At 46.3% G+C, this 288,358-nt stretch overlaps 1 protein-coding gene across 1 annotated transcript; it reads right to left on the bottom strand.

Moving 5' to 3' along the window:
* Positions 1–17,276: 17,276 nt before the first annotated feature.
* Positions 17,277–134,044, bottom strand: LOC146798184 (uncharacterized). The gene is made up of 6 exons (XM_085625456.1): positions 132,332–134,044; positions 130,907–130,932; positions 70,670–70,861; positions 44,154–44,220; positions 27,783–27,890; positions 17,277–23,070 (listed from the first exon to the last, which is right to left on the bottom strand). Exons 1-6 carry the CDS (start codon positions 133,985–133,987, stop codon positions 21,544–21,546), a joined length of 3,576 nt encoding a protein of 1,191 aa, XP_085481582.1. The 5' UTR covers positions 133,988–134,044; the 3' UTR covers positions 17,277–21,543.
* Between the last annotated feature and the right edge of the window lie 154,314 nt (positions 134,045–288,358).

Consider the following 288,358-nt stretch of genomic DNA (forward strand, 5'->3'; position numbering starts at 1 on the left):
ACCAGGAGGCGAGCTGTCCCACGAAGGCTCTTGCTGTCGGCGGCGTCGAAGTTGGACTAGGACTCACCAAGCCTTGGCAAGCGGAATCCACGAAGAACGGAGGACTTGCTTCTGGTGCAGACCAGGAAGGTCTGGGGTGCTTCTTCTTTGCAGAGAAGCGGGAGCCAGTCTGGAGGAGCCAAACCAGCGCAGAAGATTTCAGGGTGCGTCGTCACAAAGGCCACTAGCCAGCGGGCAAGCAACCGGACAGACGCGGCAAGCAGGAAAATGCAGAAGGGCCCCACGCAGGACTCGTGGAGTGTGGGGGGCTGGTCTTCGGTGCAGATGGTGCTTGGGGTTGGGGCTTCTCAATCCCCGGTGCACAACTTCGAGGGTACCTCAGAAGCTGCGCTTTAAGTTACTAGCCACTTTTTCCAGGTAGCCGGTCCCACGTCGCTCGTCGCCTCCACGGATCTCAGCTTTGCTGTCGATGTGGATCAGGGTCGGAGAAGTCTGGAAGTCAAGGCTCTGGTCAGGCTCTGCAGTCGGTTCCTCGTAGAACGTGGGCAAAGCAAAGGGTAGTCTCTTGATGGTGCCTGTTTGCACAGGGTAGCCACTCCTTGGCTACAAGGGAGATTCTTCAGTCTTCTTCTTTCGTCGAATGTCGAAGGTCCAGAGTTTCTGTTCAGTTTTGCAGGTTCAGGATAATCTAAAGTCTTGAGGCCCAACTCCCACACTTATACTAATCTGGGGGGCTGGGATACCTGCTAGGTCACGCCTTATGGGTGGGACCTGGGAGGGGGTGGTTACACCCACTTCCCTTTGTCCAGTTTCGCGCCAGAGCTGGGGCTGGAGTGCCCCAGCGCCGGTTTGAACTGGACTATGCAAGGAACACCTTGTGTGCCCCAGGCATGTCTCATTCCTTTCAGCCCACCCTGCCCCAATACACTAAAGGCTGTCTGGGGAGGTGCTAGCACCTCCCCAAGCAGGAAACCTATTGTCCAGGCCTCCCTGGCTGGGATCATTCCCAGCAGCAGGAGGTCAGACTTGTGTCTGTGGCAGCAGCATCCATTTTGTGATGCTGAGGCTTTGGTTAGAGTTAAACAGCAAAGTAGGATTTTAACATGTCTCTCCCTCTAGAAGGGAGGGATAATATCCTCATCACCAGAAATGGTATGGGGGTATTATTCCAAAGTGTTAGACACCTTACACGACATGTTTTGATAAAGCCAAACCATAGTTACCATAACCGTTTAAGATTATAAGGCACTTTAAGAGTATATGGTAGGCTATATCATAGAACAGCTATAAGGACTTGGTTCCGAAAGCTGCAGACAGGCTCAGCTCATGCTAGAGCACCATCTCACATGTTACCAAGCACTCTGCCTCCAGTATTGTTAAGGCCTGCCATAGGAGTGACTGATAGGTACACATGTGTCTATATATAAGGGTAGATATAGGCATACTATACCTAAGCAAGGGGTGATTACACGACCTTGCCCCAGCTGAGTGATCAGCCAGTTGTGTCTGATTGGAAGGCCAGACCAGGGGTGGCATAATACATGCTGCAGCCCCTGGGAGGCCTAGGGTACACCTATGCCCTGGGTACCTAGGGTACACTGTACAGGGTCCAATAAGGTGATCCTTACCAATTGTGTATGTACCTAGGGTACATGGAGTCCATTTTACAGAGAGAGCAGACAGCCTGAGACCCTGAATGGCAGGATCTCAGGCCAACTAAGTCGAAAAACCAGCTAGACACTAGGCAAAAAGTTGGGGGTAACCATAGTCAGATATCCACCTTCCTACAACCACCATCCCCTCGGTTTTGTCTGTGTTTAATTTCAGACAGCTAGCCTGCATCCAGGCCGCAAGATTAACCAAGCAGGAGGTAAAATTTGCTGCCACATTGGCATACTCTTGCACCAGCGTGATAATACGCTGAGTGTCATCAGCATATGACATCAATTTCAGATCATGGCGTTCAACTACTTCCGCCAAAGGCCGGATGTACAGATTAAAAAGGCTGAGTCCCATGGCACTCCCTGCTGCAAAGGCATAAATTAGGCTTTCCTGTTTTCAGTTTCTATTTTTGGTAAATTCTGGTGGGGTTTTTTCAGTTTTTTCAATAACTTAAAAAACAGTGGTTATCAGTGGTTACACATTTTTGCGCCATTAAAAACAACAGAAACAGTGTTTTTCCGGTGTTAATGGAATTTTAATTTAATTTTAATTATTGCTTGCTTTCTGGACTGATAGTGCATGTGGATAGGTAGTGTGTGCACAGGGTATATGAAGACCAAATACATTTTTACTGCACCAGAATGGACCACTAAGTCAATAGCATTCTTTATTAACTCTGAAGATTGTAAAGATGCTTTCAGCATGCTATCTAGCGAGTGACTAGGATCTCTTACAGGGAAGCACTTCTGCTCAGGTATCGATTTTGACAGGCCATCATACAACTTGTTCATATACGTAGCTCAATTACTGCAAATACAAACAATATCACTCCAATCTTAATTGAACTTGGTAGGAACGGTTTTCAGCCGCATTCCAAGTGACACAGTGTTCCACGTTTACCAAACGCCTGGTGTCATGTTTTCACCACTATCTCAGATGCTTGGTGACAACATTCTTTTCACACATACCTGTCACTACATCTTGCATTGAATGTTTGAAAACTGGGGTATTCGGCAAATCACTTACAATCAATACTGACTCACTAGAAAGGGGGGCAGATATATCAAAGGATTTTACCCATTCTCGGTCTGTGGGTAAATGTGATGCTACATATTAGGAAAGATTCTAATTAAATCAGCCTTTTTACCTATCAGTGAAGTCAAATATAGCCAAAATTTTAAATATGATTTTTATATTTCCCGATTCTCTACAGTTTATAAAATAACTAAATAAGATCTAAAAACTGCATCTTTAAACCAAAGACCAAAAACCTAAAAAAAGCAGAAGGAAGAAGAGACAATGTTTCAGTGACATCCCTAAACAACAAAATTCAAGCAGAATAATGTTAGCCCAGTCTCTCTTGATACTACCTTGTATAACAAAGTTACATTGTATTGGCACCTTAAGGACGAAATAAAAATGACTCTTTCACTCATCTTTTCCTTTCTTTGAATGGCACTTAGTTTGTGGTTGCAAAGGTGTTTTTTCAGTGTTTATATGATTATACCAGTGATGGCTATTTTCCTTTCTGTGGGGTTTTATCAGTTATTATAGGTTTAAACCTAAAACCAAATAGCCTAGGCATAATGTTCGAGGTATAGGACTTGTGAACACCTGAAAAGAGCGATTGTGGAGAAAATCTTCAGAATAATGGGTTCCAGCATCTGGGTATGTGAATTAAGTAAGGGGAAACTAGTCCTCTGACCCCTACCTGAGGGTGAGCTTGCAAAATAATTCCCTTTGGTCTTGCTAGTGATCCATAAAGACCCGTCTAGCACATTTACAGTCTTTGGAAACCAGCACCTACCCTTAATTGGTTTGGCAAGAAGGGGAGAACCATTTTTGTTGTTACATTCTTCTCAACAACAAGGGACGAGCTGTGTAGACGAGGCAGTCATGTTGGAAAGGGGTGAAGGACCATATGCCCTGCAATCAAAAACACATATTTAAAAAGAAATACCAGCAACCCACAATCAGGCAAAAGCAGAATCAGCTAAATACATGAAAGGCTTATTCCAGGAGACTTGATACCCTGGAACAAATGAAGGGCACATAGAGTAGTAAATGGGGTTGGAGCCCAGGCTCGCAGAGGACTGGTGATTTTGGTTGGCTGCTTTAAGAAATAATATTGGCACTCGCCTATTGCACCACGTGTTGGTGAAACCCTCACCATGCCAGAATTGCACTGACCAAAAAGAGGCCTCCAAATATGACTACATTTTCTATTCCAAAGTATTAACTAAATGATTACTTTTATTACATAGTCGTGTTTTATTCCTAATCAGTGGAATACTACTTATGCTGTTTATAGGGCTTCAAAGATTTCAAATTGTATTGTTTTTGATATTCATACAACAACTATTTTGTATATGTGCCCTTACGGCCTCTAAGACACAAAGGTGACTTGGCAGTCTTTATCATGCCTGTTTTGTTATAACTTATTGGAAAGACCACTGGGACTCGGTAGACCTGTCCTTAATTTCTATCCAACAGTACCTTTGGGGCTGATATTAATTAAATGATAAAAGCAAATGTCCAAGTCTACGCTTCTAACACATTGTTGGCTAAAAAGAACTGGCTAAAGGTGTCACTCTGACGTGGGCCCACTGGGTAGCTATATAAAATAGCCGTGAAAATGTATGATTCCAATGTCATAAATTGCAACGTTTTGCTCACAACCAGTAAGGTTCATATGGTACTCAATTTCTAACCAACTTGAACTTTCCAGGAGTGGTTCTAGGGAGGATGGTCCAAGAATCAGACAGGGAATCATGTGTTACCTCTGAGCACTTGCAGTTGGTTGCAATGGTCAGTTTGATCCATCACCTCTACATGCACTACGTTGCCTTGGCCTCAGCATAGCACTAGAACCTAGAAAGAGGCACGCCACCTGCAGTAGGGTATTCTATGGTATGTGGGCATAAAAGAGTAGTGTACTTTGGAAGTTTTGGATCTCTGTTTCAGAGATTTGTGTGCATTCTCCAGAATATAATATCCAATACGAGTGATACTACTGGATATGTTAAATCTGTAGCTACAGAGGTCTTGATATACGGTGCTAGCTTGAAATTCACAGGTTCCAATACCAGAGAACTCAATGGGTCGAGCGTCTGCTTCAAAGGTATATATGCTACATATAGAAATCCAAGGTATTTTTTGGGGACAAAAATAATGTTCCAATCCTGCAACTGAGGGTGCAGTGAGCACTATGTAATGTCAACGTTTAGCTTGTATGTGATGTTTCCTTAATTAACCCCTTGCCTGCTCATGACGGAACCACTCCGTCCTGAGCCACGGGCGCCGTGTGCTCATGACGGAGTTGTTCCGTCATGCTGCGGCCGTTGGTGGCCGCTCCGCCCACGCGGCACTGATTCCCCGCCTGTGCGCGCGAACCATGCAAGTGGGCGGAGTCGTGACGGAACCACTCCATTATGAGCACAGCGCGCCCGTGGCTCATGACGGAGTGGTTCCATCACGAGCATGGCGGCGCCGCAAACACCCCAAACCCCCCCAGCGCCGCGGCAAAATTCGTGCCGCGGCGAAGGGGTTAAGCACAGTCTTCCTGACTACCCATGTAATGCGGGTCTTTTAATTCTACTTCCTCATGTACTTAAATTAATAAATTAATAATAGTTTTTATAATAAATCCTTGTGTAATTTTTAGGGATTGTATTGTAAAGATGTCTTTAAATTTTGCAAAGCTCTGACCAATAATACTGGTCTAATATACATATAAATGCCCTTTTGTGACTAAGGGCCTGGTTGGGCCACTGAAGGTTTCTACTTTGCCTGTCCGGTGGTGGAGGACATTACATCCGATACCCTGATGGATAGAAGACTGCGATATTTAGAGATCAGCACCAGCCCAGCAGTGAAATCTGTGCCTTCAGAGGATCTGAGCTGTCACAGTGGGTCAACTGAAGCCCCGGCAGGTTTGCTGCACAGCTGACTTTCAGGCGGCTAAGCACAAAACCCTTTTGTTTTTTGCAAAAACAAACCCCTAAAGCTGAGTGTGCTACTGAAAAGAAACATAAACAAAATGACCCCCACACCCTGGCATTCTTTCCAAGGGTGGGTGGGGTCATTTTTCTTTTTTTCTGCTTGACACCACCAGGTTTTTGCTTGTGGTGATGGACAGAAAAATACATCAGACCGTCTGCTGTAAACAGGGCTGGCTGGTCTGATGTCCTTACTCAGACAGCCCCTACTCCGTCTGGAAAGTGATGTAGGCTTTCCGACAGCAGAAGCAGCAGGGGCACCACCATCAGACAGATGAGAGTCCCTCTAACCCATAACAGAGTGGGAGGACCGTGGGTTGGTGGCACATTTGTGTCAGAGTACCCTGTCAACCAAACTCTTAATTGGGACCTAAGTTCCTTCCCAAATTTCTGCCAGAAGGACCCAATTACTTAGTCAACAACTCTCTCACTGAAATATAGATTCACTCTCTCAGGTCTGCCTCTTGCAGAGTATTTCTGGCTGTGTGCCAGTTACAGCATGACAGCCGAGCAGAGCAGCAATATATGCTTAATTATTTTACGTCAGTTCAGAAGGGAACTGCTTGCTCTGTTACATTAGAAGTGTGGCCGCCCGAATGAAAATCACTTGAAATGAAGCTGCAGCGCAATCTAGTTGCATGAGCGCATTACAAAAATATAGAGATAAATGAATAAATATTGGTACAAAATCGTTTCTGAGAAGCGCTGGTGGTGATCAACTAAAAGTAGAAGAACCCTGCTGAGAACTGATGTATTTTTATTACAGTATGAAGCACTGGTTGAGGCGGAACAAAATACTGTTCGATATTCTGACCTCCAAATTAGTTTTGGCAGCATCCATTTTGTGGAGCTGAGGCTATGTCTGATTTTACCCGGGTTTCAGGTACTGTATATGTCGTGTCCCTCTAGAAGGGTGGAATGCTAACCCCGTCGCCAGAATTGGCGAGGGGTTAGTATTCCAATTCGTATGACACCTTACTCGACATGTTTTGATAAAGCCAAACCAAAGATAGCATTTAACCGCGAGGTTCATAATGCACTTAAGAGTATATGGTATGACGATATCTGGAAACAGTAGAAGGAAGTTGTTCCGACCACTGCAGACAGGCTCAGCTCATGCCAGAGCACCATCTCACATGGAACCAAGCACTCTGCCTTCAGGATTGTTAAGGCCTGCCATAGGAGTGACTTATAGGTTAACATGTGTCCCATTTAAGGTTAGGTATAGGTATACTACACCTAAGTAAGAGGTGGTTACACCAACTTACCCCAGCTGAGTGATCAGCCAGTTGTGTCAAATTTGTTAGGCCAAGCCTGGGGTGGCATAATACATGCTTCAGCCCCTGGCAGGCCTTAGATACACCAATGCCCTGGGTACCTAGTGTACACTGGTACAGGGGCTCACAGGGTGATCCACTTCCAATTGGTTATGCACCTATGGTGCATAGTGTGAATTTAGTAGAGAGAACAGCAGGCTGGGGGTCTGATTGGCAGGCCCACAGCCTCAATATGTCAAAAACCAGTGAAGCAAAAAGCAAAAATTTGGGGTGACCATAGGATAGCAGACCCTACTCTCCTACAGCAGAGCTGCTGTACAGCCAGAGAACAAGGTCAGCAGAGCTGCTCTCGAGCCAGAGAACAAGGTCAGCAGAGCTGCTCTCGAGCCAGAGAACTGGGTCAGCAGAGCCGTTGTACAGCCTGAGAACCGGGTCAGCAAAGCTGCTCTAAAGCCAGAGAACCAGGTCAGCAGAGCTGCTTTAGAGGCACAGAACCAGGTCAAGAGAGTTGCTCTAGAGCCAGAGAACCAGGTCAGCAGAGCTGCTCTAGAGCCAGAGAACCAGGTCAGCAGAGCTGCTGTAGAGCCAGAGAACCAGGTCAGCAGAGCCGCTCTAGAGCCTGAGAACCAGGTCAGGAGAGCCGCTCTAGAGCCAGAGAACCAGGTCAGCAGAGCTGCTTTAGAGCCAGAGAACAAGGTCAGCAGAGCCGTTGTAGAGCCAGAGAACCAGGTCAGCGAAGCTGCTTTAGAGCCAGAGAACCAGGTCAGCAGAGCCTCTGTTGAGCCAGAGAACCAATGAAGCAGAGCTGCTTTAGAGCCGGAGAACCAGGTCAGCAGAGCTGCTCTAGAGCCTGAGAACCAAGCCAGCAGAGCCAGTGCACAGCCAGAGAACCAGGTCAGCAGAGCCATTGTAGAGCCAGAGAACCAGGTCAGCAGAGCTGCTGTAGAGCCAGAGAACCAGGTCAGCGGAGCTGCTCTAGAGCCAAAGAACTAGGTCAGCAGAGCTGCTGTAGAGCCATAGAAACAGGTCAGCAGAGCTGCTCTAGAGCCAGAGAACCAGGTCAGCAGAGCCGCTGTAGAACCAGAGAACCAGGTCAGCAGAGCTGTTTTAGAGCCAGAGAACCAGGTCAGCAGAGCTGCTCTAGAGACTGAGAACCAGGTCGGCAGGGCCGTTGTAGAGCCACAGAACCAGGTCAGCAGAGCCGTTGTAGAGTCAGAGAACCAGGTCAGCAGAGCTGCTGTAGACCCCGAGAACCAGGTCAGCAGAGCTGCTGTACAGCCAGAGAACCAGGTCAGTAGAGCTGCTTTAGAGCCATAGAACCAGGACAGCAGAGCTGCTGTAGAGCCAGAGGACAAGGTCAGCAGAGCTGCTGTAGAGACAGAGAACCAGGTCAGCGGAGCTGCTATAGAGCCAGAGAACAAGGTCAGCAGAGCTGCTCTCGAACCAGAGAACCAGGTCAGCAGAGCCGTTGTACAGCCTGTGAACCAGGTCAGCAAAGCTGCTCTAAAGCCAGAGAACCAGGTCAGCAGAGCTGCTTTAGAGCCAGAGAACCAGGTCAAGAGAGCTGCTCTAGAGCCAGAGAACCAGGTCAGCAGAGCTGCTTTAGAGCCAGAGAACCAGGTCAGCAGAGCTGCTGTAGAGCCAGAGAACCAGGTCAGCAGATCCGTTGTAGAGCCAGAGAACCAGCTCAGCAGAGCTGCTCTAGAGCCAGAGAACTAGGTCAGCAGAGCTGCTGTAGAGCCAGAGAACCAGGTCAGAAGAGTCGCTCTAGAGCTAGAGAACCAGGTCAGCAGAGCTGCTTTAGAGCCAGAGAACCAGGTCAACAGAGCCGCTGTAGAGCCAGAGAACCAGGTCAGCAGAGCTGCTGTAGAGCCAGAGAACCAGGTCAGAAGAGTCGCTCTAGAGCTAGAGAACCAGGGCAGCAGAGCTGTTTTAGAGCCAGAGAACCAGGTCAGCAGAGCTGCTCTAGAGACTGAGAACCAGGTCGGCAGGGCCGTTGTAGAGCCACAGAACCAGGTTAGCAGAGCCGTTGGAGAGTCAGAGAACCAGGTCAGCAGAGCTGCTGTAGACCCCGAGAACCAGGTCAGCAGAGCTGCTGTACAGCCAGAGAACCAGGTCAGTAGAGCTGCTTTAGAGCCATAGAACCAGGGCAGCAGAGCTGCTGTAGAGCCAGAGGACAAGGTCAGCAGAGCTGCTGTAGAGACAGAGAACCAGGTCAGCAGAGCTGCTTAGAGCCAGAGAACAAGGTCAGCAGAGCTGCTCTCGAGCCAGAGAACCAGGTCAGCAGAGCCGTTGTACAGCCTGAGAACCAGGTCAGCAAAGCTGCTCTAAAGCCAGAGAACCAGGTCAGCAGAGCTGCTTTAGAGCCAGAGAACCAGGTCAAGAGAGCTGCTCTAGAGCCAGAGAACCAGGTCAGCAGAGCTGCTTTAGAGCCAGAGAACCAGGTCAGCAGAGCTGCTGTAGAGCCAGAGAACCAGGTCAGCAGATCCGTTGTAGAGCCAGAGAACCAGCTCAGCAGAGCTGCTCTAGAGCCAGAGAACTAGGTCAGCAGAGCTGCTGTAGAGCCAGAGAACCAGGTCAGAAGAGTCGCTCTAGAGCTAGAGAACCAGGTCAGCAGAGCTGCTTTAGAGCCAGAGAACCAGGTCAACAGAGCCGCTGTAGAGCCAGAGAACCAGGTCAGCAGAGCTGCTTTAGAGCCAGAGAACCAGGTCAGAAGAGTCGCTCTAGAGCTAGAGAACCAGGGCAGCAGAGCTGCTGTAGAGCCAGAGAACAAGGTCAGCAGAGCTGCTCTCGAGCCAGAGAACCAGGTCAACAGAGCCGCTGTAGAGCCAGAGAACTAGGTTAGCAGAGCTGCTGTAGAGCCAGAGAACCAGGTCAGAAGAGTCGCTCTAGAGCTAGAGAACCAGGTCAGCAGAGCTGCTTTAGAGCCAGAGAACCAGGTCAACAGAGCCGCTGTAGAGCCAGAGAACCAGGTCAGTAGAGCTGCTTTAGAGCCAGAGAACAAGGTCAGCAGAGCCGTTTTAGAGCCAGAGAACCAGGTTAGCGAAGCTGCTTTAGAGCCAGAGAACCAGGTCAGCAGAGCTGCTGTAGAGCCAGAGAACCAGGTAAGCAGAGCTGCTTTAGAGCCAGACAACCAGGTCAGCAGAGCTGCTCTAGAGCCTGAGAACCAGGTCAGCAGAGCCGTTGCAGAGCCCGAGAACCAAGTCAGCAGAGCCGTTGCAGAGCCAGAGAACCAAGTCAGCAGAGCTGCTTTAGAGCCAGAGAGCAAGGTCAGCAGAGCCGTTGTAGAGCCAGAGAACCAGGTTTGCGAAGCTGCTTTAGAGCCAGAGAACCAGGTCAGCAGAGCTGCTGTAGAGCCAGAGAACCAGGTAAGCAGAGCTGCTTTAGAGCCAGAGAACCAGGTCAGCAGAGCTGCTCTAGAGCCAGAGAACCAAGTCAGCAGAGCCGTTGTAGAGCCAGAGAACCAGGTCAGCAGAGCTGCTGTAGAACCAGAGAACCAAGTCAGCAGAGCTGCTGTAGAGACAGAGAACCAGGTCAGCTGAGCTGCTGTAGAGCCAGAGAACCATGTCAGCAGAGGTGTTGTAGAGCCAGAGAACCCTGGTTGTAATTAAGTACTAGATGCCATATATAAATTCACACTAGGATATTTCTCTTTTGTTTTGTTCTCTTTCTTTTTTTTCTTTTTTCTCAACCTTTCATAAACTTAGATGCCGTATCACTGGCAGTTAGCTTGAATTTAATTGAATTTATGCGGCATTGTGGTGCGGTCTGGATGTTTAAGATCACTTTTTCCAACTGTGTATATGTCTTGATTGTGCTGCTTTTTGGCTACATTCTGATGAGGCTCTGAGGGTTATTTATACACCTTGGCTTTAAACAGTTTGCCAACAACGTATGTGCCCTGACTGAGGGATTTCCACTGCCACAGGACATTAAGGCCCAGGGTGATTTTTTAAATGATGTATTAAATTCCTTGCTAATACCAGATGTTTCTGGCTGTAGGTCCAGGTGTCTCGCGGATTCAGCTGCTCCTGGTTTCACAACCGTTTTTCAGTTGGAAGTATTCAAGCTTCACTGGACACCAAAAGGTGGCAACACTGCTTAAGAGCAGGATTTTCTCTGGGGTATATGTGTGCGCATAGAGTGAGCGGCGATTGACTGGCATCTTTAAAGCATTCTGCCAATGACATTGGGGCTTATTTAGAAGCCCCTTGCGCCGCTGCTGCGTCACATTTTCCCACACAAAAAGTGAAGCACCGGCGGTGCAACAGACTTGTAAATAAGCCCCATTGTGCCCATTTGAACGCAATAAAACAGTTACGTTACTTCACACCACGGAAAAGGTGAAATAAAGCACCAGTTTCTAAAGTTATTGCTCTTTCCACAGTTACTGGTAACTCTAGTCTCCTGCCTGAGGTCTACTACATTTACTGTAATTTAAAACTTCAGGTATCAAAATGCAAAGTTGTGTGAGCTATTAGCCTTACACTGGCTGAACAACTGCCTCCTACCATAGGACTGTTACGAGTGTCTACAAATCTAAGATTTTATTTTGGGAAGTAGATGATGCACCTCATGCCTGCAACATAAAACAAGGATTTGCGATGCAATAGGGCTGGCATTACTAAAAGTTTGAGCTATTGGTGTTGCAAATGATAATGTTTGTTAGTTTTTGTTACAAAATATTCCAGCAGTAGCATAAGTAATAAAATAAAATCGATGTAGACCACCAGTACCACCACCACTAACACCACCAGTACCAATACCACCACCACTGCTACAACCACCAGAAGTACCATAATCACCACTACAATTATTACTATTACTACTCTGTGGACCAAATTTGCTAATCCATGCCGCAATATCCTGGGGAGTCTATCCCCAGGATATTGCGGCATGGATTAGCAAATTTAGCGGCACAAATGTGGAAATTTAGCGGCACAGATATGGGAATTTTGCTGCATTTGTGCAGCACTTTATTTTGCATTTTTTTCAAAGCCAAACGCAGAGACCTATTTTTTATGAGGTATTTCACAGCATGAAAGTTTACACCAAAGCACTGTGTACAGTATTTATGCTGCCAGGTTTATCTACTGTGTGTATCATGCAGTATTTATGTTCATATTACTTTCAGCTTGAGTACTGTGCCATCGTTACATAAATTGATTTGTATCTTCTTAGTACGCAGTGCTTAATTTGTAAAACAAATAAGTGCCAGGGCTCTCATCAGAAGACCACTATAGCTTGCACCACACATTGCTTGTGCCATGCTGCCAATGACAGTACCAACACAACAAGTATCCATCACACTCCTACTAGTGTGGCAATTCCGACTATTTCAGGCCCCCAAAGCATTAAGACAGGCTTGGGAGGCAGGTAATAGTAATTTTTAATGTGTATTGAATTAATAATCAACTGCTGGTCTGGTCACCTCTACATTAGCCAGATAGCACCACCTTGTGGCAGACTGTCACTCACGCTGGTGCTAACAATTAAGTATCAGTGCCAAGCACTGGAAACCACTGCCTCAAATTAAGCACTGTTAGTATGTCAGATTATATCAGTGCGTTGACATTCATTCTTCCCCCACCCTGACAACAATGCCAATATTGAACTGAGAGTTTAGTCGGTTGTTATGAGCATCCTCTAGGTGGCCTGGGTTCGTATTATACAGAAACAACATTATAATTTATCAAATCAAACACAGGAGAAGATATTGTAGTCCTCTTATATGTGATCATGAAGAAAAAGGAGGGGAAGTGAAAACAATTGCCTAGGATCGCACAATTTGGTAAAGATGGGAGCCCATGATTAATACCAGGTTTTCTAGTTTCACATTGTGCAGTTCAGTCACTAGATATATATGCTTCGCTTCCCCTAAACCCACTGTACCGCAAACTTCGCTCTGCCAACCCTCCTACCCTGACCACCTCCCTGCTAGCATCAATGTGGCCCTCTGTCACATCCCAGACCAAAAATGTTGGCCCTTGGGAAGATGTTTGTGAGTATCCATGGTCTAAAGGCTGGCCAGTCACAGTTCTGTTTCAGCAATCTAACTGGCAAGTCTTCCAATAAATCAAGATATGTTTGGGAGTTAGGCTCATTCAAATTGTCTGCTGTCAGGCAGTCAGAAGAGCCCTGGAACAACTTCAAACTAGCCCCATGCAAGCTGATAATTTTGCAGCACTCTCTCGACTGCTGAGGGATTCCGCATGCTTTTTAAGTCTCGCCTGACCCAGCGCATGCGCTGGTCTGGCGAGACTTATTGAGAGGGCTCCAAAAAGTGCTACCAGGCCAGCCTAGAGCTACAGTGCATGTGTGCGGACGCGCGCACCGCGCTTTACCGCACTTGACCGCGATTACTTTCACTTTCGCGGCCGCACGGCCACTTGGCATAGCCAATAGGTCTGGCTTTTGGGACCTTATAAGTATTTAGTTATGCAACTGTTGCATTGCTAAACACTTATTAGGTCCCAAAGGCGAGACCTATTGGCTATGCCAATGCTTGTTGTGTTTTGTTTGCTGGTCTGTGGAAGGGTTTACTCCACGGGGAAAAATGTTTTATCCGGGAAGAAGACATTTTTTATTACTTCCCGCTGCACCGGGAGAACTGACACTGTGTGCTGTGCCTGTGCCGGTGACGCGGTGTTTGCGCTGTGAGTGTCATCACACCAGGGGTTATGTCTAAATAGCAAAGTGTAATGTCTGCTAAAGTTAGATCCTTCCAAGCAAGCAGTCTCGGCTCTGCTGCTTTTCCAAAATGTTTGATCTTGGGGAAAGCATTCTCTATCCTTAATCTGACAAAACGGATGTAGGTGGAATCAGGCTAATTGAAACAAATAAACAGCAAGGGCACATTAATTCACACATGCATGAGGGCTCTTTACCTGAAGGTGCCCCCACCCCCCTCACTGGCATCTTTATATGGCTGGTGAGAGGGCGGTACACCAGTGAGGTGAGGTGAACACCACCACCAGGCGGTGGCAAAGAGTGGTGAACTTTGGAGTGGAGGACAGAGAGAGCTCATCATAGATGAATAGGCATTGCCAGGATTCCTTCAATTTTGCGGGCACTTTTGTAAAAAGCACAGCCTTTTTACAAAAGTGCTGAATTTGCGGCAAATCGCGAAATCCTGGAGGGTCTGACTAATGCACGAGTGTTTTACTCCCACTTCCTTCCTTCTAATATGGCTTTGATGCTCACCTGGAAAAGAAGCTGCTTTGGACTTCTAACCGGTGCCCTGAAAAGAAATGGCCTCTCTAGTCTTTACTCTGGGTGGTTTTTTGGCTCGCATCGCTTGCAATCTTCTGGGCAAGAGAAAAAACAAAGCGAGAAGAAACCCCCCCCACACCCGGAATACTAACCATCCAAGTCTCTCGTCTGTCCATGCTGACCCCTTAAGTTTCACTCATTACAAGTGATACACACACATTTGGAGGTTGAGTTGAGCTCTCATTCACAACGGGCCTATTGCCAAAACGGATAAGAAGGGCTCGGACTAGACTTATAAATGCACCTTCAACATTCAGCAACATGCAAAACAGCTTCTGGAAGTTGCCTTCCCATAACATGGGACCCTCACCGAAAGATCCCGCTGTCCATGGGAGAAGCCATACACATCCGAGGTTCTCCAACAAATGGAGAAAATATATGGGCAACATTTGCTCTGGCCACCAGAATATAGCACTCATTCTGTGCAAGTGTAATGCAAAAATCTGCTATAGTAAGAGTATGCTATTTTATACATTTCACATTTTCTATATACTTTCTTATGTATATTCTCCAAAGTGGGTGCGACTGAGTGGTTTTGAAGAGCGATCCAATTTTAAACAATAGCATTTTTGGAGGCTTAGGAGGTTTTTTAAAGTGGGTGATTTAACTGACGTTACTGAGAAGTACTCATCAATATGGAGGGCGAAGGTGAAACCAAGAAGCGTGACACCCTTCAAATGATGGAGAGCTGAGAGGTTTGAAAATATTCAAGGAGAGGATATAGTGTGAAGTTAAGTATATATACAAAAGTAGAGATGTACTCTCAACGCCATATACATGACCCTAGATAATATGTACATTTTTATGGCACGCTGATGTGGACTTTAGAAGAGTAAATCTACACTTACTATACATATTTGCCTTCACAATATTGCGGTAGTCGATATTCTGGCTATAGTAATTTTATAGGATGATATATTTGGACTTAACATTTTTATATAAAATCATGCAGCAAAATGTGAAATGCTGTGGCAGGAACACACAGGGAGTATCGGGTGCACAGTACGTAGGGGAAACAGCGGTTACAATGCAGACAGAACTACGCAGTGCCATTACAACACATGCACTACAACGAACGCTTCGTTACCACGCGTTCTCTTACATCGCAAGTTGTTACAACAACTTGCTCTAGGGAACGCATTGTTGGATTTAAATCCAACACCTTCCCTACTGTTGCACAGGCTGGAGTTGGAATAGTAAAATATACTATTCCAAAGTCCAGCGCTTTCCTAAGGCAAGTCGTTGTAATGACTTGCGTTGTAATGGAACGCGTGGTTAAGACGTGTTCATTATATTGCCAGCGTTGTAAAAGCATGCGTTGTAAAAGCATGCGTGAATCCGTCATACATTCGTACGTAGAGATACCCTTTAAGCTAATGCGTGGCTGTTAGCAACTGCATCCAATGTTACTAGGAACACAGAGTACATATTTGAGGGGCTAGGAGTCAAAGGGGGATGCAATCACACATGGCTGGAATGCCCTAAAGCATCTGATGCATCCCTGCCAAGTACCACGCATCAGGTATTAGACTAACGTATTTCAGTGCAGTGGTCCGCATCACCGCACTGAAATAGAAAGTCACACATTATAGCGCCTTATAGCGCCTCTCAAAGCTGTCAAGCAGAGCACCTATAAAGTATGCACCATGCTGAAAGTGAGTGTGCACGATAATCCTGGTATGCTTAAGGGCTGGCTGGACTCGTCTGAGCTTGTGTTGGTAACTGTGCTACAATGTAACACAACCCGCCCGACACTACTGAGCTGCACCATAACTGTGACGTCAGGAGTCAATGTCAGTGCGCCCAATGGCTACTGTGGAAACAGCATGAAAGTCTCTTAGAGTTGAGAGACTCGTTTTAATAGGTGCGTCATGCTGCCGCGTGAGCGGCTTTTACAAGTTAAACATGCTGCTCCAGCAGTTTGCGCTTGCTGCTCCTTGGCCGGAACATTTGTCATAAGCCTATGAAATAGCTTTTAAAAACTTACTTGCACCACCGCAAAGTGATAACCCTTTACACCCATGAGTCACTCTCCTCAGTGTCATGAGGACCGCAAGGTAGAGAGAGAAAAGAGAATCTGCGCAGGCTGTGGTCTTGATAGGCCTGCTTGGTGAGTGCACCGGGAGGAAGAATGTAGAGAAGCCCCGGCCACGACTGCCAGGCCTTGGGTACCCCGGAGACTCACTATAGCCAGCAACATGAAAAGAGAGGCAGGAGACTAGTGATCAGCTCTCGTCCTGAAGTATGTAGGACGTGCACAGGCAAGAGCTGACACCACGCTGCAACATATGCCCTGCATAATGGCAGCGCAGCTCAGCTTAGCGGGTCACTCTCACCACCGCTGTGGTGCCAGTCTTTCACTGAGCTGGACTTGACCCTGGCCCCACCACTGCCGGCAGCGGCTGACTCGCAGTCGTGAGCCAGAACCACCCGGACCAGGCAGATGGCATTGGTGACCCCGCCGGAGTCCAATTCTATTACAGGACCGGAGGCTTCGTATTATGCTTCTCTTTCTATTTATTGCTACTCACAGCAGCCAATGAAACCTTTTCTTTATGCAAAACAAACTACATTTCCCATGATGCATACCCCACATTCGTTGTGACCTGGATACGCAGGGGGCCCGCCTGTAGTCATGACGCGGCTCGCCTGAGAGCTTCAACCAAAGAAGTAAGTGCACTTTTATGGACAACTGTCAAAATATTCAAGGAAATAGGTGTCTCTCCCCATCAGAAATATGTTAACGATACTCTTGGCCTGTTGTTGGTGGCAGGTCTGCTTCTTTCAGTTTATTATTGTGCTACGTGTATCTCTGCAGAGAAAAATGTGAAAGTTAAGTATAGCAAAACTTTGGAGTTGTTCTGGAGTAAAAATATTATACTTATATTATCTGTCATATGAACCTCCAATTTGCGTCTGGTCCTTCCTCAAAGACTATCAAGATAGGTGTTTTTCTGAAAATGAATCAAACCTTAATTTAAAAAAAACAAATAAACTGCTTTTGGTTCAGCATTATTTTTTGTACTTTTTGTTCACTTCATGAACGGTGAGGATGTTGGTAGGCACAATCATTTTACAAACTAAAGCATATATGATGATCATCTCGTTTACAATATTCTGCCAAATTCATTACACAAGCTGAGCTTCGGTACAACAAGGTTCAAGCAATTCATCACATTTTTGTTGTCTTAAAATATGTACTAAAGTTAACAAAAGCTTCATGGGCAAAGTATATTTTTAAATGTGCCCTTTACTACACTATTACAGCTTTTACCTTGTACTGATATATACACCTTTTCTGTCTCACTATTTTCATCTAGTAATTTGTATTTTATTCTTGTTCTGCCACGACCAGACACAATACAGAGCATGAACCTCTCTTGTAATGGGCATGTGCTCAAATCTTAAACCAATTGCAGCGCCCAAGACAGTCTCATCCCTGACCAACAATTAACGAAATACAACATGAGACTAAACCATTCTTCGTTTCATGAATGGATACCTAAACTCAACAACAGTACAGACCTAAATATACTCTCGTTTTCATGGGCATTCAACAAAAAACAAAGAGACAAAGCACAACCTGAATTGTTCTGTCCTTTAGAGTGGCAAACAATGACCAAACAAAAAGGCAGCGCAAAGACCACTCTTATGCTTATGGACAACCACAAATCCAGGGCAGGGCGCAATCCACTCTCCTTATCATGAAAAACTACAAAAACACAAGGTACGGACCTGATCATCTTCATATCACAGAGAGAGGACTAAGATCAAAACACAATGCTCACTTTGATCCACTCTCAGCGTTATGAATAGCTACTTTTCATTTTCACTTTGAATCATGGAATGCGAAGTGAAAGTTAAAACAAAGTAACTCCCAAACCATTTATTTTTCTATCATGGACATCTTGTGTAAACGAACTAGCAGCCGCTCCTGATCCACTTATGGTACAAGGGACATCCAGCCAAGCTTGGGAGGAAAACCATAAAAACTCACCATTACCAAAGGCTGCATATTCTTCTTATAAAATCAACACTTACAATAGCACACAGTCCCAACTCCAAGTTAACTTCTTTTGCGTATGGGATACAGATCTATTTGTAATAAAGCAATTAATCACAAACTTTAAATTCTCCTCTCTGCACTTATTACATAAACAAAAATGTGGAGAAAGGCAAATCATTTGTGCATCAGCCTCCATGCCCCACGGCTTTAATGACCATCATCTACCATAACTGTTACTACTGGTAATTTCAAAAGTTCGACTTAGTTTTTTACACCATGCTGGCTTCCACCCTGTCCTAGTGGGAGGTGAACTTAAGCTCTGCTATAAGCTCAAACTCATCCACCTGCCTTTTTATCACGCTCACACCAACGCCTGCAGATCAACAGCAACCATTTGACCACATCTTCTTCTACAGCTCCCTCCTCGATGCCCCAAACTGTTACCTGTTCGCCCACTGACTACTTGCTCGTCCACATGTCCATCACTCTCCCCATTTACTGTTCCCTCAATCCACCCCACGGTATACACATGTGTGCCCGAGTTGCCCCTTTACAACCACATTCCTTGGATACTTTTACAAGGCTCAATATGAATTTTGCCTTTTGTGCTTCTCTGGATTGACCACTAACTGGCTCTGTGAAATCATTCGATAAGACCCTCATTTACATTCGAAATTCCATCTCCTGTTCATTTTCAAAACCACAAACCTGATCCGTAGCCTTGAATAACCCCTAAAGTTAGGGCTATTTATACTAAATAATCTACAACCTGTCCCTTGGCACCATCTCATCTACGAAGTCATCTCAATTCCTGCACTTATCTTCTCTGTGGTCTCTAAGCCCCACCAATGTTCCAGGGTCATCCATTTTCTCACCGCACTCTCACAATTAATGCTCTTACAACCCAAGCATTTGAACAATAATTTTGCTTCCTTCTCCTCTTTCAAAATCACCTACCTCATTCTCTTTCCCCGTACATGGTGACCCTCTCCACCCCACCCTAAAGCCCTCCTCCACAACACCACAATCCAATATCTTCTGCTCATTTCAGCTATATCCCTACCCCTCTAAAAGTTCAGATGCTCATCAAACTCCTAATCCAACAGGAAGGTGCTCCTCAAGATTGAACAGGACCCTCCGATTCTTATTATACACCAACCCTGTATGACGTCAGTTTCTCGTGTGGTTTACTACCAAATATTTCATGGGCAGCCATATTTTCATGTTTTTCACCTGCCCGTCCTGTACAATTGACTGGCTGTTTTGCCATATTCAGCATTGACTGGCCCTGGAATTCCATGATCTCGACATATTCACAACAGCAATGATCTATTTTTCTCTGTGCACAGCTCAGTGTATGCAGTGAATGTGTCCAAATTCATTCATTATTCATTATGACACCATAAACCCCTTGCCATCACCTAGGAAGACCATGGTCGATTTCTACAGCCACATGCGCCTGTGTCTCATTATCTCATCTTTCCACTTTCATGTGCATAGGATACGGGCCCACCACTTATTCTATTTTGCAAGAATCCAGATCAGTTTTTTAATACTGAGCAAACTAGATTATTGCAATAACCGCCACATCAGCTTCCTCCTGCACGCAGTTAAGAAAGTTCTCAACTTTGCCACCTGCATTCTGTTCAACCTTCAATATTCCACCTGCTTCCTTTATTCTTGATCATGCCTCTAAGATCCACATTCCCAATAGGATCCTCTCCAGACTTTTCACCATGAACTTGTAAACGGTGCATAACCTATTTCTTCATTCCACAGTTAAACCATCTGCACCTACAATCCAAACTTCCCAATCTGGAAACAAATCTACCAGACCACCTTATCTCCGTTGAACTCTGCAGGGTTACTATCCTCAAGATTACAGTTTTATCTTTCCTAACACTCATTTACTAGAATGTCTTGCCTCTGAACTTTAAGTCAGCCACCTCCAAGCCTGCTTTCAGAAGCATTAACAAGATCAGGCTAAACAAAACATGATCCTGTCCTGCTTAGCAGTACAAGCCGTGCTAATGTCACAAACTCACTAGACGAAATAAAAATATAGATTTTGGCTCAGGGTTCATTGTTTTCTAAAAATGCACAATCGACTTATGGCCTCCTCATGCTCCTGACTATACACTAAATATGTACAAGCGTGTTTGTTTTAACTCCCCATCTATATCATCTGTGAGTATGGCCAGTTGTCTGTTAAGAGATATCTGTGTCTACTCTCCAAAGTCTCACCTCAATTTACTACCCAAAATTCAAGATGTATGTATTATTCCACCAATTTTAGCATCACATGTACTGCTTGTTAATCTTTACATAGCATTTCCTATAGAGTTGCTATAAAATAGGAACATTGTAGATGGTAGATTCGTCTTATTGTGAGAACAGCAGCTACCATCTGATAAAAGTATGGTATTTGGCACGGGAAACGTCCATTACAATGCAGCCATTACATTGCAATGCCTTTACAAATCAACTTGTACAATACAAGTGTCTTTACATCGCATGCCATTGCAACACATGCCATTACAACACTTGCCATTACAACGCATGTCATTACAACGCATGCCACTGCAACGCATGCCATTGCAACGCATGCCATTACAACGCATGCCATCACAACCCATTATAAGTTTAGTAATGGAGATTTTAAAGTTTTAGGGTGGGTATAGGTTTTGGGGTAGTTGGGAATAGTAATTTCTACCCCTATGTTATCCAACACTTCCCCTACTGTTGCACTCACTGGAGTGGGAATAGTAATTTTTACCCCTACACTATCCAACACTTACCCTACTGTTGCACTCAGTGGAGGGGGAATAGTACATTTTAACCCTACACTATCCAACACTTACCCTACTGTTGCACTCACTGGAGGGGGAATAGTACATTTTACCCCTACGCTATCCAACACTTTCCCTACTGTTGCACTAAAAGTATTATGCGTTGTAATGGTATGCGTTGTAATGGTATGCGTTGTAAAATCATGCGATGTAATGGTAGTTGTGTTGTAAAAACTACAATGTAAAATCATGTGCTGTAATTGTTTGCATTGTAACATCATATATTCATTTGGCAGCAATACTTTAGAATACCTACAGCATGGCAAAGAGATGGCATACTGTACTATGTTTGCGCCAGGTTCAGAATACAGTATTTACACTACTTATCGCATTCAGATAGAAGTCAAGCAGCATTGACAAATTCGAGCAATGTACAAGGTGAATATTTTTGCCTTGAGCCTCACAATGTTTGACTGCCAGCTGGCTTTTCTAGTTAAGCGTTCTCTAGCCAAGCTCTGGAAATGTCAGTATAACCAGCATCAGAGAAGAGTGGAGTCTGCAAGATGTCCACTTCCACATTCTGGATTCTTGCCCGAAATAGTGGCTTCCTTCACCTGCAGCAAAGAGCTGTAGCAATGGGTATCATTCCTTCCAAGACCTGGACCATTACATAGAGGCTGGAGGCCACTTTCTCGACCCTCACAGGGCCTGGTTCTCTTCTGGTGGGTCTTTGGTCTTCCTGGATGATGTACGTGATCTGGAGAGCCGCTGGATGTGAACTCCCGCTCTACACTTCCAGTTTGACAGCTCATGACTTTGGGTCTTGCTTCTTGATATAGTGGTATGGATGCATTTTTAAGCTTGTGGGGAGTAACAAATGAATCTTTGTGTTGATGTTGAGCATCGGATGGGCTTTTGGCATGATGCACTGAATCTGACAGCCCACTAGATGGATAGCCAGATTTATACGCACTTCTGAATGGGTATGAAACACTATGATCACATTCTGTTTTACCATCTGTGGTAACACTGTGCTTATAGTTTACTTCTGAAACTTTACAGGCTTGATAGACAGCATCTAGCAAAGGTCTAGAGTAAAGGGAAGACTTGTGTTCCTGATGTTCAATATCTGTGCCAATACTGGGTTCATATTCACTTCCTAGAATCTTATATGGCTCGTCTTCCTCAACAGACTCAACTCTGGGCAGCCGAATGCCTGAACCAGGGGCCTCAGGTGTTTGATAAGGACCCTTCTCTGCGAGTGGGCTGCTAACAAGACTATTTAGGATCTTCTGGGCAGACTGGTAGTCAATTGGTGACTTTCTTTCCTTTTTGTTTGGCCGCTTCTCCATGAAGAACTTCAGCCAATCTTCTTGAAGTTCATCTCCAGAGCTATCTGTGCTGCTAATACCTGCCGACATCTTAATAGGGGTCTTCAAGAAAGAGAGTTGTGAGTGTGAAGTGGCCCTAGAGTCTGTAAAATAGGGATATGTCACTCCACTATCATGTGACCTTTGGTCCCCAACACTTCCAGGAGGACTGCTCCCTTCCTGAGAAGGAACAGGCCTCCTTGCATGTTCGTCCAGTACTTCAGCCCTGCCATCCATTAGCTGAGGGATCTGGAGGGTCTCTGCTTGAGACATACCCTCTGGAAAGCTTTCACTTTCCATTGAGATGTTAAATTGCTCCAGTGATGGAGAGTGCAGACCTGCTCGCTGTTTCCATGGAGTGAATGCAGTGCTTCGGCTGCTAGCTTTAGGTGAGCCTTTCAATACTTCTAGATTTTTCTCCCTTTCCAACAACATAAATGGGTCATGCTCTTGTATATCCAACCAGTCTGTTCTCACTGTTGTTGAAACACCACTAGAAACTGCACTTGCAGTACAATCAAATGTGTTCACATTGTGTGAGGACTCCATATCCAAGGGCCTTGAAGTTTCCACAGCTATATCCATGAATGGAAGAGGTGGTGCCACATGATGCAAATCAGAGGAGCTTGCCTGGCTCATTGTGTCCTTGTTTTCAAGAGAGAGGTGCTGCTTAAAGGAAGCCAGTGAGCCTGAAGTCTGAAAGGGAGAGAGGAACGTATAATTATAAAGAACACAGCCATTTCATAAGTCTAAACTACAGATGTGGGGACAAAGAAGAATGATGTTGCCAAATGTGAAAGATTGTAGACCAGGGACTTCAAACTGGGGAGCAAGCCCCCTTAGGGAGGCCTCAAGAGCTCTCGGGGGGTGCCCGGTCCCTGGCAAAAAGAAGCAATATGGTGATAACAGTGCTTTGTTTTAAGTGGAAAACATGAGCGGCAATAAGCTGCTCTATAATGGGCCATCACTAACATCTTTTCTCATTTAAATCCTAGCTTGGAGTATGGGTCAAAAGGTAAAGGACTCCAAATATTCTTCAAATCCCCATCTCCATTTCTAATAATCACACTTTGGATACTTTTACACGTTAGTAAGGCCTGCCTGACCAGAATAGTAAGTTTGGCAATCATGTATTTGATTGCATTTTTAAAACGGTAACATAACTTATTTGACATTTTTAAATGGGTCTAGACATATTTAAACATTGCCTATTTATTAGAATAATAGAATAATGTATAAAAAATTCTAAGAGGGCCCCTGGTGATTTTTATTTCACGGGGGGAGGTGCAGTATTAAAAAGTTTGAAGACCACTGTTAAAGATTCATGCTTTTCTGTTTCTATGGTACTGGAGTTGCCAGTAGAAACGGGTGCCTTCAAACACCCAAACATAAAAAAGTGTGTGTATTGATGTGGTCAATTTCATGAGTAGTGAAAGTGTCAAAGAGGCAGTCTATGGCACTTCTCCCCTGCACTTCTGTCTGAGTGCAAGTCACCAGTGTGAGTTCTGCTGCCTTAGATCTTCATGATGTGGTGTTCAGCTGGCTTCTGAAAGTAAGAAAGAAGAGGCATACTGCTGGTGCGTGTGCGGTGGGAGCCTGTTAGGCCAAACCCAACCTTCAGCAGGAGGATGGGTTAGGCCGCGGATGGTGAATGGTTGAAGTGTTTACATTTCAGTCCCCTGTATGGGCACAGTAGTATATCCTGGCTTTTGCTTTGTACGTAGTCAAAGGTGTCCCTAAAATGCTGCTCTCCAGGTTAATGCTGGATTTGGTGTCTTCCGCATGCTACATGTATGTGAAAGAGGTTGCTCCCTAATCTTGTTTTCATATTTACATAGCTACCCACACTGAACCCACTGTCTTGTATCAGTGACCCAAGTGTTTTATCATGTTCATCGGCCTTACTACACCTAGTGCACTATGACAAAATGCAGTGATCAAGAGTAGTGTAGCACAGTGTGGCCAAGCAGAACCCACAAAGCTTAAATGTGGGGAAAATGCCAGGGAGCATAAATGAGTCACATCGTTTAGGCAGATGTGAGGCAAAGAAAAAGGCAAAAGCACCTTGCAAATCAAAATGTAGTGTTCAGTGGACAAATTGGTGAAGCAAGGGGGGATGACATTGGAGCAGTGGAGTAACGCAAAATAATGAGTCAACTGCAAAATGTGATATGGGGCACCTGAGTCTCCCATATGCCACAGATATTCGATGGACATGGGCGGATTGTGGGCTCAGTAAAGGGCTGTCGCACCCCTGAAGAGTTGAGGCCCCCTTTTCACTGTAGGGGCAGCAGGGGCATGCGTTACACCCCTGCAATGGAGCAAGAGGTGACAACGGAGAAGCCAAGATAGGCAAAAATGGTGCGTCTGTGGACCCCAACTTGGCCTTGGAGTACTATTCATTGTGCCCATTCTTATCCCAGGCTTCCTGGCCGGTGCCATTCCCACTGTCGTAATCACATCCACGCCACAGAGTGTACTCTTGGCGCTCATTCATTGAGGGGGGAAAGAGAAAGAAAGAGAGAGGCAAAATCAAGTGAAAAAAGGCAAGGCAACGTCAAAAAGTGGTCAAATGCTATACACATTCCCCTGCGAAAGAAAGTTCAAGAAGCAAGACGGTATGTCTCTTGTTTAAACATGAAGTCTGAAAAATAATGGGTAAGCCATGTCACAGATAGGAGCGGGAGCACAGAAACCATCGAAAAACTGTCTAGGAGTAAATATGCCATTTTTGCATTCAGATTGTAGTAATGCCATCCATCTCTCCTCACTTTATGAATTTGTGCTTGGTATTAAAATTGACCAAATCTGGACAATAATTCGATTCACCAATTTCCCTCTCTGTTTCCTCCTTCTGGTATTATGGAGCAATGCCTGCACAAGAGAGTTGACATTATCCATGACACCCCTTAATTTGGACAATCTCACTTAAACCTATATTTTACTTCATCTAAATTATTGCCTCTGGTTAAACGAAGAAATACCCCGGTAAAAATTCCCCTGCCGAAGACACGCAGACTGGCTCTTGGCTAACATTCTGCACCAAGGGCCCAGTGGAAAAGTGACCGATACTGTTGTGTCCGAACCAAGCCTTTGCATTTACTGCTCTCTGCCTGACTTTGTTCCATTTCCCTTTCTACTTTGTGCACCTTCAATCCCGCCAGAGAGTAAGCTAAACTGGCTTCATGATACCTTAATTCTGACACCTTGAATGAACTTGCCCGATGTTTCACAGTTCCTTTCTGCAACACCTTATATGTTTTAGACAGCTGGAAACAAAATTGTGATGAGGTTATGAATCGTGTTGTATCAAAATTATATTGAAGCACACAATATAACACGTTGGAACCTAAACAATTAGGAATCCACAACGAGGATTTATCATTGCGGATGTTCCCTGACGTTTACAACAATGTAAGGTCGGAATAAAAGAAGTTGCGTTTTGCTGTAGAATATGCAACATATGACAGGGCGCAGGTTCGGAGAAAAATGTAGGTTTCAGCAGACCTATCATGGCATTGTGTCATAGCGGACCTGGCATCCTAAATTAGGTGCTGGAAAAGTACCCACAAATCTGGAATCTATTTCCAGATGTACATGAAAAATATCCTTGATTTTACTTCCCTACCATCAGTGACATTTCAAAAGTATTCTATGTATTTATCAGTCTTACAGCGATGCCATTCGGAATGGGTTAAAAAAACAAGAAAAGTCATGTGTGGGATGCTTGAATTAATCTCAACCAATATTAATTACATTGGCCTGTATTTGAGTCCACCATTCCTTTTGCTTACTGTGATACACTAGAGCGGGACAGACTTTACGCAACTCAACCATGTGTCATCTGCAATCATAGCAATAGCCAAACTGCCAGGCCACAACCCCTCTGAATGGAAACAAAAGCTTGCCCAGACCATTTCGTTAATAGACTCACCATTCCTTCCTGCGGCATCAAGGCCACCATTGATTGTTGAGATATTCAAAGCTAGAACTCTATCTTTAACCCGCTGTGCTGTAATCCTGAAAAGACTTAATCTTGGCACTTGTCAGCAGTGCAAACACAAGAAGTTATCTGATGCTGAGTGGTTTCGCCAAGCCACTCGAACCCTGGCTGGATGAACTTTGTATAGATCATGTGATGAACTTTATGCTGTAAGATTTAGTACAAATAATGCAGCAGATATTAAAAGCTTACTTCTATATCTTTCTGCTCCGGAGAGCAGGCTGGAGGGTTTGTGGCACGCTCAAGGATAAGCAATACCCATATCTGATGATTAATGTGAAACAGTTTCCTTGCTTTCCGTATATATCTTGAACGTTTTACGAAGATCTTTTAGGAGCAGTGAGGAACTGGCTCAGGAATCAGGTAGTATGCCCATGCAACACACTACCTGGAATGCTTAATACAGAATAAGCAAGCAGGTAAGCTTCGGAAAAGAATGATTATTCCCTAGCTTTTCACTGTGAGCAGCTGAAATCGATAGCTTTTATGACAAATATTTGTTAGGCAAAAAATGGCACACAAGATAAATCTTTACAGATATAGCTTACACTTTTTTGTATTGCACCACGGCTCGGTAAAACGTGGTGATTTCTTTCTAATGGTGCAAAATGATTCTGAAGATAGAGAAGGCCCTGTTTGTACGATCCTGTACTATCTTGTACTACAATTACACATTCCATGGACTCTACTTCATACTTTGAAAGTAAAAACTAAACACATGACCAAGCGGGAATAGTAAATATAATTAAATTTAACATGTAGAAATAATGCAAAAAAGTGCCTCCTCTCCCTGTTCTTTCTAAAATACGGTTTAGAAAATGTGAGACCAGTTTGAGCAGACATGACATCAAGACTCTCCTCAAGGAGACTAAGATAAGAGTAAAATCAAGTTTCAATAAAGAAGGGGGTTTCTGCCACGTAATGGAATTGATGATGAGTGCACCATTGATGGCTCAATACAACTATTTGAACATACATTTCGTGATCTTTAAAAGTACACTTAATACTTTTATTTTTGTTAATTATATGCGTCCTATGATTTTCTTAATTATTATTGACAATTTTCTTGTATTGTACTTTATTCAAATTCAAAAGTGAGCTGTTCAATACCTCTAAGAAAACGTATCTTGCCACTGATTGTTGTCCATTCCATCTGGCCTCCTTCTATTTAGGGGTTGGGACTGAAAAGCTGGTTCTAAACTGTTTTGACTTTTTATACCTTTATGTGTTTTTACTCTTCGGTTTTTACACTTCCAGAGTTGAGTATCTCTTAAATTTTAGAACTCTACTAATGACGGAGAATGGAGAAGAGACATATTTCTCCAAGGACAAGTTTAGGAACCCTGGTCCTCATCTTTAAAGGGTCTGTATGACAGCTGGGCAATTGACTATCTTTGGTCCTTACATTAGGGGTCCCAAGGCCAGAGGCAGTGTTCTGAGACGCGATGAGCCTCTCCAAAAGCTCAGCGATCCTTTGGTTCCGAGACAGCCTCTCGTTGGCCATGGTTTGAGCCTGGAGAGGGCAAGAGGGAAAAGAAGAAAGATGGAGTGATGGACGAGAGAGCACAGTAGAAATGAAGGAAAAAGAGAGGGGCGAGAGAGAGAATAAAAAAAGTCACAACACATTTCCTTTCACGTAACAGTAACAAGTAATGGATAACTCATTTTCCTAATCAGCATTGAGTAATGAGTTACCTTTATGGCCCTGAAATGCAAGACTTTTTCAAAGATAAGCTACTAACCCTGTGGCAGATCATTAAACGAAAAAAATACACAAAAGATCTAACAAACATCTTAAATGCCAACTAGGTATAGTAGATGATAACACTGGTTTGCGCTTTGGTGCCCCAGCAATGTCCGAACTGCCCTTAGCATCGGATGGCACAGGGGTCCAGATCCTCCTATTTCTTAGTACCGTGCAATGCAGGTACTAAGCTAAAAGCTAATTAAGTGGACTATCAATTAGTGGACTAGACTGTTGCTTTTGGAGCAGGGCTAAGGTTAATTTTCATTTGGTTGGTCCTTGTGTGCAAGTATGTATTATTTAGCATTTATACAATTTGGAATAGATTGTTTTTTGCAGTTTTATAAAGTGCGAACTCAACGAAAGGTATTGGAGCACCTGTTACATTACACAAGGACACTTTTTTTTTTTTAAGCATGACGAGATAAAGAAATTTGGCCAGATTCCTAAGATGTTGAGCCGACGCCGAGACACGAACATGGTTCCCACGATGCAAAGACTGCAGCTGTGGGCGTTACCTCACATGCTGTTTCCTCAGCAGTACACAGACAAGAAGGTATCTGAAGATGATCGGTTTCCCCGCGGCACTCGAACCCTGACTGGATGAACTTTGAATAGATCATGTGGTGAACTTTGTATGGATATGCTGTACAAAAGGAGAGTTTCGGTAACTAGCACAATTGCAGATGCCATGGCTAACATACTCCCAAGGTATTGGGGTAAGGTTGGTAAGGTGCTGTTGAGTGAGCATTGACGCCTAGACAGTTCACTTAGTACACAAGTTGAACTGAATGTGGCCCAAAGTACACACCAGTGGCTGAGACTATATCAAACATTCCAGCCATCACTTTGTTGTATTTCTAAACTGAGACAGTTCAATAAGTTATCATAAGTTACAGCGTGGTTTCAACAAACAGCTGAAAAATGCAGGTCGCTGTTTTTTAAGCTTTCTCTACACATGACAACCACCGGTTACCATAGAGCACTGCTCCGGCTTTTAATTAATCAATTTGCTAAGAAAGGGAAACACTTTCAGCAGTAATGTAGTGAGCTGCGAGAACACAACCGTTTACTTTGGCTTCGCCTCTCTTTATTGTGTTTAGCTACAAATGGGAAAGTTAGTTGCAGGTGGTGTCAGGCTTGTGACCTTGAAGAAACGAAGCCGCAACATCAGCGTGTCGAAATAACTAACCCTTGAGGAAAGTGCATCTGTCAGAACTCGAGTGCACGCTGCTAATGCAGCCTTACGTCTAAAACAAGTCTTGTGAATGGGGCTCTCCTGGTTGATGTATCTGATCTCCATCTCAGATGTATTCTCCACTCACTCGGGCACTCAGCAATCCTCATTTCCCAACCCCTTTTTGACCCCCATCCCAAAAAGAACATGCGGTGCTATAGAAATAAAGGCTGCAGTTCATTCACATTCCCTGACATACAACACACCATAAACGACACAAAGAGTCTTTTTTCATAATCACACCAGCATGATTCTTGATTTTGGCGGAGAAGCCCTTCCTCGGGTTTTTGGCTTAATCTTGCTACCGACTCTGTTAGAAAACGATTGAACCCATGCCGGGCGGCAAGTGCCGTGCATGCCAATAGTCTTCTCCTCTTAATTGTTTACTCCCTCACTGGGGCCCTAGTCGTATGGCCTTCGGAGGCCCACTGGGTCATAAGGCACTCCTTGTTTTACTGTAGTGAGATCACTTGCTCCTGCCAAACTACTTGCCCACACTGCATTTCACGTTCCTCTAAATTCAGGATTATTGGATTTATGCGGCAGGGGAGGTCTAAATTACGTGGCAGGGTTGACTAAAATCATGTGGCAAGAAAATGCAAATTATGTGGCATAATGCGGCATATTTTGCCATAGTATTAATTATTTTGTCATTTTTATACATGCTAACACTGTCTTGACAAATATTTCACCTTATTAGTACCAGTTTAAGAGCCAAGTACAACAATAAGCAGTTGAAAGATGCCCCCTATGCAGAGACATCTGCTGCCACGTTTTTAGTAACTTTTGATCCGTTTGAGCCAGACACAATTTTATTTGTTAAAATATACAGATTATGCAGCGGATGATCGATTACGTGGCCAAAGCGGTAAATCCATAACTATGCAGAAAAAATGCAGCAGCAGCAGGATCGCATAATTCCAGTGGCTCTGCCTATATTACCCTTGCAAATACAACTTCAACCTTCTGCCACTGACATACCAGCAGCCTTTTCCTTAGCTGGAAGGGGCCACCCTTCTCATCACTGCATCTTTGCGGCATCTGTTTTTATCGGCCACTTTCTTTGATCTTCCACATTTTCTGCTTGGGTGACCTCCCCTGGAAGTGGCATACACATGCCTGAATATACATACTGCTCCCGATTTGCATTCGCCTTTTTGAAATGTCCAGCAGAGTGCTGTTGCCCCTTAGTAGCCTCTGCTCCACACACAAGCACTGATGTTCTGCCCTCCTGACTAGCTGTCTTGCCCACCCTTGACGGGTGTAGCAAAAGGACTGCTGTTTTTTCTCCTATTTACACTATCCCTGACTGCCACCATCTTGTGTGTGTAGCCCTCTAAGTCCTCATGATCCCATTCCATGTTAGGCCTCATCTGCATGTTTAGCCTAAATCCCTGGCCGGACTGCAGCCAAGCAACCCTTTGGAACACCCTGTTCGCTTAATATATTCCAGATTCGTAAAGCTACAGCACCACCACCTTTTGTGAGAATTTCTCTATTTATTTGCATGCCATTATCCTGAATACTTTCAACCGGTTCTCTATGCTCCTATCTTTCTTGAACCTATACCTCTCTTTCTTGTCATCTTTTGGTTGTCTTGAAACGAATGAGGCCCATCTTGCTGCACTTCCAGTACTGTAAAGATATAAATCTACTCTTTGCACCACATTCTCTCTTTTATGGATAGTAGCATTATGCTAGCTAACCCAGTCGCCTTTGACACCATCAGTCTCTAGGAGGAGGGCTTAAGTATGATGTAGCCCATTGCCCAGACAATTTTGAGTTTGCGTGCTCTCCTAACCATGCTGCTGTCGGTCTCTCCCAGTGCACACGGGTACATAACCCAGTACCCCTGCAGTCCTTAGAATGACCCCACCTCGGGGAGGGGGGTGGGGCGGTAGGTCAGGCAGGACTGAGCTCTGCTGACCCGAAGTTTTGCCCATAACTCCTGCATGGAATTAACCCTGCTTGCTTCAGGCTACTACTGAACACCGTTGGTAGTAGCATTCCCTGAAGGTATAGACCGCACAACAAAACGAAGAAAAAGGCAATGTAGCAGATAACAAGTACAGGCGTGAGTAAAAAATCCAATTGTAAGTATATCGGGGTGCTAAGATAACATCAAACACCTACTACCAAACGGTGCTATCTGAAAGTTCCAAAGAACATGCACCTTAACATTTATGAAAGCGCTGTTACAGCACAACCTTATTGGTTATAATAGATCCAAGATACATGTATTGGATATTAATATATCATAACCCCAACTGATCAAATCCTAAAGTCCAAAGGTGAGTATAGTATAATCAACTCCCATACAGGTTTTCAGAGGTACTCCACCGTCATCATCCATAGAAAATTCTTTTTATTGAAGTAAACAACGTTCCCAGCAATTATTGAAGCCAACACGTGTTTCGTCTGTACATATCAGTATTCAGACTTTCTCATGGCAAGGTAGTTCTGTAATAAGCCAAAGGTACAAGGCAAAGACGGGTCATCCGTACCAATAATCCTGTGGTATGCACTGTAAGTTCCTAGGACAAGTCGCAAGTCCCAAGTATCGGACAATACTTTAATGAAGACTAGTGGGGACCGGTCGTGATGACGTCCAAAGTAAAATTCACAAGTGATAACCCTTATTCAAGAGTCCATTCCTAAATTGGCAAAGTAACATCAAAGGGCCCGACCTTAATAAGTCAGTACCTAAAAGAACAAAGTAGTCGACACCACGCTGCTCGTGCGTTGCGGTCTGTAAAGCATGTACAGACGAAACACGTGTTGGCTTCAATAAAAATATTTTTCTATGGATGATGTTCGTGGAGTACCTCTGAAAACCTGTATGGGAGTGGATTATACTATACTCGCCATTGGACTTTAGGATTTGATCAGTTGGGGTTATGATATATTAATATCCAATACATGTATTCTGGATTTATTGTAACCAATAAGGGTGTGCTGTAACAGTGCTTTCATAAACACTACTGAACACCACCCTGCAGCGGGTTGGGCCGTGCTAGCAGCACCCCTTGGTATACCTGTGCCATGTGCATGGTGCCTCTGCTCCCTATCTAGTCCAAAAGACTGTTGCGAGTATCCATGGGATCACCTTGAGGGATGGTAGGCCATGTGCAGTGAGACCCTTAGTGGAGTTGTGCCATCTAGGGGAGAAGATGTGGCTTAGTGGCTGCAGCTGTTGACTTTAGATCATGGACACCCACATTTGAATCCTTAATCTTGGTTTCGGTGCTTTGCTCAGCATTGCGAGAAGCACAGTAAATCACTAAATCATCCTCTGCCTTAAACTTGAAATCTGCACATGACGTACACTATCTCGTAGATCGTAGAACCAGGCCTCTACATAATATGCAGCACTCCGTTACTTTCTAGCTAGTTTTACACCATCTAAAAATGAATACATAAATCTATGTCAGGCACCCATGCCCGACAGGCATGACCATTGCATTCCTAGATTGTGTCAGTAAAGCAAGGCCACCTTAAATAGTGCTTGGCCGCCTGCTCCAGCTTGTCCTGTTAGAGATGTGCTTAACTGACCACTGAATTGCCCAAAATTACTGCCTCCTATGCCTTGTTAGGTTCTTGCGCACTGCACTTGCTGCGTCTGCTTGCCAACAGCATTCTGTGTCTGACCTATTACACTGACACCAGAAATGACTTGGTACTGTCCCAGTAACTAGTCCACAAAATAGCCAGTTGGTTGCCGTGCTGGCCCTATATTTGCAGATAAACTGTGTCCCTTGCTTGCATGCAATACGCTGTTGCACACTGCTTTGCCTGCCTGCTGAAGCAGCTGCAACTGTGTCTGCGCTTACTGTTGCCAAACCCCTTGTTCCCGCAGGTCTGCCCCAAGGACCCTTGATTTATCTGTAGCTGTTGCTCCTTGTCCCGTCCTAGGCATCCTAGAAACAGTCAGTGCACAGCACCCCCCAATGCTACAACCAGGAACAACAGATGACGCCCTGCCAGGCGGCACCCACACTCATGAGGCCTGCAGCGGGAAGCGCCTACTCTCACTTAGTGCCATCACGACTGAACCATTTGGTGCTGCCACTCACTGGCACCTCACTCCTGCAAGGGTGGCCCACGCCATCATCATCCATTGTGGTACCTGCAAAGGACATCGTGCAACCCCTGACGCAGCCTCGCCTGCCAATGCTGCATACCAAGTACCACAACACCGGTGCTCCAGCTTTTGTCACAACCACACCTCATCATGGGCATTAACCAACAAGAGGATGTGCACGCTGTGCCAGACACACAAGGACCACTTCTGACTAGCAGTGCCTCTACTTTAACACATCATTCCAGTCCATGCCATCGGGGTGCATCTAAAGGGTTTCCGCCCTTCAGTGAACTCAGCGGCCCTGCGATCGTGGCCCCACACTGGCACGTGTGGTTTGTGCGTCTGAACAACTACTTCAGAGCAACAAAAGAGACCAAACATTCCCTGCTACAAAACAATCTGGGTAGGAAGTCTTTAAGCTGTTTCGCAATCTCCACGACACGGTTGCCAAAAATTATTAAGACAAGGCCATCACTGCTGTCATATATACTTCGATCTCCAGATGAATCCTGATTTTGAGAGGTTCAAGCTCTACCAAGCCCGACAATTCAAAAGGGTATTCGTTGACCTCTTCTATACCCACCAACGTGAACTCGCCAGCACCTGTACTGACGACGATCCACAGAAAGAAGTAAGGGGTCAAATCATCTAAGGTTGCCAGTCCTTTGGTCTGAGGCGCCACATACTCTGCCGGTTTCAACAGGCTACTGGATGAGATCTTGACACTTGCCCATTCCCAGAAACTATCCAACGGCCGGAAGAACCAGATTGAAATGGTATGCCACCCCTAAACCCACATCACAGACTATTAAGACAGTAATGGCTAAGGCAATTTCCAAAGGCCCCCTCACCGAAGCACACTCAAACCTGTCCAAGACAAAAACCTCTACGGCTACTGTGGGTTTCCATGCACCTGCTCCATGAATACCCAGCCAGAGGCAAAACCTGCTGGATATGCCAAAGCTCAACCACATCCTGAAGTCTGACGTAGTGGACACTGGCCACAAGCAGTCCATGGGCGTTGCACACCCAAGCCCTAAGAAGTGGGAGTGATCACACAAAAGCAAACAACGGCCCCAGAAGGAGCTGCCACCACCTCCACTCCCAGCTATCCTGCAACCGAAGATGAAGACGACAAGATATTCCTGATCTCATGGACCCAAGAACCAAGGCAACCATCATGATGAGCCCTTCCCACTTGTCAAATACACATTGGACATATACCGGTAACGCCCTTACTTGACAGGGGCGTCAGTCAATGTCACCAGCCTGGAGCAGTTCCAAGCCCTTGACCCCTGCCCCATTCTACTTCCCACCACACCCAGAATATTTGCCTATGGTAGTTTGTCATCTATCCCGCTAGCTGGAGTATTCACTTAATCCATCTCCCATGGCGCCCATGCCTGCTCGACAAAATTCTTTATCACCTCCTTGGACTCAGAAACTCTCCTCAGTTGTGACACTGCTGAGGGCCTACAGCTCTTCCATTTCACTGCAGCCATTGCGGACCTCTCCAATGATGTCATCCCCCTGCTCCTTGACTTTCGACGCATCTTCAAAGGCCTGGGCTATTTGAAGTGTCCTCCAGTATCTCTCCACATTGACCCCACAGTTCGCCCCATTGTACTAAGGCACAGCAGAGTCCCATTCCACCTCCGCACTGCTGTACAGGCGGAACAGCAAAAACTTGAGGATGCCGAAATCATCAAAAAAGTGTAAGGTCTCACCCCGTAGGTATCTCTCATGGTAGTCATGAACAAGCCTAAACAGTCAAGGAGCATCCGTATTGGCATAGACATGTGTCTTTACAACAGGGCCATATGAAAAGAATGCCACATTTCTCACACAATCTATGACCCGATCGCCAACATCAACAGCTCCAACTGATTCTTGAAACTTGACTTGAACTCGGGGTACCATTAACTCGAACCGCAAGAAGACAGCAAATATATCACAACTTTCTCCACTCACGATGGCCTCCACAGCTAACTGAGGATCAACCTCGATATATCATCAGTGGTGCAAGTTTTCCAGAATGCCATTCAAGAAGTCCTTGCGGGGTTTGAGGGGGGAATCAGTATCAGCGATGACTTCCTTATCCACACCTCTACCCTCGCAAGCCATGTCCCCCACCTGTACACAGAACTTAAGCAAATTGACTCAGCCTCCTCACATTCTATTGTAGAAAATGCCAGTTCTTTTGCCAAGAAATGGAATTCTATGGCTACATATTTTCCAACACTGGCATCAAGAGTGACCTTGCCACATGCATTGATATCAAAGTAGCAGCGACACCATCCACCGCAGTAGAAGTCTGAAGTTTCCTTGGCCATGCAACATACTGTGGGAGATACATACCCTACCTGGCGACCCTGGATGGCCCGTTGAGAAACCTCACCAAAACATTGACTCCCTGGTCATGGGGAAAGGGGAACAGGACACGTTTCAAGCCATCAAGGCTCTTCCCCAAGATACGGTGATGGTCTACTTCGATCAAGCAAAGGAATCAGTAATAGTGGTGGATGGCAGCACCATCAGCCTCAAAGCTGTCTTAATGCAGCATGCTGGTGATGACTGCCGGACACCTGTTGCATTCACCAGCAAAGCCCTTACAGAGAAGTGCTATGCCCACATCGAAAATTGAAGCAGTTTTCATCAAGTGGGACTGCCACCGTTTTCCCCTCTACCTCTACAGCCATAACAGACCACAAACCACTGATATCACTCTTCACGGGTACCTTACACACCTCGCATCAAGAAATGGTCCCTGCGGGTCCAAAAGTGCCAGCTAACAGTAGGTTACAAGCCAGGATGTGACAATCCCCCTGACTACTTTGGCAGGCACCCATGAGAATCAGCTTGCAGTTCCCATGGCTCCCTGTCCGATCGTTGGTTGCCCCAGAATTATCAGTCTGCAAGGCATTGCTAATGCTACCACCTCAAATTGATGCATTCTGAAGACTTGGGAGGTTGTCAAGTCAGGAAAGTGGAAACACCTACTCCGGGACATGGAAGGCACAATGACACCACCCAGAACGACCTGTCCGCACTGTGAAATATCCACAATTAATTCAGTGCCACCGAACCAGGCCTCCTCCTGAGTGGCCACTGAATCGTCATCTCTCATTCGCTGAGGCCAACCATAATGGCCCTTGCACACATGGGATACCAAGGATGCACAAAAACAAAGGCACACCTGTAGCAAAAGGTCTGTTCACAGCTCTGGATGCCAAAGTTAAGGATATGATTGCCATATGTCTTTGGTGCCAAGTGAGCAAGTCTCCGGACCAACCTCCTCCAATCACAACCGCCCTAGCACCGGCCGTTGGTGCAACATAACTAGTAGTTTTTAGGCCTCGCTGAGCCCAGCGCATGTGTTGGCTCGGAGAGACATTTTGTATGTGGGCTTTTCAAAGTGCTGCTGGCTGGCCTAACGCTTGCGTTCACGCGATCGTGCACGCGCGCAGCCGGCCCGCCAGCAGCACTTTGAAAACTCGTGCGTCATCGCGATCACTTTCGCTTTCAGAGCGATCACGATGACGCACGCGCACACACAACTCCCGCTTCTCCCCCTCTCCCACCACATATTGCGTCTCCGGCCGCTCGCGCGCGGCCAACGCTTGTTATTCATTCACTTTGAAACTAGCCCTTCTCTCTTTAGAACAGCTCTGTACAGCACTGCCAACGAAAGAAAAAAACGGTATAATTTTATAAGTATATTTTAATTTCTTCATTTAATGTAATCTTCATGTAATGTCTTCAAGTGAGTGAATTCATCTGCAGAGCGCCACATCATTTTGTCCTCTTATCGCTTCAATAAGGATGTAAGCTCTATAATCGTGCCTCACACATTCTGATTATTGCAGTAGAACTGCCCCGCCAAACTAACTTCCCCCACATCCAACCCCCTCCCCGATTTAGTGTTTACTTAAGTTCGGCAGGTAAGGACAGACTTCTTTCTGCTCGACCTTAACTATAGTGTCTTCCCACTTCTTAATTACATTAGAGACAGTCGGGTAATGCTCTAGCTGGCGATGCATCTGTAGAACTTGCAATAGCCGGTATTAAATAGCTAAGATGGGTGGGGCAGACTCCGCCTTTCATCTTCAGGCGGACTTTTGAGATGGCGATAGCAGCGCCAGTTCTTTAAAATAATTCATCTGGGTGTGCCTCACAAACGGCCCATTTTGTTTTTGCTCAGGTTGGGGAATGGCTTGTTGTTTAATTACACTGTTATCGAACCCAACAGAGGCACCCAAGCTCAGTGTAAAAGCATCATTGTTTTTTGCTTTTGTTTGCATATTTATATAGCGCGAACTCGACCCGAAGGTATTGGAGCGCTTTACACAAGCACAGTTTTTACATTACACGTTCAAGAACGGGGAGATTAAGTGATTTGCTCAGAATCACAGGATGTGGACGCAACCTCGAGCCTCGAATCTGGTTTCCAGCACCAAAGTCGGCAGGCTAGCCGACGGACCACATCCCCTCCCCAGTTATATCCATCACAATTGTTATTGTGATGGATATAATCACAATGTATTCTACATGTCCCACGCCCCCGGGGTCTAACACAACCGGTTATTCAAAAACGCATTCATGTGGTGAGAAACACTGGTGAAGGGCACAAGATTTGTGATTAAATGTATGGAGTTTTCTGTATATAGAAGAAGAAAAACGTTTCCATATGGGAAAAGAACCGCCTAATACTTTCCTTACTCCTCCAAAAAGTTACTACACACGTAACGTTTGTAGTTTCTGTTCTGTCAGCTCCCTCACCACTGATCCCTCCGAAGGTTTAGAGCAAACTTTGCTTATTTTGTGTTGGTGATCTGGTGGTCCCTGCAGGATCTGGCACCATGCCTGATTGAGAGAGTGGGTACTTCACCCTACTAACCTCTTGAAACCTACCGCACAACAATGGGCTGTCTGCAGTGGCCTCTAATCTCTCACGAAAGCAGACTCCTTACAATAAACTGATGCCACATGCTCCCAGCTGCCTGGGTCACTAGTGCCCATGTCAGTGGTGCTCATGATGCCACTCTTTGAATGAAGGAAGTCAGTGTGCCACTTCCGGGGTGTATAAGATGTCATATTACCCTAAGCATTGAGGCCTTTTTAGGTGTGGTCTATTGACAGCTTTTAGCAGTCTGCTGAGGAAGGCCTAGGTTGGATGATACCAATACTTACAGGGCGCATTGGGCCAGCCCGTTGCTTACCATTGGTTGGCTTTCTTGTCAATATAATTTTCTGGCTTCTTATTTAAAGGATTTCTTTCCGCCTCTTGTATTTATATCTCTCCTGAAGCATACCTTCCTTATATTCCTTTTGAATGGTTGGCTTCTATCCCTCCACTGCTCACACTATGGGAACTATTTTTCCTTTTTCTTTAGCACTCCACGGAAGTGCATCTGTTTTCTTGTTCTCTGAGGTGGGCTGCTTCCATCCATGGTCCATCTCCCCAGCTTGTCCTTTGCTTCCACATCCCCATCTTTTTTTGCTTTATAATTTTATTTTTCTCCTTCCTGTCTCATACTTCGCCACAGCTCCCTTGCCAACCATATCCCCATTGACCCCCTACCGTTGACCTCTCCTCACCTGCTTATCATTTTTTTTGCCACTCCTTTTGTAAAGGTTCTTCCCTGCACCTCTAGTTACGGACGTCTTTCAAAGAAGAAAACAAAATATGCGTTTTAAAATTTTTGTGGGAGGGCTCGCCAACTACAATTTGCTACTGGACTGTTCATTTTCCAAAGCACTCTTTCATGCACATTCATGTGATTATTATTTTTTTTTTAATTGGCGGCTCTAAGATTGTTTGCCATCTTGGAACGGTAAATTAAAAAAAAACTGGCTGCTGTATCCAGCTGTAGTTGACGTTTACACATGTATACTTCATCACAATAGGTCGCCATCACATTGTTGCAGTAAGGATATTGTGCTGCATAACTAAATACTTATAAGGTCCCAAAGGCGAGACCTATTGGCAATGCCAATGCCAATGCTTGTTTATTATATAGCGCAAACTTATATCAGGTATCAGGTACCAGAGCGCTTTACATGAGCACCAGTTGCGTTACACAAGGACACATTCATTTTTTGTAAGGACGGGGAAAGTAAGTGATTTGCCCAGAATTACAGGATGTTGAGCGTCATTGTTGAGACTTGAACCCGGTTCCCCAGATTACAGATTGACCGCCCTAGCCGTTAGGCTACATCCTCTCCCCAAGTGTGGACTTTGGTGCTCTGCCTGATAGACATCACATGCTGGTCGTGGTGGATGCTTTCTCCAAGTTTCTGATAGTGGAGGTACTCGAAAACAACACATTTGAACACACCAAGAAAAGCCGCGACAAAATATTTGCACTCTTTGGAATCCCAAAAAATCCTTAAGATGGACAATGCTCCCCCCCCCTTTCAAAGCCAAGACTTCAAGGAATACCTCCAATTCCTTGTTGTCACTCACAAGATCACCACTGGTGACCCCAAGCCAGGGGCGAGGTGGAAAGGCTAATGCGCGCGCTCAACAAAATCATCTGCATAGCATCTGAACAACAAATCGATGTGGAGTACACTATCCCAAAGAAAATTGGCACATACTGGAGCACTCCACATAGCACCACTCAAAGAGCACCAGCAGATGTCCTATTTGGAAGGGATGCATGTTTGAGACAACATCCCACACGCTGACGGGTCGACCGCAGAGCCTCTAATTATGGCAGCCACCGATTGGAGGAGAACACTAACCTGGCCCGCAGAGCCCGAAAATCAAGCATCAACACAGAAGACTACGGTCTGGTGCATCATTGGCACCCCAGAGGGAAGTTCTGACTCCTGTTTGAGACCTGTTCAGCAAAGTCACGATGGTGACAGCCTGGAACTACTCTGATAGGGTCACAAGGAATGTGTCTGCATTTACCAAGTGGCACCAGCAAACTCTCAGAGGGCTTGGAACTCATCCACCAGAGGGAGTGGGAGGAGGATCGAAAGATGGAGCAATAAAGGAGCAAAGTACCACCCTGCCCTTCAATCCCATTAGCGCCACCCAGCCCAGAGGCGGCCAAATAGCCGCAAGCACGCTTAAAGCAATCCAAGGAGACCCGTACCAACTGAGACCCACCATCACAAAACCAAAGAAGTTAGAGGATTATGTTTGCCAATGATTTTTGGGTACTAAAAACCCCAGCATCTGTGGAGCAGTGACTGTTGATAAACACTTAAATACAAAGAGAAGAACAGTGGACCATCTAAGCAACCAATCAGGCACCAATCCAATACAGTCACCAGTACAAATTTATCGGATGAAGACATAGTTTCATGTGTGCACATTCTCCAAAAGTGCTCACTGTCCAGGAGCACTCCCCTGTTACCAGAGGTAACCAAAATGTGTTTGGCGGTAGGAAAACGCCATTTACGATATTGTGCCGGACTAGCGAATAAGAAAGTATTTGACTACATTTTTTATATGACCTAGGGGACAATATCCACATTTGAATTGAATGGTTGTGGCTATCATACCACGTAAGCCATATGCCCGACTATATAGCAATATCAACAAATGAGTCTAATATCACGGAAGGACAACAAACTATTTTTGGATTTGATTAATTGGACTACGCACCGGCACAGATGGATAAGCGCAACACATTTGTTAGTGGAATTTAATGGTCCGAATACCATCCCAGTTGCAATACAAACAAAATTCTAAACATACTTTTGGGACAAGGTTATCACGCCAAACCCGCCGTCTATCTGCCTACATTGCCCTGAAGAAGTCCTGGTTTATGGACGAAACGTGTTGGCTGTTTGCGTTTTAAAGAATGAAATAAAGAAAAACTTGACCAGTGTACAACGACTGCATGGATCCTTAGTGAATTATTATTCAAAGGACTTTTCTAAATATTGCTGCAAAGTGGTGCATCTCTAAGTTTGTTTTCATGTTGATAAACACTTGCTTGCTGTGGGCTGGAGGTGGGTGGGGTGCTGCTCACTCCTTGACTCATACCCAGCCCCTTCTTGCTGGCAGTCCTCTTCTTTCCTGCACTACCAATGTCTTTGATGGCTACTGCTCCTTAGGGTCCCTACTCCTCCTGCTCCTGGCTCAAACTCTGAACCTTGATCGATGCTCCCCTCTTGCACGGCTGCTGTCCTCTACTGCTGCTGGTCTTGTTGGGGCTCCTGTCATTCTGCAATCCTTCGTAAACCATGACCAGTATTCCACAGCAGTGGTTCAACGTCTTCTTCACATTGATTTCAGAAGAGGCTGGGTGCTCCCTTTTTGTAGCTTAGCACCCTGACCGGGTTGGCCAGTTCAAAGAGTTCAGCCTAATCACTGCGTAGCATTTTCTGCACCCCCGGTTCCATATTACATCCGTGGTAGGCCAGTTACCTCCATCTGCCCTGTTGGCACCTCACCTCACCACACCTCACTGCAATCACCCAAAAACTGCATGCAAGCAAGAAACAAACACCCTTAACATGAAACGGGCAGTCGACATGACAATGAAAGTAACTGCACAAGGAACACAGTAGCGGTTATTCTTAAGAAGAGTTGTTTCATTACATATACCTTTACTGTTTACTGATATTGTTTCTGGCCTTGAAGCTTTTCAACATGAACCTGGGGTTCAGAGTGCTTTCTATCGAAGTGGAAGCCAGGCAGGCCCTGTAAGATATTTGTGCCCAAGTGCCGGTATAAGTACTCATATTGCTGCTGTCCATGCTGTATATGTTCTGTGACAATGGAGGAAGCTTGCACACCTCCTGACCATGATCTACCAGTTCAGTGTAAGTGTGCCACACACCTATAATGGTAGAGTCTGTGCATTTTGAGCTGTGTCTTTGCATTTGGATCTGCATTTGATACTTTAAATGACATATGAAATTGACTTGCAGATATGATGACTGTATAGAGCCTATGATGTTTTATGTACCCCTAGCACGTAATTGCAGACTAGTTAGTATATTGGTGGTAACCGAAAAATACTTTTATCTGATTTACAAATCGTTTAATTTTATTTGTCGTGGCCTTATTATATGCTTATTAAACTAAAAACAACTTCAAGTATTAAGGTGTGCTACTTCCTGGAATCCTAAACCTTTGGTAAATCAATATTCTTGTGCAAGGATTTACATGCTTTACTGTTCTTACATCCTTGCCATGATTCTAGTCAGATAGATCAAGGCTGGGGCTCGTAGTTTCTAACAAATCTCTCATGGGTGGATTCACCTTCTTATAAATTACAACTGGGTTTTTGGGAAGTAAGCTACCATTAACCTGCTATTTTTTTAGCACAGTCCAATGTTTCTCTAAGATCTTTAAAAAAAATGAAGCTACGCTAAGAACGATCAGCCTGTCTAGAATCATGGCAAGGTTTTAGTGGTTGTAAGACATATCAAGGTGAATACTGTTTGGATATTAAAGCTGTAAATACCTGCTCACAAATATATAGCAGGAAAATGAACATAGCTTTAAAATGCAAAACTGATCATGCTGTGTATATAATACTGTCCCCTTGTCCTAAACCATATGTAGGGAGTATGACTCTCCCAGTACATAAAAAGGATTTTGCAACATCTCAGAATGATTAAAAAAACAGAAATTACTTACCCTGAGGCAAAATATTTTGAAAGAGTACATTGTCCCAAAATCTCCAAGAGGACAGAAAAGGAGATGACACTGAGAAGATTCGAGTGCAAGTACATTTTGAACCTACTTACTAAAGAACTATTTGATCTTAATTGTGATGAGGAACTGTTCACACATTTGTAAATTTAGGTATCCCCTCTTGTGAACCCGTTTTGCATGTTTTTAATCCAAACTTTTTAAATATTTCAAGGTGATGGCTGACACTTTATCCTAATTGGGTGAATTGATATTCATAGCTGTAACTACAGAAACTGAATTGTGACCCCAGTTTATGTTAAAAAATGAATTCATAAAAATATTTATGATATGACGAATCATGCCCACTTGGGTGGAACCTTTGAAAGTAGACTGTATTATTGGTATAAATCTGAAAAAAGTATGAGGAAATGTGATTATACATGATAAGATTACATCAAATACATTTAACTGTAGTAAGCCCACCGAGGCATGACATTTTTGTTGAGACTGTCTTTGATTCAGTCACAGGTGTGATCAATATCATAGATATTATTGACTCACTGTCATATTGGGAATATATCCAGATTGAGTATGTTATCACACCAAATTATGTGCACTTTAAAAGTACATGAATGCACTATTGTAATTTCTCTTAAAATGCTTAAAACGTGACTGAGGACGCCTCTGCAATGAGATGAGAGCATTATTTTTTCCATGTTCATGAGATGACAAATAATTCAGAACCATTAAATTATTATTTATGAGGAGTAATATGAAGCACGGTTGATTATTTAACTGTGAAACATGAATGTTTTTCTTATATTTAAGAAAAATTGTGTCTGCAGTTTAAGCATTATCTCCGTATCTATGATGGTCATATTATTTTCGGGGTTATTTAAAGGTTGTGTTTTCAATATGGTGGTTCATCGTGAGCATTGTTCAAAAGGTGTGGATGGTTAATGGGTGCACTTTGGAATAAATCAATTTACACTGGCCTTCTACTGAAAGCAAGGATTTGCAAAATATATGTGTGTGTGTGCATGTGTGTGTGTGCGTGTGAGTGTATATAAATGCAAATAAATGATGTTTAGACATGACTCCACTCACAATTATCTCCAGTTTCTCCTCCAGGAAGTGGTTAGTGAGCTGCGTGCTGGAGTACTCCTCTAGCAGCCTGCAAGAAAGAGAAAATGACACCAGTGACTGTGAGTTCCTCAATAAGGTGCATATCTTGAAGGTGGCTTATCTCTTGCGTATAGCATCACAGCTAGACCACTATAATGTTAAAACGCTATTGCGTTGGATGGTAGTCATTGCCAGATCATGGAAAAGTCCACTTGGCGAACTCTGAGGTTGCACTAGCATTAGTACAAAGCTGCATTATTAGCACTGAAAGATGACACTAGCTGGTGAGGTTCAGCTTTTTTCCAGTACCCATTGTTTGGTAATTTTCTAAATCAACATAAAGGAAGGCACAATAAACAATGATCTCAGTTTAATAAATCTTACTCCAAAGGTGGGAGATAAAAACATTCCTTTTCATTTCTCGTTTATCTGGATCACAACAATCAGAAAAGCATCCTTTACTCATAGTTTAACTAAATTGTAGTAACACCACTACCATGCCTCTCTAAGAGCCCATCCAATCTAGGTTTCAAAACCTGGAAGGAGGCTTCAAAGACCAATGCTATTCGACAGTGGTTTCAATGTCAACTTTCAAAATGACCCACCTACACATGTAAACTCGGTAAATAAATCCCCTCCAGGTAAATTTCTATAAGTGCTTCCTGTCCATAAGTTTGAGTCTTTCATCAAAAGTTAGAGCTTACAATCCTTTCAGCAAATCCTTTCAACTAGCCTTTGAACTAACTTGATCAGCACAATGTGGGGCAGATATTAAGACATTTTTCCTGGGCTACTTTTTGCTCCAGTTTATTTGACCATTGTCTAAAAAGGGGTTGAATAATTCAAAAGACACTGTATATTAAATTACATGCCTATATCAAATATTGTGATATAAGTTAATCATTTACTCTAAAAACTTTAAACACCTACAAAGTGACTGCTTTCAGGGCAGGGGTGAAATGTTGCATGAGATCAGTGCTTCTTTTTTTTTTAAACAATAAATAAATACACAGGCCAAAGATTTTCTCAGGAGCCACTCCCAGTCCTGCAAGCCTCTTTTTTCACCATTCTCACTTCCTGTCTCTCTATCTCTATCTCTTTTGCAAGTTCCTATTCATCCCTACTTGCTCCTTTTTAGGCCTCGGTTGGAGAGCAGCAGCGCGTATGCACTGCTCTTGGCATCCGAGAGCTTCTTGGAATCAATACAGATTCCGAAGCCCTCGGAGGCGGAATTGAAGCCCCGCCCATCTTTTCAATTGGCTAGCATCAGCTTCCATGCAAAACGCTGGCTTTTGATTGTAAAGGAGGCTTCTTAGTCCCTCCTTGTTGCTGCCTTGTCTCCTTTTGGGCACGCTCACCGGGATTTGATCTTTTACCGGCGGCGTGACACTCTCCCCTTCATTACTCCCTACGCACTTTTTTCTTAGCCTTCGGCTGTGGCAAAGTCAGCCGCGTGTTTACTTTCATATCGCGCTTTAACTTACAGTGAAAGCGCGATGCAAAAATAAACACGCGGCTGCCTTTGTGGTACCGCACTTGTTAGAAAAGAGTTCACTGTTGCACGAGGATATCGCCTTGGTCCCCTTGAGACATGCTTCGCCTTCGTTCACAATACACATTACCCAAGTATACGTAGAGAGAACCAAAAAGCTGTTTGAAGGGCTGAAACATTCCACTGTTGTCTTGGCTAAGCCATGTCCCACGCTCGCCTGGGCGCTGCTGATAATGCTTCGACTGTGGGTTGTCTCAAACGAGCCACTTCAGGCTGAAACCAAGGCAGCGGCGGTGGCAGGCTCCGTGCTGTAGCACTCCTGGTGCCTGGGGTGGCGCAGCGCGCATGTCCCCCTTCCTTCCCTGCTGCTGTTCTGCTCCCTCGCCTTCCTCCCAGCGCTGCAAGAGCTGCTCGCCGGATTTCTCTCTTCGCTCCAGTGCTGTTTCCTGCTCCCAGAACTCAAATTTCCAAGCCCTTCTTGAGCCACTTGGCGAAGTCCCCCTGTAAAGCTGCCTATGATTGGTATGAGCTGCAGGCACTGCATGCCTCCTCATGATTAGCCGGGCTCAGGCATGTCTGTCTCCACAGCCTGCTCGGATGTTTGTAAATTAAGGTGGACCAGCTCTCTAATTAGCCAGGTGTAGCGTGCTTGTTTCTCATTCCCTTCACCCCTGTTTCGTTTCCTTTTTTCCACCAAAGTGAAGTGGTTTATTGTCAACACTGCAGTTTCAGGGTCTGCCCTGGACAAGACCTCACTTCTATTTTGTCTGTACTGTGACAGGCGCTGCTGTCCCACGGGAGCCTGAAGCAGGCGTTTCCAACATCAGTGCAAATGCTTGTTTTTTATAGCTACTTGCTACATTTGAACTGCAATCCTTTCCCAGCAAGAATTCATCAGGAAGTGTGGCTTGAGAGCAGAAAGGCGGGCCGTGTCTGGGGGAAGGCGGGGGCGGTTGAAAGAGCTGGCCCGGGATCTGGTAAAGCCGCGTCTGTTGGGTGGGGCACCGTTTGTTGGTGGATGGAATTACTGTAAGAAGGCCCCGGGATATCCTTTTCTGCCCGTGAATCAGCCACCCGAGGGGCGTGAAGTGGACTTGAGGTTAAGTGACACCAGCTATCTGATCCTGGTGTACGTGGAGACAATGCAGGGTTGGGGTAGGGCACAGCCCTCCCTGCTGCAGACAGCCTAAGACTAGGCAGGAGGGTGTGATGACACAGGAGCCACTCCTCGGAGTAGCCTCAGCGAAACATCTTCACTGTCAACGCACCTCAGCCGTGCCTTGCCCCCCCCCCCCCCCCCGCCACTCCAGTAGAGGGAACCACACACCTCTGTACCGTGAGTGCAGTTATCCACACACAGCTCTGCCAGAGCATCTCTAGCCTGCCTTGCACCCCTTGCTGCTCCTGCATAGGGTTCCATGGCCTAGGGTGACACGAATTTCAAAGCCAAAAACCGGGACCTTTTACAACAAGCAGTGGCATAGCCAATTGGTCTCGCCTTTGGGACCTTATAAGTGTTTAGCCATGCAACAGTTGATGTTGCACCAAGGACATTGTGCTGCATAATTAAACACTTATAAGGCCCCAAAGGCGACACCTATTGGCAATGCCAATGCTGGCTATTGTTAAGAGCCGCATGCACTCAGACTTACGTCCCACTTCTCTTTGATCAGGAGGTACCTTCCTCTGTGGTCAAACTTTGTATAGACATTTTCTCTTATCCTTCGTACTGCTCTGGTATTCAGGATTTTAATCTTAATATGCTGCTTTCAATTAGAAATATGCTGGGTTTTTTATTAGACATTGCACCTTTAATTGTATTCTGGTATACCATGTTGAGTTTTTTATGAACACCATTCTGGGACAATAAGGACAACTGTTTCAAGTAGTTTCATGCTGCAGTTTTGCCAAGTGAAAATACCGTTCTTCCAAATCGGTCAGCATGTTAATTTCCACCCAACCAGGTTGCCACTCGTGTGTATTTTCAGTAGCTTACCCTCTCTGTTCAACCACGCTTCCTGGCACATGCACTGCAAGTGTAAAGCAACGGATTATGAAGCATTGTGGCAAGGAGTATGGGAGTAACGGAAAACAAAAGGCAGCGCCTCTAGGCACTGCACCGCACCAGCTTAGTGTGGGATCTCGCAGTGGTTTAATCTTTAATAGCCCGGATATAAAAAAGACATGACCCAATAACTAGTCAACTGTGAAATAAACACTGCTTCTTATCCTTACTGCCAAGTTTCGCCATGCCATGTGATCCTGGGTGCATCGAATAATGCACGTATGCAAAAGTTGCTTTACCTACCGAAAAATGACAACATTTACAAACTGCTATAAAGGGCTATAAGTGGAGATGGAGATTTCCACTCAATCGTCTGCAAACTCAGGCAACACTCGTGCTCTACTATGCCAGTGTACGTCACAAATACGTAAACGTGACCCTGCCCATTTTACACTTTTCGCAGCACGTGGCTGAACCTCCAGTGATCACACCTCTATAAACTGTCCAAATACAGCACACACACACACACACCTCTCTCTGGTGGCACTCGTCATTTACCTCACTTCAGTAATAACTCTCTTTTTCTCAACACTACACAGCCAAGGAAATACACTATATAGACTAGTTTCCTTTAAAAAAGGCTGTGCTCTGCCCATTATTCACATTAATTTGTACTACCTCGATGCTGCAAAAGCCATGGAATGCGCTTGCTCAAGTGTTTTGCAAAACGCTGCACTGGCTGCTTCTGTGTGCTATAGATGTTCTGGCAATACTTGGAAGTCTGGCTGCATCACACCACTTAAAACAAGCATTAAAAATACAATAGGTCTCGCCTTTCATTAAGTTAAAGCCATTTGCTTTGCTATACAATACCATTATCAAAGCAAATTGCTTTAACTTAATCAAAGGCGAGACCTATTGCAGTTTCAATGCTTTTTATCACTGTTTTCCTATCTTTATCTTACACGTTTTTCTCCCTGTTCTCACTCTTGAGGAAAAATAAGGATTAGTTACTTACCTGTAATCCTAGTTCTCTTCCAGGGGTATCCTCATCAAATTCATAAGCATTAGAATATTCCCGCCCATGCGCGGGACCCCGGAAACACTATATTATATGTGCCCCACATATGTATATCCATATATATATATACATATATATATATATATATAAAAATAAGCAATTGCAGCCTAATAAACACCAGAGCTGAATCATGTTGTAAGGAATTTCCACCATACATGAAAAACATGCATTAGAAACAGGAGAAACAACAACAAAATGGGTTTAGAAACTGTTTTAATGCTCAGCAAACAGTAGAAATTCTCATAAATCACTGAAAGCATAGGAAGCTCCCAGGCTGCATTGCAAATACCCAGTCTAAAAAGACTGAAAAGCTAACCTGTAGCTGCATAGCAATAAACTGACACCGTGCCTTTAAGGCACTCCTGACCCCCAGCTTCCCATCATGCCTCAGGGGTGACAGTTAGGTCAGTTGTTCTTTGCGGAGACTGAAAAAGCCATGGTACAAAGAGTTAACAATATCTTCAAAATATAACAATCCTTTGCCCGGGGAGGCGGGAGGATTGCTTATGACTTTGATGAGGATACCCCTGGAAGAGAACTAGGATTACAGGTAAGTAACTAATCCTTCTCTTCCAGGGAATCCTCATCAATAGTCATAAGCATTAGAATAGAATAGCTAGCCTCACCTCATCTCCCTGCGGGCAAAGGAGAACACAGAAATGTGATCAGTAAGCTTGGAAAACCAAGCTCGGATAGAGCAAAAAAAGAAAAACTATCCAAACAGATTCCTCAAGGAAGCTTGGCCTACTTGAGCATCAGTCCTGGAATCAGATTCTAGACAGTAGTGCCTCATAAAGGTATGAACCGATTTCCAGGTTGCAGCCTTGCAAATCTCTGACAATGGGACGTCATGTAAGAAAGCAACTGTGGCCGCTTTCCCCCTAGTGGAATGCGCCTTAGGAGGCAACGGTAAGGGTCTTTTCGCCAGCTGGTAAGCTAAGGTAATGCAGGATACAATCCATCTCGAAATGGATCTCTTAGCGGCTGGGAAGCCTGTTCTCATGGCGCCATAATTGACAAATAACTGATCTGTCTTCCTTATGCCCTTGGTACTTTCTAAGTAGAACTTAAGCACCATCTTGAGGTCTAAGGAATGAAGCGACCGCTCAGCCGGGGTCGCTGGATTTGGGAAAAAAAAATGGAAGGGAAATGGACTGATTGATATGAAAATCAGACACCACCTTAAGGAGAAAAGATGGATGCGCCCTTAAAACTACTCTGTTATGGTGGAAAACAGTGTAAGGCTCATTGGTACACAGCGCTTGGATCTCGCTTACTCTGCGCGCTGATGTAATGGCTATCAGAAAAGCGGCCTTCCAAGACAAATGCTGCAAGGAAGCTCTGTGGATTGGCTCAAAAGGTGGGCCCATCAATTTAGATAACACCAGGTTCAACTCCCACGGAGGAGAAGGGTTTCGAACAGGGGGATACACTTTCTTCAACCCCTGTAAGAAGTCCTTGACCACCTGCATTTGGAAAAAGGAGGGCTGATTAGGTGATCTCCTGTACGCCGTAATGGCAGATAAATGCACCCTGATAGAACCATACTTTAAACCCGATTTTGCTAAGTACAGAAGTTAAGGGAGAATGACATCCTCCTGCCCCTTCGTAGGATCAAGGTGATGTTCTCTACACCAAAGAAAAAACTCTTCCACTTAAACGCATATGACGCTCTTGTGGAGGGTCTTTTCGCTTCTTTCAAAATATGCATGCAATTAGGAGGCAGTTTCAAATGTCCGTATTGCAGGACCTCAGGAGCCATGCTGTCAAGTTCAGTGAGGGAAGGTTGGGATGAAGAATCCTCCCGCCCATCTTGGTCAGCAGGTCCGGCCTGCAAGGTAGTCTCCTGTCTGGAAGTACCGACAGATGAAGAAGGTCCGGGTACCACCACTGCCGTGGCCAGTCTGGAGCTATCAGAATCATCGTCATGCTGGATCTGAGTAGCTTGGACACCACCTTCGGGATCAGGGGCAGAGGAGGAAAGGCGTAGGCAACTGTCCCTGACCAGTCCATCAAAAGCGCATTCCCCCTTGTCCCTATTGGAATCTGGACGCAAAGGCGTGGCATTTTGTGTTTTCGACGTCTGCAAATAGACCTATTTCCGGACGACCCCAATGATGGAAAAGGTCCGCCACTACCTCGTCGTGTAGCACCCAATCTGGCTGATCTTCGCAGTGCCTGCTGAGTGCGTCTGCCTTGACATTTAGCTCTCCTGGAAGGTGTACTGCCACCACCGAGAGGTTCCGGGCGAGAAGTCAGTGCCAGATCGCCTGTGACTCCAGGGAAAGAGGACGCGACCGAGTTCCACCCTGTTTGTTTAGGTAGAACATGGTCGTCGTGTTGTCGGTCTGGACCAGGACTGAATCGGACTCGATTGCCGGTAGGAAAGCTTTCAGAGCAAGGTGGACTGCTCGTAGCTCCAGCATGTTGATGTGGTAGGTCTGTTCCTTCGCCGACCACCGTCCTTGCATCTGAAGGCACTCCATATGTGCCCCCAGCCTTGCAGAGACGCGTCTGTCACCACCGATTGCACTGAAAGTGGCTGGTGAAAAGGGACTCCCACCATCAGATTCCGCTGCTGAGTCCACCATGTGAGGGAGGATCTCGCCGCCTGGGAGAGACATATCTGATCTTCCCAGCGACCTGTTGACTGATCCCACTGGTCCTCCAGAGTCTGCCGCAAAGGCCACATCCTCAGCCTGGTGTTGGGAATGAGAAAGATGCAGGACGCCATGGATCCTAGCAGGGATGCCACCTGCCGGACTGTCGGATTCTGCACCTGGAGCAGAAGCCTGCACTTCTGTCTCATCGAAGACAGTCTCTCCTCCGAAGGATACGCTCTTCCAACGCTTGTGTCTAGAACGTAGCCGAGGTAGTGGATGGTCTGGGTCGGCTGCTGCACTGACTTCTCCATGTTGACATGAAGGCTGAGATTGTGCAACTGTTGTTGACAGATCTGGAAGTCGTGCCTCACCTGCAGCTGGGATGGACCTTTCAGCAGCCAGTCGTCTAAGTATGGATAGACGAAGAGACCTTTTCTGTGAAGAAAAGCTGCCACCACTGCCATGCATTTGGTGAAGACTCGCGGAGCCGACTTGAGTCCAAAGGGCAGGACCTTGTATTGATAATGTTTGTGGCCGACCACAAACCGTAGGTACTTGCGATGACGTTTTGCAATGGAAATGTGGAAGTACGTATCTTGGAGGTCCACCGAACACATCCAATCCCCTACTTGCAGATGTGGACATATTTGGTGAAGGGCCAACATGCAAAACTTCACCTTCACTATGACCTTGTTCAGAAGTCGAAGGTCCAGGATCGGTCGAAACTTGTGCTCCTGATCTTTTTTGGGGACAAGAAAGTACCTGGAGTAAACTCCTTTTCCTCTTTGAGAGGGCGGAACCTCTTCTATTGCCTGCTTTTGAAGAAGAGCCCTCACCTCCTTTCGAAGCAGCTTTAACTGGTGAGGACGAGACTTTTTCGGTGGTATGTCCTTTGGAAGCGCACGGAAACGTAGTGCGTATCCATTGTGCAGTATATTCAGCACCCAGCGATCTTTTGTGATGCTGTCCCACTCTGCCAGATGTTGTGAAGCACTTCCTCCAACTGGAGTGGGCAACGGTGGCAGAGGAAGCCACTGCTCATGACTTCCCTCCCGCTCTCGCCGTGGTAGAGGACTGCTGCTGGTGACCCCCTCTATCTCTGTTGGACTGTCCTCCCCAAAACTGGGACTTCCCCTGGTTCTTGTTCTGGGACCACTGAGGGGTTTGAACCCTCTGTTGAGGCCCCTTGCGCTGGTTGGATCTGTAGCGGCGTTTAAATTCCTTCTTTTTCTCCAACCCAACCGCCTTGAGGGTGTCCAACTCGGTCTTCATTCTATTCATCTCTTCATCTGCGTGTGTGCCGAAGAGAGAAGAGCCAGAGAATGGGAGGTTCAAGATCCTCTGCTGCGCATCTGGTTTTAGTTCTGTCAATCTTAACCAGGACGATCTCCTGGCACATATTCCATGCGCGTAAGAGTGCGCTGATTGCACCGCACCATCTGCCGCTGTGCTAATCATTTGATTTGCCACCAAAGATCCCTCAGTGACTATCTCGTCAAAATCCTTTTAGACTTCCTTTGGGAGCTTGGTTTTGAACCGCTCCAAAGAGTCCCAGAGAGCTCTGTCATAACGGGCTAGCAACGCAGCCACGCTGGAGACCTTAAGGGATGCAGCCGCAGAAGTGCAGGCTCTGCGACCCCACGAGTCCTGAGACCTGCTCTCTTTATCCGGTGGAACAGAAGAAGTGGCCATTACAGCATGCGTCTTCTTTGCTGCCGCCACGATGACTGAGTCTGCAGGAGGGTACGTCTTGATGAAGACCGGATCCGAAGTAGCCGGCTTATATTTCTTTAGGATGCGAGCCGGCACCGCTTTGATGGTTGCTGGAGTTAAAAAAGTGTCCATGACCGGGTCAAGGATCCCAGGAACCAATGGAAGCAATGGCCGGGATGCAGTCTTCTGATGAAGAGTCTTGAAAATCACTGTTGTCGTTACTTGTGGGACAGACATCTCAATTTTGAGCTTCTGAGCACCCCTCTGCAGAACCTCATGGTATGTATTAATGTCATCTATGGGAGAGACCCTAGGAACCGGGCTGTCCAATAGTGTGGGGGAATAATCCCTCTTGGAGGACTGGGTAGAGGAAGTCGAGGAAGTAGATGGTGTTCTTCTACTTCGCCGATGAGCACGGTGCCTCCTTTCTCGTGATCTGACTGCGCGTTCTTCTCGCCTGGGGAAACGCGATCTATAGTGCCGTCTCTCAGGGGACCTCTCGTGCCTATGCCTGGGAGAACTCACTCTGTCCACTTCATCCACCAATCTCTGAAGAGGAGATCTATGAACCAGACCGGCATACTCCTGCATTCGCCTTGTCGCCCCTGAGTCATGCCAGTGACGTAAGGGCAGCTGCCATCTTGGGGACACCCGAACAGCAGAAGGGGCCTCCTTTTGTCTTGAAAGAGACTTGCGGACATGGCTAGCAGCTTCCGGAGTGGCTGACCTTGAAGAAGCCCTCCTGGAAGAGTGAGAGGGCGAATGGCACGAGTCTGACTCCGTCACCAGGACCACCGATCCATCCCCAGACCTCACCGAGGCCTGTCTCGACATCGAGCGTGCTCTTGACGTCGAACCTACACGCATTCCAGAAGCCGATCTTGGCTCCTGACTTCTCTCTAGTTGGACCTCCCGTCTGCTCGACGTCGAACGCCGTCTCGACGGCGACCGGTGCCGATGAGAAGCAGGTGAAGAATGCTGTGTCGACATCGAACGGCGATGTGAAGCCGACGACGGAGGGACTCTCTCTCTCGACGCCGAGTGTCGTCTATACGACAGCGGAGCTGTGTCCAATCTCAACGTCAAAGGTCTGCGAGACGACGGCGGAGGGGTATTTTTCGCCCTCAATGCCGAACGCCGTCGAGACGACGACAGAGACCTCATCCTCGACGCCGATCGTTGCCGAGTTGACGACGGTGGAGGGTCTCTGCTCCTCGACGCCGATCGTCGGAGGGTTGACGACGGCGGAGGATCCTGAATCTTCGACGTCGACGACGTACTTTTTCTCGACGGCGAGCCCGCTGTCGAAGGTCTTGGACCGAGCCCGACGCTGAAGCAGAAGGACGTGAGGACTTGGTTCTAGAAGGCGTTCTAGACCTCTTGGAGCCCTCCCTTACCAGAGACCTTCCTCTAGATGATTTCTCTGCCAGGCCATACAGGCGAATTCTTTCCATGTCCTTTAAGGGTCTTCTGGACAGGTTCTGGCAGTGAGGGCAGGTCTTAGGATCATGATCCTCAGGTAGACAAAGAATACAGACCTCATGAGAGTCTGTTTTGGCCTTCTTTTTACCACAAGAAGGGCAAGCGTCAAAAAGAGATGGCATTTTAAGTTCTTAAAAAATGCCCAAACCTGTCAGAAAAAGACAGCTTCTTACTTCAAAAGATGAAAAACGTCGAAGCAAGGAATAAAAGTTGTGAAAAGTGAAAAGATTTTCTGACAAAAAGCAGAAAAGAGTGGAGCTGTGTTGCCAGGATCCTTCCTGAAGGAGCCGGAATGAACAACTGACCTAACTGTGACCCCTGAGGCATGAGACACGAATTGCTGAATCAACAGAAAAGCAGAACTGGGAGCTGAAGGGACAAGTGAAAGACGCCAGACAGGATAATGATGAAAGAGAGGTGTGAAGATCAGGGATCAATGGCACACGACCGGAGGATGGAATGAAGGCTGGAGCGCTGCAAGGAGAGTATCATCAGCCCTCCCCTCCAAGGGACTGAGGCCGGAGCCGGGGAAGGCATCAGCACAGACTAGAGTGAGCAGAGAAGAGTAAGTGGCAAGGAGAAGCACTGGACCCTGGAAGGGATGTGTGCAGACTGGCTCCGAATGACACACCCATGGCAGAAAGCGTACAGGAACAGAGTGCAGGAGATCCAAAGGAGCCCCACAGATGAGTGAGAGGTGCGGTCAGAGGAATACCACCATTACCCACCTACCCTTACCCACTAAGACAAGACTAAGGCCTGCCACAAAACGTGAGAGCAATGATGGCAAGCTCCTCGATAATGGGAACCCAGAACATCGGAGGGGGAGAGAAACAGAAGGGCAGCACAGAAAGGTGGAACCTCCAGACGGGGAGAAACCCCAGAAAACTGTGAACTCCCGACAATCCTGCAAAACAACAATTGATAAGGCAAGAAATCCATTCACATGGATAGTTACATTTGGGAGAGTTCTGGTGACCACATGCTTAGGAAAGCAGACAGCTCCTGCCGGTTCCTAAACATAGCGAGCATTTCAAAACCTATGATGCAGGCGCCGGCACCGGCACCTTCAGGCATGGCCTAAAGCACTAGAAAACCTGTAAAGGGCCGCATCATTAAAATAGGGTGGCCACCCATCACCAAGGCACATCAGAACATCCTCTGCACAAATCGAGAGCACCACTGGAAGGACAGAAGGACAAGTAATTATGTCACACTGCATTTAATGGCGCAGGCCCTTTGCGAGAGACCAAAAGGATAGGAGACATTGCAAATACATGGTAACACCAAATCTTTGTGAAACTGTATCATAAAACATCCCAGGATTGGATGAGATGGTATGACAAGGGGTAATGGAGTAAGCACTCTTGGAACACAGATGGCACAAGCTTCTAGCCCAGTTCTCGCTGACTGTAACCAGGAGCTGCTGATGTGCTGGACTTTTCACCATATTATAGAGAAGAAAAATTGAAAAGCATTCCTTTCTACTTCTGAATAAGCCTTTCAAGAACTGCATCCAAACAAGTGATCCAGGGACACTACTTTCATCTTCAACAATAGGAAATTGAAAACCTGAATGAACAGAAAAACTGCACTCTGAAGTACGAAGCAGGACCTGCACTCCGTATATGATTTGTCCTACGTCGTAAGTGAGAGACAGAGAGCGAAGAAGGGAAGACAACAGGCAGAAAAAACCTTGTGCGCCACTAAATTAATTCAGTACTTGTGGAAATGTTACCAGTGACTTATCCATGTTTGGTAACATATCATATTGTCAGCAGTGAAGCTAGTGGAATTGAGTCCCTGGAAGCTAGCAGGCACGTTGGCCTGGTCAATGCATGCATGTTGTGTGGCTTTACATTTTTATTTGGAAATTCTTAGCTTTGTGCATGAGTGCTCTCTTCCCAACCTCTACCGTGAACGATGCTGGAGGGAAGTTGGGAACAGATCTATAACACAGATTTACAGTTCAAAAACAGTGCTCGCGTGGAGTTGATTTTATGGCGTCAGAAAAGGTGTATGTATGTATGTATATATATATATATTATCTACTGGCGGTCGCCAGTAGATAGTTATAGTTACAACCTAGTTTCCATAGGAAATCCGCAACATTCTATTTGGAATAACTTTGGCGCCGGTTGACGAATCCTCGCAAAATTTTCAAAATAGGTGGGGCGCTCCGCTCCGCTCCTACCCTGAAAGACTTGGGGTGATTCATCAAGCGGGGGCTGAGAAAAAGGGGGGTCCCAAAACGCGTTTTCCCCGTGCATTTTTCCATAGGACCTTTAGTCGAAGGTACAGCCCGAACGGCTGAACAGAATTAAGTGAAATTTGGCAGAGAGGTAGCCATAAGGTCAAGGAAGTGCCTTTTGAAGGTCTCATGTAAATCTGTTCAGTATTTCCTGAGAAAATAGCATTTAAAAGCATATAAATATCTATATGCGCGCACCGTGCACGCACAGTGCGCGCACCCTGCCGTGCGCGACCGCAATTCTGATTGGTTGTTAGATGTCGTAAACATTCGAATCGGTCGAAACCAGGAAGTGTCGGCCGCCATTTTGTCTCTCGCAGTCTGAGGGAGTGAAAAACAAAGGTGGAGAACGTGAAAAGGGGGCAGGGTGGACAGTTCCTGACCCCCTAGTCTTTGTCAGGGGGTCCCAGAAGGACCCCCAAGGGCAAAAAAAAGATTTTATTTCTTTTTCGAAAAATCGCGGAGTGCGCACACTGTGCGCGCACGCTGAAAAAACACACGTAAATTAAAAAAAAAAAATTTTAACGGAAAATTAAGCGAGGTTCGCGCACGCTGAAAATCCCATAAAAAAATAAAAAATACATGCATAAATTAGCATTTAAAAAACCTTTGAAATTCACTGAAAGAACCATAGGTTTCACACACGTTATAGTTACGAATTAGCATTTAAAAAACCTTGCAAATTCACTTAAAAAACCATAGGTTTCACATATGTTATAGTTAGCTGGACATTTCACTCGTAAAAAACCAATGAAATTCCAACGTTATAGTTAGTGCAGGCAACTATAACTCACGCGACCGCAATCCTCTGCTGATGCCGTCAGATATTACATCACTGATGACATATGTGTCTTTCTGAAAAATAAATATTTGTAATATATGTATAGCTAAAGATTAATGTAAGAAGACATGGGTAAATAAGTGTCTAAATACAGTGATGTAATATCTGACGTCATCAGCAGAGGATTGCAGTCGCGTGAGTTATAGTTGCCTGCACTAACTATAATGTTGGAATTTCATTGTTTTTTTACGAGTGAAATGTCCAGCTAACTATAACATGTGTGAAACCTATGGTTTTTTTAAGTGAATTTGCGAGGTTTTTTAAATGCTAATTCGTAACTATAACGTGTGTGAAACCTATGGTTTTTTCAGTGAATATATATATATATATATATATATATATATATATATATATATATATATATATATATATATATATGTTTCCATATGTTGCCCTGCAGCAAGGACGCACTCCGCAGAAAGTGATTTTCTAAATCATTTATTCTCCTGAAACCGGCATTCCCTCCCGGTTATTTCTCTTGCCAACGCGTTTCGGAGTTCCTTACTCCTTTTTCATAGGCAAACACTGAATCAACAGCATAATTCAATCCCAGCATGCACACTTTCAAATTTGAATGCCTCCGGTGTGCCAATTCTTTCAGGCATGCTGGGACTTGTGGTCTTTTTTCACGCCGATTTTTACCTTCCAGTAGGTTGTGTTTAAGTTTCAGTGCACAGTTCAATTAATATTTAAAAGCCCTCCAGTGGGCCCCAGGTGGGGAATATCGAGTTTCCAATGTTTGTTATTCTTCGCCGCTTTCCGAGTTTAGACAATTCCAAACCCTCTGGACCCATCATTCTTCGGGCGGTGCGATCCTCCACGGCTGGACGTGCCGTGCGTTTATGTTTCCATATGTTGCCCTGCAGCAAGGACGCACTCCGCAGAAAGTGATTTTCTAAATCATTTATTCTCCTGAAACCGGCATTCCCTCCCGGTTATTTCTCTTGCCAACGCGTTTCGGAGTTCCTTACTCCTTTTTCATAGGCAAACACTGAATCAACAGCATAATTAAATCCCAGCATGCACACTTTCAAATTTGAATGCCTCCGGTGTGCCAATTCTTTCAGGCATGCTGGGACTTGTGGTCTTTTTTCACGCCGATTTTTACCTTCCAGTAGGTTGTGTTTAACTTTCAGTGCACAGTTCAATTAATATTTAAAAGCCCTCCAGTGGACGGGAGGAGCCTAGCGCGCAACCAAGATGGACGCGTAGGCACAGGGCTCCCGGGACCCTCGCGGCCTCCCACGTCTATCCTGGCTATAATCCTGTTATTCTGAAGGAATATTACTGGTGAACCGAAGCGGAGGTGATTCCCGTTTGCGGGACTTAAATCGGACTTTGGGAACTCGACTTATCCTCTGCTCCAGAAAGAGGCCTACTCCGTGGCGCCACCCCGGACTTGGGTTGGCACTGTGCCCGAGCTCCAATTGAACAACAACGGCACTAGGGTCTTGGGCTGGCATCCCTCCCCTGGTTTCACTTTCGTTTTCGACTTTCCTCTACGAGTCTGGTGGCAGGCGCTCACAGTCGCCCGGAGTTTGGACCGAAATGTAGCGGTCGAGTGGCATTGACACGGGGGCTGCCCACCAGTCAGGTGGACTCCCCAGGGTGAGTGCTGCGTCTACCAAGTGTACTGGATCTGCCCTCCCTGCTGAGTGATGACGACCCGGCTGGACGGCGACAAGCACAAGCCTAGAGCTCCCCGGAGGGGTAGCTACGTGCAAGCGAACAACATGGACCGCTATGCCCAGCAGAAGGGATCTCCCGGATCGAGTGGACCTTCAGACACAGCCAAGGAGGGCCCGTCACTCTCGACGGAATTGACACTACAAGACGTCATGGGTGCCATCGACGCCATGAAAGCCTCGGTCGGCCAGCAATTCGACTCGCTGGCCCACAAGCTGGACACCGTGTTGATCGATATCAACTTACTTAAGGCTGATCTGTCGAAAACTAGTGAGAAGGTCAAGTCACTCGATCTTACGTCATCTGGCTTCAAGACGGATATCTCGGATCTGCAGACGGAGATCCGTAGTTTGCGGGCCCTCAGCGACCTCTCTGCCAAGAGACTGGAGGATTTTGAAAGCAGGGCCCGGCGGAATAACGTACGCATTATCGGTGTGCCGGAGCGGTCTGAGGATGGGCCGGTCGATCTCTTTGTGGAAGATCTGATCCTGACCAAATTAGCGCCGAAAGGCCTCAGCAAATTCTTCACGGTGGAGCGGGCACACAGAGTCCCCGGGGGCCGGCCGAGGCCTGGGGCCCCACCGCGACCTATCATTGCCAGGATATTCAACTTCAGGGACCGTGACGCAATCCTGCAGGCCTCCCGTGTGCATGGCCCGACGAAATATGACAATGCGGATATCAGTTTCTATCCTGACTTTACTCAATCGGTGCAAAAACAGCGAATAGGCTTCATGACTGTCAAGCGGCGGCTGAGGGACATGGGCTTGAAGTACTCTATGCTTTTCCCGGCCAAGTTACGCATTGAATTGGAAGAACGGACTCATTTTTTCGACCGGCCCGAGGCGGTTGAGGACTGGCTTGACACCTTGCACCGTCGGCACGGCGGGGAGGAACGAGCTGCGGACGTGGATGGTGGATCAGCAGACCAAGGGTGAACGAATGACTTGTGGTTCCTTGACAATTTTGGGCTCACCCCCGCCTTGGGTTTGATGTACTGGTTTTTCTTTTCTAGGACTTCATTACCCTTCCTTCATCATTGGGAGGCTGCGGTACCCCGCAGCCTCCCAACTTGGCCGGGAAAAGCATAGAGTACTTCAAGCCCATGTCCCTCAGCCGCCGCTTGACAGTCATGAAGCCTATTCGCTGTTTTTGCACCGATTGAGTAAAGTCAGGATAGAAACTGATATCCGCATTGTCATATTTCGTCGGGCCATGCACACGGGAGGCCTGCAGGATTGCGTCACGGTCCCTGAAGTTGAATATCCTGGCAATGATAGGTCGCGGTGGGGCCCCAGGCCTCGGCCGGCCCCCGGGGACTCTGTGTGCCCGCTCCACCGTGAAGAATTTGCTGAGGCCTTTCGGCGCTAATTTGGTCAGGATCAGATCTTCCACAAAGAGATCGACCGGCCCATCCTCAGACCGCTCCGGCACACCGATAATGCGTACGTTATTCCGCCGGGCCCTGCTTTCAAAATCCTCCAGTCTCTGGTGAGACTCTTCCTCCTCGGGACGGGTTTTCTTCTTTCTTTCTGTAGAGTAGGTTCATGGGGGGGCGACAGGCACACTGCGAGTTGGGGTGGCTTAATGGTCTTGTGCAGGGGTGCAGGGTGGGGGGGTTTGTAGCGGGAGTTGGGGGGGTGGTGGTAGGGGTGTTGTTTTTATGTGGTGTTCGTTTTGTACCGGGCAATCAGTGTGCTGATTTTAGCTCTCATCGTGGGTGGGGTGTCCGTTGCTGTGGGGATGGGGGGTAGGGGATTGCGCATTTTAACATGGAATGTAAATGGTTTGGGGGACCGATTGAAGCGAGGGGTGGTGCTACAATATTTGAAACGTCACTCTCCTGATGTGGTTCTGTTGCAGGAGACGCATTTTGTGGGACACTCATGCCATGCTATGAATAGAAAGGGCTACCGTTTGGTGGCCCACTCTGGTTTTACAACCGGCTCCAGAGGGGTGGGCATTCTGGTTCGATCCTCTCTCCCGCTGGAAATTGATGAGGTAATACATGATGACCTGGGGCGCTACGTGGTGTTGGTGGGCCGGTGGGAAGGACAGCCTTGGTGTTTGGTTTCAGTTTATGTTCCCCCGGGGTTGCAAACCACTACCTTTGCGGACTTGGGAGGGTTGCTGCTTGGGCTCCCGGAGGGCCTCTTGCTGGTGGGTGGTGACTTCAATTCTGTGGTGTCGGGTAGAGAGGATCGGCACCCTCCCAGAGACCTCCCCGGGGCGCACTCTTGGCTGGGTGGCTTTATCGACACTATGGGGCTTGTGGACTGTTGGAGATCAATGCATCCGGGGCTCGCCCAATTTACATTTCACTCTGGCGTCCACGGCTCCTTATCTAGATTGGACTATGTGCTGATGCCGGCCGCCCAAGCCCAAATGATCGGGGAGGTCAGACATCGGGCCCGGGGCATCTCTGACCATTCCCCGGTCCTGCTCCACTTAGATGTGGCCATGGGGGCAGAGGGGAGGGTGGCCCCGATTAATCCCTGGTATTTGCATGACCCCACGACTCGTGCCCTTTTGGTTAAGTCTCTGGACCGCTATTTCGAGGAAAATCAGGGTTCGGTCTCCTCGGCCGTAACGTTGTGGGAGGCTTTCAAGGTGGTCATCCGTGGGCAGGCCCTATCTTTGATCTCCCATGCTAAGAGGCGTAAAACTGAGGAGGTGGTGCGCCTGGAATCGGACATAACTGACTTGGAAGAAGATCTCGGGCGGGGGGTCACACGGGACAAACTCCATGCCCTTGGCCTGAAGCAAGCGGATTAGAAGGCGTTGGTTACGGATGCCGCTAAGCTCGCTAGTAGGGAGCAACAGGGGCGCTTGTATGATGTTGGTGATAAGGCTGGAAGGTTGATTGCATGGTTGGAGAGGAAAGAACGAGCGAGTCGTGTGGTCCCAGTGATTGTGCGTGCTGATGGTGTGAGTGTTACGGATCCGAGGGAGATTGTGGGCTGCTTTGCGGACCATTTGCGGGACGTCTACTCTCCGGTCTCGGAGAGGCCAGAAGAAGACTCTTGCCAATTGTTGCGAGATATTGCTTTGCCGTGCCTTTCGGTCAATGATAAAAAACTGCTGGACGCGGCGCTCACAAACGATGAGATAGCGTCGGCGATTCGCTCGGTCCGTTCAGGAAAGGCTCTTGGCCCGAATGGCCTTCCGATCGAGCTTTACAAGCTACGTCCGGATAAGTTGGCGCCCCATCTCCGCGAGATGTTTTTTGCATCCCGAGAGGCCGGCGCCCTGCCGCGTGATCAGCGTCTAGCGACCATTGTGGTGCTCCATAAAGAGGGCAAACCGCGTGATTGCTGTGCATCTTATAGGCCCATCTCACTTCTAAACGCTGAACCTAAGATTCTCGCTAAAGTGCTCGCTAATCGTCTGATTAAAGTCATCGGTGACCTGGTACATCCGGACCAGTCTGGTTTTATTCCGCATCGCAACACCGCGCTGAACCTGCGGCGCCTCCATGGAGTCCTCGCGAGAGTTGACTCTATTCGGGAGCCTGGCATTTTGGCGTCACTGGACGCCACAATGGCGTTTGACACGCTGGAATGGCCGTATCTCTGGGCGGCACTGGCTAGGTTTGGTTTTGGACCTGGGTTCATTGGATGGGTGAAGTTGTTATACGTGGAACCACTGGCGCAGGTGGTGGTGAATGGCAGAGTCTCTGCCCCCTTTTTGCTTGGCAGGGGCACGCGGCAGGGTTGCCCCCTGTCCCCGCTTCTCTTTGCTCTTGCGTTGGAGCCCCTGGCGGCGTGGCTACGGTGGGAGCCCTCCATCACGGGTATTCGGTGGACACCGACGTTTGAGGATCGCGTATCACTCTACGCAGATGATATTTTGCTCTATCTCACATCCCCGCGGAAATCGTTGATAGTGCTATTTGATGTACTGAACTCCTTCGGTCGCAATTCGGGGCTTGTCATTAATTGGGTGAAATCCTGTGTTTATGTGCTGGTTGGCGACCCCCCTCTTCTCCCGCGTGGCTGTCCGATTCAGATTTCACACTCTGGATTTAAATATCTGGGTATCCACGTGTCCCCCGATCCGGCGGTCCGTTATGCTCTGAATCTGTTGCCCCCGCTCCAGCGACTGCGGGCCGATGTAGCTCGCTGGCGTAGGCTCCCGCTATCGCCGCTTGGCCGGGCAGCCTTATTCAAAATGATGTCTCTTCCACGCTTTTTGTATGCATTGCAGAATACGCTGGACGTGGTGCCCGCCCGATACTTTAGTGAGGTAGAGAGCTTACAGAGGCAGCTAGTTTGGGATGGGAGGCCGCGCATTGCTCTCGCTAAACTGACCCTACCGTGGTATGATGGTGGCATAGCCCTCCCTGATATTAGACGATATCATTGGGCATCCCAGTTGGTGGCGGTGAATCATGGGACGTACGGCCCGGCGGTGAACCCTGCGTACGAGATGGATAAGCTACTGTTGCCGGGCAGAGACTTCAATAGGGCGCTTTACTCTACGAAGGGAAGTGCTAAATTGACCGGTCCTACGAAAATCGCGGTGCGCGCCTGGCATTGCGCCACCGCTGCTACGGGATGGACGGGCCGTCTGTCTCGTGCGACTCCACTGTATGCGTCGGATGCCTTGGGTGGTCTATGGCGTTCGAAAGGCTTTGAGAGGTGGGATTTGATCGGAATTAGTCGTGTGGGGGATCTTTGGACGAAGGGCACTTTTAAATTGTTTGAAGCTCTTCAGACGGAATATAAGCTGAGCGATAGGGAATTCTTTCGTTATGCGCAGATGCGCCATGCGCTACTTTCCGCTTTCCCGGATCCTGCAGCTGTCCCCGAAGCCTCCCCGTTGGAAGATCGTTTGCTTGATGGTTACTTGCCAGATAGTACTATCTCCCTGATCTATAAAAAACTGATTAACACTCGAGCGGACCTCCTCACGCATTTGCGAGAGGTCTGGGTCGCTGATGGCCTAGAGTTGGATGATGAGGATTGGGTCGCGGCCATAGCTTCACCGAGGGAGGTGGCTATACCGGCTCGCCTTCGATTTGTGCAGCTGAAGATACTACATAGGGTCTATGTCACCGGTCCCCGCTTGCTTCACATGGGTTACACAGATGATGGTCTATGTCGGCGTGGTTGTGGCTTGCTTGGTACTTTTCTTCATATTCTGTGGGAGTGCCCGAAGGTGATGTGTTTCTGGACTGGTGTACATGCAGTGATGGAGGAGATTACGGGTGTGGCGGTGCTCCCTGAGGCTCGGCGATGTGTGTTGAATGTATGGGAACCGACTGACTGCGATGTGGCACAAGAACGTTGGGTGACTTTGGGCAACATGATCGCTAAAAGGGACATTGCGCAGCTCTGGGGGTCCGGCCGGCCCCCCACAGTTGCGAAATGGAAAGAAAACATGGATTGGTGCATGTTCCGTGAGAAGACGGTGTACGTGGCCAGGGGCAAGCCTAGGGCGTAGAGTAAGGTGTGGGTACCCTGGAATTCCTATCGGGGGAATATCTGCGCCCCCCCCTTGGTGGTCGCACCGGACGTAACGATGTCCCCTTGACTTTGAGGTTCCTGGTCGCTTTGCGGGATTGATGCCCGCCCCTCTCCTGGCTCCCCCTACCCCCTTTATCACACGAACATCTGTGTAATTGGCTGAACTGCCGCTGTTGTCCCCCGCCCATGAGAGAGCAAGTCCCTATTCATGGAGTTCTTTCGCCTGGTATACGTTTCTTTTTGTTGTTTTCTTTAATAAAATAGTTAATAAGAAACCTTTCTGCAGTACTATGTCCAGTTGTGGGCGGCTGTAGCCGTTATGTGTGCAGCTTGCTCCGACTCTTGTGACTACTGTATTATTGTCTTACATTAGCGGCCGGCCCATGCGGTTGTAGGCCCATGACTGTGAATATTCGATGTGTAAATAAAGGTTTTAAAAAAAAAAAAAAAATCTACTGGAAGGTAAAAATCGGCGTGAAAAAAGACCACAAGTCCCAGCATGCCTGAAAGAATTGGCACACCGGAGGCATTCAAATTTGAAAGTGTGCATGCTGGGATTGAATTATGCTGTTGATTCAGTGTTTGCCTATGAAAAAGGAGTAAGGAACTCCGAAACGCGTTGGCAAGAGAAATAACCGGGAGGGAATGCCGGTTTCAGGAGAATAAATGATTTAGAAAATCACTTTCTGCGGGGTGCGTCCTTGCTGCAGGGCAACATATGGAAACATAAACGCACGGCAGGTCCAGCCGTGGAGGATCGCACCGCCCGAAGAATGATGGGTCCAGAGGGTTTGGAATTGTCTAAACTCGGAAAGCGGCGCAGAATAACAAACATTGGAAACTCGATATTCCCTACTTGGGGCCCACTGGAGGGCTTTTAAATATTAATTGAACTGTGCACTGAAAGTTAAACACAACCTACTGGAAGGTAAAAATCGGCGTGAAAAAAGACCACAAGTCCCAGCATGCCTGAAAGAATTGGCACACCGGAGGCATTCAAATTTGAAAGTGTGCATGCTGGGATTGAATTATGCTGTTGATTCAGTGTTTGCCTATGAAAAAGGAGTAAGGAACTCCGAAACGCGTTGGCAAGAGAAATCACCGGGAGGGAATGCCGGTTTCAGGAGAATAAATGATTTAGAAAATCACTTTCTGCGGAGTGCGTCCTTGCTGCAGGGCAACATATGGAAACATAAACGCACGGCAGGTCCAGCTGTGGAGGATCGCACCGCCCGAAGAATGATGGGTCCAGAGGGTTTGGAATTGTCTAAACTCGGAAAGCGGCGCAGAATAACAAACATTGGAAACTCGATATTCCCTACCTGGGGCCCACTGGAGGGCTTTTAAATATTAATTGAACTGTGCACTGAAAGTTAAACACAACCTACTGGAAGGTAAAAATCGGCGAGAAAAAAGACCACAAGTCCCAGCATGCCTGAAAGAATTGGCACACCGGAGGCATTCAAATTTGAAAGTGTGCATGCTGGGATTGAATTATGCTGTTGATTCAGTGTTTGCCTATGAAAAAGGAGTAAGGAACTCCGAAACGCGTTGGCAGGAGAAATAACCGGGAGGGAATGCCGGTTTCAGGAGAATAAATGATTTAGAAAATCCCTTTCTGCGGAGTGCGTCCTTGCTGCAGGGCAACATATGGAAACATAAACGCACTGCAGGTCCAGCCGTGGAGGCTCGCACCGCCCGAAGAATGATGGGTCCAGAGGGTTTGGAATTGTCTAAACTCGGAAAGCGGCGCAGAATAACAAACATTGGAAACTCGATATTCCCTACCTGGGGCACACTGGAGGGCTTTTAAATATTAATTGAACTGTGCACTGAAAGTTAAACACAACCTACTGGAAGGTAAAAATCGGCGTGAAAAAAGACCACAAGTCCCAGCATGCCTGAAAGAATTGGCACACCGGAGGCATTCAAATTTGAAAGTGTGCATGCTGGGATTGAATTATGCTGTTGATTCAGTGTTTGCCTCTGAAAAAGGAGTAAGGAACTCCGAAACGCGTTGGCAAGAGAAATAACCCGGAGGGAATGCCGGTTTCAGGAGAATAAATGATTTAGAAAATCCCTTTCTGCGGAGTGCGTCCTTGCTGCAGGGCAACATATGGAAACATAAACGCACTGCAGGTCCAGCCGTGGAGGCTCGCACCGCCCGAAGAATGATGGGTCCAGAGGGTTTGGAATTGTCTAAACTCGGAAAGCGGCGCAGAATAACAAACATTGGAAACTCGATATTCCCTACCTGGGGCACACTGGAGGGCTTTTAAATATTAATTGAACTGTGCACTGAAAGTTAAACACAACCTACTGGAAGGTAAAAATCGGCGTGAAAAAAGACCACAAGTCCCAGCATGCCTGAAAGAATTGGCACACCGGAGGCATTCAAATTTGAAAGTGTGCATGCTGGGATTGAATTATGCTGTTGATTCAGTGTTTGCCTATGAAAAAGGAGTAAGGAACTCCGAAACGCGTTGGCAAGAGAAATCACCGGGAGGGAATGCCGGTTTCAGGAGAATAAATGATTTATAAAATCACTTTCTGCGGAGTGCGTCCTTGCTGCAGGGCAACATATGGAAACATAAACGCACGGCAGGTCCAGCTGTGGAGGATCGCACCGCCCGAAGAATGATGGGTCCAGAGGGTTTGGAATTGTCTAAACTCGGAAAGCGGCGCAGAATAACAAACATTGGAAACTCGATATTTCCTACCTGGGGCCCACTGGAGGTCTTTTAAATATTAATTGAACTGTGCACTGAAAGTTAAACACAACCTACTGGAAGGTAAAAATCGGCGTGAAAAAAGACCACAAGTCCCAGCATGCCTGAAAGAATTGGCACACCGGAGGCATTCAAATTTGAAAGTGTGCATGCTGGGATTGAATTATGCTGTTGATTCAGTGTTTGCCTATGAAAAAGGAGTAAGGAACTCCGAAACGCGTTGGCAGGAGAAATAACCGGGAGGGAATGCCGGTTTCAGGAGAATAAATGGTTTAGAAAATCACTTTCTGCGGAGTGCGCCCTTGCTGCAGGGCAACATATGGAAACATATATATATATATATATATATATATATTATCTACTGGCGGTCGCCAGTAGATAGTTATAGTTAGGACCGTGTTTCCATAGGAAATCTCAAAATTCTATTTTGAACAATTTTGGCGCCGGTTGACGAATCCTCGCGAAATTTTTTAAACTAATGGGGCGCTCCGTTCAGCTCCTACCCTGAAAGTCTCGGGGTGATTCGTCAAGCGGGGGCCGAGAAAAAAGGGGGGTCCCAAAACGCGTTTTCCCCATGCATAGATGATTGTAATAGTCACCTAGTTGATTTATCAGTCACATATTAACACAAGGATTTCTCATGAAATACATAATGTCGACCATTTAAGTTCATATTAATTGAAATTTATTCATAATTCATGACTGTTTAGAATGCTGTGTAATTATTTGGCTATTTTAGCCATAATGGAATCGAGAATTTTGCTATCGATGTAATTATTCAATGAAGCTGATTATGTCGTTGTATCATTTTTCTAGTGAAGGGTAACTCTGATGCAGCCTAAACCTTGCAATGGTGCTGGGATTTGCGGTTATAATAGATATACCTACTGCGTGGGGTTCACAGGCTATTTTAGCCTTGATTTATGATATACAAAATTTATTGTAATCCTGCGCGACTGTTATCTATGAAGACTACAAATGTTACCGCTCTATATATCCCTGTAGCACCGCATGCGTAGTATGGCTGTAAACACCAGTGAGATTGAATACTCACACATAGTGACATATCATGCAATCGCAATCACAACCAATGCTGCACTCATAACAGACACGGCATATTCCCAGAACGCAATTTACATTTTGTCGATTTATATATTTTTTTATCTGTTTATTTCAAACTTTATTGTTCCCTCTTGAAATTTGCCAACAAGGTCCGAGTGTTCGAGTAATGACATGTACCTGAATCCACTATTTCCTTTAATACAATTGCAAGTAATATTGTGCATTTAGATGCTTTCCACATGTAATATATATATATTTTTCTATATTCATAGCAATTTATTGTAAGTGATTCGGGTCATATCCATGAAATTTATTTTCAAATGTTCGAAGTATTTTGTTTATGTCCATGAACCTCGGAAAGGTATTTCTATGTTTCGTAGGCTTGCAGGAAGTAACTTGACAAAGGCATAACGCCGAAACGCGTCGTCCTTTAACTGCTAGCGCACAATAAAGTCTTTGTGCCGTTTCCTGGTGTGCCGTCTCCTTAGTGTGGAAGCTTCTACCCGGAATAAGGATTGTGGAATATAGATGGTGGCTGCTGCTGCCACCGACGGCACCAACGTCGCAGGCTGGGGACTGCTTTGGCAGCGAATCACGAAGATATATATATATATATATTATCTACTGGCGGTCGCCAGTAGATAGTTATAGTTAGGACCGTGTTTCCATAGGAAATCTCAAAATTCTATTTTGAACAATTTTGGCGCCGGTTGACGAATCCTCGCGAAATTTTTTAAACTAATGGGGCGCTCCGTTCAGCTCCTACCCTGAAAGTCTCGGGGTGATTCGTCAAGCGGGGGCCGAGAAAAAAGGGGGGTCCCAAAACGCGTTTTCCCCATGCATTTTTCCATAGGACCTTTAGACACAGCTACAGCCCGAACGGCTGAACAGAATGACTTGAAATTTGGCAGAGAGGTAGCCATAAGGTCAAGGAAGTGCCTTTTGCAGGTCTGGTGTAAATCTGTTCAGTATTTCCTGAGAAAATAGCATTTAAAAGCATATCAATATCTATACGCGCGCAGGGTGCGCGCACCGTGCGAGCACCGTGCGAGCACCCTATCGTGCGCGAGCGTAATTCTGATTGGTGGTTACATGTTAGTCAACGTTCGAATCGGTCGAAATCAGGAAGTGTCGGCCGCCATTTTGTTTGTTTTCAGTGCGAGAGTGAAAAAGGAAGGTGGCGAACGTGAAAAGGGGGCAGGGTAGAGAGTTCCTGACCCCCTAGCCTTTGTCAGGGGGTCCTTGAAGGACCCCGAAGGCAGATTTTTATTTTTTTTAAATCGCGGGGGTGCGGTGAAAAACCAAAAAAATTTTAATACGTAGTTTATTGTAAAATAAATATATAAAAAAAAATAATACATAAATAAATTAGCATTTAAAAAACCGTACAAGTTCACTGAAAAAACCATAGGTTTCACACACGTTATAGTTAGGAATTAGCATTTAAAAAACCTTGCAAATTCACTTAAAAAACCATAGGTTTCACACATGTTATAGTTAGGTGGATATTTCACTCGTAAAAAAACAATGAAATTCCCCCGTTATAGTTAGTTCAGATAACTATAACTCGCACGACCGCCACTCTATCACAAGGATGATGTCATCAGTGATGTCATGAGTGATGCCACTGACCATGTCATGAGTGATGTAATATGTGACGTCATGAGCAGTGGATTGCGGGCGCGCGAGTTATAGTTATCTGAACCAACTATAACGGGGGAATTTCATTGGTTTTTTACGAGTGAAATATCCACCTAACTATAACATATGGGAAACCTATGGTTTTTTAAGTGAATATATATATATATATATATATGTGTGTGTATATATATATATATATATATATATATATATATTTATTTTCTGTAGTGACAACATGCTGATTTTATTGGCCAGTATTGAAATTTCTAGGTTTGTCTAAACTGAAAATGGCATAGTTGCCTCAAACTGGAACCTGCCAGTATACTCAGAACCTAGGTAGATCACAGTAAGATGTACATGTTTTGTTCACAGTGGATCTCCCTAACTCACAGTTGGATACCAAAGTAGGGCAAACATACCATGCTCGTGGTTTCCACCGCTTACCTGCTGAATCGCTCCTTGAGAAAGTCCAGCTCGCCCCGGAGCTCTATCTGCCCAGGAGGAAAATGGCCATGGCTGGGTGAGGAGCCAGAGTCCGCTGCTTCCAATGCGTCTAGTGCACATGAAACCTGGTCATGAGTTGTCTCCAGCAAGTTCATCTGCTGATCTCTGGCTTGCTCCGGATCTTTTGCTGACCTAGGATATGTATGTTTCACAAAAGGAGAACAATCATTTCATGGCCTTCCATTTTCAAAATTAAAATGTTCTGCTGCTATAAAGAAGGTTACTGTGGATCACACGCTGAAGGCATGCAAGAGTCACCAGATTTAATCTAACCACGAAGGTGTTATTTTGCCAATAGCTTCGCCTCTCTAAGAATGACACCCATCTGTCTTCTACAGGCCATTGTAGAATGAGTATATACAAAAACAAAGGAGGGAGTGAAGAGGTTGAGAAAAACTAGAAGTGGGCTCGTCCTCCTCAATAGATCATAAAGAAAACGAAAGGAATCCACCTTGAATGGAGTAAAATGAAGATATCCTCCCAGAGTGTTTTAACACTGCATGTGAGTTGTGTGTCACTCCTGACGTCTAGGGAAGCACACAGCTTTGTTAAAATTACCCTCACCCACCAAAAGGACCCTTGGTGGCATGCTTCATCATCGGGTTCAAAATATACGAAATATACATGCAGGCAAACATACACAAAAGTGCCGATCCGACTGAGAAATAAAGGCAAGCAAATAGATGGACGAGTGCTGAATTAGGACTGAGGAGATTCCTGCTCAATGTTCACTTACATTTAAACCATCTGCAAGATAAGTAATATTTGAGGTGGAAAATGTAGTGAAGAGTCGACACACACTAAATCCGTAGTCTCTCCTTGGATAAATCACTGCTACTGGGCGATGTAAGACTTTCGTTTCCATGCCCAGCCAATCCTTGCCATCATTGCAAGGCACACCTATATATAACAATGCCGTGCCATCTGCCACTTTATCATTGGGGTCTTTGTATATAGTCATATAAATACAGCAGTATATTTCAGTACGTCTCTCTCTCTAGGACAAACATATGTCATAGTTTAAGTTGCCAGACACATGTATCCAGCCCTAGCTTTTTGGTTGGCAAATTATTGCATTCTAGAGTGTTTTTCCATTAGGTCAAATGGAGCCAACAAAGCATACAGCGCCCAGACTGTGTAAACAGGAAGGACAGGTCGTTCTCTCGAATTCCTGAAGTCAAACAGAAGATGACTAAAGTTAATGCATTTAAATTGGACCTCAAACAGGGGTTTTCTAATTTTTTTAATGTGAGCTAAGGACAAGTCAGTGTTTCGCTCTGCCCATTAAACTATTTCACGGCAATGCTTCTAGTATTTTTAAAATTAATGTAGTCTACGAATCTAAATATAAAGTTACAGTGTAATCCCTGGATTCTATTTGGGGTCTGTGGTCCATAAGTAAAACAGTCTCAGTCAGCGAAGCCTCCACATGAGTTATCACTTACAAATATGAATTTACTGGGTATGAGGGACACTTCCAGTGAAGTCTACAGCACCTCCAACTACATCACAGACATCGCCTAAACTAACATAAGGCACTTGTAGCTAGAACACCGACCGCCGAACTACCTCTGAGTTTGTTCTGTTATGTGAATTTGCAGAGCGCGGCTAATCATCCTAGAGGGTATCCAGGCGCTGAGTGGTGCAGGCATGAGAAGGGAGGGGTAGATCATGCCTGTTTCGTATGGAACAGCCATGTCTTAAGGTTCCTTCAGAAATCGATCAGGTAGGGGGAGGTTCTGAGGTGTTTCAGGAGGTTGATCTATGCCTTGGATGCAAGGTATGAGAAGGAGCGTCCTCAGCTTCTGGTCTTCTTGATGAGAGGGAGGAGTGCTCTTGTGTGGAACGCTTGGTGTGCTCTTGCCTGGTGGGTTGGTAGAAGTTGAGGCAGTGGTTGAGGTAACCTGGACAATTATTGTGGAGAGCTTTGTAGGCATAAGTGAGTATCTTAAACTCATAGATTTCCTTGACTGGGAGCCAGTGGAACTTGTTGAGGTGTGGAGAGATGTGGTTTTTTCTCATTATGTTCAGGATGAATCTGGCGGTGGCGTTCTGAGTGGTTTGGAGTTGGCATAGGACATTGGCTGGGGTTCCGATGTAGAAGACATTTCCTTAATCAAGTCTACTTGTGATAAACCTTCTTCAACCCCTGAAGGAAATCATTGACCATCTGAAGCTGAAAGAAAGAAGGTTGGTTAGGTGATTTTCTATAGGCTGTAATGGCCGCCAAATGAACTTTTATGGAAGTGTACTTCAAACTAGATTTGGCCAAGCAAAGCAGACACGTCAAGATTACCTCTTCTTGCCCGCTAGTCAGACTCCAACCATTACGCATACACCACAAGAAAAATCTTTTCTATTTAAAAGAGTAAGAGCTCCTTGTGGATGGTCTCTTTGACTCCCTCAAAATGTCCATGCAGTCCTGAGGGAGATTCAAGTGTCCATACTGCAGGACCTCAGGAGCCATGCTGCCAAGCTCAGTGAGGGAAGGCTGGGGTGCAGAATCTTTCCGCCCATTTTGGTCAGAAGGTCCGGCCTGCATAGGAGTCTCCTGTGCGGACAGATCGAGAGCTGTAATAGGTCCAGATACACCCATTAGCGAGGCCAGTCCGGAGCAATCAGGATCATCTTCATCCTGGATCTCATGAGCTTGGTCAACACCTTCGGGATTAGAGGAAGGGGCGGAAAGGCGTATGCAAACGTTCCGGACCAGTCTATCAAAAGAGCATTCTCTCTCCTTCCTGGTCGGTAAAATCTGGATGCGAAGGTGTGGCATTTTCTGTTTAGATCGTCTGCAAAGCGGTCGATGGATGGACGACACCATTGATGAAAAATGTCTGCCACCACCTCGTCGTTAAGCACCCAGTCTTCTTGTTCTTCGAAGTGTCGACTGTGAGCGTCTGCTCGCACGTTCTGTTCTCCTGGCAGATGCCTTGCAGTGATCGAGAGGTTCCTGGCCAGCAGCCAGTGCCAGATTGCTTGCGATTCCAGAGACAGAGGGCGAGAGTGTGTTCCACCTTGTTTGTTCAAGTAATACATGGTGGTTGTATTGTCTGTTTGTATCAGTATCGACTCGGACTGAATGGAATGCCTTGAGGGCCAAGTGAACCGCCCGCAGTTCTAACATGTTTATATGATGGGTCTGCTCCTTGTTGGTATATCTGCCCTGAGTCTGCAGTTGACCCAGATGCGCTCCCCATCCCTGAAGAGACGCATCTGTGATCAGGGATTGTTTTGGAAGAGGTTGATGGAATGGGACTCCCACTAGAAGATTCTTTGGCTGAGTCCACCAGAGAATGGACTTCTTTGCTGCTTGCGAGAGGAGAATTCGGTCTTCACAATGACCCGAGGATTGGTCCCATTTGTCCTCCAGATCCTGCTGCAACGGTCTTATTCTCAATCTGGAGTTGGGTATGAGAAATGTGCAAGAGGCCATCGACCCCAGTAGAGACGCCACTTGCCTTACTGATGTTTGATGTGCTTGAAGGATGATATTGCATTTGTTTCTCATTGATAACAGTCTCTCCTCCGAAGGAAACACTTTTCCTAGGCCGGATTGTGGAAGTACGCATCTTGGAGATCCACCGAACACATCCAATCCCCTTTCCTCAGATGTGGAAATATTTGATGGAGCGCCAACATACGAAACTTCTCCTTTCAAATGATCTTGTTCAGAGATCGGAGATCTAGAATCGGTCTGAACTTGTTTGCTTGGTATTTTTTCGGTACAAGGAAATACCTGGAGAAGACTCCTTTTCCCCGCTGAGCAGGAGGGATCTCTTCTATGGCTAGCTTCTTCAGAAGGGTCGACACTTCCTGACGCAGCAAATCCAGGTGCTGAGGACGTGACCTTACCGGAGGAATGTCTCTTGGAGGCGCGCAGAAACGTAGCGCGTACCCATTGCGCAGTATATTCAGCATCCACTGACCTTTGGTGATGTTGCACCACACTTTTATGCAATTTGAAATACTTCCTCCCACTGGAGTGCGCAACGGTGCTAGAGGAAGCGGAAACTCATTGCTTGCCTGGAGTTTTAGCTGTGGAGGAGGACTGCTGTTGATGACCTTCTCAAGAAAGTCTACTGGGGCATACCCAAATAACCCTCCCACGCCTGGGTAAGGAACATCTAATAAGAAGAAAGAAGAAACGTGGCTAAGAGGGATCAATCTCTTGTTTATTTTTACTCAAGAAACAATTAATTTTCTCGGTAATAACTTATTTCTTATAAAAAACTATATTCATCATTATTTATCAGGGACGAATATCTTTTGGTGAACATCAGAACACTTCAACACATAATATATACAAATTTGCACAAACATGAAACAAAACAACAACCTCTATCTACAATTTCATTAAATCATATAAATACAAATGCACATACACTCTATGTACACAGATAATTATCAAGTATCAGTTCCCCTAATCGTGGTTCCAAATCAATGTATACTTGTTATTTACAGTAATACATTTGGAGGAAATCCTTTTTGGCATCAGAGGTATTACTCCTCTCCTATTGTTTTATATGTCTGCCAAACAAAAATAATTCTTAAATCAACACAATCAGTGGATTCCTCCTACGTCAATATGTCGACGCGTTCGCGTTTCAGCCTCCAAATATTTGGCCTCTTCAGGACGGGGATGACAAACTATCTACAAAATGGTATGATAAAATAAACATAAATTAATAACAACAACTTTATATCTCAAGCTATCCCAGATTAGCCCATGCAGTGCCCGGAAGGACCACGCGTGAAGGACTCAGCGAAAACACCGGAACACAACCTTAGTCCCAATCAACTGAAATGTGATGTTACAAATCAAACCCGGCTGGGTGCAACAGCAGGAATTTTAAGGAAGTGGGTGAGGGAAGGAAAAATTCTTAAAATGGTAGTGATTACTACCTAGAATACGAGCGACCCACCACCACTAAGGACACTACCAGATTATTTTGTACCTGGTTGAAGTCTGGGCGGGTATCGCAAGGGCAGTTACGCAAAGAACAAAGTCTTCTCAGTGTCTCAAAAAACTAATGCCTTGTTCAGGTACGGCCGGACCTCTCATGTAGCGTTACGCAACCTCAATATCTTTTCCACATCTAAAGCAGAGTATACAAAAAAACCACTCGAGTTAAAAGTTTACAAATGAGTAAGTGAGAGAGAGTATCGTCTAACCTCATGGTGCGTCTAGGGGAGGGAAAATCAAGATTACCTGGTCCATTGCCTCAGCATGTGAACGTCACCATACGTCTAGTTCAACACGTTAAGGGGTCGCTTAAAATTCTTCCACTCGATCCCCACTCACTCGTCCACTAGAGGAAACAACAAAGACAGATCTAATTTCACTGTCTACTCCAATGCTCAAAAACGATACACCAACACGTTCTAATCGTACTTTGATATATGAGTACGGCGCACTTCTCTGCCTCTTGAGGAACGACGGCCTTGGCATTGAGATTTGGATTGCTGTTTTTGCGACCATTGAGGGGTTTGAACCCTCTGATGGTAGTTTTTGCGGTTATAGGACCTATAGCGCCGCCTGAACTCCTTTTTCTTCTCTAGGCCCACGGCTTTCAGTGTATCCAACTCGGCCTTCATTCTAGCCATCTTCTCGTCGGTGTGGGATCCAAAAAGGGAGTTACCAGAGAATAGAAGATTTAAAATACGCTTCTGAGCTTCCGGTTTCAAAGCTGTTAGTCGTAACCAGGAAGACCTCCGTGCACATATTCCATGTGCATACGAGTGTGCAGCCAATGAAGCTCCATCCGCTGCTGTGCTGATCACTTGATTGGCTACCAGCGCCCCTTGTTGGAGAATTTCAGCAAAATCTTGTCGATCCTCCTTTGGCAGTTTCTCCTTAAAACGCTCCAAAGAATCCCATAAGGACCTGTCGTAACGGCCCAGCAGGGCAGCAGCGCTAGACACCTTCAGAGAAGTTGCTGCAGAGCCGCAGGCCTTTCTCCCCCAAGAATCCTTGAGCTCTATGTGAGAAGTTGGCCTGATGTATGATGTCACTAGTTATAGTGTACACCTTATATCAGTCCAAATACCCTTATGGTGATTGGTTGTAAAGTCAACCTTATAGACCAGCTATCCTAGTGGTAGCATGGACAAGAGCAGTCTTAGGCTAAACTCTGAATGGCATGTGAAGCCAGCTGTGATACCATATATAATCCCTTGAATACCAAATGAAAGGACACCACAACAGATATATATATAAAATAAAGTGTATTTATTCTAAGCAAACCCTCAGCACTCTTTATGAGTTTAGAGGTAGGTACAACACAGTCTTATGAATGCATACAGTAAGTCACACAGGTAAGTAATACAGTTAGGCCCTAGGGGCCACGCAAACCATATACTAAAGAAGTGGTATAAGAACCACTGTCACGGAAATAGAATAGGCCTAGGCCTAGGGAATCGCTGGGGCTACACTACACTAGCGTTAGTTAGGAAGTGGGAGGCCCACGGGATTCGTGTGCAGAGTGGAAACACTCACGCGTAATGCGTAAAAGTCAATAGCAATATTACAGTTTAGAAATAGATAGATTTAGGACACTTCCGGAGTAGCTAGGAAGTTGAGACTTGAAAACTAGACACTAGGATAGTCACTATCCTGATGAGCACCGGAGTACCCAAGTTACCTAGCCCACAGGCTGCGGGTGCATAGGGGTGAAGATGCGTCGTTTTCGTCGTCAACTCCTATGGATGCCTGAAGAAAGATGCTGACAGGCGGTCAGGAGAGAGTGTCCGGTGGATCCCAAGCCTGGGATCAAGAAGAGAAGAAACCTGCAAGCAGAGGGGACAGAGTCAAGGTCACTAGCCAGTGACCACGTGGAACCAGGAAGGAACCAGGCGATGTCGTGAAGAGTTGCAGGGGAAGGTGAAGCTTGTCGCTGCAGCCAGGAGGACCAGGAAGCGTCGAGGACGACCAGGACCAGGAGGCGAGCTGTCCCACGAAGGCTCTTGCTGTCGGCGGCGTCGAAGTTGGACTAGGACTCACCAAGCCTTGGCAAGCGGAGCCCACGAAGAACAAGGGACTTGCTTCTGGTGCAGACCAGGAAGGTCTGGGGTGCTTCTTCTTTGCAGAGAAGCGGGAGCCAGTCTGGAGGAGCCAAACCAGCGCAGAAGATTTCAGGGAGCGTCGTCACAAAGGCCACTAGCCAGCGGGCAAGCAACCGGACAGACGCGGCAAGCAGGAAAATGCTGAAGGGCCCCACGCAGGACTCGTGGAGTGTGGGGGGCCGGTCTTCGGTGCAGATGGTGCTTGGGGTTGGGGCTTCTCAATCCCCGGTGCACAACTTCGAGGGTACCTCAGAAGCTGCGCTGTAAGTTACTAGCCACTTTTCCCAGGTAGCCGGTCCCACGTCGCTCGTCGCCTCCACGGATCTCAGCTCTGCTGCAGATGTGGATGAGGGTCGGAGAAGTCTGGAAATCAAGGCTCTGGTCGGGCTCTGCAATCGGTTCCTCGTCGAACGTTTCACAAAGCAAAGGGTAGTCACTTGATGGTGCCTGTTTGCACAGGGTAGCCACTCCTTGGCTACAAGGGAGATTCTTCAGTCTTCTTCTTTCGTCGAATGTCGAAGGTCCAGAGTTTCTGTTCAGTTTTGCAGGTTCAGGATAATCTAAAGTCTTGAGGCCCAACTCCCACTCTTATACTAATCTGGGGGGCTGGGATACCTGCTAGGTCACGCCTTATGGGTGGGACCTGGGAGGGGGTGGTTACACCCACTTCCCTTTGTCCAGTTTCGCGCCAGAGCTGGGGCTGGAGTGCCCCAGCGCCGGTTTGAACTGGACTATGCAAGGAACACCTTGTGTGCCCCAGGCATGTCTCATTCCTTTCAGCCCACCCTGCCCCAATACACTAAAGGCTGTCTGGGGAGGTGCTAGCACCTCCCCAAGCAGGAAACCTATTGTCCAGGCCTCCCTGGCTGGGATCACTCCCAGCAGCAGGAGGTCAGACTTGTGTCGTGGCAGCAGCATCCATTTTGTGATGCTGAGGCTTTGGTCAGAGGCTAACAGTTGAAGTATGATTTTAACATGTCTTTCCCTCTAGAAGGGGGGAATAATATTCTCATGTCCAGAAATGGCATGGGGGTATTATTCCCGAGTGTTAGACACCTTACACGACATGTTTTGATAAAGCCCAACCATAGTTACCATAACCGTCTAAGATTATAAGGCACTTTAAGAGTATATGGTAGGCTATATCATAGAACAGCTATAAGGACAAGGTTCCGAAAGCTGCAGACAGGCTCAGCTCATGCTAGAGCACCATCTCACATGTTACCAAGCACTCTGCCTCCAGGATTGTCAAGGCCTGCCATAGGAGTGACTGATAGGTACACATGTGTCTATAGGTAAGTTAGGTATAGGAATACTACACCTAAGCAAGGGGTGATTACACGACCTTGCCCCAGCTGAGTGATCAGCCAGTTGTGTCAAAATGGAAGGCCAGGCCAGGGGTGGCACAATACATGCTGCAGCCCCTGGTAGGCCTAGGGTACACCTATGCCCTGGGTACCTAGGGTACACTGTACAGGGCCCAATAAGGTGATCCTATCCAAATGGGTTATGCACCTAAAGTACATAGTAGTAATTTAGAGAGAGAACAGCAGGGCTGTGGGTCTGATTAGCAGGCCCACAGCCACATCTAAGTCGAAAACCAGTAAAGCAAAAGCAAAAAGTGGGGGTGAACATAGAAAGCAGACCCTACTCTCCTACACAACCCCCCCCCAAACTTAGGGACATTAAACTAACCTTGACCAGTTGAGTCTTCATGTTCTAAGTGGAAATATCTGGAGAGTCCATCTGCATTGGCATGGTCAGTCCCAGGTCTATGTTCCACTGTGAAGTCCATCCCCTGTAGGGAAATGGACCACCTAAGAAGTTTGGGATTTTCACCCTTCATCTGATTTAGCCACAAGAGGGGCTTATGGTCTGTCTGAATCTTGAAGTGAGTGCCAAACAAGTATGGCCTCAGCTTCTTCAGGGCCCAAACCACAGCAAAGGCCTCCCTCTCAATAGCTGACCAACGTTTCTCTCTAGGGGTCAGCCTTCTACTTATAAAAGCAAGGGGCTGGTCTTGACCATCTACATTCAGTTGTGAAAGAACAGCTCCCACACCTAACTCAGAAGCATCTGTCTGGACAATGAACTCTTTGGAGTAGTCTGGACTTTTCAGAATAGGTGCACTGCACATGGCCTGCTTCAGGTCATCAAATGCTTTTTGACAGCTTGCTGTCCACTGAACCTTCTTTGGCATCTTCTTGGAGGTCAAGTCATTAAGTGGTGTCACTATGGACCCATAGTTCTTAACAAACTTTCTGTAGTACCCAGACAGGCCCAAGAAAGCTCTGACCTGAGTCTGGGTAGTTGGAGGAGCCCAGTCCTTTATGGTCTGGATCTTGCTCTCCAGTGGTTGAACCTGACCCCCACCAACTAGGTGGCCCAGGTATACAACCTTGCTCTGCCCTATCTGGCACTTAGTGGTCTTGATAGTGAGGCCTGCCTTTTGCAGGGCCTCTAAAACATTCCTCAGGTGGACCAGGTGATCCTCCCAGGTGGAGCTAAAGACAGCAATATCATCAAGATAAGCTGCACAATAATCATCCAACCCAGTAAGGACTTGATTCACCAGCCTTTGGAAAGTGGCAGGTGCATTCTTCAAACCAAAGGGCATTACCACAAATTGATAATGTCCTCCTGGGGTCGAGAAAGCAGTTTTGGCCTTTGCACTCTCAGCTAGTCTGATTTGCCAGTAGCCTGCTGTTAGGTCAAATGTGCTCAAAAACTTAGCAGCTGCCAGTCTGTCAATGAGCTCATCTGCCCTAGGTATTGGGTGGGCATCTGTCCTAGTGACAGCATTGAGACCTCTGTAATCCACGCAAAACCTCATCTCTCTCTTACCATCTTGGGTGTGAGGTTTTGGCACAAGGACTACAGGACTAGCCCAAGGGCTCTCTGAAGGTTCAATGACTCCCAGCTCCAACATCTTTTGTACCTCAACTTTTATGCAGTCCCTGACATGGTCAGGTTGCCTGTAGATTTTACTCTTCACAGGCAGACTGTCACCAGTGTCCACCTCATGGGTGCACCAGTTTGTCTGACTTGGGGTCAGAGAGAACATATGTCTGTAGGCCTGCAGAACTTGTCTGCAGTCCTGTTGCTGATGGACAGTGAGGCTGTCAGACAAGACCACACCATCAACTGAGCCATCATCAGGGTTCTGAGTCAACAGGTCTGGGAGAGGGTCACTCTCTTCCTCCTGCCCCTCATCTGTAGCCATGAGTAGCCCCATGTCTGCCCTGTCAACATATGCCTTCAATCTGTTGACATGAAGCACCCTGTGGGGGCTTCTGGGAGTCCCAAGGTCCACCAAGTAGGTGACTTCTCCCTTTTTCTCAACAATAGTGTGGGGTCCAGACCATTTGTCTTGGAGTGCTGCTGGGGCCACTGGCTCCAACACCCACACTTTCTGCCCTGGCTGGTAAACAGTCAGTACAGCCTTTTGGTCATGCCAAGCTTTTTGGAGTTCTTGGCTTGCCTCAAGGTTTTTAGAAGCCTTCTTCATATACTCTGCCATCCTGGAGCGGAGACCAAGTACATAATCCACTATGTCTAGTTTGGGTTGTCTGAGAGGTCTCTCCCATCCTTCCTTCACCAAACACAGGGGTCCTCTTACAGGATGCCCAAACAAAAGCTCAAAAGGGCTGTAGCCAACCCCCTTTTGTGGGACCTCTCTGTAAGCAAACAGAAGGCAGGGTAAAAGGATGTCCCATCTTCGCCTAAGCTTGTCTGGTAATCCTTTTATCATTCCCTTTAGGGTCTTGTTGAATCTCTCAACAAGCCCATTGCACTGTGGGTGATAGGGTGTGGTGAACTTATAGTTAACACCACACTCCTTCCACATTGCAGTCAAGTATCCTGACATAAAGTTGGCACCTCTGTCAGAAATGACCTCCTTTGGAAAGCCCACTCTGGAGAATACTCCAAGCAGGGCCCTTGCCACAACAGGAGCTGTTGTGGTCCTCAGGGGAATTGCTTCTGGGTACCTGGTGGCATGGTCCACTATCACCAGTATGAATCTGTGCCCAGATGCTGTTTGTGGGTCCATTGGTCCTACAATATCTATGCCCACTCTTTCAAAGGGGACCCCCACCACAGGTAGTGGTATGAGGGGGGCCTTTGTGGTGCCACCTGATTTGCCACTGGCTTGGCAGGTGACACAGGAGCGACAAAACTCCTTAGTATCTTCTGACATATGGGGCCAGTGAAAGTGAGGGACAAGCCTGTCCCAAGTCTTGTTCTGGCCTAAATGTCCTGCAAGGGGAATATCATGGGCCAAGGTTAGAAGGAAACCTCTGAACTTCAGTGGTATGACCAACCTCCTGGATGCACCAGGCTTGGGGTCTCTAGCCTCTGAGTACAGTAGCCCTTCATCCCAATACACTCTATGGGTACCTTGAGCATTCCCTGCAGCCTCAGCAGCAGCCAGCTGTCTGAGGGGTTCAAGAGAGGGGCAGTCTAATTGAGCCTGCCTCAGATCTGCCCTTGAAGGTCCCCCTGTCCCAAGAAACTCAACCTGATCAGGTTCAAGTTCTTCTAGGACAGTTCCTTCAGGGCTCTCAGAATCATCCTCCTGGGAGGACTGATCCACCACCTGAGGCAGGGGGGAAGGCACAGCCTTAACCCTACTGCTCTTTCTCTTGGATTGTGACTGGTCCATAGTTTCAGGATCCAGCACTTGTTCAGTGTTGCACTTTTTGGCCTGTGACCTGGTCACAGCAAGGACATGTGCATCTATCCCCAGCATTTCTGCATGGGTCCTATACTCCACTTCAGACCAAACTGAAGTTTCAAGATCATTGCCCAGTAAACACTCTACAGGAAGGTCTGAACTAACAACAACTTTCTTGAGGCCAGTTACCCCTCCCCAGGAGAAGTTAACAATAGCCACACTATGGGAGGTAGTGGCATTGCTAGCGTTGGTCACTAGGTAATTCTCACCTAGTATGATCTGTCCAGGGTCCACAAAAGCAGGTGTCACCATTGTGACACTAGCCCCAGTGTCCCTGTAGGCCTGAGCCATTCTTTGGTTGATAAAAGGTGTCTGTCTGTACTTGCCCAGGTTACTGGGGCCTACAGTAGAGGACAAAGCTAAGTCCCCATCACAGATCAGGACAGCCTGAGTAGGTACTCTGACTAGGCCAGAATCCTCCTCAGTTCCCAGGGTTAACCCTACTACACCCTTTTGCTGGGAACCACCACTTACAGCTGAACTAGGGGGTACAGTTGCCTTAGGGGCAATGGTGGCTGGGGGCTTATCCTTTTTGGTGCACTCACTAAACCAATGTGAGGTAGACTTACAATAGTTGCACCATGGTTTCTTTTGGCCTTCTTTCTTCTTATCCTTTTTGGAACCACCCTCCCCCTGAGCCTTTTGGGGGCCTGGTGAAGACTTCTGGTCTTTTTGTTTCTGATCATTACCCTTCTGGTCTGCCTTTTTCTGATCACCGCCCTGGTTCTGGTTTTTCTGCTTAACTCTAGTCCTGACCCATCTATCTGCCTTCTTTCCCAATTCTTGGGGAGAAGTCAGATCAGAATCAATCAGGTGTTGATGCAATAGCTGGTTTTGACAGTTGTTAAGTATTTGTTCTCTCATGATCAAATTATACAATCCTGTATAGTCCTTAACCTTACTTCCCAATAGCCAGCCTTCCAGAGCCTTAGTGGCACAATCTACAAAGTCAGTCCAGTCCTGAGTCTGTGCCTTCTGGGTATCCCTGAACAACAACCTGTATTGTTCAGTGGTTAGGCCAAACCCATCAATCAGAGCACTCTTCAGGACAGTGTAATTATCTGCATCCTCATCACTAACTGTGAGGAGCTTGTCTCTTCCTTTCTCAGAGAAGGAGAGCCACAAGATAGCTGCCCACTGACTTTGGGGTACCTGCTGTACTTTGCAAGCCCTCTCCAAAGCAGTTATCCATTTGTGGATGTCATCCCCACACTTGTAGGGAGGGACAATCTTGCTCAGGTTTCTATTATCATAGTGCCTGTCTCTATCTCTAGGAATGTTGCTGCCACCAGTGGGTTCTGACCCACTTAACTTTTGCTCTCTAGCCAGAGCAAGCTTCTCCTTGGCAAGGGCAAGTTCTTCCCTCTGAATCCTCAGATTAGCTTCCCTCATTCTGGCTTCATGCTCCTTTCTCTCAGGTGAAGTCATTCCCCTGTGAGAGGAAGCATTAGAGATGCTAGAGACATGGGAGTGGATGGATTCCCTTGAAGGGGATCTGTCCCTCCTGCTTCTCTGTGAAAGCCTACTTGTGGGTCTGTATGGGGGGACCCCATGCAAACTCCCATGTAAACTTAGGTTTGCCTGGCTAAGTCTTCCTACTTGGCCCTGGCTGTCTACCTCTTCCTCTGAAGTCCCATCTGACTCCTCTGTGGTGGGTAGACCCCCTTCTGTACCTAGGGTACCTGCCTGAGAGGCCCTAAGAGTATCATGCTCCTCTAGGAGCTGTCTTAACTGAAGGAGGGTAGGGTTTGCACCCTGTTTTATTCCTCTGGAGGTACACAAATGTCTCATCTCCTGGAATGTGAAGGTATCATACCTAGAGGGGGTCTTCTGCAGACCTGCCCCTCCTGAGAGAGCATCTACTTGATCTCCTCCCAGAGGCATGATCTAGTGAGGGTGTGGTGTGTGCACCTACCTACACTAGTTGTATCTACTAAACCTTTCTAGTAGTTGTAGTCAGGGTGTGTTATTCCCTTCAACCTACAACTACAAAGTCCAGTAGGACTTAAGTATAATAATCTATGTTATATGTACCTAGACAATATCTGTGTGATCTTTCAATTTAGTATCTCAAGATTACAATGGTATTACAACAGCAAGCTCAGATCCCAACCGCTGCTCACCAATGTGAGAAGTTGGCCTGATGTATGATGTCACTAGTTATAGTGTACACCTTATATCAGTCCAAATACCCTTATGGTGATTGGTTGTAAAGTCAACCTTATAGACCAGCTATCCTAGTGGTAGCATGGACAAGAGCAGTCTTAGGCTAAACTCTGAATGGCATGTGAAGCCAGCTGTGATACCATATATAATCCCTTGAATACCAAATGAAAGGACACCACAACAGATATATATATAAAATAAAGTGTATTTATTCTAAGCAAACCCTCAGCACTCTTTATGAGTTTAGAGGTAGGTACAACACAGTCTTATGAATGCATACAGTAAGTCACACAGGTAAGTAATACAGTTAGGCCCTAGGGGCCACGCAAACCATATACTAAAGAAGTGGTATAAGAACCACTGTCACGGAAATAGAATAGGCCTAGGCCTAGGGAATCGCTGGGGCTACACTACACTAGCGTTAGTTAGGAAGTGGGAGGCCCACGGGATTCGTGTGCAGAGTGGAAACACTCACGCGTAATGCGTAAAAGTCAATAGCAATATTACAGTTTAGAAATAGATAGATTTAGGACACTTCCGGAGTAGCTAGGAAGTTGAGACTTGAAAACTAGACACTAGGATAGTCACTATCCTGATGAGCACCGGAGTACCCAAGTTACCTAGCCCACAGGCTGCGGGTGCATAGGGGTGAAGATGCGTCGTTTTCGTCGTCAACTCCTATGGATGCCTGAAGAAAGATGCTGACAGGCGGTCAGGAGAGAGTGTCCGGTGGATCCCAAGCCTGGGATCAAGAAGAGAAGAAACCTGCAAGCAGAGGGGACAGAGTCAAGGTCACTAGCCAGTGACCACGTGGAACCAGGAAGGAACCAGGCGATGTCGTGAAGAGTTGCAGGGGAAGGTGAAGCTTGTCGCTGCAGCCAGGAGGACCAGGAAGCGTCGAGGACGACCAGGACCAGGAGGCGAGCTGTCCCACGAAGGCTCTTGCTGTCGGCGGCGTCGAAGTTGGACTAGGACTCACCAAGCCTTGGCAAGCGGAGCCCACGAAGAACAAGGGACTTGCTTCTGGTGCAGACCAGGAAGGTCTGGGGTGCTTCTTCTTTGCAGAGAAGCGGGAGCCAGTCTGGAGGAGCCAAACCAGCGCAGAAGATTTCAGGGAGCGTCGTCACAAAGGCCACTAGCCAGCGGGCAAGCAACCGGACAGACGCGGCAAGCAGGAAAATGCTGAAGGGCCCCACGCAGGACTCGTGGAGTGTGGGGGGCCGGTCTTCGGTGCAGATGGTGCTTGGGGTTGGGGCTTCTCAATCCCCGGTGCACAACTTCGAGGGTATCTCAGAAGCTGCGCTGTAAGTTACTAGCCACTTTTCCCAGGTAGCCGGTCCCACGTCGCTCGTCGCCTCCACGGATCTCAGCTCTGCTGCAGATGTGGATGAGGGTCGGAGAAGTCTGGAAATCAAGGCTCTGGTCGGGCTCTGCAATCGGTTCCTCGTCGAACGTTTCACAAAGCAAAGGGTAGTCACTTGATGGTGCCTGTTTGCACAGGGTAGCCACTCCTTGGCTACAAGGGAGATTCTTCAGTCTTCTTCTTTCGTCGAATGTCGAAGGTCCAGAGTTTCTGTTCAGTTTTGCAGGTTCAGGATAATCTAAAGTCTTGAGGCCCAACTCCCACTCTTATACTAATCTGGGGGGCTGGGATACCTGCTAGGTCACGCCTTATGGGTGGGACCTGGGAGGGGGTGGTTACACCCACTTCCCTTTGTCCAGTTTCGCGCCAGAGCTGGGGCTGGAGTGCCCCAGCGCCGGTTTGAACTGGACTATGCAAGGAACACCTTGTGTGCCCCAGGCATGTCTCATTCCTTTCAGCCCACCCTGCCCCAATACACTAAAGGCTGTCTGGGGAGGTGCTAGCACCTCCCCAAGCAGGAAACCTATTGTCCAGGCCTCCCTGGCTGGGATCACTCCCAGCAGCAGGAGGTCAGACTTGTGTCGTGGCAGCAGCATCCATTTTGTGATGCTGAGGCTTTGGTCAGAGGCTAACAGTTGAAGTATGATTTTAACATGTCTTTCCCTCTAGAAGGGGGGAATAATATTCTCATGTCCAGAAATGGCATGGGGGTATTATTCCCGAGTGTTAGACACCTTACACGACATGTTTTGATAAAGCCCAACCATAGTTACCATAACCGTCTAAGATTATAAGGCACTTTAAGAGTATATGGTAGGCTATATCATAGAACAGCTATAAGGACAAGGTTCCGAAAGCTGCAGACAGGCTCAGCTCATGCTAGAGCACCATCTCACATGTTACCAAGCACTCTGCCTCCAGGATTGTCAAGGCCTGCCATAGGAGTGACTGATAGGTACACATGTGTCTATAGGTAAGTTAGGTATAGGAATACTACACCTAAGCAAGGGGTGATTACACGACCTTGCCCCAGCTGAGTGATCAGCCAGTTGTGTCAAAATGGAAGGCCAGGCCAGGGGTGGCACAATACATGCTGCAGCCCCTGGTAGGCCTAGGGTACACCTATGCCCTGGGTACCTAGGGTACACTGTACAGGGCCCAATAAGGTGATCCTATCCAAATGGGTTATGCACCTAAAGTACATAGTAGTAATTTAGAGAGAGAACAGCAGGGCTGTGGGTCTGATTAGCAGGCCCACAGCCACATCTAAGTCGAAAACCAGTAAAGCAAAAGCAAAAAGTGGGGGTGAACATAGAAAGCAGACCCTACTCTCCTACACTCTACTCGCCTTGTCTGGAGGAACTGAGGAGGAAGAGGCAACAGCGTGCGTCTTCTTTGCTGCTGCGATGATAACCGAATCCGGTGGAGGATCTGATTTCAGAAATAAAGGATCCGATGCAGCACGTTTGTACTTTTTCTGGATCCGAGCGGGAGCTGTCTTAATCGAGGATGGGGTGAGGAAGATGTCCATTACTGGTTGAAGGAGACCAGGGACCAGAGGGAGCAATGGTCTAGCCGCAGACCACTGATGGAGAGTCTCGAAAATGACTGATGTGGAGGTCTGAGGAGTCGACAAGTCTATGCTCAGCTTCTGCGCTCCTCTAGCGAGGACATCGTGGAAGGTGTTAACATCATTGATGGGTGACACTCTTGAGAGAGGGCTATCCGTAAGGGTAGGAGAGTAGTCCCTTTTGGGAGAGTGAGTCGAAGATGACGACCAAGATGCCGTTCTTTGTCTTGTATGATGAGCATGAGCTTGTCTATGCTCCGGAGATTTGCCTCGGTGGTCCCTGGTCCCAGTAGTGGGAGACCTGTCCACCTCATGCACCAGTCGTTGTAGTGGAGACCTGTGCAGTGGACTGGAGTAGTCCGTAGGCAGCTGAGCTCGGCCTGAGGGTTCTTTCTGCCGGTGATGGATAGGCTGATAGTTAGCTGGACATTTCCCTCATACAAAACCCTAGAAATTCCCCTGTTATAGTTAGTTCAGCTAACTATAACTCGCGCCCCCGCAATGCACTGCTGATGACGTCACATATTACATCACTCATGACATGGTCAGTGACATCACTGATGACATCACTGATGGCATCTGAAATTACATCACTGATGACATCACTGATGACGTCATCCAGTGATTGTATGTTTCTGTAAATTTTAAATATGTTTAATATATATATAGGGAAAAACCTATGGAAGAATGAGTGGGTGTATAAGTGTGTGAATGGATGATTTAGTAGGTGCGTGACTGACTGTATAAGTGAGTCATTAAACGTATCTTACGGCAGACTAGTGACTAAACTGTGTGAATGTTTGTATCTGTCTGTCTGTTGGTTTATAAGCGGCTGCATGGTTTTGTGAATAGCTATATGAGTGTCTCTATGGGTTATTGATTGGTTGTCTGAGTATCTGTTTGGGTGCCTGAGTGTTTGTGTGGGTGGGGTGTGTGTGACTCTGTGCATACATGTGTGAGTGGGTGATTCTATGGGTGCATGGTTTTAAGAGTGCATCTGTGATGGACTGTATGGTTGGGTGAGTGTATGTATGGGTGTGTTAGTGATTGAATGTATATCTCAGTGGTACATGTGTGAGTAACTACATATGTGAAAGGCAGTATATATGTGTGTAAGAGTATATAAGTGGGTATATGTGAGAGTGTGTGATTGTGAGAGTTAAGTTGTACGACTTGCTTATAGGATAAATATATACCTATAGATGAGATCAATCTTATATCATAGATTCCAAACAGTTATATACTATGCATTAGTCATATGTATATATGGATCTCTCTTTATATTGATTTTGAAACAATTGCACAATCAAAATAGAAAAAAGAACAGACAAAAGGTGTGTGAGGAACGAAATTCATTTATATCAGTAAATGGTAATAAGGGTACGTAAAAGTAAGACAGTTATATAGCAAAAAGGGAGACGATTCTACATTTAATTGTTGCTCCACTGCAAATTATATCAAACACTTTTTCAGAGATATTTAAACATTTATCTAGAAAGAAGTGTGACAGTCGACGTTTCGGTCTTCATAGGTAATTTTGTAAGACCATCTTCAGGACTAGAAGTTAAAAGTTGACCCCTATAAGTTAAAAGAATACAATGAATATATAGAATATATACAACACACACCTAAGCAAGAAAACATGATAATATCAATTAACAAATTGATTACTCATAAATTTTAAAGTGCAAAAGGAGATTGAATTAATCATTTAGACAATGCTGTATCAGTCACTGAGACATTCAATGATTGTTGTAAGTACCTCTGATGGTGTAAGAATCAAAATACAACCAAAGAGTCAATTCTAAATTCACTCTGACTGGTGAAATTATTCACCGTGAGGTTTGTAAAAGTCATGCCAGTTGTTAATTCCTGTCACTTCTCTTCATCAACAGAGATAGATGAATACTTTTAATGTGTTTTGACCAATAAAGACATTGCTAGACTCACACATAAATCAATTGGTTTCTCATAAGTTTTAGAGTACAAACGGCGATTCGATTTATCATTTGGACAATGCTGAATCAGTCATTGGGACATTCAATGATTGTTGTGGAAACCTCAAACAATACAAAAATACAAAAAAATGGACAAAGAATCCATTACAGTTTTACTCTAACTGGTGAAATTATTAACCGTGAGATTTAAAAAGGTCAAGCCTGTTGTTAATTACTGTCGTTTCTTTTCATACATAGAGACCAATGAACACTTTTTGTGTGTTTTAGCCTATAGAGACATCGTTAGGTTAATACACGTGATTTAAACAGTTTTACCTCGTAATGTGTAAATCAATCGGAATTGTGACTTCAGTATCTACAGGAAAAAGTCGCGAATCTCTTGCTTCCTGTGTGTTTGGGTTGAATCACCACGTCTTGATTTGACACTGTATAAAAAGGCATAACGTAAATCATAAATGATCACGAACACCTTAAAATGTGAACTACGCCAGGTAATGGAGTGTGTCACAATACCTTATGGATTCAGGGATTTCAGACAATCAAATACTGCCGTGTTAACGGTACTGTGTGATTACACGGACGGAGTAAGGCATTCGGGCGTTAAAGAATTGAGGATAACTGCAAGAAGAGAGTGAGAACATTTAGTGTGTTTAAGTTAAAGTTATTAACACTTACATTGAAATTAAGTGATGGCAATATAGACTGACCTAGCAATGATGCATCTGCTAACTCAGGTGAGTCAACGCCAAATACGAAGAGCGTTTTACTTGCTTCCCTCGAGAGTTACGAACTGGAAATTAATGGAAGGGAGAGTAAAAACATTTAGTGTATTTAGTTTTAATAACTCACACTTAGATGCAGATTTATTGATGGCAGAAAAGACTGACCTAGCACTGGTAAATCTGTAGACTCAGGTGAGTAAATGCCACATTCGGAGAGCGTTTTACTTGCTTCCCTCGAGAATTGCTGCAAAGGGAAAGTGGATGATATTTAGTTTAATTTTTCTACCTTAAGGACAGTAATGGCAAAGGCCAGACGAACGGTAACAACTAACCTGGCGTAAGTGCAGCAGTCACATCAGTTGAGTCGCGGCGTGTAGCACTGAGACTACCCCGATCCGTTTGTTTTAAATATACGTGTTACAGTGGTATAGAAATGGGACTTAAGGTTTGATCACATGGTGTGCCGGCCCGAATGAACGAGGCGGCCATGTTGGAATGGGCTAGTAACGTCCCGTTATTCAATATATTTCAAATAGGTTAACAGCCACGCTCGAATAGGATATGACCGTCACGTTTATTTAGTATATTGGAACTAGGCTAACTATATTTTGTTTTTGCCTATTGAAACGAATATTCGAAGAGTTGGAATTCGAGTCAATTCAATTGTATGTGTCTAAATGGCGTGAGCTGTATAGAGTCATGTGACAAAAAGAGGGCTATGCAACAATGTACACATAGCGTTCATTCGGGCCGGCACACCATGTGATCAAACCTTAAGTCCCATTTCTATACCACTGTAACACGTATATTTAAAACAAACGGATCGGGGTAGTCTCAGTGCTACACGCCGCGACTCAACTGATGTGACTGCTGCACTTACGCCAGGTTAGTTGTTACCGTTCGTCTGGCCTTTGCCATTACTGTCCTTAAGGTAGAAAAATTAAACTAAATATCATCCACTTTCCCTTTGCAGCAATTCTCGAGGGAAGCAAGTAAAACGCTCTCCGAATGTGGCATTTACTCACCTGAGTCTACAGATTTACCAGTGCTAGGTCAGTCTTTTCTGCCATCAATAAATCTGCATCTAAGTGTGAGTTATTAAAACTAAATACACTAAATGTTTTTACTCTCCCTTCCATTAATTTCCAGTTCGTAACTCTCGAGGGAAGCAAGTAAAACGCTCTTCGTATTTGGCGTTGACTCACCTGAGTTAGCAGATGCATCATTGCTAGGTCAGTCTATATTGCCATCACTTAATTTCAATGTAAGTGTTAATAACTTTAACTTAAACACACTAAATGTTCTCACTCTCTTCTTGCAGTTATCCTCAATTCTTTAACGCCCGAATGCCTTACTCCGTCCGTGTAATCACACAGTACCGTTAACACGGCAGTATTTGATTGTCTGAAATCCCTGAATCCATAAGGTATTGTGACACACTCCATTACCTGGCGTAGTTCACATTTTAAGGTGTTCGTGATCATTTATGATTTACGTTATGCCTTTTTATACAGTGTCAAATCAAGACGTGGTGATTCAACCCAAACACACAGGAAGCAAGAGATTCGCGACTTTTTCCTGTAGATACTGAAGTCACAATTCCGATTGATTTACACATTACGAGGTAAAACTGTTTAAATCACGTGTATTAACCTAACGATGTCTCTATAGGCTAAAACACACAAAAAGTGTTCATTGGTCTCTATGTATGAAAAGAAACGACAGTAATTAACACCAGGCTTGACCTTTTTAAATCTCACGGTTAATAATTTCACCAGTTAGAGTAAAACTGTAATGGATTCTTTGTCCATTTTTTTGTATTTTTGTATTGTTTGAGGTTTCCACAACAATCATTGAATGTCCCAATGACTGATTCAGCATTGTCCAAATGATAAATCGAATCGCCGTTTGTACTCTAAAACTTATGAGAAACCAATTGATTTATGTGTGAGTCTAGCAATGTCTTTATTGGTCAAAACACATTAAAAGTATTCATCTATCTCTGTTGATGAATAGAAGTGACAGGAATTAACAACTGGCATGACTTTTACAAACCTCACGGTGAATAATTTCACCAGTCAGAGTGAATTTAGAATTGACTCTTTGGTTGTATTTTGATTCTTACACCATCAGAGGTACTTACAACAATCATTGAATGTCTCAGTGACTGATACAGCATTGTCTAAATGATTAATTCAATCTCCTTTTGCACTTTAAAATTTATGAGTAATCAATTTGTTAATTGATATTATCATGTTTTCTTGCTTAGGTGTGTGTTGTATATATTCTATATATTCATTGTATTCTTTTAACTAATAGGGGTCAACTTTTAACTTCTAGTCCTGAAGATGGTCTTACAAAATTACCTATGAAGACCGAAACGTCGACTGTCACACTTCTTTCTAGATAAATGTTTAAATATCTCTGAAAAAGTGTTTGATATAATTTGCAGTGGAGCAACAATTAAATGTAGAATCGTCTCCCTTTTTGCTATATAACTGTCTTACTTTTACGTACCCTTATTACCATTTACTGATATAAATGAATTTCGTTCCTCACACACCTTTTGTCTGTTCTTTTTTCTATTTTGATTGTGCAATTGTTTCAAAATCAATATAAAGAGAGATCCATATATACATATGACTAATGCATAGTATATAACTGTTTGGAATCTATGATATAAGATTGATCTCATCTATAGGTATATATTTATCCTCTAAGCAAGTCGTACAACTTAGTTTTCAACAAATCCCTTGAAGGCACATCTTACCCATACATATTATCTGCCCAAGCCCTCAAGGGTATATTGGGTCATCCATTACACAGATTGTGTTCAAGCGCAGACAACTGTCTGTTGTGGATCACTTTGAAGTGGTTTTTTTGTTTGTTTGTTTGTCTCCAAAAGCAAATACATAGATGTCTGAAGCAGAGACATTATCCTACACAGATGAATATATATTGAAAATTGCTGGTGGTCCTTCACTACTGGGCAATAAGGGTATTACCACCTCTTTCCCCTATGAGTCAGATCTTAATCAACTCGAGCGTCTGAAAAAGAAACTGATACGAACGGAACTTCATGCTAAGTTTCTGACAGACTGTTTGAATGCTAATATCATTCCAACTGGTCTCCAAATCCGTAATGTCCCAATAATCTTTACAGATGACGAGGAATTTAAAATAGGTTTCAGCTTTTCAGCCAACAAATGCTCTCGCACTTGGATGGTTCTGAGTATAGAAACAGCCCTTAGACAATTGAAGATCTTAGCTAAAGAAATTGAAACCCTAGAAAAAAAGAAAGAAAGATACTAGGTGACTCTGCCATCACCAACGGTAAATTCCTCCTGGACAAAGTACAGCAAACAATCAAAGAATTCGAGGAATTTAATGCCCATAAAAAAACTGAGAAACTACAAAACGATATTAAAAGATACAACAAAGAAAAAACGTATCTATACTTGCAAAAAGATTTCTATAATCCTCAAAACACTGCCCAAACATCAAAGAAGAGAATTAGTTTCTCGGATACCAATTCAGATACCGGTAGTGATCAATCGATAGACACAACTTATCGTCATTACGATCAACAACCCTCCACCTCTAGACAGAATTTTTTAGGACAGAACCGCCGAGGGACAGGTCCCCCTCGGAGACAACGGGGCTCCAAACGAGGATGGTACCGCAACCAATATACACCAGGGTTTCGTCAGACCCGCAACCAGTACTACGAATGGTAGCACCTGACCAAACAATACCGATTTTCAATCTATCCGAACATATCTTATCCGAACAGGAAATTGCTGTTCTTTCATCAGGGTTAAGTTTTGTTCCTACATACAAAAATGATTTATTTAACACCAAATTAGAGATCCACAAATTTTTCCGCACTGTGAGATTAAAAAACTTTTTCAAGGATAAGGAAAGTTGTTCTAACAACGATGTTACAGGCTTAAAGAACAAATCAACGTTCTACCCAAGTAACTCTATGGTAAAAAAGGAAATCTTAACATTTGAGAATGCTATTCTAATAGAGATTGATAATCTCTTTAATCAAAAGATACAGTATAAATCTAATTTCTCAAAAGAAAAACAAGCTGCACTGCAGAATCTTCAGTCACTCCCTAATGTCCTGATAAAACCTGCGGACAAGGGTGGTGGGATAGTTTTGTGGGACAAGGTTAAATATAATGAAGAGGCCCTTAAACAATTGTCCAACCCTATACATTACAAGAAACTTGCAAGTAATCCAACAAACAGACTTACATCAGAAATAGCAAAATTAAGCAAGGCAGGTTTTGATGGCGGTTGGCTTTCAGAGAAAGAATCTGCCTTTCTCATTAATAAAACACCGACAGTCCCTGCTATATACTTGCTCCCCAAGGTGCATAAAGACCCTTTAAATCCGCCCGGGCGCCCGATAGTTTCGGGTTGCAATTCCATCTTGAAGCCATTGGCCCAATATGCAGATTTCTTTATTAGACCGTTTGCTGTTAACCATCCTGCATATATTCGAGATACTATGGCCGTGATCAACATAGTCGAAAATTTTGAATTTGATCCCTTGAATGAATACTTGGTCTCTATGGACATAGAGAGCCTTTATACTAACATCCCTCAAGATGAAGTTTTGCAGATTCTAAGTAACCTTCTCGACACTAGAGCCAGACCACATCAGGTACCTACAGAGTTCATTATTGAATGTGTACGTATCTCTCTGTGTGAGAACTTTTTCCTTTTTCAAAACACCTTCTACCAACAGCGAAAAGGAGTAGCGATGGGAGCTGTTTACGCCCCAGACATTGCTAATATCTATGTCTCTGTATTTGAAAATGACTTCATATTCAATGTAACAAATCCGTTTTCCTCCAACATTAGGAAATGGCTTCGCTATATAGATGATGTTTTTCTGGTGTGGCATGGTACACAAGAAGAACTGAACACCTTCCACAGTTGGCTTAACCACAGGAATCCACATTTGAAATTTACTATTGAATCTGATAACGCGGAGATGAACTTTCTAGATATAACCATCAAAAATGATATCACTAACCATCTATATACCACCTTATACACGAAGCCAACTTCTAGAAATACTTTGCTTGAATATCAGAGCCATCATCCTCAAGCCCTTAAAGATGGCCTCCCCTTTGGGCAGTTCTTGCGTTTACGCAGGAACTGTACCTTTAAAAATGACTATTTCATTGAGGCTAAAAAACTTACAGAAAAATTAAAAGCAAGGGGGTATCCCTCCAAACTTTTAAAAAAATCCATGAAACGAGCATGGTATAACGACAGAGAAATGTTATTGACCGTGAAAGATCGGCCACAACAACCACATCTGGTGTGTGTCTCTACTTTCGGAACTCACGCCAACGCTATAAAGAAGATTGTTAGCAAACATTGGAATCTATTAAAAAATCTACCTGAATTCCATTCAAAACCCCTATTCTCTTTTAAAAGGGGAACTAATCTTAGAGACCGATTGGTGCGAGCCTACGAAGATTACTCCAGTAACACAGTAGACAACATGAGACAGCTGTCTCCTATTGTCGGACATTTCAAATGCAACATGTGTTTAGCATGCCAGACCATGCAAACAATTAAGAAATGTACCATCAATGGTATCACTTTCTCCCTCAAATCATTCTCAAACTGCAATACACCAAATGTAATTTATTGCATACAATGTCCATGCAAATTACACTATATTGGGAAAACAGTTCAGCCTATCAAGAAAAGGATCCTACAACACCAATCTCGGATAAGATGTCATACAGAAAACGCACCTCTAGTCGAACACTACCAGAGACAGGGTCACTCAGAAAAATATATGAAATGGTGGGTCTTAGATGTGATCAAACCCTCTAAGAGACAAAGCAACGTAGACCGATTATTGACCATTAAGGAAGGCAGATTTATTTGTATGACAGATCTGATCAACCGTGGTCTTAACTCAACATCTGAATGGCACACTTTAGCATGTCTGTAGACTACAGACATAATCTAAAGGAATGGAATCCAGAATCTGTAACATATACAGCTCCATGTATAGTACTTGACATACACTTAGCAAAACCATTGTTGAGATATTTGTCAAAATATATATAGTTACATGATGATTTGATCTGTATGTATTACAATGTCAATGTCAATGCTGTCAATTAAGGTATCATTTAGTATAATATGGATATACTTCACTGTACAGCCATGAAGACATGTAACCGAAGTGTGTGTAGAAATTGTACAAAAAATGTATACCGCTTAGTTTTCTGCTTTACCAACGTTGTAATAGTCGAAATGTTTTGTTTGAGAGACTATAGCATTTGTCTGTTTATATCTAACTCTTGACAATATGTGATGAACATACTCCATCTTTGACATGCACTGAATGTCTCAATCTTACTTATTTACTATAGAGGTAACACTATGTGTACATTGTTGCATAGCCCTCTTTTTGTCACATGACTCTATACAGCTCACGCCATTTAGACACATACAATTGAATTGACTCGAATTCCAACTCTTCGAATATTCGTTTCAATAGGCAAAAACAAAATATAGTTAGCCTAGTTCCAATATACTAAATAAACGTGACGGTCATATCCTATTCGAGCGTGGCTGTTAACCTATTTGAAATATATTGAATAACGGGACGTTACTAGCCCATTCCAACATGGCCGCCTCGTTCATTCGGGCCGGCACACCATGTGATCAAACCTTAAGTCCCATTTCTATACCACTGTAACACGTATATTTAAAACAAACGGATCGGGGTAGTCTCAGTGCTACACGCCGCGACTCAACTGATGTCACTGCTGCACTTACGCCAGGTTAGTTGTTACCGTTCGTCTGGCCTTTGCCATTACTGTCCTTAAGGTAGAAAAATTAAACTAAATATCATCCACTTTCCCTTTGCAGCAATTCTCGAGGGAAGCAAGTAAAACGCTCTCCGAATGTGGCATTTACTCACCTGAGTCTACAGATTTACCAGTGCTAGGTCAGTCTTTTCTGCCATCAATAAATCTGCATCTAAGTGTGAGTTATTAAAACTAAATACACTAAATGTTTTTACTCTCCCTTCCATTAATTTCCAGTTCGTAACTCTCGAGGGAAGCAAGTAAAACGCTCTTCGTATTTGGCGTTGACTCACCTGAGTTAGCAGATGCATCATTGCTAGGTCAGTCTATATTGACATCACTTAATTTCAATGTAAGTGTTAATAACTTTAACTTAAACACACTAAATGTTCTCACTCTCTTCTTGCAGTTATCCTCAATTCTTTAACGCCCGAATGCCTTACTCCGTCCGTGTAATCACACAGTACCGTTAACACGGCAGTATTTGATTGTCTGAAATCCCTGAATCCATAAGGTATTGTGACACACTCCATTACCTGGCGTAGTTCACATTTTAAGGTGTTCGTGATCATTTATGATTTACGTTATGCCTTTTTATACAGTGTCAAATCAAGACGTGGTGATTCAACCCAAACACACAGGAAGCAAGAGATTCGCGACTTTTTCCTGTAGATACTGAAGTCACAATTCCGATTGATTTACACATTACGAGGTAAAACTGTTTAAATCACGTGTATTAACCTAACGATGTCTCTATAGGCTAAAACACACAAAAAGTGTTCATTGGTCTCTATGTATGAAAAGAAACGACAGTAATTAACAACAGGCTTGACCTTTTTAAATCTCACGGTTAATAATTTCACCAGTTAGAGTAAAACTGTAATGGATTCTTTGTCCATTTTTTTGTATTTTTGTATTGTTTGAGGTTTCCACAACAATCATTGAATGTCCCAATGACTGATTCAGCATTGTCCAAATGATAAATCGAATCGCCGTTTGTACTCTAAAACTTATGAGAAACCAATTGATTTATGTGTGAGTCTAGCAATGTCTTTATTGGTCAAAACACATTAAAAGTATTCATCTATCTCTGTTGATGAATAGAAGTGACAGGAATTAACAACTGGCATGACTTTTACAAACCTCACGGTGAATAATTTCACCAGTCAGAGTGAATTTAGAATTGACTCTTTGGTTGTATTTTGATTCTTACACCATCAGAGGTACTTACAACAATCATTGAATGTCTCAGTGACTGATACAGCATTGTCTAAATGATTAATTCAATCTCCTTTTGCACTTTAAAATTTATGAGTAATCAATTTGTTAATTGATATTATCATGTTTTCTTGCTTAGGTGTGTGTTGTATATATTCTATATATTCATTGTATTCTTTTAACTAATAGGGGTCAACTTTTAACTTCTAGTCCTGAAGATGGTCTTACAAAATTACCTATGAAGACCGAAACGTCGACTGTCACACTTCTTTCTAGATAAATGTTTAAATATCTCTGAAAAAGTGTTTGATATAATTTGCAGTGGAGCAACAATTAAATGTAGAATCGTCTCCCTTTTTGCTATATAACTGTCTTACTTTTACGTACCCTTATTACCATTTACTGATATAAATGAATTTCGTTCCTCACACACCTTTTGTCTGTTCTTTTTTCTATTTTGATTGTGCAATTGTTTCAAAATCAATATAAAGAGAGATCCATATATACATATGACTAATGCATAGTATATAACTGTTTGGAATCTATGATATAAGATTGATCTCATCTATAGGTATATATTTATCCTCTAAGCAAGTCGTACAACTTAGTTTTCAACAAATCCCTTGAAGGCACATCTTACCCATACATATTATCTGCCCAAGCCCTCAAGGGTATATTGGGTCATCCATTACACAGATTGTGTTCAAGCGCAGACAACTGTCTGTTGTGGATCACTTTGAAGTGGTTTTTTTGTTTGTTTGTTTGTCTCCAAAAGCAAATACATAGATGTCTGAAGCAGAGACATTATCCTACACAGATGAATATATATTGAAAATTGCTGGTGGTCCTTCACTACTGGGCAATAAGGGTATTACCACCTCTTTCCCCTATGAGTCAGATCTTAATCAACTCGAGCGTCTGAAAAAGAAACTGATACGAACGGAACTTCATGCTAAGTTTCTGACAGACTGTTTGAATGCTAATATCATTCCAACTGGTCTCCAAATCCGTAATGTCCCAATAATCTTTACAGATGACGAGGAATTTAAAATAGGTTTCAGCTTTTCAGCCAACAAATGCTCTCGCACTTGGATGGTTCTGAGTATAGAAACAGCCCTTAGACAATTGAAGATCTTAGCTAAAGAAATTGAAACCCTAGAAAAAAAGAAAGAAAGATACTAGGTGACTCTGCCATCACCAACGGTAAATTCCTCCTGGACAAAGTACAGCAAACAATCAAAGAATTCGAGGAATTTAATGCCCATAAAAAAACTGAGAAACTACAAAACGATATTAAAAGATACAACAAAGAAAAAACGTATCTATACTTGCAAAAAGATTTCTATAATCCTCAAAACACTGCCCAAACATCAAAGAAGAGAATTAGTTTCTCGGATACCAATTCAGATACCGGTAGTGATCAATCGATAGACACAACTTATCGTCATTACGATCAACAACCCTCCACCTCTAGACAGAATTTTTTAGGACAGAACCGCCGAGGGACAGGTCCCCCTCGGAGACAACGGGGCTCCAAACGAGGATGGTACCGCAACCAATATACACCAGGGTTTCGTCAGACCCGCAACCAGTACTACGAATGGTAGCACCTGACCAAACAATACCGATTTTCAATCTATCCGAACATATCTTATCCGAACAGGAAATTGCTGTTCTTTCATCAGGGTTAAGTTTTGTTCCTACATACAAAAATGATTTATTTAACACCAAATTAGAGATCCACAAATTTTTCCGCACTGTGAGATTAAAAAACTTTTTCAAGGATAAGGAAAGTTGTTCTAACAACGATGTTACAGGCTTAAAGAACAAATCAACGTTCTACCCAAGTAACTCTATGGTAAAAAAGGAAATCTTAACATTTGAGAATGCTATTCTAATAGAGATTGATAATCTCTTTAATCAAAAGATACAGTATAAATCTAATTTCTCAAAAGAAAAACAAGCTGCACTGCAGAATCTTCAGTCACTCCCTAATGTCCTGATAAAACCTGCGGACAAGGGTGGTGGGATAGTTTTGTGGGACAAGGTTAAATATAATGAAGAGGCCCTTAAACAATTGTCCAACCCTATACATTACAAGAAACTTGCAAGTAATCCAACAAACAGACTTACATCAGAAATAGCAAAATTAAGCAAGGCAGGTTTTGATGGCGGTTGGCTTTCAGAGAAAGAATCTGCCTTTCTCATTAATAAAACACCGACAGTCCCTGCTATATACTTGCTCCCCAAGGTGCATAAAGACCCTTTAAATCCGCCCGGGCGCCCGATAGTTTCGGGTTGCAATTCCATCTTGAAGCCATTGGCCCAATATGCAGATTTCTTTATTAGACCGTTTGCTGTTAACCATCCTGCATATATTCGAGATACTATGGCCGTGATCAACATAGTCGAAAATTTTGAATTTGATCCCTTGAATGAATACTTGGTCTCTATGGACATAGAGAGCCTTTATACTAACATCCCTCAAGATGAAGTTTTGCAGATTCTAAGTAACCTTCTCGACACTAGAGCCAGACCACATCAGGTACCTACAGAGTTCATTATTGAATGTGTACGTATCTCTCTGTGTGAGAACTTTTTCCTTTTTCAAAACACCTTCTACCAACAGCGAAAAGGAGTAGCGATGGGAGCTGTTTACGCCCCAGACATTGCTAATATCTATGTCTCTGTATTTGAAAATGACTTCATATTCAATGTAACAAATCCGTTTTCCTCCAACATTAGGAAATGGCTTCGCTATATAGATGATGTTTTTCTGGTGTGGCATGGTACACAAGAAGAACTGAACACCTTCCACAGTTGGCTTAACCACAGGAATCCACATTTGAAATTTACTATTGAATCTGATAACGCGGAGATGAACTTTCTAGATATAACCATCAAAAATGATATCACTAACCATCTATATACCACCTTATACACGAAGCCAACTTCTAGAAATACTTTGCTTGAATATCAGAGCCATCATCCTCAAGCCCTTAAAGATGGCCTCCCCTTTGGGCAGTTCTTGCGTTTACGCAGGAACTGTACCTTTAAAAATGACTATTTCATTGAGGCTAAAAAACTTACAGAAAAATTAAAAGCAAGGGGGTATCCCTCCAAACTTTTAAAAAAATCCATGAAACGAGCATGGTATAACGACAGAGAAATGTTATTGACCGTGAAAGATCGGCCACAACAACCACATCTGGTGTGTGTCTCTACTTTCGGAACTCACGCCAACGCTATAAAGAAGATTGTTAGCAAACATTGGAATCTATTAAAAAATCTACCTGAATTCCATTAAAAACCCCTATTCTCTTTTAAAAGGGGAACTAATCTTAGAGACCGATTGGTGCGAGCCTACGAAGATTACTCCAGTAACACAGTAGACAACATGAGACAGCTGTCTCCTATTGTCGGACATTTCAAATGCAACATGTGTTTAGCATGCCAGACCATGCAAACAATTAAGAAATGTACCATCAATGGTATCACTTTCTCCCTCAAATCATTCTCAAACTGCAATACACCAAATGTAATTTATTGCATACAATGTCCATGCAAATTACACTATATTGGGAAAACAGTTCAGCCTATCAAGAAAAGGATCCTACAACACCAATCTCGGATAAGATGTCATACAGAAAACGCACCTCTAGTCGAACACTACCAGAGACAGGGTCACTCAGAAAAATATATGAAATGGTGGGTCTTAGATGTGATCAAACCCTCTAAGAGACAAAGCAACGTAGACCGATTATTGACCATTAAGGAAGGCAGATTTATTTGTATGACAGATCTGATCAACCGTGGTCTTAACTCAACATCTGAATGGCACACTTTAGCATGTCTGTAGACTACAGACATAATCTAAAGGAATGGAATCCAGAATCTGTAACATATACAGCTCCATGTATAGTACTTGACATACACTTAGCAAAACCATTGTTGAGATATTTGTCAAAATATATATAGTTACATGATGATTTGATCTGTATGTATTACAATGTCAATGTCAATGCTGTCAATTAAGGTATCATTTAGTATAATATGGATATACTTCACTGTACAGCCATGAAGACATGTAACCGAAGTGTGTGTAGAAATTGTACAAAAAATGTATACCGCTTAGTTTTCTGCTTTACCAACGTTGTAATAGTCGAAATGTTTTGTTTGAGAGACTATAGCATTTGTCTGTTTATATCTAACTCTTGACAATATGTGATGAACATACTCCATCTTTGACATGCACTGAATGTCTCAATCTTACTTATTTACTATAGAGGTAACACTATGTGTACATTGTTGCATAGCCCTCTTTTTGTCACATGACTCTATACAGCTCACGCCATTTAGACACATACAATTGAATTGACTCGAATTCCAACTCTTCGAATATTCGTTTCAATAGGCAAAAACAAAATATAGTTAGCCTAGTTCCAATATACTAAATAAACGTGACGGTCATATCCTATTCGAGCGTGGCTGTTAACCTATTTGAAATATATTGAATAACGGGACGTTACTAGCCCATTCCAACATGGCCGCCTCGTTCATTCGGGCCGGCACACCATGTGATCAAACCTTAAGTCCCATTTCTATACCACTGTAACACGTATATTTAAAACAAACGGATCGGGGTAGTCTCAGTGCTACACGCCGCGACTCAACTGATGTCACTGCTGCACTTACGCCAGGTTAGTTGTTACCGTTCGTCTGGCCTTTGCCATTACTGTCCTTAAGGTAGAAAAATTAAACTAAATATCATCCACTTTCCCTTTGCAGCAATTCTCGAGGGAAGTAAGTAAAACGCTCTCCGAATGTGGCATTTACTCACCTGAGTCTACAGATTTACCAGTGCTAGGTCAGTCTTTTCTGCCATCAATAAATCTGCATCTAAGTGTGAGTTATTAAAACTAAATACACTAAATGTTTTTACTCTCCCTTCCATTAATTTCCAGTTCGTAACTCTCGAGGGAAGCAAGTAAAACGCTCTTCGTATTTGGCGTTGACTCACCTGAGTTAGCAGATGCATCATTGCTAGGTCAGTCTATATTGACATCACTTAATTTCAATGTAAGTGTTAATAACTTTAACTTAAACACACTAAATGTTCTCACTCTCTTCTTGCAGTTATCCTCAATTCTTTAACGCCCGAATGCCTTACTCCGTCCGTGTAATCACACAGTACCGTTAACACGGCAGTATTTGATTGTCTGAAATCCCTGAATCCATAAGGTATTGTGACACACTCCATTACCTGGCGTAGTTCACATTTTAAGGTGTTCGTGATCATTTATGATTTACGTTATGCCTTTTTATACAGTGTCAAATCAAGACGTGGTGATTCAACCCAAACACACAGGAAGCAAGAGATTCGCGACTTTTTCCTGTAGATACTGAAGTCACAATTCCGATTGATTTACACATTACGAGGTAAAACTGTTTAAATCACGTGTATTAACCTAACGATGTCTCTATAGGCTAAAACACACAAAAAGTGTTCATTGGTCTCTATGTATGAAAAGAAACGACAGTAATTAACAACAGGCTTGACCTTTTTAAATCTCACGGTTAATAATTTCACCAGTTAGAGTAAAACTGTAATGGATTCTTTGTCCATTTTTTTGTATTTTTGTATTGTTTGAGGTTTCCACAACAATCATTGAATGTCCCAATGACTGATTCAGCATTGTCCAAATGATAAATCGAATCGCCGTTTGTACTCTAAAACTTATGAGAAACCAATTGATTTATGTGTGAGTCTAGCAATGTCTTTATTGGTCAAAACACATTAAAAGTATTCATCTATCTCTGTTGATGAATAGAAGTGACAGGAATTAACAACTGGCATGACTTTTACAAACCTCACGGTGAATAATTTCACCAGTCAGAGTGAATTTAGAATTGACTCTTTGGTTGTATTTTGATTCTTACACCATCAGAGGTACTTACAACAATCATTGAATGTCTCAGTGACTGATACAGCATTGTCTAAATGATTAATTCAATCTCCTTTTGCACTTTAAAATTTATGAGTAATCAATTTGTTAATTGATATTATCATGTTTTCTTGCTTAGGTGTGTGTTGTATATATTCTATATATTCATTGTATTCTTTTAACTTATAGGGGTCAACTTTTAACTTCTAGTCCTGAAGATGGTCTTACAAAATTACCTATGAAGACCGAAACGTCGACTGTCACACTTCTTTCTAGATAAATGTTTAAATATCTCTGAAAAAGTGTTTGATATAATTTGCAGTGGAGCAACAATTAAATGTAGAATCGTCTCCCTTTTTGCTATATAACTGTCTTACTTTTACGTACCCTTATTACCATTTACTGATATAAATGAATTTCGTTCCTCACACACCTTTTGTCTGTTCTTTTTTCTATTTTGATTGTGCAATTGTTTCAAAATCAATATAAAGAGAGATCCATATATACATATGACTAATGCATAGTATATAACTGTTTGGAATCTATGATATAAGATTGATCTCATCTATAGGTATATATTTATCCTATAAGCAAGTCGTACAACTTAGTTTTCAACAAATCCCTTGAAGGCACATCTTACCCATACATATTATCTGCCCAAGCCCTCAAGGGTATATTGGGCCATCCATTACACAGATTGTGATTGTGAGAGTGGCTGTATGGATGAGTGTGTGCTTTTATCAGTGATTGTATAAGAGCGTAAGAATATGGTACTATTTTTATGAGTAAGTGAACTTGTGTGTGTATAACTGCATAGGTGAGTAAATGGGAGTGTGGTTAATTATTTGCATGACTGACTAGGTGTGAGAGTACCTCTATGGAGGATTGGTGGTGTGTGAGTGTCTATGTAGGTGTATAAATGCATATGATAGTCCTGTACTGAGTGACTATAAGTATGAGTGACTGTACAGGTGAGTGAGTGGATGTGTGTGTACATCTAAGAGTCAATGAGTGGGTATGTAGTTATTGGTATTGGAGTATCTATTGTTTTGAGAATGGACGTCTGAAATTTTGATTGAGTATATCAAAGGGTGTGAGAAGATGCACTAATTTATCACACGGATGACGTCATCAGTGATGTCATCAGTGATGCCATTTCAGATGTCATCAGTGATGTCATCAGTGATGTCACTGACCATGTCATGAGTGATGTAATATGTGACGTCATCAGCAGTGCATTGCGGGGGCGCGAGTTATAGTTAGCTGAACTAACTATAACAGGGGAATTTCTAGGGTTTTGTATGAGGGAAATGTCCAGCTAACTATAACGCCCCTGAAACCTATGGTTTTTTCAGTGTATTTCTAAGGTTTTTTAAATGCCAATTCCTAACTATAACGCCCCTGAAACCTATGGTTTTTTCAGTGAATTTTAAAGGTTTTTTAAATGCTAATTCCTAACTATATCAGGCCTGAAACCTATGGTTTTTTTCAGTGAATTTCAAAGGTTTTCTAAATGAAAATTTTGAATGTATTAATTGTTATACTGATTTTTTTTTATACTGATTTACTACATTTTTAAAACTATTTTTTTTAGATATATTTTTTTTAATTACATTAAAATTACATTATACATTACAATACAAAATATACTTTCTCAGAATGAATTACTTTAGTTTAAATACTTGGCAAATAGGCAACAGACTTTTAAGTACAGTAGTTACAGTTGTTGCAATGGGCAACACAATTTCAAACACAAAGCAACATTGAGCTCAATGTGAATTTCTAGTTAAATGCAATTAGTTACTTTATGGATTACTTTTCTAACCACAAGACTGGATCCTAGATTCAGTCCTTGGACATCTCCTGTAAACAGTTGAGCAAAAGCGCTTTGGTTACAGTAGTGATTTTTAAGGAATATTATTCTATTTTAAAAGTTGACACTTAGAAACTTTTTCCCATAGAATCACCAATGTTATCCTATGGCAGAAAATTCACTTAGCAGGTAAGTAGTGTTATCGTTACTTTTTCTTACTCAGTGGTGGATCCAGGATCCAGCACTGGCCAACCTCCTGTAAACAGTTGAAAGAATGTGTTTAAGTCATACATACGATTTCTTAGGAATATTTTTAGTTTGCGAAAATAGACACTTAGAAACTTTTCTGGTGAAAACCACACAATGGATTCCTATAGAAGGAAATACAAGTTACTGGTAAGTACGCTTAGAATTACTTTTCAGGGTCAGTGCTGAGCTAAATGATGCAGCCCTGGGTTCTCTCCTGATAACAGGTGAGTAAATCGGAATTCGTAGTTCGGCTTATTTTAGAGGAATATTTGTACGTTTCAAAAATGGACACTGAAAATTTTCTGGCGAAAACCACACAATGGATTCCTATGGAAGGAAATACAAGTTACTGGTAAGTACGCTTAGAATTACTTTTCAGGGTCAGTGCTGGGCTAAAAGATGCAGCCCTGGGTTCTCTCCTGTTAACAGGTGAGTAAATCGGAATTCGTAGTTCGGCTGATTTTAGAGGAATATTTGTACATTTCAAAAATGGACACTTTGAAAATTTTCTGGTGAAAACCACACAATGGATTCCTATGGAAGGAAATACAAGTTACTGGTAAGTACGCTTAGAATTACTTTTCAGGGTCAGTGCTGGGCTAAAGATGCAGCACTGGGTTCTCTCCTGATTACAGGTGAGTAAATCGGAATTTGTAGTTCGGCTGATTTTAGAGGAATATTTGTACGTTTCAAAAATGGACACTTAGAAAACTTTCTGGTGAAAACCACACAATGGATTCCTATGGAAGGAAATACAAGTTACTGGTAAGTACGCTTAGAATTACTTTTCAGGGTCAGTGCTGGGCTAAAAGATGCAGCACTGGGTTCTCTCCTGATTACAGGTGAGTAAATCGGAATTCGTAGTTCGGCTGATTTTAGAGGAATATTTGTGCAATGGTGAAGGAAGGGGGAGGGGCCTGAGGTGACGTGTGCAAACACGCCCTGTGGCGCGTTTTAAGTTGGGGAATTAATTCCTCTTCAATCCTGAGGTCCCCTGGGGGCCAACTAGCCCACCAGGTACCTCCAGTATGCGCCAGGGAGCTGCATTGCAGAGAGGTATTCAGAGGCCACGCCCCTTTTTACAACACTCTGCAACACAGCTCCGTGGCGCTTACTGGAGGTACCTGGTGGGCTAGTTGGTCCCCAGGGACCCTCAGGATTGAAGAGGAATTAATTCCCCAACTTAAAAAGCGCCACAGTGCGTGTTTGCACAGATCTCACCGCAGGCCCCGCCCCCAACCTTCACCACTGTGCAAACGCGCCCCGTGGGGTGTTTTAAGTTGGGGGATTAAGTCCCCTTGAATCCTGAGGTCCCCTGGCGGCCAGCTAGCCCACCAGGTACCTCCAGTATGCGCCAGGGAGCTGCCTTGCAGAGAGGTCTTCAGAGGCCACACCCCTTTTTACAACACTCTGCAACGCAGGTCCGTGGCACTTAGTGGAGGTACCTGGTGGGCTATTTGTCCCCTAGGGGACCTCTGGATTGAAGAGGAATGAATACCCAACTTAAAACACACCACAGGGCGTGTTTGCAAAGTATCACCTCAGGCCCCACCCCTACCTTCACCACTGTGCAAATGCACCCCGTAGCACGTTTTAAGTTGGGAGATTAAGTCCCCTTGAATCCTGAGGTCCCCTGGCGGCCAACTAGCCCACCAGGTACCTCCAGTAAGCGCCAGGGAGCTGCGTTGCAGAGATGTGTAAAAAGGGGCATGGCCTCATTACACCTCTATGCAACGCAGCCCCCTGGCGCATACTGGAGGTTCCTGGTGGGTTAGTTGGCCCCCAGGGACCCCCAGTATTGAAGGGGAATTTGTTCCCCCTCTGCAAACGCGCCCCCTGGCGCGTTTGCAGAGTGGTGTAAGGAGGGGGCGTGGCCTCCAGCCCGATCCTTTTTTTTCCCCCTCAGTTTTTTAGAAGGGGTCTGTGTAGACCCCCTTCTTTTTCTTTTTTTTTTGGCCCTGGGGACCCCATCCCCCAGGGGCCTGCCCCCAATTTATTTTTATTTTTTTAAACGGGAAGGGGGCCGCGTGGCCCCTCTCCCCAGGCCATAATTTGCCCCGGGGACCCCATCCCCCGGGGCATGGCCCTTTTAAAAACAATTATTTATTTTATGGAGGGGGGCTGCATAGCCCCCCTCCTGTGCCACCTATGGCCCCGGGGACCCCATCCCCCGAGGCCTGACCTCCGTTGGGGGCCGTGGGGGGGTCCCCAATCCCCCCACGGCCCTGCCGGATCCCCGCGTCCTGCGGGAGCCGGCATTGCTTTTCCACATGGGGAGCAGCTAACATGCTGCTCCCCGTGTGGAAAAGCAATCGTCTTTGGTATTTGGAAGAGAGAGCAGGTTTCCTGCTCTCTCTTCCAAATACCAAAGCAGTTTGCTATGGCAGGACGGGAGCCGCGAGGCTCCCACCCTGCCATAGCAAACAGCAGTGTCCCGGGGGTGGGCACCCCGGGACACTGCAGGAGCCGGCCCTGGGAGGTGGCGGTCCCCAGGGCCATCATTGGCTCCAGGGGGGGGCGCGCGGCCCCCCCACTTAAGTTAAAGCCCCGGGGGTGGAGGTCCCCGGGGTTTGGGGGTCCGTAACGGACCCCCTATTTTACATATTCAGTGCCCCGGGGAGGTGGCAGTCCCCAGGGCGTGTGGGGGGGCTCAAGCCCCCCACACAGGTTTTTTTTTAAAAAGCCCCGGGGGTGGCGGTCCCCGGGGCTGCGGGGGGGCCATGAGCCCCCCCGCATACATTAACATAAGCCCCGGGGGGTGGTGGTCCCCAGGGCTGGGTGGCCCCTCTGGCCCCCCATTATAAAACCATATTGCCCCCGGGACTTGGCCCCCCCGGAGGCTAAATCTAAACGAAGCGCGGGAGCCCCGCTTCGGGGTTTTTTTTCGTTAGCGGGATTCGCGGACCCTACGCGCATCCTGTGATTTTTAAAAAAAAAAATACTTTTTTTGGGCCTTGGGGGTCCTTGTGGGACCCCCTGAGCAGGCCTAGGGGGTCAGGGTGTTTCTACCCTGCCCCCTTGTTGCGTTTTGCGGCCATAGATATCACTAACTTTTTACCTTAATTTTCTCAGGAACTACTGAACAGATTCACACCATTTATGCAAAAGGCACGAGTCTGAACTGAGGACTACCTCTTTGCCAAATTTGGTGTCATTCCGTTCAGCGGTTCGGGCTGTAGCTGCGACAACAGATCCTATGGGAAATTGCATGGGGAAAAGGCGTTTTGGGACCCCCTTTTTTCTCGGCCCCCGCTTGACGAATCAACGCGAAACTTTCAGGGTAGGAGCGGAGCGGAGCTGGCCAAAAGTTTGGAAAATTTTGCGAAGATTCGTCAATCGGCGCCAAAGATATTCCCAATAGAATGTTGCGGATTTCCTATGGAAAATAGGTCCTAACTATAACTATCTTATAACTATCTACTGGTGACTGCCAGTAGATAATATATATTAGACATTGAATCACTGTATACGAGTTTCGAACATCAACTGGGTCTAGCTACAGTTGAACATTATTTGGACACCAAACCATTACATTGTCGTAGCCATACTATCATGTTACTTGAATTGATAAATTGGTGTTTATTCAAAAAATTCTTTATGTTTGGAAAGGACATGTACAGACAATGTAGAGGAGTTGCCGTGGGAGCCTGTTTCTCCCCCAGCTATGGCTGTTTACACGCTGGCTGGTGGGAGGAGCAGGCTCTTAGGGGAACTCATGGAAATGTTTTTAATACCCATATAGCATATTGGTATGCGCTATATAGACAATGTCTTTATAGTATGGAAGGGGGACCAAACAAGTGCTGAAAAATTCATAGCAGATATCAATATCAATGATGCAAACTTAAAATTCACGTCACACATAAGTTACACTAAAGTTGGTTTTTTAGACACCACAGTGTATGTAGTAGAAAGAAATTTGGAAACAACTGTGCATAGGAAACCTACTTCAGGTAATGCCACCCTACACGCCATGAGCTCTCATCCAAAGCACCTTATAGCAAGCATGCCATATGGAGAGCTACTTAGACTTAAAAGGATTTGCAGCACAGAGGAGGAACTGACCAAATGCACACTAGTCTCCTTAGAAAGATTTAGACAAAGAGGCTACAGTGAAAAAGTGCTAGTAGAAGCTAAAAACATAGCCGCATTAAGATCCAGGTAATACTTATTGCATAGATACAATAGCACTGAGGAAATAGCTGCAGTCGCAGATCATGAGAGCACCACACCTAGACTGATCACAACCTACAGTCGACAACAGAGGCAAATAAGAGCCATAATTAATAAAAATTGGCCCATTTTATTGACGGATAGAGTACTTGCACCTGATTTACCATCGCTTCCAAACTTTACCTTTAGAAAAGCAAAGTCAATGAGAAGCGAATTGGTAAAAAATAGCCCAGAAATTGCGTTAGGCACCACATGGTTAAAACCAAAACAAGGGTTTTTTAGGTGCTCAACATGTAGGGCCTGCAAATTTGGAGCCAATACTACGCACTACACAATACCTTTCAGTCCGATCAAGAGGGAAATCAGAGGCCACTTTATTTGTCGCACTGAATTTGCGATATATGTTCTTACTTGCACATGTGGGCTCAACTATATCGGGAGAACCAAATTACAAGTGCATGCGCGCATTTTGTAACACCTGCGTACTATAGTGAACAATTATGGCAATTACCCTGTAGCTCGCCATTTTAAGGCAGTACATGATAATAACCTCATCTGCCTTAAGTACTATGTGGTGTATGCTATTTCTGTACCCCGATGAGGGGGAAATAGGGAACTCATGCTTAGGAAACATGAATCATGTATGAGTTTGGAACTTGACAGTAAGGCCCCTAGGGGACTCAATACCACAGAAGACCTACATAATTTTTTATGATGGTATTTGCTATATTGATTGCAAGTACATTCAGTCTTCTTCCGTAAACATGATGGTAAAAAGGGAGTTAAAGTTTTTAGATACAGCCTCATGTGAGTAACATATTTATATTAACCATCCTTTGATCATAGATGAAAACCCCTTTTTCTTTATATTAAAATATAAAATCCCCATAAAAATGAATTTTTTAGATGTGTTTTTTAGATGTGGTTTTTAGTAATATTTATTGTACATATATTTTTCATTAACACATTTATATAGTAATAAGGATTTGCACATAGCACTTTAACTAGGTAGTAAGTATATTTGAATATTAATATGCGGCACTTTAACCGCTAGATTTGCACAAATAACCAGGGGCTTCAGCAAATTGTAAGGACTGTAAAATGTGTACATTTGTATAATGAGGCAGAAACGTGTTTGAAAATGGATCGCATTATGAACAAATGCAAGAACCAATGTATACTGTCAAATGAAGCATTGATATAGTTGGGTGATCAATAGAATATGATCTCCATAGTAGCCTCATTTTGAGAATTTTTAAGTGTACCTCATGTTGGTTTCAAATGTCAAGATAATTTGCAGTAAAATACTTAAGCATTTATGCCGGTATATATATGCTTGTGATTTTGCTGTTTTTACATGCCTACTATTATTAGTATTATTACTTATTGTCCTTACCTGCCATACGATGTTGCCGGCTGTTAACATTTGTAGGAGAAAGAAAGAAATTTGTGCAATTGTGACGCCATGGCCCATAGAAAGGTCCCATTATGGTTAGCAGTCTGTTTTCCATGTGTATAGGGGAATCACGTGATACACCAGGGTGGTATTTAAAATTTGCAATGTAACGCATTTACGCATGTGATCAAGGCTGCTCAGGCAGTCGAAACCCGTAATGACCAGCTCCATGTGAATTAAAACAATGGGTTTTGCCAGCAAGAGGAGTTTGTGCTTTCTTCATCGCCTGGTGGAGGTTGGGGATTGCATTTTCTTGAGTGGAATATATATATATATATATTCACTGAAAAAAACATAGGTTTCACACACGTTATAGTTAGGAATTAGCATTTAAAAAACCTTGCAAATTCACTGAAAAAACCATAGGTTTCACACATGTTATAGTTAGCGGAAATTTTACTGATAAAAAACCAATGAAATTCCCCCGTTATAGTTAGTGCAGGCAACTATAACTCACGCGACCGCAATCCTCTGCTGATGCTAATACTGTATTTAGACACTTATTTGCCCATGTCTTCTTCCATACATTTTTAGCTATACATATATTACAAATATTTTTTTTTCATAAAGACACATATGTCATCAGCAGAAGATTGCGGTCGCGTGAGTTATAGTTGCCTGCACTAACTATAACGGGGGAATTTCATTGGTTTTTTATCAGTAAAATTTCCGCTAACTATAACATGTGTGAAACCTATGGTTTTTTCAGTGAATTTGCAAGGTTTTTTAAATGCTAATTCCTAACTATAACGTGTGTGAAACCTATGGTTTTTTCAGTGAATTTGTACGGTTTTTTAAATGCTAAGTTACTTTACGCCATTCGTGGCGTGCGCGCCCACTTAACGCAGTTCGTTCCGTGCGCGCACGGTGCGCTTCGCGCACCGTGCGCGCACAGTGAGCACGCGGTGCGCTTCGCGCACCGCGCGCCCACTTTACGCAGTTAGTGCCGTGCACGCACGGTGGGCACGCAGTGCGATGACAAAGCAAGAAAGCACGTCAACAAATCTGTTTCTGCTTTCCTCCGTGACTATGGTATGGGTGCCATTTACCACAACAACTTGCGTTATGACATGCAAGACATTTATAGAGGAGATGGTGTGCACTTCAATGATGAAGGGAACAGAGTCTTCCTCTTGAACCTTAGACTCTGCATCGGTACTTACTTGTAGGTACCACTAAACAATCATTTCATAAACACAACGGCTCTTTTTAGAGCCCCCTAATATCTAAACACTTAAATCTGATTTTCATTTTTTTTTTTTTTTTTTTCCTACCGTACGCTTACCGTAAGCTTACCGTACCCGTACCCCGTGATTTTTTTTAAAATCAATAAATGTTTTCTTTGTACTTTTCTGTCCTTCTTTGACCCCCTTACAAATGTTAGGGGGTCTGTAACTCTCCTCATTGCCCCCTTTCCTTGTTTTCACTCTTTTTTTTCTGAGTGAAATACACGAAATGGCGGCCGCCGCTTCCTGGTTTCGGCCGATTCGAATGTTTACTAAGATCTAAGAGCCAATCAGAATCACGCTCGCGCACGCCACCGTACGCTTACCGTAAGCGTACGGTAAGCGTACCGTAAGCGGGCTCAGATATATATATTGATTTAAAGGCTATTTTCTCAGAATCTACTGAACAGATTTACACCAAACCTACAAAAGGCACTTCCTTGACCTAGGGACTACCTCTCTGCCAAATTTTGAGTAATTCTGTTCAGCCGTTCGGGCTGTAGCTCGTTCTAAAGGTCCTATGGAAAAATGCATGGGAAAAACGCGTTTTGGGACCCCCCTTTTATCTCTGCCCCCGCTTGACGGATCCCCCCGAGACTTTCAGGGTAGGAGCGGAGCGTAGCGCCCCACCTATTTTGAGAAATTCGCGAGGATTCGTCGACCGGCGCCAAAGTTATTAAAAATAGAATGTTGAGGTTTTCCTATGGAAACGTGGTCCTAACTATAACTACCTACTGGCGACCGCCAGTAGGTAATATATATATATATATATATATATATATATATATATATATATATATATATATTATCTACTGGCGGTCGCCAGTAGATAGTTATAGTTAGGATCGTGTTTCCATAGGAAATCCGCAACATTCTATTTGGAATAACTTTGGCGCTGATTGACGAATCCTCGCGAAATTTTCAAAATAGGTGGGGCGCTCCGCTCCGCTCCTTCCCTGAAAGTCTCGGGGGGATTTGTCAAGCGGGGGCTGAGAAAAAGGGGGGGTCCCAAAACGCGTTTTCCCCATGCATTTTTCCATAGGACCTTTAGTCCAAGCTACAGCCCGAACGGCTGAACAGAATTACTTGAAATTTGGCAGAGAGGTAGTCCTCAGGTCAGGGATGTGCCTTTTGCAGGTCTGGTGTAAATCTGTTTAGTATTTCCTGAGAAAATAGCATTTAAAAGCATATATATATCTATAAGCGTGCACCGTGCGCGTACGGTAAAACTTACCGTACGCGCACGCTGCCGTGCGCGAGCGCGATTCTGATTGGTTGTTAGATCTTAGTAAACATTCGAATCGGTCGAAACCAGGAAGTGTCGGCCGCCATTTTGTCTCTCGCAGTCTGAGGGGGTGAAAAACAAAGGTGGAGAACGTGAAAAGGGGGCAGGGTGGACAACTCCTGACCCCCTAGCCTTTGTCAGGGGGTCCCAGAAGGACCCCCAAGGGCCAAAATTTCTTTTAATTTTGTTTTGAAAAATCGCGGAGTGTGCGTAGAGTGGGCGTACGGTAGAAACGGAAAAATTCCGCGAACTGCGTAACGTGAGCGTGCGGTGCGCGCCCACAGTGCGCGCACCGTGCGCGTACGGTACGCACACGGTGAAAAACCTTAAAAATAAATAAATAAATACATAACTTAGCATTTAAAAAAACGTACAAATTCACTGAAAAAACCATAGGTTTCACACACGTTATAGTTAGGAATTAGCATTTAAAAAACCTTGCAAATTCACTTAAAAAACCATAGGTTTCACACATGTTATAGTTAGCTGGACATTTCACTCATGAAAAACCATTGAAATTCCCCCATTATAGTTAGTGCAGGCAACTATAACTCACGCGACCGCAATCCTCTGCTGATTACGTCAGATATTACATCACTGATGACATATGTGTCTTTCTGGAAAAAAAATATTTGTAATATCTGTATAGCTAAAAATTAATGGAAGAAGACATGGGTAAATAAGTGTCTAAATACAGTGATGTAATATCTGACGTCATCAGCAGAGGATTGCGGTCGCGTGAGTTATAGTTGCCTGCACTAACTATAACGTGGGAATTTCAATGGTTTTTCACGAGTGAAATGTCCAGCTAACTATAACATGTGTGAAACCTATGGTTTTTTAAGTGAATATATATATATATATATATATATATATATATATATATATATATATATATATATATATAATCTACTGGCAGTCACCAGTAGATAGTTATAGTTAGGACCGAGTTCCCATAGGAAATCTGAAAATTCTATTTTGAATAACTTTGGCGCCGGTTGACTTATCTTCGTGAAATTTTCAAAACTAATGGGGCGCTTTGCTCAGCTCCTACCCTGAAAGTCTCGGGGTGATTCGTCAAGCGGGGGCTGAGAAGAAAGGGGGGTCCCAAAACACGTTTTCCCCATGCATTTTCCCATAGGACCTTTAGTCGAAGGTACAGCCCGAACGGCTGAACAGAATTACTTGAAATTTGGCAAAGAGGTAGTCCTGAGGTCAGGCTTGTGCCTTTTGCATATATGGTGTCAATCTGTTCAGTTGTTCCTGAGAAAATTGCAGTTAAAAGTACATAAATATCTATATGCGCGCACCGTGCGCGCACCAAATGTCCGCAAACGTAATTCTGATTGGTGGTTAGATGTCAGTCAACATTCCAATTGGTCGAAATCAGGAAGTGTCGGACGCCATTTTGTGTGTGACAGTGAAAATGAAAGGTCGAGAACGTGAAAAGGGGGCAGGGTAGAGAGTTCCTGACCCCCTAGCCTTTGTCAGGGGGTCCCTGAAGGACCCCGAAGGGTGAAAAAAACATTTCATTTTTTTTCAAAAAATCGTGGGGTGTGCGCACGGTGCGCGCACTGTGAAAAACCCTTTAAAAAAAAACATTTTAAACTGTTTATAAGTTCATAGAAGATATTAACTATGCAAATTAAAAAAAAGAGCTGAGCCATTCGATATTACAGGATACAGTCAATCTATAACTATATACATAGGTAGTTTATTGTAAAATAAATATATAAAAAATATAATAATACATACATAAATTAGCATTTAACCCCTTGAGTGCCCCGCCCATTCCCCCTCCTGTGCCGGCCCTTTCATTAGCGGGCGGGGTCCATGACGAGATAGTCTTGTCATGGGCATAGCGCAACCGCGCTCCATGACGAGACTATCTCGTCATGGGCACAGAAGGGGTTAAAAAACCTTACAAATTCACTAAAAAAAACATAGGTTTCACACACGTTATAGTTAGAAATTAGCATTTAAAAAACCTTGCAAATTCACTTAAAAAACCGTAGGTTTCACACACGTTAAAGTTAGGAATAAGCATTTAAAAAACCTTGCAAATTCACTGAAAAAACCATAGGTTTCACACATGTTATAGTTAGCTGGACCTTTCACTCGTAAAAAAACATTGAAATTCCCCCGTTATAGTTAGTTCAACTAACTATAACTCGCGCGACCGCAATCCACTGCTGATGACGTCACATATTACATCACTCATGACATGGTCAGTGACATCACTCATGACATCACTGATGACATCTCAAATGACATCACTGATGACATCACTGATGAAATCATCCAGTGAATATGTGTCTTTCTGAAAAATAAATATTTTTTATATATGTATATCTAAAGGTTAATGGAAGAATACATGGTTAAATAAGTGTCTAAATGGATTTTTTTGGTAAAATTAATTGTATAACTGACTTATTAACAGTATCTTAGTGAATACAGGGATGTAATATGTGACGTCATCAGCAATGGATTGCGGTTGAGCAAGTTATAGTTAGGTGAACTAACTATAACGGGGGAATTTCAATGGTTTTTTATGAGTGAAATGTCCAGCTAACTATAACATGTGTGAAACCTATGGTTTTTTCAGTGAATTTGCAAGGTTTTTTAAATGCTAATTCCTAACTATAACGTGTGTGAAACCTATGGTCTTTTAAGTGAATATATATATGTATATTACCTACGGCGGTCGCCAGTAGGTAGATATAGTTAGGATCTATTTTCCATAGGAAATCCGCACCATTCTATTTGGAATAATGTTGGCGCCGATTGACAAATCTTCGCGTAATTTTCCAAACTTTTGGCCAGCTCCGGTCCGCTCCTATCCTGAAAGTTTCGTGGTGATTCGTCAAGCGGGGGCCGAGAAAAAAGGGGGTCCCAAAACGTGTTTTCCCCATGCAATTTCCCATAGGACCTGTTGACGCAGCTACTGCCCGAACTGCTGAACGGAATTACACCAAATTTGGCAAAGAGGTAGTCCTCAGTTCAGACTCGTGCCTTTTGCTTAAATGGTGTAAATCCGTTCAGTAGTTGCTGAGAAAATCAAAAGTAAAATCATAGATATATCTAAGGCCTCGGAGGATCCGCGCACCCTCCCCGCACCCAGCGCTCACCCTGCCGTGCACGAGCTGTATTCTAATTGGCTGTCAACACTCCAGATCAGGACGTGATGGCAGCCATCTTGTGCCTCGGTAGAACCGAGGCACAAGAAACCTATAAAACAAACGCGAAAAACATGACAAGGGGGCAGGGTAGAAACACCCTGGCCCCCTAGGCCTGCTCAGGGGGTCTCACAAGGACCCCAGGGCCAAAAAAAAGCATTTTTTTTTTAACAAATCGGCGAGATTTGCGCACCCAGCGCGAATTTTGGGCCGAAAATAAAAAAAAAAGCGCGGGGCTCCCGTGCTTCTTTGGTAATTGGCCCCCATGGGGGGGGGCAAATCCCGGGGGCAGAATTTTAAAAAGTGTTGGGGGTCCCCATCCCCCCCACACTGCCCCGGGGACCGCCACCCCCGGGGCTCAAAGATACTATATGCGGGGGGCTCACGGCCCCCCGCAGCCCTGGGGACCGCCACCCCCCGGGGCTTATTGAAAATTGGAGCCCCCCCCAGCCCCGGGGACCACCACCCCCCGGGCTTGATATTATTTGGGATGGGGGCTCTCAGGCCTCTCAGGCCCACCCAGGCCCCCCCAGCCCCGGGGACCGCCACCCCCGGGGAGATGTCATCAGTGATGTCACTGACCATGAATGATGTAATATGTGACATCATCAGCAGTGGATTGTGGGCGCGCGAGATGTAGTTAGTACAACTAACTATATCGGAGGAATTTCAATGGTTTTGTTCGAGTGAAATGTCCAGCTAACTATAACACCCCTAAAACCTATTGTTTTTTCAGTGAATTTCTAAGGTTTTTTAAATGCTAATTCCTAACTATATCAGGCCTGAAACCTATGGTTTTTTCAGTGAATATATATATATATATTTATATATATATATTCACTTAAAAAAACATAGGTTTCACACATGTTATAGTTAACTGGACATTTCACTCGTAAAAAACCATTGAAATTCCCCCGAATAGTTAGTTCAGATAACTATAACTCGCGCGACCGCAATCCACTGCTCATGACGTCACATATTACATCACTCATGACATGGTCAGTGGCATCACTCATGACATCACTGATGACATCATCCTTGTGATAGAGTGGCGGTCGCGTGAGTTATAGTTATCTGAACTAACAATAACGGGGGAATTTCAATGGTTTTTTACGAGTGAAATGTCCAGCTAACTATAACATGTGTGAAACCTATGGTTTTTTAAGTGAATTTGCAAGGTTTTTTAAATGCTAATTCCTAACTATAACTTGTGTGAAACCTATGGTTTTTTAAGTGAATTTGTAAGGTTTTTTAAATGCTAAGTTATGTATGTTTTATTATATTTATTATATATATCTTTATTTTTTTAAGGTTTTGCACCGTGCGCGCACGGTGCACGCACCGTACGCACACCCTGCGATTTTTTGATAAAAAAATAAAATGTTTTTTTCACCCTTCGGGGTCCTTCAGGGACCCCCTGACAAAGACTAGGGGGTCAGGAACTCTCTACCCTGCCCCCTTTTCACGTTCTCCACCTTTCTTTTTCACTCTCACACACAAAACATACAAAATGGCGGCCGACACTTCCTGATTTCGACCGATTCGACCGTTGACTGACATGTAACCACCAATCAGAATTACGCTCGCGCACGTTAAGGTGCGCGCACCGTGCACGCACGGTGCGCGCCTATAGATATTTATGTACTTTTAACTGCAATTTTCTCAGGAACTACTGAACAGATTGACTCCATATATGCAAAAGGCACATCCCTGACCTGAGGACTACCTCTTTGCCAAATTTCAAGTAATTCTGTTCAGCCGTTCGGGCTGTACCTTCGACTAAAGGTCCTATGGGAAAATGCATGGAGAAAACGCGTTTTGGGACCCCCCTTTTTTCTCAGCCCCCGCTTGACGAATCACCCCGAGACTTTCAGGGTAGGAGCTGAGTTTTGAAAATTTCGCGAGGATTCGTCAAGCGGCGCCAAAGTTATTCAAGATAGAATTTTCAGATTTCCTATGGAAGCTCGGTCCTAACTATAACTATATATATATAGATATAGATATATATATAGATATAGATATAGATATAGATATATACATATACATATATGGTTTCCACATATATGTGTTATATGTTTCCGGGGTTCCCGCGCATGGGCGGAAATATTCATGTGCTTATGACTATTGATGAGGATCTCCAGGAAGAGAACGACTTGATTCAGTAGCTGCTGAGGGTGTTGGGGTCCGCTGTTGGTTTCTTCAGTAGAGTTTTTCCAGCAAGATGGGGAGGTGGCTGTGATTATGGAGGTGTTAATGATAGCGGTGATCATGAGGGAGATGATGGTTCTTCCAGAGTTGTATATGAAGTGGGGGCATGGGTGTGAGGGGGCTTCTGAGTGGATGGTATTTATCAGGGAGGTGGTATCTTCATTTGAGAGGAGCTTCCAGTTTCTTAGCTGCTGTTTGGAGGGTAAATAGACATAATATCGAAAAAAAAATATCGAGTGGACAGAATATCGAGTTTTAAATATAGAATGGACAGAATATCGAATTGCCAAAATATAGTGGTGAAGAATATCGAAAAACAGGTAAGAAATATCGATTGCAATAATATAGAAGTAAGTAATATCGACAGTCATAATATAGTTGTTAAAAATATCGAATTTTTTATAGTGTTTTAAGTGTTAGTATATGTGTTAAAAGTATGTATTAATATTGTAATGTATGTTAGTATATTTTTAAAGTAATGAATTTTATGTTATTTTATTTTTGTGTAATTTTATTCCGTAGCGGGTTGTGGGTTTATAGGGGAGTAGGGTGGGAAGTAATTTAATTATAGTACATTAAATAATAATTTATAGGAATTATTAATTATTTTTAATTTAATTTTGCGTTTTACTTCTGTAGCGGGTTGTGGGTTTATAGGGGAAGAGGGTGGGAAGTAATTTAATTGTTATTAGTTAATTATTAATTGGTATTGAAAATTAATTGGTTGTTGATTAATTATTAATTGGTAAATAATTAGTATTAATTGGTAATTAATTTGTATTAATTGTTTAATTGATAATTATGTTAATTGTATTCATTTAATATTTGTAGCGGGTAGTGTGTTTATAGGGGAATATGGTGGGAAGTAATATAATTGTAAATAATTAATTATTTAATTGATGTGTGTATATTGTTAATTAATAAATCTTTAATTTAATTTAGCGTTTTACTTCTGTAGCGGGTTGTGGGTTTATAGGGGAATAGGGTGGGAAGTAATTTCCGGTGAAGCCGCTTCAGTGGGAGCCGGCGATCGAGTGAGGAAAGGTCATCTTTGTCCGCGGCCAGACCACGCTTGAAAGCCATATTTCTGCTCGGCTGAGCTGCTCAGTTTACAGCGTTGAAGGTTGCACCTAGCAGACGCCCGAACAGCGAGTTGGATAGGTATTTACGCTGACCGCTGAGATCCTGGAGCTGGCCGGCAACGCTGCCCGTGACAACAAGAAGACCCGCATCATCCCCAGACACCTCCAGCTGGCCATCCAGGGTCCCTTACTGTTTGGAGCGCTGCTCTTGATTCCTGTTGCTCTCCGGCCACTTCGCCACTTCGCCACGCCTCGCGGCCCCCGCTTCGCGGGAGCAGCTCGTAGGCAAAGATTTTGGTTACTGTGGACTTAGCCTCCTGTCCCTCGACGTGCATGAACACCAACGCGCTTCCTGGAAACCAACAGCTGGTCACCAAGGTCAGAGGCGGGACTGCGAGGACCAGCGTGCCTAGCGGCGCGGATCGGTCACAGCTGGTCCTCTTCCCGCCCCCTCCACTTGACCTCTCCTTAGATAAGCTGTGGCAGCAACGCGCACGCGGGACGCGCGCTGGGCAAAGGCCGGGGCGTTTAGGGCCGTTCAAGGAAGGCAGAGGACGGCCCTGGCCCTGAACCCCTGTATCCTCGCCCTTCATCTGTTGGCAAGGTAGGCGGAACTGTGATTTCCATCTCTTTTATAAACACATAGTGCCCGCCTCCTAGCCCTATCATCTACCGCTTTTGAGAGGCCCCTTCTTGCATCTGACCCAGCACCACAGATGTCAACTATGCGCAATAGAACTAGAAGCTGTACTAAAAAAGCCATGGCGGTAGCACAAGTGACTGGACCTATAGATCTTTTTATTTCACGGGTGAATGAGACCATCGATAAAAGTATTATATTGCTGGAAAAAAGAGTTTCCTTGGACCTCATGAACGCTAAGCGCTCTTCCTTGGGCTCTCTTGCAAACGCAAATTCACCCTCCCAGCAAGCTTTGATTAATTGTTCCTTACCCCTACCCTTGACCACCGCTGGCGAATTCACAGTTCCGAACGTTGTCGATTTGTCAGTCACCCAATCTGACTCGGATCCGTCTTATGTTGATCTTGAGGTTACCCCAGATCTAGAAGTCTGCCAGACATCTGAAAAGACGAAGCCAAGCCTAGATGGGCAAATGGACAAAGGAACACTTTCTGTACCTATCGACACTGGGGGCAGGGTTACTATTCCTACAAAGGTGGCGTCCAAGACCAAGTCTAAGGAAAAACCTAAAGCTAAAGCAAGGAATCACAACTTGATATCGCCTACCCCGCACCTGGCGTCAGGCATACCCTGCTGGGTTGAAAATATGGTAACAGATCTTAAACTGGACCTTGAGGCCACAATAGCAGCGCAAATAAAGCCTTTAATCTCCAAACTTGACAGACTCACGTCGCTAATAACTTCGAAATGGCCTAATAAGATGAATGGGCCTGGGTCTATTCAGTCACAAGGGATTAAAGAAACGCTTCCCAAACCTTCACCTTGCGTCAAGCCCCCTAAAGATGCATCTAACAAGGCAAAAATACCATCAGCTACCAAGGATTCAGCTGTATTACACCTGTCCCAAACAGGGAATACTTCTGCTCAATCCCCACCCCTATCTACTCCGAAGGCGGTGGGTCCTACTTCGGCTTTGCAACAATCTGCTGGTGGAAATAAAACTACCAACTTACAAGCAAAAGATCTCACAGGAAAGTCTACTAACACTGCAGCTCCTCATTCTACAAACAAGCCCGAAGGCTCTAAGCCAAAGCAGGCGCGCTTTAAGTCAATTAGCCTGCCACCGGAAGTCTCTCCTTTTGTGGTTGTGCTGACAGCCGTTCCCCCACTGAAGGAGGGAGTAAAAGAAACCTTTGTAGAGCTAAAAAACAAATGTGCTCAGTGGCTTCAACTACACAAACCTTTACCTAGCAATATGAGTGGTGAAATTCTTACAGTGCGTAGAGGGGACTGGGTGGGCAGGAGTAAGAAAACAATAGCAGGGGATGTAATTACAGTTAACTTTAGGGATACAGGGGCAGCCAGCTACATATGCAATACACCCAATAGTGGTCCTGCTACCCAAATCAATCCACTCCCTTTGTCTTATTTCCTTCCTATGCCGCCAAGACTAAATCCCCATTGGCCTACTTTTCCAACTAACAGAGGGTCTGTGTATCCCCCGCAACATACCACTAAACACTGGCAACAACCACCACAATTCTCATCTTTATTCCCACATCATGCTAGTCTTCAGTGGCAACAACCTTTTCAACATCTACCACCCCTATATCAGGCTGCTCAGCAGTGGCAGCAACCCCTTCAGCCTCCACAATTCGCTAACCATCATTGGCAACAGCCATGGCAGGACTTGCCCCCTTCTTTCGACCCCTCGTATTCACAATTCGCTCATCCAAATAGATACTGTGTGCTAGATGAGGTAGACTGACTCAACTTCATGGAAGGTCCAGATATAAATCTCACTATCACCGATAACGATATGGAGGATGTTCCGCCAGCCACATCTCTCCCTATATGTTCCGAATCCCCAACAGAGGCACCCCTAATACCACTTGCCCACATATTTACTAGGGACAGTGTAGACCCACCAAATTCTAAAATTATTACCATCCCCGACGGTGATCCAACACATGGCGAGATAAAAATTCTTAGTTGGAACCTTGCGGGGATCTCTAGGAAATTAGGCCTCCCGGAGTGGAACGTCCTGATTGACGCCCACAAGATTTGTGTATTCCAAGAGACCTGGATCACTGAGCCACTGCACCGTGTCGGGTTTGTCACATTTTATACACCAGCTGTAAAACCTAAGGCAGGGAAGGGGCGGCCATCAGGGGGGCTTATCATCTGGGTAAGCATTTCGCTCAACTGTCGGATAACCATAAAAAAGGCAGGAAACCCAGACATCCTTGGTATCTCTCTATCGGGCCAACGTGGGGGACTACTTGTAGATCTCTACGATGTCTACGTTAGAGGCTCCAAAAATGGGTGCATCTCACCAACAGTAGCGGAACTTGAGGCCCAATTAGGGGACCATAACGAACCTGGCCATATCATAATAGCAGGAGATTTCAACTGCACATATGAGCCACTCCCCCTAGAAGGAATACCCGATTTAGGAGAAGAGGACAGTAGGTGGGGTATTCCCATCCTCTCTATCCCACCCATTAAGCGCTGGACTCGCAGTGCAATACAGCTTAACGCACTTACATTAGAGTTTGGATTAAGAGCAGCCAATGGCCGCACACGTTCTGATCAGATGGGTGCCCCAACGTTCAACAGAGTTGGTCACTCCACAAGGATAGACTATATTCCGCTGGACCAGGGGCTCTGGAGTTCGGTCATCGATATGGTTGTTATTCCTACCATAGAGAGTGATCATAACTCACTTTCCCTAACCCTAATGAATTCTTGGTCTACCAGAGCGCCGCTAGCACCACCGAGCTGTCCACAGGAGATTACTGTCTCCTCTTGTGGAAGACGCCTTAAGTGGAATAAGATCTTGTGTAATACTAATAAATTGTCCACTATTGAAGAGGTGATTAATGGCACACAAGATGTAATCAGCTCCATAGATTTATTTATGGCAGCAGATAAGGTAACAACTGTCTACGAAGTAGCCATAAAAACTATAGGGGACCTTTTCTGGGTAAAAGGGATTATAGGGAAAACCAAACCTCTAACCAAACCCAAAGGCAGACACGACTGGTATTCTGCACCATGCAGAAAGGCCAAGACATGTCTAATTGAGGCAGTTAAAGGGAAGTCCCCCTTATCAATTCAAATAGCTAGAAGGGAATATAAAAAGGTCTTGTGGTTGGCCAAAAGGGAGTGGGAAGATGCCTACTGGTTAACCCTTAAAGAAGCCAGCCTGAAAAAAGACTCTAAATATTTTTGGGACACTATAAGGGCACGTAACAGACCAGACAGTGATCTGCTAACCTGTAACATCTCAAGCCAGGTGTGGGAGGACCACTTCTCCAAACTCTACTCCTGCCATGACGGCTCCAACGGGAGAGGGTCTGCTATATCCCTGCCTACCACAAACTATGCACTCTGCCCCACTGACTTTGATTTTACGCTAAAGGAAGTGGAATACGCAATAAGCTCTATCATTCCACAAAAAGCGGCCGGACCTGATGGGATTCCCGGGGACCTGCTAAAATCCGATAGCACCAAATGGGGCAAATTGATCCACTCCCTTCTTGTTGCCATCTGTAGGGGTGCCCCTATTCCCTCATCGTGGAAAGGGGCGGAGGTGGTCCCCATCCATAAGAAAGGTTCGAGGGATGACCCATCTAACTATAGGCCAATCAGCTTGTTAGATACCAGCCAAAAAGTTGTCGGCAAAGTCCTGTTACTTAGAATCCTAAATTGGGTAGAAGAAAATAAAATCCTTTCCGACTTCCAGGCAGGTTTTAGAGTGGGTACTGGAACGATTGAGCAGGCATTCAGGCTCATGATGGTATATTGGAAGGTTGTGGTTATAGGCAAGGGCAGTCTTTATCTCGCGTTTATCGATTAAAGATTGCCTTTGACCTTGTACCTAGGGACCTATTATGGAAAGTACTTGCTGACATGGGGCTGCCACATTATCTACTATCCCTATTAGTCAGACTACACCAGGACAGCTTTGCCCAGGTCAGGTAGGGCACTGGAGGGGAGAAAACGGGCAGTATTCCGGTCGAGAGAGGAGTCTGCCAGGGATGTGTTCTGGCTCCCACCCTTTTCTCTCTCTACATCAATGGGGTGGTTGAGCATCTCCTCAAACATCCATCTGACGAGCCATCCCTGGCTGGCGAACGCATACCGACCCTCCTCTTCGCGGATGATACGCTTTTAATCTCCAAAACCCCAATGGGACTCCAGAGACTTTTGGACAATTTCCAATCATTTTGTACCAAACGAGGTCTGGTAATAAATACTAACAAAACGAAGTACCTTGTCCTCAATCCACCGAAACAACATGTGCGTTCCCCCACCCTAAACGCTGAGCTTCTGGAAAGGGTAAAGGTCTTTGATTACCTTGGGATACGCCTTTCGGATAAAATGGACTGGACGCCACACCTAGATAAAATGCTGTTGAGCCACAAAAGGACTACAGGTGCCCTATTAAGAGAGCAACGTTCCAGTACATCAAGGCCTATAGGAACAGTCCTTGAGATTTACACAGCTAAAGGAGTTAGCTCTGCCCTTTATGGGGCGGAACTCTGGGGCTTTTCGTCCACTGACGCTCTGCAGAGATCTGAGAACAAATTCTGCAGAGAAATAATGTCCCTTCCACAAGGCACCCCGACACTTCCTTTATTCATGGACCTTGGCTGTACCCAGATTGGCGAAATCGCGAAATTTCGCCCTTTATTATTATGGGCCCGTATTTGGCGGGTAGAAGAACTAAGCGGATATGCCAGAGGCCTCAAGGAAATCATGTCATCACCAAGCTGGTATAAAATCAAATGGCTAAAAGACATGAAAAACTTATTAATTAAGTTGGGTCAACTTGAATCATGGCTAAGTAGAACTTCACCCCCAAAGCAAACACTTAAAAAGCTTTATTGGGACTGGATTTGTTCTCAAAGAAACTCTAGCACCTCCCTGGGCAGGCTAACAGAGGACTTTCTGAGGTTCAAAGACTGCCCCAGGCGGGAACTGTACCTGGATGCAATTGGAAAACCCTTTGATAGGGCCTTGTATTTTAGATTTAGAATGGGAACCTTACCACTTAATACCTTTACTAAAAGATGGAAATCCTGTATGGAAATGTCTGAGCTATGCCCATCGTGTCTTGTTAAACCGGAAACATTAGCACATTTTATGTTTGTGTGTGGCGAATATGCTACTCCAAGGAGGGTCTGGCTCAAAAACCTATGCCGTCAGCTGGGGACTAGGAGTCATGATGTGGCAATCAGGATACTTACTTCGGACAGTAGCGTACCCTATGCTTGCGCCCTAGCCAAGTTTCTATCCTGGGCTTGGGCTATCCGAGCCAAAAAGCTAAAACAATCTGTCTAATTCTTTGTTAGAAAAATTTCTTAAACTGAAAATGCTGCTATAATTGTTTAACCTCTAAAATTTAACCAACTAGTTGGCTAGTTTAACTGAACAAACATTTTTTGAAACTATTGCCCTTCCTAAATGTTGGAACAGAGATATAAAATCTTTTTAAATTTATTACTGTTATTCTTAAATGTAACTTTTTATACACTGAGATGCTTTTATGATAATGACTTTTTATCGAAATAAAGCTTTGACTTTGTAATTTAATTGTTATTAGTTAATTATTAATTGGTATTGAAAATTAATTAGTTGTTGATTAATTATTAATTGGTAAATAATTTGTATTAATTGGTAATTAATTTGTATTAATTGTTTAATTGATAATTATGTTAATTGTATTCATTTAATATTTGTAGCGGGTAGTGTGTTTATAGGGGAATATGGTGGGAAGTAATATAATTGTAAAAAATTAATTATTTCAATAATTTGTGTATATCGTTAATCAATATATTATTAATTAATGATTAATTGGTATTATTAGCATTTATTAATGTTTGTTATTGAAAAACAATTGGTTGTTAATTAATTATTAATAGGTAATTAATTAAACATATATTGGTATTTATAAATAATCAATTATTAAATCTTGTGTGATTGGTAATTAATTGTAATACTTGTTTTGGTATTAATAATTAATTAATTTTTAACAAAATATTAATTTATTATTTTCCCTACTTTTGCACTTACTTGAGTGGGAATAGTAATTTTTACCCCTACGCTATCCAATGCTTTCCCTATTATTGCACTCTCTGGAGTGGGAATAGTAATTTTTACTCTACCGCTATCCAACGCTTTCCCTACTGTTGCACTCTCTGGAGTGGAAATAGTAATTTTTACCCTACCGCTATCCAACGCTTTCCCTACTGTTGCACCTTCTGGAGTGGGAATAGTAATTTTTATCCCTACGCTATCCAATGCTTTCCCTACTGTTGCACTCTCTGGAGTGGGAATAGTAATTTTTACCCCTACGCTATCCAACGCTTTCCCTACTGTTGCACTCACTGGAGTGGGAATAGTAAATGTTACCCTCCCGCTATCCAACGCTTTCCCTACTGTTGCACTCTCTGGAGTGGGAATAGTAATTTTTATCTCTACGCTATCCAACGCTTTCCCTACTGTTGCACTCTCTGGAGTGGGAATAGTAATTTTTATCCCTACGCTATCCAACGCTTTCCCTACTGTTGCACTCTCTGGAGTGGGAATAGTAATTTTTATCCCTACGCTATCCAACACTTTCCCTACTGTTGCACTCTCTGGAGTGGGAATAGTAATTTTTACCCCTACGCTATCCAATACTTTCCCTATTATTGCACTCTCTGGAGTGGGAATAGTAATTTTTTCCCTCCCGCTATCCAACGCTTTCCGTACTGTTGCATTCTCTGGAGTGGGAATAGTAATTTTTACCCTCCCGCTATCCAACGCTTTCCCTACTGTTGCATTCTCTGGAGTGGGAATAGTAAATTTTTACCCTACCGCTATCCAACGCTTTCCCTACTGTTGCACTCACTGGAGTGGGAATAGTAAATTTGACACTCCCGCTATCCAACGCTTTCCCTACTGTTGCACTCTCTGGAGTGGGAATAGTAATTTTTATCCCTACGCTATCCAATGCTTTCCCTACTGTTGCACTCTCTGGAGTGGGAATAGTAATTTTTACCCCTACGCTATCCAACGCTTTCCCTACTGTTGCACTCACTGGAGTGGGAATAGTAAATTTTACCCTCCCGCTATCCAACGCTTTCCCTACTGTTGCACTCTCTGGAGTGGGAATAGTAATTTTTACCCTCCCGCTATCCAACGCTTTCCCTACTATTGCACTTACTGGAGTGGTAATAGTAAATTTTACCCGCCCGCTATCCTACGCAGAAAATATTGAATATTTTTAATAAATATTACGTTAATATATATGTATTAATTATTTTTTTTACTTACATTAATTATTTATTAATTTTAATGTTATTTAAGTATTTTTAAGTATGTGTCAGTTAATTATATGTATTATTTCATTAATTTTACATTACTTTTAAAACATTTAAAAAATTCGATATTTTGACTAACTATATTATTTACAACGATATTTTGGATTCTATATTTTTGTACTTTCCTGTTTGGAGATAGGGAGTCGATATTTTGGTATTCTATATTTTGGCATCGATATTTTTGTAAGTCTATATTTTTGTAGTCGATATTATGTCAGTGATCCGTTTGGAGATGAAGGAGGTGTCTGGCTGGTCAAAAGAGTTATTATCCCTCAGTACAACTCTCAAACTGCATTGATTTGTGAAAAAAGCCTAGGACGAAAACATATTGTTATGTTTTGTTGAAGATATTTCTTAATTGTAATTATCATCGTGGCTTGTGGGTACTATTAGAAATAACCAACACTGAAGGAGAATCTGGCCATGACATGTGGGTTAAAATTAATTAATAGCAATCTTAACAAAAAGCAACCTTGTCATATTTGTAGAGATATGTATAGATGCACCATGGACTTTTCATGAAATTATTGTCCAAAGTCCAACTCTGTAAACTAAACAAAAAATTGCTATTTGCAATTTTATTTTCCTTCAACTAGCGTGGCACTTTGTATTTTTGTACACAACAATTAAACTGTTTTATGTTTTCTGAGTATTGTCATCAAAACGTTACCCTACATTCAGTATATAGTGGAAAGGTTCCTTTAATTAGTCTGTCTATTTGGATTTTAAGAGGTTTGGAGAAGCCAATCAAAAGGCGAATTCTGAAACTCAAACATAAGTGCTGCGTTTCATTTTGCCTGTGGCAATGCTTTCTTATTTGGAAGGTATGTCTGTAAAACAAGCAAGCATCACCAATCATAAGCATTACCAATGCTAATAGGTCTGGCTATGGAGAGCTGCTGCACCTTTTTTTCTTTATTGTTTTAATTTCTTGACGGAAGCATATGTAATAAAACTAAAAGAATAAAACATGTAAAGATGCCATGTAGCTGCTTAACCATGAAGGCTTTATGTTTACAAGAATCTTTTTATATTTTGATATAAATAATAATTATTGCATATAAAATAATACAGGTACTTATTGTAGACTTGTGGACTTACAACTGGTTTAAATTTTAGTTCTAATGCACTTTACAGGAAAATAGTATTCTTTGTTGGTGCAAATGAATGGTACTATTGGTTTGGAAATACTGTAAAATTAGGACGCAGTTTAAAGAAACATCGATACTTATTTATTTTTTTCAAAAGGAGAAAGAGTAGAAAGAAAATAAAGCATTGTCAGGCATTGGCCTTCAGCCGACAAGTCTGTCTTTTTAGGCATATATGCACGTGTGAGCTAAATGTTATCACCCAAATTGCAAGAGAGCCAATGGTTAAAGTGGGGTGACCAATTGTCCAATGTTTTATGCTGTGGTGGGGTGAACCACAATGTTAATGCAGGGCGAACTAACTAATAGATGAGATGACTGACCCAAAACCTTATATATGTGTCTATATGCTTCATTTATGATTATTGTTATTTTATGAGGCTGGCTAGAAAGCTACGGCTTTCTGTAGACAAATGTAAAAATTGCGGATGCAAAATTAGAATGTGCAGAGGCTACTACTTCCTGAAGCATGACCCTTGCAATCCTCTCTTTGGTCGGCCATACCCAAGGCCTTTACTCGTATACATCTCCAAAGAGATTCTGCTCTTGCAGACCTAAAACCACTTTGTACCAAGAGAAGAAAAGGGAATGAACAGACTTCAAGTGACACCTTCTAAATAAAGGACAGAAAACCTGGAGTTATTGTGTAGAAGGCAAACATCCCATTGAACTGTCTACATCATGCATGTTGCAGCACTAATATTAGGACAATACAGAACGAAACTCTACGCCGCTAAAAAGAGCATTACCTGGTATCTCGGTCCACAAGCGACTCCTAGAGGGGATGATGCAAAGAAAAAAGAGTAAGACGTGGGACGATGGTAACTGAATCAGCCATGAAGCATTGTCAAACACAATCGTTTTGCTTTTGTAGTGAAAAGTTTTTAATCATGCTTCATAAACACTCAGCCCATGTTCAACATGGTAAGCAGCAGACCACATTTCTCTCTTACAGGAACAGGTAACACACAGACAGCATCAGTACATACCTTCCTGTGTAGCTGTGCACTCTTCCACACGCACTCAGAACATGTACAGCGCATGCAGCAGTGCAACGTGTGCCTTGAGAATTCATAAGTTGTCATAGCATAACGGATGAACTCAAAGTTGGAAAATATGCTCTTGTTTGTCACTGACACTAACTTTTCCCTGTGAGGGATGTTAGTTTCAGTTTGGGGATTTACACTTCAGGGGACCTCCAATATGACCCGTGAGACCGTTGCTGAGGTGACGTGCTCGCCAGGCCCCTAGGTGGCATCTCATGAATTGGCCTCCGGTGCTGAGTTTAATGACTGGTGGGGGATGGGCAGGGGAAGGAGTCAGAGGAGTGCTGAACCTCATGGTGGCCCTTGCTGCTGACAAGTTCTTTGCCACGGTTTCTTGCTTTACTACCAGACTTCCAACAGATTTCTATAGATCTTTAACACTCGGCAAGGTGTGCTATTTTTGGGAAGGAAAGTGTGTGGAAGCTCCAGAAATAGGACCTCAAGGGACTGAACTATGGCAGAAAAGAGATAGGAACCAGGGAAGGACATGGAGAAAACTGTTTCAACTAGCCAGCTTGGTAGAACCTCTAGCAGAGATTCTGCTCCACTATGCTGTATGAACTCCTCCTTTCCATGAGGCTCTGCATTAGGCTGTGGTTATGGCAGTAACTATGTCACTGTGCCCTACAAAATATCACTCCCCACTAGGTTTCCATGTGGTCTCACAGAAGGCTGCGACTGGTCTTTTCGACCTCCACTTTGAGGTTTCCCTTCCCACAGTCACTCCCGCTTGGAACCCTTTTTGAAACTTTTGAGGCCTAATTGCAACTGAGAGTAGCAGCTTCTCTACCGTGGGAAAGAACTAGTGGCATCCATGGTGAATGAGCACTTCTCTATCACTTTTGCCACACCACCAGCGCCATGGTAAGGCAACCTGCTAAAAAACATAAAAAATTGTGCTCTGCAAATCCGGTCCAGCAGCTAAATACTGGACTAATAGAGAGTGGGTCAGGTTTGTGACCACTGATTTAAAGGTGGCTTAAAAGCAAAGTCGGTCAGCTCTTTGTGCACTGCTTTGTGCTATATATTGCATTCTCATACCAGTTCAGATTTTTACCTCAAAGTTCACATACGTTATCTCAAATCAGAACCATTATGAATTCATCATATAAAAAATCTGTACCCTACCTTTTGCGAGGTAGCTGTTTTCCTGGACATTGTCAGCCCATCAACTGGGTTCAGTGCTTCCCGTTCCATGGCAGGGCTTGATCTACTTTGTCCCACCGGGGCTACCATCCTCTTGCAACCTGTCTCCTGTGGTTGCTGATTACCTGTGGACATATCTTTGCTAAAGTCTGTCTTCATTTGACGCCCAAGCTGGCTTACACGCTGTGGCAGCTTACAAACTGAAACATCCTCAGAGGAGGTAGTCTTCCTCTGTATGCCAAACTGGTTGTTCTGCCGCAGTGAATGGTGACTGAGTATATCACCCTCTGATATTTCCCTGTTGTAATACCTGCTTTTGTTCTTGTCCAGTGTTTGCCCTAGCTCAGCAGTCTTGGCCTGATCTGGACGCCCACGTTGCCAGGTCGGCAGTGAGTTGCGTACAGGACTGGTGCTTTCCTCTCTGCGCCTCACTGGCCCTGGACTTGCCTGCTGCCGAGGTGACCTGGAGCCAGAATTGGCAGTGCGCTGACGGCTACCACCGCTATACCATGACAGGGAAGGTGCACTAGACACAGAGCAGCTGTCTGGAGAGGTGCACATTCTTCTTGATGGCCTGAAGTGACTTGTACCCTCTTTTTGTATGGCCTGTAGGTTTTCAGGGATGGAACCAGTAGAGCTCCCTCTGCTCTTGGAGTCTTTAGATCCAGAGCTGTCAGTGCTTGAGCTCTGGTGCTTTTTCCTGTGCGTGCTGGGACTTAGCTGTTGCTGTTTCAGACCCAGAGAACTAAGGCGTGATGGGCTCAGCACTTGCCTGGTTATCTCGTTTAAGAACATAGAAAACCTCTGCTTCTCTTCCATGTATCTCTTCTTCATTCCTGCTTGATCCGAGGACTGACCCTCCTTTCCTCTGTCTGTCTCCTTCCAGGCATCTTTGCGACATCCCTGGCCTTCTTCTTGTGTCTTTCTTGTGAGTGGTGCAACTTTGCCCACTGACTTTGCAGTGATGGCCTCCATTGACTTCGCTTTCCGGATCATATCCGTCCTTGGGCTTTGCCCAATCTTCAGGATTCCCTTACCTGTTGAACGCACTGTAAGGTGCCTGGGATACCTCTGAGGTACCACCACCTCAGCTTGCTTGTTGCTGGATAAGCTACCTTCCCTGCTGGTTGCTTTGTGCAGCGGCAGCTCATCTTTCAATCTTTGACTTCTGTGGGCCAGTCGATCCACACTTTTGCTGTGCATTCGGCTGAGTTCAGGGCTCTCCTGAAACCTTTGGCCATCCTTGTGGAAGGCGAGCCCTTGGCCACTAAGGTCGACACAGGACTTCGAGTGCTGGGCTGGAAGAAGGGAGCTAGGCACCAGGAAAGCCTCTTGTTCGATGCTGGCTTCTGAAGACCAAGGAGAGGAAGACCAGGCAGAGGAAGAAGAGGGTGAGGAGGATGCTGTAGTGAAGAGCTCAGACCTGGCCCAGCGGCGTTCCTGGGAGGGCGAGATACTCTTCTTGTCCTCCTTCACGGGTCTTTCCTGCTGAAGAGGCGTAAAGAACTTCTCCATCACCTCACGTTTCCCTACGGGCAAATTGCTACTGTCCAGGTTCTCCCAGAGCACAGGAGAGAAACGCCCAGCTTTCCCTTGAGCGTTCTGGTATGAATTTCGATGGATTGCAAATCCACTCATACTTGGCTGTCAGCCCAGCGCTGCGCTACAGACAGCAGTTCCATCCTTCTGGCTTTCATCCCCATGGACGTCACAAAACAAAACTGAGTTCTTGCCCAGTCTGCCTGACATTAAATGATCTGACGCTGCAATGGGAGTAACTAAACACCAATACTTGGATGGTTATTGGATCTGAAAGTGCAGTCATGCAAACTAGTTTTCCCTTGGGCAGGAACAGCAGAAGCAGAAGGGCGGATTTTTGTTAACATCTCTGTATACTCCCATGCATGAAAAAATTCAACCTTGTCCAAAGGATTTTTCCATATTCAATATTTGTTTTATAAATTACGCAACTGTTGCTCAGATGAAACTATTTAGGTTTGTTGCGGGTCCAAGCATACATAGTTCAGAAATATATCTACAATAGGTGTATTGGATTCTCGATGAATTGACGGTGTAACTGTAGGAGAGCATTCTGACCTTTTTGAGGCTCATTAGGTCGATGTAGTTGCCACCCGTTCGAAGTAATGAAACTGAAGGAGCAGTCAACCTGAATTAATTTCAATTTTCTGGTGAGTGAGTAAATAGGGAGAAATTATCAACTGGAAAATAAGATGGAACGCGCCACTGCAATCCTATCTTTTGCAAACAATAGCAATATATAGAAGTATTAGCACCGAGACATTAAGATTTCACTCCAATACAGGGGATGCCATTCTGGAGTATTCCTTTGTTCATTCATGAATAGCTGTTTTTTTCTGGGCTTAGCCAAGAAATAAATTAACACTTACACGGTGCTCTAGAAAATACTAAAAAACAATCACATTACATTTTTATCCAAATAAAGCACATTTGGTTACAAACTAAACCTACATAATCAAAAAACATAAAGATAACAAATCTATCATTTGAAGCTTACCGCGGACCGCAAGTTAGGCATATTAATGCAGGATGAACATAATGAACATTAAACCATATATAATAGTTATCAACCGAGGAAGTGCTACTAGCGTGTACAATTCTGAGGGTAATATTGAAAACCATTTCAATACTTATAAGATGTTTCCTCTTTTTTCATGCTCATGTTTTACATCAGAATTAATTTATGTATGAGAGTACTACCAAACCAACATAATACAAGCTCCACTCTGTAAGTTGTCAGCAAATGTTGACGTAGTTAAAAAACAAGAATTGTCAAACTTTTTCGCTCAGACTGGTAGGGACAAATAGAAGAGATTGGAAAAGAAGGATTAACAATCTATTGTATAGTACCCTAAAATGTGAGCACCAAATCTGAATTTAGGCGCACAGAGTTGGGTGCTGGAGGATGGATAACATTCACACTTTTCACAGACCATGGCGACCTTGTAATACAAAAGGTAGAACCATACTGCTCAGGTAGGCACTATCAGAAGTGATGACTTCATTTTCACCATAAAAAAGAGATTTGATTATTTGATATGTACGTTTGTTAGGTTATTGTACTTCTTACAGCCCAGTAGCTGTAATAAATGTATGTATGGATACGTTTAACTCACAATTAAGTGGGTGAACCACCATACATTAAGAGGTTAAGCAGAGTAAATCTGTAAATTGCTGCTTCTGTATTAGTCCAAAAGAGAAAGGCGCAATTGTCCAACGATCTAAAGAAAGGATATTTTATTTTTCCTTGAGAGCAATAATTGGGGTTCATACAGAAAAGATAGCAATAAAAAGTGATTTCAACTGGAATTCATGACAAGACACAAGACAATATTTTTTACTTGAGAAATATTTTGTGGAGTTAAAATTGCAGAGTAGAACCACCAAACCTTTTATTGAAGAGAACAGTAAACTGAACCATGCTGTTAACTGTTCCACTGGAAGACTTACTCATGCAAAATCTTGTAGCTTGTGTTTTGCCATTATAAGAATGGGCCTGCAAGTCTCAACATGCGTGGTTGCAATGGTTTGAAACACAGAACTACAGGAATGCCAACCTCATTACATGGGGCCAACTATGACTGTGATATGAAGTTAGGGTTCTCAACTTGGCTCCTGGTGGTTGCACTATCCCTTTATGGATATTACAGCAAACCTCCCATCAGAATATAAACAATTTCTCTAAGTGGCACATACAGAAAATAAATTGCATTGATTCTCAATGAAAAGGATGAGAAAGTCTGGTGTTAGGAGAGCAATTAACCCTTTCTCTCCTGGACAGACGGTGCAACAGTTCTCAGACCTCACAATTCAACTCCTTCCTACTGCATGCACAAAATCTCACAAATATATAGCGCACCAGTGATCAAGCTGACCATTGGCTTTGAAAGCATAAGCCCCCCCTTCTGCAACTGGTTTTACCGAAGCGCATATCATTATACAGCAGTACTTGAATCTTGTCTTGTGAATCATGCCTCCTGGCCGATGGTTAAGACTTTTTCTGATCTTTCTTTTGTACAGAGCCTCCCCAAAGCCGAGCACACCGAGTTATCAGACATGAGAGCATCCAAACTCCCAGATCTGGTTACATTAGATGCTCTCCAGAGGATACCTCCATGTCTTTTGGGATACTCTTTGCTCTCACCCGACACTTGTCCTTCTAACCATTGTCCTCAGCTAATCACCCACTCCTCACTTTTCCTAGACCTCACTGTGACCGATTTTCTTACAGCGCCACTCAATGCCCCACTCGTTCAGAATGCTCTCCGGCTTCCCACCAGTATCATTCCTTCCACACCAGCCTTTAAAGGTGCTCTCAAGTCTCATCTCCTCAGTAGTGAGTCACACTTTCAACAGTTTCACGCTCCCATACCATCACCACCCTCCCCATACCAACCCTCTCCAGCCAGCCTATAGTAATTAACACCAGTATCTATGTACTACATGCAAGATAGGTGTTATCTTAAGGTTTATATTGTCTTGTGTACACCTTTCACTCGGAATTCACAATACTCACCCAAGCTGTTTGTGTTCTTATGAACTGTTTCCTTTGTAATGTACGGAGTTTCTTGTAGAATTTATGTGGTTGAATTAAAAAATAAAAGGGTGCTCTGGGGCGCAATCTACGTTCTCTACATGGAATTTATGTAACCAGGGAGGAGGTGAGCTATCTGGAATGGGGTGTAATTATAAAGGACAAAGAAAAGGTATGGGATTGTCCTGCAACATTAAAGGGGACATGGAATGTCAGATGCACTTTATCCTATGGTGATTTATTTTGGCTCTTTGTAACCTTATCCCACTTAAATACAATATCTGTCTGTACATTCTCCAGAAAAAAATTCTGAGAGATGAGGTTGAAATTGGAAGAGAAACCAGTAAGTGGTAGTGAGATGGATGAGGCCTATCAAAAAGTACTGAACACGAAATACTTAGAGGTATATTTACAGCCTTGGTTCATATCTGCCTACTCTAAGCACATTGTATAAATATGGCAGTATTTACAGTCTGCCTTTATGTTTGCCTACACTAAGGGCCTCATTACTAATTTATTTATAAAGTTTTATATAGCGCGAACATGATACCGAGGGATATCAGAGCGCTTCACAATTGCGGATGGTCAGGGTTAGGCAGGCGTCGAATACATATCAAAGGACACAGTTACAAAGGGTGCAACACAGCATCACAATAGTTAGGGAAAAAAACTAGCAGGACTGGAAGGGGAAGAAAAGATTAGGTAAGGGGATAGAGTACATCAGTACAAGGGATGAGAGTGTAAGTCCAGTATCTTCAAGCCAATGATTGGAGCCCAATTAGGGTAAGAACTTGCACATAAGGAATCGTTTCACTTCCATTTTGAAGGCAACCGTGGAGGTGAGTCTGCGAATTTCAGGAGGGAGAGAGTTCCAGATCCGTGGAGCGGAGCCGGAGAAAGCTCTTTGACAAGTTCTCTTTTTGCGAATTATCTGTGGTTTCAGAAGGAAGGTGTTAGCACTTCTCGAGGGTCTACCACCTCCAGATAGTTCTAGCTTTTGGCATGGGTACTTGGGGGCTTTGAGATGGAGAGCTTTGTGAGTCAGGCAGGCGACCTTTAGCTGTATTCTTGCTTCAAAAGGCAGCCAATTTAGAGATTTTAGGACTGGGGAAATGTGCGCAGATCTTTTTGTGCCCGTGGTCAGTCTGGCCGCCGCATTCAATACAGCCTTAAGTGGGGCAAAAGTATATTTCGGGAGGCGCATAGTGTAGCACCGCCATAGTCTAGCCTCGGCAAAACCAGCGCTTGAACCAACTGCTTAAAGTCAGCTTGTGGGAGGAAAGGTTTGAGATTACTGAGTAGTCTCATCTGGTGATTCGCTCCCTTGCAAACCTTACTAATGTGGTTCTTCAAATTTAAGTGTTTGTCCAGGGTGATTCTGAATCAATAATGACGGGGGCAGTTGAAGGCAGTGAGATGGTTCATCCAGAGGTCTACCTTGGGGGTATGATTCGGAGGAGAAATGTGCAAGAATTCGGTTTTGGATGTGTTGTGTAGGAGGTGGTTTTCCGTTGGCTAGTTTTGAGTGTTCATGAGGGTAGTGTTGAGTGATGTGAGATTGTCAGGGGAGGAGATTTTCAGGTAAAGTTGCGTGTCATCTGCATACATGTGTGTGAGAAGTTGGCCTGGCATATGCTGGTCACTAGTTATAGTGGCCACCTTGCACCAGTCCAATTCGACTCTTATGGTAGATAGGTTTAAGACAACCTTTTAAAGAAAGCTATCCTAGTGGTAGCTGTGGAGAGCAGCCTTCAGGTTAAGTCTCTGAGGATTGTAATGCAGCTTGTTTTACCTTATAATCTCTTGAATTACCAAATGAACGGACACCACACAAGTATAGATATATAAAATATATATGTATTTATTTCTAGACACACTCTACTAATCTCTTTATGAGATTAGAAGTCAGGAACATATGGACAAATCAATGTTTCACAACAAACAAAGCACTTATATGGCTGGGGCCCTAGGGGTGTAGCAGACCATATACTAAAAAAGAGGTTTAGGAATGTCGACTTGCAAGGGGACAAGGCCTAGGGCCTTTAGAATCGCTGAAGCCTCACTAATCCACCCAAGGCAGGTAAGTAAAGGACCCACGGGAGACACGTGCAGTGTGAGAACACAGCCGCGGGTTCCCTATTGATTTTAATGGAGCAAGTCGCGGTTGGATTTTTAAAGTTCTAGGGTACTTCGGGAGAGTCTAAAAGCAAGCCACTTACAAGGTAAGTACTTCGAGGGCCAACACACACAGGAGCACCGGAGTGCACGAGTTACCTCACCCGGGGAAGCAGGGTGCATAGGTGTCTTTTGGTGTCGGGTCGCGGCGTCGTTTTCAATGGAAGCCGAAGAAGATTTGCTGCTTGTGAAGGCTGGAGAAATGTCTGGTGGAATCCAAGGCTGGATTCAGAAGAAGGAAGACCTGAAAGCAGAAGAGACAGTGTTCACAGTCACTTGCCAGTGACCCGGGGCCAGGAAGATGGAGGCACACCACCAGGAGCTGGATTCGGAGTGTCCCACGAGGTCTGCAGCTTACTGAGGTGTCGGCAACCGGATTGGAGCCAACAAGCCCTGGCAACAGCAAGTCTCGTGGAATGTGAAGAAAGTCAGCGGTGCAGACCAGCAAGGTCTGAGGGACTCACCCAGCAAGAGTAAGTCAGGGCAGGCCTGGAGCAACCAGGGGAGCCCTTTGGTTCAATGAGAAAGTCTTCAGGGGACCCACAAGCCAACGGGCAAGGGATCGCGAAGACGCCTCATGAGGATTCACTTCACAGGAGCCCACGGGACGAGGTAGGCCACTGATATTCGGTGGAAATCCTGCTGGAGGCTTGGACCACACTTGGTCCAAAGCACAAGTAGAACGTCGTGAAGGGGTTGCACTCGACAATAGTGCACGGTACCCGGGTATTGCTGTTCCTCGTCTCTCGTGGGGTCCACTCGCCTCAGGTTTGCTGGGGACTTACAATGGCCGTCGAGAAGTCAGGAAATCCACTTCCGGTGCTGCAGGGACTTCGGACTCCGACGGGAGCGGGAACATTTGCGACCGTTGATTCAAAGTTTTGGTGCCTGCCAAGCAGGGGAGGCACTCCTTGACTCCAAGGGAGAATCTTCAGTCTTCCAAAGGTAGTGGAACGTCGAAGGTCCAGGATTCTTCTTGTAGAGCGTCTTCGGGGATATCTATTTTGCAATGGCAAGGGTTCCCTATCTTATACTAAAGGAAAGGGAGGGACTAGCTCTATGACCACTCCTCTGGGAGGGTCAGGGGAGTGGGTGGATACACCCACTTCCCTTTGTCCAGTTTCGTGCCAGAGCAGGGGCAGGTAGCCCCATAACTGGTTTGAGCTGGCATATGCACAGAGGAGCCTACTGCTCCCCCAGTGCAGGACTTCAAAGCACTCTAGGAGTGCACCCACCCAGTCCCAATACACTAAATCCTGTCTGGAAGGTGGTGACACCTCCCTGTGACAGGATGCCTATTGTTGGGCCTCCTCTACTGCGAGTTTCAGTCAGCAGCAAGAGGGCAACCCAGTGTCTGTGCTGGTGGCATACATTTTGTGATGCTAGGCTCTTTCAGATTTCTACCGTGTTTCTACAGTAGGTACATGTCTATCCCTCTAGAAGGGTGGGATCATACTCCCACACCAGTTACGGGTGTGGGGGTATGATTCCAAGGCGTTTGACACCAAACACGACATGTTTTGATGCAGCCATCCCAAAGTTAGCATTTACCACTAGGTTATAATGCACTTAAGAGTATATGGTTTAACCGCATCCATAAACAGCCACAGAGAATAGACTCTGCCAGCTGCAGAGGGGCTCTGCTCATGCAGAGGCACCCCCTCACATGTAAACCAAGCACCCTGCCCTCAGGATTGATAGGGCCTGCCTTAGGGGTGACTGATAGGTTTATATGTGTGTGTAAGGTTTATATGTGTGTGTAAGGTGAGATATAGGGAACCTATACCTCAGTGAGGAGTGCTAACACTACCTCACCCAGGCTGCAGTAGCAGGCCTGTGGTGTCAGATTTAGTCTGCTTCCCAGGGGTGGCATAATACATGCTTCAGCCCATGGTAGGCCTGTGAAGTACCTATGCCCTTGGTACCTAAGGTACCATATACTAGGGGCTCATAAGATACCACAGTATCCAATCACTAGTGCATCTAATATGCACTCCAAGTTGTTTAGAGAGAACAGAGAGACTGGGCCCTGATTAGCAGGGACCCAGCCAGACTATAGCCAGAAACCAGTGTTAACATCAGAAAAAAAGTGGAGGCAACATAAGTGCAGATCCTACTCTCCTACAATGTGGAAGAGAATGTTCATTGAGTTTAGTGCATTTGCAAGTGGTTCCAAGAATAGGTTGAATAGTATGGGGGATAAGGCGGACCCTTGTGTGACACCCATGGATACAGGCGTGGGCTGAGATAGGTAGTGGTTCACCTTTATTCTTTGGGATCTGTGGTGGAGGAAGGACGAGAACCATTGCAGCACCAGACCAGAGAGGCACATCCTGTGTTCCAGAACTGATAATAGGTTGTTGTGATTTACAGTGTCAAATGCAGAGGAAAGGTCAAGGAGGATCAGGAGGCAGGACTCGTTGTGGTCGAGCATTTTTAGAATGTCATCGAAAACATGAATGAGAGCCGATTCAGTGCTGTGTCCGCTCCGAAAGCCAGATTGGTGATGGTCTAGGAGTTGGAAATTTTCAATGTGAGCACAAAGTTGAGATTGGACACATTTTTCAAGGAGTTTGGCCAGAGTAGTGATGTTGGAGATAGGGCGGACGTTGTTAAGGTCTGCACTATCAGCATTAGGTTTTTTTAAGATAGGGAAACCTGAACTGATTTTAGGCAGTCAGGCATCATACCTTGAGACAGTGAGTGTTAGAAATGGGGGTCTCTAGTTGGCACAGGTATGCACTTGCGACAAGCAGGGACTCTCAATTCTAAGTCAGGATAAGGGGATCACCCTTTCAAATAACCCCTGCTCACCCTTTAGGTAGTGTGGCGCAAGCAGTCAAGACTATTCTCAGGGCGTCATAGGTTAAGCATTTGTGAACACATACAGTAATACAATGACACACCACAAATGGACACCAGTCAAGGTTATATCAAAAATAGTTCTCTTTATATAAGGCTTAGCACAAGACCAGAATAACGAATAAAATGACCAGAGTATTATTTTAAAGTTCAATGTTCTTGTAAAAAGGCTTAAAATGCAAAAATGGGCTTCTTTTACTCAATTCTGCTTCAGGCTTTGTACGGTTCGTACCTGGGGGTGCGACTCGTCCGCATTAACAACAAGGAAAGTACGAGTCAAACAATCGGTGCGGACTCCGGGGTCCGTGACGCGCACGCTGTGGTGCGAACAGAACAAAGTACCTTACGTTCGTGGGGTCCACGACGGACAGTGCGGGACAAGTTGATGGGTCCGGGTCGTAGTTCGGCAGCGTATTCGGTCTGGTCGGGTCGCAGCGTCGGTACGCGGCGTTGGTACGGGACCTTCAGGGATACGTGCGGATGGTCCGGATCAGCTTGCAGAGTCTGTGGCGTTCGGCGTTCGAGCCGTACCTTCGGTGCGGATGGGCGGCGACACTTCTCGGCGTCGTACAGCGTACGGGGAGGATCAGCGTACTGCGGCTTCTCGGCTCTGAGCACGGCACGGAGCAGTACGTTAGCAGCGTACGGACCGTACCTGCGGGACGATGGAACTTGGGTCCAGCGGACAGGGTTCGGCAGCCAGTGATGTACGTCTCGAATCGGCGGGGAAGGTTAGGTGCAATGCGGCCGGGAGGGATACGGCGCGTACTAACGCTTTTGGATAAGCGTAGACGCACGGTGCCGGGCGGCAAAGACACGGCTTCGCGGCGGATGGGGTACGAGGCGTACTGGGGCCAAATCCAGCGTGAAACAAGCACAGATCGTCCAGGCAACTCAATGTTGGGAGGCAGATTAGTCCAATGGTCCTGGGACTCAGTTCAGGGGGCAAGCTCTTCTTCCAAGCCCTTGGAGATAGTTGAAAAACAAAGTGCAAAGTCTCTTTCAGTCTTTTCCTGTCCTTTCTCAGCAAGGCACCAACTGCAGGCCAATCCCCCAGGTTAGGGAAAGTTACTCCTCCTTCAGCTTCTTCCAGGTCCTTCTAGTCAGGCAGAGTTTCTTCGTGGTTCAATCAGGATCTGATTTCTTAGGAGCAGGGCTCCTACAATTATACTAAGTTTCTTTTGTCTCTACAGGCCAGGGGGACTTTGCATAATCCCAGTCCAGTTCTTTTCAGTGAGGAGCACTTTGTTGTTGGGACTCTGGCTTCTTCTTTCAGCAGGCAGGGCAGAGACATCAGACGCTCCCCAGGGGGTGGAGCCAGCATTGTGGAGGCAGAGCACTGCCCTATTCAGAGTCAAGGTGCACTCCTCCCACCCATCCTGGTGTAATCTTTCTATTCACCACCTGGCAGCCCCAGCCTGTCTCCTGGGACTTCCCAGCCCTGTCACTCAAGCTACACACAAAGAAGATAACCCCTCCCAGCAGAGGCAGACTGAAATGGTTAGGCAAGCAAATGCTAACTTTCTAAAAGTATACAAAAAAAAAAAAAAAAAAATATAACAAAAGAAGGTGCCAATGCTGCACTGCACTTTCAGACACAATTAAACAAATGAATTGACTTAAACAAATCCATTTTGTCCATTATATGGTTGATTTTAATCAAATATATTTTAGGCAAATTTTCTTATTATTTTGCACGGTTGTATTTTAAATGATTCAATAATATACACACAAAATCAAAGGAACCACATACAAAAATACTTTTCAATTATTTACATTTACATAAACACGTGAACATGTCCATACAACTTTCATACCTCAAGCGATCAGACAATAGACAACATTTAATTAGAAATTTACATTTATATACAAAAGGATAGAGCATCAATGAATAACACTTATACTTCTTGAATAACCTATTTTAAAGAGTATTTTGTTATATTGAAGGCGAAGACGAGTCAGAGGGAGGTCTACGCGTTTCGAATCCCTTCACCGGGGATTCTCATCAGGACCAAAAGTATCTGGGAGACAGAAACATATACAGAGCTGAATTAGACCAATAGCCATTCAACTGGCAGTTTATTTAAAACAAAGGTTTGCTAATTTTCACAATTTCCAAAGGTAGAGTCTTACCTACACTTTGCAGTAGCACAATCGCGAGTGAAACGGATGGTGGTAAGCCTGCGATAGAACGCATCTATAGGCAGCAAAGTAGAGAAAGCAGTGTTTTAGAGTAGAGAAAAAGCCGAGCAACAGCCTACGTCTAATCTAAACGCTAATGTGCCGACTGATTCATGGGATAAACTTACAGGTGGTTTTCAGAGATGTCTCATATCGACGTCCGTGGTTCCTCACTCAGCCCGGGCGGAAAATAATGCTTCTGTATCGGAAGTTCGAGGGCAGCGACTCGGTGGTTTTTCGGCCGGTCACTGAATCGGAAACAAAGACATATTCAGTGGGCAATCCGAAATGTTGAACCGGGGAGACGAACGCGCGTTTCCCAGCCTCCTCCAAAGACGGAATTACCTTATCAATCTTCTTTCAGTGCGCCCTTGGGTCCCAGCTGCACCGTGCACGAGGGCCAATGTTTGAATGATACTGCCATCGCCATTTTGTAATTCTTGGACGGAGGCCAATCAAAAGCCAGTGCCTCAGGGGATTATGGGAACTGTAGTTTGGTCGCGATTTTTTAGAAAAAACTGCACGAATTATTAAAGACATCTTACCACACTTATAAGGGGGGGCAAGTGAAAAATCCCGTGTTTACATCGTGCGCTTTCCTTTTCTCAATAACTCATGGATACCGCACAGTGATTGGTTTTCTGGTCCAACAAACAGGAGTTGTGTTAGTTAAAGAAGATACCGTCAAGTGCGACACATAGCTGTTCTGCTCATAGATGATTACGGTCCATGGGGACAAGGGGCGTGTTCGAGATGCGAACCTGCATTGGTAATAGGCATGTCTGGCTGACTGGAGAGAGAGGGGTAACCAAGGGTATTCTTACAGATTAAAAATCTCTGATAGCTAATTCAAACCAGCCACTGACGTATTAAACTTGATAATGAGCATCGCTTCTTTCCTCACTAATTTGGCGTCAAGGTCGCCACCTCGAGTATCCTGTATTACTTTTGAAATTACAGTCCATCTAACGTCTCTTTCAGTGTGATTTTTGTTAAGCCAATGGTTCACCAACGGGGCATTAGGCACGTTCTTGCGTATCCTAGATTTGTGCTGTTGTATCCTTGTCTTTATCTCTTGGTTTGTTTTCCCAATATATAATTTGTCGCAAGGGCACAATATTCCGTAAACTACAAACTTTGTTTTGCAATTTGAGAAGGAGTCATGTTTCCAATTCACCCCCTTGTGGGTAAAGAAATTCCCTTCGATTGTGGAGTCACAACAGACACATGTCCCACATTTGTGATGTCCTTGTATTGGAGGCAGGTTCAACAGACTTCTTAGATCCTGACTTTTGGTTTTTGGCAGTGCAGCTCTGACTAGCTGGTTGGCTATGCTCTTATCTTTTTTAAAAGCAAATAAGGGAGTCTCTTTGAGTGACACATCAAGTTCTTTAATCAAATGCCAATTTTGAGAGATGGTCTTTTTGAGCCAGTTAGACGTTGGGCCATAAGTTGATACGCAAACAATCCTGTTGGTTTTGGATTTAGCCTTTCTCTCCAGAAGTGCTTCACGTGGAGTCCACCATGCACGTTTGATTGCCTTCTTTAGGAGTTTTTTAGGGTATCCTCTCTGGAGTAAGTTGTTCTTTAGATTTTCAGCATGGTGTAGGTATTCATCTTTAAAGCTACAATTCCGTCGAATTCGCAAAAATTGGCCGTACGGCAGGTTATCTTTTAAGCTGCGAGGATGATTGCTGGAGTAGTGTAACGCTTTATTCCTGTCCGTTTTTTTCTTGTAGAGTGTAGTCACTAGACCGCCATTGCTGGGATAAATTTCCATGTCCAAAAAAGGGATCTTATATTTGGAAAAGTTCAAGCTGAATTTTATGTCAGCCGTTCTATTGTTTAACCAGTTGACAAATTCATGGAGTTGCATTTCATCACCAGTCCATGTCAGGAACACATCGTCGATATATCGGACCCAGTTCGTAATATAGATTGAAAAAGGGTTGTTGTTGTAGACAAATTGATCCTCATACTTAGACATAAACAAAATTGCCAGCTCTGGGGCAAAAGGACACCCCATCGCAACACCTTTGGTTTGCAGAAAAAAATCATCTTTAAAACAAAAGTAGTTGTTCTTGAGGGCAAATGTAGCTAATTCCATAATGAAATTCGTGGGGACCTTTTCAGGTTTAGGTCTACTGTTGAGGAATGATTCCAGGACTGCCAAACCCTCATCTTGTGGGATCTCTGTATAGAGTGAGGTGACATCCAATGTTGCTAGAAGATGGACATTTTCTTCAAAAATCATATCGTTAAGTTTGGCCAAAAAATCTGTGGTGTCTTGTATATATGATTTTACATCCTTCATAAAAGGCTTGAGAAAAAAGTCAACGAATTTAGATATTGATTCATTTAACGATTCGCACCCCGAGACTATCGGACGTCCTGGGGGGTTCACCTGATCCTTATGAACTTTTGGAAGTACATAAAAAATTGGTATCCTTGGATTTTTATTCCTCAAAAAATCGTATTCCTTTTTACCAAGAAATCCTTGGTCAAAGCCTTTTTGTAGAATGTTAAAAAGTTTGCTTTGCATTTCAGTGGTGGGGTCCTTTGTGAGTTTCCGATAGCAATATACATTTGAGAGTTGTCTCATTACTTCCATGGTGTACCGTTTCTAAAAGTAGCATTTGCAAACACAGGATACTAAAATAAACTTTACTAAAAGATGTACTTTATTATTCTGAGTTCAGGCATACTAAACACTAATTTCTACAATGCTTCCTGAGCCTGCTAGGATTATAGAGTGTTATAATCTAGCAGCCCATTCTGGCCTATGGAGAGCAGGTAGCCTTACAATAGTGAAAAACGAAAATGGCTGTAATTCACTATTAGGACATGCCACACACCTCAGGGCATGTCCTACCTTGCCCTTACAATGCACCCTGCCCTAGGGCCTACCATAGGGGTGACTAACATGAAGGTAAGGGAAGGTTTAGGGACTGGCAAGTGGGGACACTTGCCCAGTCAGCATGACAGTACCAGACTGCATGCAGGTTCTGCAATGGCAGACCTTAGACACATTTTACCAGGCTGCTTCTGTGGGTGGCACAACCAGTGCTGCAAGCCCACCAGCAGCATTTGGATATACAAGCCCTTGGTACCCCTGGTGCACTCTACTAGGGACTGATAGTAATCCAAATAAGCCAAACATGGAAGTCAATTCACATAATACATTTTACCATAGGGAGCACTTGCACTGTGGCACTGGATGGCAGTGGCACAGTGCCCTGAGCAGCTAACACCAGCACAAAAATACATTGAGGCACAAACAAAAATGGAAGGGTGACCCACACCAATGGTGCCAGGTCTAACAGTGAGGCATTGACAATCTTTGTCCAGAGGAGGGTGATGACTTCCTTGATTTCTTTGAGACGGAGGGTGGTAGCGGGTCATTAAAGTGATTGGATGGGTTGCTACTCTTAAGAATTGTGTTACTGTCTCTTTCGCTAAAAGGAGTTAAGGTGTCCCAAGAGGCATTGTTTTTGTTGCTCAGACTAGCTGGTTCGGGCTGTTCAGCGGGGGATGGGGGGTGCGCAAGCCAATAGGATAGTAGAGAGGTCTTTTTAGATTCCAGTTCGATATTGATGAGTCTCGATTTTCCAGAGAAAAACGTAGCCAAAGCGTCGCAAGAGGGTGGACTGTGTCCTGGGTCGGACCGAGTGGGTGCGTCACACGATTGTTGTTTAACAATTTTAAAAAGTTTCCTGGGACGATTAGAGGCTTGGTTAAGTTGAGATCTGAGGTAGTCGGCGCCTTGGCGCTCTTGATTTGTTTGTTATAGGTGCTCCTTACCGTTCTTTGGACTTTTAGCTGATCCGAGAAAGGATTGGATTTCGAAGATCGTTCAGTTGCCCTTAGGTTGCGTCATTCGGAGTTTAGGTTGTCGTTAAACCATGGTTTCGAGATTTTTGTTGATGCATTTTTTTGTTGGAAGGGTGCAACGGAGTCCATGATATTTGAGATAGTAGAGTTGTAAAAGTCCGTAAGTAAGTGAACCTCTGGCTTGACAACTTGGGAGAAAAGGGTAAGTTGACATTGGGTTGCTAGTTCAGCTATATTCATATGTCTAAGGTCCCTTTTCCATACCTTTAGCTTCTTCGATTGAGGCTTCCTCGCGGACACCTCCCGGTTAATGTAAAAGAGGATGATGTGATGGTCAGACCAGTCGCAAGGGGAGATGTTATCCAGAGATATGGTGTTTTCTTTGGAGATGATGAGATCCAGGATTTCTCCTTTATTATGCGTTGGCCTGTCACAGTATTGGGTCAGCTCGTGATCATCTAAGAAGTATTTAAGGCATATAGCAGCTTGGTCATTGTTGTTAGACCAATGAAGGTTGAAATCACCAAGGAATATTTGGGGAACTGCGGAATCGACATTACCGGAGATGATTTCCAGTAATTGTTCGATGAAGGAGAGCTTGTCCCCCGGGGGTGATAGAAAGTATGGAGTTTGCATATCGGAATGTGATTACTTAAAATGTTGAGACAGAGGTATTCACTGGTGGAGGGCGCAGAGGTCTCGGAGTGAGAGACCGAGCAGGGTGCTCCGATTAATACAAGCTAGGCCACCTAGTGTCTAGTGTCTAGCCTATTAGTATCCTATTTGTATTTTTCCTTGACAGAATGACTGATATTGGAGATACTGGTGACTCAGGATCGGGGAATACATGGGGATTATAGATTAGACCCTGAGGGTCTCCTCATACATTAGGAATTACCAGAGGAACTGGTTATTCCCTTCCTGTTTCTACTTGTTTTTCCTTATTTCCCAAAACAATGTCACCTGGAGACACCTCCTACTTCCAGCAGGGGGAGTCTCCTGGTGAAAGACTCCAGACCTGCTAAGTTATCCTGGGACTTGTAATTCTTGAGGGGCAGTAAGTTCCGATACCACCCCTATTGGAATTACTAGGGCACGCATAATAAAACCCTAATCACATTACACAACGGTACTGTCTACCTGGCCGTACAGAGGATGAAAGGAATCCTGCTCATGAAAACAAATGTATGGACCCACAAGCCATCTCACAGCTTGATGAATGAAATGGCTTGGAATTCCATGTGCATCTGAATGAGAGCATTACAGTTCGATAAATAGGATTATGGACCAACAAAATTTATAAGTGGGCCAGCAAACGTGAAGGTGTTGTGATTTTGCCTAAAAAAAGTGAAGAGAAGAGAATATCAGTAGATGGCAACAGAAGGTGAAGCACTTGCACAAGTAGTTAGAAGATGCTTATGGAAGAGCCTAACCTATTTGGATGGTTGATGAGCACCTCTACCACTGCAATCACTGCACATATAAATCACTGGTGATACAGGCACAACACTCACAACAGTGACTACATGCAAAAGTGCAGCTTTCACAATTTTAAGAACCATCACTGTGCACCACTCAGTGCCAATGATGGGCTGGGTTGTATTGTGCTGTAATGTAGCATTTTGTTGTATTTAATATTTTTATAAGAGTGGTCTTGAATTATATAATACTACCTTCCATTTCAGATTCAACCAATATAAAAAATACACAAGACTACATAGGCTCAACATTGTTTGAGTTGGATTGATTATAAAGAGAAAAAAGATGAGTAAAAAAGAAAATACTCAAAGATAATCATAATAATGTCCCCTGCCAACACTAGTTCCAAAACAAAAACAACCATGTCTAGTTTAACCCCTTCGCTGCCAGGCCTTTTCCCCTCCTGTGCCACGCCCTTTTTTGGCTATTTGGGGTAGTGCGCGCTGAGGCCCCTGTAACTTTTTGACCACATAATGTATCCACGCCAAATTTGCGTCCTTTTCTTCCAACATCATGGGGATTCTAAAGGTACTCGGGGTTTGTGGATTCTCCTAGAGGGGTCACAGAAATGAGCCAAAATACAGAAAATTTTGTTTTTTTTCAGAAAAATTGGAAAAACGGGCTGCAAATGAAAGCATCTGGGTTTTTCCCTGCAAATGTTATCAAAAAAGGGTTTGTGGGGTTGAAATCACAATTTTCCCAGCTTTTCGGGGATACCAGACTTTTGTCAGAAACCCAACATATTTTACACAGTTTTTGCATTTTTCTGGGACATAGCCTATTTTTGCTATTTTTTGTGCTTTTGACCTCCTTACAGTTAATGGCAGAAATGGGTACAAAAGCAATAATGGATCCTGGAAAGCTATACATTTTCGAGAAGAAGACAAAATTCTGAATTCAGCAAGGGGTCATTTGTGTAGATCCATCAAGGTTTTCTTATAGAAACTAACAGTTAAATATAGGATAAATTGAAAATTAGTTGAAAAAAACAGCCTTTTGTGTCAACGTTTTCACCTGTAACTTCTTCTAATTATGACAGCTCTTTGAAAGCAATATACCATTACATCTACTGGATATTACTGGTTGTGGGGACATATAGGACTTGTAGGCTCACCAAGAACCCGACGAACCCAGAGTCAAAAACGGAGCAGCAACTTGCAATGGTTTTTTATTATGTACCGGGTATATAGTAATTATTCTGTAAAAATGTGTACATGGAAAAATCGGTATGAAAGACACCTATGTATTTCTGAAATGGGAACAAAATATAGAGTTTAGAAACAGTAGATATTTGCACATTTCTGAAATTGGGAATACTCATACTAGCATGAGAATTATCAGTCATTTTTTAGAATGACTTTTTTTTTTACACAATATCTTTCATTTGGAAGGCAGTAATGCATCGAAAGTCAATAGATAATAACAGTTCCTTTACAAATCTGAATTACCCTAAGTCTCCCAATAAAAATGGTACCTCACTTGTGTGGGTAGGCATTGTGACCGCGACAGGAAACGGCGCAAAACGCAACGTGGTCACAACTCAATATCGCAGTGAAAATTTACCCTTTTTTGGCAAAGTGCCTAGCTCTAGTTTTTGAACCCTTGCTCTGCGGGCACCTTGGGAAACCTAGAAAACCTATACATTTTTGAAAACTAGACACCCAGGGGAATCCAGGATGGGGAGACTTGACTGCCTCCCACCAGGGTCTGTTACCCAGAATCCCTTGCAAACCTAAAAAATTGTCCAAAAAACACATTTTCCCCACATTTCTGTGGTGGAAAGTTCCGGAACCTGCGTGGATCCACAAATTTCCACCCACCCTGCGTTCCCCAAAGTCTTACGAGAAAAACGGTACCTCACATGTGTGGGTCGGCCTAGTGCCCGCGACAGGAAACGGAGCAAAACGCAACGTGATCACACCTCAATTTCGCAGTGAAAAATGACCCTTTTTTGGCAAAATGTCTAGCTGTAGTTTTTGAACCCTAGCTCTGCGGGCACCTTGGGAAACCTAGCAAACCTATACATGTTTGAAAACTAGACACCCAGGGGAATCCAGGCTGGGGTGACTTGACTGCCTCCCACCAGGGTCTGTTACCCAGAATCCCTTGCAAACCTAAAAAATTGACAAAAAAACAGATTTTCCCCACATTTCTATGGTGGAAAGTTCCGAAATCTGCGTGGATCCACAAATTTCCACCCACCCCGCGTTCCCCAAAGTCTTATGAGAAAAACGGTATCTCACTTGTGTGGGTCGGCCTAGTGCCCGCGACAGGAAACGGCGCAAAATGCAACATGGTCATACCTCAATTTCGCAGTGAAAAATGACCCTTTTTTGGAAAAATGTCTAGCTGTAGTTTTTGAACCCTAGCTCTGCGGGCACCTTGGGAAACCTAGCAAACCTATACATTTTTGAAAACTAGACACCCAGGGGAATCCAGGATGGGGTGACTTGACTGCCTCCCACCAGGGTCTGTTACCCAGAATCCCTTGCAAACCTAAAAAATTGACAAAAAAAACACATTTTCCCCACATTTCTGTGGTGGAAAGTTCCGGAATCTGCATGGATCCACAAATTTCCACCCACCCCGCGTCCCCCAAAGTCTTGCGAGAAAAACGGTACCTCACTTGTGTGGGTCGGCCTAGTGCCCGCGACAGGAAACGGCGCAAAACGCAACGTGGTCACACCTCAATTTCGCAGTGAAAAATGACCCTTTTTTGGAAAAATGTCTAGCTGTAGTTTTTGAACTCTAGCTCTGCGGGCACCTTGGGAAACCTAGCAAACCTATACATTTTTTAAAACTAGACACCCGTGTGCTTCCAGGGAGGCATGGCTTGCGTGGATCCCCCAACGTTTCCTTACCCAGAATCCCCTGCAAACCTCATTTTTATCTGAAAAAATCACATTTTTTACATATGTTTGTGTGGGAAAGTTGTGGCATCACCGGGCTCACTCAAATTTCCCACCACCCAGCGTCCCACCGGGTCTCCCGGTAAAAATGGTGCCTCACTTGTGTGGGAGGCCCAAGTACCCACGACAGGCAAGGGCCCAAAACGCAGTGAGGCGACATGAAAATTGCTTATCTCATAACCACCTGGTTTTGCAATGGGGGTCACTTGGGTTTTTGGCCCGGTGCTCGGCGGCCATCTAGGGAAACCTACCAAACCCATACATTTCTGAAAACTAGACACCCGGGGGCTTCCAGGGAGGTATGGCTTGCGTGGATCCCCCAACGTTTCCTTACCCAGAATCCCCTGCAAACCTCAATTTTAGCTGAAAAAATCACATTTTCACACATTTTTGTGTGGGAAAGTTGTAGCATCACCGGGCTCACTCAAATTTCCAACCACCCAGCGTCCCCCCAGGTCTCTCAGTAAAAATGGTGCCTCACTTGTGTGGGAGGCCCAAGTACCCACGACAGGCAAGGGCCCAAAACGTATTGAGGCGACATGAAAATTGCCTACCTCAAAACTACCTGGTTTTGCAAGGGGGGTCACCTGGGTTTTTGGCCCGGTGTTCGGCAGCCACCTAGGGGAACCTACCAAACCCATACATTTCTGAACACTAGACACCCGGGGGCTTCCAGGGAGGTATGGCTTGCGTGGATCCCCCAACGTTTCCTTACCCAGAATGCCCTGCAAACCTCAAATTTAGCTGAAGAAATCACCTTTTTCACACATTTTTGTGTGGGAAAGTTGAGGCATCACCGGGCTGACACAAATTTCCTAAAACCCAGCGTTCCCCCGGGTCTCCCGATTAAAACGGTGCCTCACTCGTGTGGGAGGCCCAAGTACCCGCGACAGGCACGGGCCTAAAACGTATTGAGGCGGCATGAAAATTGCCTACCTCAAAACGACCTGGTTTTGCAAGGGGGGTCACCTGGGTTTTTGGCCCGGTGTTCGGCAGCCACCTAGGGGAATGTTGGACCTGGCCTCGTGGCGTGGTCCCGAACCCTCCTACCCGACCCAACGGGGGCAGTCCCCACCCTTCGTGGTCCCGCCGGATTGTACTTTGCTGCCCGCGCCAGCCTACGCGACCCGGCTCGCCCCGGCCTCAGCCCCAGCGAAGCCCGGACATCGAGGCACCAAGATCCGGCCAGGGGGTACCAAGTGGCCACTCCACCGATCCCGGAGGAGGGGAGTTTCGATGGGACCCCCAACCGTCCCCCAACGCCTGGTTGCAATCGCCCTCCGGCCCTCCTGGGCGCTGGCGCCTCTCCCGCTGGGTGTCTAGCCTCTCCCATCCCGGCCCCTCCGCCCCCCAGGCGCAAGGGTCCGGACATCAAAGGGTTCCAGACCTATATCTGGGGCAGCCTCAAGCCAGGACAGCAGTTGTATCCTGGAGTCGAGAGCCCTGCTGATCGGATCGCGGCTGACCCTACGGAGAGAGACTCATTACTTGGAACGTGAAACCCTGAGCCCTGCTGACTGCGTCGCGGCTCCCTCCCCTTGGTTGAGAAGAAGACCCTCACGGAACATCGGAGCCCTGCTGACCTCGTCGCGGCTCGACCTCGCAGAAGTAAAACCATCGGAGCCCTGCTGACCTCGTCGCGGCTCGACCTCGCAGAAGTAAACCATCAAAGCCCTGCTGACCTTGACGCGGCTCGACCTCGCAGAAGTAAACCATCAGAGCCCTGCTGACCTCGTCGCGGCTCGACCTCATCGCAGCAATCCCCCGAGCCCTGCGGACGACGTCCCGGCTCCCGGAACCCCCCCGGCTCGAGGATTGAGAGCTCGGCGCAGGGTGTTCCCGTACCAGGCTAAGACTGAGACTGTCCCGCTACCCCATCCCCACTAGACTTTGAGACTCTTTTGGATCTTTCGATCCACCTGTAAATATTGCCACAGAAATCTGCCTTGATTACCGATAAAACGTATAAGAATTGATACCCTGGCTGTGTCCCTTTGTGGTGGTAGGGTTGCTTGGCTGATACGATCATAGGAGAAGGACCTCGCCCAGGAGGCTTCTCATCGGCGCTTGGCTACTCGCCTACGGAACGGTGATCCTCGGGGTGGTCAGTCCGATACCATCAGGCACCCGGAGGGCGCCCTTCTAACATTGGTGGCCAGCGGTGCGATCCGAGCCCGACGCAGATCGTACAGCGAGTAACTCACCCACTACCTACCTAGACACAGGGTAACCATGAACGACCAGCAGACCACCCCAACCGCGGAGTTCCGACAAGAACGGTTGGAGGAATATACACATAAGGAACTAAAACAGTTTTGTAAAGACAAAGGCATCGCGACCACCGGATTAAACACAAAAGAGGACCTGCAAAAAGCCCTAAAGACCTGGGTAGAGTCCGAAGCGGCCTCCCCCCAAACCGAAGAAAACCCGGTGCCAAACGTACACCGGCAACCAACCGCAGCCCCGGCAGAGGGGAGAACAAACAGCACAGAGACCGGCCTCTCCCCGGAGGAGATACGAGAACGGGAGAGGGCCAGGACCCACGAGTTAGAGCTCGCCCGGCTCCGCCTGGACGGCGAACTCCTACTAGCCGAAAAGAAATTGGCCCTAGAGCAACTGCGGCTGCAAGAAGAAATAGAGGAGAAAAAGCGGCACCAAGAACTGGAAGAGAGAAAGAGGAGGCTAACCCTCGAGCATGAGCGGGGACTTAAAGAACTTGAAATCAAGTCCAGAAATGGAGAGACCGGCACCCCCGGAAACCGAGACACCCCCCCGCCGATCGAGGCGAAAGTACATATCCCCAAGGATGTCGTCAAAGAGTACTACAAGAACGACGACATCCAACAACGGTTTAAGGCCTACGAGGTAGCCATGACCGCCCATCGGGTGCCCCGGAAGGATTGGGGTGCCGGCCTATGGGGACGGTTCCTCAGCGAAGGCAGAGACACCCTGCTGCAGCTCCCCGACGCAGTGATGACCTCCTATGACCATATGAAGGAGGCCCTGCTCACCCGCTATAGGGTCACCCCAGAGATGTACCGCCAACGCTTCCGGGACTGCAAGAAGCTCCCCGGTACCACCTGGGTGGAATACGTAGACTATTTTAGCAGAGCCCTGGAAGGTTGGATCAAGGGCAGCAAGGTCACCTCCTACGAACAACTGTTCGACCTCATTGTATGGGAGCACCTCTCCAACAACTGCTTCATCGAGCTGAGACAGCACCTCCTCGACAGCAAGCTGACCGAGCTGCGGAAGCTCGCCGCCGAGGCCGATAGATGGGTAAACACCCGGGTCCCAACGAACTCGATGGGGGAGTACCAACGGAACCCCACGCGGCCCCCCCGCCAGCGGGGTGGAGGAGGAGGAGGATCGAACAGGAACAGAGACTTTCCAGCGGGGCCACCCCGGAGTCCTCCCCGGGGACCGCCCTCAAACCGCACGTCCCCGTCCCTCGCACGAAGAGGGGCCCCTCCAGCCCGACCAGGGCCTCGATCGACGGTAACGTGCTACAACTGCCAACAACCAGGGCACTATGCCAGTGACCCTACCTGCCCCGTGAACCGACGGGCGGGGACCACAGGGCCACCCCCCCGCCAGTTGGCGGCTGCTGCCCTGGGGGAAGGGGGAGAAGAGGAAGAGAACTACGACGCCGGGCCAACCGAGTGGGAACCCGCCGCCATGACATTAGTCTGCCTCGGCAGCCGGGAAATGGTACCCCGGGCTCCCATCCCGAGCAACACCCAGAAGTACCAACAGTGGGTCACCATTAATGGACGCCGGGCCGAAGCCCTCCGAGACACCGGAGCCAGCGAGACAGCCGTCCGCTGCCACTTGGTGACCCCCGAACAGATCTTGCCTAATGTACTGTGCCCCGTCCGGTCGGCAGACAACACTGAGAGCTTGTGCCCCTTCTAAAAGGGAACCTACCAAACCCACATATTTCTAAAAACTAGACACCCGGTGGATTCCAGGGAGCTATGGCTTGCGTGGATCCCCCAACGTTTCCTTACCCAGAATGCCCTGCAAACCTCAAATTTAGCTGAAAAAATCACCTTTTTCACACATTTTTGTGTGGGAAAGTTGAGGCATCACCGGGCTGACACAAATTTCCTACCACCCAGCGTTCCCCCGGGTCTCCTGATAAAAACGGTGCCTCACTCGTGTGGGAGGCCCAAGTACCCGCGACAGGCAAGGGCCCAAAACGTATTGAGGCGACATGAAAATTGCCTACCTCAAAACGACCTGGTTTTGCAAGGGGGGTCACCTGGGTTTTTGGCCCGGTGCTCGGCGGCCACCTAGGGGAACCTACCAAACCCACACATTTATGAAAACTAGACACCCGGGGGATTCCAGGGAGGTATGGCTTGCGTGGATCCCCCAACGTTTCCTTACCCAGAATGCCCTGCAAAGCTCAAATTTAGCTGAAAAAATCACCTTTTTCACACATTTTTGTGTGGGAAAGTTGAGGCATCACCGGGCTGACACAAATTTCCTACCACCCAGCGTTCCCCCGGGTCTCCCGATAAAAACGGTGCCTCACTCGTGTGGGAGGCCCAAGTACCCGCGACAGGCAAGTCCCCAAAACGTAGTGAGGCGCACTACGTTTAGGACCCTTGCCTGTTGAGGCGCACTACGTTTTGGATACAATAAAGGACCCGTTCCCAAAGTGAGCATTCAATTCATATAGCCATTATGGTTGTCGTATAATTTTTAAACAAACTAGGAGCAAGTGTTGCAATATCATCAATGCTGCTTCAAGGTATGGCTCACTAATTCAAAGAAGAGAAAGAGTATTCAAAACGAGATAGGTAAAAGTTGTCTTTTTATCCAACAATAGTGATATCTAAAACCACCCTCGTGTAGAAAAAGTGTAGGAAAGGAGTGATGGCGCCTCACGGTAGCAACACCATAGAGGATAAAGCAGGAAGGTACTCGCCTGCTACCTCAAGATCTCATCATCAGCTGCCACCACTCCATAGAAAGGAAATGTGTGTGGGAAGGTGTGGACAAGAGAATGGGTAGTGACCCAACACGTAAAGGTTGCTAAAGTGTATACAACAAAAGAGAGAAAAGTAGTGCAGAGAACCGTGCACCGTAATAGCCCCACAGTGTATGTACACAGATTTGAGTTGGTTCACACTGGCTTTCTACTTTTTATTCTGTGCTGTGTGACCACTCATATATAAAAATGCCGACATGTTTCATTGCCAATTGGAAAAAACTCACGGCAACTTCTTCAGGGCGTGGGGTATTGTCATTTCACCCTTTAGCCTTGCTTGATCAGTTTAAAAACAGTTCTGTTGGAAAAGAGACAGACAAACAAAACAACACATATCCAAAATATTTGGCTTCTGGTTCAAAGGCACCCATTACTGTGTATACCATTCCCAACCAGATGTACCCCGAAAATGTTACGTTTTGGGCCCTTGCCTGTCGCGGGTACTTGGGCCTCCCACACGAGTGAGGCACCGTTTTTATCGGGAGACCCGGGGGAACGCTGGATGGTAGGACATTTGTGTCAGCCCGGTGATGCCTCAACTTTCCCACACAAAAATGTGTGAAAAAGGTGATTTTTTCAGCTACATTTGAGGTTTGCAGGGCATTCTGGGTAAGGAAACATTGGGGGATCCACGCAAGCCATACCTCCCTGGAATCCCCCGGGTGTCTAGTTTTCAGAAATGTGTGGGTTTGGTAGGTTCCCTTAGGTGGCCGCCGAGAACCGGCCAAAAACCCAGGTGACCCCCCTTGCAAAACCAGGTCATTTTGATGTAGGCAATTTTCATGTCGCCTCAATACGTTTTGGGCCCTTGCCTGTCGCGGGTACTTGGGCCTCCCACACGAGTGAGGCACCGTTTTTATCGGGAGATCCAAGGGAACGCTGGGTGGTAGGAAATTTGTGTCAGCCCGGTGATGCCTCAACTTTCCCACACAAAAATGTGTGAAAAAGGTGATTTTTTCAGCTAAATTTGAGGTTTGCAGGGCATTCTGGGTAAGGAAACATTGGGGGATCCACGCAAGCCATACCTCCCTGGAATCCCCCGGGTGTCTAGTTTTCAGAAATGTGTGGGTTTGGTAGGTTCCCCTAGGTGGCCGCCGAGCACCGGGCCAAAAACCCAGGTGACCCCCCTTGCAAAACCAGGTCGTTTTGAGGTAGGCAATTTTCATGTTGCCTCAATACTTTTTGGGCCCTTGCCTGTCGCGGGTACTTGGGCCTCCCACACGAGTGAGGCACCGATTTTATCGGGAGACCCGGGGGAACGCTGGGTGGTAGGAAATTTGTGTCAGCCCGGTGATGCCTCAACTTTCCCACACAAAAATGTGTGAAAAAGGTGATTTTTTCAGCTAAATTTGAGGTTTGCAGGGCATTCTGGGTAAGGAAACGTTGGGGGACCCAAGCAAGCCATACCTCCCTGGAATCCTCCGGGTGTCTAGTTTTCAGAAATGTGTGGGTTTGGTAGGTTCCCTTAGGTGGCCGCCGAGAACCGGCCAAAAACCCAGGTGACCCCCCTTGCAAAACCAGGTCGTTTTGAGGTAGGCAATTTTCATGTCGCCTCAATACGTTTTGGGCCCTTGCCTGTCGCGGGTACTTGGGCCTCCCACACGAGTGAGGCACCGTTTTTATCGGGAGACCCGGGGGAACGCTGGATGGTAGGACATTTGTGTCAGCCCAGTGATGCCTCAACTTTCCCACACAAAAATGTGTGAAAAAGGTGATTTTTTCAGCTACATTTGAGGTTTGCAGGGCATTCTGGGTAAGGAAACATTGGGGGATCCACGCAAGCCATACCTCCCTGGAATCCCCCGGGTGTCTAGTTTTCAGAAATGTGTGGGTTTGGTAGGTTCCCCTAGGTGGCCGCCGAGAACCGGGCCAAAAACCCAGGTGGCCCCCCCCTTGCAAAACCAGGTCGTTTTGAGGTAGGCAATTTTCATGTCGCCTCAATACGTTTTGGGCCCTTGCCTGTTACGGGTACTTGGGCCTCCCACACGAGTGAGGCACCAATTTTATCGGGAGACCCGGGGGAATGCTGGGTGGTAGGAAATTTGTGTCAGCCCGGTGATGCCTCAACTTTCCCACACAAAAATGTGTGAAAAAGGTGATTTTTTTCAGCAAAATTTGAGGTTTGCAGGGCATTCTGGGTAAGGAAACATTGGGGGATCCACGCAAGCCATACCTCCCTGGAATCCCACGGGTGTCTAGTTTCCAGAAATGTGTGGGTTTGGTAGGTTCCCTTAGGTGGCCGCCGAGCACCGGGCCAAAAACCCAGGTGACCCCCCTTGCAAAACCAGGTCGTTTTGAGGTAGGCAATTTTCATGTCGCCTCAATACGTTTTGGGCCCTTGCCTGTCGCGGGTACTTGGGCCTCCCACACGAGTGAGGCACCGTTTTTATCAGGAGACCCGGGGGAACGCTGGGTGGTAGGAAATTTATGTCAGCCCAGTGATGCCTCAACTTTCCCACACAAAAATGTGTGAAAAAGGTGATTTTTTCAGCTAAATTTGAGGTTTGCAGGGCATTCTGGGTAAGGAAACGTTGGGGGATCCACGCAAGCCATACCTCCCTGGAATCCCCCGGGTGTCTAGTTTCCAGAAATGTGTGGGTTTGGTAGGTTCCCCTAGGTGGTCGCCGAGCACCGGGCCAAAAACCCAGGTGACCCACCTTGCAAAACCAGGTCGTTTCGAGGTAGGCAATTTTCATGTCAGCTCAATACGTTTTGGGCCCTTGCCTGTCGCGGGTACTTGGGCCTCCCACACGAGTGAGGCACCGTTTTTATCGGGAGACCCGGGGGAACGCTGGGTGGTAGGAAATTTGTGTCAGCCCAGTGATGCCACAACTTTCCCACACAAAAATGTGTGAAAAAGGTGATTTTTTTCAGCTAAATTTGAGGTTTGCAGGGCATTCTGGGTAAGGAAACGTTGGGGGATCCACGCAAACCATACCTCCCTGGAATCCCCTGAGTGTCTAGTTTTCAGAAATGTGTGGGTTTGGTAGGTTTCCCTAGATGGCCGCCAAGCCCGGGGCCAAATACTCATGGGACCCACTTTGCAAAACCAGGTTGGCTTGTGATAGGTAATTTTGATGTCTCTTCAATCAGTTTTGGGCCTAACCACGCAAGTAAGGTACCATTCTTCTCTGAAGACTTTGGGGAACGCAGGGTGGGTGGAATTTTGTGGACCTACGCAGATTCCAGAACTTTCCACCACAGAAATGTGAGGAAAATGTGTTATTTTGGACACATTTTTAGGTTTGCAATGGATTCTGGGTAACAGAACCTGGTGAGAGCCAGTGAAGTCACCCCATCCAGGATTCCCGTCGGTGTCTAGATTAAAAAAATGTACAGGTTTGCTAGGTTTGCCTACGTGCCAACTGCGCTAGGGCCCAAAATCCACAGGTATGCACATTGCTAAAAAAAATTCGGAGCCCAGTGGGCTTTCTGCCGCCCTGGGGGGGAATCGGGGAAGGGGGTTTCATCCTGATATGCCCCTAAAGGGGCAGAAAGACTGTGGCTATTTTTTGTGGGGGTGGGGGCATTGGTATGACCATTTTGGGCAGCCCCAACCCCCACGCATAAAAAAAGCCTGCGTACTCGCTGGCGCCTGGTGGGGTTTCTGCCCCCCCAGGGGGCAGATCAGGGGCCACTGCCACCATCTGCCCTCCAGGTGGGGGGCAGAGATACTGGAATTTCTCTGGGGGTGGAGTGGGGTATTGTCATGCCCATTTTGGGGAGCCCCTACCCATACAATAATAAAACAAAAAAATCCATGGTTTCTAGTGGGCATTCTGCGCCCCCAGGGGAGGCCAGATTGGGGGCTACAGCTCCCATCTGCCTCCTGGGGGGCAGAAAGACTGTCATTTTTGTGGGGGGGAGGGTGGGGTCATTGGCCTGCCCGTTTCGGGCAGCCCACACCCTAAAAACAATTGCGCAAAGAAATCCCTTGTGTTTAGTGGGCTTTCTGCCCCCCCCCGAAGGGGCAGATTAGGGGCCAATGCCCCATCTGCCCCCCTGGGGAGGCAGAAAGACTGTAATAATTGGGGGGTGGGGGCATGGGCCTGCCCGTTTTGGGCAGCCCCCACCCCTATTTATATATATTTTTTAATTCCCTGGTGTCTAGTGGTCTTTTTGCCCCCCCCCGGGGGGGGGGCAGGTTGAGGGACAATGCCCCATCTGCCCCCCAGGGGGGGCAGAAAGGCTGTAATGGTGGTGGGTGGGTGGGGGCATTTGCGTGCCCGTTTTGGGCAGCCCCCACCCTAAAATAAAAATGAAAACACATCCATGGTGTATAGTGGGCTTTCTGCCCCCCGAAGGGGCAGATTAGGGGCCAAAGCCCCATCTGGCCCCCGGGGGGGGCAGAAAGACTGTGATAATTGGGGGGTGGGGTGGGGGCATGGGCCTGCCCGTTTTGGGCAGCCCCCACCCCTTTTTTTTGTAAAAGAAATTCCCTGGTGTCTAGTGGTCTTTTTGCCCCCCCGGGGGGGCAGATTGAGGACCAATGCCCCATCTGCCCCCCAGGGGGGGCAGAAAGGCTGTAATGGTGGTGGGTGGGTGGGGGCATTTGCGTGCCCGTTTTGGGCAGCCCCCACCCTAAAAAAAACCTGAAAACACATCCCTGGTGTATAGTGGGCTTTCTGCCCCCCCCGAAGGGGCAGATTAGGGGCCGATGCCCCATCTGCCCCCCGGGGGGGGGCAGAAAGACTGTGATAATTGGGGGGGGTGGGGTGGGGGCATGGGCCTGCCCGTTTTGGGCAGCCCCCACCCCTTTTTTTTGTAAAAAAAAATTCCCTGGTGTCTAGTGGTCTTTTTGCCCCCCCGGGGGGGGCAGATTGAGGACGAATGCCCCATCTGCCCCCCAGGGGGGGGCAGAAAGGCTGTAATGGTGGTGGGTGGGTGGGCTTTTTGCTCCCCCGGGGGGCGCAAAAAGACTAAATTATGGCAAAATAATTTGGGGGGGAGCAAAGGCCCTTGCCCAAGGGGCCGCTCCCCCCTCCCTGGTGTCTAGTGGGTGGATCCCTGCTTGGGGATCGCCCTCCTGTGGCGATCCCCTAGCAGGGATCCACTGGGGAGGCAGAAAGGCTGTAATGGTGGTGGGTGGGTGGGGGCATTTGCGTGCCCGTTTTGGGCAGTCCCCACCCTAAAACAAAACTGAAAACACATCCCTGGTGTATAAAGACTGTGATAATTGGGGGGTGGGGTGGGGGCATGGGCCTGCCCGTTTTGGGCAGCCCCCACCCCTTTTTTTTGTAAAAAAAAAATTCCCTGGTGTCTAGTGGTCTTTTTGCCCCCCCGGGGGGGCAGATTGAGGACCAATGACCCATCTGCCCCCCAGGGGGGGCAGAAAGGCTGTAATGGTGGTGGGTGGGTGGGGGCATTTGCGTGCCCGTTTTGGGCAGCCCCCACCCTAAAAAAAACCTGAAAACACATCCCTGGTGTATAGTGGGCTTTCTGCCCCCCCCGAAGGGGCAGATTAGGGGCCGATGCCCCATCTGCCCCCCGGGGGGGGCAGAAAGACTGTGATAATTGGGGGGGTGGGGTGGGGGCATGGGCCTGCCCGTTTTGGGCAGCCCCCACCCCTTGTTTTTTGTAAAAAAAAAATCCCTGGTGTCTAGTGGTCTTTTTGCCCCCCCCCGGGGGGGGGGGGGCAGATTGAGGACGAATGCCCCATCTGCCCCCCAGGGGGGGCAGAAAGGCTGTAATGGTGGTGGGTGGGTGGGCTTTTTGCTCCCCCGGGGGGGGCAAAAAGACTAAATTATGGCAAACTAATTTGGGGGGGAGCAAAGGCCCTTGCCCAAGGGGCCGCTCCCCCCTCCCTGGTGTCTAGTGGGTGGATCCCTGCTTGGGGATCGCCCTCCTGTGGCGATCCCCTAGCAGGGATCCACTGGGGAGGGGTACCATTGGAAAGGGGAGATTCTCCCCTTTCCAACGATACCTCTCCCGTCTTCCTACGTGCTCAGGGGGCTGAGATAGCCCCCTGAGCACGTAGGAAGTGAAACTGAAATGAGCCTCTTGGCTCATTTCAGTTTCACTTTCACTGTAATGACGGCGCGTCGTGCGCGCCGATCGTCATTACAGTGAAAGGGGGGGGCCCTCGGGAGCTGGGGAAGCTCTTCCCCAGCTCCCGAGGCTATTTTGGCAGAAAGGGGTATGCCTCATGACGAGCTGGACTCGTCATGGGCACAGCGCGACTGTGCTCCATGACGAGTCCAGCTCGTCATGGGCATACAAGGGGTTAAACGTTTTAGACCCGTCATCCCTTTGTTTTTAGGATTGTGGATCAGTTTCGTAAATCTGGCACGTGAGTGTCCACCAGTTGATTAATTACAGAGATTTCTCATTAATCCATTCTTGTGCAATGCACAATCGTACCGCGATAACAGCAATAGGCATTATTGCAGACATATTCATTGCGACATCCAATTTTATCCCCAACATTATATCTCTTGTTGTGATTCCAGGTCATTGTGAAGATGTCCAGACAAAAACCGGGTAATATCAGACCAATATCTTTAGAGATGTGGGCAAGTCACAAACATATGCAATATGTCAGTGACAAATAACCCATCTTGGATATATTTTCTTAGTATTCAAATTATTAGGACATTACTTTGTTATTTTCTCTTGAGTATCACTACGCATACTGTTCTAAACTACTGGAGCTTTAGATTAACAGATGTAACCAAAGAACTAGATGAGCTTCTTCTATATTTTCAGACACGATTGCCTGCCCGGTTTTAACACTTATGAGCCAACTAAATCATTTGTTTGAACCAATTTTTATTGTGTCGATTTAAGAAATATTTGTGTCTGAAGTAAATTCCGTTTGTATCCTGACATTATATGTCGTAATTAAGGTATTATATACAGAGCTAAGAGAAAAGGGGAATGGGGCATCCCTGCCTGGTAACCCGGTGAATGCAACATATTCTGGAAATCTGGCCTGCTAAGACTAAGTTAGCAAAGATGTTTTTATAAAGAATTTGTAAACTGCTCAGACAATTTTCAGAAGTGCCCATACTTCTCATTGTTGTTCAAAAGAATGCCCAGAACACCCAGTCAAACTCCTTTTCAGCATCTAAGACAGAGGTCTTCAAACTTTTGGATGCCGAGACCCCCTTCTCAACATTTTGAGGTGTAAGGACCCCCTCCTGACAAAAATGTCTAAACCTGTAGGCAGGGCTACTGGAATTATGAGGCAGGTGAGGACCAAATTACGCGACAGGCTTCACTAAATTGTGTGGGAAGAAAATGTAAATGATGTTATGTGATGCAGCGTATTTTGGGATAGCATTGCTTCATTATTATGAAATTAATTTTTTGCACACAGTAACATAGAGGAAAGATTCCACCCCATCAGTACCTGTTTATAACCAAAATACAGCAATTAACATCAGAAAGATTTCTAGTCAACCTTTGTGAAAGGGCTTCCACTCTGCAGGAATACGTGCTGCCACATTAGAAGCTCACCTGGCCCGGGCCGGGAGAAGCAGGGGTCCCTTAAAACCCTGGCGGTTTTGTGAAGAGTTAGGCAGTTTATCCATGCAGCTTTCCTCTCACTCACTCACTCACTCCCTTCCATCCCTCTCTCCTTTCCCAAACCAGTTTCCCTCTCACTTTGTAGGCCATTTTCTTTCACCCCTTTTTACAACTTCTGAACTCTCCCCATTCAACCTCTCACTTCACCTTTAATCGCCTCTTGCCATTCTGTCTTTTCACTGTCCTCATCTCTAAGTCTCTCGCATTTATCTCATGGCCTCTCTGGCCCTGTCACTTCCCGTGCCCCTCAGCACTTCTCATTCACCTTGTCTCTCCATTCAAATTGTTGTCTATTTGTATCTTACACCTCTCCAGTCCCCCCATTCCTCTTTCACATCTACCCTTTGTTCTAACAGAAGCACTCACCTTTGGCTCACACTCACTTTTTGCGTGTCCACACTTCTCTTCGGCACTTCACATTTCTCCTCATCCCTGACCTCTTCAATCTAACTGTCTCACTCCCTTGCTGTCCTCTCTCATCGCTCCTCACCAAGCATACGGGTCGGGCCCGTATGCTCCTCTCGGCCTGTGCCAATCTGCTTTTTGTTCCCTAATTCAAGAAGGCATGAGTTGTCTGTTGCGCTGTTTTGGTGCAGGCCACGCAGTTATGGAACTTGCACCCTCCTTTGCTTCGCTCCACCAAGAATCTATTATCCTTTAGGAAGGTATTAAAACCTGGCTCTATGCTCTGTAGGTCACCCCATTTTGCTGGTTCTCCTTCTCCTTCTGTGTGTTTCTCATTGTCCTTCCGGCAGCAGATGGTTATTAGCCGCAAGACATCTTTTGGTAACAGTAGCGCACTACAAATGTAAATAATAATAATAGGGAGAAGCAGGGGAGCCACTAGACCAGAACTTCGGGGGTGGGGGCTAACACTCCTAGCCACGGCTGGCCCTAATACTGGTTACACACTGTGCAACAGTCTGTTTTGGTGCCCCACCCCGTTTCCTTCTTCTCCATGAATTCCCTCAGTACCACTCACCAACAATGCACTTCATCTCTCTATAGCAGCTTTCTTACAAACATTTCATTTTTTATAGCGCTACTCTACTTTAGTCACACTCATTTCTGTGATTGGCATGGAACATATTCTTTGTAGCAATCACATTAACCCTCTGCACTGTGTGGGTGACAAGAGTGCCCATGTGAGTGCACGGTGAGAGATGCAACAGTGTGAGAGTAGGGTGAGAGGAGTGACTGCAGGGTGAGTGAGGTGGCCGTACGAATTTGAGTGTGGATGCAAGTTCAGAATGGGAAGAATGAATGTATGATTACTGATGGGCTTGTTTGAGTGAGTTGCATATTGAGCAGTGAGGGGGACAGGTGAGTGAAGTGTCACATGAGTGCAGGATGAGTAGTGTGCTTGTGTGACTGCAGGGTGAGGTATAGGGTGAACAGCGCAAGTGCATTGTGAGTGCAAAGTGATCACTGTGAGTGCAGGGTGAGCAGGTGAATGGTGTGAGTGCATGGTAATCAGTGTGAGTGCATTGTGAATCCTGTGAGTGTAGGGTAAGCGTGAAAGAGAAGGGCGACAATGATGAGTGAGTTGTCTGAATGCAGGGTTTATTCCCAGGCACTTGAAGTAACTCAGCATGTTATTGGAGGCAGCGTAGGGTTTAAGATCTAAGTTAAACTATTGCTATTATGGCATCAATCTGGGATCGAGGGTGGAGGAAATAAATAATGTGCTGATCCTGCAACAAACTTCCAGTCCTAAGGTTAGGGTAGCCAGCAGATTATTTTGATGGCCCAGTTGGTACAAAAATAAGCAATCACCTAAAACAGTATTTTAAGCACGTATCTGTGCATACTTTGAACAGCAAATATAAATAGAAAGCACTTTTAATTGTATTCTAGGGCTGCCGCAATGATCCATGACTGATAATTAAAGAGAACAAAGACAGAAAAGTCACATAACGAATGAATACATACTTTTTTATTTAAAGTCTATTTGGTGTCAAGAGAAGGTCTTTGTAGGCTCTTTAAATAACAAATGGCCGCATTTTTCTTTTGGCAACCCTACTTTATATTCCTTTTTATTAAATGCATTCTCACACTACAGCAGTAAATCTAAAATACAAATGTAAGGAATAGGCAGAGTAAGGACCCAGGGGGTACTGGAAGGGGGGGGGGGGCACTAAGCCTTTGTAACCGGTTCACAAAGGCATGCAAATATGCAAATGGTCTTTAAAGACCTGTGAAAAACTCGGACGGGCGTGCCGGAGATATGACTCCAGACACTGCCCAGCTCAGCCTCCAGCAGCTCGAGTTGCACTGTAGCAGCCCAGGCTGAGACAGAGGATGGAGGAAGAGGGGGGCTGAATTCCTTGGGCCTTGGCAGAAGTGTGCTTGGGAATGCGCGACCCCCTTTGTATCGCTCCACGCCCCCCCTGGGGGTCGCGCCCCACAGTTTGAAGACCCCTGATCTAAGAGGATCATATCGGCTGATTTAATATAGTGGCGGCATGGAAGAGCGAGATTGCAGTGTTTGTGTGGTTAGTGGTTCTCTCCCAGTTATAAACCATTATTGTTTTTGTTTTTATCCTCATATGCCTTCTTTGTTCCTACTGAGACCTCCAAACTTCCTTCTTATTTGAACAATCTCCTGCCCTGTCTGAAAGAGACGCACAAGTTACTTACCTTCGGTAACAATATATCTGTAAGAAACATTAGTTAGTTATAGATTCCTTACCTTAGAATTACCCCCAGACGTCAGACTGGATGCGGAAAGTTTTTTCGTCAGCAGTACCTCTGCGCATTGGGAAGGTGGCGCCGGACAGCGCCGCATCCATCGTCGGCGTCGTGGTCGCCGGGATGACGTCGCAGCAGCTACTTAGACGCCGCCCTCGCATGCTCACGTCAGTTCTGTACACGACTTTCCGCGCCAGAAACACAGAGCCATGCAAGACGCTCACCATTGCTGCACAAAACTAGGGTCCTGAAAGGATGTCCGTAACCCTAGAAATCAGTTCGCAGAATGGGGAGGATGGGGGGGTTGGGGTAAGGAATCTATAACTAACTAATGTTTCTTACAGATATATCATTACCGAAGGTAAGTAACTTGTGCATCTGAAAGAAACACGTTAGTTATAGATTCCTTACCTTAGAATAGATACCCCAGCAATACCAACCCCGGTGGTGGGTGTGAGAACCAAGATCACACCAGAAAGTCAGGGGGGCAGAATGGCCAAAGAAGCCGTCTCTACGGACTTGGCTGTCCAGATAGTAGTGTTTGGTGAACGTGTGCAGCGATGCCCACGTGGCTGCCTGACAGATGTCATTCTTCCCAAGACAGTAGTGGCTACTGCCACCCTGGTGGAGTGAGCGCGTAGCCCGACTGGAGGCTCCTTTTTAGTCAGAGAGTAGCAAGCCTTAATACACAACACGACCCATCGAGAAATGGTGCGTTTGTGTACAGCCCGACCCTTCTTTGCGCCGACGTAGCCATCAAAGAGTTGATCATCCACCTGGAACTGTTTTGTGCGATCCAGATAGAAGGAGAGCTCACGCTTTGGGTCCAAGCGGTGGAGCCTCTCTTCTTCCTTTGAAGGAGGCGGAAAGAACGTGGACAAAGTAATGGTCTGCCTGATGTGGAAGGCAGTGACCATCTTAGGAAGAAAGGATGGACGGGTCCTGAGAACCACCTTGTCCGGATGAACAGATAGGAAAGGAGGTTTTGAAGAAAGAGCTTGGAGCTCACTCACTCTTCTAGCAGAAGTGATGGCTACCAGGAAAGCAGTTTTAAGAGTCAGAAGGCGTAACGAACAGTTATGCAGTGGCTCAAAGGGAGCACACATGAGATAGGTGAGTACAAGGTTCAAGTCCCACTGAGGTATAACAAAGGAAATTGGAGGAAAAAGATGCGTTAAGTCTTTTAGGAAATGATTAACCACCGGGGACTTGAAAAGAGAAGGCTGATCTGGCAACCGAAGGAAGGCAGAGATGGCTGAAAGATAGCCCTTGATAGTGCCCAGAGCAGAGCCCTGCTGGGCTAAACAGAGAAGAAACAAGAGTACTTCATAAAGAGGGGCAGAAAGGGGATCCACAGCCTTTGCTGTGCACCATGCCACAGATTTGTTCCACCTACAGGCATATACCGTCTTAGTGGAGGGACGCCTGGCTGCCAAGATTACATGACAGACTTCAGGAGGCAGGTCGAAAGACGTCAACTGCCACCGCTCAATCTCTACGCAAGGAGGTGGAGACTGGACAGGTTTGGGTGGCGAACCATCCCTTGCTGCGGTGACAGAAGATCCTCCTGAAGAGGCAGTCTGATTGGAGGACCGATGGCCATGTTAAGCAGCTTGGGATACCAGACTATTCATGCCCAATCCGTAGCCACAAGAATGACTTGTGCCAGGTCGCGCCTGATCTTCTTCAGCACTCTGGGCAGAAGCGGTATAGGCAGAAAGGCATACAACAGACAGCAACTCCACTCGCAACGAAAAGCGTCGGCGAGAGAATGACGTCTTGGAAATTCCAATGCCCAGTTCCTCTCTCCAGTCCTGCTCAGTATCTAACTGGTCAGTTAAAGGGTCACATGACCCTCCCGGTCCTCCTCATCATCCTCTGGGTGCCACTGTTGTTGGAAAGGGACACCAGGAGTGAACATGGGCACAAAAACCCTACTTGGCGCCGGATCCGGCGTCAGACTACGCCGGTCCGGGTCCGTGTCCACGTCGGGATAGAGGCCGGAGTTGACACTGGCCGGGAAGCCTACTGGCGCCGAACGCGGTAGTGGTGCCGTAGGAAGCGGAGCCGGTGGAGGTGTAACAAGGTCAACCAACGCTGATCCAGATCCGGGCCTGGATCCAAGGGGGGGCCTGCAGTGCCAGGGCCAGAGCGAAGACCTAGGCCCCCCAACCGAGTCCGCGGGGTCCAAAGGCGCGCCGGCATGGTCGGTCCGCCCAAAGATGGCATGCATCGCTTCGTAGAACGTAAGAAGCTGGGTGGGGGCTGCTCCGGGTACCGGAAAGGGAGGGAAGCTGAGGGTCGACGCTTCAGGCTCCACACGCGGAGCCGCGGGAGTGGCACCATCCACATGACTCGGCAGATCAGCTGATCGACGAGGAGAAGTCGAAGAGCGACGATGCTTCTTCGACTTCTTCTTATGCTTTGACTTACCCGACCCAGAGTGCGAAGACTTTGATGATTTGGAGCCAGAATGGAGCCGACTTTCGGCGCTCAAGCAGCTTTCGGGACCGCTCCTGCAAAGCCATCGGTTCAATCAACCGACAGTCGGAGCACGACTTGGGGTCGTGGTCGCGCTCCAGGCAAAAGTGGCATACGTGGTGCGGATCCGTTACCGACATCAGTCGGTTGCAGGAACTGAGGGCCTTGAAACTGGGCATCCCTCATGCACCTGCTCGGAGTCGAAGACTCGAAACAAGAAGTCGACAAAAGTTTTAAAAAACTTAGTCAAAAAATGACAGGTGCCACTCTTCTCGGATCTGCGCTGGCTGGCGTGGAAAAAGAAAGAACTGACGTCAGTGCATGAGAGCGGCATCTAAGTAGCTGCTGCGACGTCATCCTGGTGACCATGATGCCGACGACGGGACGTGGAGCCGACCGATGCCACCTTCCGATGCGCAGAGGTACTGCTGACGAAAAAACTTTCCAGATCCAGTCTGACGCCTGGGGGTAATTCTAAGGTAAAGAATCTATAACTAACGTGTTTCTTTCAGATGGAGATGACAGCATTCTGGTCAAAGCAAGGGGATTTATTGATTACCACGTCCTTACCCTATGTGGCCACAATCATCGGACTCCCGTAGAATTTATAGCATCATCCTAGTTCGGTCCTCAGTCATTAACACCTTTTCTTTCCAGCGAAAATGTCAAACCGTAGCTTAATCACTTTTATTGATGCAGATCATATACATAAGGACTGAATCAAGCTATTCTGACTTTGATGGTAGTGTTGAGTAAATCCAATGTTTGAAAATCAATCTCCTTCCTAACAAAATTAAATAAAATGCCAGCTTATTACCAAGGTATAAACCAATTATTGTTGTAGGCTCACTAATTCTTTTATATAAGAGACAAGCCGCAGGCCAATATTTTTGCATAGATCTTAGTGTCAACATTAAGTTAATGAGATGGGCCGGGATGATCCTCTTTCTTTTGCAGGTTTGTCTTTCTTGAAGAAAATAGCAATATTTGTGATGTTCCTTGAGTTTGGAATATCTCCACCTTGATCTATGTCTAGAATAACCTGTATGTTGTAATTAATAATTACTGTAAGTTTACAGACAGTTTTCATAATGTCACACATATCACTTATGCAATGGTTCGCTCCGCCCCCCCCGCCAGTCCCCAGTTGTTAGTCCCTCCCAAGGAGCTCATCTTAGAATGTTGGTGTACCATCCCTGTGAGATGGAGAGTGGATGATCAGGAATAAAGATACGTGGACTTACCAGCCTTGGAGTTTGTATTTATTAACTTCATAACACTGGCGACGAGCTGTGGAACTGCGGAGGGGGCAGCTGATCATCTCCCCTTTGTGTTCTCTCCATCAACGTTATCTTCGGACAGCTGGTCAGGAGTACGCTGACAGTGACCGGCGGGAGAGGTGGTTGTGGAGTGTGCTGCATATCGCATCTGAGGAGAAAGGCTTCTTGTATCTTCAGTCCATTGCTGTGGGAAATCCTCCACATCCGTCACCGGTCCTAATCAGTCTGAGCATATTATCAGTGCCACTAGATATTGAGAGTGGACCGAGCGGCATAGAAGCGGACTTGTCAAGCCTCCAGTGTGTGGTCCGCCAACCCCTCCGCCTTGGCCGGTTGCAGGCAGCTAGTGCTGTGTGGGTTCCGGCACCAGAAGTGGCTGCTGCTATGGCCGGAGGTGCCCCCGGAGTCCCTAAGAGCCTTTCAAGCCCTCCGTGAACCTTCAGGTCGGTCGCCTGTGAGATCGGCAAGGGGAGGAAGAGGAAGTCTCCTCAGCGTTCAGGTGAGGGTGGTGAGTCCCTTGGAAGGCAAGCCTTCACGTCGACTGCCTCAGTGATCGGCAAACGGAGGAAGAGGAAGTCTCCTCAGCGTCGTTGCTCCACCTCCTGAGGCCGGGGGTGTGTTTCGTTTCAGTTCCGCCGTCCTTCTACCCGGCGCTTCAGCCTCTAGAGGGCCGGTAGAAGCCAAAGTTTCCTCAGAAAATCTCCTCAGTGTCATTGCTCCACCTCCTGAGGCCGGGGGTGTGTTTCTGGTCAGTTCCGCCGTACTTCGATCCGGCGCATCAGCCACCAGAGGGCCGGTAGGAGCGAAATTTCTTCAGTGTTCCTTTCTGCTGCGTAAGGGAGCCCGTCTGAGAGGGAAGGTCTCTCAAACAGAGTTCTGCCGTTCATCGCAAGGCTCCGGCGCCCCAACAACGTGAGGGCCGTGGGGAGGTGAGTCTTGAGCGCCTCAGGCACCGCTGTTCTTCGGCCAGGAAAAAGGTGTTGGTGAACCCAGTGCTACGAGCCAAGGAGTCCAGGCTCGGTGGAGGTTGGCGCTGGCCTCGTACATCGTTGGGGAGGAAGCGCAGAGTGGGGGTTACCTGGGTGTTGCAAGAAGTGCAGTGAGGCTCGTAACCCGGGAAAAATTCCCCAGAGCACCTGGTTGAGTGTGGAAGGAGCATTTGGGTTCAATTCAGCCTGGCACTAGTAGCCTGCCAACATTAAAAGAGGTGTGCAGGGTAAAACTTTAGTTTTCCACCGTGCTATATTTCTGTGGAGGGCATTTCTTCGGTGTCATAAAAAGTGGTAGCAGTACACGTTCAAATGGGCACCCCAGGAATTAGCCAGCCACCCTCATTCCTCAATGATTGTGGGGATCCGGAGATACATTGGAAGGATTGGACAAAGCTATTTGAATCCTACCTAATTGCTATGGGGGGGGGGAAAGATTCTCTGCCCTCAGGAAACAACAAATCCTATTGCATAATTTGGGGGTACATGGACGCAAGGTGTACGAAACACTACCGGAACCAGAGGTGGAGGGTGAGGATGAATATGATATTTACGATATCACTCTAATAAAATTGGAAACACACTTTGGGGACAAGGTTAATGTAGTTCTTGAACGACATAAATTTTTCACCAGAGTACAAGGGAAAAATGAGTCCATCAACAATTATATTGCAGCCTTAAGAGGCCTTACCCAGCTGTGTGAGTTTGGGGATCTAAATGATTCGCTTATTCGTGATCAACTGGTCAGATGTACGAACAATAACAGGGTGCAAGAGAAACTGCTAGCTAAGAATCCAATGTTAAGGGAGGCTATCTCAATTGCGCAATCTATCGAACACACGGCTAAATGTGTAAAGGAAATGAAGGTCAAGGAAGAGATAGTTTCAGTGGTACAATCTGAGGTCTGTGAAGGTAGTGTACATAAGATACTTGAAAAGCGGGGTAGTAAAGATAATGCTACTGTGAAACATAATATGGAGGGCCATGCTTTGAAATGTTTTAGATGCGGTAGCAGCAACCATTTGGCAAACAATCCTGTATGTACTGCACGTGGTGTTCTATGTAAGAAATGTAACAGGAGAGGGCATTTGGCACGGGTATGTAGAGAGGGCATAAGTAACACAGTCAGTGTGGTTAGCACTCAAGAAGAGCCACAGGCTAGATTTATGTTTCAAGTGAATGACAGTGATACAGTGACAGAGATTAACTATCCCAAATGTATTGTGTTATTTGATAACAAACCACTAGAAATGTTTGCAGATTCATGCTCTCCGTTTACGTTGATAAATGTTAAGGATTTTGAGGGGTCTTTAAAAGGATGTAAAATGAAGTTATGTACGCCGGATATATCTCCGGAAGGTTACACAAAAGAGCCCATTCCTTTGGTGGGCATGACGAGCAGCCACATAAATTTTAAGGGAAGGTCCACGGTGGGCAAAGTGTATGTGGTAGAGTGCAGGGCCAACTTGCTAAGGTGGCGGCATCAGAAGGAACTGGGGATCATCCTGGATCCTAATAATAAGAACCAAGTACTGCTAGTCAAGGATCCGGTCAGCAATGGTCACCTACAAGAGGCCTTCCCAAAATTGTTCACGGATAGGCTAGGCAAGCTACGGGACTTCCAACACAAGATTAAGGTCAGACAAGGGGCTAAACCTGTGGTGCATAAGACACGTCCTGTCCCCTTCCGCCTCAGAGACATGCTCAAAGATGAGCTGGACAAACTAAGTGAGATGGGGGTCATTCAACCTGTGGAGGCCACAGAATGGCTCGCACCTTTGGTTCTAGCATCTAAAGGCAACGGGCAAGGCATCCGCCTGTGTGTGGATCTCCGCTCACTTAATGACAACATATGGGTGGAAAGGTTTCCTCTTCCCAATATTAATGAAATGTTGAGTACTATGGGGAAGGCCAGTTACTTTTCGGTTATTGATTTGTCCATGGCTTATCACCAAGTCGAACTGCACCCTGATTCAAGATCTCTAACTGCGTTCAGTTCCCCGTTTGGTGCATATATGTTCAAGAGGATGCCGTTTGGCCTCGCTTCGGCGGCGTCTATTTTTCAGAAAATAATGCAACAAGTACTGCAGGGGGTTAGAAACACACTCCGTTTCCAGGATGACATACTGATGTATGGGGCTACTGAGGAGGAACATGATAAGACGCTCAACAGGGTGTGTTATAAACTCTCAGAAACTGGATTAACAGTGCGATTGGACAAGTGCAAGGTTAAGGTCACTTCGGTCGACTATCTAGGCCACACTATATCCAAAGAAGGTTTTAGACCTAAATACAGCCTGATTCAAGCAGTTGAGGATGCTCCACACCCAGCTAACAAAGATGAACTGAAATCGTTCCTGGATTTAGTGGAGTACATGTCAAAGTTTGTGAGGACTTTTTCTGATTTGTGTGAGGGTTTACGTGAGCTCCTCAAGAAAAATGCAGAATTTGTGTGGGAAGGTAAACATGAGGAGATGTTTGAAAGGATAAAACAGCAAATTGTCGAGTCCCCGGCTCTTGGCACTTTTGACCCCAAAAAGAAAACCATTCTAAGGACAGATGCATCCAATAAAGGATTGGGGGCCATGCTGTCGCAGAAAGGGGATGGAGAAGAAACGGTCATCGCGTTTGCATCCCGTACGTTTAATTCATCTGAGCGCAATTACTCAGTTATTGAGAGGGAAGCATTGGCCTGTTTTTGGGCGGTGCACCACTTTAAATTTTTTCTGTGGGGCACGAGGTTTGTAATACACACAGACCACAAGCCTCTCACTTTCATGTTTTCTCCCAAACAGGCTCAGAGCGTATCTCCACGCATAAGTAAATGGGTCCTAGGGTTAGAAAATTACTGTTTTAAGGTGGAATATTTGCCAGGTCCGGAAAATGTTATAGCGGACTACCTATCGAGCGCGGGGATGCCCAAGGGTAACCAGGCGCGATACAAAACTCAGTAATAATAATAATAATAATAATAATATCGAGGGCACACTTAGAAGGCAGTCCGAATGAAGAGGTGCTAGATGTTCCCATATTTCCAATCCATCTCACGTCAATTACCAATGGTGAGTGGGAAAAAGGAATGAAGGAGGATACAGCCATGGAAACTTTAAAGAAATTCATCACCAAAGGATGGCCAGGGAAAATATCGGAAGTTCCTGACAGTATCAAAGACTTTTGGGAAGTGAGAATGGAATTGTTCCTCCTCGAGGGTCGCATACACCGTGGGGATAAAATCATTCCGCCAAGGGATATGAGGAGCAAAATAATTGACTTAGCCCATGAGGGGCATTTAGGCAGAAGCCTCACGAAGAACAAGGTTAGGAGCTGTTATTGGTTTCCTAAGATGGATTCCATGATCGAGGTAAAAGTTAAGGAGTGTATCAGCTGTGCCAGGAGTGACAAAAGTAAGATCCCTCACAGAGCTCCACTGGCCCCTGTCAGTGTTCCTATGACCCCATGTACAAAGTTAGCCATGGATATCATTGGGCCCATGGACAGGTTAGGCCCACAGAAGCGTTTCATGTTTGTACTGGTGGATTACACCTCCCATTGGTTCAATTTCAAGTTCACGGCATCTACAACGACCAATAACCTCATCACGTTTTTGAAGAACATCTTTGTATATGAGGGTATCCCAAGCACCTTGGTCACAGACAATGGGGTGCAGTTCGTCTCTGAGACTATGAAGGAGTTTTTGGAGGAGCTTAATATAAGGCATGAGAAGACTGCACTCTATTGTCCGAAAGCCAACGGCTTAGTTGAGAGGGTGAATAGAATGGTGAAGGAACACATCCAACTAGCAATCACCAATGGTTTCAATGTGGAAGACTCGTTAAGAGAGTGGTTGTGTGCATACCACACCGCTCCCAACATGGTTACAGGAGTATCTCCCTTTGTGTTTCTAAGAGGGAGGGAGCCTGGTACCAAGATGTATCCCAGGTGGTTGGGAAGTGGGAAAAGTGTATGTCATGATCTAGACCAGAGCAGAAGGAAAGTTGAGGGTCATCAACAGAGGTACAAAGCCTGGTATGATGTTAAACATGGGGTTAAGGATGTGGAATTCGAGCAAGGTACGCTGGTGAGGGTCAAGAAACCAACACATGTGACACCAGGTGCGAGTAAGTACGGGGATTCCACAAGGGTAGAAAAGGCAGGAAAGAATGTAGTGCGTCTGGAAAATGGGCAGACATGGAGTAAGGATAGAGTGGTGAACGTGACCTGATCATAGAGGGGTACGCAGCTCTATACAACTTGTAAAGATTTCAGGCTTTCTTTCCCTACACAGGGAGATGTGTTGTAATTAATAATTACTGTAAGTTTACAGACAGTTTTCATAATGTCACACATATCACTTATGCAATGGTTCGCTCCGCCCCCCCCTGCCAGTCCCCAGTTGTTAGTCCCTCCCAAGGAGCTCATCTTAGAATGTTGGTGTACCATCCCTGTGAGATGGAGAGTGGATGATCAGGAATAAAGATACGTGGACTTACCAGCCTTGGAGTTTGTATTTATTAACTTCGTAACACTGTAGTAACACCAGTGTGAATAGATCAGCAAATGCATTATAAAAGTCAAGGGCTATGGTGTCTTCTCCTACAACTTTGTCTGAGAACAGGGCAAATATATAGCTGCCTGAACAGAAACTTTGATCCCCAACCCACTGACCTCCTCAGCATCCCATTGACCACCACCACCGACAAGCTACTCACCGGATGGGAACATCTCAGCACACAGAACACAACCACTCTAATGAACTCCATCGACTCAGGAGCACTCATCAACTCATGCCCCCACGGAATTTTGAACCTCGGAAAAGATAAGATCAGCCACCAGCTTGCCACCATCCCCAATGCCTCCATCACCATAGCCACCTTTCCCGATGCCTTAAAACAGGCAGAGGTGAGACCATCCTCAAGAACCATTCTTCAGACCCCAGCAAGCTCCAGCACTACCATCCCATCTCACTGTTCCAACTTCCTGCCAAAGTCCTAAAGAAAGCCATCAACCTCCAACTCACTGAACACCTGGAGAGAAACAACTTGCCGGACCCATCCCAATCAAGTTTCAGAGCCAACCCAGTACTGAAACAGCTCTAATTGTCGCAACAGATGACATCCGCACCTTACTCGACAGAGGAGAATCAGTCACACTGATCCTGCTCAACCTCTCGGCAGCCTTAAACACCCTCTCCCACCACACACTCATTGATTGACAGCACCAGATCTTAATCACAGACGAGGTGCTCATCCTTTCTAACGAGTCGCACCCGGAGAGTCCACCTTCCTCCCTTCACCTCACAACCCAGGCACACCATCTGTGGTGTCCCACAAGGCTCATCCCTCAGTCCTACCCTCTTCAACATCTCCATGACACTACTCACAGATATTGTCAGATCGCACAACATCAACATCATCTCCTACGCCAGCAATACCCAGTCCTCTCGCTCTCAACAGACCCCACCACGACGAAGACCAACTTCCACAACTGTATGAAGAACGTCTCAGCCTGGATGAAGAACAACTGTCTCAAGCTCAACACGGACAAAACTGAAGTCCTGATCCTGGGCAGACATGCCACCCTCTGGAATAACTCCTGGTGGCCATCGGAACTCAGACCTTCTCCAAAAGAACACTCTAGCAACCTTGGCATTATACTGAACAGTGAACTTTCCATAAAACGTCAGGTCAACGCCATCTCCCCAGCCTGCTTTCACATGCTCCGCAAAGTCTTCAAGTGGTTCCCCATCAGCACCAGGAGAAGGGTGACGGTGGCTCTCATCATCAGCCGGCTGGACTATGGCAATACACTCTATGCAGGCACCACCACCAAACTCTTGCAAAAACTCCAGACGATTGAGAACACAGCAGCCAGACTGATCCTCAACCTACCCAAGAGGACCCACATCACCCAGCACCTGAAGGACCTACACTGGCTCCCCATCCAGAAGCGATGCCAATTCAATCTTCTGACCCACGCCTACAAAGCCCTCCATGACCAAGGACCCACCTATATGAACCACAGTCTGCTTTTCCACCGATCTCCCAGGAATCTCCCCTCCCCACATCTCGCCCTTGCTCAGATATCGGAGGATGTTCCTTCTCCCACCTTGCTATTGAGTCCTGGAATGCCCTCCCCCTGCATTTCCACGCTTCACCCTCGCTGACCCACTTCAGGAAAGGACTCCAGACCTGGCTCTTTGAATGATACCTGCAGCACAGCGCCTGGATACCCTCTCGGGTGACAAGCTGTGCTATATAAATACAGCTTGATTGATTGATTGCTAATGGGATGTAATTCCCCAATGTTAACGTCCGAGTCTGAGATAAGCAAGATATAATAGCAATTTGTAGATAAATGTCAATGTGAGCCTATGGTATAGCAGAGTCAAGGCCATAAAGCTCCTGATAAAATACCTAAAATTGATCCAAGATAGTATTAGACTCATAATGTTGTTTACTCTTACTATCCTTGATGTACCCAATTACATTCTTAGGCCAGTGATCAGTAATTCTATATGCAAGTGTTAGACCTGGCATCCTTTTGTGGTTTTCTCTTAAATTCGTTTTTCACTACTGCAAGGCCTGCCTCTCCTGGGGATACCTTATTACATTAATTAGGTGATAGTTTCCAAATGGAAGCAGGTAATCAGCTTATGTTTGGTGTCTTTGGAATTGTAGAGAAAAATCCAATCTCACAGTAAAGTCAGATTTTAAAATTATAATTTTGAAAATGCCACTTTTAGAAAGTTGGCATTTTTTTGCCTTAGCTATTTAGTGCCTGCAGCCCATCTCTGGGTCATCTGACTGGGTGTAGCTGACAGTTGGGCCTTGTGTATTCATCCTAGACAGACACACACACAATAGAAAGCTTAGGTGTGCCTGGATGGGCCATTATAGGCAGGAAGGTAGGGTGGAGCTGGCCACTGCCCTACTTACACTTGAATAGACTGCGTCCTGCCTCCACACAAAAGGCTGCATACCCCCTGTCGATAGCCTGGAGTCAGGACAGGGAAGGCAGGAAGCCTGGGGATTTCAAAGGGAAACCTCTAGAAGCTTCTTCCACTTCAAAGGAAGGCTCAGGCATCAGTATTGGACCCCAGACTTCAGTGCACTTCTGGACCTGTGGATACCCTGCCAGAAAGAAGGATTGCTGTGCTGCTGAAAGGGCTGCCGCTCTGCTGGGATGTCACTCTGCTGAACTGCTGGAATAATGCCTTATTGGTTTGCTACCTTGCTGGATTGCGGCCCTGCTGCCCTCGTGCCTGAGTCAGAGAGATTGGACCTGCATCTGAACCCAGACTCCAAGGGCTAGCCTGTTGGCCTCCTGTTCAGAGCTACAGGGGTATAACCACTGACTCAGCACCCAGATCCAGCTGGAGCAAGACCCTGACCCTTAAGTGGTGCCCCTAAGTCCCTGACCCTTGGTGTGGTCTGAATAGGCTGAATAGAAGTGTTTGTGCTCTTTGCGAAAGTGAGCGGGCCTGTTAGTGTCAAAACCGTGTAGCTCGCACAGCCCGCCAATGCGAAGCTCCGTCTATCCTACAACAACACTACAAAATTGACCGCTTGCAAAGAGTGCCGCCACTAAGCTCCAGCCCACCAGCTTGTGATGACAACAGGATCTTTGCACTACAGTGACAACCGTTTGTGACAACAGACCTGCACTTAGCGCTACAGCGATGAGCGTCCGCAACTCTTCTCTGCTCCTCACCATCCCCCTCTATCACAAACATGACTCTTTGCGCTGGACTGAGAACGTAACTTTTCAACATGACTAACCTGGCCACTGTATCCGACCCGTGCTCCATCGCGGTTGGGCTGAACTTGGGACTTTCTCCCGGTCTTGCATTACATGATAGCCATGAGTGATGCTTTGGGCTTTTTGGTTCTATTTTCACTTAAATCTTTAAAATTGCATATCTCAGGTTCTAGTGATTTGATTTTTGACGTTTTGGTATTGATTTATTTATTACAAATTGCTCTATTTTTCTAAATTGTGTAGGATTTTTTCTTGTGTTGTGTTTTCAATTTATTACTGTTTGAAGTGCTGCATAAATACTTTCCACATTGCCTCTAAGTTAAGCCTGGCTACTCTGTGTCAAGCTGCCTGAGGGCTGAACACAAGTTAATTTGGGGTTTGCTGTGCCTCTTCCCATCAAGGATTGTAGTTGCTGCTTGGGTAGGGTTTTACCCCCTCAGCCAGTATCACTATTTCTCACACTGTATATTTACTTTCTTTAGTGTTATCACAGTTGCATTTCATGTGGACATTGTAAGATTTTAGAAATGCTTTGGTTATATTGAGATTGGAATAAAAAAACTAAAACTCATACCTGGTGTGTGTGGTGAATCAACTAATTCTGTGTGATCTGGACCATTTTAATACAATAGCCAAATTAGTTGGAGCACTACAGAAAAGGGGAAGACTGTTTCTGAAGAGCCACGATGATTCCCCCCTCTCATCCCCAGTGGGCCAAGTTATGTAATACACTGACGATAAAGAAGGCAATATTAGACTTTACCTAATGTTCTCACTATTATAAACACCAGCAGGGAGCTGCCCAGCGCCTCTCTTTTGAAGCTAAATGATAACCCTGTACTGGCTAGCTGAAATTCTCCCATCATCGCCCAGCTTCAAACATATTACACTCATTGATTGTCAATATAGACCCCAACGGAGGAGGAGCCTAGCGCGCAACCAAGATGGCCGCGTAGGTGCGAGGCTCCCGAGGATCTCCGTGACCTCCTACATAAATCCTGAAAATATCCTGTCCTAGATGAGGGGACTGTGTTGGTGAGCCCGAGCTGAGGTGTCACCCGTTTTCCGTTTCCAAATTGGACCTCGGACACCGGCGGGAGCACCGATTGAGGTTTGCGGCCTTCTCCACGCCAGCCCCCCGGATTGGAGTTGCGGGGCGATCCGGAGACAAAGTGATCGACAGCGGCGGGCAGGGCTGGGCGACTCGCGTACCCCGCACTTTCACTTTCGCTTTTGCACCCTCCTTGCTGCTCGGGCGAGGTTGGGTTGCGGGGCGGTGTGCGGTGGTGTGGCCTTGTTGGGGTGCCCTGCTGGCCCGCCGGCTGTGATCCGTCCTGCGGACCTGTGGTGGCCCCCCCCCGGAGCCCGTGAACCGGTTTGTTGGCCTTTTCCGAGGTGATTGGCACGATTTGGGGACTGAAACCATGTCCACAAAGCAAGATGGCGACCGGGCAAAGGTGAAATCGACCCGCCGTGGCGCGGCCCATCAGTCCAACAGCATGGACCGCTACACCCTCCAGAAGGGATCTCCCGAGGTGCCGCATGGGTCCCCTGAGGGCCCGACTGATGCTCCTACGCTGTCCGCGGATTTGACCCTGCGAGATGTTATGGGCGCTATCGCCGAGATGAAGGCCTCGGTGGACCAGCGCTTTGACACACTGGCGCAGAAGATTGACTCGGTCCACGTGGATGTTGGCCTGGTGAGGGCCGACTTATCCAAGACCAATGACCGGGTCGATTCTTTGGCCCACACCACTTCGGGCCTTACGGCGGATGTGGCGGCCCTCCAAAAGGAGGTGCGCCGGCTCGGCCAGGCGAGCGCCCTGATGGATCGTCGACTGGAGGATTCCGAGGGTCGGGCCCGGAGGAACAATGTCCGCATTGTCGGGGTGCCGGAGGGACGTGAGGAGGCGGCGGCGGACCTGTTTGTGGAGGACCTGATTCTCACCCATCTCCAGCCCCGGGGGCTGAGTAAATTCTTTGCGGTGGAACGTGCCCACAGGGTTCCCGGAGGAAGACCTAAGGCCGGAGCCCCTCCGAGGCCTCTAATTGCCCGGATTTTCAACTTTCGGGACAGAGACGCTATCCTTCAGACTTCTAGGCAACAAGGACCGGTCAGACTTGACAATATGGATGTGAACTTCTATCCTGATTTCACCCCAGCGGTCCAGAAGCAGAGACTGAGCTTTCTCGGAGTCAAACGTCGTCTACGGGACCTGAACCTCAAGTATGCGATGCTTTTTCCAGCTAAGCTGCGGGTGGAGGTGGATGGCCGCACGCACTTTTTTGATCGTCCCGAGGCAGCCGGGGACTGGTTGGACTCCTTGCCCGGGGATCGGGGCCGGGGGGGTGGGGGGGGCGCGGTTGGAGGGGAGGGCTCGCCGGATCAGGACTGAGGGACTAATAGTAGGCCTTGCTCTGGACAACATTGTCGTCATTTTTGACTGTTCGTTAAGTCTCCCTCCTGTGGAGGTGGTATGGGGTCTCTTGGGGGCTCTCCCTCCTCCTCTGGGGGACTAGTTAGTTTAATCATTCATGGGGCGACAGGCACACTGCACTTTGGGGGGGCTGTTTGGGCTCATGCAGGGGTGCAGGGAGGGGGGAGTTCTGTTGGGATGGGTGGGTTGGGGTGGGATGTTGTTTGTTTTTACCGCAAGGCAAACCCTTTATTGTATTTGTGTTTTTAAGGTGCTCTCCGGGGGACGAATGATGGCTTCTGTATGTGATGGGGGGTAGGGACCTGACTTTATTGTCCTGGAACGTTAACGGACTGGGGGATAGGATTAAGCGTGGTGTGGTCCTGCAGTATTTGAAACGACTTTCGCCAGATGTGGTCTTTCTGCAGGAGACACACCTTATTGGTAATTCCTTTTGTGCCATGAATCGGCGTGGCTATCGTTTGGTGGCCCACTCGGGCTTCACGTCGGGCTCACGGGGGGTGGGCATCATGGTGAAGAACTCACTCCCGTTGGAAATAGACGAGGTGCGCCATCATGAGAGGGGACGCTACACGGTCTTAGTGGGGAGAATGGAGGGTAAAGTAGTTGTCTTTGTATCAGTGTACGTCCCACCGGGGTTACAGTCCATGACTTTTGCAGACCTAGGGCGCCTCCTCCTTGACCTTCCGGGGGGGCTTCTGGTGGTTGGGGGGGACTTCAATGCGGTGGTTTCTGGGACCGAGGATCGTCACCCCCCTAGGGACCTCCCCCGGGCGCAGGCGTGGCTGTCCGGCTTCTTAGATACACTGGGATTGGTGGACTGCTGGCGCTTAAAACATCCCACGCAGCTGCAGTACACTTTCCACTCGGGTGTCCATGGTAGCCTCTCACGGCTTGATTATGTCCTTGTCCCTGCGGCCTATGTTGGGAGGGTAGGAGAGGTGCGCCATTTGGCGCGGGGTATTTCAGATCACTCCCCGCTCCTGTTGCACGTTGATGTCTTCCCGAGGGGGGAGGGCAGAGTAGCTCCAATCAATGCCTGGTACCTGCGCGACCCCACTATTCGCGCTGATTTGATTAAATCCTTGCAGCGGTATTTCGATGAGAATGTGGGGTCCGTCCCTTCGGCTATCTCCCTGTGGGAAGCTTTCAAAACAGTCCTTAGAGGGGAGGCCCTCTCCTTTATTTCCCATGCCCGGAGGCGCGAGCAGGAGGAGGTGACCCGGGTGGAGGCCGAAATCGCTGAACTGGAGGGTGATCTAGAGGGTGGGGTGACGGATGCTGCACTAAACGTCCTACAACTTAAGCAGGCGGCCTACAGGGCCCTCGTCACGGAGGCGGCCAGGGGCCTCTATAGAGAGCAACAGGGGCGACTGTATGATGTGGGTGATAAGGCTGGTAAACTGCTTGCATGGTTGGATAAAAAGGAGAGAGCGAGTCGTGTGGTCCCGCTGATTGAGAGGATGGATGGTGTGCGTGTCACCGAGCCAGAAGACATTGTCTCTTGTTTCGCGGATTATTTTCGCGAGGTGTATTCCCCGGTTTCTCCCTGCTCGGAGGAGGATTCCCATGCCCTGCTTCGGGATATCGCGCTGCCTTCCCTTTCGGTGGCGGACAGGGTGTCGTTAGATGCCGCTCCTACCTCCGACGAAATTGCCCTCGCCATACGCTCGGTCGCATCCGGCAAGGCCATGGGCCCGAACGGCATCCCTATCGAGTTGTATAAGCTGCGACCGGATGTACTGGCACCCCACCTCCGTGCGATGTTCCTTGCGGCCCACTCGCTGGGCTCCCTTCCGCTGGACCAACGTCTGGCTACAATCGTGGTGATCCACAAGGAAGGGAGACCTCGAGACCGGGTTACATCCTACCGGCCTATCTCGCTCTTGAATGCGGAGCCCAAAATCCTCGCCAAGGTGCTAGCCAACCGGCTGGTCGGCGTGGTGGGCGACCTGGTCCACCAAGACCAGTCCGGCTTTATTCCCCATCGCAACACGGCCCTTAATCTGCGGCGCTTGCACGGGGTGCTCGCGCGTGTCCCGTTTGTGCGGGAGCCGGCCATATTGGCGTCCTTAGACGCCACCATGGCGTTTGACACGCTCGAGTGGCCATACATCTGGGCCATGCTGGCGAAGTTTGGATTTGGCCCGGGGTTCATCAGCTGGGTCAAATTGTTGTACTCGGGCCCATTGGCGCAGGTGGTGGTGAATGGAAGAGTATCGGTCCCATTCGAGCTGGGACGGGGCACGCGACAGGGCTGTCCCTTGTCGCCGCTCCTGTTCGCGCTGGCCTTGGAACCCCTGGCGGAGTGGCTGCGGTGGCACCCTTCCATCCGTGGTCTCCGTTGGACCCCCGAATATGAGGACCGCGTGTCCCTATACGCTGACGATATCCTTTTGTACCTAGCCTCCCCGCGTAAATCACTGATTGTCCTGGTTGATGTTTTGCGCTCATTCGGCCGCAACTCAGGCCTTGTCATCAACTGGGCTAAATCATGTGTGTATGTGCTTTCCGGGGAGGCTCCCGTCCTCCCGCGGGGCTGTCCGATCCAGATTGCCTCACAGGGGTTTCGGTACCTGGGGGTTTACATTACTCTGGACCCGGAGGCCCGCTACGAGCGGAATTTGCTTCCCCCCCTCCAGCGCTTGAAGGAGGACGTCGCGCGCTGGCGGCGCCTGTCGCTTTCGCCGCTCGGCCGGGCGGCATTGTTTAAGATGATGTCGTTGCCACGCTTCCTGTACGCTCTCCAGAATACTATGGATTTAGTCCCGGCGCGCTACTTCCGTGAGGTAGAGAGTCTACAGCGCCACCTGTTTTGGGACGGGAGGCCGTGTATTGCCCTGGCGAAGTTGACGCTCCCATGGTACGACGGGGGGATTGCCCTCCCGGATATTAAACGGTATTACTGGGCCTCCCAGCTAGCTGCAATTAATCATGGCCTTTACGGGCCCGCCTTAAACCCGGCATTTGAAATGGACAAGATGCTCCTGCCTGGTAGCGACTATAATCGAGCGCTCTACTCTGGCGCGCCCGGCCCCCGCCTGACGGGACCTACGCGTGTCATGGTACGAGTATGGCACGCGGCTAACGCAGCTATGGGGTGGAAGGACCGTTTGACCCGGGCATCACCGTTGTACGCGTCTGAGAGATTGGGCTCCCTGTGGACCTCGAAGGGCTTCGAGAAGTGGGACACGATCGGCATCAGTAAAGTGGGGGACCTCTGGACGAGAGGGGGATTTAAAACATTCGAGACGCTGCAGACGGAGTTTCAGCTGCAGGGCAGTGAATACTTTCGGTACTTACAGGTCCGTCACGCGCTGGGCTCCGTCTTCCCAGACGTCGCCTCCATCCCGGAGTCTTCCCCCCTGGAGGATAGAGTGCTGGATGGCCACGTTCCGGACAGCACGATCTCCCTTATTTACAAAAAATTGATTAATGACCGCTCGGGCCTGCTGACTGGCCTCCGCGAGGCTTGGGTTGCCGACGGGCTGGAGTTGGACGACGAAGACTGGATTTCCGCGGTGGCCTCTCCGAAGGAGGTGGCCACACCGGCTCGCCTTCGCTTCGTCCAGCTTAAGATACTCCACCGGGTTTACATGACGGGGCCAAGGCTTCTGCGTATGGGCTATGCTGAGGATGGGTTGTGTAAGCGTGGGTGTGGTGCTTTGGCGACTTTTTTGCATATTTTGTGGGAATGCCCGAAGGTGGAGCGATTCTGGCGTGGTGTGCATGAGGTCCTGCGAGTGGTTACGCATGTCGCGCTGCTGCCTGAAGCGAGGAGATGCCTGCTGAATGTGTGGGAACCAACTGACTACTCGGTTCCACAGACGCGATGGGTGACTCTGGGATATATGATAGCTAAGCGTGACATTGCCCAACTGTGGGGATCCCAGAGGCCCCCGGCGGTGTCGGCCTGGAAAGAACACATGGATTGGTGCATGTTCCGAGAAAAGGTGGTGTATGTGGCGAGGGGTAAGCCTGGGGCATGGGTGAAAGTATGGGGCCCCTGGAACGCCTACCGCGGGGGTATCTGCGCGCCACCACTGCTGCCTGCGGTCTCACCAGCCCCGTCCCCTTAGCTGACTCCTTTCCTAGCCCCGAGCACGGAATTCCCCCAGTCCTCGATCTGTTCCCCTTCCCCTCTTTAGACTCCTGTGGATGGCTGGGGTCCCCCATTTGGGGAGCACGTGCTGTTACTGTCGATTGCAGGTTGCCTTGCGGGTGTGGTTTTTGTGTTGTTTGTGTAAAATGAAACCGTATTGTGGGGTCGGAGTGATGTGGCCCACGACGCTGATACCTCCTGATTTTGCTCCTCTGCAACGCCAAGTGTTTTTGTATGTATGTCATATGCTCCTGTCATTCTAGCGGCCGGCCGGAAGGTTGTAGGCCCATACCTGTATATTCTTGAGATTGCAATAAACGGTTTCAAAAAAAAAAAATATATATAGACCCCAACCAATATTACCATGCTCACTTTGCCACAAGATTCAAGCTAGCCTGGCTGAAGAGGGCTGTTAGCCCGAAACCGGTCCCAGGAGGCTTGTTTCTGGTCCAGGGAAGACATGGCTTGGCAGTTGTGAACGGACTGTTCCCATGAGGCACAGGGTTAAGACTGATTTGCATATAGCTGTGTCTCAACTGGGGTGGCGAAGTGAGCTAAAGAACGATGATGGATTCAACCCAGATCTGTGACTGGGGGTGAGTGTCTGAAAGGTTTCAGCGCTCCATCCATCATCTACTTGTGTTTGCTTTGTTCGCCCTAAGTTGGCAGGGAATGCCCAGACGTGGGTCAATTGCTCACTTTGCCAGTGGATTCAAGCTAGGTTGGCAGATGAGGGCTGCTAGCCCGAAACCGGTCCCAGGATGCTTGTTTCTGGTCCAGGGAAGACATGGCTTGGTAGTTCGAGCTGGACTGTTCCCATGAGGCACAGGGTCAAGACTGATTTGCATATAGCTGTGTCTGAACTGGGGTGGCGAAGTGAGCTAAAGAACGATGATGGATTCAACCCAGATCTGGGACTGGGAGTGAGTGTCTGAAAAGTTTCATGGCTCCTTACATCATCTACTTGTGTTTGCTTTGTTCGCCCTAAGTTGGCAGGGTATGACCAGACGTGGGTCAATTGCTCACTTTGCCACTGGATTCAAGCTAGCCTGGCAGATGAGGGCTGGTGGCCCAAAACCGGTCCCAGGATGCTTATTTCTGGTCCAGGAAAGACATGGCTTGGCAGTTCGGGCTGGACAGTTCCCATGAGGCACAAGGTCAAGACTGATTTGCATATAGCTGTGTCTGAACTGGGATGGTGAAGTGAGCTAAAGAACGATGATGGATTCAACCCAGATCTATGACTGGGGGTGAGTGTTTGAAAAGTTTCAGCGCTCCATCCATCATCTCCTTGTGTTTGCCCAACCGATATTCTGTACACATAATATGCACGTTGAGTCTGCAAAATCCAGAGACAATAATACTTTGAGACACTAAAACCAATGAGTGCAAGAGCCAATTTACAGTACCAGACACGCTGAATACTAAATAGGTGGAAGGCTGCATTTACCTATAGTTTGAGTAAATAAAATATCCGTATGATCCTATCCTGGCCACAATGCTGAGTGCGCTGCTAATCACAGGACCAAAATGTAATGTCCTGGTTAAAACTGCAGAGACAACTAATCTTCACAGAAGCTCATTTAGGGAACACAAAGTAAACCCAGAATCCTGAAACTAATAACAAAATTGTACAATTCAAGTTGGAATCTTTTAAAAGAGAACTCATCCATTGTGACGGTGCAAAAATGGCTCCCAGAGACGAATGCGGAGATTAGATCTATAACCACAGATATCACATCTTTTTAGGCTTGCCTTGAAATCACAGACGTAGCCTTGTTGCAGCCAACGTCCCACAGGAAAACATATATCTTGAATACCAGATCAGCGCCAGCGTTTTTGGTTTCTACATAAAAAAGTTGTGGAATTGGAAGATAGGGGATTTTAGGAAAAAGAAAAAGATCACATGATGTCCTTCCTGGGAACATTTCTTTTTGATTTATTATATCTAACTTGTATATCACTACACCACAACTGGAATTCCAAAAAGCACATAGGGTACACTCAAGGTGCATATATATGTGTGTGTGTGTATATATATATATATATATATATATATAAAAAAAAAAAACTTTCACTAAAAAACCATAGGTTTCTGGCACGTTATAGTTAGAAATTAGCATTTAAAAAACCTTTGAAATTTACTGAAAAAACTATAGGTTTCAGGGATGTTATAGTTAGTTGGACATTTGACTCATATAAAACCAGAGAAATTCCCCTGTTATAGTTAGTTGAGCTAACTATAACTCGCGCCCCCGCAATGCACTGCTAATGACGTCACATATTACATCATTTATGACATGGTCAGTGACATCACTGATGACATTACTGGTGACATCCCAAATGACATCACTGATGACATCACTGATGACATCATCCAGTGAATGTGTGTTTCTATAAAGGAGGCTTTGGACTACTCCTGAACTGTCGGCCTATGCCAATGCACTAATGCATATTAGGAACGCCGATCTGTCCTCCAAAATCAAATGGCTTCAGAAACTCAAGGGAAATCTGTTCGATATGGGGCTCTGCCACTTGTGGGAAGACCCAATAGGGAATTCATTTCCCAATAAAAACGAGTACAAAGAACTCTATTGGGCCATGACTACTAAAAAGACACTGTCAGGGGTGAGCAGTAGTTCGCCCACAGGTATCTTTTTGGAGCATAAGCCTGTAATGGAAGTAGAAGCTTACTGGAATTTGATCACAAACCAGGTGATAGGAAACTATATCACCAATTCAGAGTGGGCACTCTCCCTATAAGATCATTCACTGTAAAGAGGAATAAGGTCTATGATACCAAATGCCCCTCGTGTCCATCCCAGGTCGAGTCGATAACCCACGTATTGTTTGTTTGCCCGCCCTATGATGGCCCTCGCCGAAGGTGGCTTAAGCCTCTGTGCTCCAACCTAGGTACCAGACCGTGTATGACAGCTCTGCGTATTCTGGCAACAAATACAAGACCAGATATTGTGATCGCGATGGGAAAATTTCTTAGCTGGCTTTGGGCACTGAGAAGGAAAAATCTGGAGGCCGGTGTAGTATCTATGCTAGCTATTTGATTGTCTTATTGGCATATAGGCATCCCCCAGTTATAAAGTGTAGGAATTCGTTTTATGGATGTATTTGTATTTTTAACCTCGTTATAAATGTCAGGATTTCGTAGCAGCTGCTATTTAATTCTCTTTTAAGGAACCTAAGTTTTAGGGTGCTATTGTTCTTCTTTTATTATATTTTATGACACTTTTATGTTTGTACTGTGTCTTTTATGGTTGTAAATTATCGAATAAAGACTAATGACTGACTGACATGGTCAGTGACATCACTGATGACATTACTGGTGACATCTCAAATGACCTCACTGATGACATCATCCAGTGAATGTGTGTTTCTATAAAATGTAAATATGTTTCGTTGGTGTGTAAGCAGATCCATGGTTTGGTTAGCAACTAAATGAGGATCTATATGAGCTACTGATTGCTTGTCTGAGTACCTGTATGGGTGCCTGAGTGTCTGTGTAGGTGGGTGGGGGGTGTGACTCTGTGCATAGATGTGTGAGTGGATAATTCACTGGGTATATGTGTTCAAGTCTGTATCTGTGAAGGGCTGTATGGCTTGGTGAGTGTGTGAATGAGTGTCTTGGTGAGTGAATGGATGCCTCAGTGGTACATGTGTGAGTAACTCCATATGTGAAAGGCAGTATAAATGAGTGTTGGACTGTATAAATGACTATATGTGAGAGTGAGTGATTGTGAGAGTGCCTGTATGGATCAGTGTGTGCTTGTATTAGTTATTGTATTAGAGTGTAAGTATGTGTTAGTATATGTTTAAATAAGTGACGTGGTATGTGTATAACTGTACAGGTGAGTAAATGAAAGTGTGATTGATTATTTCCATTACTGACTAGGTGTGTGAATAACTCTATGAATGAGAGATGTGTGAGTGTCTGTATAGATATGTGACTGGATATGATAATGCTGTATTGATGGCTGACTGTATGTATGAGTGACTGTATGGGTGAATGAATGGATGTGTGTGTAGACCTAGGAATTAGTGAGTGGATATGTACTAACTGGTATTGGTGTGTTCATGGTTTCGAATATTATAGTCTGTAATTTAGAGTGGGTGTATCAAGTGTTATATAAGGGTCTGATAAGGTGCATCAGATTTTGACTTGGATGATGTCATCAGTGAAGTCATTTGAGATGTCATCAGTGATGTCACTGACCATGTCATGAATGATGTAATATGTGACGTCATCAGCAGTGCATTGCAGGGGCGCGAGTTATAGTTAGCTCAACTAACTATAACAGGGGAATTTCTCTGGTTTTATATGAGTCAAATGTCCAACTAACTATAACATCCCTGAAACCTATGGTTTTTTCAGTGAATTTCACAGGTTTTTTAAATGCTAATTTCTAACTGAAACGTGCCTGAAACCTATGTTTTTTTTCAGTGAATTTCTAAGCTTTTTTAAATGCTAATTTCTAACTATAACGTGCCTGAAACCTATGTTTTTTTCAGTGAATTTCAAAGGTTTTTTAAATGCTAATTTCTAATTATAATGTTCATTAAACCTATCTTTTTTTTGGTGTTTTTTTAATTATCAACCCATTCTCAACTTGGTGAAAACTGCAAATCTCACCACTCTTCCATTGATACCTTATGCCAACAAAATCGCCACAAACGAGAGCCACAACTAACGCCAATGAAATGCAAAGTAGACGTTCCCGTGCAAAAAAAACACGAAAACACCACTTCCCCATATTTTCAACGACCAGCCAAACCTGCAATGCGATCCAAAAAGCAGGCGATAAGCCGAGTTAGAAGTAACAAATTAACATCAACCTTTAACTGGTGTAAGGAGGTCGACCTTCTACTCCGTGAATTGGACCCAACTCACAGCCACATCTAAAGACCAACACGTGATATAGCTACTGATCATGCAGGCCCGACACGCAACAAGACCACAACACCCAGCACCACCACCACCAGAACCTCCTCCCCCGCACCATCCCCCCTACTACCACCAAGGCAGCGCAAAACAGGACAACGGACCTTCCCAAAACACCATGCCCCCAGCCACACAATAGCTGAATGTTGGGAGATGTGGCAACCAACTATATTTGAAGGAGGCAAGTCACCCTTCAACAATAAAGCACAAAATGCCAAGTGTAACGCTGATGTGCTGCACAGACCTCACTATGCAAAGCACAAACCTCTCCATGTGGAGATATACTGTTGATACTTGTAGTGTAGTGCACAGTGGACGCAACCATGTTACCTCAGGCAGTGGGGAAGATCTTGGTCATGTAGCTGTGTTGTCCCCCCCTAGAAGCGGAAGCAGAGTGGGCTGCTCCAAAGTACGCCACTCCAGCGTAGCAGTATGAATAAATAGGCCAGGCCCTAGGCGTGGTTCACTTGAGGGAAGACCAACGAGTATGTCACAGTGGCAGCCCTCACCCTGGCACGTGTCTGCCACCATAACCGCAGGCCTCCTCGACACAGGCCCCCTGTGAACCCAGCGGCACAGCACCGCAGACTTATGTCTGTACCAACTACTGCCTTCAATCTATACTGCGGACAGCAGCGCTCACAATTCAGATGCAGTGGCAATTGCAGATGTCGCAGTCCAGTTCGCAAGACACTTTGCTTCCAGTGCGGCCCGCCCAGACCACGCATCATCGCACGGTGCACACGCTGTGTGCTTCAGGTGCTACTAACTCACTGCACCCTAAATCATCACCACGTAGCTGTGCGCCCATCCTGACCGCTGCCTCCGCCCCACACTGGGGTTACACGGTTTACAATTCAAGATTAGTAGCGACGCAAATTGTGTAAGACACTATAATGGGGTAAGAAGACCACATGCTCCCAATCTGTGCAGCTCAAGTCAACGTCACCTGCCTGTGGGTCTTTGCTGACCACTGCCTCCGGCCTACACTGTGGAAGACCGACGACACGTGGTGCCAACTAACCCTGTTCAACACAAGCCGATCCCACATGTGTAAGTGTGTCCTGAGTCCTGAATTGCAGCGCCCACAGCACCAGACTCCCTTCAATCAGTGAGGGGTATTTCCATATGGAAGGCCGGCGACAAGTAGTGCCACTGAACCTGCACTACGCAGGCCGGTGGGGCCACCAACGTATGCACATGGCTGTGGGCCCTTGGTCACCGCTACCTCTGGCCTACACTGTGGAAGACCGGAGACAAATGGTGCCACTAACCGTCTTCAACACAAGCCGATCCCACATGTGGAACTGTGTCCTAAGTCCTGAATGGTAGTGACCCTAACTCCGTGAGACAACCACAGCACCAGACTCCCTTTGATCAGTGAGGCATATATCCATATGCAACGGCGGCGACACGTGGTGCCAATAACTCTGTTCAACACAAGCCGAACAATCCCACATGTGGAACTGTGTCCTGAGTCCGGAATGGCAGTGACCCCAAGTCCATGGCAGCGACCACAGCAGCATACTCCCTCTGATTAGTTAGGCATATTTCCATATGCAACGGCGGCAACACGTGGTGCCAATAACTCTGTTCAACACAAGCCGAACAATCCCATATGTGGAACTATGTCCTGAGTCCTGAATGGCAGTGGCCCCAAGTCCATGGCAGCCAGCACAGCAGCATACTCCCTCTGATTAGTTAGGCATATTTCCATATGCAACGGCGGCGACACGTGGTGCCAATAACTCTGTTCAACAAAAGCCGATCCCACATGTGTAACTGTGTCCTGAGTCCTGAATGGCAGTCACCCCAAGTCCGTGGCAGCGACAACAGCACCACACTCCCTTCGATCAGTGAGGCATATTTAGATATGCAAGGCCGGCAACACGTAGTCCCACTAATCCTCTTTAACACAAGCCAATCCCACATGTGTAACTGTGTCCTGAGTCCTGAATAGCAGTCACCCCAAGTCTGTGGCAGTGACCACAGCACCACACTCCCTTTGATCAATGAGGGGTATTTCCATATGCAACTACAGACTCCAGTAGGCAACTATCACAGTCCTACACCCTACATATTATTCTTTTAGTATCCTCACTTCAAGATTTGTTTTTTTATATCAGTTATAGCTTTACTACAATGACCAAATTAATCTTCAAATGCAAACTAACATGGAATAGCAGTCTACACTACAGGCAGTACAGCTTGCAATTCCAATTTTAAATGCTAATTTTAACAAGATTGTACTCAGAAAATACAACACTTCGTCAATGTATTCTATACTTATTTCATCTTTTCATCATACGCCAACACTGCACTCAGTAGAGCTCACAATGAAAATTATTTCTTCATTCATTAACCACAGAGTCCACTAGGCAAGTAACTATTACAGGCCTCAAATCTACATAATATCCTTTTAGTATCCTTTCTTCTTGAACATTTTTTATATCAGTTATAGCTTTAGTACAATGACCAAATTAATTTTCAAGTACAAATGAACACTCAGCAGTCTACACTGCGGGCAGAAGACCTCACAATTTGAATTTTGGACATGTGGTGCCAACTAACACTGTCCAACACAAGCCGATCCCACATGTGTAACTGTGTCCTGAGTCCTGAATGGCAGTGACCCCAAGTCCGTGGCAGTGACCATAGCACTAGACTCCCTCTCATCAGTGAGGCATACTTCCATATGCAAGGACAACAGCACTTGGTGCCACTAACCCTGTTCAACACAAACCGATTCTACATACATGTGTAACTGTGTCCTGAGTCCTGAACGTCAGTGACCCGAACTTTGTAACAGCGACCACAGCACCACACTCCCTTCGATTAGTGAGGGGTATTTGCATATGGAAGGCCGGCGACACGTGGTGCCACTGAACCTCCACGACGCAGGCCGGTGGGGCCAGCAACGTATGCATGTGGCTGTGGGCCCTTGCTCACCGCTACCTCTGGCCTACACTACGGTCAACACGTCTCACAATTCAGATAGAGCCCTGATTCCACATGACGCAGTCCAGTAGCCAAGATACATTGCGCCCAGTGCGGCCCGTCCACACCAAGCATCATCACAGGCTCATACAGTCTCAATACTTCTGCTGCCACTAACCTTCTTTAACACAAGCCGATCCCACATGTGTAACTGTGTCCTGAGTCCTGAATGGCAGTGACCCCAAGTCCGTGGCACCGACCACAGCACCAGACTCCCTTCAGTCTTATTTGTTGTTCTTTTCTTTAAATAAATGTTTTTATATGTAAATTTATACATGACTAAGATTCTTCTTTGTCCAACCGCACAGGGACACTTCCAGGCCCAAGAAGGTTATTGGGGGTATGATGGTAATGTGGGAAGAGGGTGCGTTACCTGCTGATGTGGGGAGAGGCAGCGTCAAAGGGGTATCAATCACAGAAAGAACTACGATATGTTTTCACAAATGCCTCGGACAAATGCCAGCTGACGGACTGAATCACAAAATGTTTTTTTTAATGCTTATGTAGTGTGAGTTATAAACAGTTCGCACCCAGGCTTGCAGACTGCCAGCTGCGGCCCGTCCGCTCGACTCACAGACGCAGTACTACGAGCCGTCCGCGTTATTGTAGCTATACCTGCACTGTTCTGTCGTACGCCACACCACGCCACTGCGATTACGTTCCGATATTGGCCCCACATAGCTACCTGTCGCAGGCGTACTCGCTGTTGGTGTGCAGGTCAGTGGTCTAGTTCTCAACATCTCACGGCCACTCCCTCAGGGCAGGTTTGCACACACACCACACCCATCCGGCACATGCCTCACAGGCCATGTGACCATGCAAGTATAATAGATCAACAACGTCACATCCTTTATTGCCGGTGCTGACTAGACGGTGGATGCTCCACGTGTCTCAACCATAAAGAGTCTTTGAAAAGTTGCGTAGAAGGTTAGTCGCACCCTGATCTGTACAGCCATCAGGGGCTACCACCCCCTTGGCACGGACTTCAGATGCACAGGGTTAGTGCCACCCGAAGCTCATATTGCCATCAGGGGACTACCTCCACGTGGCACGAACTTAACTTCCACAGGCTTAGCGGCCCCAAAAGCTGATGTGGTCTCCGCCATTGATGACTCAGCGACATGTGTGAGATCTGACGGGCCGTGGAGAAGATGATGTGATCCCCGCCATTCATGACTCGGGACTCAGCGACATATCTGGGATGACCTTTGACGGGCACGTGGAGTGCCTACTGCTGCACACTCCGGTGGCACCAGGTAATTATTTGCTCATGGATGCGCAGAGGCGGCAGTGTCTGTCTCTCTTTCTCTCTCTCTCTCTTCCTTCTATCTCTCTAACTCTTGCTCTTCCTTCTCCCTTTCTCACTCCCTTTCTTTTTTCCCTCTCTGGCTTTTTTTTCCTTCTCTGTGCCTCTCTCCTTTGATATGCCCATTACACACGTCCTTATTTTGTGCTTTATTTTCCAGGTTCTGTCATCGACATCCATGGTCCCCACAGAAGTGTTCCGCCTTCTTGTTTTCTATTATTTTTGTTACATTTTGTTTATTAGCTTATCATTTATATATATATGTTAATAAAAAAAATAATTTTGCAAATAGTTTTTCGTTTATCGTTTACATATATATTTATAAAAAAATAAAGTTTGAAAAAAATTAATAACGTTTTTGGTTGTTCTCTTCACTGCTGTGTAACTCTTTCTTGTTCTTATTACTGTTATTTGATGGAGTCCATCATGGTGTTAAATTTTGCGGCACTTATCGTGGGAATACTGGTGATGTCTGCAGTTTACACCAACTTCTGAAGAGTGTGTTAGATTTATCTCAACTTTACTTCCATTAAAGTGCTGATAATAAAATGCAGACTAGCCGTTCCCGTACAAAAAGACACGAGGTGCACCTTTGCGATTTATTCTAAATACTAAAATCCTGTATTGAATTGCACTAAGGTAGTGGCTGCACTTACAGTGTACACACAAAATCAATTAAGAACTCTCATTGTATTTATATTGATTGGGAATAGTGCGTCAAGTGCTGGATCTTGACGAGATACACTGCTCAGTTCGTATATTGTTCTGCACACGAAAAAAATCACATCACAACTTTCACACCAACTGCAATGCGAAACAAATTCCAGTGATAAGCCACGTTAGCACCAGGTATTTTACACCTGCTTTCTGCTGGTATTAAGCAGGACGACTACCTGCACCATGAAACGGAACACAGCCAAGAGCCACACCAGAACACCCACAGGTGCCATAGAATCAATGAGCATGATGCAGGGATACCCATGAGGGCCAAAAGACTCATCGCAACAACTCCAGGACCGCCAACGCCCCTCAAACCCGCATCTGAGCAAGTGTGTTCCTGTGGTCATTGTCTTAGCATGATAGGCACGAGCCCTGCAACATCACAGTGTGCTGTCACCTAAGCTTTGGCAGTGAGCCTCGACATGTAGCTACGCACGCATCCTCCTGCATGCACAACCGGCATGTGCTGGTCTGGAGTACACAGGTCAGCGCAGGGGTGTGCCTATCCGGCAAGGGGAACAGGCTGTCTCGGACATTTCCGTGTACAGGAAGTGCGGTAAGTGTGTCTGTGTTCTGGTGTGGCCTGCCACAAAGGCCGCAGCACTCGATGTTGTAATGTGCCATGCACCACCTCCAAACGGCACTGTATGATGGTGTAATTTAAATGTAGCAGGACATGCGCGAATAGGCATTACAATGGTGTGCCGTACGAGTGCACGAGATAGAACAGCGCACCGTAGAAAAATGTGGGGGCTCGTGGGAAAGAGAAGCAGCTGTTTGGCAATGTAACACACAGTGAACTCGCCCATGAGCCATGTGCTGGACATCTCATCCATGATAACCACGGTCGCAGACATCCCACAACACCAACAACTGGCCTCTGTACACATCCTGTATGAATGCAGCGTGGTTTTCACTTCTATGCTCGTTCAGTGGTGTGATGTTGGCGGGTTGTGTGACTTGTGCTCCTTGTTGGTGTGCTTCAGTTTGGCCATTGTTTGTCTATACTTGTGCTGTACTTAATTGTGCATGTGTGCCATTCTGCCCATCTCCCCCCGTCCCCCCACTCCCTGCTTCTTCCTCTTCCTGGTGCTGTTGTGTCTATAATTGTGTCGCTCCACACATAAACACATGTAAAGAACAAATTAGAATAGTTCCTTGATTCTTTTAGGTTTCAAAACTTCTCTCTATTGGTTTATTCTTAATTTTTCATATAAACCGTTTTTTAAATATTCAACAACACATAGAAGTCAGAAGTGCAACATATTCTATCAACACACTTTCTAGAACATTCTACAACACGTGCAGGTTAAAAGTTCATCATTTTTTAAAAAACTGAACGATATTTTTTTGCAACATTTTCTCGAACATTTAACGGCACGTGCAGGTTAAAAGTTCACGATTGTTTTAAGTTCGAACAGTGCCTTCCAAATGCAAGTAGCAGCTGTGGTTCTGTTGAGCCAATTTTTTCCTATGATATGTACTCCACGTTGAAACTGCTTTTTCTTAACCAATCACAAAGATGCTTTTCCACAAAACGAATGTGCCCCCTACTTTTAAAAAATAATGCTTTTCAACTCCCAATCACATATCGTTTTGTATGGCAAAAAAAAAGTACTTCCCCATCATTAAACATATCTCTTATTCTACCAAGGAACTGCATGAGCTACAGACATCTTTCCATACCTTCCAACCATACCTTCAAAATGCTAGTGTAGATCGTAGGACATAGCTATATTTTCAGGTGCAAGAGGTATGCAGAACACAGACGTATTGACTTAGACCTAGGTTTACAAAATGTGGACATTAAATGGTTTACACTGAGAAGATTGAAGTTGCACCAATTGCTACCTTTGGTTAAAACCTCTTTGCATCTTCCACACCCTGACCTCATGATTGTGCATTGTGGTGGAAATGACCTAGGTACATTGACTGGGGTAGGTCTGGAAATGCTTATGAAGGACACCTTTGGACACCTCAGCCCAGAACCATGTGACTCTGGGCAATAGCTCACTTAATAGCTCACATAATTTCCACGCCGGCCTCGAGGGCCTTCAGAACCATAGGGATGAGAAGTTTGCTCTTTACAAATACTGTATTGATTTGATACGCGCAAATTTACCTTCGCACTCCCTGTATAACACCCCTAAGCACCATACACAAGTTACAATGTTCAAAACAAAGGTTCCTCCGAGTAGGTATAACCACATGCTGACACTACTTGACAGATGTGGCACAGTGGCCAAAGCACATGACTTCACAGCATATGACACACAGTTTGGACGCACGCTTTCATCCCCGACTCCAGCAGCACCTCAGCTTAGCACCATGAGACTCTAGACAATACCTCATAATTTCCATACCCCAGGACTTTCAAACCAGTAGGAGTCAGTAGTTTGTCCTAGTAGGTATAAACACATGCTGACACTACTTCCACAGGTGTGCTGCAGCAGCCAGGGCACATGACTTCACACCATAAGACACACAATTTAGGCTCACGCTTTCATCCCCGACTCCCGCAGCAACTCACCTTAGCAGTATCAGACTACGCAATACCTCACTTAATTTCCATACCCAGCACTTTCAGACCGGTAGGTATGAGTTGTTCGCTTCGCACCCCCTCTATAGCACACCTTAAACACCCCACAAAGGTTACAGTGCTCCTACCCTCCTATTTCCCACTTTTTTCACCCTTTTTTCCCCTTACTCGCTTCAACGGAATAACAAAATGGCAGCCAACACTTCCTCCTTCCATGAGACTCTAGGCAATACCTCACATATTTTCTGTACCCAGGACTTTCACACCGCTACGGGTCAGTAGTTCATCCTAGTAGGTATAAACACATGCTGACACTCCTTCCACAACTGTACTGCAGCGGCCAGGGCACATGACTTCACAGCATAAGACACACAGTATGGGCTCACGCTTTAATCCTTGAGTCGTGCAAAAGCTCACCTTAGAAACATCACACACTAGCAAATACCTCACTTAATTTTTGTAGCCTACAACTTTCACACCGGTAGGTATGATTACTTCACTTCACCCCCCCTCTATAGCACACCCTAAACACCCCACAAAGGTTACAGTGCTCCTACCCTCCTCTTTCCCGCATTTTTTGCTCTTTTTCCCCCTTACTCGCTTCAACGGAATCACAAAATGGCGGCCAACACTTCCTAGTTGCAAACGCTCGCAGCCAATCAGCAGCAAGCTTGTGCTCATAACGCCTCAGCCAATCAGATGGCAGAATTCCCAAATATCGATATCTGTAAATTTCAATATTTCTCAAAAACTACAGAACAGATTTACACCAAATAAACAAAAGCATGCTTTCTAGACCAAGACCCTTCTCCCTGCCGAATTTGGGGCAATTCCTTTCACCCGTTGGACCTGTAGACTTGTCTAAAGTTTCCTATGGAAATTAACATTGAAAAAACACGTTTGGGACCCCCTTTTTTCTCAACCCCCCGTTGACGAATCACCCCCAAACCTTCAACATAGGAGCTGATCTCAACAAGGAATTGTTTTGAAAATTTCACGAAGATTCATCAATCGGCGCCAAAGTTATTGCGAAAAGAATGTTGCCTTTTTACCATAGTAACTAGGTCCTAACTATAACTACCTACTAGGTAATATATATATATATATATATATATATATATATATATATATATATATATATATATATATATATATATATATATATATATATATATCATTCGTCAATTCACTGCTGAAGCAATCCCCCTGCCTGCGACGCTGGTGCCGTCAGTGGTAGCAGTAGCCACTTGACATGATTGGGTTCCTTTACTCCAACCACAAATCCAAGGAGAAACGGGACAGCACACCAGGAAACGGCACAAAAAAACTTTATTTGTGCGCTAGCTTTTTCAAGGACGACGTGTTTCGGCGCTAGCCTTTGTCAAGTGTTTGTGGTTGGAGTAAAGGAACCTAATCATATATATATATAAAAACCTTAGATAGTCACAAAAAAATCAAAGGTTACAGGGACGTTATAGTTAGGCTGATATTTCACCCGTACAAAACCAAAGAAATGTTGCAGTTATAGTTAGCTGAGCTAACTATAACTCGCACCCCCGCAATGCACTGTTTATGACCCAACATATTACATCACTCATGACATGGTCAGTGACATCACTGATGAAATCTCAAATTACATCACTCATGACATCATCCACAGAATCTCTGACACAGCCAATCACACCCCCATGTAACCTTTCATACACCCACTGCAACTTCCAAACAACCATTCTCGAAACCATTGACACACCCATACCAGGACTTACATACCCACTCACTGATTTATTGGTCTACACACACATCCACTCAGACACCCATACAGCCACACATACACCAACTCACTCACTAATACATCCACTGATATATCCACTCATACAGCCATACAGCCACTCACACACTGTCAGTCACTCATAGAGCTACCTACACAACTACTCACTCACCTATAGAGTCAATTTGACAACCATTAACTCACCTATTAAGTTATATATACACCCACTCACTTATTCATACAGATACTAACGGGGGTCTGGTCTGCAGCCCAAGATGGTAGTCGCTTAAGCGATGTGCTCCAGGCCAGAGCACTTGATCCGAACATAATCCGGCACTCCCTGACATGATGAAGAGCTATGGATCCACAGGGCGCTACCTGAATACAATGCACTCCCTGTGATGACAACTCCGGGACTCTGTGAGGCCTCATGGCCCGAGCTGTAGGACGCGGGGATCTCTGGTGTGGCGCACTTCTGGGCCTGGAGCAGGGGCCTACAGTGCACTGACCTTGCCTTCGTCCGCGCCGGACTCTGCTGCCTGGAGAGCGGCTGCCGCTGCAGCTCGAGCCCCTGGACTGGGGCCTAGTGCCCGGTGTCTCCATTTACCGCCTGCACTCTCCATCTGAAATTGCCTGCACAGCGTGAGGCGAGTCGGAGTGCCCCTGCTGTGCCGTTGGAAACTGGTGACCCCGCTTCTGAACTGCAGTACGGCACGGCATCACCGTAACTGTGTCTCCTCCTCCTGTGCTGTTCGTCGTGTGCGGTGCCCCCGCGCCATGGCAGCTTGAGCCTCTCTGACTGCTGGGGCCTGGTGTCCGGTACCTTACCTGCCGACCGCACAAGCCGTCCGTCATCACCTGCAAAGTGTGATGTCTGGGGCGAGTCGGGTTGCCCCTTCTGTGGCGGCGGAGACTGGTGAGTCGATCTTCGAGTGCTGACCAGTACGTCATTGCGGTGGCTGCGTTTCTTCCTCCTGGGCTGTTTGGTGTGGACTGTGCCCCTGACGGGCAAAGTGCCCCTATGGGCTGACGAACGGAGCAGGAGTGTCGGCAGCTGCAGTGCCCTCCTTCCTGCCCCTTTCTCCTCCACGGAGGCGAGTGTTCCCGGAGGGCTGCCGCGAGAGTTTTTTTCCCCTTGAGAGGCCCCGGAGGCAATGCGCCCGATATCAGGCCCAGATGGTGAATATTTGTCTGGCGGGCACCGACTGCTGCTGCCCATTAACTGCTGTGCCGTGAGAGTGCCTGTGACTGTGCAGCTCCATCTGCCTGGCTTGTCTGGTTGAGCCTTAGATCCCAGTCTTGGGCTGAACTTCTTTTATTGGGGTCCACTGGAGGTGTGCACTACTGGTGTTTTATTAGAGGTGACGGATGTTCTGCTGGTCCTCCAACCCCCCCCAACCCACTTGAGGAATGGCATCTTGTAAAGGACTGTCCTTAGACATTGACTGTGCATGAAGTAATGCTGAGTGTGTGACGCTGCTACCTTGGCTCTTCAATCTTTGCGTGCCATCTACAGGATCAAGGTGGGAACCGGTCTGGGTGAAGTGATCTAGCAGGCTGACAACTACCTGCTTTTAAGTCCCATTCATTGGCCTGTGTTTGCCGAATTAATACTACTGGTTTTGTTACGGAATGCACTGAGTCAATAGTGTGCAGTCACACGCCACCACGACGGTGGCCGCTGGAGTTAAGCCGTTGATTCGCGGCATGCCAACTGACCTTGCCCGGTCCCCCACAACAGTTCCTAGTTCCTCAAGCTCTGGGGCATACCAGCTGCATACTGTGTCCATCTGTACCACCCAGGAGCCTCCTCAAATCTTATGCTTGGGCCCTTCTATACCCATACTTACTCCATACCTGGGCACAGTGGTTGCCATGGGCAGAGGTAAGCCGAGTACGGCCTCCAGAAGCGGTAGGGCAGGATCGCTCTCACCATCATCTGCACATTCCTCTGGTCACTCGCGCCATGCAGAGAAAGGGGATATGTCCAGTCCGCCAGGTGACAAACTGGATATGATTTTGAAGGAAATCCGGGATTCGAAAACAGCATTGGAAAATCAATTGAGCATGATCACTGTGACCTTAACCTCCTTAAAGACGATCATAGGAAGCTGGCTAATAAAGTTAAGTCCACGGAACAAAAGCTAGAACCTTTGCTGCCACAAGTAGCTGCTCATGAAGAAAAATTAAGTAAAATGTGCCAGCAGATTGACTCTCTGCAGGCTAGTGCAGATGATGCGGAAGGCAGGGTCCGCCGCAACAACCTGAGAATAGTGGGCCTTCCGGAGGGTTCGGAGGGTGCTAACCCAACGATCTATATAGAAAACTTGTTGAAGACCACAGTGGCTCCTACTGGATTGTCTGCACATTTTACCGTTGAACGGGCCCACCGAGTTCCAGCGTGTCGACCAATACCTGGTGCTAATCCCTGCCCAATATTGGCCAGAATTCTAAATTATAGAGACCGAGATCATCTGTTACAGGCCGCCCACGACAATGGTCCACTACAGGTGGACAACGCAAACGATTTGATCTTTCCCGACTACACATTGGCTGTGCAGCGGAAACGCTTCTCGTTTATGGCTCAGGTCCGCGTAGTGGGCCTTTCATTTGCCCTATTGTTCCCCACAAAGTTGAAAGACATATATAATCAGCGCTCTTTATTTTTTGATACGCCAGATAGTGTTTGGGACTGGCTGAACAGAACTTTTCCGGACACTCTTCCCGCCAGACGCTGGATTCTACACTGCCGAGGGCACAGCACCCCCTCATAGGCGCAGGAATGGACTCCTTAAGCAAAGCGTGAGCTCTGGCTCTCCGCCACAGCGGCAGGTGATGGAGGGTCAACAAAAAGCACTGCGACTTGCCACGGCCTTCCGCCCCACTCATCCACCTATCAGTACAAGCCCTTCAATTGCGGCCACTGCGGACTCTGAATCGGACGGCAGTGTGGCGCTGTTTCCATCGATATCCACACAGCTAAGTAACGATCCACTGGAGTGACTGTTTTTTTTTTTGGTATGTAACTTTGATCTTTAACTTTGCCCAGTTAATCTGCACCCCATGGGCATGGTACGCTGATCATAGCAGTACCCTGAAGTTTTTGTATGTTCATTATGTTCGGTATTCTGTAATTCAGATATGTAATATTTGTACACTAAGTAAGGGATTGAGGAATATGTTCCCCGGCCTGCCCTGTCATGGGCGTATTCACGAATTGCTCTTTTAATATCACGTGGAAGTGATACTTGCAGATTCCCCCGTGAGTGATAGCAACAGTTTGATGTGAATTATGTTAATGTTTTATACACAGTTTGGTCGAGCTTAGTTAGGTCGTTGGAGCCAGTATTGGGTTATGGTTCTATTGTTAGCACTTTTGCCACAGGATCCGAAGTGTAGGGGGTTGGGTGGGAGATGGGTTGGGGTCGGGGAAGGATGGAAGGGTTTTTCTAACATACCGTGATGATGTCCACTCCCAAATCTTATACTCTCATATCTTGGAATGTCAGAGGAATGGGAGCAATTCCTAAACAACATCGTATAGCGGCACAACTACACTGCCATAAGGCCCACATAGTGTATTTACAGGAGACACATCAAATACCCTTCGATACCGCAAAATTGCAAAGACGCTGGAGGGGGTCAGTTTTATGCCACAGCGTATTCCGCCTTTTCCAGAGGGACTGCAATATGGATCCAGGCAGAATCCCCTTTTCCCTTAGCGAGAGTAGGATAGATGAACAAGGGAGGTATGTGTCTTTACGGGGAAGCTTAAATGGTACGCAGGTGGTGTTGGGGTCCCTTTACGCGCCAAATGCAGACCAAGATACTTTTCTGTCCCGGGTGTCACTGACTCTCTCGGACTGGTCCTGCTACCCGTGGCTATTGGGAGGGGACTTGAATGCAGTTTTTGATGTCTCCCTAGACTGCTCTCACCCTCCCTTGCCGAATACCGCAGCACACACCCAGGCGGCACTGTCACGCTGGGCGCAGGGATGGTATTTAATAGATGTCTGGATGTCACAACACGTAAACATGCGGGAATACTCCTTTTACTCTTACCCCCCCCCCGTACTACATTCCCGCCTGGACTATTTTCTATGTTCACCCGAACTCTCATCTACCATTATGCACTTACCTGGGCAAGACAATCTCAGACCACAATCCCATTGAACTAAATCTCCGGTGGGGATGTTTTCCCACGCCTATACCGACCTGGCGTATGCAACCCCTGCAACTGGAAGATCAGGTGTATAGGGCCATGCTAGCCACTGCCATGGAGTCGTATTTTACAATTAACGAAGGTACAGCCACGACCCGATCCATAGAATGGGAGGCATTTAAGGTATCGATACGGGGCGTATCCTTGAGTTCCTTGGTGGGAATTGGGAGTGAAGCGGTTAGGGACCTCACAGAGCTAAAGGGTAAATTACAAACACATGAGGTAGAGGCCCAAACGGATGAAGGAGTAGAGCGCTTACAATCAGCTAGGGTCAAATATGAAGCTACTAGAACATTTAAGGCTGATTGATTTTAATGCATACACGCTTCGCACGCACTCAGAGGCAGATCGGGCTGGCACCTTATTGGCAAGAATCATTGCACCTCCGACAAACCCCACTCCCATATTGGCGATTAATACTGGTCAACATTCACTGGTCACCACACAGGTGGAGATAAATTCCGCCTTTCAAACCAACTATACTCAGTTGTATGCGGCTCCACATTTAGATGTGCTAGACGCTACTATTCACTTCCTTGCAGAGGTAGAACTCCCAGTGATTTCAGATCCTGACGTCCAGGACCTGAAGGCTCCGCTTACACTGGTAGAAATAAAAATGTCAATTAAGGCACTAGCTCGGAAGAAAGTGCCCTATTGAATTTTATTCAACCTTTTTTACTGCACTGGTCCCTAAGCTCATACAGCTTTACACCACCTCGCTTGCTGAGGGTACACTACCTCCTACAACTAGAGAGGCACTGGTCACCTCTTTGCTGAAGCCTGACAAGGATCTCCTTGAGCTTACATCCTATAGGCCGCTGTCCATTCTTAATACTGAATATAAAATACTCAGCAAACTCCTGGCATCAAGGCTTCTTCCCTTGCTCCCCCAACTCATACATAAAGATCAGTGTGGATTTTTTCCTAAACTAGGCACCTCTTTAAACATTTGTTGATTCCATGCTATACTACATGCGACTAAGGCACAGGTCCCGCGTGCTGGGTGTCTACCCCTGGATATACGCCAAGCCTTTGATACTCTGAGTTGGTCTTATTTGCTGGCGGTCTTGACCAAGTTCGGCCTACCCCCGGAATATTGTAACTGGATAAAATTACTCTATACTACTCCTATGGCCCGCGCAAAAACTGGATCAATTGTATCGCCAGCGTATTCTATTTATCGAGGGACGTGACAGGGTTGCCCCCTGTCGCCTTTGCTGTTCGTCTTGGCGCTCGAGCCTCTAGCCCAATATCTCTGGCAGACTATGGTATGGCATTCCCATACTGGGTCCAATTCATTCTGTGTCACTTTCGCATATGACATGACATTGTATTTCCGGGACTTGGATGTGGACATGCGTACGGTAGCAGATGTGTTTTCACAATTCGGTGAGCTATCGGGATTGCACCTTAATGCCTATAAGTCCATAGCATATTCCTTTCATAATACGCATGCTGCACCCCTCTTGGAATTTGGTCAATTGCGGTTTAGAGTAGAACTAGTAACCTTTAAATATTTAGGGATCTACGTATACCGAACCACCGCCGACACAATAGCTGGAAATGTAGTCCGGACCGCCAACTCCCTACGGTCCCACATCTCCTTCTGGAATACTTTACCACTCACAGTAGCGGGCCATCTAGCTGTATCCAAAATGGTGATGTTGCCCAGGCTCCTTTATCAGTTTGACAATCTTCTGGTTATTCTTCTAGCATGGATATTTAAAACACTAGACACCTTATTAATCTCCTTACTTTGGGGTTCAAGTAGACACAGACTGGCACTAGCCAAGATGCGGCTTCCCAGCACGGCAGGCGGGATGGGAGCGCCCGCTTTTAAAGCATATTGCATAGCTGGGCAATTGCAATGGCTGGCGTATTGGCTAGCAGGCCATAATCTATTTGAGATAGCGTACTCTCTGGACCAACTAGGACATGGTAACTTACAGACGTTGCTGTGCCCTGGGGCAGACAAATTGAGGAACCCTCCCTTTCTTTTACATATAGCGCTTCCTTACTGGAAACAGGCACATGAATATGTGAAAATATACTTCCCATTTGTCCCGAATATCCCACTCTGTGGCTTACCTACAATGCGTGGACTAATAAGAAGGACACAAATCCATGTTTGGACACAGCTAGGGCTTGAGACAGTTGGAGGATTTTCCCAAGATGGCAACCTGATGCCACATGAAGAGTTTGTACGCACCAATGCAGTACCCGACACTCTTTTCCTTACTCATGCCACTATTACACACTATGTCCACAAATACTGGCTGGTAAACCAGACTGAGCCTCCCACCTTCTATCTATTGAAATCCCTTCACATAATGGGGCATAGCCGTCACCTTGTTCAGTGGTTGTAACGTGGGCTGAGAGAACATTTGAATATCCCGTTGGGATCCCTCCAACAGAAATGGGAAACAGTACTCTCACGAGGCTTAGAAGATAAGGAATGGACCCTGATATTAGAACATCCTATAAAGGTATTTTGTAATTGCCGGCTGAAAGTAATATAATTATTTATTGTACATAGAGCCTTTGATACTCTGAGGTGGTCTTATATGCTGGCAATCTTGACCAAGTTCGGCCAACCCCCGGAATATTGTAATTGGATAAATTACTCTATACAACTCCTACGACCCGCGCAAAAACTGGATCAATTGTATCGCCAGAGTATTCTATTTATCGATGGACGCAACAGGGTTGCCCCCTGTCGCCTTTGCTGTTCGTCTTGGCGCTCGAGCCTCTAGCTCAATATCTCCGGCAGACTATGGTATGGCATTCCCATACTGGGTCCAATTCATTCTGTGTCACTTTCGCAGATGACATGTTATTGTATTTCCGGGACTTGGATGTGGACATGTGTGCGGTAGATGTGTTTTCACAATTCGGTGAGCTATCGGAATTGCACCTTAATGCCTATAAGTCCATAGCATATTCCTTTCATAATACGTATGCTGCACCCCTCTTGGAATTTGGTCAATTGCGGTTTAGAGTAGAACCAGTAACCTTTAAATATTTAGGGATCTACGTATACCGAACCACCTGACACTCTTTTCCTTACTCCTGCCACTATTACACACTATATCCGCAAATACTGGCTTGTAAACCAGAGAGAGCCTCCCACCTTCCATCTATTGAAATCCCTTCACATAATGGGGCATGGCCGTCACCTTGTTCAGTGGTTGTACCGTGGGCTGAGAGAACATTTGAATATCCCGTTGGGATCCCTCCGACAGAAATGGGAAACAGTACTATAACAATGCTTAGAAGATAAGGAATGGACCCTGATGTTTAGAACATCCTAGAAAGGTATTTTGTAATTGCCGGCTGAAAGTAATATAATTATTTATTGTACATAGAGGCTACCTCATCTCAAAAACGCTACATAAAATGTATACTGCTGCCTCTCTGACCTGCCCCAGATGCCCCGCTCCAGAAGCTGACTTTATTCATGTGTTGTGGTCCTGCCCAGCATTGCATGAGTTTTGGAGTGATATTATACAGAATTTGTCTGTCTTAACAGAACGCACTCTCTGGGACACTGTAGAGGCATGTCTATTGGGCCTTTTCCCACGCCCTGATGATTTTCAAAAGGCTGAATACACAGCGCTGGAAATCTTGCATGCCACCGCGTATAGGTCACTGGAGGGAAGAGGTAATCCGTTGGACCACTGCAGAGAGGGAGGCTCTACAACGGGAAGAATACAGGGGATTACGTAAACGTCCAATATCCAATATCCAATTGATAGAACTGTTTAGAACATATGTGGAGGACGTCGCAGTGGACTCACAACCCCCACAAACAAATAACGGAGCAGATAATAGATCCCCTTTCATATAATGCCTGAGGTGTTGGTAGATGTACTCTGAATGGATGGTCAGCTCCCCCGTCCTTCCCCTTTAGCCCTTTGCATCTTTATTGTCTCTCCCCATCCCCTTACTCCCTATTACAATCAAGTATATTTACCACCGAGTACCTTTACCCCGATAAAAGGTAGTCACTACACTGCGGCATTTGGCTTGGTTTGTTTTGTTTTGTTTTAGTGTTGGGTTGGGTTGGGTTTGCAGGGGTGGGATAGCGTAAGTGGGATGCATTGGGTTCATAATAAATATTTGCCTTAGTCTCGAAATTTATAATGCTTGATTATAATGAAAAAGTACAGGACCTTATTATTGTTTGAATATTATGATTATTTACATTATTATTTGAATATCTTATGTAAAAGATTCTGTGTCATGCTACATGTGTAATATGAATCTCATACTCATGAGAACCATCTAGTTTGGAGAAATGCTATAAGGTTGTAAACCTGCACCTGACAAAACTCAATAAAGTTTCTGTTAAAAAAAATTATTCAAACAGATACTAACATATGATCACTCACCCAACAGACCCTCACACACACACTCACTAACCCATACAGCCACTATCTCAATCCCTCACTCACACAGTCACTGATATACTCCAACACTCACCAATACTGCCTTTCACCTATCCACTTACTCACCAATATACCACTGACACATCCATTCACTCACCGACACAGCCATAGACACACTCAGTCACTTATACAACCCTTCTCTTACACTCACTAACCCATGCACCCACTGACTCGCACTCACTCAGACATGCAGACAGTCACACACCCTCTCACCCACTCACACAGACCCTCATACACCCATACAAGTACTCAGACATGATCAATCACCCATAGACACTTGTGGTCATAAGCACTGCATTGCGGTGACGCAAGTTATAGTTCATGCAGCTAACTATAACTGGTGAATTTCATTGGTTTTGTCTGAGTGAAATATCAGCCTAACTATAAGGCCCCAGTAACCTTTGTTTTTGCAGTGAATTTCTAAGGTTTTTTAAATACTAATTCCTAACTTTAACTTACCTCTTAACCTTTGTTTTTTTCAGTGAATTTCTATGATATTTTAAGTTGCAATGGTCTTTGCAGAATGGTGTGGCAAGGGGGCGGGCCTCAGACCAGCTCTCAGGAATCCCCCTGTGTAGGACTTACAGAAAGTACCAGGATGGCTTTTTGGTCCCCAAGGTCCTTTAGCATCCAAGAGAACTTTATTCCCCAACCAGTGTGTGACAGGAGTTGTGTTTGCAGAATGGTGCAGAAAGGAGGCATGGCCTACAAAGACCTCTTAGCAAACTGACTGTGTGAGATGTGTTGGGAGGTAACAGGAGAGATAGTTGGCCTCTAAATATCCTCAGTAGCCAAAGGGACTTTATCACCCAATGAGTTCTATGTCAGGAGGCACGTTTGCAGAGAGGTGGATAAAGGACATGCCTGATTTTGGCACAGGTTGTGCCTGTATGATTCATTGAGCGTCATTGCCAAGGACAGACTGCGAATACCAGGTGTTTTTAACAAAGTGTAAAACACATGTATAGACATATTTTACATAAGGTTTCAGTGTAGCTATTTAGTAAGATACTAATTTAACTTTCATCTTTGTAATCATTTGTCAAAATAACTAAATCAAAATTGCATTTACCTTTTTCACAGCAACACTGAGGGTCATAATGACATCAGTGGTCACAAATACAAATGACAAAGTGAAAAACAGATATATAGGCATATTGTACACAAATTTTGAGTCTAGCTATTTAGTAAAATACTGGTTTAACTTTATTTTAACAACACATTTATATAAAAAAGAATAGCTTCAAAAAATAACTCAACATTTCAACATGTGAACTCACAAATAGAACATAACTACCAAATACCCATCAAACTACCCATTGTTACCTAAACTCATGGGGAATTAAAAACTGTTGCCATACTAGTGCAATGCACAATCTGAAAACATCGCATGACTGTGAAATTAAGGAATATCATTGGATAATATACTGTTCCATAAAATGAATAGAAAGTAACACCCACTCCTCCTTCTTGAATCTTCCTTTACCGAAGTTTATTGTGAGCAGGTGGTAGATTTTGGCTTATGACTATTTTTGTACTCATGTGGGACGATTAACATATCATCTTAAAACGTATCATAGAAAATGTTTCCAATTGCCAATGAAGCAGAAGGAAGCTGGAGGACCGCCTACATCAGTGGCAATAGTGGCCTTTAGTAAACTGCTCAAAAACCTCAGCTGAGGCGTGAGCCTTGAGCTCCCGCGACCCTCGCGCCCTCCTGTAATTATCCTGTCCTAAATCCTGATTTTAATGCACGGAATCCTGCAGATGAGTCACAGCTGGGGCGATTGACGTTGTCCGTGCTAAGATCGCCCACCGGGGACCGAAGTTGTGCATGGCGGAAGACTGCGGCCTACCTCCGAAGGATGCCAGGGGCTTGCGTTGGCAGGATGCCCGGCCACTAATTGAACAACAGCGGCCTTGGGAGGTGTGAACTGGCGGACGGGTGCCGCTGCACTTTCACTTTCGCTTTCACGCCCTTGGCTTGCTCTGGGTTGGGAGTGCTTCGTGCCGATCCCCTGTTAACTGGAAGACCTCCACTCGACCCTGGCTGGCTGCTGAAGTCCTAATTGACCCTGTTTCCTCTGGCTGATTGAGGGCCGTCTTTTTGCTACTGACCGCCCAGCCGTTCGAGATGTCGACCAAATCGGAGGCAGACAAGCCGAAGTCTAAGACTACCAGGCGGGGAGGCTATATCCAATCCAACAACATGGATCGTTATGCCCAGCAGAAGGGGTCGCCTGGTGGATTGGGACAGTCACTGGAAGCACAGAAGGCCGATTCATCCCCAGCCTCGGAGTTATCATTGCAGGATATCAAGGGGGCGATAGATGGGATGCAATCCTCGATTGGGCGACAGTTCGAGACCCTGGCGCACAAGGTGGACATGATTTTGGTGGATGTCAACTTGATTCGCGCGGACCTGGGCAAAACCAACGAGCGGGTCAAGTCCCTGGACCTCAAGGCTACTGGCCTCGCGGACGATGTCTCGGAACTCCAGGCTGAGGTTCGTAAGTTACGAACCGCGAATGACCTCTCCGCCCGCCGGCTCGAAGACTTTGAAGGTCGGGCCCGGCGCAACAATGTGCGCCTTATTGGGGTCCCGGAAACTTCGGATGAGCTCTCCGTGGATTTACTCGTCGAGGACTTGGTGGTGAATCATCTTGCGCCCAAGGGACTCGGCAGGTTCTTTGCGGTTGAGCGGGCTCACCGAGTGCCTGGTGGACGGCCTAAGGTGGGAGCCCCCCCGCGGCCGATTGTCGCCCGGATCTTTAATTTTCGGGATCGAGACGCTATCCTGCAAGCATCGAGGGTGACAGGCCCGGTGCCTTTTCAGAATGCCTCTGTGAGCTTTTATCCTGACTTCACCCAGATGGTGCAGAAACAGAGGCAGAGTTTCCTGGGGGTGAAGCGGCGGCTTAGGGAGATGGACCTGAAGTATGCCATGCTTTTCCCCGCCAGGCTACGTGTGGTGTATGAGGATCGGACTTTCTTCTTCGAATCACCAGATATGGCAGGGGACTGGTTCGATGCGCTCCCTCGGCGACAGCCCGGCCGGGACCGCGTGGATGGAGCGGAAGGCGACAGGGATGGACAAAAGTGATACCTCCGGTGTCGGTCTGTTTTGACTCAGCCCCGGACAGTGACTCGCACCCTACTGCAGTAATGGGAGGGCGGCGGGGGGACGATAGGAGCTCTTTCCTCCCTTGGGGTACTTTTTGTAGATTTGTTGTGGATAGGGCGACAGGCACACTGCAAGTTGGGGGGGCTTTGTAAGCTGACGCAGGGGTGCAGGGAGGGGGGGGATTCGGGATGTTGGGGTTGTTGTTGGGGGGGATTTTTTTTCTTGCAAGGCGTAGCAACTGTTGTCATTATTGTCCGATCGTGGTTCTCCGGGGGGGGTGGAGGTCTCTTTGTGTTTGGGGATGGGGGATAGGGGCTTAAACATAATTAGCTGGAATGTTAATGGCTTAGGGGATCGTATTAAACGGTGGATAGTCCTGCAATTCTTGAAACGGACCTCGCCAGATGTGGTCCTCCTGCAAGAGACCCACCTTATAGGGAATACATGTTATGCACTTAACAGAAAGGGTTATAAATTCATTGCTCACTCGGGGTTCTCCTCGGGCTCTAGGGGTGCGGGCATACTTGTTAGAGCTTCCCTACCATTTGAGGTTGACTCTACCATCGCTGACGACAGGGGGCGATTTGTGGCTGTGGCGGGGAGGTGGGAGGGTAGAACGTTGGTATTGGTTTCTGTTTATGTCCCCCCTGCCCTGCAGGCCTCCACGTTTGCTGATCTGGGCAAGGCCTTGTTGGAACTCCCCGAAGGGCTGCTAATAGTGGGAGGAGACTTCACTGCGGTTGGATCTGGAATGCTCGATAGGTACCCGCCCAGGGACACCGGGGGTGCTCAGAAGTGGCTTCCCGACTTTATAGATACTTTTGGTCGGGTAGACTGTTGGAGGCTACGGCACCTCACTCAGAGACAATATACCTTTCATTCTGGGGCCCACGGGAGTCTCTCTCGGATTGATTACTTGCTCACTCTGGCTGCGCACGCCTCATTGGTGTCTGAGGCTAGGCACATGGCGCGGGGCATATCTGATCATTCGCCGGTGTGGGCCCGTCTGGATGTTGGCCGGGTGGTGGGGGGCAGGGTGGCTCCCATTAACCCCTGGTACTTTCGTGACCCCAAGCTGCGTAGTCCGTTGCTGAAGACTGTTGATCACTATTTTCAAGATAATCAGGGTTCAGTTGAATCTGCGGTGTCCTTGTGGGAAGCTTTTAAGACTGTATTGAGAGGGGAGGCCCTTTCTCTGGTAGTGGCTGCCAAGCGGCGGAGGGACGCCGAGGTGACGCAAGTAGAGGACGAGATAGCGGCTTTAGAAGTGGCCTTGGAAGAGGATGTTGCACCGGCCACACTGCATAATTTGAGCTTGAAGCAATTGGAATATAGGGATCTGGTGACGAACGCTGCCAAGTCCCTCCATAGGGAGCAGCAGGGTCGATTGTACGATGTTGGTGATAAGGCCGGGAAATTGCTGGCGTGGTTGGACAAAAAAGAGCGTGTTAATCGAGTGGTGCCGGAGTTGTCGATGGATGGGGGAGAGGTCGTCACTGACCCCGACGGTATAGTTCAGTGTTTCTCGGACTATTTTCGTACGGTATACACCTCGGTTTCGGATAGGCCGACTGAGGACTCGTGTGACCTCCTGCGCGATATCGCTCTGCCCTGCCTTTCTGCCATTGATAGGGATGACCTCGATGGAGACATAACTGTAGATGAAGTGGCGTGTGCTATCCGTGCGTTGCGCTCCGGTAAGGCCTCGGGCCCAAATGGTTTGCCGATTGAGCTGTATATGCTTCGTCCGGATAAGTTGGCTCCTCACCTGCGCGCCATGTTCGTGGAGGCGCGGGTGACTGGGTTTCTTCCGCTCGATCAACGGCTGGCGACGATTGTGGTACTTCATAAAGACGGTAAGCCCCGGGACAAGTGTGGCTCCTATCGGCCGATATCACTTCTCAACGCCGAGCCGAAAATCCTTGCTAAGATCCTTGCTAACCGCCTGGTCCGGGTACTGGGCGACTTGATCCACCCGGATCAGTCGGGCTTTATCCCGCACCGTAACACTGCACTGAATCTTAGACGCCTTCATGGAGTGATTGCTAGGGCGGGCACGATACGAGAGCCGGCTATTGTGGCGTCCCTCGATGCCACGATGGCCTTCGATACGGTGGAGTGGGCATACCTGTGGGCTGTGCTAGCCAAGTTCGGCTTTGGGCCTGGATTTGTAGGCTGGGTGAGGTTGCTCTATGAGGGGCCTCTTGCTAGCGTTGTGGTGAACGGGCGGGCGTCGACACCGTTCGAGCTCGGGAGAGGCACCCGGCAGGGCTGTCCCCTGTCGCCGTTGTTGTTCGCCCTTGCCCTTGAGCCGTTGGCGGTGTGGATACGATGGCACCCGGATATACGTGGGCTTCGTTGGCCGCCTGACCACGAAGACCGTATTTCACTCTACGCCGACGATATTCTGCTATACCTCGCCTCGCCTAAGAAATCTCTGATAGTGGTTTGTGACGTCTTGACTTCTTTCGGTAGGAACTCTGGTCTTGTCATCAACTGGGGGAAGTCATACTTGTATGTCCTGTGTGGGGATGTCCCGCCTGTCCCGCGCAACTGTTCGATCCAGATAGCCCGGCAGGGCTTTTTGTATTTGGGGATCTATATTTCCACCGACCCCATTTTACGATACGAGAAGAACTTGCTCCCTCCCTTGGCACGTCTGCGACGGGACGTGGCGGGCTGGCGGTGGTTGCCGCTTTCCCCCCTTGGCCGTGCCGCCCTGTTTCAAATTATGTCTCTTCCCCGTTTCCTCTATGCCCTGCAGAATACCGTTGATTTGGTCCCGGCCAGTTATTTCCGTGAGGTCGAAAGCCACCAGCGCGCGCTATTGTGGGAAGGGCGTCCACGCATAGCGATTGCTAAGTTGACGCTTCCGTGGTGTGACGGGGGTATCGCGCTTCCAGACATTCGACGTTATTATTGGGCCACTCAGTTGAGCGCGATTAACCATGGTGTATATGGTCCGGCGCTGAGCCCCGGCTACGCCATGGACCGATGGTTGCTGCGTGGGGGTAATTACCACAGAGCGTTGTACTTGAAGTCGTCAGACTTAACCCTTACCGGGCCCACCAGGGTGGCCGTGCATGTATGGAAGGTGGCGACGGATTCACTGGGCTGGAAGGGTAAGCTTACCCTTGCCACCCCTCTGTTTGACTCCGATATTCTGGGAAAGCTATGGCATACAAAAGGGTTTGAGAAATGGGACTTGATCGGTATATCCAGGGTTGGAGACCTTTTGGTTAAGGGTAGGGTAAAGTCATTCGAGGAGCTGCAGAAGGAATATGAGCTAGGGAGTACGGAGTTCTTCCGATACGCTCAAGTGTGCCACGCCTTGCGGTCGGTCCTTGTAGAGGGGGAGAAGGTGCCCGAGTCCTCTCCGTTAGAGGACCGGATCCTGGATGGCCATATGCCAGAGAGTACGATCTCGCTCATTTATAAGAAACTAATTAATGTTCGGGCGGATCTTCTTCTAGGGTTGCGCAATCAATGGACCAGGGACGGCCTCGAACTAGATGATGAGGATTGGCAGTATGCAGTTTCTTCTCCCAAAGAGGTTGCGATCCCCGCGCGCCTGCGGCTGGTGCAGCTTAAAATACTTCATAGGATCTACGTGACAGGGCCCAGGCTGGTCCATATGGGTTTCTCTGAGGAGGGCTTATGTAAGAGAGGCTGTGGTATGGTGGGCACCTTCCTACATATTATTTGGGAATGCGGTGCGATTATGGAGTTCTGGAAGCGAATCCACGATGTGATGGGGGAGGTGACGGGCATCGTCATGCAGCCGGAGGCGCGGTGCTGTCTCCTGAATGTTTGGGGTCCTACTGACCACGACGCGGCACAGACTCAGTGGGTGACCCTAGGGAACATGGTAGCCAAGCGCGACATCGCTCGCCTGTGGGGCTCCCCTAGGCCTCCTACATTGACAGCGTGGATGGAAAACATGGATTGGAGCATGTTTAGGGAGAAGACAGTGTACTGTGCTCGAGGGCGCCCTCGGAAATGGCACTCTGTATGGGGGCGATGGAACCAATACATAGGGGGCATATGCCTGCCCCCAGACCCGGACCCGCCTGAGGAGCAGCTCTCCCCTTAGCTTTCTTTCCGGCTTTGTACTCCTCGCTCCTCCTTCCCCTTATCATAGACCTGTGTCTGATGGACGAAATGGGGCTCGCGCCCCCCGATGGGAACCCTTTTTGTGCTTTCAGTACTTATCGCCTTGCTTATGTTCAGGTTTGGGTTTGTGTTTATTTAAAATAGAACCTTTGATTCTTCTGTCTGTGTAATGTGGACACTCGCAGATGTTGTGTTTCTAAAGCTGCCGTACCTCCTGGTTGTCGGCTGAATAGCTGTGTCACTGATTTTAAAGAATAAAGGTTTTAAAAAAAAAAAAAAAACCTCAGCTGAGGCAGAGGTCTAGGTGTGGTATTATTAATGTGAAATCTCTAACACAAATATGAAATTGCAAACCTCATATACCGCTATAACTTGGATATCCTATTCCTCACAGAAACCTGGGCCGACGTGGCATCGGACACGGATTTTGCAACAGCAGTACCTTTAGGATTTTTATCTACCAGGTTGGACAGATCCATTAAGAGGGGTGGTGGGCTAGCTGTGATATACCATGAACGGTTTAGAGCCACGTTTTCCTCAGTTCCCAACCCCCATTGCGAGGCACTCAATTGTGCACTGGAACTAAATCCAAAAGGTGTCCTCTTATATCGCCCCCCTGGCTCTAGAAGCTCCTTTGTCAATATTCTAGACTCCCTGATCGAACCCTTTCTCAACACAAATGACACTTTTTTTTTGGGTGATTTTAATGTATATCTAGAAGACCTAACTGACAGAGACACTGCTGCCCTTCTAGATACTTTTGAAACTGTTGGGCTTTCGCAATTGGTACGCAAGCCCACACAGGAGGCAGGGCACAAACTGGATGGAATTTTTACATCTATACCGAACCTGGTAATAAAAGATATCCAGCCGCTTACCTGGACAGATCATTCCATCATCCTTTTTAATTATTCTTTCCCTATAGTATCAGTGGTGGCCACGGACAAAACCCACTGAAATTCTTATAAAGCCTGGAATAAGATGGATGGGACCATGCTCCGAACCTATTTGGATAAGTCTAGACCTATGCTTAGTACAAATGTAGACTTGGCAGCGAGCAAATACATAAACTGGCTTCATGAAGCCTTCAAGGCCAGTGCCTATTTGGAAAATGTCAGGGAATCGGCAATCCCCCTCTGCTCCTTGGTTTACAGAGGCACTGCGACAGGAAAAACAAAATTGTCATAAATTGGAAAGATGATGGAGAGCACAATATGATACTCTTGAGAAAAGTAATTATAAGTCTGCACTTGCAAAATACAAGACAATGTTGATTACAGAAAAAGGATTTTATTTTTCTGGACAAATCGAGCAGGCTAAGAATTCAACCAAAGAATTGTTTGGGGTTGTAGAGAAGCTCAGCTCCTTGCCTAGTAAAAACACCACAGAAACCAATCAACGTTTCTGTGATGATATAGCCACCAAGCTCAGGAATAAAGTTAATAACATTTATGAATCCCTTGAGGATACGGTTACACAGGAGCTTACTGAGAATAATCTGATCACTGGCTCCAGTAAAAATACTTTTCACACATTCTGACCAGTCACCAGTGAACAAGTGGAAACTCTTATCAAGGAAACGAAATCTGGATCCCCCTTGGACCCTTGCCCCTCTGCAGTATTAAGAGGTATAGCTAAGGAGGTCAGTCCTATTCTTTCAGAAATTTTTAACACCATGTTCACCTCAGGTATGTTTCCCGTCAAATGGAAGGATGCATCCAAGCCTGGATGGATCTGACCCTCAAAATTATCGACCTATTGCTAGGCTGCCTTTCAAGGTAAAACAGTGGAGAAAGTTATGAATAAACAACTAGCTCAGTTCGTACAAGAAAATGACCTGCTTGACTCCTCGCAATTTGTTTTTTGTCCAGAACACAGTACAGAAACAGCCTTGATAAAAGCTACTGAAGAAATCAGGACAGTTATGGACAGGCGTGCAGCAGCCGCTCTGATCCTTTTGGATCTCTCGGCAGCGTTTGACACTGTAAATCACCACCTGTTGCGATCCCGCCTGAGAAATCTAGGAGTAAAGGGTCTAGCTCTGTCCTTGTTAGACTCTTTTCCGACCCAAAGAACACAAACAGTGACTCTGGGTGGCTGTATGGCTTCAAATCAACACCCTATGTCCTGCCACAGGGTTAATCGCTTAGTCCATCCCTTTTTAATATCTACTTGTCGGAGTTGGTTCCACTGATTCAGCATTTCGGCTTTAACCTAACATCCTATGCCGATGATACACAGCTTGTCGTAGCAGCGTATAAAGAGCCAGCCTCTCCTGTATTGCATTTTAGAAACTGTATGCAGGAAGTTAACAGTTGGATGGGCAAGCATTGTCTTAAACTCAATTCGGAGAAAACCGAAATAGTGATTTTCGGCAACCTCCAACCAAGATGGGATTGCATCTGGTGACCTACAGAGATGGGAGAGTTGCCTAAACCAGTGGATAAAGCAAAACATCTTGGGAATTTGATAAACAAATTTTTATTGTGTTTTGCGGCATAGAGAACAGTATCAAGAATGATATACAGCAGTGCATTGAACAAGGCATCAGTAACTGCATTCGGATAAGCATCAATAAACCATTGCAAAGACCCTCCCACCCTCCCCCATCCTCCGTCCCCACCCTCTGCGCCCCCACCCTTCAAACCATGCCCCCCAGCCATTTCCCCCATATCTTGCGGAATTTTTTGGGGCAGCCCCGTGCAGCACACAACGACCGCTCCTGGGCCGCACACCAATCCACCCCTCTACTCCAGGTAGCCACTCTGGGCGGGTCGGGTTGTGACCACACTGCCGCTATATCTCTCTTAGCCACCATAAGGGCAGTGGTGAGGAAGTACTTCTCGTTACGGGACCCGTCCATCCCGTCCATGATGCCCAGCAGGGCCATTCTAGGCTCATGGGGAACCTCCCAACCCAAGACCTCCGCTAGCTCGGTTTCGATCGCTGCCCAGTAATCTTCTAGACGGGAACAAGACCACACCATGTGGAAAAAGTCTGCCGGAGCCACCCCACAACGGGTGCAGGAGGCGTCCACACGGAGGCCCGCCCGATACAGGCGGTCCGGAGTCAGATAGGCGGTGTGGAGGTAGTAGAGTTGGATGAGCCGCAGCCTAGCGGAGGTGGTAAGCGACCGAGGGCCCATAAGGGCGTCCCTCCAGTCCGCCTCATCCAGGGGTCCCACCCAGGCCTCCCATCGCTGTTTGAGCCCGCTCCAGTCCACCGGGGTATTGTTAATCAGGGATTTGTAAATGCGGGATATACCCCCCTTTCCCAGATACCCCAGCATCACCTGAGCCTCAGTTGGGCTATGGGAAGGCAGACTGGAGTCTAGAGGGACGTGAGCCCGGACCGCGTGGCGCAATTGAAGGTAGCGGTAGAATTGGGAGGGCTGCAGCGAGAAGCGGGTCTGAAGCTCCTGGAAGGAACACATGCGGCTCCCACGCCATAAATCGCCCAGACAGGAGATACCAAGAAGATCCCACTGCCGAAAGCCCGCTAGTCCCACCACCTCCCGCAGCCATGTCCCGTGCCAAAGCGGAGTGAGTTGCGTGGACGTCCCGACCATCTAGTGTGCCGCAGGGCCGCGCGCCACGCGAGGAAGGGAGCCCGCACGACGTCGGGGAGTGATAGGGGGACCGTTGTGCCATAGAGCATGTTTTGGATGGAGGAGAACCCAAGGCATTGCACCTCGAGACGATAAGCCGGGTCGCCCCAGCCTCCCGAGAACCAGTCATGGATCACCAGTAACTGGGTGGCCAGATAATAAAGATATAGGTTGGTCATGCTCAGGCCGCCGTCATAGGAGGGGACCCTGCATCGATCCAAGGCCAGCCGAGGCCTATCGCCGCCCCAAAGGAATTTGGTCACCATTTTATCCAGGTCTCGGAACCACGGGCGCGGAAAAGGGCATGGAGTATTTTGTAGTATGTAAAGAAACTTGGGGAGGATCATCATCTTATATAGAGCGACTCTCCCTAGCGGATTCAATGGGAGGGACTGCCACCGGAGCATGTCTGACCTGGTTTTGTTGACTACTGGAGCCACATTGAGGGCCCAGCAGAGTTCCGGAAGGAGGGTGACCCAGATCCCCAGGTACTTAAAGGAGAGTCTCCGGAGGGGAATGTCCGACTGCCAGTCGAAACATTCCCGCGACGGGTGTAGCGGGACTAGAACGGATTTTTTGGGGTTCAGATGAAGACCCGACGCTTGGCCAAATCGATGGAGGATCCGGCGGACCTGGGGTCCCGAGGTCGCTGGGTCCGAGAGATAGAGGAGGACGTCGTCCGCGTATAGGGCGATCTTGTCGGGGGCCACATCTGGCCATTCCCATCCGCGAAGAACGGGATCCGCGCGAATCAGCACCGCCAGGGGTTCCATCGCCAGAGCGAAAAGGAGGGGCGAGAGCGGACAACCCTGGCGCATCCCCCGACCTATGGGAAACGGGCGAGATAGTGCCCCATTGACCAACACACGGGCCCGCGGGTGCGCATAGAGGACCATTACCATGGCTCGGAACCGGGGACCGAAGCCCATACGCTCCAAGACATCACCCAAGTACGCCCATCCCACGGAATCGAAGGCTTTTTCAAAATCGACCAAGAGGAGGGCCAGATAGGGGGAAAGGCGGCCGCGGTGCGCCATCGCGAGGTGGAGGCGCCGTAGACAGTGTCTGGTCCCCCGCTCCGGCATAAAGCCACATTGATCCGGGTGGACCAGGAAGGCGAGCGATGGGCGTAACCGCTGTGCCAGGACCGTGGCATAGATTTTGAGTTCGGTGTTAATAAGGGATATCGGCCGGTAGTCGGAGCAGGACCGCGAGGGAGGCTGTGTCTTGGGGAGGGCAACTATGGTTGCTGTGTCCGTTTCGGGCCGGAACGAACCCGTCTCCACCACGGCCGCAAAGAGGTCCCGAAGCCTCGGGGCCAGAGTCTCACGATAGTGAGTGTAGTACTCCTGGGGGAACCCGTCGGGTCCCGGGGTCTTCCCAGGTGACAAGCGGCAGATCGCCTCTTCAATCTCCTGCAGCTCGATCGGCGAATCAAGGGTCTCAGAAATCTCAGGCTGCAGCCGCGCAAGTGTCGCCCCGTTTGTTCCCAGCAACTCCTCCAGGGAGAGCGTGGACGGACGGAGACGGTACAGCTGGGAATAATAGTCAGCGAATGCCTGGGCTATCGCCACTGAGACCGTGTGGACGCCACCTGCAGGGTCCGCGATGGCTGGAATGATCCTGCCCGCCCGGGGATAGGTCGCCAGGCGGTGGAGAAGAGTGCCGTTTTTGTCTCCCCAACCGTACACCCGGGCCACCGAGGAGCGCCATAGGATCTTCGCCGCCTCCAGGGAGTGCAGGCGAATCTCTTCCCGCAGGAAGGCCAAGCGATGAGACCGTGTGGCATCATCTAAGTCTCCCAGACTACGCTCCAGTTCTAAGGCCTGGGCCTCACATTCCGCGAGCTTCTGGGATTGAGCCCGCCGTTGGCGTTGCAGGTGCCCTTTAGCGGTGCCCCGAACAGTCGCCTTGCCGGCCTCCCATAGGACGGCGGGGGAGATGACAGAGCCCTCATTATGAGAGTAGTAGTCGGCTATCTCGCCCCCGACCGCCTTCCGAAAAGCCTTGTCGTGGAGGAACCAGGCGTTCAGACGCCATATCGGACGGGCAGAGAGGGGGGGGGGGCCGAGAGCGAGGAGCAACGGCGAGTGGTCCGAAAGGCCCCTCGGGAGAATGCGTACGTCCCGCACCCCCGCGCAGTCGGTGGAGGGCACGAAGATCAGGTCGATCCGGGCATGGGAGTGATGGGCCGCCGACGTGTGGGTGTATTGGCGCGTCTGCGGGTGCCAGATCCTCCAGACATCGCAGAGGCCCTGTGATTCCGCCCAAGATGAGAGCTGTTTTGCACGGGCGATGCGGGTCAAGGAGACCGGACCCGTCGAATCCAGGTGGGGCGAGTAGACAGCGTTAAAGTCCCCGCCGAGTATGAGGGCACCCGCAGGAAGTGTCGGGAGGATATCCGCTGCGTGGGAGAGGGCCGACGGCAGGAGGGACGGCTCCGCGTAGAGGGACATCAGGGTAAGGGGTCGGCCCTCCAGAGTGCCACACACCACCACTACCATACCCTGGGGGTCCAAAAGCACCCGGGTCAGGACAAAGGGAAAGGACTTGCGAAGCAATATGGCCACCCCCCGGGATCCCCGAGCAAAACCTGAGTGCCATACCCTGTCATAACCGTAACGGCCAAGGAAGGGGTAGTTGTTACCCAACAAGTGAGTCTCCTGGAGGAGGAGCACATCGATCTCTGCCCGTTGTGCATATTTGAGGACCGCCATGCGCTTGAAACGATCCAGGAGGCCATTGACGTTCCAGGAAAGTATGCGCATGGCGGCCCTAGGGACAGGTGGGTCATCCATAGTCGAGGACAGAAGAGGGGGCCAGTGGAGGCGCGTCTGAGCAGGCTCCTAGAGAGGAAGGACAGCGGAGCAGCGGGTGAGAGAGCGGGACAAACAGTACATGATACCTTAGCACAACAGATAAGAGGGAGTCATCCCCCACCAACAAAATCCCCCCAACGAGGAAGAAACAACCCCAAACCAGCCCCAACCCCCCACCCCCCGCCCTATACTTCAAAAACGGAAGCATCTGTCGCCCGAACCAAATGGAAGAACCACCAAACTAAAACGCTTGGGCTTGAGCGCTAGTGGACCCCTGATACATCAAAAGTCAAGCCTGATTTACCTGCCCTGGCCCAGAGCAACACTGACAACGGAGCATTCCACCCCCGCCCAGGCATCTCCCACCCCCCCACCCCAAAGGTAGGCAAAGAAAGTCAAATGTTAGGGCTGCGAGAGAGGTACGAAGTGTCCACCAACTCGACCGGGTGGGTTGCAGGGCCTGTGAGACGAGGTGACGCGGCCCGCTGCCCATCCGCCACGGGACTGGCGTGTGCGGCCGATGAGGCCGAGGAGGTTCTCGATCTCTGGCGTGGCCGGCCCCCAGAGCGCGTGGTGATCGCCTCCCCCGTTGTGCGCTCCCGGGGTAATGTGCGATGCCGCCGACGGGTCTTCGATGTCCGGGGTCTCCCCCGTCTCCCCCGTGCACCCGGAGGCGATCCGCGCCCAGAGCGCTGCAGGGGGTGCTCCTCCGCCAACCAGGTCCAGGCCGCCCGCGGTGTATCGAAGAAGAGAGTCTTTTGCTGGAAGACGACCCGGAGGCGGGCCGGGAATTGGAGCTGGTATTGGAGTCCCAGGGAGCGCAGCTTTTGTTTCACTTCAGTGTAGGAGCGACGCAGCTCTTGGATTCGCGGGTGTAGTCCGGGAAGACCATGATTCTGTGGTTCTGATAGTGGAGGGCATCCGTGCGCCGGGCTTCGCGGAGAATGGCATCTCGGTCACGGAAGTTCAAGAGCTTGAGGATGAACGGCCGGGGTGGAGCCCCTGGGGGCCTGGGGGCCAGGGAGCGGTGGGCTCTCTCCACCACGAACGAAGCCGACAGGCTGTCTGCCGGCATCCAGGATCGGAACCAGCGCTCCATGAAGTCGTCCGCCCGGCCCGATTCAACTCCCTCCGGGAATCCCACTAAGCGCAGGTTGCTGCGTCGAGCGCGGTTTTCTGCATCCTCGACCCGGCGGTGCAACTCCTTAGAGTGGGTGGTCAGCTCCCGAACCTGATCTTGCAGATGGCGGATGTCATCCTCAGCCATGGATATCCGGGACTCGGCTTCCGAAATGCGGGCGGTGGCATTCCTCAGATCTTGCCGGAGAAGAGCGACGTCCACTTTGACCTCTCCCACCATGCCCTCGAGCGAGGCGCGGGACGAGTTGATGGCCTGCAGGATGGCAGCCAGGTCTGCAGCGGGGGCCGGGGCCTGTTCGCCCGTGGGGCCGGGCCCCTTGTCGGAGGTCGTGAATTTGTCCATCCTGGTTTGGGTGGCCCCGGACGCCGGCTTGGCGGCTCTGTCCTTACCCATTTCTGGGGCGTCCGTCAGCGGAGGAGAGCAACGGGCTGGCGATACACCTGCAGGACGGCAACGGGCAGCCGGGCTGTCGCGGGACCAGCAGGAGGCCCGTCCGGGAGGACCCCCGGCTGGGAACGGCTGGGTAGCACCAGCCTCAGCGGTCAAGCCCCGCCGGGCATCTCAGTGGGACCGCCCGTCCCACCCCTGGTCGCAAGGGCGTCCGCAGGCTCCTCTCAATAAAGCGGGGTCCAGCAATGTAGTTCCCAGTTCCAGGCCCCTGGTCCGCCACTCGGGGGCCCCCCAGCCGGCAGTCGCAGGGCCGCAACCTCCGGCGCAGCCCACGTCTCCAAGGGGACAGTTAGCCAGGTCAGTCTCCCCGCAGTCCCCAGGGGGGGGCACGGTGCCACTCGTCGGGTTCCGCAGCCGGGAGCCCAAGCGATGGAGGGGGGGGGAGAGGGGGGGGACAGCACACACACCCCCCCGGCTGCCGGTATGCGGCCCGAATCAGTGAGGGCCCCCCCGCACCCGGAGTCCGCAGTCAGTCTGGGGCCGATGGAGCCGGTTCCGCGCTGCAGCCAGGAGGAGAAGAGAGGTAGAAGGGGGGGGGGGCTGGGGGCCCGGGCCCCCCGGCCGCCGACACACGGCCCGATGGGGGGGGGACTCCCCTGCACAGCCAACCCCACAGTTGCCCCGGTGAAGCGGTCGCGGCCAGCCCCACTCACCGCCTGATTTGCCGCTCTGCGCCACGTGGGGGGGTCCGATCCAGCACTCCCGGGGCTCCGGACAGCATCAGTGGAGCAGGGCAGCACCCGGCCAGTGCCAGCAGCACCCGCGGCAGCCCCGCGGCCACCGCGTCTTCCACTCCAACAGTTTCAGGCCTGCACCCCTCGTGGGCGCCGCGGGCTAAATTTCTCAGCTCGCCCGAGCCGCGGCTCCACAGCTGCCACTTCCCGCCGTCGGTCTGGTTCTGCGACGGCTAGGGAGGCTCCCAGAGCCCGCAGCGCCCCAGGATTCGGTGTGGGGCGGCAGGGCAGCTTCGCGGACCCCCGCACTCCGAGTGAGCCGGCCAGGGCAGTCCAGGAGAGGAGTCAGCAGGATTTGCGGGGACCGATGCCGGGAGCCTCAGTGAAAGGCGTCCATGCCGGTCAGGCGCCACCTAGCGCTCCCAACATCTTGGGATTTTAATTGACAAGAAACTAACATTCGCCCAGCAAACAAATGCAACAGTTTCCACCACATTTGACCTCCTCTCAACAACTCTTCATTTTCCCTAGAATCCTGTTCAGGACGAAAGAAACAAATTGCATATCATCACAAACCTTTTCTACGTCTGCCACTCTACTATGCAAAGTGCTCTATTCATTTCTCATAAACATAAAGCAAGAGTTTTCACATAATACAGCCTCCTACCTAAAGTTCGCATTGTTGAGTGGTATAACTTATTTTGTGTTTTAAACTTTGCTTTGGAAAGATACGCAGACTTTGTCATAATATATCAATGGATTGCTCTCTAATACTAGAAATACTACTACAATTCCATTGGTATACAGTACCCTGACTATGCCTTCCTTGTACCTCTTCTGAAATAACTTCTACATTTCTAGGTAATATCACCTCTTTTGCTATAGGACTACCATTCTTCATTTTATAGCATTGTCCTCTTTAATCAATAGCATGAACTAATCTGTTATCCTGGAGATACCTTTCTTTATTAAAGAAAGCCTCTGAACAAGAAGTATATATTAATTCTCCACTAAAAACTGTACAACAGTTACATCAATTCACTAATCTTTTCTTCTGGTTTTGTCTCCTCATGCACAACTCTATTTTGTCAAGAGTCTTCATTCCATTTAGAATCAAAATTAAAAGCTTTCTCTTCAAAGCAAAGGCTGTATCAAATATCTCTCAACTTGTTCTTTTAATTTCACTGCATCTCTCCTTCTTCTATACTTCTTTTAATGTATCACAAAATTTGCAAGGCTGTAACATGCAATCATTATAACATTTGCGCAGAACCTATGCAGCCATCTAAATACCCAATTACAACCCATGCAGTCATTAAAATACTGAGGCACACATGTGCATTGATGAAACGCTCAGACTCTACTCATGCACTCATCTAATTACGTAGAGTGTACCATTGCAGTAAACCTATCACCCATATTGACTAAAGAATACATATTCCTCAGTAAAACTTGTAAATACATGGGTTGGTGGTGGAATACCTCAATACTCCCTGGATGATTGAATGAGTGAATATGTAGTGCCTAGGTGATTCCGTGAGGATGAAGTAGTGCCTAGATGATTCCCTGATTATGACATAACTCCATGGGTCATTCAATATTGGCATACTTACTGCCAGCATGTTTACATGAGTATACCACTAGTATCTGGGTGTTTGGATGAGTGCATGAGTAGAGCTTCAATGATTAGAAAAGTGAGGTACTAATGCTTCAATAATTCAATGCTTGCATAGATACTGTTGGGATGATTAAATGAGTGCAATTCTAGTGCCTGGATGATTGCAAGAGTGCATACATAGTATATAGGGAATTTATGCAGTGCATGGATAGTGCATACATGATTGTTTAAGCCCATGCATAGCCACTAGCCTATTGGATGAGTGGATTAATAGTGTTTCAGCAATTGGATGCTGCCCATTTCTTGTTGGTTGAGTGAACAGGTAGTTCCTGGATACTTAGATAACTACATGAGTAGCGTCTGGAGAATTGAATAAGAGCATCAATAGTAGGGTGACCAGATTCTCAAAACAAAAAAACGGGGACAGTTCATAGACATAGAAGTAGGACTACAGTTTGCAGTAATAGGCGACATAAAAGTAGGACTATTTGACAGCTGTCGTAGACATGGAAAAGGGACTAAAATGACAGCCGCCTCCACAGACACAGATGAAGAATTACAGACAAATCATATGTGTGACACAGACTTAGCCGAGAGCGATGTCGAGGTTTCAGTGATCGTCACCCGGGCGACCCACTAATTGCACGGTGTGATAGCCTTACTTGGTGACACTCATGGCTCCCTGTGGATTGCAAAGTATGACTCACTGCACAGCCTGGACAACACAACCTGGAGGCGCGGATTGAGCACCAAACACAAATTGCCGGGGCACGCAGTGGCTCGTGGCCTGAGCCTGCCAGTGCCTGCAGCCTGGCCAGCCTTGGCAGAGTGTGTTACAGCTCAAGTAAGTTTAAGTTTTAAGCCTGGGTGCCAATGGCAGCGTGCGTTCAGGCAGCTGCAGCGCCTGCGGTGTTACTCAAAATGGTGAAATGTGTTGCAAGTCTGGCGCCGCGTGAAGTGTGTTATATGTTGTTGGGGCCTCTCTGACATAGATTCCCTGTTGGGCGGGGTCACTCACATGACGTCAGAGAGGGCCCCGAGTCCTGATGTTCTCCTGACTTCAGTTTGCTGGGAAGGAGGGGGGCACCGCAAAGGTTGGCAATCTTTATGTGGATTTTTCTGCTGGCCCATCCAACAACAGTAGCCATCAGTGTTGTTTGGGTCTCGCACATCATTTTTTGGGCTGGTTCCCACCTTGGAGAGAGGCACCGGGTCACTCATGTGACGTCAGAGGGTGGCCCCAAGTCCTGATGTTCTCCTGACTTTAGTTTGCAGGGAAGGAGGGGGGGCCACCACAAAGGCTGGCAATCTTTATGTTGTTTCTCTGCTGGCCTATCCAACAACCGTAGCCACCAGAGTGTTGTTAGCAGGGCCTTGCACATCCTGTTTGGGCTGGGTCCCACCTTGGAGAGAGGCCCTGGACGGAGTGATGCTCTCTGCACAGCATCATTAATTACGAGGGAGGAACAAGGGGGTCCAGTATAAGTCAGCAAAGGTTGAAGGTACAAGCCTCAAAGACAAACAAAAATAAAAAACAGCTCCTGACTTAGTGTGCAGAGAGAGCCTTGATTTAATATGTTGCAAGGGAGTTTCCTGATATTTGTACGATTCCAAGTATATTTACTTAGACATGAGTATAAATGAAAGTTGTTTAACCATTATTTCTTACGCTCTGCAGCAGCTCACGTAGAGTTTCTAGTTGCTCAAATGGGTGTCATATCTGATATTTATAAGTTTCCCTCGTTTTAATATCTTGATTCTGCTCGCAGGAAAGTGCCACTCATAGTCGTTAAAATGTCACTCATTACTCTGAAATTATGAAAATGTCACACATAGAAATCTAAAACTTCGGCAGCTATACATGTAAAAATTACACCTACAACAAGCCAGGACTATTTGCTTTATCAGTTGTTCTTAGCTGCATAGGATAAATTAGCAACAAATTTGGGCTTCGTTGTACATAACATTGAAAATGCTTCAATTCTGGGATGATGAGACTGTGAAAGAACTATAACGGATCTCTTTGAAGGCAGTGAAGGGTGGTATTGCTGCAGCAGTAAGATTGTCTTTTCATCCTGAGGGCAAAAATGGACATCCCAATAGAGACCCGTCTCAGCACCTGTGCTAAGTAAGCAGAGAAATGTCCCAGTTTTTAAATAGTGTTTCAGTGCGAGACACTATTTAAAAACCGGGACATTTCTCGGTTTAACCCAGGTACAGCACAAAAATGGGGACATTTCTGTAATTAGGAGCAAAGTGCCGGGACACTGCTCCGAAAACAGGGACCGTACGGGGAACACCGGGACGTCTGGTCACCATAATCAATAGAGCCTGACTAATTAGATAAGTGCATGACTAGTGTCTGAGTAACTGCATGATTCCATTGTTAAAGCTTCAAAGATTGGATGAAAATAAGTGTACTGCTGGGGTGATTGTATTAGTGCAAGCCTATTGCCTCAGTAATTAAATGACTGCATAGGAACTGGATGGGTGACAAGTTTACTACAATGGTACTCTGAAGGCAATTAGATAGTGCATGAGTAGAGTGTTTCATCAGTGCACGTGTGTGCCTCAGTATTTCAATTACTGCATGGGTTATAAGTGGGTGTTTAGATGGCTGCATAGGTTCTGCATGAATGTTATAATGATTGCATAGTTACAACCTTGTTAATTGCATAAGTCAATAGTTAGTACCCAGGTGATTGGATAAATGTATGGGTAGTGCCTGCATAGTTCAATGAATACATAATTTCTGCCTGCCTGATTGCAAGAGTACATGTGTAATGTCTGAGTAATTGAATAACACCATGCATAGTGAATCACTGATTTGACGACTGCCTGAGTAGTGGCTGGGTGATTGCATGAGTGTCTCAATACTGCCAGACTGACCGTGATAGTACCTTCATTGCTGTTAGATACATAAAACTTGTCACTATATCTCTGACTTGTTGGTTATCTCCTTCTGTCATTATCAAACTACCTGTTTTACTGTATACATGATTTTCTTCTGAGCTCTGTGTGAGTGACATCGAGGTATCACACGTGATATATAATTGCATACATGGCCCTTTAGAAACATACATTGCTTTGTTACTGAGCATGCAAATGCAACAATAAGGTTCTAAAACAGAAAACAACATTTTTAAAATTTTCAAAGCACAAAGCCTTTTGCGAATGTCATACCTACATAATTTCTCAAATATTTCTTCTGCTTCTAAAGCATATATTCAGCATATCTCAAACAAAAGTTACACTCGAGTTTACTTTGCCCCCACCGCCCAGCCCTATAAATGCATTACAAGTAGTAGTAATTCTATTGAGCAAAATAAATTATTCATTGGCTACTGCATTCAACCCATGCCTTTTTAGCTATCGAATGTGGACAGCCAGCTCTTTCATCTATGTGCATTTGTTTACTTTCTACAAAGTGTGAACAATTGTTACTTACCTGTAAACAGGTGGTTCTCCAGTATTGGTGTCTTTCATAGATTCACATGCTTGAATATTCCCCGTCGTCGGAGTGGGAGTCCCACGGTAAATAATATAGCAATATATACAGCCATAATATATATATATATACATAAGTAATCATATAAAACAGAGATATAAGTAAGTAATAACATCAAGAATGTCCCTATATGAAATTTCCATAGAGATACATGGAAAGAGAAAAAAGACATTCGTAGTCTATCTCTGTCATTATGTTAGTCCGAACTCCGGCCAATCAGGCGCCAGCTCCTCTCTAGAACCTTCTCCTCAGAGCTCCTCACCTCAGATTTTCGTAGCACCATAGTGACTCAGAGTGTATGAGGAGAAGAGAGCCTCTGAAGGGAGGAGGGAGGGTCGCATGTGAATCTATGAAAGACACCAATACTGGAGAACCACCTGTTTACAGGTAAGTAACAATTGTTCTTCTCCAGTATTGGGGTGTCTTTCATAGATTCACATGCTTGAATATAGAATAGCTAGCAGTAACAATATCATTGTTTCCATGATCACACAGCTTCGAAATTGTAATGACAATCAATCTTCTTATGCATATGACAGTACTGAATAACTAACAGTATAAATGCATCATTATGTCAATTATAAATGGAAACAATATGGAGGAGGGAAGGAAGAGGCTCATCTTATTTAAAAAGATTGCGAAGCACTGCCTGCCCAACTGCAGCATCCTCCTCGTTTAAAGTTGTCAAGCAATAGTGTCTTGTAAACGTGTGTCTGCTCGACCACGTAGCTGCTCTGCAGCTCTGATGCAAAGGCACTCCAGCAAATAAAGCAGTTGAGGAAGACATTGCTCTGGTGGAGTGAGCCCTCACTGGTGACTGCAATGGCTTGTTTGCCTTTTGATGGCAGAAGACGATGGCAGCTGAAACTTAACGTGCAATAGTTGGTTTCGTCACTGGACGACCTTTGTGAAAGCGTCCATAAACTATGAATAGTTGATCAATCCTTCGTAAAGCAGCCGTTCTGCTGATGTAGAATGTTAAACCTAGTTTCACATCCAGGGAATGTAATCTCTGCTCCGTAGGAGTTTGCGGATAGCAAAGAAAGTTCTTAAAATCACTGGTTCGTTAATATGACAGTCTGAAGGCACCTTCAGCAAGAAATTTGGATCTGTACGCACTACTACAGAATCTGGTTTGAACTGTAGGAAAAAGGTGGATTTATTGTAAATGCATGAATGTCACGGACGCAACGTGAAGACGTTAGCGCCCGAAGAAAAGCCACCTTCCATGTTAGATACTACAACTCGACCTTGTGAATCGGTTCGTACGGTGGTCTCATTAGTTGAGCCAATACGATGTTCAGATGCCACAATGGAGGAGATTTACAAAATAACCCCTAGACGAATTGATGGATAATCCTTGAAGAAACAAAAGGGAAGTTGAACCATCCAAACGGAAACGGAAAATTGCCGCCAGAAAAAACCCCTAAAGGTTGCATGAGAGAAACCCGGAGTTAGCTAAATGCAAGAAGAACGGTAAAAATTGTTCTGGTGTGGCGTGAAAACGGGTGCACCCCATTAGATGCACACCAGTGGGGAACACTTTTCCACTTTAATTCGTACGTTTTCACCGTAGAAGGAGCCCTCGCCTGAGCTAAAATGTCTCTACAGTCCTGTGGAGTATCCAAATGGGCAAATTCACAGTGCTCAGGTTCCAAGCTGATAAGCTCAGTGAGGAGGGATTCGGATGACCAATTTTCCCCTTGTCCATCGTGAGTAGATCTGCACGAGGCTGTAGAATGATTGGTTCGGATTGAGACAATAGGAGTAGTTCTGAGAACCATGCCTGCCGAGGCCAACGGGGGGCTATAGAAGTAGATGGCAAGGTTGCCTCCGCATCTACCACAGAAACTCGAGGTACGAGTGGGATTGGGGGAAGAAAAAACGTAGTCAAACAGATCGTACCAGTCCATCAAAAGGCATTGCCCAGAGATCTTTTGTGGGGAAGCCAGCTTGCGTAATCACGGCATTTCCGGTTCTCTAGTGTGGCAAAGAGATCCAGCTGTGGGCGACCCCATCGTTGAAATATCCTCTCTAGAGTTGGTTGATGCAACTCCCATTCATGGGTCGATGAGGAGGACCCGCTCAGGGAATCCGCCAGGATATTGGATACCCCCGGTCGATTAACTGCTGCATATCGTGATGCGATGGTTGATAGACCAATCCCAAATCGACTGAGCTAGTCGAGACAGTTTCGGAGATTTTATCCTGCCCTGCTTGTTTATATAGTGCATGCAGGTTGTATAGTCTGTCTGTATCAGGACTGATTCTCCTTGGATTAAAGGATGAAAAGCTTTGAGAGCCAGCAATATATAGCCATGAGATCCAACCTGTAGAAGTGCCAGGTTTTTTTTTTTTTGTTTTTTGTTTTTTTTTTTTTTTTTTTTTTTGACATATTGACCATTTTCCTTTTATTGATAAAACCTCCAAATGAGCACCCCATCCTTCCAGAGAGGCGTCTGTTATTGTCATGTCTGGTACCATTGTCAGAAGAGAAATGCCTTCCGTTAGATTTAACAGTTGCGTCCACCACCTTTGCGCCAACTTCATCCGATCTGTGACGTTTACAACATCGTTCAAAGAACCTGTAACCTGGCGTTCTTGGACATCCAGTACTCCTTGGATGGGGCGTGTCTGTAATCTGTAATGAGGGATCAATGCAATGCATGATGACGCCATTTTCAGAAAGGACTTCAATATTCTTACAGAAACGGGTCTTTTTGATCTGATAAGGGTTACCAGTCGGAGAATTTTTTGAAGACGGTCTTGGGAGAGAAGTGCCCTTGCTGACACTGTGTCTAAAGTTGCTCCCAGAAAATCCGTGCGATGAGAAGGCAGTAGATTGGACTTTGTGGTATTTATGGAGAGCCCTAAGGCGCGAAACCACCTCCTGTCAAAGATGTGTGTGTTGTAGAAGTTGAACTTTCGATTGTGATTTTAGGAGATAGTCGTCCAGAAATGGAAAGATCTGAAATCCCTGGAACGTAGGACGCTACCACAGGGGCTAGCACCCTTGTAAACCCTCGAGGGGCCGAGCGCAGTCCGAATGGTAAACTTTGAACTGGAAAATCCCCTCGACCCACTCGAAAACGAAGAAATTTCCGATGTTGTCGTAGTATGGAGATATGTAAATATGCATCTTGGAGGTTGATTGTTTCCATGAAATCTCCTTGTGAAAATAATCGCAAGATCTCTACATGCGTTCGCCTACGAAAAGAATGTTTCTTTAGATACCTGCTGAGAGCCCTCAGATCTAGAATGGGCTTCCATTCCCCCTTCCTTTTGGTGATAAGGAAGAATCGGGAATAAATCCTTTCCCTCTTTTGAAATCTTGGTACTACTCCTATGGCTCCCTTGTGTTATAGAAATTGAACTTGTTGTAACAGTTCTTTGATATGAGCCGGTGGCAGTCCGGTAGGTGGTGTGGGTGGAGGGAATTCGATGAACTCCAAAGTGTGACCTCTTGCTATAATTTCCAAAACCCAACGGTTCCTTGTATGGAGGACCATTGAAAATAGTACCGATAGATTCGATCTCCAATTTTCTGGGACTGATGGAAGTCATGTCTCTTAGGAGTGTAACCCTTGTAAGAGGATTTTCCTCTGTAAGTCTTGGAAGACTGCTGTCGAGAAGTTTGCTGTTGGTTAGAGGAATATCGGTTTGAACCCTGGTTATAAGGTCGATATTGATTGATTCCTCTTCGAAAATAGAGGTGCCGCGTCCGCGTGCACCCCGAAAGGGTTGTTATCAAAATTGCAATGTGCCCAGAGAGCGAGCAGTATCTGTATCTTTCTTTATCGATTGGAGAGCTTCATCCACCTGATCTCCGAATAAAACCTCTTCTTCGTCATATGCCATGGTCTTTGACGGTTCCGGCAGTTGCTCAACTAGTGTTGACATATCCGCCCATACTTGACGGTCCTAACGACCCAGGATGGCCAAAGCATTAGCCGCTCTCACCATGGTGGAAGCCATCGAAGAGAATTTTCACCCTATGGCATCCAAACGACGTCCACCACGATCAGGTGGTGCAGTGATCGTAGATGCAGGGTTTCTAGCCCGGCGTTGCTCTGCCTGTGTGACTACAGAATCTGGCTTCGCTTGACCAGTGAGGCACGCTGGTGCTCCTAATGGTGATTTGTACCTTTTTCTCCAATCTAGGCACCCGTGCTGGAAGACTATGAGGCCTCCATAATCTTTTTGCCTTCCTCCCCAATAAATTCGATTATAGGGATTGTATGTGTTTGTTTAACAGGCTGATCTTTGAAATCGTACAGGAAATAATCCTTCGTTAATTTGAACGTTAGTGCTGTCCTATCCCTTAACTGGTGGAACTTGCATATCAACAGGTGGTGAGTCACCAGGTAGCACCGGAGAGGGAGATGGTGTTTGGGCATGATAGTTATCCCACTCCGCCATACCATCATCATCATCATCAGCATCGCCACCATCATCGAGAATCTCACCATCCTCCCTGTCCTGAGGAATTTCTTCTTCTTCAGTATCATGAGGAGGTACTGTCCGAGTTGAAGAATGTCTCAGCGGTACTGTAGGTATTACCACAGAAAGTATTGGAGCCGGTACCGGTTCCGATATAGTTGTTGGCACCACTGGAGTAAGCGGAACCACAGACACTTGTGGTGATAAAGGAAAAACCGCCGATTATAGTTGTCACAACCGATTCAGCTAAACCTTCTTCTGAATCTTGATCTGAGTCAGTGGTAAAACAATGGTTAAGGAAGGCGGGAATCCTCCACCGATATAACTTCACCCGACCTTTGTCAAGTACTCGGTGGTAATGGTAATAAAGGAACAGCAGCAAAGGACGAAGTAGTCGCTGTATATGTCGAAGAGATTTGGATTTTTAATGACCTCTGTGCAGAAGTCGTCTTTTTTAAACCCTTATTTTTACCGATGAGACTGCAGTCAACGGGCTCTGAGGCATAGAAGGCTATTGAAGAGATCTTTGTAGACGGAATCGTCTACGGAACCATCGTCGACGGAAACCACCATCGAAAGATTCATTGCCGATGGAACCATAGTCGACAGAACCACCGTCGACAGAACCACCGTCGACGGAACCACCGTCGACGGAACCACCGTCGACGGAACCACCGTAGACGGAACCACCGTAGACGGAACCACCGTAGACGGAACCACCGTAGACGGAACCACCGTAGACGGAATCACCGTAGACGGAATCACCGTAGACGGAATCACCGTCGACGGAGCCACCGTCGACGGAGCCACCGTCGACGGAGCCACCGTCGACGGAGCCATCGTCGACGGAGCCATCGTCGACGGAGCCATCGTCGACGGAATCACCGTAGACGGAATCACCGTAGACGGAGCCACCGTAGACGGAGCCACCGTAGACGGAGCCACCGTCGACGGAGCCATCGTCGACGGAGCCATCGTCGACGGAGCCATCGTCGACGGAGCCATCGTCGACGGAGCCCTCGTCGACGGAGCCCTCGTAGACGGAGCCCTCGTAGACGGAGCCCTCGTAGACGGAGCCATCGTAGACGGAGCCATCGTAGACGGAGCCATCGTAGACGGAGCCATCGTAGACGGAGCCATCGTAGACGGAGCAGCCATCTTTGAAAAAACTGGAAAGTTGAAAACCTCACTAGCCTGAGAACTATGTCTCGTGGGCGACACAGCAGTATTCAAAGAAGAAGAAGTGGCAGATGTCATAGTCAGAGACATTTTCTTCTTTTAAGGAAGGAGTAGGTAACTCCTGTACACTACTGCGTTTTGAGGCTGTGTGGGAACGGCCAGAAGTAAAGTTTTCTACCTCAGAAAATTACTTCATATTTATCCTTAAGTCTCTGGAGCCACAACAAGAGACGGCCTTCCCTGTCTTTCAGAGTTTTTGTAGAAAAAATTCTACAGACTTTATATTCACCCACTTCATGGTAGGGTAAAGACAGTAAATACACTTACTGTGTGGATCTTCTGAGAATAACGTAGCTTTCCACAAAAGAACAAGGTCTAAACAAAGACTTCTTACTTGAAGTCATCCTGAAGAGAAAAAACTGAGCAGAGCTCAGGGAGACTCCCTTTCACACGACGTGCGGTAGAAAATCTGAGGTGAGGAGCTCTGAGGAGAAGGTTCTAGAGAGGAGCTGGCGCCTGATTGGCCGGAGTTCGGACTAACATAATGACAGAGATAGACTACGAATGTCTTTTTTCTCTTTCCATGTATCTCTATGGAAATTTCATATAGGGACATTCTTGATGTTATTACTTACTTATATCTCTGTTTTATATGATTACTTATGTATATATATATATATTATGGCTGTATATATTGCTATATTATTTACCGTGGGACTCCCACTCCGACGACGGGGAATATTCAAGCATGTGAATCTATGAAAGACACCCCAATACTGGAGAACAGGTGATTCCGGGTTCCTTTACTTGGAAAGGATACGTTTGGCCTGGTACAGGAGCACACATTTTATTTTTCATTTTTCACCTGTGAAGTTCTGAATCTCTGAAATCCATGCATCCCTCTATTAGCGCATAAAGGCATCTGTGTATTCAGATTTTCTAAATGAGAACAATTTGTCATTCATTTTTTTATGAGTCCTTTGATTTGACCTTTCCCTTCAAATCAGACACACAGCTGTTAACCTCCGAGACTGTCCCCCTTCCAATACAGAGAACTTGATGTCACAAGCTTTAACCAAGGTCATTTTAAGCTACAATTGGATGTTTATTTTTTGTTTCTCTAGCTCAATACATAGATGGCAGCCTTTCATTGTAAATGTTTTTGTGCTATGAAGTATTCCTATTTAAAATATTAATTTAGACATACTTTCTGTGCGCTTCTCACATTCATCAGTCTTTTTTTTCTCGCGCAACTCATAGCCAGATGGCCATTTTAATAGAATCACTGGAAGAAGACTTGAAGCACACCCTGTTTTTATGTTGATGCTGTTGTTCCATACTTTATTCAAAATTACGTTTGTTTGACAGACATGTATTTTTGCTATTGTAGATACCCCTGAGGAAGGTCGCAACAACCGAAATGCATTGGGTGATTGTAAATACTAATGGAGGAATCAAGTTCACTAACCTGCCTGAGATTAGGCCCGGATGGGCAATTCCTGAGCAAACAAAAGGATAAAATTGTGAAATCTTGTACCTTTGATGTGACGGACAAATGTTGATAAATGGAAAATAAAAAGAATGGATTATTTTGAATACTTCTGATTATGTGGATAACTTGGATCATAAATGTGCATAATGCTGTGCTACTCTAGATGATTCGCACACAGCGCGTCACACCTTTTTGAACATTTTAATAGAATGCCTGACACAAATATCGCCAAATCAAACCCAATAGTGTTTTGATGCCAGGAAGACACATTTCGATAGCCAGTCCCAAAGAACAGCAAATCACACGAGGAAAACCTATGATTTCTGCATTGGAAGTAGAAGGAGCAATTACAAGGCAATAGTGTAACCACAGCATGGTTTTTGACAGAAGTCTGTGCCAGCAGTGCTCTTTTAGATCAAAGGAAATATAAAGACAAAGCTTCCCAGGTCTACCGGGAGTGTCACAAGCTGGCGCTGCCCCCAGGCATCTGATTCTTTTCCACGGGATTGTAAGTGCCTCCATTTTGGTTTCAGCCTTTGCTGGAGAAGTCTGCAAGCCAGCGACATTCCAGCTAGAGCACTTCAGTGTCGCACAGCTTGCCGGGACCGATCAAGACGTGGTGGAGGACTGAACACACCACCCCTTTGATAGGGTAGCGTCTAGTTGCACTGGTCACTCCTAATCAGAAGCCGCTCAGCCCAAGGCACAGAGATCATGCTGGCGAGCAGTCACACTGAAGAGAACCCAAGGAGTGTTCAGGTACATACGTGTGTGAGTGCAGAAGATGTTTGACTGCTGGAAGAAGACACAGCGGAACTCCGCGCAAGGCCACTGAGTTTTTATGCAACTCTGCGGAATTCCGCGTATTGCAACTCCGCAAACTCCACCCACCCTTAGGGGCCGATTATGATGGTGGTCAGAAAAGCCATCCGACTGCTGTAGTTTGGGAGAAAAACCGCCCGCGGGTCTGGGGAATATCCGCGGTCAAATTATGATACATGAACTGCAAAATCCGTCAGCGGCGCTCGGAAATAAAAAAAAATCCATCCGCCACTGTCAGAATGCCTGAAACTCCGACCGATGCGAACGGAAAAGCATTTCCCAATAACCAAACGCCGATTCCCCAGCGGCATGACCACTGAGGAAATTATGATGAGACTGTGGTTGTGTCGCAACAAACTCTGCGTTCCGACGGTCGCGGTCCTGCTAAGCCAACATAAAAAAAGGTTATTCTCACACAGAGTACGTCCGGCTATATGTGAGAGACAGAAAGAGAGGTAGGAGTCGTGTAATGTCTGAAGAGGAAAGATCAGGAGGAGAAATTTCCTTCAGGACAAGAACCCTCACTCACCGGTAGGTGACATGCTTCATCATTTGGGTTCCCTCCTCACACCGAGGTGTGTGCTACAATTCCCCGAGGGGAGGAGCGGAGTTGTTTTCTCAAGATGAGCATATAGATAGTGGTGACTGAGGGGCAGAGTGCAAAAAAGTGTGTGTGTGATTAAAAGTGTCTCTCTGGGTCCACTAAATCTTTATTGGGTGGCCGCAGGGACACAGTTAAAAAGCAGAGAACTCAGGATTAAATCACTATATCCCTAGAAATAGGTCAACATGTTTCTGCCATAGGTTGGTCCCCTAAAGAGTTTCAGAGGCATTCAACAGGACCCTAGTTGGATAGTCACTTTGCATATGTGATTTTTTTTTAAAAACTGGCCAACACAGGAACAGGGCGGTCAGGTGTTCAACGACCCAAGTCACTTCAAAGGGGTTCGTCTCCTCACAAGATGAACCCCTTTGAAGTGACTAGGGTAGTTAAACAGAAAAATTTGACCTATTTCTAGGGACATATTGGTTTAATCCCTAGTCCTCAGCATGGAACACCCTTCCACACCATCATCCCTTGGCCACCATATTATTCCTCTGCTTCACCTTACAGGTAGGTAGCCATCTTACACTCTCTTGCCTCAACCCTGAACAGCATGTGACACTTCTCCCACCCCATCATCACATGGCAGCCATTTCATTCCTCTGCTTCTCCTTCAGGTAAGTAGCCATCTTACTAGGGGGAGTTGGGACAGGAGAACACCACTACAATTTCCACTAAGTCCTCTTCACTCATCCTCAAACAGCATGGAACACCCCTCCCATACCATTATCACTTGGCAGCCATTTCACTCCTGTGCTTCTCCTTACAGGTAGTCACCATCTTATTAAGGAATGTTGGGACAGACAGCCAGCACTACAACTCCCACCAGACCCTCTTATCTCACTACTGAACCAGCCCAGAGACAGTTGGCAGCCATTTCACTCGTCTCCGCCAGCGAGTGTCTATGGACTCACAGAAGGACCAGTCTGGTAAGTAGCTATTCCACATTCCACTAAAGGTAGCGATTACACCTCTAAAGAAATCCCTGGGTCCCAGGTATGCTGGTTTGGATGGGTGGGAAGGTGTCTGTGAGCCCAGGCCTGAAGGGAGTTGTAGTCACAAGCAAAGACTCCACATCCCATACAGCACAACAAGCCCACCTTGAAGTCTGCATTACTGACAGTGAGTGGAAATGTACTAGCAAGATGGTTGACACTGCTGCATGGAGTTAACTCCCACCAGGCCCTCTTGCCTCAATCCTCAACAGCATGGAACACACCTGCCACCTCAGAGCCATGTGGCAGCCATTTCACTCCTCATTTTCACCTTACAAGTAGGTAGCCATCTCACTAGGGGGGTGTTGGGACAGGAGCACAAGCACAAAACTCCTACCAGGCATTCTTGCCACACCCTCAACAGCATGGTACATTGCTCTCACCACATTCCTCACTTGGCAGCCATGTCTACACTGCTCCATATGTCACATTGCTATGCTCAAGTATGTGTCTGACTACTCACACTTCCAATCACAAAGGCTCCAGGACATGTCGAGACATATAACATAATGTACACAATGATATGTGTAAATACAAAGAATGGAAATCATCATGGTGACAAGGCACCAATACATGCATGGAAACTCATTCAAACAACACAGCACATATGATGGGCACTGCAAAATGAACAACACAAATTGGAATATGTCTTAATATTGTAAACATGGTATTGCTAAATGATTATTACACATGCCAACACTACAGTGGTTGAGCAACAAGTTGATAGGCGATGACATGGCTACAGAAACAGGCAATATTAAGATGTACAATAATCATTATGCCTATGACAGTTCACAAACAAGTAATGTATGTACCCCTATTTCATGTCATACAGCTAAAGTATATGGGTATGTCCATTATGTCCAAAAACAAGCCTTTTGTTTACTTCAAACCATTACTTTCTGTCTCACATATTTTTGGGAATGCACTCAACATCCTGACAATGTAACCTTTCTCCAACAGGCAGATCTCAATCAACATAAGCCGAGACTCCGAACACCGAGCAAAGCCAGTCCACACCCTTGGAGCGTGAACTCACGGATGCCGAATCTCCCCAACATTTGGATGTGGAGGACCAACCTGGCCCTTCTGGCCAGCCAGGGAGGACACAATCAGTGGCTCTCACTGGCCCCAACACGACTCCTACCACAGCAGCTGCAACAATGCTGACTACTACCCCAATTACCTGTGTACCTACCACCACCACCGCTACCTACACCAGAGTACCTGCCCCAGAGGTGAGCAACAACACCAGCGAGGATGCAGGAGATAGTGTGCGGGTGCAGGCCCAGCCAAGGGCACAGGTCTGGGGGGGGGCAGGGCTGGTGGGAGGGCCACTGGGGGGGGGGGGGCAATCATGTGAGGCCACTGTTGACACTGAAGCCCTGGCCACCATTGCCAGAGTCCTTGGTGCCTATGAAGGCAACCAGGGACAGATGGACAAGGTCCTGGAGGAACTTCGGGAGATCAGGCTGCTGCAGCGGTCCATGGACAACAGATTTGGTCAACTCATAGACATCATGGGCTCACTCGTTGGGGTTCTGAGGGACATCAGAGTAGCTCACGTCAAGCCTTTCCCCCATATTATCGATCTAATGGCCAGCCTGCAACAAACGTTAGCAGGGATGTCCAAGAAATCCGAATGGAGGTTCAAGTGGCAATGCACCACCCAAAGCCAGTAAGTCAGGCCGCAAATAATGACACCAGTTGTGTGCAGAACCTTGACTTTGTGGACTTCCCTGTCCCACATTTCCATTCTGATGGCAGGAGTCTATTGGACTGTGGACTTTACAAATGTGGTTACAACTCCAATGTGTACATTTACCATCACTGACAACTGAACCCCTCTGTGTTCCCCTTACCACAGTTTTACTTTTTTTTTAAGAACTCAACATATGCACCTAAATAAACAATCACATAACACACATCCATTTGTCAAACTTGTATGTTTTTCAGATTAAGTACCATGTGAACCTGACTGTGAGTGACTGTACCAACAGATGACATTATGTGCAAAACAATGTAGGCGGTAACTGGGTACAGCACTAGCTAACATTGCAGATGAGTATACCAAACATGTAAACATGAACAGACTTTGAAGTCTAAAAAACACACATCTCTCTATTGCAGTGTCACACACACATGTGCTTGGGAGGAGAAGCACATCCACACAATGACAACACATGTGTCACCTGTGTAACATGTTGTACCACAGTTCACACATAGCAACATGTCAAGTACAAGTATGTTTAGGAAACACCATGCACTGTCTAATGCCAGAGTAATCACACAGATGATTCATCAGTGCGGCCACAGACATGTCTCTTGAGACATTGATGTGCCTTGTGCATTAGCAGTCAGCACAACATAGGGATGACAGACACCAGACAATGGCTTTTACCACACATTCCCAGTCCTTGCGGAGGCCACTCTCATATTCCTGGATATACTCATTCTGATGCCTTCTGTCCTTCAAGGCTTGCCTTGACTGACATGTTTGGTGTATAATTTCTGCTCACATGTAAAGCACTTGACTGAGATTGCCCTAAACAGGCTAATGTGCCTTGCACTTTGTGTGCACTTGTACATGGTGCTTATTTACATTTGTCCCTACTACATTTGACACATATCAAGTCCGCTGATGTGTCTACAGCAGTGAGCCCGGCGAATGGGGGTGTAATATTGGTGTGGTGTCCACTTCCATGTCAGTGATGCGTTTGGATTGTGAAGCCACTGATCCCAAGTATGTGTTCTGCAGTATTAAGAGACATTAACGCATGCATGTAAGATCATTTACCTATTTGTATGTTGTTTTTTTTGCATACATACATTACTCCAGTAGCTATCACATTAAGTTCCAACCGTCAACAGAAGAAGCAAGCAATTGATTGACAATCGCAGTACAGTTTACACAAACATCAGCAGATGTTAAGAAGAGGGTAATGACCTTATGCATTAGGACTTATACATCACGTTTTAAGAAACAGGGAGAGCGTATCATCAGCAGTACAACCCTTAGGCACAGCATCAACGTATTACATGGCTCAATCTGATGAAAATGCATCCCATTCGTCCCTACCGAACCTGTCCTATGAAACCCCAATAAAGCAGAATTACACTTGATCAACCAATCCCAGTGCTATCGTGCCCTTCCCCCGCCTCTTCAGTCTCAGCGTGGCGAGTTAGGTGTGCCTGGAATGGGCCCGAGATATCTTTTGGTCTGCACCGCATAGATATGAGAGCATTGAAATTATCTGATTGTGTATTGCAATAGGACAGATCAACATATCATTCTTTGAGTTTGGTTATCGGGCTTTTCATCCAAAGCAATGCTATCCTCCGCTTTGCTATCAACAAGCCCAAGGTCAGTAACCTACGTGTTCCCTTGGGCACATCTTTGACATATCCCGGAAGGACCACTAAGGGGGTCACTGTTATCCTCACTCCTGCCACATCCTGGAGCGCCTAAGGAAGTAACAGGGGAACCCTACTCACGACGGAACCAGGGTAATATTTATATATAAGAAAACACTGGTTCCTGTGGATAAATAGAACTAATATTTGAAATACTTGTGCACATTCGCAATAAAAGGACCATCTAATGTCAGAGGGCAAGAAAAACTTTCTACACAGTTTGCTCGGTATAACATATTTTATGAAAAAATAAATAAACAATAGGTACACTTCTTTCAGTCAAAAGTAGTACTGTTTGCGCATTGTGTCCCCAAGTGAAGAAATGGAACCAATAAGTGAATATACAAAGTGAATTATTATGTACACGGTTTCCATCAGTTGTGAAAAACGACCATTCTTATACAGTATTTTTTACAGCTTCAGTACACAATGATACGGGCTGGGTAATGATCTGTTCTTTTTTACTTGTCGACGGCGTTTTGACCCTTCTATCAATGGGGGTCTCCTCAGGACTAACGATGTAGGGACATCTGGATGAAGAGAGTGCTGCCTCTGTGACAGTGAAGTGAAAGGTGAAGGTAAAAACTCACGTGAGGACACGGCCGGTTTCTCAAAGTGAGGTCAGGACGGCACTTCAGGATGTTAGATGGCCGGTAAGCTCTTCTTTAAGTTCGCTACAGCCGTAGCGTTCTGTTTGACAGCGTGGTGCTGATTACAGTGACGGTGCACTGTAGGGTATTGTTGTTCTTGTCTGGATAAATCAATTTCTTAGGCAGCAGCGTGTGTCAGCTGCAGTGAGGCCTCCCAAGTAGGCTCCGGGTGCAATAAGCATCCTGTAGCGCAGCAATCACTGCTATCCAGAAATTCTGGATTCCAGAGCAGTCCCATGGAAGATGTGTAAAATTTGCCCCAGTTGTCCCGCATCTTTCGCATTTGTCATCTTCCCTCAGACCATATCTATATAGACGAGCAGGGGCGTAGAACACTCTTTGCAGAAATGTAAAATGTACTATATGATGCCTGCCGTTTTGTGAGATGCCAGCGCAGCAATATACCCATTGCTCTTCTGCGACATCCATATCCAGTTCAGTGCGCCATTCTTGCAATGCCTTCATATTTAGGGAGCTAATACCCAATTGTGAGAGTGTATAAAGTATTGCAATGTTGCGCTGTGGAGATGTGTCTCGCAATAAATACGTTAAGGGAGTATATTCGCATGGTTCCAGCATATCATCCCCAAGAGTCGCTCGGAGCACCTGCCTAGCTCGATAATAATTAAATCTTCCAATTATGGGAGCCCCTAACAATTGTGTTAGCAGCAAGTCCCGTTGTTTGACCACTGCCTCACTGAAGTAATCACCCATAGTCCTAATATCCAGTGGGTGCATAGCAAGGACAAATGACTTGTCCTGCCCCATTGGCAACCATTCACACAGCTCTAGTGGTAATTTCGGTGAATAAAGTAGGGGAATTTCCTGCATACTAGCATCCCTCCAGAGCAGGTTTCTCTTGCTCCCAGCCAGATCTATAGTATTGTATCGCCTCCTAGGCTTACTGAAAAGGAACTGAGGGAGTGTTGAGGGACTAACTGTGACACTTTCAACTTACAAATGTGGGATATCCTGAGTTCCGTGTAGCCAATATTATGCATGCATCTATTGCACAGCGCAATAATACAGCTCTAAATCCGGGGCGTTGAGACCACCTGCAGAGTAAGTTTTAGTCAATCATAAGAGACCTCAATGTGCAAAAGAATTATTTTGGTAGTAATATGGGTATATTAACAATCAGAAAAAGGAAGCGTGGGAGTACTATCATCTTCATGAGCGAGATACGCCCCAGCAGCGACAACGGCAGACGGATCCATTTCTCAATGGACTCCGAAAGCTTCTGTATAGCCCTGCCGTAGTTCACACGGACTACCACATCCGGGTCAGTATGTATCTGCACGCCCAAGTAGCGTATGGGGTTTGTTGTCCATATGATGGGGTAAACTGTCTGAGTTCAGATGGTATTGGGGGTAAGGAGTAATGCAAACGATTTGCTCTAGTTAAAGAGCAAACCGGAGTGGCGTCCGAAATGCTCTACCTCCTGTAGGATTGGTGTTAGGTTTTGTGCTGGGTTATGGACAAACAGTAGCATGTCGCCTGCGTATGCAGTGATTATCAAATTATTATGCGGGAACCGAATATAGCGATACCCATTATATTCGCGCAAGCACACGCCAATGGCTCCACAGTCAACTTGTACAGCAGAGGGGAGAGTGGGCACCCTTGCCTTGTACCTCTCGTAATAGGTATTGGTTCTGATAGCAATCCGTTCACGTGGACGTGTGCAGTAGGCTTCGCATACAAGACTTCCACTAATTTAATTAACACTTCACCCACCAGTCTCAACGTCACTCCACCAAATCAAAAGCCTTCACAGCATCGAGGAATATTGCTGCAGCATGCTCCTACGGGTCAATACAGGCAATCATACCGAAAAGCATACGTAAGTTACTTGCCAGTGAGCAAGAGGGTATAAACCAAGACTGCTCTGGGGCCACCACTATTGGAGTAGGGCAGCTAGCTGACTCACCAGTATTTTGGCAAATAACTTGGTGTCTGTGTAAAGCACAGATAGTGGACTGTAGGATGAACATTGCTATTGGGGCTTATCCTTCTTCAACAGGGTAATCAAGGTGTCTTCGCGCATCCTAGGGGGACATGATTCCATCTGTCGCCATTTCCTTAAACAAGTTGACCAAATGTGGAATAAGCTGATCCTGATAGGCCTTGTAGAATGCTACTGTTAGCCCGTATGACCAGGGGGCTTTGTGATTGGACAAAGTTTTCACACTGCAGTTATCTCTGTCGGGCACAGGGGCGCCATCAAGTGCTCTCTATGGGAATTTGACAGGCACTTCATTGTTTTATATGCTAAATAGTCTCTGTCGGATTCTTCTGTGGTTAATGAGCGCAGGGTATAGAGCTCTGTGTAATAATTTAGAAATCTGTCTGCTATCTGCACTACGCCGATTAGTACTGCAACATTATCATCATATAGCTCCAGCACCTCGTTCATCCCTCCTGCCGGACGGGTCAGTGCATCCAACTCAGCGCTGGGTCTTTCTCCCTCCCCATACACCCTTGAAACAGCATATTTCCCCAGGTGAATAACTTCAGTTTGGGCATCCTCATTATATTCGTCAATCTTGGCCCATATCTGAGCGAGCACTTCAGGGGAAGGATCTATAATAGACAGATGCTCCAGCTCTGCTAATTCGGTCTATAGTTTTTGTAATCTCCCTCTAATGGAGTGAAGTACCCCTGCTTGCTTTGATATGATCATTCCCCGGATGTAGACCTTAAACGTTTCCCTTATGGTAGCCATTTTAGGGACATTGCTAAGGTTAGTAGAGAAATAATGGTCTATTATATACCTCATCCTTAAATAGAGTGTCCAACAAGGAAAGTGCCATGTCCGAACCCTGGGCTGTAGGTCATCGATTTTTAGATTTAGCTTGACTGGGGAGTGATCTGAAAATGTACGTGGCAGATGCTCGCAGTCTATAATGAAGGGTATTGATTCTCAGGAGGCCAACCAATAATCTATAAGCGTGTGTATGCCATGGACTGACGAGTAGTGTGTGTACTCTCTGCCCATAGGGGTGCGATTCCACCATACATCCACTAAACCATCGGCTTACTCTATTACCGTGATAGCTTTAGCTGCTGACGATGTACTACGCTGGGGGCCCTTTGAACAATCAAGTGCGGGGATTGCACTATAGAATTGGGGGTTATCATAGTTTGGACCATATACTTCCACCACACTCATATCTAAATTCCCCCTGCAACACCACATACCTCCCCTCAAATCCAGCTGCTACACAAGTACCTTTCATCCGTCTCTGTGACAATAACCCAGAGTTAGGTGCCAGATGAGTTTCCTGCAGCACCGCCACATCAATATGATGCCTAAGCAAATATAAGACCAGCTTACGTATCTTTTGCTGATCATTTGACCCTCTGATGTTCCAAGTTAAAAAAAAAGCTTACTGTGGGCTCTCCCTGTGCAGTCGTTGAGTCATACCTCCCCCTCACGCTTATACCAAAAACCAAAATGTTAAAGTGATCATAGTACTGTGTAGATAGGAACCTTCCATGTCATCAAAGCTACTGCTGCAAATTAATGACTGAACTTTAATTCACCCACATCACATCCCCAAACATTTGACGTGACAACATGTTCCCCTCCCTTTGAACCCCTGTGTCCCTCCAATAACCATGTGTATTACACATGAGGGTGGTGCGTGCCCAACCACCTGTTGCAGACTCAAATATTATTTCAAACAACATAGCTATCCATGGTCTACAACTATAAAACGTAAGCAAAACATAACACTTGGACGTCTGCAGGATATCCTCATCACATTGTGCATATAGGAGCTCACAGCCCGACTCGCAGCATCTGTAGTACTCTAGTATTACAATCAAAAAATCGGATCCCCATTTGGGAGCGCGGCATCTACCCTCCCTTCTACGTATTAATTAAGGACGGGCTTCCATACAATACACCATAATCCTACCACTGACGTTGTTACTGTTCATGAATTTTATGATCAGCAGGTAGATCATCAGTCAATTTGTTCAACCGTCCCTGCAGAGTTATTATCGCCAGACTCGCCCTCTTGCACCTGTCTATTGGGCTGCGCTTTGGCGTAGCCCTTTAGCGCCTGCTTTGCATTGCTGGGGTCCATGTAGATTTTTGCTTTGCCATTGAAGGTGACCTTCAGTTGAGCAGGATAAAGCATGGCATAGTCGATGTTAAGCTCTCTCAGCTTACATTTGATGAAAGCAAATCGCCTGCGTGCTTCCTGCATCTGGGGGATGAAATCCGGATACAGAGACAGAGTAGGTATACGCAGGTTGTTGTGCCTGGAGCGCGACTTAAGATCTTCGGCCCTAGCCTGCAGTGTCTCCACCAGTATCCACATTTCTTTTTGGGCTCCTGAGGCATAAATAATGCAATGCGTAATGCAACAATCAGGTAGTTCGTTCTGCACACTAATGCAATGCGTAATACAACAATCGGGCAGTTCGTTATGCAGAAAGAATGCAATGCGTAATGCAACAATCAGGTAGTTAGTTCTGCAAACTAATGCAATGCACAATACAACAATTAGGCAGTTCGATATGCAGAACTAATGCAATGCGTAATGCAACAATCAGGTAGTTCGTTCTGCAAACTAATGCATTGCGTAATGCAACAATCAGGTAGTTCGTTCTGCAGAATTAATGCAATGCGTAATACTCTCCAGCACCGATCACGGTGCTTCAGACAGTCTCTCCGCCCCTCGTACTGACTCACGGTCAGTTTCCGTCAACATATGCCCCAACACAGGTCTGGTGTAAACAACAGTGCAGCTCCACGCTCCGACCCCGGTACTGCCACTCCTTGGCACGTACGGGCCACGATACGAGCTGGAACAGAGGCTTGCGCTGCAAGAAGGGGAGATGCCGAGAGCGTCTCTCTCCGAGCCCGCACTCCGCCCCAGGCGCCGACACACGTTACCTGGGGGGTGCGACCTCGCTCTCCTCTCCGCCTCTCGCGACTTGGGCCTCCGATGGGATTTGGTTGATTCCGGGCCGATGATGATAACGAAGATCTCAGGCTGCAACAGGGCACACGCACACAGCGTTGTTGAGACTCCCTTGAGCCTTGGGTGTGCACGGTCACAGGGCAATCCTCACGAAGGTCTCAGGTTGCAAGAAGCACACGTACACAGCGCCACTGAGACTCACTTGGACTCCTGGCGCCCACGATCACAGGGCAATTCTTTTGAGGGTCTCAGGCTGCAAAAACACATGCACACAGCGTCGCTGAGACACACTTGAACTTCTGGTGCCCACGGTCACAGGGCAATTCTTCCGAGGGTCCCAGGCTGTAAAAAGCACACGCACACAGCATCGCTGAGACACTCTTGAACTTCTGGTGTGCACGGTCACAGGGCAATCCTCACGAAGGTCTCAGGCTGCACAGAGCACACGCACATAGCATCGCTGAGACACTTCTGGAAACTTTTCTGTTCCTGAGTTTCCACAACAGGGAGCCAGCTCACCTAGGGCCCTTGAGGTTAGGTTACTTCAGGACACAGCACAGCAAAGTCCTTTTAAGCAGGGGGACACAGCACACAGCAAAGTCCCTTTAGCCTCGCCTTGGTAAAAGCAGCAAACTGCAGGCCAGCCCCAGAACACACAGCAAGGGTCAGTCACCTTATACCTTTGATAGTGGGGGTCTTGATCCTTAATCACTCAGCAGGTGATGGGGCCATTGTTTTATGGCAGCAGCCCAGGTCTCTTCACCTCCAGGGGTTACTCCTCCCCACTACACTCCAGATGCAGGCCAGCCTGCTGCTGTCTCACCTCTTTCCCAGGGTCAAGACATTCCCCATATCCTATCACTTTCAAATCCAGACAGTCAATCCACAACCAGGCAGGGACAAACAGAAATGTTAGAGCACAAAACCCCAGCCACTTCTAAAAGAGTGGTTTCTAAACACACAATGGAAAAACCACCTTCACAAAAAGATGTTATTGAATTGTGAGTTCAGACATACTAAACTTCACCTCTCCATCTTAAGCCTTTGGGAAGATAGGCTGGAAACATATTACACAGCCTCCCCATTGTGTCGTCCTATGGGCAATATGGCCTTTCAACAGTGAAAACTAAAATGGAGAGTATTTCACTGTCAGGACATGGCACACACCTCAGTTCCTGTCCTACCTTTCACATACACTGCACCCTGCCCAGGGGGTACCTTGGACCTACCATAGGGGTGTCTGATGTGCATAGAAAGGGAAGGATAAGGCCTGGCATGTGGGTGCACTTGTCAGGATAACATGGCAGTTTAACAAACTGTCCGCAGGCACTGCAGTGGCAGGCCTCAGTTCTCTCTTTAAGGCTACTTGTGTGGGTGGCACAATTAGTGCTGCAGACCCACTAGTTGCATTTGCATTACCAACCCTAGCACACAAAGTGCACTTTACTAGGGACTTGACTATTAAGGCAAACATACCAATCATGGACAACCAATTACCATTACAGTTTACACAGGGAGAACTTGCACTTTGACACTGATCAGCAGTGGCAAAGTACCCAAAGCATCTAAGTTGGCAACACCATGTCCGAAAAAAGGTCTAGGGGGAAAGCAAAAAGAGGGCCAAGTCCAAAAATATCTTTCCTTCTAATTGTACCTCTGTGCCACATAGTGGTCAGTAGACATCCTGGGTGTGATTTCAATTGTGAGACTTCTTAACTTACAGCAACATAAGCTGCCACTCATTTCTACAGACATTTCTTGCAGTGCTTTTTTTAAATTTTATTTTTTATTAGTTTTATTAGCATGTTTTAACAACAAAAGGTAAAACATACAATGTCAACATGTGATCAACTTACAGGTCATGGTACAACAACATCCTTCATCCAGCATGTAGAAATATGCAATATCTCTGACATTTTATCGTACTTGGTGCCGCTGTTAAAACACAGTTAGTCAACTTGGTGCGTTTGTAAATATTGAATCAAATATTTCCAATAGTCCCTAGGCTTAGACCCCATGGGCAGCTCTTCCTCATATGTTTGCAGTGTATCTCTGCAGTAAGTCAGATCCTGAATCCAGTGTTTAACCCTGGGCGCCATGCTGCCACCCCAGCATAATGAGATTCTCCGCTTAGCTAATAGCAGTGCAACCATACAAAACTTACGTTTATTTGCTCTAACCCCGGGCAGTAAGCCCAACAGGCATGTGCGAACAGTGCACTCAATGTTTGTGTCCACCATAGCACCTAATATCCGTGTTATCTTTGACCAGTATTCAGCCACCGCTTCACAGTGCCATGCCAGATGTACAAAATCTGACGATTCTGCCCTGCAGCGACGGCATTTGGCATCATTCCTCAGACCATATTTATAAAGCCGTGCTGGGGTATAATATGTCTGGTGGAGGTATTTATAGTGTAACATACGCAAGTTCCCATTCGGTGTCAACATACCAGTGAGTGAACAAGCTTTAACCCATTCCTCTATTGTTAGGACACCAACTTTTTAGCAGTAGGGGTTGTAATCAGCAACTGCAAAGCAGTCAATTGCGGTGGCTCCGCAGGATGCGTCAGACATAATTTCTTCAGTGCTCCCTGCAGTCTGTAATATGTGAATTGAAATAATAGTGTTGGGTTACTAATGAAAGACAACTCCTCATGTGATTTGAAGGATCCATTTTCATATAGGTCTCCCATGGTATCCAGGCCTACCTGCCTGAGCAGTGCCATGCCTACCTTTTCTTGAGTAACTGAAAGCTCAGGGTGATGCTGTATCTGCAACGCTGGGGCATACAGTGGCAGTTTACGTGCTTTCCCACCCATAGTTTGCAAAGCTTTATTTGTCGTGTCGATAGTGTTTATATCGCGGTTGTGCAGCGGGGGCCTTTTATGTGTTATGAGAGCACTCAGTGGGATAAGGTGCGCATCCCCGTCTTCAATTGCAGCATGCGTAAGGAATGGAATTGGATGGTACCAAAAATGCGCATATTGCGCTTGAGCACATAAGTAGTAAAGTAAAAAATCCGGAACCTGAAACCCACCCTGCGCGTATGGTAATGTGAGAGTCCGCAGTTCGATCCTAGCCTGCTTATGCGCCCATATCAGGCGGAGGATCATGGCCGAGATCCTGCGAAAACTTCTGGCGGGGGCTGGATTGGGATATTGTTAAAAAGGTACAATAACTTGGGAAGGATAACCATCTTTACAATGGCCATACGGTCGGCCAGCGATAGCAGCAGCTGGATCCAGCGCCCTATTTTGCCTTCCAACACCTCGATCGCTCATAGTTTGTTCGAATTACAACTTCTGGATCACGATGATACCAAACGCCCAGGTACTTTACAGGCTCTGACTGCCACTCCAGTGGATAGTCCGTAACACAGGGGTCGGTGGTATCTGTTAAGGGTATGATCACCGATTTGGACCAGTTGATTTTTAGACCGGAATGTTGACCAAATTTGATAAATTCCCTCAATAATGGATTTAGATGTTTCTCAGGGTCACGTACATACAGTGTCATATCATCAGCATATAACGAGATGTGCAAGGGTCGTTGTGGGAATTGGAGCGCTGAGTAATGATGTTTCTGTCTACTTTTAAAAGCTAAGGGTTCTAGCGCAATCGCAAATAGCAGTGGTGATAGTGGGCATCCCTGTCTTGTACCTCTTGCAATGTTGATCGGATCGGATATGTACTTGTTGACCTTTATCCGCGCCGTCGGCGCCGTGTAGAGTAGCTTCACCCACTGAAGGAATAACGGGGGGAAGCCCATTCATTGTAAAATTGTATGCAAGTATGGCCATTCGATCGAATCAAATGCTTTGGCGGCATCTAGTAGTACTGCCGCTGCTTTGGTATGAGGGAGTAAGTAATGTGATAGTGCGAAAAGTGTCCTGGTGTTATGGGCTGTGGATCTGGAGGGGATAAACCCCGATTGGTCTGGCAGTATCAAATTAGTCATTAGAGGCTGCAGCCGAGTGGCGAGGAGTTTGGCCAGTATCTTGGTGTTCACATTAATTAGGGACAGTGGCCGGTATTAATCGCAGTGTTCAGGGTCCTTGTTTGGCTTTAACAACGCAATTAGCATGGCCTCCCGTAGCGTTTGTGGCAGTCGTTGTTTTTAATGGGCGTCCCCATACATCTCAACTAGGTGAGGTGCCAGCTGATCAACAAACGCCTTATAGAATTCGCATGTGAACCCATCTGGGCCCGGGGCTTTCCCATTCGGCAGGGATTTAATCACCTCTGTGACTTCCTCTACCGTAACGGGCAGGGACAGATATTCTCTCTGCGTATCTGACAGCCACGCTATTGAAATGTCTGCTAGGTAATCCATTATCACTTCAGGTGATGCTGTACGTTGTGAGGCATACAGCGCTTCATATGTGCTCATGAACTCCCTTAATATACCCTGCATGTCATGCTTCAGTATCCCTGTGGCATCTTTGACTGCACGCACTGTGTGTGTCTGGGGACAAGAACATATTTTAGCTGCCAAGCTCCTACCTGGTCTACCACCCTCACCGTAATGTCTCGCTGTTTGGCGCTTGGTTACATATTTAAGCACATCCTCAGCATAGGATTGATATTCTGACAGTACTACCCTAATGTCACCCAATATTTTTGTGTTATGCGTACGCTCAAATTCAGTTTCTAGGGCGCGCAACTTATCTTCTCGCTTAACCAGTTGCTGTCTGATATCTTTGAGGATACCGGCAGTAGTACTCAGGCATACCCCCCGGATCGTAGCCTTGAAAGCTTCCCACAATAGCCCAGGATCATCCACCGTGGATGTATTAATGTCAAAATATTCCTTGATGGCCCGGTGTATAGTATCTGTATAGACAGAATCCAGCAGTGCCTTAGCATTGAACCTCTAGCTATACGGAGGTGGTGTGTAATGTGGTATGTTCAAGGCCAGAAGCACGGGACTGTGATCTGACAATGTCCTGGGAAGGTGTGCTATGGAGTTCGTCCACAGCAGCACGTCGTCCGAGCCCAGCCAATAGTCCAAACGAGACCAGCTACCATGTGCGACCGATACGTGTGTAGCCTCAATATTCGCAGGGTGCCGGACTCTCCAAATATCTGCCAGGTGCTTCTCAATCATGACATCCTGTAATTTACTTGAGGCCCTTTTGTGTGGTTCAGCGGACATACCCGATCTGTCAAGCTTATCATTGATTGCGATATTAACTCACCCCCCCAGATTAGCGGGATGTCTGGTAGTTCACTAAGTGTACGCCATATTTTGTGATAGAAGTCAGGATCGTCTATATTTGGACCATATGTGTTTAGCAAAGCTAGCCTCTGACCCCGTACCGTACCCGTTATAAGAACAGATCTCCCAGCTTCGTCCGTGATAGTGTCATCTATACTAAATTGCACGCCCTTTTTAATCAGGATAATGACGCCTCTGGAATAAGAAGAGTACGAGGAACCTCTTATTTCCTCCGCCCATCTCTTCCCTATGTGAACATGTGAGGCGGGTGCAAGATGCGTTTCCTGCAATAGGGCAATATCAACTTGGTGTCTATCTAAATATGCAAATACCTGCCTGATTTTTCTAGGGTTATTAAGACCTCTGATATTCCAGGTCATTAAGTTCAAGCGATTGGCTCGTGATTTCACATCAGCCATCGGACACAAGTCATTCTCCTAGTATTGGATCGGTAGTCACTTACACCATAGCACCCATAAATGAACAGCAACATGAAATTGTACATCTAAATGTGGTTCTGGAATTCAGCCATGTTTCTCAAGTACCTTAACCTGCACAACAGTCCCCAACACCAGTACACCCACCCACCTCCCACTTCAGCAACCCAACCATGCCAAAGACATGTCCCACCCTTATATAACAACATAGTTTAACTGAGATTGGGGAGCACCCGCTTCGGGGGTCCACCGAAAGCTCACAACTCCATCCATTAGAATGGATGTGGTCAGGCGTCCCTGATCTATGCGAGGTGCCTCGAACTCAACAGGCCACAGCCCCCTGATCATCTTTTGAGCGCAATAATCCGCAGCAGACATATGTTGGGAACCGTCAGCCATGACCACCCTATCCAGGAGTCTTAGTTGCATTATGCTAATCCGGTGCGATGCCTCACCACCAAAACTCTCAATCCTGGAAACATGGCCAACCCGCTAACCACCGCCTGAGACCCGGGGCAGGCCCTCAACTGAACCGAACAGGCATTGTGGCCGTATCATTACTTATTAGCTCAAACTAGGTGCTAGTGTAATACAGATCCATGATCGCCCCATTCCGGAAGCTCCCACCCACCGGACACAGTTTGCATAACAGATGCATATGGCACGCCAACAGCAGTTCGGTAGTCCAAAACCATGTGGGCCCGACATGGGCCGAATCTATTCGTTTATGTACGTCATTGTCACTTTTCGCGCTTCGATCCTACACCTGCTGGATCTCCCGGGATCTCAGCAGAACAGTCATCTACAAAAGTGCATGTACAGATCTTACCAGCTCTCTGCGACCTGAATATAAAGACCATCTCAACCCAGATCTGCATCCATATCCGACTCCCGGCGCTGCTCCAATTGTCTCCGCTCTTTACGTTTGGTGCCAATTTTTTTAATGAAGTCCCGCGCCGCTTTCGGCGTTTGGAGGATTGTCTGCCGGCCTTCATGCGACACCCGTAGCTGCGCCGGGTAGAGCATGGCATATTCAATGTGTAGATCATGCAGTTTCTTTTTTGCTGGGGTGAATTATTTTCGCGCCAATTGAACTGCCATAGTGAAGTCTGGGAAAAACTCCAGCGCGTTAGCCTGGTAGGTGATTTGTCGTTACTCACGAGCTAGTCTTAAAATGGTATCGCGATCTCTGTAGTTTAAAACGCGGGCAACAACCAGTCGGGGAGTTGCGCCCGGCTTTGGCCGCGGGGCAAGAGACCTGTGTGCACGTTCAACCACAAAGATAGCTGAGAGGCTTTCCGTTCCGAACACGCTTCGAACCAGCTCCTCGATATAGGTTTCCATTCGACCTGTGTTTGTGGATTCCGGAATTCTCGCGATTATGATGTTATTGCGCCTCGATCTTGCTTCTAAATCTTCCGCCTTGTTTTTAATAACTTCAAGCAACTTCTCCATTTCACTGCATTTCTGTGTCGTGCCGTGTGTCTCATCCTCCACTGCCGTTATCCGGGTTTCTGCCTCCGCCAAGCGCTCGCCATGCCCGTCTAACTTGGCTGCCATGTTGTCCACCCGTAGGGTGATGGTGTCCAGTTTACCATTAATATCCTGCAAACTACGCTGTATGGCCTGCAGAACTCCCTCCATGCCAGTAGTTACCTCTGGGTCGGATACGGGCTCCGCTGCTGGGGGTGTCGCCACTTCCTTTGCGTTCTTTTTTGTGTCGAATGATAATTTGGATTGCATCTTCTCCGGCTTCCCCATCTTTGCGCCGTATATACTCTCTTTGCGGGGGGGTTAACTGGCCCTGTGCAATTCTCAACACATAAACCACCAGGCTCTCACAGCTTCCCCAATGGCAAAAGGCAGTGCAGCGCTGTAATTACCCAGCCTCCACAACTCCGTCTCAGTATGTAGTAAAGTTTTGTCGATCGACAAGGGGATCCGCGTATACCGGGACACACCAGGGCCACCAGCGGCAGGCACCAACGCTATGATTGCACCCCAGTTGAGATGTGGGCCATTCACGTGTGCATTACACACCTAGGACAGCCGTTCAGTATGTACTGCGTGTGAGTCGCCATGCGTCCCGCCCGCCGCTGTCTCATCGCAGATATCCTCGTACTCCAGTTGGTACGTGCGCAGCAGCACCACCACCCCCGCACGCAATCCGACACGCGTCCCGCTGACACCAGAATCCACACTCCAGAGTAATCAACGATAGATATTATGCGTTGCAGCCGTATCCAGTAGAGCGCATATCACAGCGCTAGATCACCATTCCCATGGGGCATCCATCGCTGCAGACATATCCGTGGACAGCGGAATTCAGCAAGTTCCACGCGCAGACCCCACACACACCAGCGCATAGCCGTGGTCTCACCCGCATGGTCTATCTTCACCACAGCATTTGGAGCAGTCAGCATGTGGGCCGATCCCAGATTACTTTGATCTCGACCCTTGCGTCTTCAGTGCATGGCAGTATTTTCCGTTTTCAGCGCTGTCCACCATTTTGATTGGAAGCGCAGGACAGTCCCCCACATGCGGCTTGCGTACCTCGCGATAGTCCGCTCGCACTCATCGACCTCGCTGCCCCAGCTGATTCACCACCGACTCGGGGCCATCTGGGTGTCGGTGCACGGCAGCACAGAACCTCGATCCTCCGCTCTGCACCACGTCGTTTCTGCTCCGAGTCGATCTCAACCTCAGGGCGCCGCCATTTTGTTCGCGCCCCTGCCGATATCCACGCTCCACCGTCGGACGCTGTTTACCGGCTCAAAAATGCTGCTGGACACATCGCTGTGCACTCCTCACATAGCCCAGACATTCCGACGTTGGAATATGTCGGCTGCGGGCAGATCCGAGCTCGCTACGCCCATTGAATGTCGCTTTTTGAGCCTGACCGGCGGAGCTGTCTCAGAAGGCAGTCATCCCGCAGTGGGCTCTCTAGCGCCACCCGACATTTCTTGCAGTGCTTGTTCCACTTTTGAACAGTTGACTTGTTCTCATACAGCGTTGAAGATTTACACATTGTGGACGATGCAGGGGAAACTGAATTAGAGGTTTGCAGAGAGTAGATTTTGCAGCTGACATGCAGACTGACCAGTGAAAGGTATGGAATCTGAGCAGTCACTTATACATTATTCAATTCTGCAAGGTTATTCACAGGAGGGTGAGGCAGGGTGGACAAAGGGGAGGTTTACTTTGGCGCTAAGGTCATGTGTCACCACTTTATTAGTGGCCTCTTCATTACACATCAGCATTTCATTCTGCTTTGGTGCTTTATACATCATTTGTACATGGTAAGTACTGGGTTAGAGGAGTTAAGTGGATTTGCTGGATAGTCTTTGTTTTGGGGAAAATCAAACGAGAGGATTGCCTTACTTGCTGGGGGACCTTGCTACAGTCCTGTCGTGCCTGTGTTGCTGCCGCCGCTCCTGGGCCCTTCACGCTGTGTGTCTCCCCCGCCGCCGCCACTACACCTCGCGGCCGAGAGCGGGAGGAGACTACAGCTCCCAGGCTCCTTTGCGGCCGCTGACGCCACCCACGCGCCCAGAGGCGCACAAAAGAACGCGGCTCCCTCCGCGTCGCGGGACGCGCCCGGGCAGCGCCGGGCTAAGCCCGGGACAAGGGCGGGGCCGTCTTAGGCCGTCAGGGGCCGGAAGAGGCCGGGTCGGGTCCCCCCTCTGAGCTCCATCCAAATCGAAGGTAAACAGTGTGAAAGTACATAATTGGTGTGTGATATGGCGAAAGGGAAAGGTTCCAAAGCAAAAACACCAATTGGAGCCGGTGCTGGTGCTACATTGGATTCATTCCTGATCAGGGCTAGGAATTTACTAGCCCACGAAATTAAATTAACTGAAAGGAGATTGTCTTTGGAACCTGGCTGTGCACCATTGAGATGCCAAGGTTTGCCTGCCCCCTTAACTCCTCAAATAACTAGTCAAGTCTCCCCAGGTATCCCACGAGACCTACTTGAAATCGAAGGATCACCAACACAATTGACCCCAAGTATTGGAGAAACAAATTCAGTAACCGGTATCCAACCAAGTCCATTATCCCTTATCGAGGTCACAACATCACCACCTAAGCCGAGAGAGACTAGAGCTAGGAATACGCTGGCTGTTCATAAACCTATGGTCGCTAAAACGGCTTGTGCCACAAAAAAGAAAGTACCTTTAAAAAAACCTACCAAAAAGCTTCCTCAGCCTAAAGCAACCCTTGCAACATCTAACCTTGCTGTCCCTCATGTCATTAACCAGGCTTCAATATGGGACGATTTATTAAAGAAATTGCATTCCATCATAGACCCGATAATTGATAAACTGGCTACTATCGAATCAAGGATTATTAAATTGGAGACTCAATTTGACAATTTTTCTGTTCAGGTTCAGGGTAACCATAAGTCCGATGGTCCCTCACACTGTTCTCAGTCAACTTTAATTGGAAATTCTCCTACGTTAAGGGTACAGGCAGCTCAATCCCTGGCTACAACAGCTCTACCCGTAGAGCACACGGAATCTATGAGGAGTTTAGAGTATCCTAATGCTCCCTCACATAGAACAGATGGCCCTTGTGCGCCCGACCAACTGAAAACACCAAAAATGATACCCACAACGAATAATACAGCTCAAACGCAACCAACGTTTCACCTATCTCCCGCAGCGGCTCCCTTGGTGCTAGTTTTGGCACAGGTACCTCCGCTAGAAGCTAACCAAAGAGAGCCTACCATCCATTTAATGTACAAATGTGCACATTGGATCGCTTCGAATGTTAATGCTCCTGATTGGGTATGCCACTTGCTTGTGAATGAGATCATTATGGCAAGAAGAGTTCATTGGGTGGGCACACAGGAAAAGAAGTTAAAGGGGGACTGTGTGATTGTACATTTTTCGAATAGTAAAGTTCTGCCTGTTCTGCTTAGAAATTTTTTTCCCCCACAAAGGAGATCATATGAAATAGTGCCTTTATCATTTGACTACTTTTATAATAAACGTTACTTCAAAAAGACAAGATCAGCCAGGGTAAACAGCACCATAGCACAGTCTAGTGCTTTAACCACGGCCAATCCATCTTGTGGCAATACGATACCGCTCTCCAACAGATTTGAAGTATTTTCGAACCTAGAAGAGTGCGATTGACTAGGGAGAAACCTCTTACCTATAATACAAATCCCCACCCAACACAAGAAAGAAAATGTCAACGCCAGTGGGTCTCGTTTTAATATAGCTAGTTTAAACCATTTGTCAACTCATCTCGCATTGTCTAGTTTGAAAGAACCAGCCCCAAGGGAAGAACCCATAAACGCACCCAATGTGGAGACTCCTCGTATTAAATCTCAACCCATTACCGCCCCTTGCTCAGACCTTAAAATTAGGATTCTATCTTGGAACATTGCTGGTATAAAAACGAAGCTAGATAATCCAGAGTGGTCCAAGTTCATATCAGAGTGCGATGTTGTATTGTTCCAGGAGACCTGGTCAGTCGAGACCATATTGTTCCCAGGGTTTTCGGTTTACAATGTAGCAGCAACTAAGGGAAAGAGGGGCAGACCTTATGGAGGGCTCTCTATATGGGTTGCGACTTATTTAGATTGTACCATCTCTGAACTAGATTTGTTCTCTTTGGATCTTCAAAGTCTGGTCCTTTCTTTTAAATCCAATTTTAAACTAACTCTTATCAATGTTTATTCACGTCCAATGAGTTTCTCTCAGGAATCCCCGATTTTTGATTTATTATCTACCTGTATCGTAGATTTACCCAAATATGATAGATTAATAATTGCGGGTGATTTTAACTGCCAATATGAACCGCTTGTTGATTTCCCATATACATTATCTAACGAGGAGGACATTTGTAGTTTAATACCAGATCCCCAGATCCAGAAGGTAAGGGCCTGGACTCCATTGGTTATGCAAATTAATGCATTTGTTCTTATGCATTCGTTGAGGGCCTGTAACAGCCGTCTAAAATCGGATCAGCCAGGGAAACCTACTTTTAATAGGATTAATCACTTTTCCCTAATAGATTATATTTTGGTGGAAGTATCCTCTTGGAACTACATCGTTGACTTTTCTGTCATTTCTAGTTTTGACAGTGATCATGATGCATTGCTGCTCGTGGTATTAATTCCTGTTCCTCAAGAACTTCCCACTATAGGCCCAATGGTTGACCAGAACCTCCTTCTGGATAACAACAAAAGAAGAATTAGATGGGATTTAGTAAAACGTACCCCGGAAAAAATGTCAGAACTTTATGGGTTGATTCTTCCTGCGCTTCTTGAAATAGAAAAGCTATTTACCCCACTTTCGAGTGACTGGGATCTACAAGCGGTAGAATCTATTTATTTTCACCTTACTTCTCAAAGTTTTTTTTAACCCTCCCTCAAGTAAATCTAGGCCAAAATATTCTTCTAACCTGTGGTATACCAAAACATGCAGACTGGCTAAATCTGCTCTCATTAATGCAATTAAAACAAAAAATAAGGCTACATTGAACTCCTCTAGGAGGAACTACAATGAGACTATTAAAAAGGCAAAAAAAGCATGGGAACTTGAAAAATGGGAGGCCCTGAAAACAGCTCTTTCCAATAAGGATATGAGGGGCTTTTGGAAAATTGTCTCTAATACAGGCAACAAGGATGAACGATCCCCGATTCTCCCAAACATTGCAGCATCTGTTTGGGAAGCCCATTTTAAGACTCTGTACTCTATCGGAGATGATTCAATAGCTGTGGAGGGTCCCCTCCCATTAGACCAATCTGAACCCATCGAGGAAATAACAGCTTCAGAAATAGAGGGTGCCATTAAAACTCTTTCTATGTCTAAAGCACCTGGGCTCGACAAGATCCCTGGGGATCTATACAAAGAAGAACCTTCTATATGGGTACCATACTTATGGACTATATTTAATGCCATCATGAAAGGTATGAGTATCCCAGACACATGGCTGGGAGCTGAAATATTTCCCATATTTAAAAAAGGATCACCGTTGCTCCCTGTAAATTATAGGCCAATTAGCCTAATAGATGTTGCCCAAAAGTTGTTTGCAAGAATATTACTTAACCGTCTGCATTTATGGATGGAAAAGATGAACGTGTTGAGTGATCTTCAGGCAGGATTTAGGAAAAAGGTGTCAACTGTGGACCAACTCTTAAGGCTGCAATTACTATTTTGGAAGACAGTCTCAGTGGAGGGTGGCAGTCTCTACCTGATATTCGTCGACCTGAAATCAGCATTCGACATGGTTCCGAGAGCTAAACTTTGGGCTGTACTACATGAGATGGGAGTCCCCTTAGAGCTACTAGTCATGATCACTAGATTGCATACTGGCAACTACGCACAGGTCAGATATGGGAAGGCAGGTCAATTAACTGCGCGCTTCCCAGTCGACAGAGGAGTCAGACAGGGCTGTGTATTAGCTCCTACCCTGTTCTGCTTATATGTTAATGCACTGGTATTTCATATCAACAAGACGGAAAATGGTGACTCCCCTAGACTCAATGGCAGAAAGGTACCAGTTATGCTTTTTGCAGATGACACTTTATTGTTATCTAAATCCCCGATGGGTATTCAACGTGTCTTAGATAGTGTTTCCGTATTTTGTACAGATCATGGGCTGGAAATAAACATTTCGAAAACCAAATATATGGTTTTTAATCCAGCTAACTCAACTCGACCTAATCCTACACTTAACAGAACAACCCTAGAAAAGGTGTCACTGTTTCAATACTTGGGAATTACTCTTTCCGAGTCTTTTTCCTGGGCTCCCCAACTAGACAAAGCAGCTATGCGGCTTGCCCAACTATCTGGCGCGATTTTAAGAACCTCTAAACACACCACATATAAGGCTCCTGGCCCTGCTGCAGAAATGTATAAAGTACAAGTGAGAAACGCAGCTTTATATGGGGCAGAATTGGGGGGCCATTGCCAGATGAAAAGTCTTTCTCTAATTGAAAATAAGTTTATCAGACTTTTATTGGGACTACCGCAAAGTACCCCTCTAATCCCATTACGTCTTGATCTGGCAATTCGACCAATAGAAGAAGAAGCAGGTTTACGTCCTTTAACGTACTGGCGAAGAGTGTGGCTTACAGAGGAGCTAAGATCTTATTGTCGTGACCTTAGCTCAATATTAGCACTATGCACTTTCAAGAAGTTTCCTTGGCTTGTTTATATTGAGGAAATGTGTTTTAAGATTGGCTTGCCTGAACTTTGGACTAATCCCGAGGCTTTTTCTTTAATTCTTCCTCGTGTAAAACTGGTTCAGGCATATAGACAGTACAGGCTAAGCGTACTACAAGGAACCAAAACTCTTGGCAGTCTTTCAAGACAATTCTTATCAATTAAAGACCAGTACACCTTTGAGCCATTCCTGAATGAATTGTGCCCACCATTGGCGAGGAAATTATATATTCAATTTAGGTTGGGCACCTTACCACTTAGGGATTTTACTAAGAACTGGTCAAAACACACGGAAAGAACTTGCCCAGCCTGCGGAAGGTCGACTGAGTCATTAATTCATGTATTATTCCTTTGTGTCGCATATAGAGCCCCTAGGAAATATTGGCTCATCCCTCTATGTAAAAGTTTTGGATTCACCAGATGCATTGAAGCCTACCGTATTGTAGCTAGCGACACAAGAATTGTTGTAGTCTTTGCTGTTTCACGTTTTTTACATGCAATGTGGATGAAGCGTCTTAGTTTTAAATAATGTTTTGCTGCTATATCCATTCTGTCTTGCTCCTTTTTAAACTAATTGATTTTTAATGCTTTTTATCCATAGTTGTTAAATGTATTTTTATGCGACTTTTATGATCTTTTTGATCGAAATAAAGTTTAGAAATGGTTTGTTTTTGTGGGACAAGACAAACACACATGGAAAAATGTTGTGCTGCTAAACAGAAAAGAGTCAAAATGTCCACTATTGGTGCCATGAAGTTTACAGATCAGGGCAGCAATACTCTGGTGTGCTGAATGGCATGGCCTGTCCTTATGTAGTAAGTTCTGACATTGTATAGTATGGGCTTGTCATTGGCTGCTTGTGGTATGATATGGCCTGTGATTGTATGGCATGGTACCTCTCTTAATATGTCATCTACCTCCACTCTGTGACTTATCTCAAAACTCATTTTACTACTGTGATCGCCAAATTCACATTTTATTTACTCTTCCTTCCTCTGTTCCTCTTTGGATCAGTCCAAGCCTCATTTCACTAGAATGATCTCGCTAATCCCTTTCTGGACACTCTGCCCTTCTCCATCTTTTCTATTGCTCATCCCCAAACTCATATTCCAACTATGATCTCACAATGTACACTTCCTAGACCTATCCCTCTACTCTCCCTCCACTATCCTTTTCAATCCACTTAACATACTCACATATTCACCTCTCACATAAACTGAGATTTCACTGGACTATTCCACCACTAATCCTCTTTGGGTTACTGCATGGCATGTGACTGGACAATAAGCGCTCCAACGCCTATTCAGGGGGAGTAGGCGCTATTTGATCACACCGACAATTTGCCTGTGCTGACTGTGAGCTTAGTGCTGCCCTATGAGAAGGGTGAGCAAACCCTTGTAAGCTGAAATTTGTACACATGCATTTCAACAGACGCATTTCAAGTTTCCTTTTTTCAAACTTAGCAGATGCATACATTCTGTGCAAGCCACTTCTATGAGATGGTCCTGACAGATCTCTTCATTTGCTGGCTGCTTGATGCTGTCCCTGTCCCTCCTTCCTTACAGTAGCTATGTTGGGCTAGTTTGGCTACTTTGGGGTACTTTTTGTTTGGCTGTGGGCCAGGGAATGCTGTGAAGATATGGCAACCCCAGGGCTTTAAGTGTGCCGTGTCTTGCCGGTGCTCATCACCAGCAGTTTTATAAAGCAGATCCCAAAATGGGTCTCTATCGGCTCTCCATTTTTGCCCTCACCCTGGGGGTGAAAACAGATTCTTAACTCTGCAGCCTTACCACCCTTCACTACCTTTGAGGTCTCTTCAAAGAGACTCGTTATGGTTCTTTTGCAGTCTCATCATTTCAGAACGGAAGTATTTTCCATATTATATGTCACAAAAACAAAGTCATTGTTGTTGCTTATGTATCTTATGGAACTAACAGCCATTGATGAAGCCAATAGCCCTAGCTTGTTGTAGGTAATCTTGCTTTTTGTATATCAGGATTTAGTCACAGAAGCAGCAAAATGCCAGTCAGGCGGCACATCACGATAAGCACAGATCTTTGGCTTAGGCTTAGGCTTTTTAAGCCACGCTCTTAGCTGCATCTGCCACGCCCCTTTGAGAGACACCCCAGTTTGTTTATCCCACTTAGAGCCCTGGGCAACACTGTCCTCGTTTGAGGACCATCTGCAGAAAAATGGGCATCTTTGCCCACCGCTTCCCGCTGCTATGGTGTGATCGCCACGGCCAGCCCAGATGTCTTCATTGTGTCTGCAATTTGGCACACCCGCTGCTGAGGTGACAACGGCCTTTCGTTCACGGCATAGTTGTGTGACCTGCCTCTGGTTTCCTGTGTCTAGCAAGGTGTCCAAGGTTGACAGGTAAGTTGTCCCAGAGCGGGAATTGGGTTATGTTAGTTTAGGGCAGATGCGTGCGGTGATAGATGTTAGACTTGCCTCAGTGGGATCCACAACGGCGTCATATTTGGTAGTAGTGGAGCAGATAGAGCAGCGGCAATACTTGTAGGGCAGGATCCATGACATGCAGGTACGTAGAGGGGTGCATGATTGTGGAGTTTCTTCTCTCTGTGTTTCTGTTTCCGCCATCTCTGACGGGCAGGATTTACCGCCGCGTTCGGATGGCCTGATAGGCACACTGTAATGTGGTGGGCGGTCGGAGCGCTTTTCCGCCCGGCTGTATATCTCTATTGGCTCTCTCCGACACCATCGCAGTGGGGTTTTTCTGTTGGATACGAAAACACTACAGGGGACGGAAAATGGCTTATCTTTGCACATTGTAATATGGCAGTCGGGATGATTGCTTCCGATGTAAAACTTGCTTTTCCGCCTCCTGCAAGACCGCTGAGGTGCCTCCGACCACCATCGTAATCAGTCCCTATATTTTTAGGTCTCGCGCCTGCGTTGCACTGCGCAGCAATGCTTGCGCAGCGCGAGACCTTTAGTACTTGAAAAACGGGGTTTTAGCACTGACCTAGGAATCGCACACGCTCGTGCGTGTGCTTTTCCTTTTGTGCTACCCCATTGGCCTTTGCGTGCGTCTTTTTATAAAAGACTGCACGCAATTGGCCAAAGGCGGGCGCATTGCTCTGCCCATGGCCTATTGGTGTCTATTACGCGCTTGGTGCGCGTAATAGATACCAATAGGCCATGTGGTTTCAATTATCGTGCCCAGACACGGGCGTGATAATTAAAAGCACATGGCTCGCAGTGGCGCCCGTGCGCACACCACTCACGGGCTTTTTTGTTTTCTAAGCGGAAGTGATAGCGAACGCTTTCCCTGCCGCTTGTTGAGTCTGACACCTGTGCCAGGTCAAGTTCACTTTCCACCAGTCAGCGCTGAGGTCATTTCTACAAGTCCGTCCTGTGTAGTTCTGGGCATATGCGTTAGTTTACCGTGTGATTTGTACAGTTAAGAAGTTTCTGCAATAAAGAAAGTAAACACTAATATTGTTCCACTATAAAAACATAAAGATTCTCTCTTTGGATAATCCGATATGTAAACATGAATAGAATGAACGATGCCTTCTTTCCATGTTTATCTCAATTGGCAACTGAAAGGGGCCGCTGAGCAGCAAGCGAACGAAGCCAGTAGGTCTGCCCGCTGCAGGCACCGGAGCTACCCGAGATGGGCCCCTGGGCCATAGGACCTCGGCCGGACGGGAGAGGAGGAAGACAGCGCTGGCCCCTTCCTGGCTGCTCCAGCTTCTCCTCGGAGCCGGGAGGCGGTCTCCCGGCCCAGCGCAGGTGTTTCCTTGCCTCTCCCTCTGTGATTAGTCAGCTCTGGCAGGCGCTGGTATGGCGCTTCCTACCAGAGCCAGTCCCAGCAGCAGTAGTGGCGGCAGGAGGGCAGCGCTGCAGGCGCAGGCGGACGGTGGTGGGGCGCACGGTGGAGCGACCCTGCTTTGACCGGCGGCAGCAGCAGCATGTCCCGCTACAGCAGGGGCAGTGGCTGAAGGGGGAGCCCGGGGCTGCCGCCTCTTTGGCCCCTGCACTCTGGCCACCTCTCTGCAGACCCCAGCCCAGGAGCATGGAGCCCACCGCCGTGCCCCAGCTCATGGAGGTGCGCTGGCGTTTGGCCTCTCTGCCCCTAGACCAGCTCATCAGCTCCTACCGGCTGCCCCAGGTCGTGCGGCTGGACACCGGTGAGTACAGCGGCGCCGTGCCGAGAGGGGCCTGTGTGGGGAGCGGGAACCCAGGGTCCGGGACAACGCACCGGCTCGGCTGTCACTGACTGTCCAGTCGGCACCGGGGCGCAGCCTGACAGCCAGCAGCTCTCTTGACCTCATCCTTCCCTTCAAATGAATAGCTGCTGCCTACCTCAGCTCGGGAGTTTTTATTTCATAATAATACCATAGATTAATTTCCTATCGTAGGCATTAAAACGTTCAAAAGAAGTGCAGGTAACATAAATACCCAGTTTGGGGGGCGGTCAAGGTTGCGAATTTGCAACAGAGAAATTAGCAACTTTATTTCTCCTTGGACTCCAATTAGAGGGAGTGATATTGTACTTGGGACAAAGTTAAAAATGGTTGGCGCTTGTCTAAAAAGAAGCCGATCTCCCATTATAGCGACGGCAGACTTGTATGAAGTAATTACCTTCCCACAGTTCTCTTTACCTCTTTCCTGTTGTGAGTACCAGAGTTCTGACTATGAAAGAGTCGCTGAGGAGTCCTGGTGCTGTAATTACCCCCGTGACCCACCGGACGCTAGTGTGGCATAGCACTCTATTTGTTGGGCTACAAGAGATGAATAGAATTGGGGTTCTTGAATATTCATGTGCTATAACGCCTTGGTTGACTATTTTGTGTTAAATAAAACAAAGGCACCAATACAGAAAAAAACATACAGAATCATGTCTTGGGCTTATAAATTACAGCACATCCGCATTAAAATTAATAAACTACTGTGTCTTTCGTGAGCGAATAGAAAACTTCAGGGTGAAACTTGTTTTCCAGTTAAACGAATCTTTAGAGCTGACGTTAGCCAAGACCTTTTGATATATATATATATATTTTTTATAAATAAGTATAATATATTTTTACATTTATAAGGGCTTCTTTCATCCAGCCCACTTACTCTGTTGTTCTGTTATTGTGCCATTCACATTTTTTGACCGCCACTACAGCATGGGGCAATGCGTCAGCCCACTTCACCCATTGGCTAGGGTCACTATGAGTGACAGCATTCTGCCCTTTAACAAACCGCTCATCCACACACAATGTGGTTCCCTTAAGTGTCAAAGTCTACTATGGCAATGCATGGTTTTTCAGATCAAAAATAATTTTGCTTTTAGCCATTTTCTTCTTTATTTTAGATGTATGAGTGCCTAATGCCTATCAGCTTACTCATTTTTTTTGTTGCAAAAAACATGACAAAACAAGCATTTACACAGCTAAAAGGCTTATTGGCTTTGTCAGTGAGATAGAACAAGTGGAAGTTTTCCAAGTCATCACACAAGGTGTACACCTTAATGTGTCAGTATAAATTAAAATTAGGTGTGCTTTGTGTAATCCTGGAGTTTTCGTAAAGCCAAAGTTGCAGTCGCTCAAGACCCTGTAGCCGAGGTGGACAAGTGCAAACTTGTATTCTGGGACACAACTTGCTGGTGGAATACAAAGCTGACTTCTAGTGCATTAGCTTCCGGAACCACGCGGGTCACTTTGGCGGAGGTGAGCATCTCATGTCGTCATTGGCGGGCCCTGTGTGGTCTCGGTATACAATACCGTATTTGTGTTTTATGCCTTGGTTGCTAAGGTCACATTTGTTTACAAAGGATGCATTCTTTTTTCTTAATAATGCATGTGCTTCTCGTTAGGAGAGTACACATGGGATGTTGCTTTTGAACTCTTCCCCCCCATCCCCCTCTAAGAAGCTCTTAAACTGCTGTGGTCATTTTTGTAGCCAGATTGTGCACTGTGACATCTCTGTACACCCTTTCTTACTCCAGTCTTACCCGCGGCACAGCCTTGCCGGAGCTACAATCCACTGTCAGGGGCTGCTCGGATCTGCATTGCAGATTTTCACCTTAAGATATACTGCTTTGTGCGGAACACTGCAGATGGGCACATTTTTCCAGTGAGGGGGGTAGTGTGCGTCCCCGGTGACTTTGTGTGTATCCTGTTGGCGGTGCGAGTAGATGCGCCACCGCTGTGTGGGATGGGTCACGTTACGTGCTATGATGAGGAGTGGGCCCCAGAGGAAGCCTGCCAGAAAGGGACACGAGCAGTGGAATGCAAGGACGCCCTCTCTCCACTTGCAGGCCGTTCGAGACAACCATGAATACATTAGAGGCATTGATCGGAGATCAAACCTGTCATGCCTCTATTCCTGGCAGAACATATTAAAGCATTCATGCACCAGCCCTCTCACCCGACAGACATGCAGATCTGCTCCACGGACCCTCAGCAAAAGTTGTGAGTCGGGGAGAGGGGGTCTCCTTCAAGATTTGTTACGCCACTGTATAGGCCCCCCCATGTATATTCTTGCTGGCCTTGCCTGATGCTTTCCTTGACATTTAATTTTCATATACCTCATATTATTTGTATTTTATTTAGAGGTGTTTTCTGTCAGTTTTATGCACTGCACAAATGTCTCTCTGAAGTCGCATCCTGTGCAATTGATGTATAATTTTGCCCGTACAGTGCATACTGTGACCATATGTATGTTGTGGCTTTAGGATTCCCAATGTCCAGTTACTTCTTAAAATCAAAACAACTGGACTGTTTAACAGCCCTGTATTTGACCACAATAAATCCAAATACAGTGTCGCTCTTTTCAATATAGCATATTCTAAATCCAACAAGCATTTGCAATGTAATAGGTCTCGCATTACTAAAGTTTGAGCTATTGGCATTGCTAAATAATGCAACACCAAGAGCTCAAACTTTAATAATGCGAGACCTATTGCATTGCAAATGCTTGTTTGTTATTGTTCTCATCTAACCTCCATTCTATTTTGTCTTTTACTAGTGTCTAGATGCTACATATTTTCTTTCAGCTTATGTACACTCATAGTTTATTTTTTACATATACTTTTTTATACTACAACCTATTTAACATACCTATAAAATCTCTTTGCTGCTGCCCAACTGTTATTTTAATATCTGTTAATATCTGTTTTTCACTGCAAATCTAAAGTCAGAAATATGGCAAAGCTCCTCCACTCTCAGTACAAAAGTACCAATTATGGCTACACTTCCCACTGTGCTCTCACTCATACTGCTGTACTTAGCAAATCACAGACTTCCTTTCATCTTTTATTTTTGGTATACCACTTCTAAATGGTCACTATTTTTAACCCTTTCCGCGTCTCCTGTAAAGGCCAATTTGATACGTTTTTTAGGGTCTGCGGATCCACTGCAGAGATCCACATGAAAGCCCTTAAAAGCATTAAACAATATGCTATTAATGCTTTTCATTTATATATATTTTTTTTAATATTGTAAATTACAAGACATACACTCTCTACCTAGGTATTTTGCACACCAGTCTGCTTTTCAGTTTCAAACTGCAGTCTCTTTTGTTCCCTACACACCACATTTTTGGCTCGTTTCCCTAGTAACCATGTTTCCCATAGACTCCGCCTACCAGTAGGTACAAATTTCACAAGACTTTCTCTCAACAGCATACAGCTTTACCTTAATTGTGCAAGGGGAATGGATGTGGTCTAATGGCTAAAGTGGCCGACTTTGAAGCTGGGGTTCAAGGTTCAAGTCTGGCAGGAGACTCAACCATCCTGTGATTCTGGGTAAATCACTTAATCTCCCCGTGCCTAAAAAATTAATGTGTCCATCTGTGCTGCAACTGGTGCTCATGTAAAGCACTCTGATGCCTATGGGTCAAGTTTGTCCTATATAAAACTTTTTAAAAAACAGGTGTGGTTGACTGTTTGAAATTCCAAGCATGTCCCAAACAACATAACATTTTCATATTTTTTCCAAAGCCAATCACAGAGTTGGTTACTTTTTTTCCTAAAGTCACTACCTAATTGTATTTCCCTGCACATCTCCACTATTCAAAAGTGCTCCTTTATATTCTACTTGCTGCCTGATTTTGCTGCAGCCTTTTCCTGTTTGCTACTCCTGCTTGTCTCCAAAATGATCAGCGTCTGGATTGTGGGCCATAGCTTTCTGTTTTGGGCCAGATAGAGTGCTAGAAAGAGTGGCATTAACAGGGTCCTAGGTTTACCTACTGTAGACATTACTTGGAATGGGGAGAGATGTTTAAAGCTGCATCAATTCTTGCCTTTGGTTGGAAGCATTGGGGATTGCCAACATTCAGACCTCATGGTTGTGCACTGCAGTGACAATGACATAGGCACAATTAATAGGGTAGGACTGGAAATCCTAATGAAGGACACCTCTGGAAATTTGATGTCACTGCCTTGGTGCTCTCCAACATTTGACCTCCAGGGTGGCAGAGAAGGGGTAGGTCACTGATGAATGAGCACACTGGAAATCTTTTGTCCCACATCTAACAAGGTCTCTGCCATCACCTAAAGGGTAAGTAGCTTGGCGAACGTAGGTCAGGTTTTAGATAGCCACAGGTATGCTTTACTGTGGCTACTTGCTTGTATGATTGGGGTACCTTTTGCTAATGCTACATACATTTTCTCCAACCATAAGTAGATTAGGTTACGGTCCTGAAACATTGGCCAGGTCAATAGTGACACTTGAGGTAAGAAACAGGTTAACCTACACACACACACTATTTTAAGAGCTGGATAGGACCATTACCTTTTAATCTTAACAATAGAACCCACCTATTAAATTTAATTGGGTATCTCTTAGCTATTTTTAAAAATAAATAATTCACATTACACCAATCTACACCTAGGAACCTCCACTCTACACCTCACATCGGCATCTCTTGCTCAAGAAACCCCCGGCAAAGAGCCCCCTAGAGGGGCCCGTTGGGCATTGTAGCGCCGGCCCACTGAGGAGCTGCCCGATGCTGAAGCATGAAACCCAAACAGGCTTGTGAGGACTCTTTCTTCTGAGCAATGAGATCCCCTGATTTGTTGTCTCAGTTTCCCTGACCTAGAGCCTCCATTCCTTCCCTCCCCCCAGGAACTGTATGCCTTTCGTATTACACGTTCTTCAACATTAGCCAAAGACAGAAGTGGCAGTGGTCAACCCAATTTTGCCTGCAGAAAGAGAAAACCAGGAAACATGTCAAGAAAACTGTTTCTGCATTTCTCTGAGACCACAACATGAGCTTTATATATCATAACAACTTACACTTTGACATGAGCGGAATATATCGAAAAGAGGGAGTCCATTTCACAGACACAGGCCACAAGGTGTTCCTCAACAACTTAAAAGACTGCATATTTTGTTCTATGTGTAATTATCATCCACATGCCATAAACACAAAGGCTATTTTCATAGCCAACCCTTTTCCCACCCAAAAACTGGTTCTTTTTGTTTTCAATTCCTTTTTTCTAATTTCTCACTCAAATCTGCTGAGGATCCTTAGCCAATTAAGGCATCTGCCAGCTATGTTGCAGGCGGATCCCGACGGATGCACAGATCAGTTCCCAAATAAAAGCACACATTCAATACACAAAACATTTAATACAAAAAACCATATTACAGTCTATATAACTGTATCACTGCCTGTGTGTGGGTGTGTGAGAAGCTGTGTAAGTAATTGTGTGGGTGAGTGAGGGGATATATGGGTGTGTTACTGGGTGTGTAACTAGGTGTGAGAGTGACTGTGTTGGTGTGTGAGTAGCTGTCTAGTGTCTGGTAGTGGTGTTCTGGTTCTGTAAATATGGGTGTGTTAGTGGCTGCATGGGTGTGTGAATATGTTAGGATTCCTGCCACAGCCCACCTCTCTTGACTATCACAAAATTTACCAGCATAATTCCTATCATTCTTCCTGACACTTATGAATGAACAAACGTCTTGTACTCTGACTTTTGACCATATTACATGCTTTTAGTACTAGCAAGCTGCAGCTAGGCTTAACAGCTTTTACAAATGTGCTACCATGCGTTTGTGATGTCTGGTTTCAGGCGCCACAGAAACATCCAGAAAATCCACCAGAATAAGTATCAATCAACAGGCATAGATGACTTCAACATGAACCTTCCAGAAGACAGTCCTCATCAAGTTAACCATTGGCACCTGTTCCTTGTTACAAAACAATTAGAATGCGACCTTTGTGAACATTGTAAGGTACCTTCTAGAGGACAGCCTCATCAAATTAACCACCTGCACCTGTTCCTTGCTAAAAAAAAAACTAGAACACGACCTTTGTGAACATTCTAAAACACCTTCTAGACGGCAGCCTTATCAAGTTAATTGTCGGCATCTGTTCCTTGTTCCCAACAGTAACAATGCGATCTTTGTGAACATTCTATGCAGAGCAATTAACACTCACATACAGAACAAAGACAAGTTGTCTTATTTAAAGAGCGTTCCCACCCCCTCGCTTAGCTTCTTTGCCTGCCACTTACCTGCTTTCAGGACTCTGTCATGCCAGCTCCCTTGTTCCTTCCACTTCGAACTCACCGCAAAGGACGTCCCACATCAGTCCCGCACCTGGCTGGAAAAACAAGAAGAAAAGGAGAGACGCATGATTTTGCTGCGTGCCAAGCCTAGTCATAACATTGTGCTTGCAGACAATGTAACCAGTGTTTTTGTTCCACTTGTATATTTTGTTGGCAGGACTCTGCCAGAAAGGGCTTGGGTGAAGCTAACCCATCCAAATTAGCTTGTGGGTTTGATACTGGAATCATACGCACTATATTTTTGAGCCTTTGATGAAGGAACCTCTATGGACTATCTAAAAAACAACTGACAACAAAACTAAAGGTTGGTTAAGATATAAAAAGCTGTCATGAGGTGATACCTTAAAAGATATGGCTAATACTAGACTAATGCATTATTATTTGTTTGTTTATAGTTAACATATATCTGCCAGTACCATTCTTCAAACTGGTGTGAATGCCTGCTGCAGTGCTGCGGTTGGGTAGACGAGCCACAGCACCTTTTGACTCCACACTCTTTCCATCCCAACCCCATTCACCCTGCGATTTGCCACCGGAGCAGTGTCTCCTTCTGTAAACCGAGGACAAGTCTGGAGAGGATTCGGGAACTAGCATCGCCGCCACATCGGAATCACCTGGGATCAAGGTAGGTGGCTTATGACAGCAGGCTAAGCCACACCACTTAACATTCCTTTCAGGCGGCGCCATGACCAATCAAGACCAAATATTCATGGATGATCTAGCACGTGGATTATAAGTGGACCTCAATGACGCTAACAATCTGCCTGAGTTTGATGTATACGTCTTTATTGTTCTTTTTTGTGTGTGTTTTGTTGTTCACTAAAAGTCAATAGTAATAAAAAAAAAAAACAATGCCTGAGTTGAAGCAGCAGTCACAACTAGATCTAAATAGGTTAAAAGATGCCTTAGTATCTACCAGACCGATACCACCACAAAGACCTTCAAGTACAGTTTTAAATGCCTGGGGGCTCCCAAGCATTACAGGCCATTTTCCATAGGGTAACTGCAGTGTTTGCCACATCACTGAGACCGTAAAAAACCTTAACCTGGAACCAGGAAAGGTATGGGAACTGCGAAAACACACTAAATGTAACACAGAACATGTCATATACGGATCGTCTGCCCGTGTAACCTAACATACATCGGCATGACGACTCGCAAAATCAAAACCAGGATCTGTGAACACCGCAGCACAATACGATGCAAAAAAAACACCACCAGGATGACCAACCACTTTCTTGAGACGGGTCATACAACCAACGACATGAGATGGGAGGTCATAGAAGCACTAGACCCCAACTCTCCTAACATCCAGAGCCGCCTTCTTGAAAAAGAACAAAGATGGATATATCGCCTATCAAGCTACATCCCAGGCCTGAACGATAATATCCCCTGGAACATTCTCAGAAGATCAAAGAACACCACCTGAATCACGCAGTCCAGCGCACCTCCCTTCAGCGTGTCAGAGCTGAGCCTGCACGCCTCCAAACGCGCCAGTCAGAGTTTCCACATACACTCTCTCTCTCTAATTGCACCACACCACCACCACGTCTGCGCTTTCCTTTCTGGCTGACATATCTGGTCCTATCAATCAGGCAGAGTGTAGGATAGTAGGATCTGCACTTATGTTGCCCCCACTTTTTTTCTGATGTATACACTGGTTTCTGGCTATAGTCTGGCTGGGTCCCTGCTAATCAGGGCCCCAGTCTCTCTGTTCTCTCTAAACGACTTGGTGTGCATATTAGATGCACTAGTGATTGGATACTGTGGTACCCTATGAGCCCCTAGTATATGGTACCTTAGGTACCTAGGGCATTGGTACTTCACAGGCCTACCAGGGGCTGAAGCATGTATTATGCCACCCCTGGGAAGCAGACTCAATCTGACACCACAGGCCTGCTACTGCAGCCTATGTGAGGTAGTGTTAGCACTCCTCACTGAGATATAGGTTCCTATAACTCACCATACACACACATATAAACCTATCAGCCACCCCTATGGCAGGCCCTATCAATCCTGAGGGCAGGGTGCTTGGTTTACAATGTGAGGGGGTGCCTCTGCCTGAGCAGGGCCCCTCTGCAGTTCTCAGAGTCCATTCTCTATAGCTGTTTGTGGATGCGGTTAAACCATATACTCTTAAGTGCATTAAAATGCTAACTTTGGAATGACTGCATCAAAACATGTCGTGTTTGGTGTCAAACAACTTGGAATCATACCCCCACATCAGTCCATGATGTGGGAGCATGATCCCACCCTTCTAGAGGGGACGACATGTAAAACGATAGAAATCCTATAGAGCCCTGGCATCACAAAATGGATGCCACCAGCACAGACACTGGGCTGCCCTCCTGCTGCTGACTGAAACTCGAAGTGGAGGAAGCCCAACAAAAGGCATCCTGTCACAGGGAGGTGTCACCACCTTCCAGACAGGATTTAGTGTATTGGAGCTGGGTGGGTGCACTCCTAGAGCGCTTTGAAGTCCTGCACTGGGGGAGCAGTAGGCTCCTCTGTGCATATGCCAGCTCAAACCGGTTCAGGGGCTACCAGCCCCTCCTCTGGCGCGAAACTGGACAAAGGGAAGTGGGTGTAACCAACCCCTCCCCTGACCCCCCTAGAGGAGTGGTCATAGAGCTAGTCCCGCCCCTATCTTCACTATAAGATAGCAAGCATTTACTTTACAAATCAGATAACCCTGGACGACGCTCTACAAAGAAGAATCCTGGCCCTTCGACGTTCCACTACCTCTGGAAGACAGAAGAATCTCCCTTGGAGTCAAGGAGTGACTCCCCTGCTTGGCAGGCACCAAAAACCTTAATCAACGGTTGCAAACTTCCCTGCGACCCCAGAAGTGGATTTCCTGACCTCTCAACTGCCATTTTGAGTCCCCAGCGAAGCTGTGGCGTCTGGACCCCACGAGTGACGAGAAACTGCAATACCTGGGAACCGTGCACTATTGTCGAGTGCAAACCCTTCACGACGTCCTACGGACTTGTGCTTTGGACCATTTGTGGCCCAAGCCCCCAGCTGATCTTGCACCAAAAATCAGCGGCCTACCCCGTCCCGAGTGACCGTGGGCTCCTGTGAAGCATTTCCAGTGGCGGCGTCTTCGCGAACACTTGCCCGTTGGCTAGTGGGTCCCCCGAAGACTTTCTCAACGACTCAAAGGGCTCTCCTGGTTGCTCGGGCCTGCCCTCACTTACCCTCGCTGGGTGACTCCATCAGACCTTGCTGGTCTGCACCATTGACTTTCTTCAGTCTACAGGAGACTTGCAGTTGCCAAGGCTTGTTGGCTCCAATCCGGTTGCCGACACCGCCATCAGCTGCAGACGTCATGGAACACTCCAAATCCAGCTGCTGGTCATCGTCGATCTCTCCTGGAGCTCGTGAGCGAAGAGTCAAAACACCATAGACGACCTGAATTGACGCAACATCTGTGGTCATCCATCTTGCTGGCCACCGGTCACTGGCAAGTGACTTTGAACACTGTCCCCTCAATTTTCAGGCCTCCTCCATCTTGAATCCACCTTCGGATTCCACCGGACGCTTCTTCAGACGACGCAAGCAGCAAGTCTTCTTTGGTCTCTATAGAAAACAGCGACGCGACCCGACACCAAAAGACACCTATGCACCCGGCTTCCCTGGGTGAGGTAACTCGTGCATTCCGGTGCCAAAGTGTGTGTTGGCCCTCGAAATACTTACCTTGTAAGTGGCTTGCTTGTAGTCTCCCTCGAAGTACCCTAGAACTGTAAAAATCTAACCGCGACTTGCACCATAATAACCAATAGGAAACCCGAGGCTGTGTTCACACACTGCACGCGTCTCCCGTGGGCCTGTTACTTACCTGCTAACACTGTAGTAGTGAAGCCCCAGCGATTCCCCAGGCCCTAGGCCTTGTTATTTTGCAAGTCGACATCCTTATACCACTTTCTTAGTATATGGTCTGGTACGCCCCTAGGGCTCCAGCCATATTTGTGCTTAATTTATTGTGAAACGTAGACATTTGAATGTGTACCTGGTTCCTAATCTCATAAATGGATTAGTAGAGTGTGTCTAGTAATAAATACATATATATTTGATATATATACCTGTGTGGTGTCCTTTCATTTGGTAATTCAAAAGATTATAAGGTAAAACAAGCTGCTTTACATTCCTCTGAGACTTAGCCTGAAGGCTGCTCTCCACAGCTACCACTAGGATAGCTTTCTTTAAAAGGTTGTCTTAAACCTATCTACCATAAGAGTCGAATTGGACTGGTGCGAGGTGGCCACTATAACTAGTGCAAAAACGGTTTGTTCCCGAGCAATGAAGAAAACACTGTCCAATATAAAAATGACAATTATTTTAAGAACAAGATCCAATCCATATGTATGAGAAATTGTCTTCTTTATTGTTTCAGTAGGCTACTGAAACAATGAAGAAGACAAATTCTCATACATATGGATTGGATCTTGTTCTTAAGATAATTGTCATTTTTATATTGGACAGTGTTTTCTACATTGCTCGGGAACAAATCGTTTTTGTACCTGTTTATCGTCGATTACCTTGTGTAATGGAGGATTTTGGGATTCAAAGTGGCTGCTTCCCGTTGTTCCCTTGAGCACTCTTTTCATTGTTATCCGTTTGTTGTGTACATTTTATTGATTTTGCGCAAATTACAACCTAGCCACAGTTCGAGAATTCACTATAACTAGTGACCAGCATATGCCAGGCCAACTTCTCACACAGAGCAACATATACCTGTAGACCATTCAGGTATCACCCCTGAGGTTCTCTCCCTTTGCTAACCACACCACCAAGGGTCTAAAGTTGTAGCCTTATCCTTTTACCTTTACTTTTACTGTGCCTTCGAGCACGACCCAATTTAGCGCTCCACTTTGCGTTATTTTAGCCCATTAGCATCTTTCCATCACTATGGGGACATGCTCACTTTGTCTGGCGCTGCTTTCTCTTTCATTGCGCAGGCGCTCTCAATGTCATTTCTGACATCTCCCTCGCGCATGCGTGAGCTCTAGCATTCTCTGCACCGCGCATGCGCAATAACCATCACCGCATTGTCACGCCCACAACCCAGCCCGCCCCTCGCCCACAACCGGCACATACTCGATGGACCCGGCAGCTACATATACCGAGTACACGCCGGCCCCCACCACCATCCGGGACGACGGGAGACCAGAACAGGTTTATGGCGGGTGACGCTCTGACACCAAGTAAGGTTGCGATACTGACTATACATAGAGGCCTTCTGTGAGCAATCTCGACCTGACAGCTCACATGCCTCTTACTCCGATCTGTTATGTCTCGCCAGAGTCTAATAGAGGAGCGCACTCCTCCCAAGCCCCGATCAGCTATTTTAGCTCGACCATAGTGTAACTATACTTCTTCACATAAGCGCTGCTTCCTGGGGCGATGCTGCTCCGCTTGTTTTTAAGAACGCATTTTGAGATAGCCACGCTCTCCGCATGACGGCACTTTCCGGCTTTCTCACGTGTGCGTCCACTCACATGACGCACAACTCCATCACTACTGTGGAAAGGCTCCACACCATTGCGTTCCCACACTATAAATCACGGTGTATTTAAATAACAACGTGACAACTTTCTGTTGCCACTAGATCATCATGTGTAAGACTCACATCTTTAAGCCTAGATACTTTCATACCAGCTGCGGCGCGATCTTAGCATGCAGCATGCGCACCATATGTTTGTACTGCATCTATAGGCATCATCACCTGGCAGACCTAATCGGATGACCATAGCACCTAAGATTGCATTTTATGATTGCTTAATATCACTGCATTTATGTTATCTAATTGTCATGTGTATATGCATGTTATGTGCTGTCTCTTTTCCCACAGGTCTTTTTTCGCTTAAGTGTCCGTGAGTACGTAGACACGCAGTCCACACACCTTAGCACGTGTGTAGGTACTAACACATTTTTTTTCATTGTTTTCACTTTCCACGTGGCACTACTCACTTTGCCACTCACCACTTTCACTGGTCCTGAAGAAAGCCCCCCCTACATTCCCCTGCGGGCTGAAACATGTAGACCCATCACATAAACAACTATAAGATAATTAATTCTTTTTTTAGTTGCATCACAAATAACTTTTAATCATATCCTGAGCCGCCATTAATAAAATTAGAGAGGCAAGGATTCTCGGAGATATTTTTAATTCACATCACATCACACCTCTGCCCCACACCAGCTCCGCCGTAATCAGGCATCGTAACACAACCGGGGGGCATTCGCCCACCTGGTTGGGACCCCAATGATGAAGCATGACACCAACCAGGTTGGTGTGTGAGGGGTCTTTTAACAAACCTAGTGGGTTCCAAAACACTGCCTATCAGTGATTGTACCACACATACTTGGGTTCGTCCATCATTGTTTAACATATATTACACAGGGGATATGGACGCCCCCTTTCCCTTCCCTTGCTCTCCCCTTGTTTTTGACACAATAGGTTTTATACACCACTCCATGTCGCCAGTGTCATCCCCACTCTTCTTTGTGCCCAGGAAGGATGGGGAGTTGAGGGATTGTGTGCATTACAGGGCGGTCAATAAGGTGATAATTGAGAACTGCTATCCTCGCCCGTTAATTCCGGTGCTACTTGATCATGTCAGAAATTCCACCATTTACACAAATTTAGATTTATGGGTCGCTTATCACCTAATCCGTGTGCGAGAAGGAGATAAATGGAAAACGGCCTTTAGAACTAAGTACGGCAGACTTTCAATATTTCATTAACAAGGTCTTGAGGGAGTATTAGGGTTTTTATGAAATCGTCTACATAGACTACATTTGAATTTACTCAACCTCAGAACAAGAACATGTGCAGTATTCAAGCGCCATCTTGCAATGCCTTAGGGAAAATGCTCTCTTTGATAAACTAGACAAATATTTCTTTCATGTACAGTCGGTAAAGTTTCTGGGATATCACTTACCTTCAACAGGCATCACTAAGGACCCCAAAAAGACAGGAGCCATTACCAATTGGCCAACTCCAACAAACGTCAAGGAAATTCAACAGGTACTTGGCTTCGCCAATTCCTATTGTTGTTTCATCCCGCACTTTTCAGAGATAGTGGCACCCATAACACAGCTGGTAAAAAAGGGCCAATCATTCACGTGGTCTCCAGAAGCCAATTAGGCATTGCAACTGTTAAAAGCTAAATTCACCACTGCATCCATCCTTCAGCATTCAAATCCAGACCAGCCCTATTAAGTCGAAGCCGATGATTCGCAGGTAGATGTAGAAGGAGTTTTATCTCTAAAGAACCCAAGACCTGGCCACATGCATCCCATAGCCTTTCATTCCCAAAAACTTCTACCAGCAGAGCAAAATTATACGGTGGCAGAAAGACAACTTCTGGCCATCAAACTGGTGTCCACTTAATGGAAACATTACCTACAGGGGGCAAAACATACAGTCACAATATTCTCAGATCATAAAAATGTACAATTCTTTAGCTCCATTAGAGCTTTCACCCCCGTCAAATGTGATGGCTGCATTTCTTTAGTGGGTTCAATTTCATCATTACCTATCACCCAGGGGCCAAGCAGTTACAGTCTGATGTTCTTTCAAGATTGGGGTATGCCCACTATTCCCATTCCCCATTGGACTCCCCTGCTATCATTCCGCCAGAAAAGATAGTCGCCGAGGGTGACATCTTTTATGGCAGCCCTACATGAAGAATATATAAAATTAAAGACCTAAGAATGGATCAAAACACCTAACCATACTGTCACAGATAAGCTGTTCCTGCACTCTCAGAAACTGGACATCCCTACTATAGGATTAAGACATCAGATAATCCAAAGGAATCATGACACAGCATTAGCAGGACACCCATGTATAAGGAAACCCTTAAAGAATTGTCAAAAAACCTTATGGGGAAACAACATGCAGAAGGATATACAAGATAACGTAGCTGGTTGTCCAACTTGAACACTCACTCTGCACCTGCAGGCCTATTACAACCTCTGCTTATACTCCCATTTCTTTGGCACACCATTAGTCTGGATTTTATTACTAACCTTCCAGCAACATTTTATAAAAAATGGCACATTTCATCCCCCTCCAAAAGATACCCACCACCATAGAATCATATTGTAAGTCTACATGGTCTACTGTGTGGTAAATATTTAAATTACCTGTACTATTTTTTATGCGGTAAAGTCTAGTAAGAATAACTCAGTCAAAATAAGAGGCAGAATCCGTGGTATTAGAGGTTCTGAAAAGGACTTTATTCCTTACAAAGGAATTATGGTTCGAACCAGGCAATCGTATTCCATCACCACGAAGGTTCAGGAAGGGATAGGCAATACATTATTGATAAGTAAGGATATATATATGAAAAGCATTACATTAAGACAGATGCAGGAGGCGTAACAGCTGATAATACAGATAAGAATACACATATGTAATGAAAATAGGCGTAATAATAGGCGTATACTAGAAACGTCATTTAAAATGATGTCACAAGTGGGTGGATCCATAAGAGAATCCTGCAGTGTCAGCAGAAATATTTGGCAGAGATGCGCGCGCAGCCGCATAACGTGTGATTGACGTGCAATTAGAGGGTGAAGGGGAATTGACATTTAGCTCTACATGTGGAGACAGAAGTCTGGGGGGTCAGGTCAACCTAATCCCAAATCGTATCTAATATCTTTGTTTAAGGAACTGTTTTGTCCAAAAGGAAAGGTCTCTCGGACGGAATCTATTCTATACTGACTGTTAGTGCATGTACAAGCGTCTACGTGTCTACATGAGATGCGAGGGGGCAGGAATCTTCCATGGTAACAGGGGCTATGAATTACTTGCATAAAGACAGCGAGGCCGGGCCCTTTGCTCGGTAGCTGGAAGGATGTTTACCTAAACTACTAGACAGGAATGCATTGGATGAGGAGCGGAGCAGATAACTTGAAGGCTGAATACAGTTTTTGGCAGGCAACAGGCCGCGTCAGGCACCGTTAGCCGCGCAGGGAGTAGGACAAAGTTCATGGATGCGGATGCAGGTCCAGGCTGGAGCATTTCAGAGGCAGAAAAAGGAAAAGGCTTGATGGCAGAATTCAGGGCCTACTCGCCTGAACTGTAAAACGTGAAAAGTGAACCATATAAAGTCGGTGGCCAATCATACTTAGGAATGGAATATTCGACCCATTCATGGCGGATCTGAAAGAGGACATGTTGACGTTGGACGCACATGTATTTGCGTCTTCATAGCTGGAACTGGAGGGAACATACATGTACTTGTAACATGTACATGGAGCCGTTGGGGTCTAAGATAGGGGACATAACTGATCATAAAATTCATATTTCCTCATTCCCTCCTTGTCCCCTACGGACCCTTCATGAAATATCCATCTTCATCAATCCATCAATCTGTTCATATAGCATCATTTGTTCTTCTTTCTTCTTCCGGGATCTTGAGTGAAAATTTGAAGGCGGGATACACGATGTGGCACACAGACCACAAATCGCTGGCCCACATTGTAGACACAAGCAGCAACTGAATAGTATGAGAAAGCCAATACCTAGGAAGGATAGGATCCTCCATCCCCAGGCTGACAACACGCTCCAGAACCAACCGGACCAAGTCCAGGTGCCTGGATTCTGGTGTATCTGGCTTATGATCTTATGAAGTCGAGTTATGGCTTTATATACTGACGGCGCGTTTTCTGGTATGAAAACACAACAACTTGATCCGATGACCCGACAAGCTCCGCCCCTATCGGCCAGAATGATGTCAAGGACAAGACGATTTTGAAGAACAACAATCCGCATCGCAGACTGCTCCTCTGTTAAGTTGCCTAAGGCGGAAGTAGTTTCATTCACTACTGCTTCAAGGGTTCTAGTTAATCTACGTATCAGCTTACTATTAGTGACTGTACCTCTGTAGGGAAAGAAACCTTTATTGAAATCTGTATATTGCTCCCATGCTGTTTCAGTGTAGTCGACAATCGGGAGATCTCTCTGCTGTCTATTGTGTACTAAATGGGTATTCCTATGGTAATCAGGCGGGGCTAGGAAAACAGGTGGCAGGAGGAATGCAATGTAACAGGTACCATCCCAATCTAGGGGTAGGCGTATGTATGCGGTGTGACCACAGATGAAGTAGGAGTGACGGGAAGCTCTAAATGTAGACTTGCCTTTATCACTGAATTCTATTACAGTGGTACATTTACTATGGCCCATGTGTATTGAACCATTCTTTCTTACACATAATTCGCCTCTAACTGGAAATACTGACATAGCGGGCAAGATTGGTGTAGCTTCGGATTCAACATTCAGGATCATGAGGTTAAGTGTAAAGTTACCTAATCCATATACTTCATTTTCTAGATCAGTCCCTGTTCTTTTGGGAAGTCCCTCCTTGTTAGGGTAGCAGACTTTAAGTAAAACTAGGTGCAGGTTTCCCCATACCCAGTTGTCTTGATAAACTACTGAATTTGAATCTAGGGAATTAATCAAACTAAACCATGCTCCACAGGAGCCATTGTGTATGAATGGATACGGAAAGAGGGGCAGAACTCCCCTGTATTTCTGATAGGGAGGGAGTCGGCCACATATCCAACAATTTGTAGCATTGCTGGTCTGATGAGAATGATGTAACATACTAATGAATGTATTGTTGCGCAGCGCAAATCTATAGGACAACTCATGCGGAGGTAATTCGCTAAAAGAATGTTCGGCAGTAGCATTGAAAGCACGCTTGGAAATAGGGTAATACATGTGTAATAATATACTGGCAATAATAATCAGAAGACTTAGAGAAAACATAATTAATAATGTCACTATGCAGTGACTACGAAGTGATTTACAGTACGCATGTTTCTTGAGCTGTTTCTGTCTATTTCTCTCTCTATTTCGGTCTAGAGGATACATGTCAGAGACAAATTCAACCGATTCACCTTGAAGAGGACTTAAACAATCAAATTGTCTGACTTGCTAGACCTTAGTTTCAGTTTATAATTCTCTTTTTCTGGCTTATCAACCAGGGGGAGTTTTGAGTCAGTCTGTGAGGAAATGCAGGGCTGAAAGTTCAAGTCAGATGGTAGTCCATGAAATTTTTTGATATGGCTCGAGTGCAACCACCCTTTGCGTCCCTCAATCTTCACAGCTGTCCTTGTGGTCAATAAGACGAGCTTGGGCGACTGCCAGCGAGGCTCCAGCGGGTTCCTTCTGTCGAAGTTCCTTACAAACACAAGGTCCCCCGGAACCACGTCATGGGGCTTCACCTCAGTGTTATCGGGGAAGGCTGCAGCTACCTGTGAACGACAAGATTGTAGTGCAGACATCAAGGAAGCCAGGTAATCTGTCAACATATTACAATCAACATCAGTGATTTTACGAGGTATAGGCGTCCCCCACATATTTGGTGGTCTACCGAAGATCACCTCATACGGGGATAGCCCTGTTCGAGAGTGTGCTACCATTCTCATGTAAAAGAGCGCAACTGGTAAAGCTACTATCCAGTCGACACCTTTTTCTCTACATACTTTGGACAGTCTCATTTTCAGAGTTTGATTATGTCGCTCCACGAGACCTGCTGCCTCGGGATGTCGGACACAGTGGAATTTCCATTGGTAGCCTAACAGAAGTGAAACATGTTTCATTAGCTCGGATGAGAATGGCTGGCCATTATCTGAGTACACGACACGGGGCAAACCATACCGTGGGAAGAATTCTCGAACTAACTGTTTGGCAGTAGTCGGGGCAGTGTAATCTGAGACGGGATACGCCTCTGTCCACCGGGAAAGAGCGCATACAACTACGAGGACATATTTGAATCCTCGACATCGTTCCATCTGGATATAATCCATCTGGAGGACTTCAAAAGGGTGATCGGGAGGTTGAAATCCACCCTGTTCTACAGGTACGCCTTTTCCTGGATTGAACTGACAACAAATCATGCAGGTACGTACTTTCTGTTTAGCTGCTGCTCGCAAGTGTTTATTGAACCAAATGTGTTGAATACTGTCTAGCATAGCTTTCTCTCCTAGGTGCGCTGGACTATGTATTGTGTTAATGATGACTTGAACCATGGAGTCAGGAAGAAACCATATAGATTTTCCCTTCGTCATCCATCCTTGATCCGTTTGGATCCCTCCTAATTCAGTCCATCTCTTTATTTCTTCTGGTGTAGCATGTGTCTGTATGTCAATTACATCAAGGGCGGGATCCTTAACTGTCATGCAGTGTGTTGGTGTCGGAACTATTGTCTTTGTCGTGTCAGTTGTATGGGTCTGATTCTGAGCAGTCTGTTTAGCTGTTCTGTCAGCTAGGTCGTTACCCTGAGAAATAATGTCAGTCACTTTCGTATGGGCCTTGCACTTCATAATCGATATTGCAGTAGGCAGATGTATTGCATCTAACAGAGCTTGAATAAGGGGACCGTGCTGGATGTGGGCACCGTGAGAAGTTAAATAACCTCTCTCTCGCAAAAGCACGCCGAAGTCATGGACGACTCCGAATGCATAACGTGAATCTGTGTATATGTTGACTTTCTTATTTTTGGCTTGAATACAGGCTTGTGTCAGAGCGATGAGCTCTGCTGCTTGAGCTGACAAGGTATCGATACAATTTGTTTCAATAACTTCAGTGTCTGTTGTGACTGCATAAGCGGCCACTAACTCTCCTGTATTTGTTCTCATGCATGAACCATCTACATACAATGTCAGGTCTGGATCTGATAGTGGAATATCTGTCAAGTCTTGTCTGGGTTTCGTCGTAATAGTAATAACTTCAATACAATCATGTGCCAGTGGGTCTGTTCCACTTAATGGCAAAAGTGTGGCAGGATTTAATGTACTACAACGTCTGATTTCTATGTGTGGCTGGAACAATGTCAATTCATAACCCGTCAGTCTTGCTATAGTCAAGTGTTGTGTTTGGGTCCGGTTCAAGAGAACCTCTACTGCGTGTGGTACTTGTACTGTCAATTGATGTCCTAACACTATGGCATCGCTTTGTCTGATTGCTAAAGCTGTTGCTGCGACGGATTTCAGGCACGCAGGAAGAGCCTGAGCTACGGGATCTAATGTACTAGAAAAATAAGCACATGGCTTGTGTGATCCTGCTTGTTCCTGCGTGAGTACTGACAAAGCAGTACCTTCACGTTCTGTGACAAAGAGTGTAAAACGTTTGCTGTAACATGGTGTTGCTAAAACAGGTGCTTGGCATAAAGCTTTCTTTAAGCTTTCAAAAGCTTGTGTATGTTCCTGAGTCCAAGGGAGGACAGTCGATGTCGCTGCCTCCTGTGTTGTCAACTGAATGAGTGGTTTTGCTAGAAATGCATATTGAGGGATCCACTGCCTACAGTACGAAGTGAGGCCTATGAATGCCCGCACCTCCTTTTGTGTCTTGGGTGGTGGCATGTTTACTATTAACTGGATACGGTCAGGTGTGAGCTGTCTCCCCCATTTGGACAGCAAGTGCCCTAGGTACACAGCTTGCTGGGCACAAAATTGCAGCTTCGAAGGGGACACCTTGTGCCCCTTGTCGGCTAGGAAATGTAAAACCGTCAGTGATGCTTTTTCACATTCGGATTCGCTTCGGGCGGTGATCAGCAGATCATCGACATACTGAAGCAGTGCAGTGTTAGCAGGCATGTGGATACTGTCAAGTTGTCTTTTCAGTGCTTGGCTGTAGATGCTAGGACTTTCTGTAAATCCTTGAGGTGCGCGTGCGAATTTAAAACTTCGTCCATTTAAACTGAATCCGAACAAATATTGGCTTTCCGGATCGATTGGGACGCTGAAGAAGGCGTTCTTGAGGTCAATTACAGTAAAGAACGTTGCCTCTGAATCAATAGCTGTCAGTAATGAAGAGATATCTGGGACCACGGGGTATTGTGGTACAATGCATTTATTTAATTCTCGCAGATCAATAACTAATCGATATACTGGGGGTGCTTTTGGATCAGTTCGTTTAAGAATCGGAATAATCGGGGAATTACATACATTGGAGTCAGTTTCTACAACCACTCCTTGTGCAATGAGCTCGTCAATGATTTGCAGTAAAGCCACTACAGCATCTGGTGGTAATTTGTATTGTCGCATTCGTGGTAGTACTACTCCTGTTTTGAGTGTGACTCGATATGGTGTAATGTGCATACAACCTACATCAGTGGGGCCTTGTGCCCATAAATGTGCAGGTAGATTCTGTAACCGGTGATCCATGTCTCTAGACACGTAGTGACCTCTAAAGTCACGCAAAAATAGTCGTACTCCGTCCGGAGAACAACATATTATAGCTCCTAGAGCCTTCAATGTTTTTATACCTAACAAGTTTTCTGGACATGATTTTGTAAGCAATAGATCTGTAGTCCGTGTTAATGGACCGACTGTGAATGCAAGTGGTTGCGATACTTCGTTAATAGTGGGCTTTCCTGAAAAACCAAGGGAAATATTTTGTGAGCCTGAGAGGGGTGCCCCTGGGACTTCGCTGTGACTGATAGTTGTTCTGCTTGCCCCTGTATCAAGTAGGAACCTTCTGTCTTTCCCTAATACTTGACTCTGTACATAAGGACCCTCTTGATCTACAGGAACCTCAATAAGGGGTAAGCCAACTTCCCTCTCTAGGCTATTTCATGTGTAGCGCTGATACTCTGGGTAGTCATTTTGTGCATACTGGTACATCTGTTGTGTCGTGTTTTGTGTTGCAGCAATAGGCTGTGGCTGTTGTTGTGGTTGTTGTTGTGGTCGTGGTGCGGTCTGTTGTGGAACTGGCATAGGTTGCGCATGCTGAGGGACTTGTTGTTGGATCTGATCCTGTCTAGGCGGACGTGGTCTCTCCTTCGTTATACCCGTAGAGATATT

The sequence above is a fragment of the Triturus cristatus genome, chromosome 9, assembly GCF_964204655.1.
Source record: "Triturus cristatus chromosome 9, aTriCri1.1, whole genome shotgun sequence".
Lineage (NCBI taxonomy): Eukaryota > Metazoa > Chordata > Amphibia > Caudata > Salamandridae > Triturus > Triturus cristatus.

Coding starts and splice junctions, on each gene's coding strand:
- LOC146798184 (XM_085625456.1), bottom strand. CDS start 133,987: ATGAGTGGATTTGCAATCCATCGAAATTCATACCAGAACGCTCAAGGG. Junction 70,862..130,906: donor CTTGTGGACCGAGATACCAG/GTAATGCTCTTT, acceptor TACATATCCTAG/GTCAGCAAAAGATCCGGAGC. Junction 44,221..70,669: donor CTCAAGGAGCGATTCAGCAG/GTAAGCGGTGGA, acceptor TCTTTCTTGCAG/GCTGCTAGAGGAGTACTCCA.